The 254,377-nt window shown below is 32.6% G+C and overlaps 24 protein-coding genes, 1 long non-coding RNA gene and 5 other non-coding genes across 43 annotated transcripts; 12 read left to right on the plus strand and 18 right to left on the minus strand.

Annotated features, from left to right (window-relative positions):
• Window positions 1-624: 624 nt before the first annotated feature.
• LOC118050354 (protein IQ-DOMAIN 13) lies at window positions 625-6,246 on the plus strand. Its single transcript, XM_035060679.2, has 6 exons — window positions 625-974; window positions 2,118-2,276; window positions 2,927-3,340; window positions 3,749-3,982; window positions 4,617-4,748; window positions 5,318-6,246. The coding sequence occupies exons 2-6, from the start codon at window positions 2,202-2,204 to the stop codon at window positions 6,047-6,049; spliced, it is 1,587 nt and encodes a 528-aa protein (XP_034916570.1). The 5' UTR covers window positions 625-974; window positions 2,118-2,201; the 3' UTR covers window positions 6,050-6,246.
• A 7,340-nt stretch (window positions 6,247-13,586) lies between these two features.
• On the plus strand, window positions 13,587-18,675 carry LOC118050355 (stearoyl-[acyl-carrier-protein] 9-desaturase, chloroplastic). The gene is made up of 3 exons (XM_035060682.2): window positions 13,587-13,809; window positions 17,143-17,647; window positions 17,816-18,675. The coding sequence occupies exons 1-3, from the start codon at window positions 13,685-13,687 to the stop codon at window positions 18,374-18,376; spliced, it is 1,191 nt and encodes a 396-aa protein (XP_034916573.1). The 5' UTR covers window positions 13,587-13,684; the 3' UTR covers window positions 18,377-18,675.
• A 5,880-nt stretch (window positions 18,676-24,555) lies between these two features.
• Window positions 24,556-24,686, minus strand: LOC118050440 (small nucleolar RNA snoR86). Its single transcript, XR_004687877.1, has one exon. It is a non-coding gene; the product is annotated as a small nucleolar RNA snoR86 (small nucleolar RNA).
• Window positions 24,687-26,454: 1,768 nt separating this feature from the next.
• Window positions 26,455-26,588, minus strand: LOC118050441 (small nucleolar RNA snoR86). The gene has a single exon (XR_004687878.1). It is a non-coding gene; the product is annotated as a small nucleolar RNA snoR86 (small nucleolar RNA).
• Window positions 26,589-28,502: 1,914 nt separating this feature from the next.
• Window positions 28,503-32,041, minus strand: LOC118050356 (uncharacterized). The gene is made up of 3 exons (XM_035060683.1): window positions 31,823-32,041; window positions 31,261-31,398; window positions 28,503-29,016 (listed from the first exon to the last, which is right to left on the minus strand). Exons 1-3 carry the CDS (start codon window positions 31,952-31,954, stop codon window positions 28,825-28,827), a joined length of 462 nt encoding a protein of 153 aa, XP_034916574.1. The 5' UTR covers window positions 31,955-32,041; the 3' UTR covers window positions 28,503-28,824.
• Window positions 32,042-33,031: 990 nt separating this feature from the next.
• On the plus strand, window positions 33,032-34,721 carry LOC118050357 (shewanella-like protein phosphatase 2). Its single transcript, XM_035060684.2, has one exon. The coding sequence runs from the start codon at window positions 33,111-33,113 to the stop codon at window positions 34,317-34,319; it is 1,209 nt and encodes a 402-aa protein (XP_034916575.1). The 5' UTR covers window positions 33,032-33,110; the 3' UTR covers window positions 34,320-34,721.
• A 5,714-nt stretch (window positions 34,722-40,435) lies between these two features.
• LOC118050358 ((+)-neomenthol dehydrogenase) lies at window positions 40,436-43,489 on the minus strand. The gene is made up of 4 exons (XM_035060685.2): window positions 43,019-43,489; window positions 42,662-42,920; window positions 41,076-41,258; window positions 40,436-40,959 (listed from the first exon to the last, which is right to left on the minus strand). Exons 1-4 carry the CDS (start codon window positions 43,093-43,095, stop codon window positions 40,564-40,566), a joined length of 915 nt encoding a protein of 304 aa, XP_034916576.1. The 5' UTR covers window positions 43,096-43,489; the 3' UTR covers window positions 40,436-40,563.
• A 7,061-nt stretch (window positions 43,490-50,550) lies between these two features.
• LOC118050359 (cysteine synthase) lies at window positions 50,551-57,427 on the minus strand. Its single transcript, XM_035060686.2, has 10 exons — window positions 56,969-57,427; window positions 56,050-56,159; window positions 55,664-55,721; window positions 54,712-54,975; window positions 54,118-54,255; window positions 53,775-53,826; window positions 53,603-53,682; window positions 52,746-52,805; window positions 52,094-52,174; window positions 50,551-50,852 (listed from the first exon to the last, which is right to left on the minus strand). The coding sequence occupies exons 1-10, from the start codon at window positions 57,239-57,241 to the stop codon at window positions 50,760-50,762; spliced, it is 1,209 nt and encodes a 402-aa protein (XP_034916577.1). The 5' UTR covers window positions 57,242-57,427; the 3' UTR covers window positions 50,551-50,759.
• A 2,120-nt stretch (window positions 57,428-59,547) lies between these two features.
• On the minus strand, window positions 59,548-60,307 carry LOC118050360 (uncharacterized). The gene has a single exon (XM_035060687.2). It carries the CDS (start codon window positions 60,225-60,227, stop codon window positions 59,703-59,705), a length of 525 nt encoding a protein of 174 aa, XP_034916578.1. The 5' UTR covers window positions 60,228-60,307; the 3' UTR covers window positions 59,548-59,702.
• An 8,362-nt stretch (window positions 60,308-68,669) lies between these two features.
• LOC118050362 (ion channel CASTOR) lies at window positions 68,670-75,583 on the plus strand. 2 transcript variants are annotated; one of them, XM_073403944.1, is made up of 12 exons: window positions 68,670-69,133; window positions 69,228-69,299; window positions 69,459-70,076; window positions 70,343-70,525; window positions 70,992-71,051; window positions 71,141-71,392; window positions 71,509-71,757; window positions 72,606-72,704; window positions 72,937-73,131; window positions 73,257-73,349; window positions 73,811-74,065; window positions 74,890-75,583. In XM_073403944.1, exons 1-12 carry the CDS (start codon window positions 68,732-68,734, stop codon window positions 75,112-75,114), a joined length of 2,703 nt encoding a protein of 900 aa, XP_073260045.1. In that variant the 5' UTR covers window positions 68,670-68,731; the 3' UTR covers window positions 75,115-75,583. The 2 variants fall into 2 exon arrangements, with proteins under 2 accessions (XP_073260045.1, XP_034916580.1); XM_035060689.2 differs by having other exon boundaries at window positions 68,671-69,133; window positions 71,141-71,344.
• Window positions 75,584-76,666: 1,083 nt separating this feature from the next.
• Window positions 76,667-78,297, plus strand: LOC118050363 (small ribosomal subunit protein bS16cy). Its single transcript, XM_035060690.2, has 3 exons — window positions 76,667-76,874; window positions 77,482-77,527; window positions 78,006-78,297. The coding sequence occupies exons 1-3, from the start codon at window positions 76,742-76,744 to the stop codon at window positions 78,157-78,159; spliced, it is 333 nt and encodes a 110-aa protein (XP_034916581.1). The 5' UTR covers window positions 76,667-76,741; the 3' UTR covers window positions 78,160-78,297.
• Window positions 78,298-80,794: 2,497 nt separating this feature from the next.
• LOC118050364 (uncharacterized) lies at window positions 80,795-89,393 on the minus strand. 4 transcript variants are annotated; one of them, XM_035060692.2, is made up of 14 exons: window positions 89,236-89,393; window positions 88,489-88,586; window positions 86,682-87,641; window positions 86,347-86,447; window positions 86,145-86,259; window positions 85,717-85,794; window positions 85,405-85,497; window positions 84,613-84,696; window positions 83,767-83,865; window positions 82,505-82,567; window positions 82,337-82,367; window positions 82,120-82,166; window positions 81,736-81,794; window positions 80,795-81,196 (listed from the first exon to the last, which is right to left on the minus strand). In XM_035060692.2, the coding sequence occupies exons 2-14, from the start codon at window positions 88,534-88,536 to the stop codon at window positions 80,965-80,967; spliced, it is 2,010 nt and encodes a 669-aa protein (XP_034916583.1). In that variant the 5' UTR covers window positions 88,537-88,586; window positions 89,236-89,393; the 3' UTR covers window positions 80,795-80,964. The 4 variants fall into 4 exon arrangements, with proteins under 4 accessions (XP_034916583.1, XP_034916585.1, XP_034916584.1 ...); XM_035060694.2 differs by lacking the exon at window positions 89,236-89,393 and adding an exon at window positions 89,184-89,202; XM_035060693.1 differs by lacking the exon at window positions 89,236-89,393 and adding an exon at window positions 89,149-89,167.
• Window positions 89,394-93,628: 4,235 nt separating this feature from the next.
• On the plus strand, window positions 93,629-108,485 carry LOC118050365 (probable phosphoinositide phosphatase SAC9). Of its 2 annotated transcripts, XM_035060695.2 has the most exons (14): window positions 93,629-93,748; window positions 93,967-93,997; window positions 94,733-95,331; window positions 96,152-96,284; window positions 96,823-98,039; window positions 98,697-98,804; window positions 98,958-99,128; window positions 99,601-99,843; window positions 100,793-101,272; window positions 102,801-103,577; window positions 104,516-104,713; window positions 106,361-106,816; window positions 106,913-107,143; window positions 108,059-108,485. In XM_035060695.2, exons 2-14 carry the CDS (start codon window positions 93,985-93,987, stop codon window positions 108,335-108,337), a joined length of 4,905 nt encoding a protein of 1,634 aa, XP_034916586.1. In that variant the 5' UTR covers window positions 93,629-93,748; window positions 93,967-93,984; the 3' UTR covers window positions 108,338-108,485. The 2 variants fall into 2 exon arrangements, with proteins under 2 accessions (XP_034916586.1, XP_034916587.1); XM_035060696.2 differs by lacking the exons at window positions 93,629-93,748; window positions 93,967-93,997 and having other exon boundaries at window positions 95,127-95,331; window positions 96,162-96,284.
• Window positions 108,486-113,351: 4,866 nt separating this feature from the next.
• Window positions 113,352-116,490, plus strand: LOC118050366 (large ribosomal subunit protein uL18-like). The gene is made up of 9 exons (XM_035060698.1): window positions 113,352-113,437; window positions 113,650-113,719; window positions 113,839-113,930; window positions 114,334-114,460; window positions 114,557-114,636; window positions 114,760-114,876; window positions 115,540-115,674; window positions 115,816-115,985; window positions 116,178-116,490. Exons 1-9 carry the CDS (start codon window positions 113,435-113,437, stop codon window positions 116,275-116,277), a joined length of 894 nt encoding a protein of 297 aa, XP_034916589.1. The 5' UTR covers window positions 113,352-113,434; the 3' UTR covers window positions 116,278-116,490.
• A 2,469-nt stretch (window positions 116,491-118,959) lies between these two features.
• On the minus strand, window positions 118,960-119,385 carry LOC118050367 (14 kDa proline-rich protein DC2.15). Its single transcript, XM_035060699.2, has one exon. The coding sequence runs from the start codon at window positions 119,383-119,385 to the stop codon at window positions 118,960-118,962; it is 426 nt and encodes a 141-aa protein (XP_034916590.1).
• A 3,384-nt stretch (window positions 119,386-122,769) lies between these two features.
• LOC118050368 (uncharacterized) lies at window positions 122,770-137,228 on the minus strand. Of its 6 annotated transcripts, none has more exons than XM_035060703.2 (21): window positions 137,079-137,228; window positions 136,880-136,931; window positions 136,604-136,697; window positions 136,106-136,366; window positions 135,859-135,967; window positions 135,311-135,418; window positions 134,566-134,747; window positions 133,424-133,619; window positions 132,111-132,368; window positions 131,240-131,386; window positions 130,365-130,446; window positions 128,481-128,594; window positions 128,216-128,382; window positions 127,634-127,746; window positions 126,294-126,405; window positions 126,108-126,176; window positions 125,771-125,897; window positions 125,425-125,539; window positions 124,668-124,858; window positions 124,442-124,554; window positions 122,770-123,226 (listed from the first exon to the last, which is right to left on the minus strand). In XM_035060703.2, exons 4-21 carry the CDS (start codon window positions 136,354-136,356, stop codon window positions 122,963-122,965), a joined length of 2,718 nt encoding a protein of 905 aa, XP_034916594.1. In that variant the 5' UTR covers window positions 136,357-136,366; window positions 136,604-136,697; window positions 136,880-136,931; window positions 137,079-137,228; the 3' UTR covers window positions 122,770-122,962. The 6 variants fall into 6 exon arrangements, with proteins under 6 accessions (XP_034916594.1, XP_034916592.1, XP_034916593.1 ...); XM_035060701.2 differs by having other exon boundaries at window positions 137,087-137,219; XM_035060702.2 differs by having other exon boundaries at window positions 136,880-136,927; window positions 137,079-137,219.
• A 1,001-nt stretch (window positions 137,229-138,229) lies between these two features.
• On the minus strand, window positions 138,230-142,164 carry LOC118050370 (putative pentatricopeptide repeat-containing protein At5g09950). Its single transcript, XM_035060709.2, has one exon. The coding sequence runs from the start codon at window positions 142,039-142,041 to the stop codon at window positions 138,766-138,768; it is 3,276 nt and encodes a 1,091-aa protein (XP_034916600.1). The 5' UTR covers window positions 142,042-142,164; the 3' UTR covers window positions 138,230-138,765.
• A 13,016-nt stretch (window positions 142,165-155,180) lies between these two features.
• LOC118050418 (transcription factor bHLH162) lies at window positions 155,181-156,334 on the minus strand. Its single transcript, XM_035060769.2, has 3 exons — window positions 156,104-156,334; window positions 155,615-155,956; window positions 155,181-155,508 (listed from the first exon to the last, which is right to left on the minus strand). Exons 1-3 carry the CDS (start codon window positions 156,332-156,334, stop codon window positions 155,341-155,343), a joined length of 741 nt encoding a protein of 246 aa, XP_034916660.1. The 3' UTR covers window positions 155,181-155,340.
• Window positions 156,335-164,374: 8,040 nt separating this feature from the next.
• On the minus strand, window positions 164,375-165,854 carry LOC118050373 (uncharacterized). Its single transcript, XM_035060711.2, has 3 exons — window positions 165,577-165,854; window positions 165,232-165,457; window positions 164,375-165,047 (listed from the first exon to the last, which is right to left on the minus strand). Exons 1-3 carry the CDS (start codon window positions 165,817-165,819, stop codon window positions 164,626-164,628), a joined length of 891 nt encoding a protein of 296 aa, XP_034916602.1. The 5' UTR covers window positions 165,820-165,854; the 3' UTR covers window positions 164,375-164,625.
• An 11,265-nt stretch (window positions 165,855-177,119) lies between these two features.
• TRNAF-GAA (transfer RNA phenylalanine (anticodon GAA)) lies at window positions 177,120-177,192 on the minus strand. Its single transcript has one exon. It is a non-coding gene; the product is annotated as a tRNA-Phe (tRNA).
• Window positions 177,193-177,560: 368 nt separating this feature from the next.
• On the plus strand, window positions 177,561-177,633 carry TRNAF-GAA (transfer RNA phenylalanine (anticodon GAA)). Its single transcript has one exon. It is a non-coding gene; the product is annotated as a tRNA-Phe (tRNA).
• Window positions 177,634-178,379: 746 nt separating this feature from the next.
• Window positions 178,380-183,893, minus strand: LOC118050374 (probable serine/threonine-protein kinase At1g09600). Its single transcript, XM_035060712.2, has 9 exons — window positions 183,551-183,893; window positions 182,781-183,442; window positions 182,382-182,666; window positions 181,882-182,199; window positions 181,294-181,521; window positions 180,523-180,623; window positions 180,126-180,207; window positions 179,309-179,779; window positions 178,380-178,828 (listed from the first exon to the last, which is right to left on the minus strand). The coding sequence occupies exons 2-9, from the start codon at window positions 183,249-183,251 to the stop codon at window positions 178,625-178,627; spliced, it is 2,160 nt and encodes a 719-aa protein (XP_034916603.1). The 5' UTR covers window positions 183,252-183,442; window positions 183,551-183,893; the 3' UTR covers window positions 178,380-178,624.
• A 5,877-nt stretch (window positions 183,894-189,770) lies between these two features.
• LOC118050375 (uncharacterized) lies at window positions 189,771-191,030 on the plus strand. The gene has a single exon (XM_035060713.2). It carries the CDS (start codon window positions 190,166-190,168, stop codon window positions 190,598-190,600), a length of 435 nt encoding a protein of 144 aa, XP_034916604.1. The 5' UTR covers window positions 189,771-190,165; the 3' UTR covers window positions 190,601-191,030.
• A 1,681-nt stretch (window positions 191,031-192,711) lies between these two features.
• On the plus strand, window positions 192,712-193,628 carry LOC118050376 (uncharacterized). Its single transcript, XM_035060715.2, has one exon. The coding sequence runs from the start codon at window positions 192,912-192,914 to the stop codon at window positions 193,428-193,430; it is 519 nt and encodes a 172-aa protein (XP_034916606.1). The 5' UTR covers window positions 192,712-192,911; the 3' UTR covers window positions 193,431-193,628.
• Window positions 193,629-204,626: 10,998 nt separating this feature from the next.
• LOC118050377 (mannan endo-1,4-beta-mannosidase 2) lies at window positions 204,627-209,988 on the plus strand. The gene is made up of 5 exons (XM_035060716.2): window positions 204,627-206,020; window positions 206,976-207,173; window positions 208,167-208,289; window positions 208,753-208,964; window positions 209,216-209,988. Exons 1-5 carry the CDS (start codon window positions 205,652-205,654, stop codon window positions 209,619-209,621), a joined length of 1,308 nt encoding a protein of 435 aa, XP_034916607.1. The 5' UTR covers window positions 204,627-205,651; the 3' UTR covers window positions 209,622-209,988.
• A 971-nt stretch (window positions 209,989-210,959) lies between these two features.
• Window positions 210,960-214,232, plus strand: LOC118050378 (uncharacterized). The gene is made up of 5 exons (XR_012167707.1): window positions 210,960-211,531; window positions 211,614-211,848; window positions 212,034-212,228; window positions 212,352-212,483; window positions 213,577-214,232. It is a non-coding gene; the product is annotated as an uncharacterized lncRNA (long non-coding RNA).
• Window positions 214,233-215,353: 1,121 nt separating this feature from the next.
• On the minus strand, window positions 215,354-220,248 carry LOC118050379 (uncharacterized). 4 transcript variants are annotated; one of them, XM_035060719.1, is made up of 4 exons: window positions 219,099-220,248; window positions 218,713-218,996; window positions 216,134-216,348; window positions 215,354-215,692 (listed from the first exon to the last, which is right to left on the minus strand). In XM_035060719.1, the coding sequence occupies exons 1-3, from the start codon at window positions 220,168-220,170 to the stop codon at window positions 216,289-216,291; spliced, it is 1,416 nt and encodes a 471-aa protein (XP_034916610.1). In that variant the 5' UTR covers window positions 220,171-220,248; the 3' UTR covers window positions 215,354-215,692; window positions 216,134-216,288. The 4 variants fall into 4 exon arrangements, with proteins under 4 accessions (XP_034916610.1, XP_034916609.1, XP_073259969.1 ...); XM_035060718.1 differs by adding an exon at window positions 217,548-217,613 and having other exon boundaries at window positions 218,713-220,248; XM_073403868.1 differs by having other exon boundaries at window positions 218,713-219,935; window positions 220,039-220,164.
• A 4,247-nt stretch (window positions 220,249-224,495) lies between these two features.
• Window positions 224,496-225,494, minus strand: LOC118050380 (uncharacterized). The gene has a single exon (XM_035060720.2). The coding sequence runs from the start codon at window positions 225,320-225,322 to the stop codon at window positions 224,642-224,644; it is 681 nt and encodes a 226-aa protein (XP_034916611.1). The 5' UTR covers window positions 225,323-225,494; the 3' UTR covers window positions 224,496-224,641.
• A 15,386-nt stretch (window positions 225,495-240,880) lies between these two features.
• On the minus strand, window positions 240,881-244,093 carry LOC140954382 (protein ACCELERATED CELL DEATH 6-like). Its single transcript, XM_073403751.1, has 4 exons — window positions 243,414-244,093; window positions 242,750-243,309; window positions 242,584-242,643; window positions 240,881-241,963 (listed from the first exon to the last, which is right to left on the minus strand). The coding sequence occupies exons 1-4, from the start codon at window positions 244,048-244,050 to the stop codon at window positions 241,817-241,819; spliced, it is 1,404 nt and encodes a 467-aa protein (XP_073259852.1). The 5' UTR covers window positions 244,051-244,093; the 3' UTR covers window positions 240,881-241,816.
• Window positions 244,094-250,352: 6,259 nt separating this feature from the next.
• On the minus strand, window positions 250,353-250,491 carry LOC118050443 (small nucleolar RNA Z247). The gene has a single exon (XR_004687880.1). It is a non-coding gene; the product is annotated as a small nucleolar RNA Z247 (small nucleolar RNA).
• Between the last annotated feature and the right edge of the window lie 3,886 nt (window positions 250,492-254,377).

The following is a 254,377-nucleotide window of genomic DNA, read 5'->3' on the forward strand; positions in this document are numbered from 1 at the left end:
TTCAATCTATTTATAAACTCGTATATAAAATGTTACAAAATATAAAATTATCATTTTTAAATTTTAGTAAGTAGTGCGATATTTTTTCATTAAGCAATTCACATGCTATCAAGAATCTATATATCTTCCTCATATCTTGATCGGATAATAAATTAATATATAGCGTTTGCAACATATTTAATCCCGTTTAATTTTATAATAGTGGTTGTTTTTAAATGTATTAAAAAATATATTTTATTTTTTAAAATTTAGTTTAAATATCAACAAATCAAAACGATTTGAAAACAAAAAATAATTTTATTTTTATTTTTTTAAAAACTATTTCTGAAACCCAAAAGAAACATCTTTAACTTGTAGTCTAATCTTGGCCAAGTAGTGAAATTTTTATTTTTTATTTTTTAAATAATATTATTTTAAATATATTTTTTATTTTTTTAAAAAAATATGATTTTAATGAAAAATAATAGTAATGTGTAAAGGAAACAGTACTGAATGAATAAGCAAAATAAATGTTAGAGAGAGTACCAAACCAAACTGTGGGATTGTTGCTGTCGAAAATAGTCTTCCCATTTAAGTAAAGTTAGTTGAAGTTGCTGGCCACATTGAGTGACAAAGTGGTTAACTCTCACCTCTCTCTCTCTCTCTCTCTCTCTCTCTCTCTCTCGTAATCATGATCATTTAGCCAAAAGGAAAAAAAAAAATCATAAATCCAACAAAAGGTGGAAGGTGATAAAGAAAAGTTGAAAATTCATACAAGCAAGCACCAAGAACCTGATTCAAAGAAGCTCAAAAGGAAAGAAAAAGGAGGGACACAAGAGCAAAACCTACAGAAATATATATACACTAGTGTGTTGCGTGTGTATTATATCATATGTAAAAAGATTTCAAAAGAAAACAGAAGAATCAACCAAGATGTTGTTTGTAAACAGCCTTTGTTTTTAGGTCTGCAAAACTGGGTCTTCTTTAATTACAAGGTATGTTCTCTGTGAGTTCTTCTGTACATGTAAGCTTCTGCAATTTTGAGGCCTGTGTGAATTATGATGTTTCTGTTGTGATCTTTTTGTTGCATGGTAATTGTGTTTATTCTATGGAGATGTAAAGGGCTGTGTAGAGGTTTAAAAGGTGAAATTTTTCTCCTTTTTAGAGAGATTGGTACTGTTGGTGATCATAAGTTGATTTTATTCTTATTAAATTCCTTCATCTGTCTTGGGATCCCCTTTTGTCTTTCAAGTGTCAGATTTTGTTTCCTTGAAGAGTTTTAATTTTCTTTAAGACTATATATATAAAAAATTCTCTCTTAGTTTCGAACCCCTTCAATCCCTCTCTTTCTCTTAATTCCTGGATGGTTCCAGAATTTAACTGTTTTCTTACCTGGTTTTGGACAGACAACCTTGTAAAAGGGGAGTTTATCAAGTTCTATCCAGGATTTGTTTCTCTAGTTTTTTTATTCATTAAAAAAATAATAGTTATCTTTCATGGTTGTTTTCAGAAATAGTTTTTGCTTTGGCAATTTGTGTTTGTTTGTATATATAACCAACTTTGACCTCTTTAAGTTTACCCCTTGATTGACAAACTGAGTTGGAGCTTAATCCATTTGTTTGATTGTGACATGAAAAGATGGAGGGTGTCTTTGTTCTTTGGCACAAATGATCTGAATCTAGCATGCAGATTCCTGGTATTTTTTTCTTATTTATACTGTATCTGGGTCTGAGTGTATGTCTGTATGTGAATTCTTCAACTAATAACTTGAGGGAATTTTGTCATCGAGCTAGTCGATTGCAGTTGTTGTAACTATTTGCTAATTATCTGTCTCAAATCTAGTTTCTTTCACCATGTTTTTCCTTGGTTAAGACCATCTAGCTAATATACCAGTTAAAAACAGAAGTCGTGAAGATTCAAATTCCATCTTCGTGTGTTTTTCTGGTAGAATTTCAACTCGTATTTTCCTGCAGTGTAGTCTTTCAATGGTGTGTGGTCAGCTACATAATAATAACCTTCATATCTGAATGATTCCACCTAATTTCTTCGTTTACTGGTTAATGTTGTTTTTCCTCGCATCCATATTTTGATTGTGCTATGATACGCGTAGATTCGTAACCTAGTACATGCATGCACAGGTAAGCGCAGATTCATTTGGTGCTACAGGCAGTTAATTGTGCGATTCATTTCCTCATCTGGGTGGAGACAGTAATGCTAGGAACATGGGAAAGAAAGGGAGTTGGTTTTCAGCAATCAAGAGGGTCTTTCTACCAAACTCCAAGGACAAACTAGCTAATGTAAGTTGCTATTCCTGATGCTGTATTTGAGATCAGCTTCTTTCAAAATGAATTTTGCCTGACCTAAAATGTATTTTGTTGGGTTCTTTACAGAATTTGTTTGGTTTATCATATCATTTTCCTCAATCTTTGGAGGAAAATGAGTTCAGATTGTTATGATAATGGTTAAATGTTTAACTTCAATTCTGTAATCTTCATGGCCTATTAAGTTATATCCTGAAAGACAACTGATTCTTGCTAAATTGAAGTTTTTGTTTTTAATGCTAATAAAATGCACATATCTATATGGAGTTTGGAAAGATTGAAAACCTTTGATGAAAATTGTCCAAATGTATGTTATCATCATTTTTTGAAGATGCGCCATCCTGAATTGATGAAGCAGAACGTGTACCAGGCTTTTCATTTTTTACTCACTCATGGCCTTTTACATGTCTTCATTGTATAGGAAGAGAAAAAATTATGTAACCTGTTTCATGACATTTAATGTTTGTTGTTCATGCTTGGTATTTTAGATTTTCTTGCCCATTTCACATTTAGTTTTTATTTGGATTGAAAATGATAACATTCTTTGCTTCTTCATGCACAGTATTTACTTGCAAAGTGCTTGCACGATTGAAAACCCATCCTCTTTTCTGCTAATTACCTTGCAGGAATCAGATAAGAGAAGCGCCAAAGAAAAGAAGAAGAAGGGTCGTGGAAAACTAAGACATGGAGAGACCACTTCATTCATTCCCCTGTTTAGAGAACCAAGTAGTATCGAGAAAATTTTGGATGAGGCTGAAAGAGAGCATAAATTAATTTTCAGGCCTCCCACACCTTCTGAGCAACCGACTACACCACCCTTTGTGCCTCCAAGATCTGCTTCTCCGAGGGTTGCTTCTCAAAGAGTCACCTCTCCAAGAGCTGCTTCCCCTAGAGCTGCATCTCCAAGGGTTGCTTCCCCTAGAGCAGCTTCTCCTAGGAATGCTCAACGCCATAAGGAGATATATTACAGACCAGAACCAACTCTAAGAAACCATCATGCTTCAGCAACCAAGATCCAAGCAGCCTATAGAGGCTATGTTGTAAGATCCTCTTCTCACTTGTAGCTTGCATAATACGGAAAACTTGATCAAGAAAAATAACAAGAAATCTGGCTATCATGCGTGCTGAAAAGCAAAAATATCTGCTGTTGATATTTGTGGCTCTATAGAATTCCTCATTTTAAGACTTCATTTGGGAAGTTGATCTATACAAGTAATCATACACACACATAAATGACTGCCGGAATGGGATTTTTACCCAGAATCTTGCAATTTATCTTTTGCTGCTTTTGTGCCATATCTTTTGCTATTTTTCTGGCTGATGATTGCGGGTGCCTCTGCTTTTAAATATCCCAAATTTAACATTATAGGCAATCCTATAGCATTCTTGCACGCCTCATTCATTTTGGAGTATTGTCAAACTGATACTATGTGGTACTTGTCATGAAGGCAAGGAGGAGCTTCAGAGCTTTGAAGGGTCTTGTGAGGCTTCAAGGAGTGATAAGAGGACAGAATGTGAAGCGGCAGACAATGAATGCAATGAAATACATGCAGCTCTTGGTTCGGGTCCAGTCTCAGATTCAGTCACGGAGGATCCAAATGTTAGAAAACCAAGCACGACATCAAGCTCAAAACAAAAATGATAAAGAAGTGGATGGTACCTTGGGCAAATGGGGCCAGTCGGTAAGTCCAGTTTTTTGACTCATGGTTATGTTTCTTTCCATTCCATTAAGGAGCTATATGTCTGAGAACCTAGATCAATGTGTTAATCAGTATAAATTGGCGTGGGTTAAAAATAAGTATCTCACCTAAAACCTGCAAGTTAGGTTTGGCCTCCAATTTCAGATGCATGGTTTTGGTCTGTCTTATACTTGAAGCAATATGTCTTGGTGTCCTGTTTGTTGGTAATAGGTAACCAAAAGAAACTCTGCCTTTTTCTTTAGGCCATGGAACATGTTGGGTATTATCCCTCTGATCAATGCCTGGCTCTTTTAGAGGAAAGATCTCAGCACTTCTCACTCAGAGCAATGTTTAAGTACATCCTGTATTCGAATGCAATGGAGGTTCAACAGCCTTTGGGCTACACAATGGAGGCTAGGCCTCCCCCCCACCCCTCCCAGGATTTGAACCTCAAACTCCACATAGAAATCACAAATCTTAGCCACTAGGTTGTCAATTGGAAGTAATGCTGAAGTATGTCTTTAACTTGTTAATGAAAGAGTGATTTTATTATTGTTGTTGTTGTTGTTGTCTAAATAAAGACAGCATTATATTTGCTTCTGTGTCTGTTCAGTAATAACTGGGGGTATTGGTATAGCCTGAGGCAGGTAATAGTGAAGACTGGGACGACAGCATTCTGACGAAGGAGGAAATTGACGCAAGGTTGCAGAGAAAGGTGGAGGCAGTCGTCAAGAGAGAAAGGGCCATGGCTTATTCATATTCCCACCAGGTATTTGCACTAAATGGCTCTTTTACCTCCAAAACTTCGTAGCTCATTTTCTTCGTTTCTTTTCTTTTTTTCTTTTGGTTACAATCATATTTCAATTTTGCTTTAACATACTATTTAGGAAATTAATTGAACATTTACTGTTGAGTTTAGATTGCTAGATCTCATTGTAGCACTGTAATTATGTAGTTTTGAAGATTGTTTGTTATAAAGAATATAACCCAATTGCATGAGAAGCAAATCATAGAAGGGTTGCAAGATAAGCTATCAGGGATGACATTTCTCAATTCTAGTAGCTTGATTTCAGCTAGGACAATATGTTCTCTGAAACTTTAAGTCAAAGAACAATGAGCTGGAGACACTTGAAGTTGTGGAGACGCAACTTCAAGACCCAGAGTTGTTACCCTGTGCAAGACTTGCACCTACCCATTGATCCAGTAGTGGTGGGTTATTGCCTGGATCATCTTGGGAATTAATTGAAATTATCATGACTGATGCTACCATGAAGCTACGTAGTATGCTTTGAAGAAAAGGAATACATCTTAGTATATTTGTTTTCTGTTTTCCAACAGCTGTGGAAAGCCTCTCCAAAATCTGCTCAGTCAGCTCTCATGGATATCCGTTCCAATGGATTTCCATGGTGGTGGAACTGGTTAGAACGTCAGCTACCTCCAACAAATCCTCCTGAAAGCCAAGCCTTGAAGAATTTTCAACTCACACCGCCAAGGCCACATTCAGAGATGAAGCCTAGCCCAAGACCCCCATCAAGTAGCCACAAGCAACAACATCTAGGGTTTGATAATATGGACACTCCCACACCGAGATCCTCAAAATCAACTGCATTTGCATCGACAAGACCAGTGCGAACTCCTCTACTTAGAACTCCACAAGCAAACAGCCCTAGCTTGTCAAGATATTCAAGAGCAAGAGCCAGTGGAGGGAATTCTCCTTTCGACTTGCCATTGAAGGATGACGACAGCCTCACGAGCTGCCCGCCATTTTCAGTGCCGAACTACATGACTCCTACGGCCTCAGCCAAGGCAAAAACAAGAGCTTATAGTAATCCCAAAGAGAGGTTTCCAGGGACCCCAAACAGTGAGAAGAGGAGACTCTCGTTCCCTCTTACACAAGGTATTGGATCTTTCAAGTGGAACAAAGGCGCCTTCTTCACCAGCAAGGATTCAAGCTCTCAAAGGGGTTTAGATAAGCATCAGTCCCTTCAATCCATAGGAGATTTGAGTGTGGATTCAACCGTCTCGATGCCTGCTACGGTTGGACGAAGGCCATTTAACCGATATGTGTGATTTTTCCCCCCTCATCTTCTTAACACCTTGTTTCCTCCATATCTTTCGTGTTATTTGATTGAGTGTATGGTGATATCAAGCTACAAAATGCTGATGTAAACATAATAAAGATACAAGTAGGAGATGATGGTTTGAATGTAACAGGGTTTGCTTTAAAGAAAAAAAAAATACCATGACATTTTTTGGATTGCTTTAAACATTTTGTCTTTTCTTGATGGCAAGTAGTATATGTCGTGTTGTTTTTCGTGAAGAGGGAAAATCATTCCTTCTAAAAGAGAAGGAACCCTGAATTCCTGACTAGGAAAATACAGTTTGGCTGCTAGAAATGGCTGTGTTTTAAACGTTGTTTTTTATGTTAAAATAATATATTTTTATTTTTTAAAAATTATTTAAATGTATTAAAATTATTTAAAATATAAAATAAAAATCAATTTTTTTTAAAAAAAAATACTGATATGATTTTCAACACTCACGAACTCCCACACCCTATTTGTTCACAAGAAGTGTCGGCCACCTCTTTCTGGCTTCATATCCTAACACCATCATTTTTACCCTTCCCTTTTTTTACATCAATTTTCAAAGAGTATAATGATTAGGTATATTGATTGGTTTTGATAGGCAGGTGTGAAAAATAATTTATAAAAATAAAAAATATATTTTTAATATAATATATAAAATTCTTTAAAAAACAACAATATATACAAATAATACAAAATATATATGAATAATAAAATATCCAAAATCCAACAAATAATTATATCTTACAACATCCAAAATTCAACAAATAAAATTTAATTATGTGAAATTATAAAATATAAATATTTAAATTTTTACTACCATTACCATTCCTATTTTTTTTTTTTTTATAGTGCTCGCTTTTTCCATTTTCATTAGCAGTCTTAAGATGGCTATGACTTCTTGCGTTCAATCTAGTCTCAAATTCAGTGCGAAACGATCACAAAATAGGCTGCCTTTGCAGCTTTACTGGACTTTTGGTACCTTGCCTAGACTTTTGGCACCTTGACTTTTGCACCGATCACATTTTTCACACATTTTTAGAGTATTGGGGGGTGGTCTGTAGTGTATCCCGGCGGTAAGAACATGGGACTGGGAACTTGCCGACGGTGGCTCCATGGATGTGGAGAACTTGACTGGACCCTCGAGCAAAGGGATGAGAAGCTCAGGATATTCATCATCTGTGGGTTAAATCCAGAGGGAGAAAACTTGGGGAGAGAGTAGAAAAGTGAAAAGGCCCCAAGCAGGAAGACGATGGAGGCTACGGAGCCAGTATCTCTGCCGCCTACCCTCCCGTTTTGCTCTTTGCTTGGTTTTTTTTCTGGTTAGAATATGTCTCGTAGTGTAATAATGGTTGTTTTTAAAATAATTTTTTATACTGAAATATATATTGATGATTTTTTTAAAAAAAAAAATTATTTTTAATATTAACACATCAAAACGATCTAAAATATACAAATTATATTAAATTTTATCAAAAATAATAATAAATTTTTTAAAAAATACAATTTACATCACTTTTCTAAACAATATCTTAGATCATAGATGTCAAGGGATTCTTCGTATCCTTCGATGAACTTAAAAAACAAATCTCTAAAGATATTTCATTAGTTTTTATGGGCGTTAGTTTCAAAGTATGAACTCTGTAAGTTAAAAAAGGCATAATATTTTATTTTAGATTCGTAAAATTAGTCCATATGTGTCTGAAAATTAATTGAAACACTCATATAAATATAAAAATAATATTAATATTAAGACCGGCTTTTAATGCTGCCTTAATGCTGTATTCGTGTCATAGTTTTAAAGTAAATTTTTATATTCTAAACCATAGAAGATATTGCCTCGAAATAATAATTAAATTCTTTTTTTATATTTTTATTTATTTAGGATCTTTTTTATACTATGGTTGTAGCTCCATTTTATCCCAATACAAATTCAATCAAGTTGAGTTGATAAAACAATTATATGGTTTGGTATGGATCTCACTCTTTCTTGGATATTAATTTAAAAAATTATAATTTATCTATATTTTTTTAAAACCGCAACAATAAAATCTATATGAATGGCTTCATTTATGAGTATAAAAATAATTTAAAAAATAAAAATAAATAGACAAACATAAAACGACACAATCTGAATGTTATCTTAATTGCCACCAACTTTTTGTTAGCTATTTAATGATGGATCAGAAGCAAATTTATTGCACGATTAAATTTAGACTAGCAGTTAGATATAGGCCATAGCTTTCCAAAAACATTAAATATACACACATACATACATATAAAAGACATTATTAAAGTTAAAGCCAATGGCTTCAAATGGATTTTTTTAAAAAGATTTGCATGGTAAATAAAAAATATGGGTGATGGAAAAGCATAATATATAAAAAAATATATCAGAACTTTGATTAAGATATCATGTCACCATTAAAAATATTTAGACAAAAAGAATCCAATAATATTAAAAAATAAATCATTGTTGATAAATTAAATAAATCATATTTATTACTATAAAAATAACAAGTTATTTATCATCTTTAAACAGTAAGTGTAACACATCTAAATTATTATTAATTAGAAGAAAAAAAAATCGATCAACTTTGTCTTGTGTCGACGAGGACCAAAACCTAATTTGGTAAAAACTCAAACCTCGATTCATTGATTTTTTTAAAAAAAAAATTAAGTTATTTATCATTTTTAAACAATAAATATGACATATCTAAATTATTAATTGATCAGAAAATATAAAAGGAAAAAAATTATTAACCTTGTCTTGTGTTCACTAGGACCAAAACCTAATTTGATAGAAACTCGAGACTTGATTCATTGATTTTTTTTTTTAAATTAAAATATTGATCAAACCTACCTTGCCCAGACTGAACATTCGTGTGAGGTTTTTTCAACCATAACATAGATTTTAACCTAAAAATATAATCAACCATGATGTATTATTTCTATTTCAACGAGTGATTAAAAGAGGACAAAAATTAATTGACTTTCTATCTAATCACAGAGTGTGATGGGTGCGCCGACACATCTCTAAGCTGTTTGTACTTAACAGGGGCAGCTGCTTATTATCGTGGGCGCCCCCTAACCAAATTTCACGGCTCCACGATTTTGTTCTCTACAAAAAGTCTCCCTGCTAAATAAATTATTCATCTGCAATAAAATTATTAAAAAAATAAAAATAACTCCATGATTATATTATTTATCTGGAATAAAATTAAATCAACCTCACATTAATATATATATATATATATATATATATATATATATATATATATATTCCCTTCAACACTAAGAATTAAAAGAAAATAAAATCAGCCCTTTTTAAAAGAAGAAAAATAAACTATCTTGTATTTTTTTTTAATTAATGTAGATGTTCAAGTTAGATTACGTTTATTTCCTATTAGTTTTGAAGTTAACAACCATATAAATATTCTTGTAGTTCTGAAATTTATAAGGATTAAACTGGTAATCTCTAGGATCAAATCTGAAATCTAATTAATTGAATTGAAAGATTCAGAGTTAATTCTTTTAAATAATTAATTCTATATGATATAAACTGAATAAGAAATAAATTTAATTGATTGATTTTCTGTGATTGTAAAAAATGAATAAAAAATATTTCACGGGGGTTATTTTTGAAAAAGCATAAAATGAACAAATTTTGAAACATCGTGTGATTGGGAATCGAGAGGTGGACAGGTGCAAGAAAACAAAAAGACAGCTTGACACACAAAAAGAAAGAAGAAGAAGAGGTCGTCTGGGCTCTCTAGTGGATTGTGGAAGAAACCATAAAAACAACACAAATCATGCATATTTGGTATAAAGTTGTATGATATATATATATATATATATATGACAATATTTAAGGTATTGCTGCGTTTAAAAAAGTAAGCCAACCCGCATTTAGTAATTTTTTTATATAAAAAATTAATTTTTTGTGTATGTTTTGGATAGTTTAATTTGTTAATTTTAAAAATAATTTTTTAAAAATAAAAAAAATATCATTTTAATATATTTTAATATTAAAAATACTTTAAAAAATAACTATAATTATATTTTTACATAGTCATGTTTGGTGTGCGTGTATATATAAGATTTCTTTTTATATCTTGATTTGAGACTTGATTTTGATAGCGAAGGTTGCTATTTGATCAAGTACTCAAATTTATTGATTGGAATTTTATAATTAAAAGTTAACTTTATATTAAAATAATATTTTTTTATATTAAAACATTAAAAACATTAAAAAAAAAACTAAAAAACCCTCCAACTGAAGGTGAAGGCCATACAAACAACTCACGATGCAGGATAATTAGTTATTTTTAGATTTTTTTATATTAATACATAAAAAATATTTTAAAAAATAAAAAATATATATATTTAATATTTTTTCAAATAAAATGTACTTTTAAAATAAAATAAAAAAAGTAGAAGTTAGGCACTACACTGACAGTGGGGATATATTTGTTTGTTGTTTTGTCATTTTCTTCCCTTTTACCATTTTGTCCCGAATCTTAACCTCATATTACATCATCATACATGAATGATTTGGGATTCTATTATAGAAAGAGTCTTTATTTTATTATTTTGAATTAATATGAATGTTTAGAATAGATTGTATTGTAAATTTTAAAATTAAAAATTATGTAAGTTTTAAATAATCATTATACCAATAACTAACTCGAACTTGAAACTAAGCAAAACCTCTAATTTTATTTTATTGAGATGGGTTTTAGGAAATCCCGTAGATTTGATTCTTATCCATTAATATATATATATATATATATATATATATATATATATATATGTTCTGTTCCCTCCTTTTTACTCTTTATGAAATAATTAATTAAATATTGATAATCCGTGTAATGTGAGCCTGTGATTTTCAGTCTTGATTGAATCATTGTCGTCAACACCTTTGATTAATTTATTTTTTAGTGAAATCGAGATTTTAATATTCTTTCTGTCTAGCAAGATTGAAGACCCATCCATGAGTGACATGGTTAAAATTTAAAAACTAATAATTTTTGTAACCAAGAAAAAACAATTTTTAATAGGGTTTCAAATAATAGTTTATATTATTTTTCGACACCCTTTCTCAAAAAAAAAAAACATTATTTGAATTTAAATTAATTAATTCTAATTATAAAACAAAAATAAATTTTAAAATTCAAATTTATGACCTTTTTGTCATATACAAACTTGCACAAACTAAACTATAATTTTAAAACTAATTTTCTATTACAATTAAATTCAATTATAATGTTAATAATCTCAAGTCATATATTTAAAACAAATTGAATTCAATTCAAAGAATTCCAGACATATCACTAGGATGCGCCATTCATATAAGTTCCTATAAGTTAAAGATTACAAGCTAAAACATATGTATGTCTTTGTATATTATGGATTGTAATAGTAAAATAATGATTTTGTAATTAAAAAGACTCCCAAATTGATGTTTTTTTTAGGGGTGAAATGGTAGATTTCCTGGCTTTTTTATCAAAGTTTTTTATATATAGTTTTTAATTTTATCCTTCAAATCATATTTATGATTTTTTTCAATAATAATATTAATTTTTGTGTGATCATTTTTCTTTTAATTTCTTATTTGTTTTCTTGCTTTTTATCAATTTTTATAATTTATAATTTTATATTTCAAATCAAGTTTATAGTTTTTACTTTCAAATCAAGTTTATAGTTTTTGTTATAATAGTAGTAGTAGTAATAATGATATTGATATTGCTAATATTTATAATATTGATAATTACAACAACAACAACAACAAACAATGATAATGATAATAATGATAATGACAATGACAATAATACTAACAATATTACTAATAATATAATTAATAATGATAATGATAATAGTTTATTATAATAGTAATAGCGATAATAATATAAATAATATTAATAATAATGTTAATGATAATGGAAACAATAATAACAACAATAATGATAACAGCGTTGATATTATTAATGGTAATAGTAATAATGGTATCAGCAGCAGCAGCAACAGTACCATCACTATCACCAACAACAATAATAGTAGTAACAACAACAACAACAACAATAATAATAGTAACAACAATGATAATTCATTTTTCAAATGCTGAGGGTTGAGTTTTATTGTTTTTTCATATAAGATATTTCCAGTCTAATAACTCGGGTTATGAATTTGAAAAGTTGATTCAACTTGACATCATATTGTATTTTCTATTTTTCTTTTATATATAGATTTCATCGTTCAATACTAGTTTTTCAGAATAAAAACCGGCAATCCATCATTTGAACCTATTAAGAGTCTATTTGTTTTAATGTTTTAAAAATGTTTTTTGTATTTTTAGATCGTTTTAATATGTTGATGCCAAAATTATTTTTTTTTAAATAAAAAAAAATATTACTTTGATGTATTTTCAAGTGAAAAAAACACTTTAAAAACACAGTCATTACCATAATTCCAAACATCCCCTGGATAAACAAATTCACATAGAGTTAACTCTTATATAATTTGATTAGAAACTCGTGTTAGACAAAAATCAAAGTCAAAAGATTTCAAAATTTATTTTCTTGTTCAAGTTTAATATCACCACAAGAAAATCCCCGCGCTCTTAGTTTTTATTTTTATATATATTTTAAATAGTTCGGCCCGTAACATATCGCTAATCAATAGACCAAGTATATAACTATTGAATTACCAAACAAACTCTTTAAAACTTACACTAATCAATACATTTATTGAATCTTTTATTATACCGAAAGCAAATCCAACAAGATTCTACACAACATGATCAAAACTTGCAAACATGTCCAAATATCTCTTGAAACACACCTCATGCTTATCGTGTCACATCATTTACACAAAAAGATATTATACCACATATATATATATATATATATATATATATATGTTGACTAGGGTATGATCATATACTTGATTTGACAAACTTTCGCCCTCAGGAATGTATTACCCAAGCATATATTAATTAAGCCTTGAATTATTGCTTGTAGTTCAAACTTAGCTATTGTCAGAAACCCTAATATCAACCTGCAATGCATTAGGTCACTGATAAATCATTGTAGTTTAGGCTTAAATACAAACACAGCTAGCGCATGCTTTTGCCATCAACTTGATGATATATTATTGCTAATTAATAAAAAAAAAATACAGCACTTGATTTTACCATCCCATTGGCTAATTTCCCATTTCAAATATTAAGATGGGTGGTGGATCGTCGATCCAAACGTGGATGTTTTTTTTTTTTTTTTTTTGAGAGTACAAATTTAAAATATTAAAAATACTCTCCATATAAAAAATAATACATTCGAATTAAAAAAATATATTTTTCCTTGCTTCAATTCTACCAAAAAATAAAATAAAGTATTGCCCTGAAGATCTCCTAACAAGCAAGTAGAGAGAAGTAAATGGTGGGGCAAAAACGTAATTGTGTTAAAATACAAGTAATTTTATATATATTTATTGATATAAATAAGGCACTTGAGTACTACTACACTGTTTTCTCCCCTGCTCTATTTCTCTCCTTTAAAAAATTTCCTTTTTCTTTGTGGAGGAAACTGAGCCTTGGACAGAAACAAATCAGCAAGCAATGGCTCTCAAGCTCAATCCTTTTGTCTTTCAATCTCAAAATTTACCTGTGTTTTCTCTTCCACCAATGGCTAGCTTCAGATCTCCTAAGATTTGCATGGCATATACCCTGAATTCTCGCACCAAGTGAGTTGGTTTCTTTCCCTGTTTCATTTTCTCTTCAATGCCCATTTTGTTTTTGCCTATAAAGCATGGGTCTGTGCATGTTTTTTAAGATTTTCAGCTGATTTTGGATCTGGGTTTTTGTTTCCTCACTTTAATTTGGCTTCTGTGTTCATTACTTATTCGTGTGTGGTTTTGTGATCTTGTTGTTTATGCCTTCAAACACATTTTCTCTCTCTTCTATGCCTTCAAACACTTTTTTCTATTTTTGGGTATCAAATTTGAAAGCTTCAACACTTTTTCAATAATCATGGACCTTGCTTTTGTTCTTTGCCTGTGGTGATGTGTTGTTTTGCCCTGATTTGATTTGAATGAAAGTTGCTTCAGGTCTGTTCTAGATGGGTTTTGTTCTTTGCCTGCGATGCTCTTTATATTCATCTTCTAATTGTTGTCCCCTTCAAATTTAGCTTCTATAACTTGAATTCACAGAGATGTGCCTTTTTGTTTCGAGTAAGTATTCACATTTGTTTTATGTAGGTTTTTATATTTTGAGAGTTTAATTCAAGTTTGTACATTGTCCAACTGAACATTCTCGTATTTATAGTCTATTTTTTTAACATCGAAGTATTTTTTTTTTAAAAAAAAAACTTGTTGGAGTGGTGTTTCTATTGTTTTTATAGCATAAAAAATTATGATTCTATGCTTTTCGTTTTTTTTTTTGTAAGAAAGTTCTTTTTATTGGGATTTAAAATGGCAAGACATTTATTATGTTGATTCATTCGAGTTTTTAGCATGCTATGAAAAAACCAACTAAGAGAGGAGAATTAATGCAGGGGGGGTCAATTTTTTTCCGTCTGTGAAATCAGGTTTCATAAGATTCTACGAACGTTTTCTGGTTTATGATGACTAGAGCCATTAAAGGCATATGCTATTGAAATTCCTTTATTAGTTATTATTATTTCTCTTGATTCATATAGGTGGTTGGGATGTTTCTCTTTGGTTTGGTGGTTTTCTTTATAGCCCGTGGTTTTAATGCTAGCACCTTTTTTTTTCTGGTCGTCTTCTCTGGCTAGACGGTGACGGGGTGGTTAAGATATTTGTTATATTGTCCATATCTTTGTTTCTAGAATTCCAGGTTAGCATTTGCATTGATTCTCTTCTATTAAAAGAAGCATTTATTTTATGTCAAAGATTTTTATATTTTTGTCGGTGTCATTGAAGCTTTTGGTGTTTAATTTTAGAGATGGATGAAGTAAGATGCTTGGATGTATCATATATGGGTGCTTGTTTGTGCACGTGTTTTGAGACAAAAACTTTAAACTTTCAATGATCATTGGATAAAAAACCTGGCTGAAAGTTTATCAATTTGGTTTTAATATTTTGATTGATTCATCGTTACAATCTATGTTGCATATGATTGCTGCATGCTTGTGCACTTGTTGCTTGCTCATGTTTACTCTGTTGTGGTGGTTTTGTCTGCATTTATTAGTTTATTGAATGATTCGTGTCCTTTACATTACTATGACAGTTCATTACCAGAGGTGACCTGGGGTGTTTTGTAATTCTGGTTCTCCTGCTGTTATATGCTTTGAAAATTATTCTTTTTCTGCGGTCATTGTTTTCTGTTCCTGCTGCCAGTTCTATTAGATTCATACATATGTAGAGTGATCTATGTAGCACAATTTTACGTGTGCTTCAATTCAAACACGATGATAACATTTTTAGGCTGATAGATGTAATTTCTGTAGTACGTTTTCTGTTTGTCATGTTCATTGTTTTTCTTTAAATGTTGTTGAATCTACATCTAAAAAGGACATTCAAGTTGGTGGAAGTCTTTAAAATGGGTGGCTAAGTAGAAAGATTCCTTTATTGCACTGGTTGACAGGTTGTGAATCTTTGACTTTTCTTCAAGTAGCTCTTTGCCATGTTCTTTAGGCGGTGCAGAAATATTTCTCTCACTTGAGGGGTTTGGTGAACTCGAACTTCATTTTTAATCTTTCAGGATCTTCAGCAGTTTTCTTTTAAATTTTATGATTTTTGCATTGGATGCTAATTTTTTATTTATTATCTGTTTTTTCTACTAGGTGATCTATATAGTATAATTATATTTTCAGACATCTTTATGAGGCAGATATTGTTTTTTGGTTTATTTCAAGTGGGTATTTAAGTTGTTGAACCTAGTTTGATATCCCAAATGTTTAGCCCTTGCATTGGTTCCATAGGTGAGAGCATTGGCTATTATCTAACTTGTAGCTGTATGTCATGTTGATAAGAACCAATAACTCTTTTCACTACAGCTCGTCTCCCTATTCGTTTCCACTTTCTTGCTTTTGGTAGCTGCAAGCTAGCTGCTTGTTTGTGTTCTTGTCGCATGTTATTTTATACGTTGCTCTTCTTTTTGAGGTGGAATCCATGGGTTGCTCTTCGTTTTGAGGTGGAATTCATATGAGATCATTTGACAAGATGTTTGATTCCCACTATCCCTTGTTTTCTGCTGTGGTTGTTGTGATACTGGCATTTGGCTTGATAATAGATTGTGGCATTTGCAAAGTCTGTTTTGTATGAAAACTGTACTTGGGTTCTTGTTTGCTCCTAAAATAAACAATCTTCAATTGGCCACCTTTAGAAGGAGGAAGAGTAATTGTTCAGCAAAGATGCCTTACACTGCTGTGTTTGATGTTCCACTCAACCAGCTAACACTATAACTTAGAGGACTTGCTAGTTAATGTGCAACACATTGAATGAGGGCCGAAGATCATTTTTTATATAATCAAGATAAATAAATCCATAACCACGTTTCTGATTTTCAAACCAGAATATGGGTTTCTTTTGGGCCTATGGTGATGGTAGTGCTATACAATGGGAACATCCACTTTTATTTTTTTTTATTCGTATTCTGGAGATGTGAGTTTATGGTGATAAGCTGAGAGACCTGCCAGGGAGATTGAACAGTGTGTGAGCAACAATTAGTGAAGTTTAGATTCAATAAATGGAGAGAAAGGGAAGCCTGTCTTTAACTCTCTTTCCACTGCTGCCCCAGAAAAGCTGAGAGATTCTAGCCAAAGTGAGTGAAGACTGTATGTACAAACCTTTAGCGTGTGCTCAACCTTTCATCAAACTGCCCTGACATTAGTAAAACCAATTTCTAATTAATTTCTGTGTATATCATCTCTCCACTTTGTGTTTTTTTTCAATGCATCTTATACAACAGGCCATGCAGGAACAGTCACTAATTAAATATTGGCACCTATTATGCTATTGTGTCACCGTGTAGAAGCATTAAGCTGTGCCTAATCCCTGAGACAAATCCAATTTATACATTAAGCACACAATCCTGAATCTTTCTACTCAATGCAGGGAGGTTGAGAGTGTCAAGAAGCCTTTTATGCCCCCTAGGGAGGTGCATGTACAAGTCACACATTCTATGCCACCCCAAAAGATTGAAATCTTCAAATCTTTGGAGGATTGGGCTGAGCAGAACATCTTGGTTCATCTGAAGCCAGTTGAGAAATGTTGGCAACCACAAGATTTTCTGCCTGATCCTGCCTCTGATGGATTTGAAGAACAAGTCAGGGAACTCAGGGAGAGGGCAAAGGAGCTTCCAGATGATTACTTTGTTGTTTTGGTTGGAGACATGGTCACAGAAGAAGCTCTTCCAACTTATCAAACAATGCTGAATACCTTGGATGGAGTTCGTGATGAAACAGGTGCTAGCCTTTCACCATGGGCAATTTGGACAAGGGCATGGACAGCTGAAGAGAATAGGCATGGTGACCTTCTTAACAAGTATCTCTATCTCTCTGGGCGAGTGGACATGAGGCAAATTGAGAAGACAATTCAATATTTAATTGGGTCAGGAATGGTGAGATCCTTGTCGTAAATTTTCTTATATTCAGATGCATGCTCACAGAAGAAACAAGATACCTTTATAGGAGTTAATAATATAGATCCATGGAGTAGATCACCTGACAATTTAGTCTGGAAGGTGCCCTTTTCTAATTTGATTTTCTTTTCTTGTATCTTTTCATAGGATCCACGGACAGAAAATAGTCCCTACCTGGGGTTCATATACACTTCTTTCCAAGAGAGGGCAACCTTCATCTCCCATGGGAACACTGCTAGACATGCCAAGGAGCATGGAGACATGAAATTGGCTCAGATATGTGGTATAATAGCTGCAGACGAAAAGCGCCATGAGACTGCCTACACAAAGATAGTGGAAAAGCTCTTCGAGATTGATCCTGATGCAACTGTTCTGGCCTTTGCTGACATGATGAGGAAGAAAATTGCTATGCCTGCACACTTGATGTATGATGGCAGTGATGATAACCTTTTTGAGCACTTTTCAGCCGTTGCACAGCGTCTTGGAGTCTACACCGCTAAGGACTATGCCGATATATTGGAATTCTTGGTGGGCAGGTGGAAGGTGGAGAAATTGACTGGACTTTCTGCTGAGGGCAAAAAAGCTCAGCACTATGTCTGCGGGTTACCTCCAAGAATTAGAAAGCTGGAAGAAAGAGCTCAAGGGAGGGCCAAGCAAGGACCCATCATTCCTTTCAGCTGGATTTTTGATAGACAAGTGCAGCTCTGAGTGCAAAATGCAACAGCAATGGTTAGTTTCACTCTTCACCACAGATACAGAAATTGCAAAGTGCTATTTGTCTTGCAGCTCTTTAGTTTTAGTCTGTGGGAAGTGAGTTTGGTCAAGTTGTAGTTGCAGATACAGTTGTTTCTTGTGTGTTTGTCTCTGGGAATGCTGATGGGGGTAGCTGTAGTTTTGATGTTGTGTTCTTTTCAAGTAGTCTGTTGTGTCTGTGTTTGTCCTGAGTGTAAGCAAATAATCCTTTCTTGGCAATTTTGACGATGATGATGACAATCTTCATGCTGCAACTTTTCATGTCCACCTGTGGGCCTCCATATAAGGCGAAACCCGGCTGCCATCTCGGCTAGCTTGCCGATGAACAAGAACTGTTCTTAATATAGGATCATGTGATGGATATGGAGCCATACATGATAAAAATCACAAATGAAGTTTGGCATTGATATCGGTCCTCGTTCTGGAATTCAAAAGTTGAAACATGCTGCACTTTATACTTTCTATTGGATTTCTTACCCGTGTAGTTATTCCTCTATAAATATAAATTATTATCTTTTGTATCTTGAAAATTTATTAAATAATCACGATATTATTTAATTGATAAATTAATTATTTATTGATTTATACATTACTTGATGAAAAAATGTAATTTAACAAGGGTTTTTTTCCCAAGACATTCAACTTAATACATGTATTATGTCTTGTGGTTATACAAATATTATTTAATTATGAGTTATTATTATTTTATGTATTTGTTTAACCAAAACAATTTCACAAATATAATTAGTCTTATTAAATAGAAATTATGAGACTATTTATTTTTGCAACAAATTAAAATTATATTTGATGTATATTTAGTTAATATACTTCATGAATATCAAGCCAAACAAAGACCAATTGCAGTGACTTCTCATCTCAATGGTGTAAAGAAAGCATCAATAGTAGATGAAATGCATAAAACATTATGTGAGAGAGGTGTAAAGAAATCAATAATAATGGATGAAATGCAGAAAACATTATGTGAGTAGAATATAGAAAATTCAACTTGTATTTAAAAGCAATTACAAGAGTGGATGTTAGAAAAGTTTAACTTGCAAATAACTCAAGCAACAATATCAAATACAATCAAGAAATCATCAGAGTATCTATGAGCTAATATTAAAAAAAAAAGATGCAAAAAAAAAAAAAACATAAAATTCCTAGAGCTAGAGAAGGTTGTGGTTCATTTAATATCAAGAAAATCTGAAAATGATTGAAGAACTAATCATGAAGAATGCAAAAGTTTCTAATATATATATATATATATATGCTATCATTCCATTTTTTTTTTTTAAAGCTTGGCTCAAGTGTTTCAAATCAAGACATACTATAAAGATGTATCATCATTTTAAAGAAAGCAGATTAGTTGATATAGAGCTTGTTGAGAGCATAGTTTTAAAACCCGGACCGGCCTGGCGGGTCGACTCGGGACCCGGCCGACCCAGGCATGAAACCGGTCCGGGTGAAGGCCAAAACCCGCTTGGGATTTAGCTCGGCCAAACCCGGTCGACCCGGCCCAACCCGGGTGAGACCCGGTCATTTTTTTTCCCTGTCAATGAAAACGACGTCGTTTTCAGCTTTCTAAAGTGACAAAAGTCACAAAACGCAGAACGACTGAAGACTAAAGAAAGACTGATGAAGAACGCACCAAAATCATTAAATCAGTAACCTAATTCCTCTTTGAAACCCAGTTGAGGAGCTGAGGGGGCAGGGGACGTCGAGCTATGGAATTGGATCGAAGATTCTTGATCAGTTCACGAGCAAAAAACTGAAGGTGGATATGGATGTGAAAACGAGCATTGGAATTGGTGTTGAATGGGTGAAGACATGGTTGCTGGGAGTGGAAGTTCTGTGTGGAGGTGTAACGTTGAAGGAGACCAATAATGAGATGCCAAGATGTATCATAAGTACGCTTAAATGGTAAGTCTTCTATTTCTTTCTGATCTTTATTTTTTAATTTGTTCGGTGAGAGTATCGATTCGATGATCTCATGTTTCTTCTACCTTTCCTTCCCTTATTTTTTAGAATGCACAAATTAAACTTTGGGTTTGGTTTAGGATTTGATTAGATGATTGGTAACTTTGAACTTCAAGCATGATATAGTTATAGATTTTGAGAAACGATAATGGCCACTTCTGTGTGATGATATCTTTGGAACGTGTTGTGAAAGTGGTTACTATGAACTTTGCACAAGAAATACTGGTAGATGAGAACATTATTCTTTCAGGTTATATATGAAGATCTCCCATCAAATTTATGTGCAATTCAAGACTATATTGAGAAAAGGGAATCCAACAACTCTTCTGAAATAGAAGAACATGGACAATATTTGAAGGAATTGGATTCATCCAGAGGTGGCACTTATTACGAGCACAGTATGGCAGTTCAGCAGGTTTCTGATATCAGTAACCCAAATTCACTTAAACAAAGACCTAGGGTCCTAGGATTGCAACGAGATATTGATGTTCTTAAATCTTAGCTGCTGAATTTCATTTCAGAACATGGGCAGGAAGGATTTATGCCTATGAGAAAGCAGCTTCGTTTGCATGGTAGAGTAGATATTGAGAAGGCCATAACACAAAGGGGTGGATTTTGAAGGATTGCGACTTTAATGAATCTCTCCCTTGCATACAAGCACCGTAAACCAAAGGGATACTGGGACAACATTGAGAATTTATAGGAAGAGGTAGAATAGATCTTCATTTTACTCTGGTGTCTATTTTCATTAGCTAATTTTCCAGCTTTGATAGTGTTTCAATTCTCGAGCATTGTATCTTTATGCATAGTGAAGCTAATTTTCCAAATTTGGTTGCTTTTTCCATCTTAATGGTAATTAAAATGCTCTCGACGTGGTTTTGTTTTGACATTTGAAAGCAAACAATCTAACTAAATTTGATTAAAAAAAAAGCTAAAAAAATTATGCATATGTCCATGTGTTATAGACTTGCAGAAGTTAATTTGTTGAAGTTAATTTGCAGATTAGTCAGTTCCAAAGGAGTTGGGGAATGGACCCTTCATTTATGCCAAGTAGAAAATCTTTTGAGCGTGCAGGTAAAATTACATATCAGTTTCTTGTTGTGATACCTTTCTTGTCATATCAAGCCGTAGGTTGCTTCTCGATAGCAACATGTTATGATTCTATCCTGAACAGATTTGTGGGAAATGGTACATATGATTTAGGAACTGCCTTTGATCTTTCCTTGTATAGTAAACAAACTCTGTATTATCCATCAAAGAAACTTTGCGAATTCAGAAATTCTACTTCTATCTAAACCAAAATGTATTTGTAGCTTATAGTTGCCTCAAAACTTTGATGTCAAGCCGGCATTGAAGTACAATAGTTTACCACACGTGTACTTAGACATTGCAAAAATTAACCTTGCCAAACAAAACTTGTGCAGGGCGATATGACATTGCACGAGCTTTGGAGAAATGGGGAGGACTTCATGAAGTTTCTCGTCTTTTGGCTCTCAAGGTGAGGCACCCCAATATACAGGCAAATTCTATGAAGGATAGGTAAATTGTTAGTGTGGCATCTAGTACTCATGCTGAAGGTGAAGACTCTCAGGATACACAAAAATGGCTCATGAAATTTAAAGATTTGGACATTAATTAGGTTGATTAATTATGTAATCTTCTATTAATCTCCCTCTGTTTTTAAGCGTCATTTTGCCAGAGAATTCCTTTGATAACTAGATATGTGGTCCTTTTTTTAATGATTTAGGGTAGTGATAGGAACCCCAGAACCAAATCCTTTACCTTGCTCCTCCCTTCACATCAATTGGAATGTATCTTAAAATTAACTGTTTAACAACTATGGTTACAATAAAAAAGTTCTCTTCTATATCTTCTGTTTATATATATATATTTTTTATATAGTTTTTTTGGGTTGACCCGGGTCAACCCATCTGACCCGTGACCCGATCACTTGACCGGGTCAATGACCGGGTCGGGTTTCAAAACTATGGTTGAGAGAAAAACTTACAGTTCACAAAAAAAAAAAAACTAGATCAATTTTCCATGAAAGATGTATTCAATATAAATGAAACATGATTGTTTTACAATCAAAGCGTTCTCTTGAAACAAAGCAACATAAAAATAACAAACAAGAAAAGCAAAAACTTACAATTGTTATTCGTTGTAATGAGGATGACTATGAAAAAATTACTATGTGGTTTATTGGCAAGTATGCCAAACCAAGTTGTTTCGAGAATGTGAATTTAAGAGGTATGAATTGCCACCCTCATGCCAACAAATGAGACTGAATGATTGATTGTGATTTTATTCCAAGAATATGTCTAATAACTTGATAGAAAATGGATGATAGAAAAGTTCTCTTGCTTGCTAATAATTGTCTCACTCATCAAAAAATTATTGAAACTTTGAAAATATTGAATTATTTTTCTTGCCACCCAAAACAACATAAAAAGTTTAGCCTCATGATTTGGGGATCATATGAGATTACAAGATGCATTATCATTGTTTATCAAAGTCTTTTAGAAGGTTATGAAATTAGGATCCAAATTACAAAGAATATGCATGTTTTAGATGTAATGAATCTTACAATCTTGACTTGGACATCAAATATTCAAACAAATTTAATTGCAAATTGTTTTCAACATTGTAAAATTAGGTTTATAGATATAGTGAATGTAGAGTATTTAGATCAACACTTTGATGATAAAAGCATTCAACAATTACATGTTTTAATTAAATAGTTAAATTATGGCAATACAATGAATGTTGAGTATCTTTTAAAATATCTTAAAAAAAACAAAGTAATTTAAAAGTATTTGAGTAGGAGCAAATTATCGAGAATATCATGGAAAATAACATCCAAGATGAAGTTGAAAATGATAATTTTGTATTGGAGCCTATCTCGTATAAAGATCCACTCAAAGCACCAATCACATTGTATAATTTTCTTTTGCAAATATGAGAGAACTACACCATCGCTTTTTAATACACCAAGAAAAGTTAGAATTGAGATCTAAGATGAAATAATTTCAAGAGAATAAAAATAATGTTCGAGTCATATTTTACAAATACCTCTTCATTGTGTCATTTATATGTGTTTGTGTAATTTTAATATATAAAAAGATTATTAATTTACATGTCAAGTGAAACTTATGTGTTTTTTTAAGATATATTATTATATAAATTTATTGAATTATTAGTTTATTACATTGTCGGCATCAATCAAAATTATTATTTAATCAAAATTATTAATCTATCGAGTGTTAACTTATAGTGGTTATATTGTATTAAGATGTATTAAATGTTAATTCATATATATATATATATATTATTGTGTTTATTAAAAAGCATGTGAATTTGATTTTTAAATAATGATAAAGTAGTAAATTTCAGTTTTTGAAGAGACATACAATTTCAAACATACTTTTTTTGCAAATAAGGAGTATATATATATATATATTTTAATATAGGATCTTATGATGAGCATAATAAATGATCTTCTATGAAAAAAAAAATATATGAATCCATTCTTAATTTATTTGCAAGAAAAAGAAAACATTTGAACATGGAATTTAATTACTGCTTGGATTACCAGTAATATTTGGTTAGTATTTCGAGAAAAAAAAATAAAAACAACGAGCTACTTGCATTGCAATATTTATTTAAATATCATTTTACTATTAAAATCAATATTGATACACAAAGAAACCCTTACCCCTTTTAATTTTAATTTAGTTTTTTTTTTCATAAAAGATGACTAAATTACCTTAAACACAGCTCAACTAATTTCAGTTCTATTTTTTAAATTATTATTTTTTTTATTTATATAAAAATATCTGAACCAGTTTGCACAGTTAATCTCCACGCCCACTGTGAAGCTATCCATACGAACATGAATTATTAATTCAATTATTTTAAACCTCGTCTTCTTAAATTTTTTTTGTTAATTTAATTTTGTTATAACAGTTTTTAAAAATACAAAAATTGTAACATTTAACATGAATGATGCTCAAGTGCTTGAGAAGCCGACAAAGATCCCTTTTTATTTAGAAAATGGATTAAATTGGGCTTGAAAGGCTCTTTATTTGTTCTTTTTACTAAGAAATAAATAGCAAAAATAAGAAATAAAAAGATGAGAGAGGAGAGATTTAAAGCGATTTGTAGCGACTTGTTCGAGGCCATGATCAAAATGAACAGATTTGACAGGCACGGAGAATCGCCAATTTATCATTGATATAGCCAACCTTCAATGCAAATCACGCCATCTCTTTTCTCGACGCCCTTGCTCTGCAAATTGGCTTCTCTTTTTTCATTTTTTTTTAAAAATCCATGAACACAACATAATAACATAAAGATACCTCCACAGATGAACCCTAGGAAGATAAAAGAGGAGTGTGAGGATACGAGGTAGGGTGGGAGACAAGAACGCTTTATATAGGAGATGGGAGCAGGGAAGAGAGGAAACCCTAGACGCTGAAAAGACTTATTAGACCACGTTAATTGGGATTGCATAGCCCAGCCCATCTGTATCAAACTTGAATATGGGCCCAAACAAAAAAGAGATATATAAAAATTAAAATATAATTATGTTACTTTTCCAAAAACTAAGAGAAGGTAATTCACACCATTACCTTCTGGACCTAAGATTGCAACTCCAATACCTAACACAAGGTGAACATAAGGCAACACTTCTCAATTTAATTCATGTGAAGTTATCTTAATCATGTAGATTTTTTATTTATTTCAATGTTTAACATTAAATTAATTTGAAATGGAGTTTTGTTCATTTGAATTGTAAATTTAACATATTCGACTAGATTGATCTTAATTATTTTTCTTTGGATCCAAAAAACTAACAAATATTGAGTTATGAAAATTATTCTTGATAATATCGTGTGTGGTAATTGACTTTAGTTTTTTTTTTTTTTTAACTTTATCTTTAATGTTAAACTAATTAAAAATTATTTCTAATAATATTTTTCATTTAACTTACAATATTCTTCCAATTTTATAACTCCAGTTTTATAAATTAATTAACATGAATTAACTGAAATATTTTTAATGACCCAGTTATGAAAAGATCAAATCACCTTTATATTTAAATTTATTTTTTCCAACAATAACAATTCATAATAAATTCATATTTAAATTTATTTTTTCCAACAAAAACCATGCACTATATTGTTTCGGTTAATATGAAAAAGTTTTACCTTTCGATTACTTGAATTTAATTAATTTTAATTTTAATTTTTATGAATATTGTGAAGCTATCCAAACGAAAATGAATCATTAATTTAACTTTTTTTTTTGAAAAACCAATTAACATCAAGCTTTCAAGGAGTTTTCCAAATCAACCCATTAATCCAGGTTTAATCCGAATCCAGAGCAAACCACTATATTCTTCTCTCTCCTTTAAGCCGAAAGGGGTAACGAGTCATTGTCTACAGTTTCAAATACATCTCTCGAATCACCTAACCGAGGGCAGAACTAATGGGGGCCGCAAAGTTCATATCGCCCAGCGTCCTCTAATAAAAATAAAATTATGTGTTATTCACTTATATAAATAAAATAAAAGTTTGAACTAGAATCAAAATCAAAATTTGAAGCTGAAATTCCAGTTCAAATTTGAGATCCATATGTTTCACTGATAAATTTTTATATAAATAAATAAATCAAATAAAAAACGTAAAATCAAAAAACATGAAAAATCAAAGGTTGAATCAATTTTTATTTCACTATCAGCGGCAATCATGCCTTAGTCATTGTAAAAATCATCTTTCATTTTGTTTTTCAGATTTTAGATCTGATTCTCAAGGCTGAGAAGCATCATAACTAAAATAAAAAACATAAATCAAATAAAAAACGTAAAATAAAAAAAGCTAAAAGATAAGAAGTTTTAATCAATTTTGATTTCACTATCAGCTACAATCATGCCTTAATCATAGTAAAAATCATCTTTCATTTTGTTTTTCAGAACTCTGTTTCAACAAAGATTCCTTGCATTTAGATAATGGGATGAAATAAGAAACCGAGAAAACAAGAGAGATTTAAAACGATTTGTAGCGACTTGTTCGAGGCCATGATCAAAATGAACAGATTTGACAGGCACGGAGAATCGCCAATTTTATCATTGATATAGCCAACCTTCAATGCAAATCACGCCATCTCTTTTCTCTTGACGTCCTTGCTCTGCAAATTGGCTTCTCTCTTTTTTATTTTCTTAAAAAATCTATAAAATCAAACAATAATAATATAAACATACCACTGCAGATTAACCCTAAGAAGAAAAAGAGGAGGAGGCTGATGAACCAAGTGAGTGACAAGAACTCTTTATATAGGAGATGGGAGTAGGGAAGAGAGGAAACCCTAGACGCTGAAAAGACTTATGAGACCACATTAATTGGAATTGCATAGCCCAGCCCAGTTTTACCCAACTTGAATATGGGCCGGCCCAAACAAAAAAAGAGATATATGAAACTTAAAATATAATTATGTTATTTAGACCACATTAATTGGAATAAATTATGTTTAACTTTTTTTTCGTTTTCTTTTAATGATATAACCGATATTTATCACTTTTTATTTGCTTTCTTGACACTATTCTTTAAAGAAAAGATTATGAAAAAGTTAAAATTCATTATTTTTGAGCTCAGTCAAGCGTTAAGTCTAAATATCAATAAATTTTTAGAATTTTCATAGTTATTATTTCAAAGTACGATGAAATATTAAGTTTGAATACCTGTTTGTTAATATTTAAATACAAATAACATGCTTTATAAAAATAACTCATTTTTTTTTTTTTTGGGATTTCTCCATAATAAAGTTAAATTTCGATACTCTCCCAATGCTTCAAAGACTTTTCAAGAAAACCCCTATTTCTCAATTTGCATGAGTACAGGTATATTATAATTATTTTGTTTGCTCTACACTAATTATATCATATAAGCTATTGGTATTATAATTATTTTGTTTGCTCTACACTAATTATATCATACAAGCTATTGGAGGGAATTAATTTGCGGTGTCTTTCTGTATTTAGAACACATCTGCCCCAGGTATAGTAATTTAGGAAGGGTGGAGTGAAAATATAATTGGTATTAAAGTATTTGTATGGTTTAGAAGTTTAATAAAAATGAAAAAAATAGCTAGGAAAAAGCAAGATTTAAATGCTAGTAGAAAAGGAAGTAGAATTGTGTAGGGTTTTGAATGAAATGAACGGGCAGTGTTCATATATATTATGCTGCAAAAAGATAATTCATTTTTAAGTTATACCAATCTTCGTTTATTTTTATTTTCACTTTGTTCTTCTGGGAATTTTTTTAATATATATATATATATATATATATATATATATATATAGTTAACGAATTTTTGACTTGGGAAGAGATTTGTTTTACAAGCATTTCACAGTTCTATATATTTCTGATTTTCTTGTTGGATTTTTATTAAAAAACATTATCAATTACCTATAACATATTATAATAAATGTCATGAAAGATTTATAAAATTAATCAAGATATGCACAAATTAATTCAAACACTAATATAAATTTAAAAAAAAAAGTCATGAAGGGACAACCACTGTTTTAGAAAATCATAAAATCATGGGAAATGGATGCCCATAAATTCGAACTGTTACCAGCTTGTTTTATGATTTATATATATTCATATTCAATTATTAACAGGCTTAAGATTTTCTTCTAAAACTACTTTTTGGCCAGTGAAAACTTTATTTATGTCAAAATCTTGGCTAATTAATAGTATTATTTTTAATAGAAAAGGAGTTATACTAATTTCTGGTTGCCCGAATTATTCAATTGGGCTAATGGAAGTTTTTTGAGGAGAGATAAATTTCCAGATGATTAGGTACCCAACTCAAAAGGCTATTATTTTTTTTTCACGGCTAAGTGTTTCGTTAAAAACAAATTCATACCTAATTTCAATATTTATAAGAATTCATTTTATAATCAAAGAATAACATGGTAGTTGATTTGAAAATACTTATTTAGCATTAATCCAGACATATACAATTTTGTGATTTGATCATGTGAGCTTTTACTCCCGCACCAGCAGTGTTCAATGTTCAACAAGGAGAACAGGATGCATGCAGAAAAGAAACAGTTCTCTTACTTACTTTCTCAGAAACTAAATGCTTGGATTCAATAAAATAATGTTGAACGTTTCACTGGTGTTAATTCACACCATTACCTTCTGTTGCTAAGATGCAACCCCAAGCCTAAGCTCAAGTTGTCATCGATTTGGTGAGCAGAATATTTAACACAAGGTGGTGAACATAAGATGCTGGCTCCTCAAACTCTTTCGGTCTCTACAACAACTATACGGCAAAACTTCACGTCGAGCCAATTCTCATTACTGATACAGAATTTCAGAAGTAATTGAAGGTTAAAAATTAAATTGTCACAATGCTCATTTAGCTTCATCACGGATGGCAAGGGCTTGCTTCATTCTTCCAACTAGATGTGGCAGTGTCTTCATGTTATCCTGGATTGACTGGTCAACACATGACTCCAAAGCATTTACAGCATCAGATCCAAGCTGCTGAGCCTTAGCTGCCTCAAATCTGTCTTGGCAGACCATCATAGACCTGTTCAACCTTTCCTGCATTGAAGAATGATCTTGACATTAAGTATCAGCACAGAGCAATGCACCGGCTGCAATTTGTAAGATCAGGTGTAAACTACAAGATGTGCAATCAGACCGGATCGTGCACAACAACCTTAACTGCTGGTTTAGACATCCAAACAAAAAATGCACTTTAAGAAACTATGGAACACTTTCCAAAAAAAAAAAAAAAAACTAGAATGAAGAAACTTTGAAAGGTTTCACCAGAAAACAAGAAGATTTGAAGCATATGTGACTCGTGAACGCTACTACATTGGTACATGATTTGTCCTTTGCCGTTCTCTATCTCTATTGTTAGATTATATAACAGGGTGATTAAATAATGGCAATAACTTCAATAAAGTAGCCAACGAAATACCTAATTTTTAAAAGTTGTTATACTCCACTTCTTCGATGAAAGGATGGTGAAAAAAGAGAGGATTTAGTTTGAGTTTCCACTAATTAACATGATCTGTAGCATAGTCTCTTTTTATATGCTTGTGTCTCCATTGACGGCTAAAAGAACCCTCTCAAATAGAATTAGGTTTTCAGAGTATTTAGAGGGTCAGTTTTCTTTAGATTACTTATGAAAGGAGAGAAAGATCCATGTATGCTGTCAAGGTAATTGAAAATAAAAATAAAATATAAAACTAGTTAACTCTCTAAAACACTCTCAACTCAATATACTTTTAGAGACAGCTCTTCAATCCTAAGCTCTATAAAGATGGCTTTAGATTGATTAGAGACAAACCTTAACAGGGTGGCTAGGCTTTTGACCCTCTTAATTGTTTGTAATTTGCAAACTTTAACACTCATATCTTCACATTTCTTTTATAAAAAAAGTAAAGAGTTACAACTTAGAGAAAATGAGTTGTTTCGTATCTAAGTTTTGGATTGAGTTGTTAATACTATTCGATCACCAAAATCATAACATGAACCTTTTCATGTGTACAAAAATCTGATGTTCAGGATAAAAACATCAATGCTAGTCAAGTAATCTAAAAGAACAATAGATAATTAACTCAGCACCCTTCACTATTTCTAATATCTATATGCATTCCATTCCAGGAAAAAGAAAAAGAAAAGGAAGAGCCAAGCATGACAACATGTTGCCGAATACTGCTGCCAACACGAAGACCAGCCTCGGTTAATAGCTAAAAATATTTATCTTGAAATAATTCAATCATGTACAAGTTCAAGACTATATTGTTGAAACATAATTTTATTCGTAACTGCTGTCTCTTCACTCAATCAGTGCTCTGCAAAGCTGATGTAAGCCCAAAGACTAATTGTAAATGCATGAACATGACCATTCTCAATTTGAGAAATATTATAAATGTAAGGAACTACTCACAGCCAGGAAAAAACCTTTTGCGCAACTCAAATTCTAAAGAAAGCATGATTAATGGTTCCAAGCAAGTTTTGCAAATGTAACTTATGAGCCTCACATCAACCAGAGGTAACAATTTTCTCTCTGAACTCCGAGCCACCAAATCAACATTGGTAACACCACAAATTAGTCAATGGACAGGGAGGATTGCAATATGCGATCCATAACTTGTGAAGGCACACAACTCTAGAAACTCAAGGAGGATCATAGGTAGTTACTGTTGAGGTCACTTGATCCCTTTCTACAGGAAAAGTGGTAATATGTGATTGCTGCTTCAGTGAAAAGATGGTGAGATTCTTTCTATTATTGGCAGATGCAGATGGGGTTTGAGAAAATAGCAGGTAATTTTATTGATCATGTCACAATCTGCAACTATAAACTGTCAATCACTTTCTAGTTTGATTTGTTATGTAGTCAAAGTAATGTAACATTCTGGTAGATTTAATTCGATTGATGAAATTGTAAGAAACAGCTTTGACTCAACAGCATGCAGTCATCCTTTGCAATAGCTTCAGATTAGAAGCAGAATAACTGAAATACTGATCAGCAAATGTGTTTATGCTTCATTTGTTTGTACATTTAGTTTGGTGTCTCTTGTATTTGAAGAAATTCAGCAAATGTCTCTTGTAATCAAAGTGATGACAGCCAAACCAACAAACCCTTTGCCTAATCCCCTAATCCTCATGACTACATTTATGTTACTTCTAGGCAAACCTATGCAAGACATTATTCCTTTCTATTCCAATTTATACATATAGAATTCAACTATCCAAATAAATAAATCACATCCAACCCCTTAATGTAATGACATAAGGCCTCATGTTAAAATTAAAATGATAGAATAAACTTACTTGAAACCTGGCCATCTCATTCTCAAAGTGATTCTGAGCATTAAGAACTGGAACACTGCAATGTTCAACGCAATTACTTATCTCTTCTTGCTTCCTTCTCCTATCAAAGCACTGATATGCACATTTGAAGTATGCTTGCTGCAAGAAATTATCATTTCAAACAATCAAATCAACCCCATGAAATAACAATAATAAAAAAAATAATTCTCTGATTGTCTCTTCGTCACTCCTAAAAAACAAACCCATAAAACAATAAAAAGTTTGAAAAGTTTTCATCTTTTTATTTCAAAAAAATGAAAAGAAAATCTCCACAAATAATAATAATAATAATAAAACAGCCAGAAGCTAAATTAGGCACAGTTGAGTAAAGCGCCACGACAAATAATCACCAAAATAGCACAAAAAATCTTTGCACTTTCCTTATCTCCAGAAAGTTAAACAGCAAACCAATTCATACCCATAAAAATAAATAAAGAAAACCCAATTAGAAATCCCATAAAGAACCCACAGCTGCATGAAACAGATACATTAATCCACCTCAATATTTACATAGAAGCAATACCTGAAGAGTGAAATTGATGTGATCTTGGACAGGGGAGAGTTGAGCCTGAGCAGCTGAATTAACTTCACTAAGCTTCCTTCTCATTCTCTCCGATACCATTTGAGCTTCCATTGCTGCTATATGATCTGCCATTTTTGCACAGTGAAGAAAAGCAAGAGACTTTTGGGGATTTTAGGGATTCAATCAGTGGAAATAGGGTTTTAGGGGTTTAAATGCACCATCTTGGTGACGACTTTTAAGGAGCGAGCCAGTCGGGCCGATGTGGGCCTTCATTTGCTGTAAAATGGAGTATGAGAAATAATGGGCTTGGATTTGGACAATGCTTGGTAAACTTTAAACCCTAGACTATTTGATTGATAATAATTACTGATTTATTGTTTTTGGAGATTTTTCTTAATTATATTTCATATACCAAGATTATTTTTTTTATTCATGGGATTTTTTTAAAATATTTTATTGTATTATATTCCCAAAGCATAATGTAATTAGTTTTTTTTTATTGTCTTCTAAGAGCTGGTTACCATAATTAAATTGAATTCAATCCATTTTAAGACAAGATTTATTTTTATCAATTCCATTAGTTAGTAATAAATAAATGAATTAAACTATGTTAAAAAATATAAACCTGATTTAATTAGTATTGATTTGTTTTCAATAAAAGGATTGCAAAATCACATATGATTTTTTTTTTATTCGGATATCTTCATACCTTTTTAAAGGATGAGACTGTTATATTTGGGGTTTGTGGTTATTTTTTTCAATAAACATGTTTCTTAAAAATCAAACTTGTATTTTTATTCTTGTAGAGATATAACGTGTTCTTTAATCACTAAATTAATACTTTGTTATTATACATAATATTTAAAAATAAAATAAATTCTTTTGTTTTGACATTTGTTACTTATTATTTATTTTTTTTAGAAAAATTATACCAAGTCAATAAGATTTCTATTGAGTCTACGTTTTTAATTCTATTAATTCCCGGGGGGGTGGGGGGAGTCATACAAACTGTTTTTTTCTACCATTTGATGGCTATGTATGGCCACCTTTTGTCATATAGCACAACCAATTGTCATCCTTCTTGTTTTTATTCTAGGGACCAATAGATTGAAGAACAATTTTTCTTTAAAAAAAAAAAAGGAAAAAAACTCTGCTAAGGAACTATTTAATTATCTTTAATATCACAAAAACTAATTCGTTGATTTCAATAAATCACAATCAATCCAATAATATAATAAAATTGCAAAATTTATATATAATCCACCATTAGTTTTCCAGAGCCAAGAAAATGGAAAACAGAGAAGAAAACCAAAAGGCATTATGCAAACACATCCCAGATCTCCTCTCCTCCTTTGTGGACGCCTTTGTTGATTTCTCTGTCAGTGGAGGCCTCTTTTTACCTTCACAAAACCCTAGCTTGGATCCTCAAAAAACCCATCAAGAAACTCCCCTTTCCTTACAAACAAGGTACCCAGCTCCTGATAGGCTCGTTGCCATTGGTGATCTTCATGGGGATATGGAAAAATCCAAGCAGGCTTTAAGGCTTGCTGGTTTGATTGACGGGTCTGATAAATGGGCTGGTGGGTCAGCTACTGCGGTGCAAGTTGGTGATGTTCTTGATAGAGGTGATGATGAGATAAAGATTTTGTATTTCCTGGAGAAGTTGAAGAGGGAGGCAATGAAAGATGGAGGTAATTTGATCACCATGAATGGGAATCATGAGATCATGAATATAGAAGGTGACTTTAGGTATGTGACTAAGTTAGGGTTAAAGGAATTTGAGGATTGGGCTTATTGGTATTGTTTAGGTAATGAAATGAAAAGTTTGTGTGCTGGGTTAGAAAAGCCAAAGGATATCTATGATGGGATTCCTTTGAATTTTCGAGGGGTTGATTCAGAGGTTCTTCAGGGGATTAGAGCTAGGATTGCTGCATTGCGGCCTAACGGGCCTATTGCGAATAAGTTTTTGTCAAAGAATGTGACAGTTTTGGTTGTTGGGGATTCGATTTTTGTTCATGGAGGCTTGATGGCGAAGCATGTTGAGTATGGATTGGAGAGGATTAATGAGGAGGTTAGAGATTGGATTAGCGGGCTGACGGGGAAAGCTGCACCGAGGTATTGTAGAGGGGGGAATGCAGTGGTTTGGTTGAGGAAGTATTCTGTTGTGGAGAAGAATTGTGATTGTTCCATGCTTGAACATGTGCTTGCTACGGTTCCTGGGGTGAAGAGGATGATCATGGGGCATACAATTCAGGCGGACGGGATTAACTTGGCCTGTAATAATAGAGCTGTTAGGATTGATGTGGGTATGTCCAAAGGATGTGGTGATGGGTTGCCTGAAGTTTTGGAGATTAATCAGAATTCGGATTTACGGGTTCTGACCTCAAATCCCTTGTATCAGAGTAAGCACAAGTCCTATTTGGATGCTGACACAAAGGAAGGGCTTGGTTTGTTGATTACTGAAAGTGGATCAAAACAAGTGGAGGTGAAGGCCTAGGAGTTCTTGCATCTAAAACTGATCAATCGATGCTTCTTCTGTGGAACCTGCTGAGCATGCATTCTCCCTTGTGGAAATTGGCATTGGGTGAACTGGTGAACGTTGCTTATAGTAGACATCAAGAACTCAAACAGTATTGTTTCTACTATATTGCTGGCTGTGAGATCAACACTAAGCTTGATGAAAAAATTGTAAGCATTTTATCTTAGGTCCTGTTGTCATGATTGATTACCTATTGCATACCCTAGTTTCATAAAACAGGGAGTTGTGTTGTTAACTTTGTTACTAGTGGTTTCATCTTCCTTGAATGGAAATTTAACTGAACAACATCATTCTGACTTTCTCTGAACAGGACTGCCCTGTTGTAAGATAATAAATTTATTTTTAGATTAGCTTTGAAAAGCTGCCCCATGTTGTCTGTCTAGAACCAAACATTTGCAGTCCAAGGCTTTGTTACAACTCTTCATGTAGTTATAAATCGAACTTGTTTTCAGGTTAAGATGTGGCTGTTCTATCATTATTGCTTTTTCTTTCAGTGAGAGCTTCGCTCTATCTCCATGCCCCTGTGCAAACAACCAATCAAATTACTTTGTCTAACTTACTGATTAGTTAGGAAGTCTACGTAGCAATTTCTCATTAGGTATCCAATATGAAATAAAAAGCTGTTACAGATATATTTTTTTATGTTGTTTTGAAATTGAAACTCAGTGCATTGTGGCAGCATTCTATTGCTTAAATAGGCATGAAATAAGTTGAAGGATGTTCTTGTTTGAATTCTGATTTCCTCGACTCTTGTACTCATACTTTTAGCTGATTTTTCATTTGAGCAATTCCAAAAAATGCTGATTTTTTGAGTTGCTCTTCTTCTCTGGAGGTATGGTTGCTTGGTAAAACTGACATTGAAGCTAAAAACTCAACAGCTCCCATAAATACACTCACCATTCTAATACAGCAAAACCACATCAAATTACAGAGATAAAGAGATTGTTCTTATTTCTTTTATCAACTGCAGGAGAGGCAGACTAGGATACATTGGGAAAACTTGACTGTTTTTCCTTCTCTGCTCGTGTTCTAGTCTTCCTTCGTGTTTCTAGTGCTAGTTTGATGTTGCCTTTTATTTATTGTTTGCAAGATGTTTCGAGCTTATGAACATGGAAGGTGATTTTATGTGATTAAATTAAAGTTTGAGGAGTTGAGAATTGGGCTTACTGGTATTATTTTGGTAATGAAAGGAGGCTTTTATGAGATGGATTTGGAAAGCTATCGAAAGAATATCTTTGATAGGTCTTAGGAGTTTTATTTCCTGACATTATAACGCTTCTATTGTGTACCGGTTGCACTTGTGGGAATTGAACATTGGATGACCGGATGAACATTGTTTGGCATGATCAGAGAATGTAAACGAAGATATTTGTGATGAATCCAAACTTGCTCAAATTCTAAGTGCCATTTAAGTTTAAGATTCTCCCATGGTGATTACTCCATATTTCATAACATGCTATCAGAAAATTGGAGAGAGTGTTGTTACCAATGGCCTTGTTGAATGGAAACTGAATTGAAGAACATCACATTGACATGTTATGAACAGTGTAGCCTTCTTGTAAGATATCGAGTAAATTGAAACCCAGAAACAAATTTGAGAAAAGTCTCATGATTATAGTATGGAACCAAGTTTTAGATGAAAATACCATTATTCTAACAAACTTGCAGGTACCCTGTTGCTGACCAGTTATGAACATTGAAACGATAATTCAGATTCAAGCTACACTCCTATGTTTCCAGTTTCATCTTGATAGCCCTCGATTAAGCAAACTGAAATATTTTGCTACTGAGACTCAGTGGCTTATGTTGGTCAAATAAGGATGAAATCTTTTGAGGGATGTTCAGGGTCTTGATTTCCTCCACGCGCAGAGGAGGTGTGGACAGATTGAGCAATCTACCAGACCACATTGTCCAACACATCCTCTCCTTCCTCGAAACTAGACAAGCAGCCCAAACCTCAATCCTCTCCAAGAGATGGACAAATCGCTTTGGATTTCTCTTCCTGACCTTTATTTCTACATGAATTCTTTTACCTACCGTCGAAGTAATTTTCAGCAATTCCTGGTTAAAGTCATGGCTCAACGTGAAGAAAACAATGTACTCAAAGTAAGCAGACTTCGCATCTCTTATCCTAGAGTCTTTTTTAGACAAGGATTCATCATCTCACGTCAACATGGTTATAGATCATTATGCTGCATCTCACCATGTCGATCATCTTATCGTGAAAGGCACGTCTAGGGTTGTCTTGATAGACTTCAAGCTTAACAAACTAGAGTTGCCCAAATTGTCAAATTTGCATCTTGAATTCTGCTGGTGGCCGTCTGCTATCCTTTTCAATACTGAATGCTTTGACTTTTCAGTGGCGTGTCCCAGTCGGGTCAACCTATTCCTGAGCCATTTTGATGCTTGGAGATTTGGTATTTTGAAAATGTCAGGACCTAAAATTGTCAACTTTACTGTGAACTGGGTAAATAGTGACATTGTGGAAATTTCTGCACCAAAGCTTACGTTTTTGAAGATTAAAGGAGAGACGGAGCTAGTTGAATTTCTCTATGATCAACCTCCCTTCTCTGAAACAAACGGAAGTGGGTCGTGTCGTCCGTGGCAACAGGTGGAGATCAAATGACCTTCGAATGATGAAAGAGCTGTGGGGGTACGGAGAGGCTGTTCTCTGAAAATTCGTATAAATTTTTTCAAGGGATTCGAAATGCAGAATCTGTCGTGCTATGCACTTCTTCTTTTGAGGTACAATCAGATAGTATATAATACTTGCACTCTTATGCCTTGCTTCTTGATTTCTTCCCTTGTTTTAACCCCCCCCCCCCTCTATGTTATGTTCTCTCAAGAAGTCTAATAAAATTGCAGAAATTAATTAGATGCTTATCTGACACTGTCATGAATAGAATTTTGGTTCTGAGTTGTCCAGGCCTTAGCTATGGTTATGGATACATTAGAGGGTAAACTTTCTCTGTTCAGCAGATCAAAGTCAAACTCCTGTTTGTTTCTGTACTTAATTCAAAGTGTTTTTGAAAAAAATTTGATTTTTTTTTATTAACTTTCAAATTAATATGTTTTTAGTGTTTTCAAATTATTTTGATGTGCTGATGTCAAAATGATTTTTAAAAAATAAAAAAACATAATTGACATATATTTTGACACGAAAAGTTATTTGTAAAGCAATCACAATCATACTATAAGCTAACGTAAACCCTTTGAAGATACCTGCAAAAGTTTTGAATCACTTGCTCAGCGGATCTCCTTGTGTAGAAAATATGCTTACTGAGTTCCGAGAGGATGAATTATGTGTTACAAGTCCCAGTAATTCTGGCATTTGTTAGCATGGGAAACAAAACAACAGAAGCAAAAGATCAAGAGGAAGAAGTTGCAACTGTTACTGCAACTAATTCTGCAGCAAAATCAAGAGGATTACACATAAAAAGTAATCCACGCAAGCCGCGGCGCTAGGTAAAAAATGATGTTTAAGTCCTGCAAAAGAGTTAGCATGAAATGACTGTAATCTCAATAATCTACGCCGAGTCAACTCATCTTATCTTACTAGATTTATAATTCAAGTCATGATATTAAAATAAATTAATAAAAAAATAAAAAAAACACAAAGCCTATTTTATTAAAAAGAATAACCAATTTCAACTTGTGCTAATTTTTTAAATTCATGGCCTAAGTCATGATACCCTAAAACACCTTACTTGAAAAAACCATAAAGCTCAATTTCAATTAATCAAATATTTAATGATGAAATTGAAAAAAAAAAGTTCAATTATACAAAAGGATTCAAAATAAAAAATTACAATTAAAATTAAAAGAACAAGGATCAAAATTAAATTTTATTTTTTTATTGAAATGTGAAATTGAAAAGAAAAAAACAATCAAAAGAATGGGGATTAAATTGATATAGAAAATAAAAATAATTTTTTGATTGAAAGGTGAAATTAAAAGAAAAATCAATTTAATAAAAGAACAAAAAAAAATAATAATCAAAAGAATAAGAATTAAATTGAAAACAATAACATATCACAAATTGAGATTGAAAGGTGAAATTAAAAAATATTGAAATTTTACAAAAGAGCTAATTAAAATAAAAATTAAAAATCAAAATAAAAACAATGAAATCCTTATAAATAAGAAGACATCTTTGAAATTCTGCATGGCTAGCACAAAAATCAAAGGGAGGTGAGAGAAAATAGCGGGAAAGAAATCTTCGATGACAATAAACTATGTCCATCACTAACAACACACGCTGCCCTGACAGGAAGAGAAAGCCATGATGCTTTCAAAGGCACAACGAAAAGGGTATTTTGGTTATCGAGAGACGTTACATGCACTAACTATTTTTTTTTTTAATATTTAGTTAAATATCAAATTGTCCCTCGGCCAATATGATAATAATAAAAAAAATCACTATAAAAATACAAAAGAACCCTTGAATACAAGTTTTAAAATTTTTGTTTTGGCATTTTAGTTGCTGCACTGTACTTTTAAAATAAAAAAAAATTCTTTTATCCTCGAATCAATTAATAATGGTTAATACACCCTATTAAAAAAAACCTTGATATCTTCACTCAATAGAGAGTTAAATATTTTTAGATATGAATAGCAAAGACGTAATTAAACTATTCTAGTAATCATTAATGCAAATAGATCTATATATATTTGTATTGTTTTTTCCATACCTAATTAGCTTTTGTTAATAAATATAAATTAACACACCACCAAGCATCTCGAAAGCTCCATCGTTCCAAAAGTTTTCATGCATATTCTACCACCCAACTTTCTGCCAAACAGAACCTTCAATATGGTATCTTGTTCACGTGAAATCACAAGGGAATATAAATGCTCCCATTTCCTCATCATCGTCACCTTGGAAAGAATAATGCACCATCTTTATTGATATAGACGACGACTTTACTATATAGTAATAATAATGTCTATTTATTATTTTATTATTCCCACCGTCTTGCATATGCTTTTCTGGTTGACACTTGGGGAAGAGACTTACATATATATATATATGCTCTGTTGTTTACGTTTTTGTCCTGTTTTTAGGAGAATTATTCAAAAAATAAATAAACTATATATAACTTGTATATGAAAAAGATATTCTGATTTCAGCTGCTTATAATTCAAGCTCAATCAAGTCTCATACAGTTTTAGCAAGTTCCATCCTGCATGGCGCCCGGCTCGATGGGCTTGGCTCAAGTGGTGGCGACAAAGAGGGAATTTATTCAATATAAAATCATTGATCTTTTTTTCTTTTTTTTTAATCAAGTATGCATGTGGTCAGATTTATGCATAATAAATTATCCTCATCGAGTTCCCCAATCCACACTACTTTATTGCATTATTGCTGTATGCGTGAGATCACAGACTGAGCTATTCAATTAAGGCGCAGCCCTCAGCTTTATTAATTTGAACGAGTCAGGCTGAAGTGTCTCATGGAATCTTGCCTCTATATTAAGATTAGTTTTTTGGGTTAATTTGTATATATTTTAATTGATTTTATAAATTTTAAAATTAATAATTATATAAATTTTTAATAATTTTGAAATTTATGAGATTCGAACAAGTGAATTTCTAATAAACAAATATAAAACCTGATTAATTAAGCTATATCTTTATAATTGTGTTTGTATGTGTGTATATACACATATATTGTATGTGCTATTATGTATAGGGACACGATTGGCTTTGAAAGAAAGCCCTAATTATATATATGGGATGATATCACTATCACTATCACGAAGCTAAATTATTGCATATATTTTGATTTGCAACCTAACATTCTTTTATTTTATCTTTATTTTTATAGTTTGGTAGCATCTTAAATCATCCTAACTCAATGTTATTAAATTTGGTTTGACTAATAAGTTGATTTTAATCATTGAAATCGAGTTTAAAAATTCCTAGATAGAAGTTGATAGTCAAACTTAAAGAACTTGGTGGAACAACTTGATTAAATTCCCATTTAATTAAAAAAAAAAAAATTGAAATGACATTGTTTTAATTAGCTCGTTATGATCCAAGTTTAATAATTCATTCTTATATTAATATATATATTGATATCAAGTATGAAATTAACAGATTAGTAGGGTTTCATACATTTCTTAGCTAGCATATACCAATTATAGCATCTATAAAAAGAGGATTCACAAAAATATATATGTGTTTGTTACAGTGCATCAATCTATAATTTAGAAATAACTCCGGGGTTAAACCCTATATAAAATTTTCCGGTGGGCAGCTCCCCGGGAGGAAGCAAGGCCAACCTAGCACCAACTTCAGCGGCGTCATCTGCCGTGTGAGTGCCTTTGCCGCCAGTCATCGACGTCTGAGTGAATCCAGGGCAGAAACAATTCACACTAATTAATCCAAAATCCTCATATTGTTTGGCTAAAACTTTAGAATATGCATTTAATGCTAGCTTTGATACTGCATAATCTGTCCATATTTCAGGCCAGCCCTGGTTTTTCCATGTCCCGTCTCTCACATTTTCAAGGAACAAATTCACCATTCCCTCAATCTCCTGTGCAGATAATCTTTCATTTAGAAGCATCTCTTTCATCTTAGGGTTTCTCATCTTCTGCAGAAAGAAATTAATGCATGCATGGTTAATTAATTCGGTGCAATAATTGTTTAGTCTATACAGTAAATTGTTTAAATAATATATATTAGATAGAAAATAATTAATGAACTTACATTAATGGAACCAAGTCTCGAACTAATGTTAAGGATCCTACTGATGGAATCTGATCGGCGAAACATCGGCAAGAGAGTCTCAGTGAGCAATTTGACTCCATAGAAATTGGTTTTTATCACAATTTCTGCATGATCCACTGAGTTCTCATAAATGTCATTGAATGATACAGCAGCATTGTTTATCTGGAGAATATCAATAATTAATAAATAAATAATGTTTAACAATTATTGACAATAAAAAACTAACTTAACGAGTCATATTGTGTGAAATATAAAATGGGAACTTCATATCAAGATTTAGATAAAGTATTTTTTATTTAAAAATATATATTTTAAAAAAAATACTTTCAAAATATAAAAATAAATTGATTATCTCTTAAGTTATTACAACGAACTAGGAACTTCACCTCATCCCCAAGCTAGAATTTCATTACTAATTACCCATAAAAAGAACTAAAAAAAGAAGACAAAAGTCATCGAATATTAAATAGTTGTTAGGCAAACAACGTCAGATTTCAGGTACAACTTAGCTATCTTTTATATTTTCTTACGACTTGTTTGTTCAAATTGACGTGTGTGTGTATATATAACTCTCTAAACCTAATTCATGTATATATAAACAGAATATATATATATACTTTTGTACATTACAAGATTTTATATTTTTATTGACGGATACAATCCACCGATATAAAATTCAGATTCCATCAATAATTTTTTTTACCGATCCAATCACTAACAAAAATTGTTTGTCGATATCTCTTTTATCATTAATTCCATTGATATTAAATAAATCTATAGTATAAGTGTTTTTCTAATTTATTTATTTTTATATATAAACAGATTCATATGTTGAAAAAGAAACCAAATTCTTCCAGCTTTGATGGGTTTCAATTTGGATTTTGTACAGCTAAGTTTACAATTCAAATCATGGGTCCAGGAGAAAACAAAGCTGATTATGGAAATACTGCACAGCTGTCAAAATAAATTTTGTTTATTTTTATATTTTAAAAATATTTTTGTATAATTTTTTTTAAAAAATTAATTATTTCAAATTAATTATTTTATTTTCAGATGAATATACTAATATTAAAAATAAATTTTAAAATTTTAAAATATTATTTTAATACATTTCTATACAAAAAAAATAATTACTATAAGAATATCTAACAACTTCAAAGCTGTCCTCTGTATTTTTTAAGTTTTCAATAAAAAAACCTTGAATACTATTAATTATTGGTCAACTTTTGCAGCTTTTTTATGCTATTAATTATTTATTAGAATATCCTAATTAATAACCCATGCTTCCTATGAGATCAATCTGTATTGGCATGTGTATGTTTCATGTTTTGCTCATCTACAATTCTACATCATTCACCTGATGATCACTGGTATATATGACGAATTAGCCAGGGGAAGGGGATTATCCTTCAAAGTCTGAAACACTTGGAAAATCCTCCCTAAATTTATAAAAATATTTCTGCCCTCCCCAACTTCACGGAGTCTGGCCGGATTCATGCCAGACCAGCATGTTTCTAGGTTAAGAATTGAGGAACTGTGAGAAAAAGGAGAGGAGAATAGCTTACAAGAACATCCAGCACTCCAAATTTCTTTTGAAACCACGAAGCGAAGGTCTTGACAGAAGCAGGATCTGAAACGTCAAGGCGGTAGAAGTGGACATGTAAACCATGGCTTTTGAGCAATTCAACAGCTCTGTTTCCCTTCTCTACATCTCTAGCAGTTAAGATCACAGTCAATCCAAGCTGAGCAAGCTGCTTTACAAGGGAAAACCCTATCCCCTTGTTGGCTCCGGTGACCAACGCAACTGTGTCCTTACACCACCATCTACGCATAGTAAACGAGCATTGTCACACCATACAAATAAACAAACATTTTGGATGTGTAGATATAGTTAATAATGAGCTCTCTGTGTGTGATCTTACCTTGTAGTAAATGCGGGGATAGAAGAGGAAGAGGAAGAAGAGAGATAGAGCTGTGTTATTTCCTTGTTTACTTCCATTGTTGAACGACTGAGAGATGCAGGAGCGAGCTGGTCTGGGGATGGAAGGAGATCAGTGCAGTATGAGGAGCCTTGAGTGGTATTTATATAGAAAAACAAAGGCAAAGTATGGAGACGATAACATCATAATAAATAAAAGGAAACGTGGGGTTCTCTTTTCTTAACTAATTTGTGTCGCTAGCAAGCTTGCAGTACTGTGTGAAATTAACATCTCTGCTCCACTTTCATTATTCAAATCTTCCACAGTATAGCAAGTCAATGGTTTCTACAGGACTACCGTCCTTGCTCCCTGTTATCGCTGCTGTGCTGGGACAAATAGTCTTCTAATAACCCGTGAAAGTTGGCCTGAGATGAAGGGTTTTTTTTTTTTTTTTTTTTGGATAATCTCGAGTTTGAATACTTGCTAATACAGTAAGCTTTGTTATGGGAAGAGATCCTTGAAGGATTGGCCCGCGAGAGCATGTGGATACCAGCTTAGAGAACCAAGAAAAAATAATAGTAATCTTTTACTTATAACTCACTATTAACATCTAGTTAATGATTATATTAACTTTTCTAGTTATCTTGAGGTTTATAGAACTTGAATTGATGATTTTTAAAAAATAAATTTAAAGCCTGATCAATTGAGCTATATCTCTCAGAATTAATACTACCCACCCCTTAATTAATTATATATTAAGGGGTGGGTAAGTGTGCGTGTGTATGTATTAGCTATTTTACCTACGGGTTCTAAAAAAATTTAAAGTGCAAATTAAAAAACTTATGTAAACATTTAATCAAATAAATTGAAAATAAACAAAAAAAAAATTATTAACAATAACCAAAAGAAAAGTTGGAAATTTGAGAGATGCATGTAGGCCAAGATATTTGATTTTATTGTAAAATGAGATATTTACTTGTTTGTGTCTATCTAATTTGTTTATTATAATCAATAAAAGATAATTAGAAACAAAAAGAAATATGAAATTGATTGAATAAAATAATAATAAAAAAAACATTATGTAAGGTAAAACATATAAGAAATATTTTTTCAATTTTTTATATATATAAAATAAAGCTCATTTGTATAAAATTATTTTTTAAAAAACCTTTATTCAAAAAAGGTTTGCAAAACCCACGGCCTAGGCCATGAAAATATAATAAATCGATAGAGAAAAAATTAAAAATAACCACAAAATCTTCAAAGGCTAATATAAAATTAAACGAAGAAAAAACAACACAAAAGTTATGATTAAAAGAATGAGGAAGAAAATTGAAATAAAAAATAAATTAGAGAGCATCAAAGAAATTAAATTGTAATTCAATCAAAAGAACAACATAAACTTTAGTAAAAGAGCCAAGGGAAAAAAAAAATCAAAAATCAAAATAATAAGGATTGAATTGGAAAAAATAATATATAACCAATTGTAATTCAATGACTAAATTGAAAATATTTAATTTTTTTTTATATAATAGAACCAAGGATGAAAATAAACAATAAAAAACATAAGGACTGAAATTAACAAATCTAAAGATAAAAGGACAAACATGCATTTTCTCTAAAAAAAAAGAATATAAAGGGGAAAAAAAAAGAAATGATCACTGGCTATAAACTAACCATCACGCGCCATAAAAAAAAGGACATGATAGTGCATTCGAAGACATGACAGAAGGGCATGTTTGGCCACCAAATGATGTTACACGCCCCACTAAAACACTGCTAACAACATTCATTCGCTGGCACATGAGCAAAACACATCATCTATTGTCTCGAATAGGGAAATGGTTTCCCAACCTAAAAACACTAGAATTCCCTTCATGAACCTTAGAATCATAAAAAGATAATTAAAAAAAAATTTATGAAAGTACATAGATGCTCTTAGACACATGCCTTAGTTTTTTTTTCTTTTCTAAGGGTATAATTATATTTCTATTGTATTCTAAAATGTTAAAAACCAAAAAAACCTTTGGCCAACAACTCTAGTTTTTTTTTTTTTTTACCTCATGGATAAATAAGTAATTTTAAAATTTTAAAGTTTCTGAAAAAACTGAATCATCCTTTATCAACAGTTCAAAAAGCTTTTTATTTTAACTTGGAAGCAAAAATGTAATATCACTATAGCAATTCAAAGTAAATCGTGTCTTGTGCTAAAGTGAAAAACTTACACGCCATGTATTCTTCTGTTAAATATGATTGTAATGGGAGAAGTGGGGGCAATTTTGCTTGCTGTAAAGGAACTCAAGGCATCAAATTAGTAGTGAGGGGGCTCGATTAATCAAACAAACATGGTCCAAGGGCGGCAAGTGCGATCAACCCAGCCATCATCTGCTTAAAGACAAAACAAGAAAAAGAATGCGGTAACCATTTAGGTGGTGGTCCAGTAGTAAAAACTTAGGACCAAGAGGTTTGCTTCCTCTGTGGTCCCAAGTTCAAGCCCTAGGTTGCTCATATAATGGCCACTGGAGGTTTACATGGTTGTTAACTTTAGGGCCCGTGCTATGAGTTGAAGTGCGCGCAAGCTGGCCCGGACATCTATGTTAAACTAAAAAAATAAAAAAAAAGAATGTGGTGTTTAGAATATTATTTGTTTACAGACCGAAAGTGACATAATCTTTTTTTTTAATAACCCATGGGTTCATGGTTTTAGCTATTGTTATATGGTCGGACCTGTTAATCGGAACCAGTAAACCAAGACTTGAGTAGAATTGGTTTATGAAATGGATTATCCCCATTGTAAATCAACAATTATGTGATGACATTATGTTAATTGATCGGATAAATCAATGAACCGAAGCTCTTACTAGCTCGGATAACATTGGCCAAGGTTGATTTATATTCTTCAGGGCCTTTACTGTAAGAATGACCCGAAAATCATAGACAAGATATAAGTATAAATATCGTAAATATTTACAACATGACGAGAGCTTTTATCGATCAACATAGAGAGTTTTTTCATGTATCGAATAAAAATATAATGGCTGAATTTTTAATTTTCTTAATTTCTATAACTATATGATGTTCCAGTTCTTCCATGGCTGAATTTCATCAGGTAACAAGAAATTAAGGTGATGGTTGCAAGAACAAGGGCTATGAAGAGTATGGGAATCTTCCTTTCATCTTCATTGTACATACAAAGACAATACGCAGCGCTTTGATGCCTTTCTTTTAAGGCTTGAGCAAAACCCTAATTAAAGAATATTGCAGGTGCAATTTCACGTACAATAATCAATCACTGTTTATGCTTTGCATACTTGGAATCCACAACAGGAACATAGTGGGTTTCTCATGCTTTAAAAGATGAGGGAGACGGCAGACACAAAAGCACACAAACTAATAATCAGTTAATTAATTAATCAGTTTTAAAACCCTAATATTAACCTTAACACTGCTCCTGGCCACTCTTTTTAGTCATCTCTTGACTACAAGAACAGTAGGATAGGGGGACCTCTAGCCCATTTGGTTACTTTTTTTTTTTTAATTTGCACTTAATTTCTATGTTCAAGGAGCTGCAAGTTGATTAAAAGTAAATAAATAATAAAAAAGATACTTAATTACAATATTTAGACATGTGATTCAAGACTCTGATGACACAGTCAACATATATACATGCCATAATTTTTGGTTGGAAAAAGACACAATATATATATATATATATATATATATATATATATATATATATATAAAATAACAACTGTGAATTTACATATGAATTAATTAAATACATGAAAGTTTTTGCCCTAGTCTTATAGGGATTCATGAGTAGTGTTAATGCTGCAATATAATAATAATTAATCCACATATATAATTGATTTATGGCCATCGATCATGAATCAAGCCTTTGACATGCATGAGAGTGGAATTGTGGAGCATTAATGCTGACATTTTACCTAACATCCATCCTTTTCTTTGATAGAAATATAGGTGCTTGTTCGTTTGACAGAGAAGTGTTGCACCAGCTATTAGGGCAAAACACACCAGCTTGTTAATTTGTTTAAATCAAGTAATTGTTATATTAAACAGCTGAAAAGGAATTTAATTAGCTCCACCATTGATTTAATTAGTCCTTTGTTAAAGGTTCATCTCTTTGAAATAATCTTTTTTCATTGAAATAATGTATCAGTTCAGTTAAGAAGTAATGTTTGTAAATTTGAAAGTAAAAACTTAGTTTATGCATATTTTCTAATATTTTTTTTAAATCTATTAAAATTATCTTATTTATAAGATTTATTTGTTTCTTTTTCCTTCGATAAAACTATGAATTACAATAATAATCTACAATTATTTCATGTTTTGTCCTTCAACATTCTTTTTATTTTGCTTCTTTGACATTGCAATAATGTTGGTTTGGGATTGTATGTCTATCTATAAACGGGACCATGAGGTGTTAAGGAAATATCTTATTATTTAGTTTTGTAAAATAAAATTTAATTTTATTAGTTTATAGCAATTAAAACTTTGAGTATTGAATTTCAGACATTTATAAATATTGAGCCTTTTTAATTTTGTCCCATTTGGGATTGGGTTGTACGAGGAGGGCTAACACTTTTATTTTCTTTTTTGTTGTTGTTGATCCTTCCATTTTTTTAATTTGATCCTCCCAATTTTTTGAAAAAACATTGACTTAATGTTTTGTTAATGTTTTGTTTTGGTTGCTGCAATTTAAGGGAAAAAGGCTTGGTGCTTTGTTTGTCGAAATATATTTAAATTCTGTTGATTCAAAACAATTAAGGACTTAGGGATTAAATCAGATTTTGAAACAAATATAAGGGACTATATAAGTCTAGTTGGCACATGTAATTCACACACCAAAGAGTGAGGGGGACCGCTTTGGCGGTTTATGCAACCTTTTCAGGTAGCAAAACTCAACCTTCCATGATGACTTTAAATATTGCATGTCACGCTTTTTCATAATGCAGCCTTTTCAGGTAGCAAAACTCAACCTTCCATGATGACTTTAAATATTAAATGTCACGCTCTTTCATATGGGGTGGTACATGTAGTCTTTATCATAATAGTTGATCATCAAAGATATTTTATTTTTTTGTTTTTTCTTTTCTCTCTCCTCTCTTTGAAATTCAGTTGGCATATCAAAAATTTCAAATTATCCTCTCATTTTATTAATCTTTCATATTTGATTTCTTTTTTTCTTTTCTTTTTTTTATTATTGCTATATTTCCTTTATGGGTTATTTTGTAAAATTTATAAGTTTTTTCAATTTCACCATTCATTAAAAAGATTAAGGGTTGTACTCTTATTTCACTATCCATAAAATTAATAAATACAAATAGAAATACCATGAAATTTTTTCATTGGTGGATTTTGGTGAATTTTTCCGACTGGATATGCTCTTGCAATATCTATCAGTAAATTAAACATTAACTAAAATATTCTCTTGGTATATACCGAGGGCATTACAGTGGAAAAATAAAAAATGAAAAAAACAAAACAAAAAAGTACAATGACATGTCATTTTTACAGACAGAATGATATTTTAAATTATTTTAAAGAGTTATAAAAGAATTATTACAAATATCACTGCCATTATTTACTCACCAACAAAATTGTAGATGGTCTGTTTGATAGTTATATATCAAATTTACCGAGGGGAATACCGACAAAAAAAAAATCGCTGATGAAATTACATACGATTTTTCTATCAATGATATTTTATATTCATTAATGGAAATACTGATGGAATGAAACAAATAAATTTTTTTTGCGTGTTTTTGCCATAAGTAAATTCATTAGTAAAATTATTCCTGACAAGTTACAAATCACCAACGAGAATTTTTTCAATGGACTATTTTTGTCCATAAACCCATCAGTAAAGTGCATGTCAATGGTCTGTAAGTATAAATATCGACATAAAGTTTTGTCGATAAATCTAAAAATTCTGGTAGTGTTTTATTTTTCAAATTTAATCATTATTTTTTTAATTGTTATTTTTAGTTTTGGATCCTTTTGTGAAATTGAGGGTTTTTCATTTTACACTAATTTTCTATTTTAATTTCATCCTTCCATGTTGGGTTTTTTTAAAAATAATTGGGCTTCATGATTTTCTATTTATTCAATTTTCTTGATTTTATCACCTGGACCATGAGTTTGATGGGTTAGCCTGGGTTGACTCAGGTTTTTTTAAGAGTTTTTTTTAGAAAAAATAATAATATTTTTTCTGCTTCATACTTCAACATTCGATTGTATTAAAATTAAGCTTCATAATTTTTTTCGGTTTGTTTTCTATTAAGTTATCTCATTCACATGATTTAGGTTACGAAATTTGGTGGGCATGCTTGATTTGCCAATTTTTTGGATTTTTTTTTATTTGAATTTTCTTTTTATTTCATTCTTCTACATTGAATTTGTTTGAAATTAGACTTCGTCATTTTTTTATTTGCTTTCTATTGGCTTATTCCAGTATCATAACATGAGTTATAGATTTGAATGCTCATTTTGGCTAGCTTGGTTCTTTTTTTATTTATTTTATTTTGCATTGAATTAGCTAGAATATAAGCTTTATTGTCCTTTTCATTTCGGTTGTTTTTGTTTAGGTTCTCATTAAATCTTTTTTTCGGTTTAGATCTATCTATTTACAGTTTTTTTTTTTTTTTGGTTCTTCTATTGTCTAATTAAATTATACCAACTAATTTAGTACATTCATGTCTATATCCTAAGTCTTATATTCTTACTTCTTTAAAACATGCTTGCATTGATAGGACATTCTTTTTTTATCAGGAAAAAAAAATATGCATTCCGACTCATGGAGTAGCACATGCACATAAATCTAAGCTAGAAACTAAATTATCATATATAATAAATATCACCATTAATTTAGATTTTTAAAAAAATTTGATGGATGGAAACATTAGAGATAAATTATAGATTAAATTGATTAATTTTTGTTATAATTGTTTTGTTCGACAATAAAAATACTTTCAAAAAACTAATTTACACATCTATATATATATATATAAAATACGTTTCCCAATTTGAAACCTCTATTAAAATTGTTTGACCTGATGCAAATATAAATTTCCCATGTCAAGAAATAATTAAAAAGACAGAACACACACTATGGCTCCTCCACCTTTTCCTTCTCCATCCGTCGCTGAATAAATAAATACATAAATAAATAAGAGTTGAAGAAAGTGAAATAATCATTAAAAATATGCCACGTTTTGGTCCCAGAAACTAAAAAGATAAAAAGGATGGAAAAGAAGTTGCCCCATGAACACCATTTCAACCTTTAATGACTTTAAACTTTCAACTCCAATGTCAGGTGCACATCACTGGCACTAGCCATAATTATAATTGTTTAAGGTGCAAGAAGGATTTATATGGGAAAAAAAACCTGTATAATATCATAACTTTGGCTGGATTAGCATTTAGCAACCAAAGAGTTTCAGACTTTGCTCCAAATGGCAAACCTGCTTTCTCTCAGAACACCAATCAACTTAGCTTCAGGTGGCACAAGCACATCTAAAATTTCCAATTTCAATATATTTTCCCCTTTCAAAAGTTCAACAAAAACGTGTAAAAACCATTCTACGACCAGTTACAATAGAAGATTGTTAAGCTAAGATCCAATCAATGATGCACACAGGAGACATGGAAAGGAAAACAATTTTTTTTTATTATGTGTAACGGATAAGAAAAAGGAATAAAACAAACAAAAGCTAGGAGAGTATCATGGCTCAGGCTGCATTTTCTCACATTCTTCTCGAATTGACTGGAAAAGAACAGTGGAGAGGTACCGCTCGCCGAAGCTTGGAAACACAACCTGAGAACATCACAATATGAAATCAGTTCACGTGTATGGAATTCAAGAAAAGAAAAACAGCAGTAAGGTAGAAATGCACATTCTATGATTCATACTACTTTTATGTGCTAACAGCAAAGGGGAATTGCATGTCTAGAAGTGGTTGATGACAGGCTCAGATTTTATAATTTGTTGAGACTGATCTAAGCAAACTAGCTTTTCTAGTTGTTGATGTCAAAAAGTGAAGATAATGGAAGCCAATTGCTAGTGTATAAACTAACTAGTATGTTTTAGTGAAGTGGTCCAGGATCAATCCTTTTTTTTTCCAATTGGAAAGTAAAACTTTACGAGACCCCAACAAGTTGATGGCCAAATCTATTAGCCCCCAGCAATTAATTTTCATTGGATTAGCATCTTTAAAACATGGTCAAACCAGTATACTGAATGAATGCATCCATCAAATACCAAGGTTAAACAAATCATCATAGAAATCATTCCAATTCAAAAACTCATGCCTCCAAGGTGCCAAAGCATAAAAAGAAAAGGGAGTTCGTCTTCTGGCACAGGCAATGCAGATAAAAGTATGACCCCCCTGTAGCTTAAATTTCACACACCAAAAACAGGGGAGGTCCATTTAGTAGGAGTAAACAAATATGACTAAAACAGTAGCTAGAATCACACCAATAAATGCACGTCACTACCTTGTCACTCTGGGTCCAATGTGACTCTGAAACTTCTATGCATGTCTCTTCATTATTCCCTCAACAAATCACTTGACAACAGCCATTAATTTCTTAGCATCACTCACATTTTGACCTTAATTTATCTCGAACTGTTTGTTTTTGTGCCAGTGGACACAGCAATTGCATGAAATCAAGTGTAACAAGCAAAACTCTTAAGAATATTCCAGTCTCCAAAGCTTCCTAGTAGTACTTTCTTGGCGCCTTTATTGGTGTAGATGGGTTATATTGAATATGTAACTACAGGTTCCCACAAGTTACTTGAAATGTCTTCTTGTTTTCATAAATGTTGCTCAATATGCAATAACTCCTTTCGGAAAGAGACATGACATGTAAAAAAGTTTCATTACCATTTTTCCCTTTCATAGCAGGGCTTCCACCAAACCCCACATTCCAAATATTTCAGCCAATTTGTAAGGTAGGCTACTTTGAAGCATGAAAGGTGATTATTTTTCAAAGGTACAGGAAAAACAATACTAATTAAAACTTCTAATCCATTACAATCTACTTGAAAGGACTTACTGCAATCAGCTTCCCTGCATTCTCAGGTCTCTTTCCGACCTTAATTGCAGCAGCTGCAGCTGCTCCGGAAGATATGCCGACCTAGTAATAAAGCATTCATCAAATTGTGTACGAAAAAAACCAAGCAATGAATATGAGAGGGGGAGGGAGAGAGTAGGATGGAGGTCACAGGGAAAAGAAGAGCTTAAACTAGAACATCACTAGTAGAAAGAAAAAAGAGAAGCTGCAGCACACTGTGTTAGCACTTCTCATCATGAAGACTAGGTAAATGATAACATCCCACATATTAGTTACCAGAGTCCATCTTGGGATGGACTCATGCACCACTTGTGAAAACAGAAGACTTGGTTCATAATTCAGAAAAATAACAGAGAAGGAGCAGGATCTGGCCAGTGGCAAACTCATAAGCAAAGCATAATTAATGGCCAAGTATATTTGATAGCAAAGAAAGTGATGTAGTTAATCATTTCATAAAATTAAGGTGAACAATGATTTAGTAGTCCATCAATTTTTCTTTTGTCTCACATATTAGCTTTAAACTTACTTTAGGGCTAGCATGCATGTGGATATACATGCAATGCAATTGGGGTTCAGAGGAAATTCTACTTTGCTTTTGTTTCAGATGGCTTAAAGTTAGATTGAAAGGACTAACCAATAAGCCTTCCTGGAGTGCCACCTGCTTTGCAGTTTCAACAGCTTCATCACTTGATATCTGCCAAATAACCAGCAGTGAGAATTAAGATTGGTAAATGCAATAACCAACTGCAAGTTCAAACAGGGATTTAAACAGCATTTTAAAACATAAATTGATGCCTTCGAAAGAAACAAACTAGCAGTTCAGCTGCATAGGCATGGTGGGCATGGGTTTGGTCAACACTAAATATGCATGCAATCACTTATTGTCCTATGAACAAATAAACCAAAGTGCTATCAAAATTGTTAGCTTGATAGATATATCAAGCTCAGCAGGAACCACCAAGGGAATAAGCTTGTGCTCTAATCTAAGTTCATAAATAGGTCACATCTCTATAATTATACTGCAGGATGAAGAAACCAATCCTATTCAATTAATATAACACACAAACATGGTTGTTCATTGATAAAAAATAAAAATAAAAAAAATGATTTTGTATGATGGGAAACTAAGATTTTGCAGCAGCAATACATGTCTAATGAATGAAGTTACTGATTATCAAAATTAAAAACACGAGGCAGTTTCTAAAACAAGTAAAGCATCATCTATATATCACATATTTTTTTAAGTACAATACAAAACCATTTTTGTGGCCTAAAAGCTTGAGTGCTGGGGTTGAGTGGTTCTTTGGCACACATGTATGTATCAAGATTTGAATTTAAGATTTTATATGCCTACCAACTCACATCACAGTCCATAATGATACAACGTGATTTATCAAAGTTCAGTAATCAATGTCCAAATGACTTGGGCAATCAATTAATTATATATAATGAGATTCAAACCGTGAGACAGAAGAATGATTAGATTTCAACCTCAATTACTTCATCAACCACATCCCGATCCAAATTCCTTGGTACAAAACCAGCTCCAATCCCTTGAATCTTGTGAGGACCTGCGTTTTTAATTAAATAATATACAGTCCTTTAATTGTTAAAACCAGTAGAACCTATCACAATAAATTGGAAGTGAGTAGACTTTACTTACCAGGCTTTCCACCTGAGAGAATGTTGCTTTCTGAAGGTTCTATACCAATAACCTAATTTATTCAAATGTTAAGTGGGAAACAACACATAAAACAGTACATATTACAAAATTCTTCTTGAACACAATTCACTGCCAACCAGATGACCAAATTACAGCACATATGCTTGGAATTCACTCCATCTTACATGCTTTATGAAGTTTAAAATTTGGTTGGTCAACAAGCTGAAAAGGGTATCAACAGAAAATGGTGTTCACGTATGGTTTGCCTTTTGTCCTTTCTTTTTTCTTTTATTTTTTGTTCAAGGAATGTCATTTGACAATGCTTAACAGGAAATACAGGTACCTTAATTTTGGGATTCTTCTCCTTGAGGAACTGACCAACTCCAGAAATGGTACCACCAGTTCCAATACCAGCAACAAAAATATCTACCTTGCCTCTTGTATCTTCCCAGATTTCTGGTCCAGTTGTTTCATAGTGTATCTGCAATAGAACATTCATTTAAATCCAAATTTTGGGATTCTGGATCTACGTGCCTCCCCATTCTAATTCCACAAGTTCTCTCGAGGAAGGTGTCCACAGAATCAAGTCCATGGCCAAAAAAAATGGAGTCTTTCAATAACTAGATAATTAGTGATAAGGTTCAATCTTGAACTGCATAAGGTTCAATCATGAACTGCATAAGTTTCAATCATAAACTGCACAACTCCGAGGATTTAAGAAGAATTCTAATGTGAGAGATGTGTCCAACCAAGGAAAAAAAATCCTTCTTTCATGAATAGGGATCTTTCCCTCCCCCTGGGTTAGTGCAGACCAGATGAAACCATGCCCACATGATAGCAGCAAACAATAGAAACTGACTCAACGGGAATAAATCAGTGAATTTTAATAAAGATCCTCAGGAAGACAGATTATCAATGGACAAAACTCTTCAGTAACCTTAGGATTTGCAGGATTATCAAATTGTTGAAGCATGTAAGCGTTCGGTGTTCTTTTCACAATTTCTTCAGCTTTCTGAACTGCACCCTTCATGCCCTTTGCTGCATCAGTTAAAACAAGCTCAGCTCCAAATGCTTTAAAAAGAACTCTTCTCTCTAAACTCATTGAAGCTGGCATTGTCAAGATGAGTTTATATCCTTTTGAAGCAGCTATAAATGCAAGGCCAATGCCTGTGTTTCCACTTGTAGGTTCCACAAGAACACTCTGAAAACAGAGAATAATTCCATCGGAATGATTAAAAGATCCATGCAAGAGCCACTATATTTTTTAAAGTTACCAATCTACCATGCTTGGTCCATAATAATGATGCAATGAAATAATTCAGATGTGGCTTGTGCTTGTGCAAGAAACCACAATTATAAACATATGAACAAATATTTATTACAATTCAAAAGCATCAAATTAACAACTAGATGTTTCAGCACATCAATCGAACATAGAAAAATTACAGAAAATGACTACAATTTGAAATGCACACATGGCTAGATAGAGTACATGACCAGTAATCGACACAGGTACCCGTCTTCAAAAGATGCCCACTTGCTTGTATAAATGTAAGTGCTATGCAAGGGAAGCATGCATTTTGATAAAGAGTATTGATCAAGTCTCATCCCAATGCAATAGGATAACCCAACCCTTTAATGATCCCACAACAGATAGCACATGAAATTAAACAAAGATTTAACCATTGTTCTGTCTGGTCAAACTTTGCAACAAACCATTCATGCATATAAAATTTGTAAATAACCAATAGTTTGGATGCACCTTTCACTCAATCTTTTGCAAGATGTACCACATCTGAGCTAAGCAAACAAAATGGAAAGAGGCAAAAATCAATGCTGAGAAATCCACAGCGGATTGCAATTTCCAGATGCATGCACAGGTTTATTACCTTTCCAGGAGTTATAAGTCCTCTTTGCTCAGCATCAGCAATCATACTATGACCTATCCTGAAACCCAGAAACAATGACAAAATATGAGAAACGCTAATGAGGATACAGGCATAATTGCAGTCCTATCCCAAGAGATCTGGGACTGAAGTCAATTATCAACATAAAGTGTGCAAATTCAGACTTCAATTAATAGAATCATTTGCTAATTGACTATGAACTATGGATGTTTAAACAGATTTCAGGAATATTTCACCTGATTATGCTTGACATTTTAGTGTGGCTTCTACCTTTTCATCCAATCACTAAGCTTGCTAATTATGTTTATGCAAGATAAAAGATATTGCAAAATTTTGAGTTCTTAGACTTGCGATTTCACCATCCTCACCTGTCTTTGACACTGCAACATGGTTCCATGATCTCAAGCTTGGCAGCAATGTTTGCAACAGACCCCTTTACGATATTATTTAGGTAAACCATTGGAGTTTTCCCAATAAGCTGCATCACAAAGCAATTGACAAATACCAGTAAACTAAGAGCTTTTAGTTGGCCCGTATTTGCAAGCAGCAATGATAAGTTAGTCAAAAAAAAAAAACAAAGAAATGAAAATTCATATGATGCTTGGTAATTAAAATATATGATATAAAAAGAACTAAAAAAAGGAAATTTATCGTAAGGAACAACCGAGTTCTTCTTAAAATCAAGAGAGTATAGACAAAGTCCAGAGGTCAACTCTAGTTGCGATACATGTGAAGCACAAAACAACATGAGAAAATTAAATTGAATAGCACATTTAACTGGAATGCAGGGAGAGAAAGCTGTTCTCCAATTCAAATTGAAATGATTACAGATTATAATCCCACGGGACATACAGCAATTGCATTTCATTGAGCAAATCTCCATAATTAACCAAGTTCAACCTCAAATTCCAAATAAATAAAGCCAACCAAATTCCCCAATTCCCATAAACCATTGCAAAATACACTTGATTATGCCACTTACAGTAAAATCGTTTTTCATCGTTAAGTTCAATTCTCAAGGAAAAACACGAACCCAGATCAGAATTCTCTTAATTTACTCCAAAACCAATTTCAATAACCACTGACATCAAGAAAATCAACACCCTTTTAAATAAACTTAAAACAGAACCCACCTCACAGATCCCTTAAATTACTCTAAAAACCACTTGCATTTACCTCCACTAAGAATCAAACTAAAACCCATTCTAATAAACTACAAGATAAAAGTTGTAGACTTTAAAGAAAGCCCACTTTAGAAATCACATAAAAGAATCAACCAAGCCTTACCTGAGTAACATTCCCGGCAATGTTGAGACCTTCAATCTCAGTCTCTGGTTGCTTAACAGACACTGCCTTGCACACCACAGGAGAAGACGAAGAAGAAGCAGAGAAAGACACTGACTTTGGCTTCTGTTTGAGCTTCTTGTTTTGTGTCAGCAACCACGGTTGAGTTGCAGTTGGTGATGCTGTAGGGCCCACCAAGAGGACAGACTCTGGTTTTAGGGATTTGTAGAATGGTGAGGTCAACGGATTCATCATTAGAGACGAGGAGGACGCCATTTTTTGGGTAAGGGAGGGAGAGAACAAGAAGTCTGGACTCTTTGCCTAACGATCTTTGTTGTGTTTTGACTTGCGTGTTGCTTTTGTTGCTGTTGTTGTCGATAGGATTTGTGAAGTTATTCTTTCACTCGGAATTATGATAAGCTTTACGACCAAATTCATTTCTCTTTATGCATCGAAGCATTCTGTTATTTTTTTCGGAAAATGACCAACGCCATTGTTATCGAAGTTATTAAATCAACCCGGCTCATTCATTACTCGATCCAAGTGATGAGTTATAGGTTCTAGAGGTTAATTTATTGTTTTAATTTTTTTAATAAAAACTTCAAATGATGTTTTTTAAAAATAAATTTAAAAAACTCAAATTATGTTTTTATTGGGACAGCTCTCATTCGATTTGTCTAAAACAGGCATAGTTTTGGATTTATCTATTAAATCAAACTAGATTTATTAATAATAATTCACATTATAACAAAGACAAAAATAATACAAATGCATTATATGAGGGGTAAAAAACAGAAGGAAGATTTATTATACTTTAGACACCGTTTGGCATTGCGTTCCAAACGGTATTTTGTCTAAATTTTTTTTTTTTTTTACTAAAATTAAGTTTGGTTTGTACTTTTTGGATCGTTTTGATGTGCTGATGTCAAAAATAATTTTTAAAAAAATAAAAAATATCATTGGCATGTATTTCGGCACAAAAAGTTATTTAAAAAGCAACCGCTACCACACTGTCAAACACGCTTATTCACCGGAAATAATATAATTATCACTTTACCTTTTTCAAAAAAAAAAAAAGCTTTGATGTTGGGATAATTTGATGTTTTTCTCAAGGCTCATCCATTATTATTAGATTGATCGGGTGTAGAATTTTTTTTTAAATATAGTTAAATATCTAAATTATTTTAAAAAAAATTAAAACCTAGCATCTAAGGTTTTTCTATCTTTTTTAATTTTTTTAAACACAATAAAATAATTCGATCACTTTTAAAAACAAAATTTTATAGCTTGTGTCTAAGGGTTTATTTTTCCTTTTATTATGGTTTTTTTGTTATTATATCAAGTTGAACTGAGACAGGTTTGGTCTTGTAATAAATATAAAATATTATTTAATTGAAAAGTTGTTATTACATGGGAGACGACCACGATCTTATGACCCTTCCACTGCATCAGTGGAATCTTCACACCATCTTCTTCCTGGTTGAGTAGCACATGACAATAGTGGTGGGTTGTTTGTTACTGATATTTTTTTTTTATTTGTTTTTCATTCTCTTGAAATTTACACTGGTCATTTAAAAATTTAAAATTGTCATCTTATATTTTGACATTTTAATTTTAATATTTATTCTTTTTTAATTATTTTTTTTTATTGACCTGTTTGTAAAATTTTAATTTGTTTTCAATTTCAATTTGTAATATAGTATTTTTTTTCAATTTAATCCTTATTTTTTTATTGTTTTTTTCTCTCTTTAGGATCTTTTTGTTAAAATGATTTTTCTTTTCAATTTAATCTTTGGATCAAAATTTTATAGTTATCCTCTAATTTATTTTTTATTTCAGTTTTGATTCTCATTCTTTTTAATTGTTATTTTTTATTTTGGATATTTTTGTCTAATTTTTTATTTTATTTTATCATTCAACATTTAATTAATTAAGAATTGGATTTCGTGGTTTTTTTCATATATAATACTTATAGTTTAATGATCTATATAGGTCATGAGTTTAACAAATTAGCATGAGTTGACATTGATTTTTTTTTTTTTTTTTTTTTTATTTCATCGTTTGACTTTAGTATTTTTTTTAAGTGGGCTTTCCTAATTTTCTTTGTATTTTTGTATATTGAGTTATCCTTAATTTCATAACCCAAACTACATGTTTGGGTTGGCTCAACCCTTATTACATATATTTACAAATTTATTATACTAATTTGGGTTAACTCGTAATTATTATTATTAATTTTTACTCAATTTTATCATTCCTTGTTTATAATCCTATTCTTTTTCTAATTGAAACTTAACTCGAAAATATTGGGCATTAAAAAACTGCGAGTTTTTATATGCATAATTAATGGATGCAAAAAAAAAAAAAAAATTACATCATTATACAATTAAGGAGAAGAGTTTTTCAATTGGGCAATAAGAATGAGCAAAATGCTCCACAATCAAGCCCCCATACTCGAAAACTGTGAGCAAAATGCTCCTCTAAATTAGTGGGCAAATCTTTGTGGTTCATGTTTATGATATAGTAATTTGGCTTAGAACTATTTTGATGAAAAGAAAGCAAATTAGTAATTACCAGAGAAATGAAAAGGAAAATATTCTCCAAACAAATAAAGAATAGGATTACAAACATGAATTACACAACCAAAACTACAAAGAATAGGATCGGTACAGTACAAATCAAATCCACATAATTGCTAGAACGTCTCTAAAATCGCCAGTTTTTCACAACCTTCTTCTCAAACCTTCCCAATTCTATCAAAAGAACCATCGCCAGCACTATTCCCGTTTCCTTCGACAAAAGCGTAGTACCTCAACAAGAAAGCAAGAACCAAAACCACCCACTCAAGGCAAAAGATCAGCAAACAAAGCCCACCAGCCAGCTTCAAGATTACAGCACCATCTTCTTCTCTCACATAAGACTTCAAGTAGCCCAAGAAATCACCGGTTTGAGTAAAGATAAGGACAGAAACTGATCCTTGAAATATTGCTGTCAGAGAAGTGCTGACCATGTGAGCTGCATACCATTTGTTGGACCCGGATAAGGTCGCAGAGCAGCCCGATACGGCTGCGATGATGGTGACCACGTGGAGGAGAATGACGAAGAAGCCGCAGAGGGAAGGGAATAGGCGGAGAGAGAGAGTGAGGAATATACAACTAGAGGCTGCACATAAGAGAATGTAGTTGCATATAACGAAGAATTTGTGGAGAGAGTGGTGGGATTCAGTCACTGGGCAGGATTTGTGATTGTTTATGAGACCCATTTCAGATTTTTGATGATCTGCTGATGATCTGCTGTAACTGGGGACTGGGTTTTGAAGATTGAGATAATTTGTTGAAGGGGATACTGGGATATCTAAGCATATATATCATGAAGCAGGGAGATAGCCGTTGAAAGAGGGTTTGCCAACGGCTAGTTTTCCTTTTATGATCTGATTGGTCACCAGCAATGCTAGTGGGCTGACTCGTTGCAACGGCTACTTTTAACGTTGTGATTTGATTTGAAGCTAATGCCAGACTGCCAGCTTAGTTTATTGCGCTGAACTACTAACCCAATAGCAATATTTAAATGAATTTGATAAAAAAAAAAATAGCGATGCTGATAATTTTACAAAAAATATTCCCAAAGAATTTTACAATTTATTTGGTTCTTTTCAAGAACAATCTTGAAGCTCATATCCCAAGAGCCATCTGGACTGCCTGCATACCTGTGATCATATCTTGGCCTTCAAGCGTATTGATCTTCGAGCAGGTAACATCATCGTCCATAGCTTGAAATATAATCGTCGTCTTTCTATAGTGTCATTATCATGTTCATAATCCAGCCAACAAATCAATTGTTGCGACGCATTGAGCACAGAAATATCTAGTCCAGAAAGCAGTCACCTAATTCTTCCTCAGAATGAACTGTAGAGGTCGCAGATTCAATAATATGAGGGTGTTTTTCCTTGTATATCAGTTATCTCGTAAGGTTTTGTATAATCAACACAAAACCCCCAGCTTCCATCTTTCTTTTTCACAAAGCAAGACAGGAGGCATGGTTGTACGACAGATTTAGCTAACAAGACACTGAAAACATATTTTTGGGTTTTTTATTTTTCAAAAAGACATTGAAAATCAAGACAGAAATAGTTGAAAACAAGACAAAAATAGTTGAAAATTCGACGTACCAATATCACCGTGCTAGGACAATGAACATAGTCGGAAACTTGTTTCAAAATCAAAGAGTACAAGTTCAGTAACTTAAATTTCGTATCTAACAAATATTCACCAGGCACATTGCTCGAGCATACATTTTGAGATAATTCATTCATGCGTACATGCTTCAGTTGAAAAGCATGGCCAACAAGCAAAAAAGAACTGCAAACATGTCAGCAGGTAAAATGTAACATCGTATCCTTACAACCTCAATCTTTCTGTTGGGTACTCACAAGCAGGCCCCGAAACATCCTCACTGTTACTAACAGCTCATTTTAAGCAAACTGACAAAATAGTAATCAGATTTCCCCAAGATAAATCTGTTTGTCGCTGCTGCATGATCCAAAGATAGGTTCAGTAGGGTGGAAGACACACTCATTGACAGATTCATATATAAGCCATGCGATCTGCACTACCAGCAGTAACCTTGCTTCCATCTGGTGACCAGCTATATTTTCACAAGTTCTTTTCAAAGTTGTGCTGATGCCCATCAAAAATCTTCACACAACGATTTTGTGATGCAAAGGGGCGCATATCCCAAATGCAGAGCTTGTTGTTCATGCCATTCATAAGCAGATATGAGCCATCAGGGCTCAGCTGCATACCTGTAATCATATCCTGATGGCCCTCAAGTATCCAAAACTGCATTCTTGTGCCCTCTCATAACCATGAAGTTTTTGCATTCCCCATGAATTTACCATAGAAAAATTTCCTTGTCATGAGATCCTGATGCAATGACATTTCCATCTGGATTGAACTTCATAGTACATACAGCACTCTAGTGACCAGTGAGTAGCATGATAGGTGATTCCAAGCTAGATTTATGCTGTTTTTCATTTTTTCCAGGTCCTTGTGGCCCTGCATATAGACCAGTAGACCACTCCATTGGCCTAGGACCAGAGACGGACAAAGCACTTTTCAATATCTAGCAATTTTATAGTTTTCATACATGCAAATTAATAATAAACATTGGCTCCTACTTGTTCTAACATAACAATTTGACTATTTTTTAAAACTAAAAAAAAATTGATATACTAGTTTAATTGCATTTTCAACAAGACAAAGTATAATTGACCTCAAATTAAAATAGACAATCAAAAATAAATTCTAAATTTGTCACTTTATCTTTTTATCAATATCAACTACTATTATTAATTCCTCTCAATTTTATCAAATATAACAACATAAATAAAAATTGTCTTCCTTGACCCATATTAAAAACATAAAATAATAAAGAAATAAAAATCATCACAAATATTAAATTAACAACAAAATGTCTAAAAAATCAAGAGATATAAAAGAGAAAATAGAAAAAGCTTTTAAACAAGCATACCTTTTAATTTAAACTAATTAACACAACCGATGTTATTAATTAACCGGAGAATAATTGATTCTTGTTTTTCTAAATTTGAGAGAAGGGTGAGGCACAATACAAAATTTTAAAACTACAAATTCTTTCCTCTTACATTTAAAGAAAATTTCTCCAAAAGAAAAAAAAAAGTTGTTGGCCAACTGCTATAAAAATAGTCGTTAGCCAACAGTTATTTATTTTGACCATTTCTATAGTGAAATGTAGAAATGACTAGCCAACAAACAAATAGCCCAAAATTAGCTATTTGTTTGGGTGCTGCGTTGGAATGAAAAAACTGAAAAAATAAAAGCTAAAGTACAATATTTAGCATTTGCCTCTTCATTTGCTTCATACATTGGAGATGCTCTTAGAATTCTAAATATAATTATTTATATTGTAAATATTATTATTTGTATTATAATTAATAAATTTAAAAGAAAATATTATTATTAATATTGAAAACATATTATTATTTATATTATAAATTTTTATGATATTTTTTATAAAAATAAAAGGTGAGCTTGCGGTGTAGTATTATTAAAAATATTCAATAATTCTAAGTATTAATATAAAAATATTATAATTTGTGTTGTAAATATATATTTTTTTTATAATTCAAAGTATTTATATTAAAATATTATTATTTGTGTTCTAAATATATTTTTTTCTTATAATTCAACGTATTCATATCAAAGATATTATTATTTGTGTTCTAATATTATTATTTTATAATAATTCAAAGTCTTAATATAAAAAATATTATTTGTGTTATAAATATTCTTAGAATTAAAAATAATATTATTTGTGTTATGAATATTATTATTTTTTTTTACCATAATTAAAAGTATTAATATTAGATTATTGGCTGTGCATGACCCAAAATAGATTGGGATCCTGCCAGTATAGAACCCAAATAGCCTTCAATCCTACAATATATAGGATCTAAATTTTTGAAGAAAATAACGTTGCGGGCTACTTGATTAGTATGAGCCACCTAACTAATATTCCCTACAGGACATTAGACATTAGATGAGATGTGTTATTATTTTGTTAATTTTCTACTAAATATAAAATAAAATAAATTATTTAGTCAATTCGTCCAATCAACACCAAAGACCTAAATTGTCAGCAGGATATGAGAAAGTTCTGTAAAATGTAACATGGTATCCTTACAACCTGTTCAATCTTTCTGTTGGGTACTCACAAGCAGGCCCCGAAACATCCTCACTGTTACTAACAACTCATTTTAAGCAAACTGACAAAATAGTAATCAGATTTCCCCAAGATAAATCTGTTTGTCGCTGCTGCATGATCCAAAGATAGGTTCAGTAGGGTGGAAGACACACTCATTGACAGATTCATATATAAGCCATGCGATCTGCACTACCAGCAGTAACCTTGCTTCCATCTGGTGACCAGCTATATTTTCACAAGTTCTTTTCAAAGTTGTGCTGGTGCCCATCAAAAATCTTCACACAACGATTTTGTGATGCAAAGGGGCGCATATCCCAAATGCAGAGCTTGTTGTTCATGCCATTCATAAGCAGATATGAGCCATCAGGGCTCAGCTGCATACCTGTAATCATATCCTGATGGCCCTCAAGTATCCAAAACTGCATTCTTGTGCCCTCTCATAACCATGAAGTTTTTGCATTCCCCATGAATTTACCATAGAAAAATTTCCTTGTCATGAGATCCTGATGCAATGACATTTCCATCTGGATTGAACTTCATAGTACATACAGCACTCCAGTGACCAGTGAGTAGCATGATAGGTGATTCCAAGCTAGATTTATGCTGTTTTCCATTTTTTCCAGGTCCTTGTGGCCCTGCATATAGAACAGTAGACCACTCCATTGGCCTAGGACCAGAGACGGACAAAGCACTTTTCACCCTCTCTAGGAACAACTTGCATCTTGACTTCTGTTATCTCAAAGGACTAAAATCCTGAATTGGAATACAAAATTAAAGTTATTATCCATGCCAAAGAAAATAAGCAATATGGAAGAGGAGAAACTTCTAATTGAAATCACAAACCAGGCAGCCCTAAGGACTAGATTTACGAATATTTCAGAACTTGAAAAAATCCTCCTCTCTTTCTTCTTTCAAAAATGGTGATAAAAGCTAAGAAAGTACAACAAAAAGCGTACCACATCAAACACAAGCTAACCATTCTCCTACTGAAGTGGGACTACCGGAAAAATCACATGTCAGCATATGATAGAAGAATCAAGGCACTGAAAAGAATATATATGACTCCCAGGGGGAGGCCAGAGCCTCAAAGCATATTACATGCAGACCTAATGAAATGGAGCTAAGAACCAAAATTGAAATTGCAAAATAGGTATGGATCTCAGACAAAGATAACATGATTCAAACTGAAACCCCCCTTCTAACACCCAAATACAAAGCATTGTACTGTACAAAGTTTCAACAAAGCACAGTAGCACAATTATTTCCAATATACAACTGTCCAAATCATAAATGTTGAAGCAGATAATGCTCAAAGCAACACAACCAAAACTCACAGCTTGCCAGTGAACAGCAAGAATCACCCATCTCATCGACCATGAGAAAAGAGAAGATCAGTGCCATACATTAATAACAACCGATATAAACCATGGAACGATTATTCAAGTTTTCTCCATTCTCTACAAAGTAAATATGTACGCGAGTCCAAAATTGTTTTATTTGTTGTTCAACTCCTGTAATTGGATCCTTACTTGTATTTAGTCATGTAGAGACAAGTAAATAATCTTTCTCTAGTGAGAAATTTTTACTTCTTTGTGATTTTTTTGCCGAATGGATGTTTAAATTCGAGTATGTTAAGTCATCAATTAATTGATTAGAATCACTTGGTTGAGAGAGAATATCTTCTGACTCACTCATAAGAAAGTTGGTAAAAGAGCTTGGAAAATTTGAATCCATTTATATTAAAAAAAAAAAAAAAACTCAAGTTAAAACCTTATAAGAGAGTGTAAAAGAAGCTCACATTCAATATCTAGCAATTTTATAGTTTTCATACATGCGAATTAATAATAAGCATTGCCTCCTACTTGTTCTAACATAACAATTTGACCATTTTTTGGAACTAAAAAAGAATTGATATACTAGTTTAATTGCATTTTCAACAAGACAAAGTATAATTGACCTCAAATTAAAATAGACAATCAAAAATAAATTTTAAATTTGTCACTTTATCTTTTTATCAATATCAACTACTATTATTAATTTCTCTCAATTTTATCAAATATAACAACATAAATAAAAATTGTCTTCCTTGACCCATATTAAAAACATAAAATAATAAAGAAATAAAAATCATCACAAATATTAAATTAACAACAAAATATCTAAAAAATCAAGAGATATAAAAGAGAAAATAGAAAAAGCTTTTAAACAAGCATACCTTTTAATTTAAGCTAATTAACACAACCGATGTTATTAATTAACCAGAGAATAATTGATTCTTGTTTTTCTAAATTTGAGAGAAGGATGAGTCACAATACAAAATTTTAAAACTACAAGTTCTTTTCTCTTACATTTAAAGAAAATTTCTCCAAAAGAAAAAAAAAAGTTGTTGGCCAACGGCTATAAAAATAGTTATTAGCCAACAGTTATTTATTTTGACCATTTCTATAGTGAAATGTAGAAATGACTAGCCAACAAACAAATAGCCAAAATTGGCTATTTATTTGGGTGCTGCATTGGAATGAAAAAATTGAAAAAATAAAAGCTAAAGTACAATATTTAGCATTTGCCTCTTCATTTGCTTCATGCATTGGAGATGCTCTTGGGATTCTAAATATAATTATTTATATTATAAATATTATTATTTGTATTATAATTAATAAATTTAAAAGAAAATATTATTATTAATATTGAAAACATATTATTATTTATATTATAATTTTTTATGATATTTTTTATAAAAATAAAAGGTGAGCTTGCGGTGTAGTATTATTAAAAATATTCAATAATTCTAAGAATTAATATAAAAATATTATAATTTGTGTTGTAAATATATATATTTTTTATAATTTAAAGTATTTATATCAAAATATTATTATTTGTGTTCTAAATATATTTTTTTTCTTATAATTCAACGTATTCATATCAAAGATATTATTATTTGTGTTCTAATATTATTATTTTTATAATAATTCAAAGTCTTAATATAAAAAAATATTATTTGTGTTATAAATATTCTTGGAATTAAAAATAGTATTATTTGTGTTATGAATATTATTATTTTTTTACCATAATCAAAAGTATTAATATTAAAATTATTATCTTTTGTGTTATAAATATTATTATTTTTGTAATAATTAATATTATTAATAAAATTATTATTAATATTAAAAAAACTATAAATTTGATTTGAAAGGTAAAATTAAAAATTATCATCATCATCATCATCCTTAATAAATTTTTAAAAATTTATTATTATTATCAAAGAAAAACCACATAGAGATATGTGGCACTTAGAGGGTGTTTGAGAGTGTGGTAGCGGTTGCTTTTTAAATAGCTTTTCGTGCCGAAAAACATGCTAATAATGTTTTTTCATTTTTTAAAAATTATTTTTGATATGAGCACATCAAAACGATCCAGAAAGTACAAACCACACTTAATTTTAGCAAAAAACAAAATTTATGAAATTTTGTAAAAAACAGGTTGCACCGCAGTGCCAAACAGCCTTTTAAACTACTTGCTTGTGTGCTGGGCAAACCCCGATGCACACATGACGCTTGGATTGCGCTAAGACCCAACCATCTCTAGCCCTCCAGACTACAAAACCCAGAATAACATTAAATTATTGGCTGTGCATGGCCCAAAATAGATTGGGATCCTGCCAGTATAGAACCCAAATAGCCTTCAATCCTACAATATATAGGATCTAAATTTTTTAAGAAAATAACGTTGCTGGCTACTTAATTAGTATGAGCCACCTAACTAATATTCCCTACAGGACATTAGACATTAGATGAGATGTGTTATTATTTTGTTAATTTTCTACTAAATATAAAATAAAATAAATTATTTAGTCAAGCCGTCCAATCAACACCAAAGACCTAAATTATCTATCTTGTTAATTCAAACCATAGAAAACAATAGCTGAATTTTGTTGACATGAAATCGCCATAAGATAATGACGACGACGACGAGAGGCGGTGGTAATCATACTGTAAGGGGAAAAACATTCAAAGAATAATCAAAGTCTAATTCTTCCACTCACTTTCGAAGAACAAATTTCCACGCATTGATTATTCTAACACCTTGCGAGTACAAAGCTAATCACTCCAAACAACCTCTTGATTATAATATTACAAGCATTAAACTTCATTAAATTATAATAATTAATCTCAACATAGATGAAATAAAACCTCTCGAAATTATAGTTTAACTTGGTCGGATTTTCTTCAAACTTGTTTTAATCAAAATAATATTATTTTATTTAAAAAAAAACAAATCTTGAATGATGTCATTTCATATTTTAAAACAATTTTATTTTAAAGTTTTACTTTAAAAAAAAATACAGTTTAATTTAACTAATCCAGTTACCTACTTAGTTGGTAACTAAAATCTCAAGCCATTTCAACATTAAAACAATTAAAAAAAATGATGAATTTATTGTAGTAAAAAAAATTATAGCTAAAGTTTCATATGTATTATGGATTATAATAATGAATCTAGAGTATTGTTTTGTTTAGTTTCACCATCTTCCATGCTTGGTTGATTTGGAATCAAATTTTATAGTTGATCTCTATTTGCTTCGCTTTGTGTTCTTGAGTGGTCGAGGAAAATTTTGGTGCTCAATTTAGAAAAATAAATTTGATTTCATTAATTTAAAACAATTAAAGCTCCAAAGAAGAACTCAAAACTTGTCAATTCAAGAATTAAATTTAACTAATTTGAAAAAAACTTGATCGCACGTGCATAACACGTTGAAAAGGCCGCCACACTTTAATGATGATGAGTATAGTAACTTCCAATATCCAATTTTGCTCGGTGTCAAATTTATACATTATTGTTACTTTTATAAATTTTTTTTATTTAATATTTAATGTATTGAGAATTAAACTTTTTAATTTTTTTTTATTTACCTCATGAATCTTGCAAATTAGCTAAAGTTGGCCTAAATAAAAAGACTTACTGGAACAATAGTTAATCATTAATCAAACACAAAAACGGAAAACATTTCAATAAAAAAAACCCACCATGTCCCTCGACTCCGAAGACTCACCGTCTCCTTCCTTCGACAGGGACTGGTTCTTCCCTTCTCCTTCTTTCATCCACCAGTCACCTCCTAAACCTCCAAAATCCCACCGCAGATTCTCCACTACTCCCAAGCATTCTCCTGATTCCATCCTCTCTAAGTCGCAGTCTTTTCGACCATCCTCCTCTATTCCCCCCCCAGCCACTTCTAAATACGGCATACTTCGCCGGCGCGTGGAATTCCCTCGACAACTAGTTAAACCTTCAAAACAAGAACAACATGATTCCTTTTTGGACCGGAAACCTGTTGTTCCCAGTGAGAAGAAGCAGTCTTCTGAGAAGGTTTCTTCCGGGCCATCGGTTCATCGGGTCAGATTCAGATGGAATTTGACCATCACAGCAGCTGTAAGTGTTTATACAGTACCCTTTTTGTTGGTTTGGTTTTGGGAAAGAAATAAAGAAATGTTTTTTGAAGTGGCTTTCTTTCGGGCTGTTGCAGATTGTTATTACTGCTTTGGCTTCGTCGGTACACAAGAATTTTACCTTACATAAACAAGTAATTGATTTGCAGGTGAGTCGTTCTCTTTAAGTTTTGATTTTCATTATCAAGATTAGTGCTTTTAAGTCTTCTATGGTTATATTGATTATTTGGAGTCCTTGTTAGCGAATTTGACCTTAATGCAGGATTTTGTTGTTATTTAACAGGGATTCTTTGTATTCTTTATTGCAGAATCAAATATTGAAACTAAATGTTGCATTGCGAGCGTGTAATTCATTATCCAATGTAGATGCTTCTGATTCAGTAATGCAGGAGATTGATGATAATAATTATGGTGGTGATAATGGGTTAAAGAATTTGGCTTTGATTGTTTCACTTACGCTATTGTCTATTCCAGTTCTCGCTTTCAAGTACATTGATTTTGTATCAACATCGAGATCGTCGGGTAATATCTGGGACGCGGTGCTATTGAATAAGCAGCTTGCCTATCGGGTGGATGTTTTCTTATCGGTTCGTCCATATGCGAAGCCTTTGGCGTTGTTAGTTGCGACACTGCTGGTTATTTGTCTTGGTGGCTTGGCAATGTTTGGTGTGACAAATGATAGTTTAGCGGATTGTCTTTGGTTGTCTTGGACATTTGTAGCTGATTCGGGCAATCATGCTAATTCAGAGGGGATTGGTCCAAGGCTTGTTTCTGTCTCTATTAGCTTTGGTGGGATGCTTATTTTTGCTATGATGCTTGGGCTTGTGTCTGACGCTATTTCTGAGAAGTTCGATTCGTTAAGGAAAGGAAGAAGCAAAGTGGTTGAGCAAAACCATACTCTAATTCTTGGGTGGAGTGATAAATTAGTAAGATTCTTATTCCACATCTTGTTAGTGTGAAGCTTCTTTGCTCTATACATTTGCTGGCATGTTATATGACGTGTGTGAATAGTGTAGACACCTCATCTCAAAGACCTTTAAATAAACTGGGAACAGTTATTTCCTTCCTAATATAAAAATCTCTGAAGAAATTCATAAAAGCACATGGATAACACAAAATAAATATATTTAGGTGTTTGCAGAATATTTTGCAAATTTTTCCTCAGTCACCAATCGTTTTGTTCTGAAACCAGGGATCACTTCTGAATCAGCTTGCTATAGCCAATGAGAGTTTGGGGGGAGGAATTGTTGTGGTGTTGGCTGAACGAGACAAAGAAGAGATGGAAATGGATATTGCTAAAATGGAGTTCGACTTCAAAGGAACATTTGTCATATGCAGAAGCGGGAGTCCTTTAATTCTGGCTGACCTGAAAAAGGTATGCGTACATTCTGTGGTATTGCTTACAAGTTGTAGCATATATCTTCTCTGCTGAAAGCTGTGGTTGCGGGACAGATTCAATCTTCTTCAGTCGTACAATCAATAAGTGATTCATTAATGCTAAATGGCCTGATTAGTTATCCTATCCAAAATTTATGTTTGTCTAATTTAGTTTCAGGGCACATACCTAATTTTGCTAAAGCATGCCAGTTCCCAAGAATTGTATGATTAACTGTTTCTTAAAGCAGCTTAATGCACATTATTGCATTGTATTCTTGAAGATTGCACATGCATTTCTTGTCATGGTTTCTTCAGTGAATATTATTTACTCTTCAAGTCTACGTTGAACTTCCTCTCTCTTCTTCTTCTAAACCTGATGATGGGAGTATCTACTTTGTCATGAATGCTGAAACCATTATTTTCTCTGTTAACTTTCTTGGTTTAGTAATGCCTTAAGTTTTCAGGTATCTGTCTCCAAGGCCCGTGCAATAATTGTCCTTGCTGAAGATGGAAATGCTGACCAGGTCTGCTACTTGAGTGAAGAAGTGATGTGCTTCATATCTGATATCCGATAAGCATTGATAACCGTTAACTCGTTTATGGTTTTTTACAGAGTGATGCTCGTGCATTGAGAACCGTCTTAAGTCTTATAGGAGTGAAAGAAGGGCTGAGAGGGCACATTGTCGTGGAGCTAAGTGATCTTGACAATGAGGTTCTTTTGAAACTTGTTGGTGGAGATCTTGTTGAAACTGTTGTAGCTCATGATGTTATTGGCCGCTTGATGATTCAATGTGCTCGGCAGCCAGGACTTGCACAGGTTAATTGCTGCACTCTTAATACTCTAGTCACATTCTTTGACATCAGTGTGAGCATTATTTACCTTACTGATTTTTTCACATTGATTTTTACTTCCATTATTATGCTGTAAACTACTTCCCTGCTCGTTTTGTGCATGTGATAAATATGGATGGCTTATGACAGATCTGGGAAGACATACTCGGGTTTGAAAATTGTGAGTTTTATATCAAAAGATGGCCACAGTTGCACGGCATGCAATTTGAGGACATACTAATCAGTTTTCCTGATGCTATACCTTGTGGGATCAAGGTTGCTTCCTTTGGGGGTAAAATTATCCTGAATCCTGAAGACTCGTATGTTCTACAAGAAGGTGATGAAGTCCTTGTCATAGCAGAAGATGACGATAGCTATGCTCCAGCAGCATTACCGACGGTGCTTTCATTTTCACTCAGAAATAAAGATTTCTTATAGATTTCCTTGCATTCTTTCCCCAAGCTTCCCCTTTCTTTGATCTGTCATCCTATGTGGTATGTGCATAATAAGAGACGGGACTTGTGCCTTACCCAGTTAGCAAAAGAAAGTCGTCTTAGCTTGCCTGAGCCAGGATGCTTTTATATCAGAGATAAAATTACAAAATGAAAAGGGAAAGAAAAGGCCATAGTAAATGCAGCAGATATCTGCATAGAGGAAAATAAGGCCAGTCCTACCTGTAGATACCCGAGCATACCCATAAATAAATAGATTCACTTTAGTTAGTTTTAGCATTTTGCTGGCCTTTAGGTAATTATGTTGTTGCACATATATGCATGAACTCCTTAGCGTTGTACATGTTGCAGTGTGGTTGGGATACTATCGCTTTGCATCTGACGTGTCTACCATAGACCCTTTGAGGATGGTTCTTTTCACTAAATAATAGATCGGTGTAATTTAGTGAAGGATATCTTGTGTGCTTTTGATATGATGTAAAGAAATCAGTAAAATTGAAAAGGAAACAAAATGAAAACTAAAACAGCAGATCATGGTCAGTTCAGATGTGCACGCTAGAATGGTTCCTTCGGTGGAAATTAGGTAAGTGGGTAGACCATAATAAGAAAAACTTACATAATACAATCAATTTCATCATCAGGTCAAAGAAGCATCATTCATGCACATTGCCCAACCTGCAAGAATGCCACAGAAGGTTCTACTTTGTGGATGGAGGAGGGACATTGATGATATGATTGTGGTAAGTTCATTTGTGAAGCCCCTAATCTTTTCTTTTCTTCGCCTGGATGCTGCAGGTATGGAGAGGAAGTCTACCGAAAGACTCCATTGTTCCAAAGCCTGCAGAAAGGATACTGTTTTGTGGTTGGAGACGAGACATGGAAGATATGATTATGGTAATGTTATAAGAATTCTGAAATCATAACTTCTCCGTTGCGGCAAAGTGGTGGTAGACATTTCAGAATACTGAATTTTCAGTTGTAGTTGCAACAAATGTTTCTTCACTGGAACTATTCTTTCTACATAATATTTCTTGCTACAATTTGGAGTGCTCTTTTTTCTCTCTTAAACTTTTTCATTTTCTAAAAACAATATTAATGTTAGGTTTACTCATCATTGCAAGTTTAGGTGTTGGATGCATTTTTAGCACAAGGTTCAGAGCTCTGGATGTTCAATGATGTTCCTGAAAAGGAGAGGGAAAAGAAGCTTATTGATGGTGGCCTGGACTTGAGTAGGTTGGAAAATATACAACTGGTTAATCGAGAGGGAAATACAGTCATAAGACGTCATTTAGAAAGCCTTCCTTTGCAATCTTTTGATTCGGTAAGTAGAATAATACTTAATATCATTGGGTTTTGGATGTAATTATATGATGACCGGGATTATATTTTTTGAAGTATTGTTATTCTTTGTTAAAAAGATTTTGATGAAGTCTTTGGTTTGTTTAGATTTTAATTTTGGCCGACGAGTCAGTTGAAGATTCAGCCATGCAAGCAGACTCCAGATCTCTTGCCACATTACTATTGATTCGTGATATTCAGGTACTTCATCTAACTAAAGTTCTGGTGGGTAGGCTATGACACAGATATGTATCATCTATGACAGTTGGTTTCTGCCACACAGAAACTGCAATTTAAAAATTGTGAAACTGAGTCAATGATTTGGGAGGGGGTAGGGTGGCTAGAGTCTTTTCCATTTGACATGGGCTTGTCACCTTTCATCCCTTTTTGAACAACTATTGTTGCATTCCATCCTCCAAGATGCCCTGTGATCTTATGAACAGAGGGGTTTTTGCCTTCATTTCTGAAGATTATGTGGTCAGCTCTTCATCAATTCAAGGAAAAGCCAGAGAAAATTTTGTTTCTTCTCTCCAGAACCCAAGAAAAGATAGTTGTACAGAATCCTGGTGTTGACTAATATGCTGACATTGGAGATCACTTGTGAGATTTAGCGCTCTTTGATCTTTGTAATCATTCTTTTCTTATTCTCATGATCCATGCAGTCGAAGCGCCTCCCAATGTCAAACCAGGTTCACGGAGGAAGCTTCTCACAAGACACATGGATTGGGGAGATGCAGCAGGCTTCAGATAAATCAGTAATAATAAGTGAAATTCTGGACCCAAGAACTAAAAATTTACTGTCCATGTCAAAGATCAGCGATTATGTTCTATCAAATGAGCTTGTCAGCATGGCGTTGGCCATGGTTGCAGAAGATCAACAAATAAATGATGTATTAAAAGAGCTCTTCGCAGAGGAGGTATTCTTTTGTTTCTCTTCTGTTAAATTCTGAGATCTGATTACATTCTATGGCAAACCCAAATTTCGAAGGGCAAAATGACTTACAAAATTGCAATAGAAAATCCCAACAGGTGCATAATCTATTTTTTTAATTCAAATGCACTCAAGGTTTAAATAAAAAACATAATAATTGAGATCCTGCAATCTTGGTCAATTCAATGAAAATTTGGGAAATTCTTTGTAGGAGATGGTTTGACACATGTATCGCTTGACAGTTTTTACAGGATTGCTTTAGTTTTTTGGCCAACTCTTGCAAGTGGGGAGAAATTGAAACACCTTTTAGCAATATTCAACCCTTTTTTCCCTCACAAGTAGCAGCTTGCACCCTGTGTGCTGTATGCTAGTTCTAGAAAGCTTTTCCTCTTTGTCATGCTCTCCATAGTTCGATAAGGATCTGAATCAGCTTGCATCCTGTGTACTGTCTTCATGATTCTGTTGGATTTTCTTAATACATTCTGTGGCTTCAATCGGCTTAAAACAGCTAAACTAAAGGATTCATTTTTTATAATTAAACACAGTGGGTGACCATCAGCTTCTTTCCCTACTGCATTCAGTTGGTCACTCCTTTGAATCATACTTTAGCCACATAATATGTTGTGCCACAACAGCAAAGGTTTTGCTAGTGGACTCTGTCTTTATTGCTTAGAGCCTTAGGCAATCCACCACAACTGATCAGCATCATTCCTGGTTGTGCTGGTAAACTTGTTGCTATTGATGATGTTGAAATTTATGATCCTCTGATCATTTTTACTCATCATTCATGAAACATTTTGTGTTCATCAGGGAAATGAGCTACAAATAAGGCAAGCGGATCTTTACCTTTTTGAAGGCGAGGAATTGAGTTTCTATGAAGTACTCTTACGAGCCAGACAGAGAAGAGAGATTGTCATTGGATACCGTGTATCTGATGCTGAAAGAGCTGTTATCAATCCACCCGCCAAGAGCGAGAGAAGGAGGTGGTCACTAAAAGATGTTTTTGTGGTTATTGCAGAGAAGGAATGGGAATGAGACATTTTTGTTTTCACACTCCTGAACAGGATATATTCTTTGAAAAAAATCAGATGGGCACCTACGAAAACAGCAACAGCAAGTGTTCTGCAGTTTCTGCTAAGTCTGGCAAAAGAAGAAAAAAATACCGCAGATATACATATGTGCAACGGGAGAATGTACATTCACATCTAGAATATTTCTTGTACAAAAGTTCAACCTCAGAAGTTTTGGATTTTTGGCAAGGATAGAGTTCCCGGTCAATTGGTAAAGTCGATTGCCAACTACTGTGAAAATTCTAGTAGATTTTTTCCCACAATTTGCTTATACTGTGATGAGACAGCAAGCAATGAAACAACTCATTGTTCTGAATTAACATGCTAGAGAGCCTAAGAGCTTTATGTAAAAGGTTTATAGTTGCGAACAGAATCATGTACTTGTATTACAAACAACATATTTGGTTACGAAAGGGTTGTTCTGTTTCCCAGGACGTGATTGCAGATGTTTTGTCTCTTGGTTTCTTTTTTCTCTGAGTCCTCAGGTGTCTGTGTCTGCTGGAGCAAGGGGGACCCTACTACAGAAGGCAAAAGAATCAGTCTTTAATTGATTTGCTTTTTTTTTTCTTTCCTTAGGGCTACCTGAAGCGAGAGGGACACTCTCCGTCACTGAAGAACATGATTATTTTAAATGTTAACATGGTAATTGAAGGTAGATGGTTAAACTTTTCTCGTCCAATCTCCTCTGTAAGTAAATTTTAGCTGACAAGATCTCAAAAATGAAAGGAAAAAAAAAAAAAAGAGAACTCCACGCTACAACAAATTATTAGAGTGTGTCAAAAAGGAAACTAGAAATCAACTATAGTCCTATAAAATAATAAAATTAAACACAATTACTTCAGAGTTGTTAAGTATCGAGTAAATTATCGAGAATGATATAAAAATAAAGCTAAAAACAATAATTAGAGTGAGATGAAGCTCAAGATAATAATTACAATAATCACATAGTATAATTTTCTCTTCCAATATAAAAACACTATATTAAAACTTACTAATGTACTAAGAAAAGTTAAGAGATAAAGTCCAATGAGACATCAATCTCAAGAGAAAAAATTGTAACATTGAAATTATATTTGACAAAAACCTTATAATTGAGTCATGCATGTATATAATTTTAATTTATAAAATATTATTAATTTATGTATCAAGCGAGACCATATTTTCTAAATATATATATCTTATTAATTTAACGAATTATTAATTTATTATATTGAGTTCAATTGGGGATAGGTAAAAATATTATTTAACTGAGGTTATTAATTTATTGAATATTAATTTATCAATACTATATTGTAGTTTATTTATGGTTATTTATCACAAATAATTTCTTCTTGTCTCTCTATTTTTCTGAAGGTTTGTTGAAAAGAGCGGGGGCAAATTGCATGGCTTTAAGCTTTCTAAAGAAAACATGTACTCCAAACGGCGTAGTTTTGACAAGAAAGAAGTAGAGAAGCCCAACTAAGAAAAACCCTTATCATCAACGACTAGAAAAACCCGTATCCACAAACCATCTCATCCTCGTTATCCATATAAAAACCCATATCCACACGCACTTCTTGTCTTGCTCTCTCTCGCTTGAAGAACTCAAGAAAATGGCAGTGAAGATTCGTTTAGCTAGACTGGGATGCAAAAACAGGGCATTTTACAGGATCGTTGCTGCTGATAGCCATACACCAAGAGATGGCAAGCACCTTCAAGTTCTTGGTTTCTATGACCCCTTAGCAGGTTCCCTCCATTTGTTTTTACCCTTCTCTTCTTAGTTTTGTATGGTCAGTTTACATGATGTTTTTATGCTCTTAAAGACTTGAAATTCGAAGGCTTATTCAGTTTCAACTTAACTTCTTCTCAATTGGGTTCATTTTCAAGCTCTCATACTATCATTATAGGTTCTCTGTAGATAAAGTTGTTATCAAAGAGTTAAAATTTGTGGGGTTATTGTTTGCAAAGTGGGATGCATTTCATTTCATTTTGATATGTATATATAGTTTAATGTAACCATTAATAGCAATGATTGTTTATACTTTAGGGTGTTTTCTGTTGAAGTCTGAAAATTTTAAGCACAAAGATCATCAGGAGTAGGGAAAAACTAATTTTTAAGGTTTGGTCCAACATTATTCATAGGACTAATACAATTACTTAAATATCATCAAATAAAGTAGATGTATTTATTCTATTATAGTCACCAAAGCATTAATTATGCTTAATCTTTCGTTTCGCTGTTTGGGGAAGATACATGTTGATTAGTGAGCTTAGCTTTTGCAATGGCTTCAATATTGTAACTTCATGAAGTTGCTTCGTTATTCTTAAACCTTTCTGCGTTTCCTTTTTGTAGCTAAAGGCGATGCTAGAAGATTGGGTCTTAATGTTGACCTTGTGAAGTAAGTTTTTTTTTAAAAAAAAAATATATATCTCATTTAGTTTTATTCTCTCACTCTGTTTTTGTTTTGCTTTGTTTATGTTTCTTGTATATGCGGTTATGTAAATTTATCCAAGTATTTATGTTTTAGCTAAATCAAAGGAGATTGCGCTGTTTAAGTTGAACCTGAGTAGATAATTTTGGAGATTCTAGCAAGATATAGTGTTTAAGATTGATTTTTAATTCACTAAAACAGGATACTGTAAACGAGATCAATAAGCATGCTATACATTTATTTCATGTAGGAGATATCTTCACAAAGAGAAAGGTGTGTGTCAACATTGTCAATTCTGAATTAAAGGAGAAAACTGATAGATCGGTTTTTAGTTCACATAAACCTCTTGAATAGCTGCATCTAGTTGCATGGTTGATAAAATGAGTTGGTACTCTGTAATTTTGTTTTTGCTGCTTTTGAGTTACTCTTCTACTTGCTTCTGCAGGTATTGGTTATCAGTCGGTGCTCAACCTACAGACACCGTACGTGGCATTCTTATGAGAGCTGGTTTAGTATCCCCACCACCAATGGTTGTGATGGGACAGAAAAAGGGACCATCTGGTGATACCTCAAACCCAGAGAAGATGATCACCCAGTAAAAGTTGTCATTTCTGTAGTTTTATATTTCTGTTCTGTTTTGTACCTGTAAGCTTGATCCAGCACTGAATGGTTTGAAAGCTAAAATTCCCTTTTCAGGTTGTTCAATGAACTTGAGTTTAATATTTGCTTTTATTTCATGTTAGTGTCATTATATCTGCTCTTAATGCATATGTTCAACCACTATATGCTATGCAAACATGATGCGTATTGCTGTTTATATTCATTTGTTAGGTTTTTGTATGAGAAGCCTGTAGTTAGCATTACTGAGCACATACTTGAATGCACTTTAGAGATCTTATCTTGCCTGCTTTTAGTTTACACAAGCAATGAAGCACCTGATATTAGAACGTAGGATAGGTGATGTAAGAGCACTTGCCACTCACAAGGCAGAGAATGTTATTTCTTGTGTATTTGGCAGATCATCTTCCTCGTGTACAACTTCATTTTACAGTCTTGATTGGCCTATTACACATAAGCATGAATGGGCACAATAGGTTGTATATCGTTATTGTTGTCTTTCCTTGCCTATTCCGAACTCCCAATTTCCCTTCCTCACGTCACTGTGAAGGTAGCTGATAAAAAGGCTAAATGGATGCTGTTAAATGTTGGACTTCAATATATTTTAATATTGAGCATCTGTAATGTGATGTTCCTGTATGTCCTTTTGCTTCTGCTTGAGAAAATTTAGCTGATTGCAGTAATGCATTTAGCAATACATAAACGGTGGCATGTAGGCATAAGATTAGAGACTCCCTCTGTCACGGGCTTAATGCAATAGGCATTCACTTTAACCTTAAAGTAGGCAACGGGCATGTTTACAGTGTCCCTCGACTGTTGAGCGTTTGCTCAAATCGTGCAATTTAAGCACCTGATGTCAGCGTGATTTCTCATGTTTTTGCTTGTTAGATATGAACGACCTCTATTGAGGCCATGCTTGCGGACTTTTGGTTTGAGATTCATGGGAGCGCTTCTGATTTACTTTGGTTTAGTGAGGGTAAAGAAGCAGGAGATTGGGTGTGGAGGGATCTGGTGTCAAGAACATTCAATGCAACTGAAGGCATGCAATTTGAAGCACCTTATAAGGAAATCAAGATCAATTATGATTTAAATCTTTTCTTCTCATGGCTTCTTCTTCAACATCAACCCCTACCCCTCCAAAGAAATATGATGTCTTTCGTTTAAGAGGAGAGGACCCTCCTTCTGGTTATACCAGCTAGCTTTGAAGCGTAAACAAATCCTAACCTTCATAGATAACCTTCATAGGATCCTCATCACTTTTGAAAGCAAATGAAGAGTCCAAGCTTTCTGTGATTATTCTTTGCTGAAAACTATGCATCTTCGAAATGGTGCTGAGAGGAGCTTGTAAAGATTCTTGAATGCAGAAAAAATAATCGACAGAAAGCTGTTCCAGTTTTCTACTTGGTTGAACCATCTCACGTCAGAAATTAAACAGGAGGCTCTAGAGATGCATTTTAGCTCTTATTATTTTGAACTGTGCTCTCGAAGGTAAAAGCAAAGAAGAGTGGCATAGTGCATTGAAAAAAATTAGCTCTAGACCCTCCTGGAATTGGAAACAAAACCATGCTTCAAGAGTATTAGATGGCTTTTATGTTTGACCTGACCTGTGCTTTTGGATATAAGCACACTCATTTATTGATAAATGCCTCGTAAAAGTTTCTCGCTCATTGAAATGGTCTTACCAGGGAGTGAAATACCAAAAATGGCACAGTGATCAAGGAGTGGGATCTTCAGTTACCATACAGTTTCCCTCAAATTGTCATCAGCTCATCAAGGAACTTGCTTTCTGCCAGATGATTCTCCTATTTTCATCTTAATTTTGGCTGGCGAGTCAGTGGAAGATTCAGCCATTTATTTCAAGCAGATGAAATATGGTCAATTTTTAGAGGATCCCTCTCTCTGCTCCTTTCTCTCGTTACTCCTAGCATTGATATGATTTAGGCATGCAAAATATGGTGCAGTTTTAAGAGAATCCCTCTCTCTGCTCCTCTCTCTCGGTACTCCTAGCTACATTCGGGAGCAGGAGCAGGCCACTTTATCGAATAATTTCTACAGCTAGCAAAAACTCAAGAGATGGCAAACATCTCCATGTCCATGGTTTCTATGATCCCTTGGCAGGTCGTCCTTATCTTTTTATATTTGCTTCTGATGCTATAAATTCACATTTCTTGATATTTTATGTTTAAACACTTTAAAAAATGGAGGGTATTTATTTATTTGCAAGTTGTATTCAATTATCTTGAATTTTCAGCTGTTCTATAACCACAGAATGGCATTGTTCGTTCCCTTGTTCTTTCCTTTGTTTCTGTCAGGCATTGTTTACCAGCTGGTGCTCAAGCATCAGACCCTGTACGTCGCCTTCTTGTGAGGGCTGGTCCACTGCCCCTACCACCATTGGAGGTTACGGGGATGCATAGGTTGACCACGTGTTACGGATCCTTTTCATCCTTTATATGGCTCTATCCTCTATCTGTCTATCACCCTGTATAAGTTAGCATTGATGCCATGGCACAGAAAATTAGGGGATGAATTAGGCAAAGAGGCTCTTTGCCCTTCCATGGTATTAATTCAATTATTAATGGAAATCTGTGTTGGCGTCAACGAGCACACGAAATCAACGCAGTGTACAAGAACTAGTTCATTTATCTGGCATTAACATACAAAATTTGTTCTCTAAGAGGTCAGCATCGGTAGACATAGGTAGAATGTTTCTTATTCTTTATATGTACAGCTCGGTCAAGTTCTCAGATTGATGTGCCACACACCAGTAAATTCCTCCTCGAAGCCTATGCTTCTGAGAGATCTGCATTCTCATTTAATGGCGCCGCCGAATTGGGTGGTGGGTTCTGAACTCCAGTTTCAGATGGTTGGGATTCATGCTTTGCAGCAGCTTGCAGCACCCGGTTTTGAACATCTGTAGACGAAGGTGATGTGGGTAGTCCGAGGCGGTTGTTTTCTAATTTTCCAGTAGCCCACGAAAATGCCTGAGCTCCAACTCTAACAGGGGAGAGCAAAAGCCTTCAAAGAAACATTTAAAATCCCAATTAATCAAGACTTCAACAATCCAAAAACTTGGTCATACATGATCCCACTAGCAAAAAGAATCCAACTGCCAAATGAATAAATGACTTCTCAAAAGTCCTGTGGAGGTTAGGAAATGTTGACCTTGATAACGTCATAAGTAGTTTGGTTATCAACACGACTTCGATTGCTGACACGGTCAAGATCCTAGTGTTGGTAGAACATTTAAAGCCAAGACTTGCTATATACAAAATTTCCCATGCCTTTTCCAGTGCAAACACCGAGGTCCATTTAAGTTAAGCATGTCAATTGGTTGGCTAATGATGTTGCACAAGCATATTCTGATCAGATTCTCAAGAGTACAACATATAACACCTATCTATCTGACATTATACTAATGCGCCTTGCATAACTCATTGAGCACGAACAAACAGAGACTTGATTTCAAACCTTGTTTCCATATAGGTTTGCCATATACAATTGTGTCTGGTATGGTAAATGCATGAATGAAGAAAGACTTCTGGAGTAGGTTATACCTCATATCTTGCTTAAAATCTTCTGGGCCATTGTAAGAAGCAACCCGCTGATAAATAGTCTGGTGGAGTGTGACAAACCAATAATTAGAGAAACAAAAGGATCACTAAACTAAATTTAGCAATGACATAAAACTTTCCTTATGGTTAAACACATGCAAAATAGCCAGAGGGGCATCTAGCTTAATGGTCGAATCAACACTATTTTATGGAATGAAACAAAGGATCTGTGTGCAAGCACAATAATTCAGGTTCAGAAAGTGCAAGTTTGTTTTAACCACTATCAGCTTAGAATCAATATCAGTGAGTGTGTGTGTGTGTGCGTGTGTGTGTGTGTGTGTGTGTAACAGTGAAAGAAACAGAGAACTACAACTAATAATAGTATACCTGACCGAGGCCAACAATAGCAATAAATTGTAAGGTCTTCTCCCACTCTGAAACAAAGTTCAAGTTTTGTTGGCAAGAAGGATGGGAGGAAAAAAACAGAATCTATAGCATTGGTTCTATATAATAGAACTAAAAAATTTCAAACTCTTCCAGATTTTGGGGGATCATTCTTAGAAAGTAGCAGAAAGCCTGTCCACGAGGAAGAAAAAGGACACACCTAGCAAAGCGTATGATGCTGCAGCAAAACCCTGTTCACAACATAAATATTTTTGTTAGCAAAGGATGCACTGGACATTTGAAAGGCAAGAAATAAATATTTCTCAATCATGATTTGATGATTAACCAAGACCTGATGTAATGCCACAAAAAGTAATCCAAGTCTTACCACACCATATCCAAGTGCTTGCACTGGTGAAGGTCTGATATCTTCTAGAATTGCCTCAGCCTCCTGAAATGATGTCAAGTTGTCAAAAGTCAAGTACTTGGAGAAAAACTTAGATCTGGCACTAGAAAAGGTAAGCACTTCCAGAATGTACATGTATTTAAAATTTTTAATCAATCAAAAAGAACAGCACAGATTGACAAAGCACAATGAATATAAATCCTACATGACTGAATGGTCTTAGCAACAAGACAAATGTTTTGAATGAAGGTGAAGGTTGTTGATTTGCATGAACAAGGAGATCCCAAATTGTATCATTATCCAAAATGTCAGCTTGTGGCATATATCAAAATAACTTTTGAGCTCGTATGAGCTTTCTGAGTTGTAAAATAATCATATCAACTTGTTTGAATGTTAAATAATGCCCATATAGACATGGGCTCAGGTATGTGGGACAGGACCTTTTATTATGCACACAACAGCTTCAAGAGTTATTTAATTGATAACACCTAACATGTTGGAAAATTTATTGAAACTACAGCTAAACTAACCATCACCTCTACTACTGAGCTCCATACAGTTCAATCCGGTGCACTAAATAAATAATTCAATCTGAACCAATAGTCTCTACCAATTCTATCACCATTAGATTGTATTCAAGACAGATTATCATTTTTATCGAAATTGCTTTAGATTTGGCTCATATTTATCAAAATTGCTCAGATTATCATTTTCATAGATCTGAGCTCCGTCATGCTTCAAAACACACACAACCCCCATGGCCTGCTTATCCAGTTTATGGTAGCCCATCCATTACATATATACAAGCACACAGCACACATGTCCAGACATGTGTGATTGCATGTAGAGTGCCCCACACTGTCCACACACACACAGAAATTACTGTTTGAGTTTCCATGTGAATCTATGTACTTGCATGCAAAGACACCTCATATGTCTGTGTATTTGTGTTGTTCAGTGCCTTATGAATACCGTTTCGATAATATACATGGAGCACCGAAGTGCACCCAGCAAAAGAATTTACTCTTATCATGTGTTTTTGAAATTAATGTCAAATTAATAAACTTTCCCGGATTTATCTGAGCTGACTGAATATACTATTGCAAGATAAGTAAGTAATACTACAGCATGTCATCTGCCACACAAATACTTTGAATTGATCAATGGCTTGCAACAAATAGAATTTTTCATGTCTAGATATTTCAATTAGTTAAGAGAATACAATAGTCATGCCATAACTTTACCTCATTAAGTATAGTTAGTGCTGTCTCAGGTTTGAGCTCCTTGATTCGGAGACCTTGCTTTACCCAAGACTGGAAGCCACCTTGGACCACGTATGGTCTCTGACATGTAAAAATGCAAACAAACAATTAGCAATATGTTGAAATGTTTTGCAGTTCCAGATTAAAAATACAGATCTGGCATTAGGCAATTTTCTTATATTGCAGGTCACATAGTTTAATACTGCAAAATACAACCAGCTTCTAAAGCTAAGTTATATGGGTTTTTTTTATGAATAAACCATGTTATTATCTTGTATTCATACATTTAACTCTTTTCTTCACAAGCAATATACACAACCATATGGCTTAGCAAGCCATGGAGTGAACTAAAAGAATATTGAAATTGATTACCCATTGCAACTTACCAAGTCAGGCAAGGTAAAGACAATTTTTGTTTTCCTTTTTCAGAGGTTCATAAAGACAAGAATGAGATGTAGAACAAATGTGCTTTCTGAAGTAGTCTCTTCAGATCCCCAAGCCAAACTCATGTGCAGAAACTATCTTGAGAATAACATGTATGAAAAATGGGTTCTATCTATAGCATTTATACACCAAAGATACATGAGTGAAGTGTTTTGGTTAACAACATTATAAATGAACAAAAGGCATTAAGTTACTCTTCCAGAATCGAGATTGTTAATTTTTAAAAAGGTGACTGATAAGGGGCAAACTCTCAGAAATGTTAATCCCCAAGAAGCTCGACCAAAGGAGAGTGGAGAAATTCTCTTTCTCCCCTTTTAGTTCAATGATGGCATAAATGCTTAGTCATTTATGCAACAAAAAATCTTAGAGATTTCAAATACTTGCCTTAACTCCAAGCTTTCTCAAGGATCTTGCAATGCCTTTAGAACAAGAACCATCAGCATCCATAACTATTACCTGGTACCTGTCCTACAAGTATTAGAAAAACAAAATTCTGAGAAAATATTCCTGAAGCCAGATTTAAACATGGAAAACACAGGAGTTTGTTATGTAGGAACCATACTTCAATAATGATACCAAATAATACATTTTGTAAAACTGATCACTTGTCCCTGATAATTTATTTCGGTACTTCGGGACCAACCCTGCCACCCCAAAAATTTACTTTAGGCCCTGCTGGACCAATCCCACCACCCAAAATTCAATGGAAAGTGTGATTACAAGCTATTTCACCAGTAAAATTCTGTAAAACAAATTATATCAGCACCTCCAGCTTAGGCACATTGAACCCATGATGCCACCAACAATTCAAAGCAAAAGTATGTTTACGTAATTTCACCAAAACAATGCCTTGAACACTTTAAATTTTATGCATCTTCTACTTGAATTTTTGTGCATGTCATTTGGATTGCTATAGTATGTGTCTAATAGTCCTTCACACATGAGCATGGCTTGGTGAAAAGAAATCTTAGAGAATGGAAAGGTGTGAAACAATTTCTTGTGTCCTCAGAGGCTAATGATGATAAAATACAAAATAATTGATGAGACCAAGCCCAAATCACCCCTCCCCAAAAAATTTCTTTTCTTTTTGGTACTACTCAGAATTCTCATTTTTCCGAAACCTTCAGCATGCATAAACAATAGTTATATCAAATGTCTTAAAACATAAAGCTGTACCTGTACAGCTTTCAAGTTACGAATGACTGCAGCAATTAGGGTGTCATCAAGATCTTTTCCACCCTTTAACAGCTTCCTTACTGGGCCATCAACCTGAACAAAGTTGAGGAATTTAAAACATAAAGTTATGAAAAGAAAGGATGCATCCAAGCTCCAATGCTTATTTTTATTTCATCTTTTTTTTTTTTTTGGTTCAAAGAGTTATTTAACATTTAGAAACAAAGTAATTGTTCTAAACTTTGATCTTCCTTGTAACAAATAGCAATATTCCTCCAACCATAGCTTTTGGACAGTATTATAAAGAAAACCAACCTGTGGTAGAGTTACACTTGCATAGCGAAACCTTGCAGCTCGCCGAAGATCAGGAATGCCATCTCTTTCTCTGAGAACCTTCACATAAATAATGTCCAACAAGTTCAATTCCAGGTCAAGGAAATTAAAGGAAATTCATGAGGTTATGAGGTTACCCGATTTGAGATTGTTTTTACTATAATATAAAAGAAATGAGGGTGAAAGGTGTGATGTAAATGATATTTCTTAGTGGAAAAATAAATAAGTATTGAAAATATGAAATGGGGTCACCAAAAAATAGAAGTTATAAATGAAGAGAGTTGAAAAAACAGTAGAAATCCTTTAGTAAAAGTGAGAGCAGTAGGTTTTAGCCTCTCTCATTGAGGTACTTGGATTTTTAACAAAAGAAACTTGAGAACATGAAAGGCCAGAAAAATTTACTCTCTTGCCTCAGGCCGGACATCAATGAGCATGGTGTCTCCCTTCTCTACCAAGAGCTTCATAGTTAATTGTGGAGACAAATCTCCAGAGTAACCACCATACGCCCACACCCAATAAAAACCCCTGCATGAATCCAATAGAAAACTTTAGTTTCCGATGTAATGAAGATTAAATTAACAAATCCCTAAATGCAAGAAAGGACATCCATACCACAAAGTGGCTGAGGTTCCAAGGAAAAGAACAAAAGGTACAACTGGATCATTTGGATCCAAGCCAAGGCCTTTTTCTAACCCCTCGATAGCAATGTAAACCTGCTTATGGTATATGAAATTCAGTGTTGGTTTGGGAATATAAATGAGTTAGGTCAGCTCGTAATTAAGCACTGTAACAGACATGGATGCAATTGATTTTTTTACTAGAAGACCTGGAAGGTGAAAGCAGTGACTGAAGTCCCTGACAAAAAGAGTTCTAAAATGAGCCTAATAAAATTTTTCAGGAGATGGAGTTATTTTTTAATTTCATAAAATGTGCCAAGTAAAATATACCTGTTGAAAAGTTGCACCAATTGGCCTCAATATTTTTGTTGCCCTTTCTTCAGACAGATTCAGTGCACCCCTGATCTCTGGAGGAAGCAATTCCTTGGCAGACCCATAAGAGTAAACAACAAAAGAAGTCCCTTTTACTATAGATTCCTCAACTGCAACAATTGCACCTCTTAGCACTTCAACAGAAGCACCAGTAGTTTTTTTTACGGCTTCCCTCAAACCAGTTGAAAAGCTAGTTAATCTATCGCCAGCCAGTTCTCCTGTTTGATTGAAAGTTGAGAATACTTTACTCAAGGCACTATCAGCTGCTTCTGAAGCACTTTTCTTAATGGATGTTATTGAAGTAGTAATTGTGTTTAGTGAGCTTTGCACGGCATTTTCTCCCTTATTTACTGAAGTATTGATGGAGTCCTTAAACCCGCCCAATAAATCATCCAAACTAGTCTTTGCACTAGATAATGAATCACTATCCATTTCCAAGGATTCAGGCCCCAAGCTGGGTTTCTCCGGTGTTATATCGATAGTTGATGTTGTTTGGGGTTCCACAAGTCCTATAAAACTATCTGTCTTTTCAGTTAACTGGTCTGTAGAGTCCACAAGTTCCTCTTCAACATCAGCTATGTTATAACTTTCAAAAGATTTCAGTTTCCCCCCTCCTCCCATGGGGTGCAGTTCATCTATTGCTCCAACAGAAGAAATCCAATCATTATAAAACTTGCATTTAATGTCGCCTGATTCATTTGGGCAGGAATGATCATTAATGAAAGCCAAGGATATTGATTGTTCATTGCTTTCAACAAAACTGGAGTAGAAAGACTTGACAGCTTGTGTTTTGAAGGAAATTCTTTGGGGATGTGTTCCATTTGACATCCCCAAAAGTACCTTGTCTTCTACATAAAATCTGGACTCGATATCCTTCCAGACTGAGCAAAATGGTTGCAGACCTCCATGTAATGGAATCTACAGTTTTTGTTGTTTCAAATACATGAATGAAATGCTTGACAATAGAAATACTATTTCACAGGTATATGAAGAAAGATGTGACACAATAACGCATGACACGGTGAATTAATTACCAAAGTGCATGGAAGCTACCACCTGCAAGACTTCACTCAGATGCTGCAAATTCTGTTCTTTAAAGGAGGAAAAGGAATTTGAATATTGAAGAGTTTCTCAGACGTCATATCTTAATTTTTCGTTCTGATGGGAATAATTAGATTAAGTGGAGAGAAAATGTCATCTCAACCGAAAGCTTAAACTGCTAAATAGAAAGGTGCATGCAGGTTACAAGGCCATACCAAACTTTCTGCTAGATTGTTAAGGAATTTACCCAACCTCCCTCTGATGTCTGGGCTTAACAAAAAGAATGAAAGAGAACGCTGCACTGGACTATGATACCATATTAGAGCATGGGTATCAGCTGATGCATTCAGTTCAAAACCATCACTTAGGCACATGCACTTTACATAATGCGGTACTGAACTTTATGCTTAACCAGTTGAGGTTTAATTGATTCCATCAATTCAAAACCTTCACTTCAGCACCTCAGATTTTCACCTCACATACGTCACACATTTTATACAAAAGCACACATATATACTGACACCATAATTTTTTTTCTTTTATTTTTTGAACCAAGATTTTTCTCTTTTAGCATAGACTTCAATTATAGCCCTGGATTAATCTCCACCCTGTTGGAGGTTATGCATCTCCAAATCTAAGGGCAGAGGTGAGACCATGAGATACAAGAATGATAGAAACTTCTCAACAGCATGATTTAAATTACAGTACAGGAAGCGAATCTCACCTGAGAATGTGGGGAACAACTTGGAGTGGCAGAGCAAACAGGCAACATCTTTTGTTTACTCGATATAAACCTTATCAAAATCACCAAGCTTCCATGTTCTGCATGGAGGTAAATTTTTACAAATTAACATGCAGTTCAATCTTCAAATTCGCCCTTGAAAAAAAATGAACAGTAATCACACCAAGCTAAGTTGAATGAGGATCATCTCAATTTATGACAAGTAATCAACTTTGAAGAGTGTTTCTTGGAATTCAATTCTAAAGCCCTTTATTTTTTGGAAAAAAAACGAGCAAACTCCTTCTCTTGGATAGTGAAAACAAATGACATCAATGTGGATAAAAATTATGAAAGAAAAGCGGGAAATGGATCAAAAAAAGCAGAATTCAACCGTGACCACTTTAATTCATTGTACCATGATGAGCCCTTCTAAGTTGGCTTCTAAAAAATCAAGATTTAGTTCCATTTTCAACCAAAACCATGAAAAAACAGAGAATTCATTTCACAAAACATGTGTGTGTGTGTAAATCATCAGGATGGATAACACACTGAGCTAAAGCTATAAACAAACCCATAGGGACTCAACGTAAATAGACCAATTGCTCAACTGGGTTGCTCGAAATACAAACACTAAAAGCATTAATACTACAAACAGTGACATACAACAACAGCGTTCAACAAAAAAGATGACATATTACAACACAGTAGGCTAAACTAAAGCATGCCCGCCGGACAAGGACTAAAACTTACTCAAATTCTAGGGCAATGTATTTGTGTGGCAACTTGTAAACTGAAACAGTATATCATGTTAGAGAATCGAATCGTGTGGCTTGTCGATGCCTCTAGCTCATCTCTAAGGTTTCTCTTTGCCTCTCGTTTTTTTGGTGGGGACGAGTTTTGGATTTTATTTTTTGATTATTTATAATACTATTTTCATATGGTTGCCCTTTATTTGTTTGGTATTTAACATTACCCCCTTTTTTTTCTGTGTTTCCTGTTTGTTGCTTAGGATGTTGTGACTCTTCTCAATTCTCGCCCTCCCAGCTAGGGTTGGACCGGATTGCAATTGTTGGTTATTACTCGGTTTGACTCGATAATAAGGTATTTATAGGAAAGACTGAGCCCGACTTGCTATGCTCAAACTCAAACCGAACATCTATTTTATATTTATAAGTTTATATTGATATTATTGCAATAAATTATTTTAAAATATATTAAATGCTACCATAACCTTATTCAGACCTGATAGATAGAATTATGATTTTAATGAATTAGAATTCTAGATTAGATCGGGTTTATAAGAAAAATAATTTGGTATAATTCGGTTAGAAACTTAGATTGACCCATAATCAGATGATTTTTTTTTAAATAATATTATTTTTATTTTTATAAAAAAAAAATCAACATAGATTAATGCTTCTCAGATAACTTTGGGTCAAAAAAATCTTGAATTTCCCATACCAGGTCATTTTATATGTCGAGAAACATATGTTTGCTTTTATAAAGATACTCAAGAGGACATCACATTTCTCGTGTGTAAACTGTAAAGGAAGAAAAATATTTTGTTTCAACTAAATTATAGCCATTTTAATAACAATAAACTGATATGTCTTTTTAATAACAAGAAATAATTTCTTAAAACATCAATATATTAAAATCATAAAAAAAATAGTAAAAAAAATATCAAAATATTAGAATCTACTAATAACGTATTAAAGATTCATGAACTAAACATTTTATTTTCCAGTAATTCTTTTATTTGTATAATTGTTTTTGAGACTTTTTCTATAACATTGTGGGATTTTTATATTCATTTAAAATTATTTAAAAAATAATGCATTCAAGTTAAAATGTATGAAGTATGTATATTTATAGTTATAAGTTAATTTAAAACAAAAAAATAAATTAATTTTAAAAAAAAAACTTTCGAAATACAATGTTAAACCCACCCTAATTTATAGTTATAAGTTTATACATTAATGGTGATTTTATTACATGAAAAAAAATGATTAGAATTATGAGCTATTAAATATTTTTATTTGAAATTCTGTGGTAAAATCATAACAAAAATTATCTTCCACAATAAGCATCGCAAAAATTGCTACATCAAATCATCGTATTTTTTTCAAATCGAAACAATATTTTTATTTTTATTGCCACGTGTTGAATGTTGCTGAATTAACATGAAATTTGCGGATGAATCAACGCTCACGCGCCATCTGCAAGATCTCGGCCTCCATCACACGCCCCGCGGGCTCCACTATTTCATTTTTCTGGTCAATATTTATTTATTCTTAATTACGATGTTATGCTGGGTTGCCAGAGTACAATTGGTCGCCGCCTTCAATGATAGTATCGTATACGATCATCTCTCCAAGCAGGACGAGATAACCTCAAATTTGTCCCCAACTCATCCTCTAATTTTCAATCAAGTCCTAAAGCTATGTTTTCATCAATTAAATCCAATATATTATAATTTTTCAATTAAATCTCCCTTCTATAAGAATTTATCATTTTTTTAAATAGAAATTACTTACATTCAATCTCAGTGATAAGAGTGTCCTTCCATCTTTAGAACACCACTAGTAGGATGCTCGCGCTCCATGGTGGGCTTATTTTTTATTTTTATAAAAATTATTGTAAAAATTTATAATATAAAAAATAATATTTTTTAAAATATTAATAATAATTGTTTTTCCAAATTTATTAATTATTTTATTAATTATAATAAAAATAATAATATTTATAACATAAATAATTATATTAAGAATTTCAAGGATGATCACAACACATAATAATATTTTTTACATCAATACTTTGAGTTATAATAAAAGTAATAATATTTATAACACATATAATATTATTTGTTATTTTAACACTTTGAATTATAAGAGAAAAAATAATATTTATAACACACGTTATTATATTAACACTTGTGGTAAGGCGCGGACGCATCCAAGCCTAACTTGGAGATGGGTGTCGCTATGCCCCAACCCCAAGTTGGGCGTGGCTGTGGCCATCCCCACTTAGGAATGGCGCGTGGACGCATCTAGGGCCAACTTCGAGTTGGGTGTGGATGTGGCTAGACTTTTAATTGTAACAAACATAAAAATAATTATAACACAAATAATACTATTTTTAATATTAAAACTTTAAATCATAATAAAAAAAAATATTAGTTTTAATATTAATACTATTAATTATAATAAAAATAATAATATTTAGAACATAAATAATAATATTTTTTTATATATGAACACTTTGAATTATAAGAGAAAAAATAGCATTTATAACATACATTATTATATTAGCACATGTGGGTGCGCGCGGACACATCCAACCCAATGTGGTGTGTCTAAGCGCCAAGTGCCGCTCGTGTCTACCCTGTATAAGGGTCGGGTAGCCCGAGCGCCAGGTGTCCTTGCATGAGTAGTGTCATCAACAGGTGCACACTCTTCATGGCTTGCAACCACACCAAAACTTGTGCTGGCTATTTTCTTTCCAACTATCCCTTCAATATCAAATGCCCAAATGCACCCCAACAAAAAGACAACCCCACCCCTTCCCACTACATTTACAGCTCTTTGTGTCAAGGGCTGGACTGCCATTACACTGCTCTAATTCACAGCTTGTGTCTATGCAAATAGTAATAGAGACTCTGAGTCCTTTTAGTATATCATTTAATAACTATATATTCATAAGAAGATATTTTTAAAATTATACAACAAAAACTTGAACGCATGAGATTTTAACTATAAAGTCAGTATTGTTCTTCCATACACGAAACATTGTGGATGGCACTGCTCATTTTTTTATAATTCATTTTGGTCATTAAAGTTTTTTTATTTGGTGTAATTTGATCATAATTGAAGGCTAATTGCTTTTAATTTCCTAGTCAATTATGAAATTGAAAAAAGAGGGACTGGAAAAAAAAGGGCTCAAAACATGGATGACATGCTAGGAGTTTTGAGAAAAATACACTTTGGTTCTCGAACTTTAAAAATAACACAAATTATACAATTTCAGTAACTCAATATTTTTCCAATTCAATTTGATACAAATTTTTTTTTTGTTATTTTGCGGTTCTTAACTAAGAGAGAAGTTGTCACATTCTAATGACAAGGAGAAAAATATTGTTGGCACCGACTTGGACCATTAAAACAATCGATATTTATGTCGCATGGTTCCATTTGATCAAGGGATTTATATTACGTGTTTGTTTTACATTTAAAGTTTGTGAAAAACATATACGAGGTTGGGTTGATTTTGATTTTCATGATTTTTTTTAAAGTTATGGATAGGTTAATCACGATCTTTAAAGTTGTTTTATAGATTTTATGGATAAAAAACTTTGAGCCTGATTTTCTAGTCACCACAATAGCTAAAATCCAAGCAAATTTAGATGACACATTATCTTATTATTATTTTTTCTAAAAAAAAAAATAATAGGAATAATGACATGTCGTTTGCCCCATATGCAATAACAAAACAAAAAGGGTTTGGTCGCATCGGGCCCTATCAAAATGGGTCGACGTGGGCTGGGTTAGCTTGTCAGACTTAGCAATGCCGGACTTTTTTTTTTCTTCCAATTAAAACTTATTTTTTATGTTTATATTTTTCAAATCTCATTTATTTATATTTTGATCAATATCCATTCTCTATTTTATTTTATTTAAAGAGTCTATTTAAATGACAATTATTTTTTGGCTATACATTTAATTTTTGAAGATGTTTTTTGATTAATCTATAATTTTGTTCTTATCTTTTATATAAATGAATTTTGTTTCTACTTTTATTTTATTCAATAAATTTAATGTGTATTTATTTATTTGATTACATGCATATATAAATTTTTTGATTTTCACATAAAAAATTTTTTAATTACAAAAACATTTCAAAAAAACTATATATAAATTTTTTTATTAAAAAAATATGCAACCCATAACAAAGTGAGGATAAAGTATATAGTTATAATAATAAACAATAATTTAAAAAATCAAAATTATACGTACCAACCAAACTGAGCCTCCTTTTATTGCATAAATTTGCATAAAATAAGCGCTTATAACGGAAAACTTAAAGTACTTAATTGAAAACAAAAATAGTTTAAAAACTCAATTGGAACTGAATGGATAACTTGGGGACTCATGTGTGACTTCCTGAATAAAGCCAATATGCTTCATCTAGTTTTCTTCACTCTTCGACGATTTTCTCGTCTCTCTTTCTCGTGTTCTTTTTTCAAAGCTCCAGAATCTCCGTTCTGGTAAGTTCTTTCTCTCTCTAAAAACTCGCGCATTGAAATAATTAGGTGATTTAAGCGTTCTTAAAATGGAAAAAGCAGTTGTTAGTGCTTGTAGATCTCTTAATTCAGATCTTAACGGTTTCCGATCTGCTGATATTTTAGAGCATTTCTTTTTTAAAATTGCGATTTTGCATATATTTTATAATTATTTGAGTTATTTTTTGGCATTTGATCACCAGGTTATTGATTAAGGGCGCATGGAATCACCCGGTGAGCATACAGAGCCCTTGCATTAGCTTTATTATTATTATTATTATTATTATTATCATCATGTTTCAATGGGAGGGCTAGCTAGAACACCGGCGACGTTGTGTAGCTTTCTTGCTAATGCATGCGAGAGTTTTCTTTAGGTAGTTACGTGGCCTGGAGAATTAGATGATGAATGCGTCTTTTTTATGGGATCACTTGGATATGTACTGTTACGCTGAATTCGATTTGACTCGACTCGACTCTTTCATTTAGTTTTTGTTGATAAACAACTTGTCGGATGGATCATGGAGTGTATAGATCACGAAATCAATGATCATTTTTAGGGTTATCATATGTAGGGAATAATGCATTATCAGTAGTTTTGTCATTTTAGTGTCAATTCGAGAACTAGATTAATGCATTTTTAAGTGGCCACTGGGTTTTTCTGGTTAATCTAGGTTTCGGTGATGAACTGTAGAGAGGGTGTGGGGGACAAATGGTATATGGATTGCAAGACCCATGATCGTAATTATACCATATCGATGGAAAAATGATTGATGATAGACATTTCTTGGAGCTCTTCAGTCATTTCTGATGTCAATTTGTTTCATATGTTTTTTTTCTCTGTTCTTATATGACCAAATTCAATTTGACTGTCTGCTTAGAGGAAGATTAATTTTAATAGGGAATGCATCTGCTTTTACCTTAGTTTAGCCAATATTTACATGCATTTTTGCTCCTTGGTTTTTACTGCAGTTGGTGGTTCAAGACTCACATCTGTGGTTGTTGCAACCCTGGATAGTGGTGAAGTTTACATTATTGCCAGCTTGTCTTCTAGAACTGATACTCAAGTGATATATGTTGACCCAACAACAGGGTTGCTTCGATTCAGTGGGAAGTTAGGTTTTGATGTCTTTAAATCTGAAGATGAAGCTTTAAATTACATTACAAATGGATCACGATGGCTTTGTAGGAGTACTACAAATGCGAAGGCGATATTAGGATATGCTGCCTTAGGAAGCTTTGGGTTGCTTCTTGTAGCTACAAAGTTGACTGCCAGCATTCCAAATTTGCCTGGCGGAGGATCCGTGCATACAGTAACAGAGAGCCAATGGATCAAAATATCTCTTCAAAATCCTCAGCAGCAGGGTAAAGGGGAGGCGAAAAGTGTTCTAGAGTTAACTGAGCTTGACATAGATGGGAAGCACTACTTCTGCGAGACAAGAGATATTACTCGACCTTTTCCAAGTCGTATGCCCTTGGAAAATCCTGATGATGAATTTGTTTGGAATGGATGGTTTTCAATGCCGTTCAAAAACATCGGGCTTCCAGAGCACTGTGTCACACTCCTGCAGGTTTTGCTTTGTGCTCAGTGTCTTATTACTAACATGTACCTGATTGTCAAATGTTTTAAAAGTTGTCATTCTTGGTGTTTAGTCTGCACTTGCACACCTGTGATGTTAAGTGACAATAAATTATTGAATGAAAGAGAGTAAGGCTAAAAGCTTATGAGTGAGCTTGTTGGCTCCCAGGTAGAAACCTAAGCAATGGAGAATGAATTCTTTTCCTTGAGGTATGACATCTCAGGTTTATCCATGAAGAATTGAGGACAGAATGTCTGGATTGGATTTTGGTATTCTTTTAACCACTGTTATGGTCTCCCTAACCACTGAATTAAGTCCAGCAATCCCCAATGCCATGCTTGTGGGCTAAAGTGCCTGTAATTAAGCATATCAGGTTATAATTTCTCCAGAGGAAACCAATTTAAATGACTTTCTGTTTTCAAGTTTTCAACCAAGATTGATCCATTGACCATTGGAATCAAACTGATTCAAACAAGCTGAACAGTGTTCGGTTTTGTTGGCAATATTTTAACTATTAAAATTCTTTAAACATTTTCTTGTTAACATCATTATTGGAAAAAAAAAATATTGTACTGTCCATTTAAACATCATTATTGTTTGAGGTGGTTCAGTTGTGTTAACCAGAGGCAATTCCACTGTCGTAACTGTCCATGTGCTTCCAGTTTCTAGTCTGCCTCTGGTTACCACTCTCTATTCCTTGCTTGCAATGATTTACCTTGCACTGGATTCTTTTTCTATCTTAAAAGGAGGAATATCATGGCTACAACATAAAATTTACATTTGATACTGTTTGGTTGATATTAATGTATAGGGCTTTGCAGAATGTCGAAGTTTTGGAAGCTCAGGGCAGTTAGAAGGGATTGTTGCTCTAACAGCTCGCCGTAGTAGACTGCATCCTGGTACTCGATACTTGGCGAGGGGGATAAATTCATGTTTCAGCACAGGTTAGATGACCAAAATATCTCTTGGAATCTGATGCCATTTTTCTTGTTGAAATTCCCTAGGTTATGCGTTTGATTGATTGATGGCATTTGTTTTGATTTGTTTGTGTTTAACATTTTCTGTCCTCTTATTTTTTTTACTGATCATAAATAACAACCATTTACTAAATTTTTTATATACACCTGTTTGGTGTATACTGGCTTCTCTGGGCCATGGTTCCTATTCTGTAGAAATAAAGTGTATACTGGCTTCTCTGGGCCATGGTTCCTATTTTGTAGAAATAAAGTTTCATCATAGAACAATGAGCAATAGAGAAATGAATTGGTTTTAGATGCATATATTTATCTGGTTATATCTGTTGAAGAAGTCATTATTACTCCAGACCCCTTCTCATGTATGAATAACAATGTTATTGCATATATTTATTTATGTTTCTATTTGATTTCTAAATCATTTACGTTGTTCATTTTATTACTTCTTTCTCTTATCTTAGTTGGGCATGATTTGAAATGAGTTTTGCATAATTGATCAAATGAACAGGAAATGAAGTGGAATGTGAGCAACTTGTATGGGTGCCAAAGAGGACTGGTCAGAGTGTTCCTTTCAACACATACATTTGGAGACGAGGAACAATTCCAATTTGGTGGGGTGCAGAATTGAAGATGACTGCTGCAGAAGCAGAGATTTATGTTTCAGATCGGGAACCTTATAAAGGAAGCTCACAGTACTATCAGAGGTTGAGTAAACGATATGATGCTCGCAGTTCTGATATAGCTGTTGGGGAAGGTCAGAAGAAAAAATCTTTTGTTCCAATTGCATGCATCAACTTGCTTAGGAATGGAACAGGAAAGTCAGAAGCTCTTCTAGTTCATCATTTTGAGAAATCTTTAAGCTATATAAAATCAACTGGAAAACTTCCCTATACGCGAATACATCTTATAAATTATGATTGGCATGCCAGTGTAAAACTAAATGGTGAACAACAAACAATTGAAGGACTGTGGAAACTTCTCAATGCACCCACTATGACTGTTGGCATTTCTGAAGGGGATTATTTACCTTCACGACAAAGACTTAATGATTGCAGGGGTGAAATCATCTATACTGATGATTTTGCAGGTGCCTTCTGCTTAAGATCACATCAAAATGGAGTCCTCCGTTTTAACTGTGCAGATTCCTTGGATAGAACCAATGCTGCTAGCTATTTTGGCGCTCTACAATGTTTTGTGGAGCAATGCAGGAGGTTGGCCATATCACTTGATAGTGATTTGACATATGGTTATCAGTCAGTCAATAACTATGGCGGATATACAGCTCCATTGCCACCAGGCTGGGAGAAACGATCTGATGCTGTCACAGGGAAAACATATTATATTGATCACAACACTAGAACTACAACATGGAAGCATCCATGTCCAGATAAACCCTGGAAGAGATTTGACATGTCATTTGAGGAGTTCAAGAGTTCAACAATTTTATCTCCTCTAGCTCAGCTGGCTAATCTTTTCCTTCTTGCTGGTGATATTCATGCCACACTTTATACGGGTTCTAAAGCTATGCACAGTCAAATTCTTAGCATATTCAATGAAGAAGCAGGAAAATTTAAACAATTTTCTGTAGCTCAAAATTTTCAAATCACTTTACAGAGAAGATATAAAAATGTACTTGTAGATAGCTCTCGTCAGAAGCAGTTGGAGATGTTTCTTGGATTGAGACTTTTCAAGCATCTTCCATCAGTACCAGTTCAACCTCTAAATGTATGTTCTGTATTCTCTATATCAGCTACTTATTCTGGGATTCCTTATCACAAGCTGTGTTTTCTTATATAAATATTCTGCTCTATCAATGCAGCAAGACCAATTTCATAGTACCATAAAGTCACTTGGTTGGTTAGCTCCATTTTGCATGCCATACTTTTCATTGACCTCAATTATTGAATCCATTTTCTTTAATTTTAATGCATTTCACATCTTTTTTTTTTAACTTGAGCTCACTAAGACAAATTGAGTGTAAAGTTCGGAAACCTTTCTAAACATAGTTGCATGGATTTTTGGTTACTATATTATTAGATATTTACCCTTTTGTTCTGATGTCTTAATGGGCTATCATGTATGACTAGTGAGATACGCGTTTATCACTTTGCCTTATCATTCTTTTTTACCTTAAGATTTGTGTTGGAAACGTTTCTGGAATTCAAATACCAGATTTATGGTTTGGTGCCAAGATTCCTATCAATCAGCTCATCAATTACTCAATTTTGCTGTATTTCAAACTCAACATCCTGTTACATCATATTACCTCTTGACTATTGTATTGACATGAAATAAGGTGATTGCTAAATGCGGACCTTTGGTCTAAGTAGATATTGAAGATAGCTGTTTACTTCCGAGTATGTAATGAGCGAATCATTCCAGGTTCCTTCTCGACCTTCCGGTTTCTTTCTTAAGCCAGTCCCCAACATCACTCCAAGTTCCAATGGTGGGTCTAGTCTTCTGAGTTTCAAGAGAAAAGACTTGATATGGGTAATTGCCTTTTTTATTTTGCTTAGTCTTTGCATGGAATTAGTAAACGAGTTTTGAATTGGTTCAACTCACAAGTTGGAAACTTTTCTTCAACTTTTTTTGTTCACTTTCGTTATAAACCATGTTTAACTTCATGCATCATTCGTCTAACAGGTTTGCCCACAAGGTGCAGATGTGGTTGAACTTTTTATCTATCTTGGCGAGCCTTGCCACGTCTGTCAGCTTCTTCTAACAGTATCTCATGGGGCAGATGATTCCACTTACCCATCAACTGTTGATGTGAGGACGGGACGCTACCTAGATGGGCTTAAACTAGTTGTGGAGGTCTGTAGTATATGCTTATACAGAGTGCTTCCTAACCCCTACATTGATAAATGCACCTTGTGAATAGTTTTTTTTTCTATGTAAAAATATGGTCTTGATTAATGAATATAATATGTCGAAGGGCCATGGATAGATCATTGCTCTTCCTTTTTATGCCCTTTTCTTTTCCTGAATGTTGGTTTAAGGTTTTTACATCATGAAATAGATTATACATGGAATAAGGGCTAGTTATTCAGTATTCTTGAGCTTGAAGTGGAAAACGTTTGGTTTGTGATCTGATGGAAGACATGTTGTCTGCTGTCTACTTGGGTACCAGTATTTATCTCTCTCTCTCTCTCTCTATATATATATATATATATATATATATATATATATATATGTACACCTAGATGTAAAAGGAAAGCATGCATGTTCATACGGACATAACAGAATCTCCTATAGTTCCTAGTCTTACTTTGGACTTTCTTTACAGGGTGCTTCCATACCTCAGTGTGTAAAGGGAACAAACCTTTTGATACCCTTGCCGGGACCAATTAATGCTGAGGATATGGCTGTTACTGGAGCTGGTGCACGCCTTCAAGCTCATAATACATCAACCTTGCCATTTTTGTATGAGTTTGAAGAACCAGAGGGAGAGCTGGACTTCCTAACTCGTATAGTGGCAATTACATTTTATCCTGCTGTTTCTGGAAGGAGTCCTCTGACGCTTGGCGAGGTGACAACCATTTTTTCATGAATATTTCTCGATCTAATTCATGTTCATCCTGTTTCATGTTAATATTATTGCTTGGTCATGCTATTGTTTTTTAAGCTAGACATGGTGACGTGCATTGCCTTGCTCTGAGACTTCATAGATGAAAACTTGATAGTAAACAGACTTGCCATTCTCGAGAATCTGCTTTTGAATTGTTTGTAGGACTTCTGTACTATGATATTCTCGGAGGATGACTTTCTTTGTTTCTCTACAGAAATAAATGCATCAGGACATGACTGGCTGGGGAGTTTTTTTTATAGATAAGAGAGAATTGATTATTAAGAGAAATTATAGCTGGAGAGAGATGAAAGTTAAAATTTCGTGATGACAGTTTCAAAAATATCCCCATTGAGCTAGATGCATGTTTCACATGAATGCATACATTTGGAACATTCAAGTTGACTAAAAGAATTAAAGTTTCATGCTCTCAAGGAGCTATACTAGTTAGATGCACTGGTGTGATGATCAAACTTGCTGATGCCCTTGGGCTTTTTACTGCTTCACCTGTGCTACTTAGAATTAGCTTTTCTCAAGCAAGTTCTGGTAGTGTCATAGAGTTATTGGGTTGGTTAATGTGCTGGAGAAGCACTTTTGGCTTCCACAAAAGTAGAAAATTTTCATTTATTTTGCACATTTTTCTTTCCATTATTTGTCCATGCCATGGAGCTGTGGATAGTTGAAACATGTTTTCCTTCATTTATTTTGCACGTTCTTCTTTCCATTATTTGTCCATGCCATGGAGCTGTGGATAGTGGAGCCATGTTTTCCCAGGACATTCATTTGAAAGTGTCTTCCATCAAATGATTTTCCCCCTTACTTTCTTTGCTTATTCTGTTAATTAACTTTCTCCAATGTCCTGGGTTGCTTTAATTGTTAATGGACAATGATGCTGTATTACATTTTCTCACAGGTAGAGATCCTAGGAGTTTCTCTTCCATGGAGAGGAGTATTCAGCAATGAAGGCCCTGGTGCAAGAATAACTGAACTTGCCAAAAAAACTCATGAGGAATCCAACCTATTCCAGTCCAGTACCGAAACCAATCCATTTTCCAGCGCTTCTCTATCCAATGATATAACCCCATCAACTCAAAAAAGTGATTCTACAAACTGGCTTGATCTTTTGACTGGAGATGACATGTTTTCTGATCCTCTTTCTCAACCAGTGATGCAGTACGATGTACATGAGGGGAGTGACAACATGTTTTCTCATCCTCTTTCTCAACCAGTAACCCAAAACAATCTACATGAGGAAAATGACTTGCTTGGTTTTTTGGACCAAGCTGTAACTGAACATCGCGGTACTGTAGCTGATGATAAGCTATCTTCATCACAAGATAGCAGTGCCCAGAAGTACATCAACTGTCTAAAATTATTTGCAGGGCCACAAATGGTATGCTGCTGCTCGTGTTTTCTTTCATTTGCTATGCTATTGCATCCTTCTTTCTTATTCAAAAATTTCCTTTTGTCTACTGATCATTTTTGTTTTGGGTTGATCAAATGCCTGGTGTGTTCATTCTATGTTAGTGTAGTTGTAGCCACTTTTAGTATTTCATCATATCCTGTAAAAAAAATTAGGAGGACCTAAAAACCACTGCAAAATCTATTAGATGGAGAAAGACCAAATGGTGTTTGGAAACAAACTCCAAACTGGGTGGATGTGGGATTCTCTGAAAAGATCACTTACAAAAAAAATTGGTTATTCCTTGAGCTTTGATTTTAAGGGACTTCTTTTATTTCCAAGCAAAAAAAGCATACTTATCAATGTCAGATAGGTTGGAGAAATCTGCCTGCATAACTTTTGTTGTAGAGTTTGGTAAAGAATTTTAAAGGATTCGTAGAAATCTGTATGTGAGGTAGTTGTGAGCTAATTAAAGGAACACAGTAAACAAAGAGCAGGATTGAGAACAGTATACAGAGCAGAAGAAATGACAGATCGAATTCCTCAAACGATGATGATCAAGAAGACAGCGAGCATTATTGATTGATTGGCGAGGTAAGGTGACAGCAATGTACCTGATTATGGAAACAGAATACGAAAAACGAAAAACCCTAGCTCATTCGGAGAGGAGAGAGTGGAGATAGTTAATAACAAAAAAGAGAAAAACAGGGAGATAATTAAGTAGAAAAAATGTCTCCTGTAGAAGAAGAAAAATCATAATAAGCTCATACCAAAAGCCTTAGAGAATTTGAGGATATGATCTGATAAACTTAAAAATGTAAGGCGTGAAATTTGAGACACATTGATACTAACATTGGAACCCTAAATTGAATTTTTTGTATGATGCCTGATATTTGAGCTCAATCTCAGTGCAGGTCTTGTACTATACAATAGCTGTAATACTCAGATAAAACAGCATGCTTGCTGTATACTCAGATAAAACAGCATGCTTTGCTTCTAGGCCCTTTCTCTGGTCTCTCCATCTGACTACACAACCACACATGAAAAGCATACTGATGTTGAGAGGAATTTGTAGCTTTTAGCATTGGTTTGTGGGACGACTTATGTGAAATAGCAGAGTATTTGAAGAAGCAAAACCAGTAGCGAAGCAGTTAGATATGAATTTAATGTGCATTTTTAGAGCTTTATCAGTTTCTTGTTTACAGGCCATTTTTTTGTCTTAGGGTGATAATGTTTATCCTTGGCATCGCTTCAAAAGCTTTTCCTAATTGTAAACTCTACATGATCCCAAGTGTCAAACCCAGGCTATTACATGATCAACTGAATTGCAGTATTTCATTCAGATAAGAAACATTACTACAGGAGTGAAATTACCTCCACTTAACTTATTGTAATGGCTATGTCCTTAAATTGCATAAATTTTCTTCCTTTACATTTCCTCAAGATGGTCAGCTAATAAGTTTTGATTTATTGACTCAATAAAGTGACTGCTCCCAATTAATTCAACACAATTTTGCAGGGAAAAAAATTGAACTTTGTGGAAGCTATGAGGCTTGAAATTGAAAGACTCCGGCTTAATCTTTCTGCTGCTGAAAGGGATAGAGCTTTGCTGCCATTTGGAATTGATCCTGCTATGATAAATCCAAATGTTTTGATGGATGAATCATATGTGGATAGGTTGTGTAAAGTTTCAAATGCCCTTGCTTTGCTTGGACAAGCTTATCTGGAAGACAAACTTAATGCTTCTATTGGTCTTGGGACTGTTGACAATAATGTGGTAGTTTTCTGGAATGTTAATGGAATTGGGGACCACTGTTCTGGGGGCATGTGTGACGTGCGTGCTGAAACAACAGCACCTGCACCTGCACCCTCTGCAGTTTCTTCTGTGGGAGCTTCAAAATCTATCTTGCGGTGTTCTGAGTGCAAAAGAGATGTTTGTAAAGTTTGCTGTGCTGGGAGAGGAGCTCTTTTGCTCAATAACTCAGGGGAGGGTGACAGCTCCACTAATCGTTCTGTAACACTGGATAGTGTTGTTTGTAAACAATGTTGCAGTGATATAGTACTTCATGCTTTGATATTAGACTATGTAAGGGTTCTGATTAGCTTGCGAAGAAGAGACCGTTCCAATAGGGCTGCATATAAGGCTTTGGACCAGGTTGTAGGGTCTTCCTTGAGGGACTTTGTTCCTGAAAAATGTCAGTCTTCTAATCATCAGCAAACTGTTAGGATCCTACACCATTTGCTTTCTGGGCTGGAATCACTTGCTGAATTTCCATTTGCTAGTTTCTTACACTCGGTATGCACTTGACTTGTGTCAAATTCATTTTTCAGTACATATCATATTATTTTCTTCTCATTTTGTTCTTTTCCTATAGCATTTGAGTGGCCTGTCATATTAGTCTTGCTAAATATTTCCATGATACTTACCATGTATCCATATCTATCTTTATGTTTGAATTTCACAAGAAAGATAGAGTTATTTCTACTTCTAACTAGATTCAATCTACTAACCTAGTTTCTTAGTATGTTCTGGATTCAATTTATCATCTGTATGTCTTCATTGCCTTTTCTGTCTGATAGAATTTTTATGTCTTAGACCATGTCTCATAATTGGCCGTAGTAGTTTGCTTACTCTTTTGAGTGGGATGTGCAAAGAACTATCTCAACCCAAAAGCTTAAGCTGTTAGGTAAGGTTTGAAGATGTGATTTATATTATTCTTTAACACATACCCTCAAGTAAAAGCTCTTTAGACTTGAAACTTGCATAGGTCTACATTACCTTGTGCTTAATTTTTTATCAAATAAATAGGGATGATGAGATTCGAACTCGTGACTGCTTGGTCATCAAGGCTCTGATACCGTATCAAATAATCATCTCAACCCAAAAGCTTAAGTTGTTATGTAAGGTCTCAAGATATGATTTATATTATTCTTTAACATGATGCATTCTCCTTCTTCTGCCTCACTTTTCCTATCTTAGTTTTCCATGTGACTGCCATGACATCCCTCTCCTCCCATCTCTCTAGACCTCTAATCAAACAAAAAGAAGAAGAATGCATAAAATAATAGGGAGCCTCATGTGCATGAGCAAGGATTTAAAGCCACACAAAAGTTATATCCAATTTTCACTCTTTGATGATGATTCTATTTATTTATGTAGCTTTTTTCTTGGCATGGTTTAAATTCTTTTCTCCAAATTTTTCTTGGTTTTTGACAATTGATTATGTTGTGTAGGTTGAAACAGCAAAAGATTCAGCACCATTTTTGTCATTACTTTCTCCATTGAGTTCTGGATCACAGCAGTCATACTGGAAAGCTCCTCCAACTGTCACCTCTGTTGATTTTGTTATTGTTCTTGGTACCCTCTCTGATGTCAGTGGAGTTATCTTGCTTGTTAGTCCCTGTGGCTATTCTGTAACTGATGCTCCCACAGTGAGTGCTCCTGTCCCTTCTCTGTTAGTTAGATGAGGGAGTAGATAAATGGTGTATATATGTTCTTCAGCACGCACGCGAGTGTCAAAACCCTATATCACTAAATGAGCATGTAATGCCAGTCAGATGTTACCATCTTCATTCGGTCAATTTTGAGCTTGAATGGAAAAAATCTTCTCAAAATCCTTATTTAGCATTAAAAGAGTATGCTTTCCTGCCATGTAAACAGTCCCTGATTATCTCTTGGTATTCAGCTTGGAAAAAGTTTCCTTGACTTTCAATTCTTTAGTCACAAGTGATAGGCTTGCAAAATGCACTTGAAGTGCAGGACACTCTTTAAATCAATGAATTTCAATGTGCTATCTTTTGCGTTTAAGTTTGTAAAAGTTCTGTTTTTTTTTCTCCACAAAAGCCCTGCATGTGATGATTTTTCATCTGTTTACATGGTTTCCAGTAAATAAAATTAGGGTCTGTTTTCGAAACAAAGTTTGTTTCAGTTAAAACACACCTGAGTTGAAGTCCTATAAGCACATTCAAGGTTCAGTTTTTTAACAGAAGTTTGTCGAGGCTTGATAACACGCCTGAGTTAAAGTGATTTAAGCACATGCTGCAGACACTGTATTTTGTACTCTTAACTTTGAAGATTTGTTAGAGATACTTGTTATTATGATTGATGAGAGATGGATAGTCAGGTGGAACCAAGTGCTTGGCTTTGAAAATTGAAATTTAACTTTTCCCTCACATCATAAAGCTATGAAGGCTCTAACCTTAATACTAAAATGTGTGTACCTGTGCGGGCTTGTGTTTGTTTTTGCTCTTAAGCAGCTTCATTGTTGTCCTCTGGCAAATAGTTTTACTGGAGACTGGGCAATGTTTTTCTTCAGAAGCTAGCATGTTAGCACCTGTTTGGTTTGATGTGCATCCAAAGTCTTTAGAAATCGTCTCTTGTTGTGACTAGGTGTTTTTGGCATTAAATAAATACTGATATCTGTGCCTGTCTAGGGGTGATGGGTTCCTGTTATGACTATAGTTTGCTAGGGTTAACAGATTTGCTAGTTCTCTTTTATCTGGATCTTGAATACTTAATCATTTGCGCTAGTTTTTTGATTGCTATCATTAAATTGGAGATTGTTTCCCAGAGATAGATCGCAATAAGTTGCCATATTACCATATCTGTAACTAACAATATTGTGATGTAACTGGACCACTGCTCATGCCCTTGCTGTACCCATGTCCTTCTGTTGGTTGAGATGGGGTTGGATTTTGCTGTTTAGTTGTGCCTGCATCATACTGTGTCCTGATGGTCCTTCTTGCTTGGAATTGTCAGTTGTACTCAACTTTTGTATTCTGTATGACATGCTATTATAGTTCTCGCTTTCATTGTGTGTGCACTTGCCATAGACAGCCTATCAAGGGATGCTACCTTTAGCCTCTAGTAACAAACATCCATTTGTTTGCTTCCTTACCCAGTATAAATTAAAAATAGAACAGGACTCTCAAATCAGGAATTGCAATATGGCTTTAGCTCATGAACTCTTAAATGCATGAAATTGAGAAGGCCTGGACTTGGAAAGACCTAACTTAGTCAACAACTAGCTTAGAGAAATTAGACAGCTTTTGACAAGTTCTCTTCTATTGTTACTACAGGTTCAAATCTGGGCCAGCAATAAAATACAGAAGGAAGAAAGGTCATGCATGGGAAAATGGGATGTCCAGTCCTTGGCCACATCTTCCTCAGAAATTTATGGACCAGAAAAGTTAGGTGCAGAGGATAAAGTACCTAGGCATGTGAAATTTACCTTTAAGAATCCTGTTAGATGTCGAATCATTTGGATAACACTGCGACTTCAGCGACCTGGGTCAAGTTCTGTTAATTTTGAGAAAGACTTCAATCTTTTGTCCCTTGATGAAAACCCATTTGCACAAGCAAATCGACGTGCCTCTTTTGGTGGAGCAGTTGAAAATGATCCATGTCTTCATGCCCGAAGAATTCTAGTGGCGGGAACTCCAGTGAAAAACGAGACGGGGCTTCCATTGCAAAGCCCTGATCAGATGAATTTCAATAGCTGGCTTGATAGGGCTCCACAACTGAGTAGATTCAAGGTGCAAAACTGTTTGCTTTGCCAATTTTTAACTCCAGATTAATCTTGAAACCTGTGCCAGGGATATTTGTCAATTAATCCTCCCTTTGTCTTCCAGGTTCCAATTGAGGTCGAGAGACTCTTTGACAATGATCTTGTCTTGGAACAGTATTTGCCTCCTGCTTCTCCTTTGCTTGCTGGATTTCGCCTAGATGCTTTCAGTGCAATTAAGCCTCGAGTCAGCCATTCTCCATATTCAGAAATTGATAAATGGGATACATCAGTCACATATTTAGAAGACAGACACATCTCTCCTGCTGTGCTGTATTTACAAGTATCTGCAGTCCAGGTATCATCTGTCATGCCAGCTTTATTTTAACTAGTATTATTGATTGATGTTTGAAATGCAAGTAGGCAGCAGCAACTAAAAACCCCGCTAACCCTAACCCTATGGAGGAAACAGAGTGCTGCCATTTTTCAACAGATTCTGGGTTTTTTTTGCTTCCTTCACTATTCTTATTCTGACCAAGAAATAGCATTTATTTTGTCCCCCTACCCTTTTCATTTTACATCTTTATCCAGTCCTTTCATCCTACCAAGAAGGGTTGGCTTATGAATGGAGCACCTGTGATGTTGTCAAAAGACCTTGAAAGCCACACAAAAACATCATTAATAATTGAAAAAACAACTGTGTATGGTTTCTCTATTCTGTAAAATAAGAATTCTACCCTACGAACAATAAATCCTGACCTAACATTATCTGATCCTAACCATGTGCTAATAGAATGTACTCATTACAGAAACAACCTATCTTTAGCATTTTAAGAGTTGGATTGCTCACTTACTTTATGTTTGCTAGGGTCATGTTGAGAGGAATAAGTGACTTATGTAGCCATTGACATTATAATATTCTGTACCAAAGCGATCCTGGAAACTTTGGAGGGAGAGGGTGGAAATCAGAGCTTATGATCACTTATTTCAACCAAAACAATTTTTAAAATATGATTGCTTGAATAGTCTGAATATTAAGAACCGGGTAATAATTGAATACCCATGTGATGAAGTCAAGATGGTGGACAAACCATCGAACTGAAAATTAGATAAATTCAAAAGCCTGAGCTTATTGCATTTATTTATGATTGCTCTACTTTGCTCTTTCCTTTTATTGCACACTCATTCATATGTATAATTAAATTAATGCAAGTCTGGTCTTGAAGTTACTAGAATCTTTGCTGAGCGATCAACTAAAACAATAATTATACAGGAACCAAACAACATGGTTATTATTGGTGAGTACCGACTGCCAGAAGCCAAGGCTGGAACTGCAATGTACTTTGATTTCCCCAGACAAATACAAACCCGAATGGTTTCGATCAAACTTTTAGGGGATGTTACAGCATTCGCGGACGACCCGGCAGAAGTGGACGATTCCAGTACAAGAACTTTACTGGCAGCAGGGTTGTCTCTGGCAAACAGAATCAAGTTATATTACTTTGCTGATCCTTCTGAACTTGGGAAATGGGCTAGCCTTTCTGCAATTTGAATAATCATTTATGCACGAGGAGAAGGTTTGAGAATTGATGGTGGTTGCTATTTAATTTTTACAATTTTTGTTTGTTGTATATTAGGAAAATGTAATAGTGGTGATATATTCATTGATGCAATAATATAATTGGTTCTTGGAAATCAAACTAGCCCTTGCCTCAGATAAATTTTGCAAGAGTACAGCAATTCTTTGCTTTAAGATTCGAATTTTCCCATTTTATCTCCATCTTCCTTAGATTTCAAGTTTTAGGCTTCATGTTTCTTTCCTGATTCTCTCTCACTGTAAATTCCTCGTATCATTTTAGTTTAGCTTAATTAATAAATTTTTGTGATTATTTGTGCGGACCACGCAGCGCTCTACTCCAAAAACAACAATTTCATGCTTTTTTGTGCGGTGCATCATACAAACAAACATAAGTTGTGTTATGGCTATTGCGTTGTGCTATGGGGTAAAAACAATGTTTGTTTACTAATTATTGTGTTGTGCTATGGGGTAAGAGCAATGTTTGGTTAAATAATGTTTAATATAGCTAAATAATGTTTGGTTAAATTTTATTGCTATGCTTTTTGAGATATAAAATGAGTAATTAGGATTTTATCATATTAAATATATTTTAATACATATATTTCATTTATATTACATGATTTACAGCCTTATATGCATAGTTTTTAGATCCAATCCGGTCCAAGGCCTGGGTTCCGGGTTTTGACCAGGTCACCGGGTTGTCTGGGTTATTTTAAAAAAAAATTCAAAACGACGTTGTTTTAGTAAAAAAACACAAAAATCAACGTGTTACAACCAAGTTTTGATTGGGTCTTGCCAAGGCAACTGGGTCACACCGAGTTTTTTTTTCTCGTTTTTTTTTTCAACCCGGTCCGGGTTTTAAAACTATACTTATATGACATGTCTTCATTTTTTTATGTTAGTAATTCTTAAATTAAAAGAGCTACATAGGATGCTAACAGGATAATTGTCCTGTGTTATATTATGGTTGAATAAAAAAAACTTAAATATAAAAAAAATTTATATTCATGTTCATGAAGAAGTATTTGGCATTGTTGTTTTGTTAATATATAGATACATAATTTCAATAAAATCAATAATATATAAGATATTTTAAAATAGAGTTACGTGAAACACTAATGTTTTTGGTACGTGTAATTTTTTTTTTTTAAATAATGGAGAAAGTTGCCATTTTAATTAAAAAAAAATGTTATCCTACAACCATGCTTTTGGTTAAAATTAAGATGCATTAAAAAACAAAACAATTTTCTTTAATACACTTGTTTTTGTTTCAAAACAAACTAGTATTAGTTAAATATTGATTTCCGACAACTAAACTTTAGAAACACATTATTACGAAATTAAAAAATAAATAAAGCGTGTGGAGAAAACATTACTCCCCTCATATATAACATAACATTGTAACATTGTGGATTACAGAATGTTTTTTTTTTTTATCCTTCTTTTACTTTAGTCATCAATTTGTTTTCTTTTTAATTTTATTTTTTTATATTGTATTGATTGGAATTTTAAATCAATAATTTATTTGAATTGTTTTTTATATGATTATTGTGATCTTAAAATAACATTAAATTATATTGTTGCTTAATTGTGTTTAATTGAATTGATTGCAATATTTTTCTTTATTAATAGAACACCTAATTCACCCAATTTTAGGTGTTTTGTTGCCTTAATCTTATAACAATATTATTACTATAAAATATGTTGGCAATGCTTGGATTATTTTTTATTAACTTGTATTGAAAGGCGTTGACATTTCACTGTAGCAATGAACAATGAAGTACCCAATCTTTTTTCACCTTGTCCTCAAATTTATTGATATTTTTTTTTTAATTTTGAATCTAGTTTTTTTTTTTTTTAATTTCATCCTCCGACATTGGGTTTACTAGGTACTTAACTTCATAATTTATTTTGATTTGCTTTATATAGAGTTATCACATCTTATGACCCGAGTTACAAGTTTTTTTGGTTAGCCAGGTTAATTAGGGTTATTTTTTAGGCTTTTTTTCTAAATGTTTTTTCAATCTCATCCTTCAACATTAAATTGATTGATAATTTGAGGTTATAAATATTTTAATTTGCTTTTCATGAAGTTATCTTGATCCTGACCCAGGTTTGACAGGTTAACTCGGGTTGACCCATGTAATTATTTTATATTTTCAATTTAATTCTTTAACGTTGGGTTGATTGAGAATTGAGCTTTATAATTTTATTTTTGATTTGTTTTTTATGGAATTATCATGGTTTTGTGATCTAGGTCGTGGGTTAGGCCATTTGACTTGTTTTTTTTTTTTTTTAGTTTGATTTATTTTTTCAATTTCATTATTCAATATTGAGTTAATTGAAAATTAGATTTCATAATTTATTTCAGTTTGCATGCTATGAGGTTATCCCAGTCTCATGATTCAATTGTTTTTTTTTTTTTTTTTTAAATATTATTATTTAATAATAGGTTGATTAAGAATTAAGTTTCATAATTTTTTTTTAATTTACTTTATACGAATTATCCCGGTTTTATAATCTAGATTTTAAAGGTTAACCCGAGTTAACTCAACTATTGTCTGTAGTTGGATTTTGTTTTCAATTCCATTCTTAAACATTGAGTTTATTGAGAATTTAATTTATTTATTTTTTCTATTGGATTATCAAGGTAGGGGTAAGGTAATGAATTTAGCAAGTTAACATGAGTTGATTTGAATCAATCTAATATGTTATCATTTTAATATTTTAAAAAAGATATCATCTTGATTTTTTTATTCAAATTATATTTTTATCGAACATTATATATAGCTAAAAGAGATCAGTGTTCTACTGTGGACTGCATTGTGCAGTCCACAGTAAAAAACTGATCCCTGCTGTTTTTTTTTTTTTTGCCTTTTTTTTTAAGTTTTTTTTCTTCATTTTTTCTTTCTTTTTTTAATGGATATTTTTAATTTTTTTTTAATGTTAAATTTTTTTGTATCTCAAACTTTTATAACACGTATTCCAGGTTTAACGGGTTAACCCAGAATTTTTTTTTTATGATTTTTTTTTAATTTTTTTGTTTAATTAATTATGGGTTAACCTGTCAATTTTTTTTCTATGCAATTATCAAACTTTTATGATGCGAATCCCAGGTTTGACGGGTTAACTTGGTTTGAGGGTTAACCCAATTAATTCAATTTTTTTTTTACTTTTTGCTTTTCTTTTTCTTCATTTTTTTATTTGTTTTTTTTTAAATTTTTTTTGTTAATATTAAATTTTTTTCTATCTCAAACTTTTATAACACGCATTCCAGGTTTAACGGGTTAACTCAAAAAGTTTTTTTTTCTGGTTTTTTTTTAATTCATTTTTTTATTTTCACAGTAAAACACTAATTTCTTAGGCTTTTTTTTTTAAAGTTGTCTTAGTTTTTTTAGTTTTTTTTTTTATGTTTTTTGGGATTTTTTTTTGCTTCTTCCTTTGTTTTTTTTTTTTTTAACAAAATTTTTTTGTTTAATTTAGTTTATTTAGTTGTCGGATTTTTATAACACGTTTACTAGATTTAACGGGTTAGCTTGGTTTGACAAGTTAAAATAGAATATATTTTTTTTGCTTTTTATTCTTTTTAATTAATTTTTTTCATTTAGTTTAGTTTGTTAATGTTAAATTTATTTCTATTTAGTTATTAGACTTTCATGACACATATCCCGAGTTTCACCGGTTAACCTGGTTTCACGGGTGAACCCAGTTAATTCCGGGTTGACCCGTCAATTTTTATTATTATTATTATTTTTATAGATGTTTTTGTTTAATTTAGTTTGTTAATGTTAAATTTTTTTTATTTAGTTATCAGACTTTCATGACACAGATCCTGGGTTTAATGGGTTAGCATGGTTTGACGAGGTAACCCAGATTTTTTTTTCTTTTTAATTAATTAATTTTTATTTAGTTTAGTTTGTTAATGTTCACTTTTTTTTTTATTTAGTTACCGGACATTCATGACACGGATCCTGGGTTAACTTGGTTTTGACAAGTTAACCTGAAATTTTTTTTGCTTTTTTTTTTTTAATTATTTTTTTTTCATTTAGTTTAGTTTGTTAATGTTAGATTTCTTTATATTTAGTTTTTTTTTTCTTTTTAGAAGTTTTTTTTTTTTTCTTTTTTCTTTTTAATTATTTTATTTAATTAATTTAGTTTATTAATATTAAATTTTTTTCTAAGTAGTTTTTGGCTGATACCTTTAGTTTTTTTTTTTTTTTTTTTTTTATGCCTTTGACTGTGGACTGCACATTGCAATTCATAGTGAAAGGCCAATGCTTTTTTTTGTTTTTAATTATTTTTTTCATTTAATTTAAATTGTTAATGTTAAATTTTTTCTATTTAGTTATCAAACTTTCATTACACAGATTCCGGGTTTGACATGTTAACCTGATTTGACGAATTAGCCCAGTTAATTCTGGTTCTGTCAATTGTTTTTTTTTCAATAACGGGTTAACCTTAAGGGTTTTGTTTTAACTAATGTTCTTACTAATCTATTTAATTTATGACGAACACCTTGCTAGCTAGACCCACATTCAATGCTATTGGATCAAGTTTAATGTATTATTATGCATTACTCTTGGATCAGGCGATGTAACCAAAACTGAGACTCTTACTCTTAGACTATTTTTAAAATGCCAAAAATAATTGATCCGCAACATCGCGCGGGGCATGTAACTAGTCTGAGCTTTTTTAAATCTGTCAAGTCGAACCAAATCAAAAGTTTTTAATTTAAAAGAAATATCTAACTTTGCATCGTAACATGAAAAATAATCTAATATCTAAGAATCACACACATAGCAGTCATTTAAATTTCGGTTGCATTATATAAATAAATTCTATTTGCTTAAAAGATTTCGACGCAAAGAAACCCATCTATAATCTCATTTCCAATGATTTTTATTGATACCCATCAAAAACAGATTTGGGCTTTTGTATTCATGAACGGGCTACCGAAAATGACTTAAAATCAACGAAACCCTCAAGCTCCTTTATAAGTTCCACTCTCTTTCAAACCCTATTAGCCGTCTCCTCCTCCCCCCCTCTCCCCCAACAGATCAAGCTCCAACAATGGTAACTCTCAAAACCATAGCTTTCAACTACATAACGCGTCAAACTGTTTCCTGGATTCCATTATATTATAATTAAAAAGCTACGATTTTTATCGAAATTTCTTCCCCCCCCCCCCCGCTTAAACTAGGAATTAAGTAGTGATTATGTTATTTTTTTGGATTTGTAGAAATTGGTTTGTGCTAATTTGTTTGTTTCTGTTGTTGTTTGAATAGGCCTATGCGAAGGCTCAGAAATCTAAGGCTTACTCCAAGAGGTTTCAAGTCAAGTTTAAGAGAAGAAGAGGTAAAGATTGTCACTTTTTTGTTTATTAGATATAGTGTGTTGATAAAGTTCGTCTGCTTTAATGTTTTTTGTTGTTTTTTCTTGCTTTATTGAAAGTGAATGGGAATTGTTTGTTGTAGAGGGGAAGACTGACTACAGGGCTAGGATTCGACTGATTAATCAGGACAAGAACAAGTACAATACGCCCAAGTATCGATTTGTTGTCCGATTTGTATCCTTTGTATGTTTTTTAACGTGTTGTGATATATATATATATATATATATATATATATTATTACTGTGTTTTTTTTGCTGGTTAGCCACCTTTTCTTGGGTTCTTTATTTACTGTATTTGGTAACTGTTGAAGTAGAATACTGGGTATCTTAAGGGGGCCAATCTGCATTTTCTTTTAAATATGGGTATGAATTGTGCATGGTGTTGACATGAAATGAGTCCTTTTGTCTCTGAATTGCACCATTAGGTCTTAATATAGTGGCATGTGAATGTACTTGCATGAAAGTCTGTTTACTTTATAGGTGTAGGTGTCTGCTCCTGCTCAACATGGAATGTGGAAAAGAACTTCATGTCTTAGATTGTGTTTTATAGGTTTGGCTCCTTAACATCTTGTATTTAGAGCAACAAGGACATTGTTGCACAAATAACATCAGCTAGCATTACTGGAGATACTGTTCTTGCTTCTGCTTATGCTCATGAACTTCCTCGATATGGGCTTGAAGTTGGTCTTACAAACTATGCAGCAGGTAATTATTTAGCTGAGAACTATGAGCTTCCTCAATATGTGAGCTTCCTTGATACACACATGGCTCTAACCTTTTGCTTATTTGGAAACCGATTAGCTTACTGTACCGGACTTCTCTTGGCTCGCCGCGTGTTGAAAATGCTTGAGATGGATGAGGAATATGAGGGCAATGTTGAGGTATACTCTCAGGATAAAGGATCCTTCTTCATTGATGAAACTGACTTTATTCTTTTTTATCATACTATTTACTTAAAAAAATGAGTGTTCCAAGAAGTTTTTGACTAAGATCTTGGGTATTAGGCCACTGGCGAGGATTTCTCAGTTGAACCAGCTGACACCAGGAGGCCATTTCGTGCCCTACTTGATGTTGGGTTAGTAAGAACTACAACTGGAAATCGTGTCTTTGGTGCTCTCAAGGTATATTAAGATATTCTATCCAAACCCCCCTTTTTTCATAATTTGTGTTCTGTGATAAAATATTTTATCACTATAGTATAATATTTATTTAAAGATTTCATGCAGTCAATTTTGTCAATTATGTGGAAGATGTGTAAATGCATTTATACTTGAAATATTTCGTGCCCTACTTGATGTTGGGTTAGTAAGAACTACAACTGGAAATCGTGTCTTTGGTGCTCTCAAGGTATATTAAGATATTCTATCCAAACCCCCCTTTTTCATAATTTGTGTTCTGAGAGTGTTCTGTGATAAAATATTTTATCACTATAGTATAATATTTATTTAAAGATTTCATGCAGTCAATTTTGTCAATTATGTGGAAGATGTGTAAATGCATTTATACTTGAAATATTGCTCTCATTGGTTTTATTTGATTAGAAGTTGCAGTTGACATTTTCAGTATACCATCCATTTTGATGGATTGACCTTTGTATTCCTTTCCATGAAGTAAATATTTTATGCGCTTGGCTGTGCTTTTTGTATTTGTAGTTCAGGATATTCATTTAGTCTCTTTGAATTTCATTGTTATACATGTGAGTGCACAACATCATTTATTCGTGGTCGTGGAATCGTGCCTTTGATGTTTTTCATTTAACTAATTTGTGCTGTTTGCTGTTATAGGGAGCTCTTGATGGTGGTTTGGATATTCCTCACAGTGAAAAGAGGTTTGCTGGCTTTGGAAAGGACAATAAGCAGCTCGATGCTGAAGTTCACCGGAAATATATTTATGGTGGACATGTTGCAGCATACATGAGGGTAATACTGGCTAGTTGAAATTAACACAAACTTTTCCTTAACATGTTGTTTCAACATCATAAAATTGCGTCAATCAGAAATTGTGCTTGTATATTTTGTATTATGGTTCTTGATTGTTTAGTTTGCGTTTCTTCACCCCAGACTTTGATGGAGGATGAACCTGAGAAATACCAGACTCACTTTAGTGAGTACATCAAGAGAGAAATTGATGCTGATTGTATGGAGGCATTGTACAAGAAGGTTCATGCTGCTATTCGTGCAGATCCAACAACCAAGAAATCAGAGAAGCAGCCACCCAAGGAGCACAAGAGGTTTGTTGCTATTTTGTTGAATTCTACAATGCTTATTTTGATTTGTGTTTATATCTTCAACCAGTGTATTTACTGCAATCATCAGCCTGATTTTGCTTTGTGTATTTCACTCGTTCAGCTTCTCATGCCATTTTTGCATGGAGCTACACGTTTACACATTTTCATTAGCATTGATTTTGTTGGTGTATTCAGGTACAACTTGAAGAAGCTAACCTACGAGGAAAGGAAAGAGAAGTTGGTTGAGCGATTGAATACCTTCAACTCAGCTGCTGATGATGAAGATGACGAGTGAAAACATTCACCCATCAATTAAGCTCCGATGTCGATTTTCTGTGGCAGTCTACTACTTTGAGTTGTTACTTGAAACTTAGTTATGTCTTTAAAGTTAATTCTGTTTATTGCAGCCTTTTGTGTCGCCTGAAGTACAACAACCTTCTCAGTTTACAAGATCTTGAAATTTTTAGCTTGATATGGAATGCATTTCAATTTTGACATTGCATTTTAATACATTTGCTTTGGCTAAATGCTCTGATTGCGTTGATTGTAGTAGAAATTCAATTCCAGATCATATGCTGGTGATTAGCTGGAATGATTAGATAGAGATCCCCTACTTAATTGTTTTTAGATCCGACCAAAATCTGAGGTGCACGAATATTTATGGCTGAACTGAACAGGAGGTTCTTTTTTGGCTGAATACCAGAAAGTACAATAGAAAATTCACCATTTCAGCTGGCTAATGTGAAAGACTGGTGCTCAATGATAATCAAATGCCTAAATCTTTTAAAATAGTTGAACAACAAGTGTTAGGCGGAGCAACTCTTTTCTGAGACTAATGTTAATTTAGTGCATCGGCGAAATCTACCGAGGAATAGAGGGTGAGTCCTCAAGTGTTTGAAAGGTGTTTTTTAATTAAGATTTGTTTTATTATTTTTAATTAAGATTGATTTGAAAAAATAAATATTTGATAAAAAATATAGTTGAAATTGAAATTGAAATTGAATAAAAAATAATTTAATGTATTTGATTAAGAATGTTTTTGAAATTAAAGTTTAAAATATAAATATAGATATTAATATTGATGATTTTTAATTAAAATATTGTAGATTTAACTATTGTTATTATTTCATGAAATAAATAATACTTTATATAAATTATTTTTTTTATTCCATTAAACCATTTACAATTCCGTATCAAAATTCATTCGACAAGAATTACAGTTTTATAATTTTTTAAGCGTACAATAAAATTAAATTAAATAATATCAGAAATAAAATTGTTTTGATATTACAGTGCGAATAAATTTAATTCATTTTACACTATTTTTTTTGGAAAAAAATAATTTGGTTACATGACAATGTAAGTAAATTTAATTCATTCTAAATTAGTTTTTTTTTTTTTAAATACATACAAAAAATAAACACACTAAAAAAAAATTATTCACATAAACAGTACAAGTGAATTACACTCTGCATGTAAATACTGAATTTCAAAAAGTAGACAAGAGCTGCTTCACCAAATTCACACCAAATTTGCGTGCAAAACATAAATTTATATGTACCACCAAAATTAAATTGTGTTTTGATATAACTAAATATAATGTTTTCTATAATTGCTTCAAATATAGAAGCAACAATGCACGGACTCTAAATATCGTAACTATGTCAATTAGCTCTTAGAAATTGATCCCCAACTGAAGAATTATACTGTGGTGCCAATTTTAAGCCCCCCTTATTTTGTTGTTTTTATTAGCGGATGGCCACAAGCCAGAGCAATACAGCATGATATCAAAGCTATAAAAACAGCAACAAAATGGGTCCACATAAAGCACAACAATGAAGCTTATCTAGTATCATCCAATGGATATCCATTTCCCAATACAACTAGAGCTCAAAATACTATCCACCTATGGTTTCATGCCATGTCACGATTGACCTGATAAATTTGTCTGTCCACTTTTTCTGTTTTCTATTCAGACAATCCCCTGAGATAGAATCATGGCTCATTCACTTTACATAACACCAGCTACCACGGCAAGACCTACTCCAAATCTAAGAAGACATCTCCTGTTCCATCCCCAGGGTTTCAAAGAGTGAGGGCTTGCCATGGAGATTCCAAGCCATTTTCAGATAACAAACTTGTCCATCGCAGGTGGGTATCTTTCTTTTGATTTAGGTCATAGTATAATGTTGATGAATCTATGTTTTCTGTATACAACGAGCTATGATGAATCTGGTGTAATGACTTCCAAATTACATGCACCTGTAATTGAATACTCCAGACATGAGTTTGCTAATATGTTTAGCCAAATGTGATGGGGGTTCCTGCCTTCATGATGCAGGACAATAGCATTGGGCTTGGCTGGTGCTCTGACGGGCTTGAACATCGGTGGCTGGAATGCAAATGCAGCAGCCAAAAGGCCACCGCCTCCACCACCAGGGGAGAAAAAGGACCCTAGTATAAGCGGTTTGCAAGCAAAAGTACTAGCTAGCAAGAAGAGGAAAGAAGCTATGAAAGAAGAGGTGGCCAGATTAAGAGAGAAAGGAAAGGCAGTAAACGAACCATCTGAATAGCAATATAAAATTGCCCACTTTTGTAATTGTTTAACATTCCTCTACAAAATTTTCCGAGTCGAGAGGAAAATGTGAACTCTAAATAATATTATTTAGCATGTTTGAGTTGAAAGGTCACCATGTAGTATATTGTATGTAGTAAATAGCTCTATAAGAAAATTGAAAGACGAGAAGAAAAACGAAAGAGGCAAATTTCTTAGCATAACAGAAACAGATGATTAGAGGGGGAAAGGCAAAGAGTCTTTCCTCTTCCCATCAACACGAAAATAACAGCAACAAATTATTGATGTAGCAATGTCTATGGCATGGCCAGTAAACATACTAGCTAAGGTCCACAAAAAGCACGAGGTAGAGACGACGTGAAAAGAAAAATAACAAAAGGGACTAATTAAACTGAAGGAAATTTAGGAGGATGGACACTTGAATTTTTCAGCAACCTTCCTATTGCATTCATTGAGCAAGATCTCCACAGCAACAGGAATGTCCAATTTGATGAGGCCCAAGAGATCAGCTCTGACTCTAGTGCAAAGGCAAACAGCAGCTTCCAGATCAACAAGGCCATCAATGAGGCTGCAGCAAGTGGCCTTCTCTTTTTCACCGATTACAACTTTCGCCAAGTTCAGTACATTCGCACATGCTTGCAACTTTAAGGTATCTCTAGGGCAAGTGCTCTTTGATTTTGGTGGTTTGACCTTTGGTGTTGTTGATGGTGATGGCTGATGTTTAGGGCCTTCAGGGTTTCCTTGGCAATCACTAGAACTCACCAAAGTGAAGAGCAGAATGCTGAGGGAGAGGAAAAGGGCGGTGGAGGCTAGTGCTCTTGAAGCCATGTCTGAGCTCTAAAATGCAAGCTATACTGATGGCTCAAGAGCTAGAGAATTTGAATGGTGGTGGTGGGAAATAGAGAAGTGGGGGGAGCAATTTATAGGAGGAGATCAAACACAACCTGGCTTTTAAAAATCCTTAGCATGAATCATGCAGAAGGGATAATTGGAACCAATAATTTTGCATGACCTAGCTTTGCAGGGTGGAAGATAAGGATCTTTGCTCTATCTTTTCAGTATTGATTAGTTGTCTTACACATGCAATAAAATTTCTTTCTCTAATAATTTTCGAAGTACGAGTTTCCATGTGGGGGTATTCAAAGGAAATCATTCTGTATCATATTTCATCGATTTTGCATATGAATATTTGGATCTGAGAACGCAAGTTGAATGTCTTACATGCACAGTTTTAGTTTTTTATTGTTTGTTTTTTGTTTTGTTCATTCATTGATAATTAAGGATCTTCGTTCTCTTGTGCTGTAAAAATCAGAAACATAGCAGTAAGCTTCAAGTTTGTACTTAGCCAAGGCTGGGTTTTGATTAACTCACTTCCCCTGCAAATAATTCACATTTGCATAAAACCAGCAGGAAAATATCTGGCTTCCCTACCCAATAAATCTAATCTAAAAAATCAATTACAGCTAGTTTTCCTTTCTTGATTTCATGGTCAAGTGGTATGTATTCTCACGTCCAGTTTCGTGCTCCGTGATCGGAGATCAAAGAAGTGTTTGATTGCTGTTTCAAGACAAAAAAAGACAGCAATGAATGAACTCATAACATTACAAATCCGCAGTGCACTTGGCATGTGCTGCTCGTCAGATCAAGAGGGAAGTCTCTAACAAGCCAAAGAGATTCCCATGTGGATCTTTATGCTTTTTGTGTATTATTTGATGGTAATTTTTCTTTACCTTGGTTCTGAACATAATTTTGGAATGGATTTATGTTCAACCTGAACCATCTTTGATCAGTAGATAACCTATTGACCACTTCATTTGCTCCGGTTGTGCTAAGTGGCCGTGTCAAGGGCCATGAACGAGCCTTTGGGGCTAATCAGGAGACTTACAGTTGATAATCTTTGATTATGTAAGACTCGAAAGACCTCAGATGGTCAGAGTCAAACTCATAATCAATACTCTTTTTATTTTTTATTTATTTATATATATATTTCCATTCCTCCCCTGGTGCTCCTCGTCCTATGCTCTTGAGGAGCTTGAGAGAGTATATGAGCGCTGTGCTGCTAAACAAATTCCTATGGCAGTAGCCAATCCAGATTTTGTGACAGTTGAAGCTAAAGACTTGCGCGTTATACCTGGTAAAGATGGAGTCACCTTATTCTCCTGTTTACAGAATCCATAATCAGAAATGATTCTTCATGTGAATGGGAGCTTAGCATGGCGGTCTCGATGGAGACGTGGTTCTGCTTAAATGTTTAGTTTCTAAGAACTTAAAAGTGTCTGGTTTAGTTCCAAAAACCCCAAGACCCCCAATCCAAACAGAATCAAGGAACACCTCCAATGGTTCTTGTGGGATTAGAGATGCCATGCATGAAATCTTTATTAAAATTCCCTTGAAGATGTTTCTTGTTAATCTAGCAGAACTGGTGTTCTGGAGGATCTTTTCTCCCCCATAGCCATAAACCCAATGTTCTACGATGAACTGGACAAATTACACGCGACTGCCACTGTCTGATACATGATTTTCTCCTAAAACTTCATAGTGGTTTGATTATTTGTGATCAATTTCTCAAGACAATAAGAACAGCAAGCAGTTCTCTGGTTATGGCTTGAATAATATTATAAATCAAGGCGATGGTTACCCTCTGTGCTAATTCCCAGTTTCTCACCTCGTATGTATGGATAAACTGAGAAACAGGTGTCACTTTTCTCAATGGCTTTCATGTTTTAGTTTATTTTCAACTTGTAAGAAAAGCACAAAAACTCAAGAAAATAGAGAGATTTCTTCTGTTTACTCTCGTGATACAACTTGTGCCTTCTTTGTTAGGTGCATTGGCTGCCAGCATGTAATGTCAGAAAATTATTTTAATTTAAAGATTGATTTTTTAAAAATAGTCTTATATTATTAAAATAAAATGAAAATAATAAGATTCGAGATAATTTATTAATATTAAGAAAAATATGTTTTAAAATATTTGTTGATATCAGTCCTTGAATCAAAAGTAAATAAAAACAATAATCAAGAATTCATGTGGGACAAGATATTTTATTTACGTGCAAGTGTTTTTTTCACATTAGGATTTGTAAATACTGTCAATTTTAGTGAATAACTATTTTTCTAAAAAAAAAAAAAAAAAACAGGTTATAAACTGGGTGTCATTGAAAAACATTGGACAAAACAAGGTATTAATTAAATGAATTTAAAACATAGGATACCTTTAATTTTTGGTAAATGAGGTTTTAAAAAAAATTGAGCAGTTCTTATCATACTATCAAACGGAGCCTTATAACAGAGGGAGACGGAGATCTAAAAATAAATAAATTAACAGAGTTATTTGACTGGTAAGAAGAAATAACGCAACCCTTAAAAATAAAATGAAATAAATTAACTACACAACTTTTAATAATAATAATATATATAAAAAAAAAAATTTGTCAAAGATTGCACTCCCAAGAGTAGTGCGCAACCAGATTTTCATTTCTTTATCATTCAAGAGTTTTTGATAAATAATTTAAAAGTTTTGATAAATAATTTAAAAGTTTGATTTAGTTATTTAAAAAATATTTTTTAATTTTAAAAAAATTATTTTTAATATCAATACATTAAAATGATTCGAAAACACCAAAAAAATATTAAATTAAAATAAAAAGAAAATAAAAAAAATTTAATCTTTTTTAAAAACACTTTTAAAATACAAAAATAAATAAGATTACCTTTTTTTTAAAAGCCATCACTTTAAGGTTGAATTGGTTAGATATAACTATTTTTTTTTTTTTAATTTGTTTGAGATAACGATCATGTTGTATTGTGTTTCTTTATCATTTGATTTGCCTTTTTTTACCGACGGATTTTTTTTTTTCCACGTTTTCAGCTTAGGAACAAATTTGATCATTTAAGTATACGATTGCTGGGTTTCATCAAACCAAAATTATTAAATCCAGTTTAATCATTATCTTAACTCAAAACTTAGATCTTATGTTAGGCAAGTTTACTTGAGTTAATACAAAAGAATGTAATTTTTAATTTTTTTTTTAAATTAAAACCACATTATTTTAGAATTGTTTGTCATCCAGCATATTGCCACATGCACTCTTGATGATAGCTCGAAGAGCCATACCCGGTTTGCTAAATGGTAGTAAAGTTTCTGCTGACAAATCCTCTTCTTTGGGTGGGTACAGTTAAGAATATTGAAAATGGCACCCCAGAGAAACTCCATGCCAGAGAAAAGTACAAAATAAAATAAAATAAAATAAAAGTTGAAAGAAGTTAAATAACAAATTTACCTAAGCAATCTGATCATCTCCACATAACTTTACTAATCTGATGTTCGGTCTAGAGAGCTATATGTGCAAAAAAGATGACCTGCAATTCTTGCAAACCAGTTGATGTCAGTGTCAGGGATGTTTAGTCAGAAACTGCAGTGATTTTTCAAGACCTGCCTAGCAAGATCAAATGCTCCACTGTTTTTGTATATTAAATGCAAATTATAAGCAGCTTCTCTGCGCAGGTCACAGTAACCTGGTTTCATGTTTTCCATTTCTGAATTCTCATTCAGAAGTTTCGGAATGGGGTAATCCTTCTCGCAAGCTGCAAGCACCTTTTCATAATATGAAGCTGCTAGAGACACTAGTCCAACATGATGATAGGCACGGGCGATATTATATAATGCCTCCTGCAAGGTGCAGATATAGTAATTTAGCACACCATTTTACAAACAAAAATCCATGAAAGCGGAAACTAGATTGATCATATATTGCTTTCAATAATCCAAGCATTTGTGCACACAAGTGATTAGCAGCCAGAGTTGCTAGTATTCAAGCGCCACAAGAAAATACAGAAACTTCAACAGAATAATAGCGGCAGAAAAAGTGCATTCAAGGTGAAGGTCTATAATAGTAGATGAAAAGAACAACTTGACACAGTTTAGCAACTCTCTCAGTAGCCTGACAGTTGAAGGACGATGCACGTTCGAATCTAATGTTAGGAAACGCCCACGATCTAAAAGGTGGCTTTATTAGGGAGAGAAAAAAAAGTTTTGGTAACCATTCAGTTCTTTAAAATCCCCCTAACCACCCAAAACACAAGGGCATGTGTGATATTCATGTACCGACAAACATTATTAATTTTTTATACATTAATCAAAAGATCACTGAAATGCATGCAAGGTAATAGAGCCCAACAAAATCTAGAAGATAGTAGCAGATCGTATATGTATAAAACAATGGAAGCTCTATGGTAACTCAGCTGTGGGCAAGTAGGAAAATGGAATTAGGGGCTAAAATTAAGTTGTGATGAAAAACAGAAATAACAAGCAACAAATACATAATTGAATCAATGGCCAACAAACATTGAAACTGATGCCAGGAATCCAACTGCTGCATTAGGTCCATTAGAAATAGCTTCAAGATCATGACTAAAGCTTTTGCAATTTGGTTGTCAATGATTTTAATTGGAAACTAACCCAATTTCAGCAGGTTTGAAAAATCAACCATTATTTGACTAACGGATTAAAATTAATTGCATGGACATATTAATAATCAAGCAAGATCATATTAAAGGAACACCAATTTATTGTGCATACAAGATCATGTGGGCGCATGTAAAAGGCTAATTGTTGTGTTAGGTCCAGTTCTGTTTTCCTTCCCCTATATACAGCAATATAGATGCTTTAATAATAAGAAATGGTATGAAACTGTGTCAGTAACTTCATTTACATTCTTTGACCTCCTTTTCACCAACGGATTCTACAATACCAATTTTTTTTTTTTTTATCAAGACATGAAGAAATTTTAGTCAATCTCAAGCAGGTATTAAAAGTGTCAAACCCACAAAAAGCAAGAATGACATAAAGTAACTAAAATCAAGTACAAACGACAATAAACCATACCTGGCTATTCTCTGTTAGCTGTAAATTATTATAGAGGAATGCCAAGCCTTGTGCAAGACACTGGTGCTTATTTTGGAGTCTAAATCCAAGGGTCAAGTTGATCAAGGCAGTTCCTGAAGATGGAAAACAAAATAAATTGAAAATAAAAATATCATCTATCACTGTATAATCTAATAATACTGCAAGTATAAACAAATTGTCAAACAAAAATAGAAGAAAGCCTTACCCGCACACAGATTAATTAGAGGACATTCTGGCATCAGTTTATAAGCTTCTAGGTATTCTCTTGCAGCATCTTGATGATGGCTGAGCATGGTAAACTGATGAGCAGAAATGACTATAGGTGGAACACACCTTTTATGTTTGTTTCGCATGTAACGTAGAAATTTGGCATGCTTTGAGTGGCTCTTTCCCAATCTATGATATCATAAGAAATCCATGAATGAACAACAAGATGTAAACAAAAATGCATGTGGTCGTATAAATGAACAAACTCCAGCTTGGGATTTCGTGTTTTCAGGCTGTGTGAAATACCATGCGAACGTTAAGGTCACTAAGTCCTATGTCCACAAGCAAAAAGAAGGAAAACAAAAGGAATGAAACTGAAACAAACCTTTTCCTTTTGTTTGGCAAGTGAGATGATAGGTAAACATCAGTCAAAGTACACAGATAGTATGCCAGAGAGGCACTAGTAAGCACAAGCTTAGGGAGATTCAAGACGTATGTTTCAATCAACATATATTAAAAATTGCATGTGTGATTTGATAGACTAAAATTACATAGTCAAGAACTTTCTAGTATTGTGAGAATTTGAGAGCAATTTGTGAAGATAATCAAGAATAAGTGCATCTATTTGTACATCACCACTTTATTATACCAGATTCCACAAATTTTCCAGCATCCTGTTTCATGTTCCATATGAAATAAGAAAATGGTAAACACGGTGGAGGAAATTAACATTAAGATATAAAAATAATAATCACCTTGAGGTTATTTTGTAATAACAGTTCCAGGCAGCAATGCTGTGCGGCTGTTTCTGAATAGCAGATCTTACATAATCAAAACCATGTTTAGGATCCGTGGCGTTAAAAGATATTTCTGAGAAAACAAATACTCAGCTTCAGTTAAACCCCAAAAACCTGCAGAATTTTATTTTTTGATGGAAAAGCAGACTTGAATGGTTTTCATGATGGCACCAAAGAAAATGAAATGCAGAAGAGAGGGGAAAAGAAAAAAAAAACTAGTAAGAGTTAAGTGGAGGGGTGTTTGTGTGAGTTGGGGCACGGCAGGGGGGGGGGGGGTTTACATCTTTCTAGGACTGAAACTTACGAGCTAAAAGAGACTGAAGTTGCTCCTCCCTATCACCAGGCAGCTTATCAGAAACCAATCTCAGGGTGAGATTTATAATCTCCAGAGCTTCAGAATATCTTTGCAACGATTGCAATGCCTTGCACAACTATGTACCAAACCAAGAGAGAGCTAACTATCAGAAAGCAAAAGAATATCCACAGGTGACTTTATTCAGCATGAGTGGAATTCCTTAACAATGTTTCTAAAACAAACTGCAAGTGCAAATTCAATAAGTTTCAAGTAAATGAATAAATAAATCAATCAAAATAAAAAATAAGGAATAGATGAATAAAAATAAAGGAAAAAAAATACAGACATCTATAATAAGATCATGATGCGTTTCGTCCTTCAAAAAATCATGCAGAGGAGAAACTCTGTTTTCTAGCTGTAACCACGAAAAAGAGAATTATATATCAGCTCATCCGGCCCAAGTGACAAGTACTTGCCGGTAAATTGAATAACTAAGCTTGGGCAAGTCATACAAAAATCAGTTGCACTTTACCAGAGATTCATCATCTGAATAGTCACTAGGCAAATCAATACCAGCAGCTTTATCAGCTGCTTTCTGTTCTTCCTTCTTTTGAAGCAACTTTCTTGCTCTGCAAGCTCTCAATCTAGTTCCATACATCCATCAGTGAATGGTTAATTAGCTACTCCCATCAGCATGATAAGAAGGTAAAAGCAAATACAAACACAACCATCCCTATTTATGGTCCAAGTATTAAATAAACAATGCTGAAATGCTGTGTAAAATTAAAAATAGCAATAAGAATCTGAAAGTAAACAATAAATTTCCGTACTTTAACTTCTGAGCCCAAGCTAAGATAATCTAACCAATTGAACAGGTCTTTTTCTTAATTGTCTGCCTATTTATCTCACAGACCCATCACTGACCCCATGCATGAAAAAACTATACGTTTACCAGCATCCACTATCTTCTAAATATGAAAGATTTTGTTTCTACTCTTTCACCAAGATCCAAACCTTTTGCTTTGATTTTCATGTAATCTTGATTTGTGATTTTACTAATGTTGTTTCTTATTTCTGTGCTTCACCTTGTACTGTCCACCTTCACTCAACCTCACCAGTGCCTAAAATAAACCTATCAAAAAAGGAGAAACCAGCTATAAAACCTAGTGCATGCACTTGAATTATGATAGTTGCCATCTAGACTTTAACATTAATTCGTAATCATTATCTACCTATGAGTACCACATGCTTTGTCAGAAATGGCACATGATAAAAAGACTACAACTCTGATGATGATATAGCAGCAGTCCAAACAGACCCAAAAATAAATAAAATCCAAAGGCAAAGCAATGCCTTGCAAACATTGTTACAGACACCAAGAAAAACAAAAAGGTGCGTTCACCATTCTAGCAACTTGAAAGCATAAAAAAGGCATCAACTCAGACCAACACCACTTCTATGTATAGCATAATTCTCCCCAACCTATTCGATCCACTAAGCAATCTTATATATATATATATATATAAACTATTCAACTAAACAATGTTTGAGCAAGTTCAGGCTTCTGAATCCTTTGGATATACTGTGAAAACACCCTTATCATCATGAGTCACTTCTAGGAGATGAATTACTATATTCTTGCTGCCTCCAAACATGTCTTCTGATGAGAAAAATTTAATCTCATGTTGAGACAACTCTTTCAAAAACCAAAAAAAAAGTACACTACTAAATATGGATGCCAAGATGACGAACTCGAACAAAGATTAGAGGTACAGAAACCCAAACTATGCGCTGAAAGTTTTGTTTTTGTTTTTGTTTTTTTTTTTTTTTTTTTGGGGGGGGGGGTTTGTGCATAGCAAAATCAAAACTCACAGATCTGATTTAGATGCCAGTGGTCTCACTTCTCCAAAAACATCATCATTTTCCTGAACATTCAGAATACTGATTCTTTCACGCAGAACACTTATTGTCAGCCTTTTCTTCACCTAATGTTAGACAAGAATCAATCAGTCCACACTTGCAGAGAAAATGGTGTCTACAAACTAGAACGAAAATTAAACATGGACATATTCAATGAGTACGGCTGCATGTGTTCTCAGCTACTTTAGCCCAGTGCAGACCATTAATGAACCCATAAATGCAGATAATGATTCTAACTTCCAATGCTAAAATGCATTGGCTTGCAGGTTGTAAATACATTTGAGGAGTTATGAAGTCAGGTTCTCAAGGAAGTGCACATATTGCATAAAATAGTGATAAAACAACTTCCACAGCCCTGTCACTGATAAGAAAATATTAAAAATATGTTTAAACATCTGAGTGCAGATGGTGAATCAAGCCAAGATCGGATAGATTAGACCTTCTGTGAAGACTAGTAGACATCTAGAAGAAAGGAGTCAGAGGGACAAAGAGTTAATGTTACAGGTTTCTTATATTGTATGGCATTAAAATTACCTTTGGACGAAGGGTTTTTACATAGAGTGACTCACGGACCAAGGGTGATATTGTATTAACAAAGTCTTCAAGCATCCCTTTGGCTTTATATATGTGGCAAAGCTTTAGTTTTATTTTCCCATCAAGCCACCATGGGTTTTGCATGTAGGAATTAGAATTGAGAGAATCTGCATATATAAAACATGAGATAAAGAAGGATAATTAGTGCTTTCCCAAAAGTGAACTATTTTGAAGTAAAGAGTAAAACGTATCAAAACAATGTTACCCAAATCTTTGGGAGGAGAAAGCAAAGAAATAGCCTCATCTTCTTTAGCATCTTCAAGGATGAGCGACGCCAAAGCCACTCGGGCATCAATGCTATCTTTGAGCATGGGCAAAGCTGAAGAGTGAAATTGATCAGCCAAAAAACTTGCTTAACTGCCAAGAGTGCAGCTTAAAAGAGAAATAATGAAAGGCCAAATATCTGAATCCATATTATATATGCAAATTCCACTACCAAAGAATGCATCAAACTGTGCCATCACAAAAGGTTTGGAGACAATTCTTCCAATTGAACATCAGCACAAAATCCTTGACCCAAAACTCATATCAACTAACATTCCTCCTAGTCCAGAGGCCATTTTTGTTGCATGGTTCAAGCCATTTAACTTCAACCAATGATATTGCTAGTGCACCTTCAACATATCTCATCCCTATCATCAACAAATCGACTCACTCTTTAGCATGTGCATTCACATACCTATGCTGCACAAGGCAAAATCTTTCCGATTACCATAACTCTTGTTCATCCTCAAATCATATAGCCTTCATTTCCTTAATAATGCATTTAGCTTATTTTCTATTTGCTTAACTCTTATTTTGACAGAAAATTTATTGACAAAGTTAAAAGTCAAAAGAAATTGTAGGAAGCAGAACAAGACACTGTCTGAATGAGAAAACCAAAAACTACAAAACCATTTCTGACTGATATCAAAATTTTAGGTGTACTCCAATTGATCTAAATTTTGGATAAAGAACTAAAAGCCTCTGACAAGGAATGCCATGAAAATGCCAAGACAATGACTCTATCCCACAACTAATGCATCAATGGATATTGTTTTTAGAAATTTCTTGAATTTTTCCACCGTACACAAGCACCAAGACACCACAAAGATGACATAATTCCGTAGCATTTTGTGAGGCAGAGTGATTTCATGAATAAAATCACCTCTTTTAACAACTCCCATGTTATCCCTCAACATGAACTGAGCATAAACATATCTATCACATTCTTTTTGACCCTGCTCAAGTTTTGAGATAAAAATGTTTTGACAAACAATTAAGTTCAGAATGTTCATGGAATGAGTGCACAAGGGAGGAGAAATAGACTGGACCAACAAAAACAAAACATGGCCCCAGTGACCAGTCATACATTATATCAAATAAATCATCATCCTATTATTAAGGGCTGCATTTACAACATCTTCCTACATATTACTTCAACCATTTGGACACCTCATAGCATTTTCAGGGCCTTTGAATCTTCTAGCAAGCATGACTAAATTTCCTACAGTTGGTTCCAAGATAAAAATAAAAATTCTTTATAGGTTGTTCCTTCGAAGTTAAAGTAATCACATAAACTGCGAATCATTTAATAAGGCTCATCAATCTGATATGAGGATTTTTTGAACAAACAATTCCAAGGAACATGATATCCCCTCTTTCTACACCAGCTGATTCTGCCAATTAATTCAGTCATTCTAGCAAGTGAATCTTGTCCTTTCAAACTTCGTTTATACATTTACTTGCATGGTAGATTTATAATTCACAGAGAACTTGGACACTGGATGACTAGAAAGGAAAAACTCTTCTCCTTGTACACATATAAATACCAAATAAACAAAATAACACAACAATAAAAATCAAGTGGGGGTCTTGAAATATGGATTCAGATCATCATGAATCAGTTCACACAACCTAGTTCAACACGAAAAGTCCTAGTTCAAGCACAAGAGAAACAGCATCCTGAAACAACAAAGCTGTATCAACCACAGAAAACTCTCTTTGGGGAAAAAAAAGAAAAAAAAGAAAGAGGGGTGAGATAGAAAATGTATGGTGAAATACAATTCCAACAAAAATAAAATCTGTATTTCTTGTGAGATGATGTTACCTTTGTAGAAAAACATAATTGCTTTTGCACGATCATTCAAGGATAAGTAACACTGAGCAATTTTCACATGGATTTCGCCCTCCTATAGAGGAAAATGCAATATAAAGATCAACATGAGTGTGGATCAACAATTAAATCTGCATACAATGTGTGTGCGTGTGCGTGTGCATGTGCATGTTCAAAGATGCTTTTGTTATTTCTCAATCATTTGGCTCAGTAATTAAAAAATGTTGAAAGCTTTATCAAAACAACCACCAGAAGTGTGAGAAGAACAGGAGAGAAGCCAGTTCATCATTCTTGCATAAATTTTTCAGTAATATAGCCATGCAGTTGTGGATGGGAATAAGCATTCCACTACATATGAGACCAAACAAAGACAAGAATGACTAATTGGTGTAGCCGTGTAGGAAGGAGTTCTGTCTTTTATTCCTGTTATTTTATTTTATTTTTTTGCCAAAATTGTATCTCTGATGGAAACTTGGTTAACTTCCTATCAGTTTGTATGAATAACATAAAGAAGCTGGCAGGTTGTTCTATTAACAGATTGGCTCTAAACAGGTAATTGAACGGTTCACACTTTTACAGTACAAAAATAGCATTTCAAAAGTATAAAAGGCAGAGCAAATATATTTACTAGTTCATTTATGTCTTCTGTTTAAATGTGATCACGAGAGCATTCACTTGGTTACAAAACAAGCTCTTTTAATCAAGATCATCACAAGTGTATGCTGTGCTTAAAATGATACCAAGATCATCGCAAGCATATGTTGTGCTTAACATGATCACAAGTGTCTTTAAAACTAAATTAAAATGAAGGCAATGCACATTTTTTCTATGCAAATCAAATATAGAGGAATTTTAGAATTTCCCCTTACATTGTCAGCTCCAACATTCAACTCCAGCATATGATAATACTTCAACGCAGAGTGAAAACACTCAGTACTCATAAATGCGTCAGCAACTTTAGTAATGAATTCAGGATGAATGGAGAAATTCTCCTGTTGTAGTGCACTAAAGTGAATCTAAAAATCAAGAAAAAGGAATCAGTAGCAAGAAGAATACATATGCTCCAAACCATTAAAACTACAATCGCACCCAATTGGATTAAAATGGCCGTATTACGGTTGACAAGATTAAAAATGTGGTATGAAAGAAAGAGATTGTAAAAATGTCTTTCACAATACAGATATATAAATACTTAAGCAAATAAAATAGCTTCTGTGGTAGAACTAGAACAAGTTATCAAGGCCTCCAAAACATCTATATCTTTCTAACAGGATCGAAATAAGTAACCCAGATACTTGAATGGCTTCAATTGTCAAATTCTTAAAATTGTATTTTGCAGCTATTTCTTAAATAACATACCAAAAAAAAATGAAATCAGAAGTTTAGAAAATTAGCACAAGAGACTGATCAAGATTTAACAAGAAAATTTCATCAAGTATTATGCCAAACAAATGAACCCTAAATCTTCCAAGTTATAGAGATGTTTGTTATTTTAGATTCCAAAAAGCGTGAAGATTTTATTAGGTTTCCATTGTTGAGCCTAGCCAGATAAATGCAATGGCTGGTTAAAAAGAAACAATTTATTAAAAAGTAAAAATTAGCAAACTGATTGACATGAGACACAATCCCGTTATCTGCCAGCAGATGCTTTGAGAAGTGATAAAGTTGGAATATTATGGATTATAAGGGTTTGGGATTGTAATGATAGAATTCAACATTTGATATTCTAAAGCAACAAACCTCTGCCTTCTCAATATTTCCCAGGAAAACATGGCAGATTCCTGCTTTAATCATTAATTCCAAAGGCAGTTCTTTTCCTGAATAGTAGATCATCTGAGCATGCTCAATATGCTGAAGAGCATTATTATGTGCATCAATTTCCATGAATACATCAGCCAGCAAAATGATTACACTTAAATCAGCTTCAGATGGATGACCCTTGAGATAATCTTCCAAAATGCCTACACATCGTTTAATCTGACCGCAATTGAGGTACATCTGAACAGAAAGAAAGAAACAAATGAACTCCTAAAAACCGACTACAAAAAATAATGAGACAAGCTGAGCTGGTCATAAAAAGTTTTCACGGAAAAGAAAATAGACAAATAAAAAATGTGGAACCAGAAAAAGAGAATGCTACAGAAATAATAAGAGGAAACAGCCATAGCCACTCCTTTTACATGGAAATATTTGTACATTTAACATTTCCAATCCAGGAAAATGCTGTGCAAGTAAAAACTAAGCCGAATGACAAGAAAACACAGTAACTGACAAAGGCTTCTGGTAAAATAATTGAAGAGCACCATTAATGGGTATTTGTTATCAGCTCTACAATGATTATCTGTGAAGAAAAATTTTCATTGTGTGCCATGGTGAACTGAAGGTCTATGAAACGAGTCTTTTTGTGGAAAACATTTTACACTAAGGGTGAGGATCACAAATGAAACCTCAAACATAAAAAAAAGTTATATTAAGTAGCTGCTCTCACAACCACACCTATTTGCATTTGGTCGCATGAAACCTAATTATCAATAGACCAAAGTAATTTTCAAAGACAAGAAAAAAATAAAAGAAAACATAAAAATGTTACTTAAAAACCTAACTATACTTGAATAAGTGAAGTCTCACTAGGTCACCACATCAAATTAAGACTGATGAGATAAACTTCTTTACCCTCTCAGATTGGTTTTGTATTAACACATATCTAAGTAACTTGGTGTAATGAAACCGAAACATCCTTCTTAATTCCTTCTCCAGTTATTCTATGAGAATCCATTATGTCTCTTCAATGTGGACCACCAAGAAAAACAAAATTAGATAGGAAGTAAGCATTATAACAATCTTTCAATAACATAGTCTAGCTGCTATTTGTTCTTTCCTCATGATTGCTAATATTCATAACCTACTCTAATGACCTTATTGCAAAGAACTAGAGCTCAAGGGCTACCACATTGCTATAGCTAATTAAAACAAACCAAATAATCGGATTACAATTGCACATGTAAACATAATTATATTGAATAAAGGGATTATGAACAAAGCTGAAAGAAAACCTTTGCAGCTGTCTTTATTGCTTCAACATCCTCAGGACAGATTCGAACGATTTGTTCATATGACTCAGCAGCTCTTTGATGATCTCCAAGTTCATCATAAAATAATGCATGAAGGGATCTTAGACTAATATCATCAGGATCAGCACTTATAGCTTTAGATAGGCACTTCCATGCTCGAGCTATGTCTCCTTGTTCTCTGCAATGTATTCAACAAACATAAGAACCATAATGAGGAGAAACCAAATTTAGTTAACTTTACAGCATGCCCATGATGTTCTAAATAATGATTGAATCTATAAGGCTCTGCTCAATGCTATCTGTGGAATGTTTGAGGAGGAAAGGTATATTCAGGCAATTTTGTGACCAACAGTAAATAGGATAAATAGTGAAAGGGAAATGATTCCTGGCTGGTGCTGTTCACTACCTTAATACAACATAAATAGTCTCCACTGGCTTCTATAGGAACTGAGCCTTTATGGATCCTGTAAGTTTATGCTTCTATTATAATATTTTTGTACAAAAAGTTTTTGCTAATTATTCAAGCAAGCAAGCAACTGATTATTTTTTTCATAACAAGGATTTAATATTTGAACATGAATAAACAGATTAGAAAAGTCATCTTCCCATCTTAACGACGACACAAAATAATTCACTTATAAAGACTACTTGATCCAGTGTAGATTCTTACAGGAAATTCTTTTCATAAATGTAAGTTATTTGTGAATTCAAGTTCAAATCAGCAAATAAGGAATCTCAATAGCTATGTGTACCAATCAAAATTTGAACCAGGTGAAATTACCAACTAGCAGCAAGTTCAGTCTCAAATAAACCTACACAGCCATCCAGAATTCCTGATAAGCTGATGAGGAGCAGCAAGTACAGTCTGAAAATGTGAACTTGGAAAAATCACCGAGTAGCAGCAAGTACAGTTTGAAAACTAAAACTCAGACAGCCACTCAGAATTCCAAGTAAGCTGAATGAGGTGCAAATTTCCAAAACTTAAAGAGCAGTGATCTAGATCAAGCATATACTATCAATTGAATTCAGTTTACTGCAATGCATTCAGAGCACCATCAAGAAAAGATATTGGTCATATCAAATTCAAAAGACCACATGATAATGTCAAATTTAAGAGAGCTTACACGTGCCAGCTAAAAAGTAGTTTCCACAAAGATGAATCTTTCGGTCTCAGAAATGCAGCAATCCTATAAAATTTCATGGCTTTTTCAGTATTTCCAAGGGCTTTATGGACAAGTCCAAGTGTATGGTATGAGTCAGCCACTAGCGGTGCTCGTTTAACAACCTCACTCAAAACTGTTAAAGCCTGAAACCAAGATGAATTGATAAAGTAGAAACATATAGCTTTAGGTAAAAAGATAAGAGTTTATATGAAAAATTGAATCTAGCAACAAAATCAACATGCAGAAGCCTGATCTTGTAATCTCAATTTATCTCTCCCCCTTCTAACTGATCCCTTTATTTTCCCACCAATTATCATTATCAAACATATTTCATTAATAAGAACTTTCTAAATATCACATTCCCAATCAATTTGAATTTATTACAAAAAATTTATATATGACAAGTACCAATGTATACAAAAGATAGAATGTAAAGTCATGACTGACCTGCTGAATATTTCATTTCCCAACCAATTTAAATCTATTGAAAGTAATCCATATATGCCAAGGGCGAGCTTATAGACAGATTGACTGCAAAGTTATGGTTGACCTACTGAATTTTTCATTTCTCAACCAATTTAAATCTCTTATTCAGTAATTCATATGGCCACTATCAAGCACATAGAGCCACCAACTGCAACTTCAAGTTTAACCTACCAAAACTGCATTGTAGCAACAGAAGTTAAGATTGATAAAGCACCTTTACCTCTTCATAATTACCATGAGCATAGTGAAGAGTAGCATCACCCAACATCCGTGTAATTTCAGGGCTAAGTTTGTTTTTTGATCCCTTCCGCCTGCCTCTTCTCTTGGGCTGCATAAAGGTACAGGATAAGAACAACACGAAAAACACGTAATAAACAGAAAACAGACACTATTAATGCATACATATAGCATAAGTAAAACCAAGTGGATTGATGTCAACACACATCAAATTCAATGAATGCCACACGTGAGTTTGAACCATCCAAGCTGATTTTAAATAGGAATAATACCATAAAACCTTAACAAGCAGCAACATTGATTAAGGTTATACTCCTATCAAAAAAGCACATGCAGAACACTTAACTCTCGCCAACCACTAAAAAAAACAAAACAATGTGGACTACTTTGCCTAAAGTAATTCTCTAATATTAGCTAAAGAATGAATTCAATTGTGCACATGCTTCTAATTCAATAAACACAACCACATAAAACAATTCACACCTAGGTAAAAACTAATTATAGCAATCAACCCTGAAACAAATGCCATACCATTCGTCGTCGTCTCTTTTTTCGCATACCAAAATTCATTATCTCCTCTATTTCAGCCAAGCTAGCTCCAGTCATGTCCTCTTGCCTTGCCTTCTTCGCTGACCCTTCACTATCCTCATCATTTAAACAACAAGAAATAATAAGCACATCCACAACACAGCACAACCAAAACTATGTTCTCAAGAAACTAATAAAAAAGAAGAAGCACAATGCGAAGTAAAGCAGGCAAATAGTTATTGTAACTAACCCCTTGGCATCAGCTAGTGTTTTTCGTTTTTTCTCGGCAAGAGCTTCATATTCAAATTGTTGATTTTGTTCCATTGAATCCAAAGCATTTTCTTCATCATCATCATCATCATCATCATCTTCTTCCTCTCCATCGTCATCACTATATTCTCCTTCTTCGTTTTCATCTTCTTCCTCTTCTTCTGTGCTTCCATCCAAGGCAGATTCCAATGCCTTTTCAAATTCATCGATTTCACTTCCTTTCGATTCCATTACAATAAACCTAAAAATAAAAAAGAAATGCCACGAGGCAAGGAAATTCATTACCAATACTCTGAAAGACATTGGGAATATTGTTCCCCGTGCTATTTTGAAAGAAAAGAAAAGGGTGGTCAAGAATAAACAATGAACTGTTTTGCACCTCCATTTTACAGAGTTTAGCAATTTAGCATTCCAGCAAAATCTCAGAGGAAAAAAAGCAAACACTAAGAGAGCAGCCAAAGAAAGAAAGAAAATAAACCTTGTGAAGAAACCAATCAAGCAGAGAGCAAACCACAGCTGGAGAACTCTCTCTCAGACACCACAGAAACAAAACCAAGAACCCCAGAAAACTCCTGCACAGTCCAACAAATAGAAGAAAAGGTGACCAGAAAACGCAAATAACATAATCAAAACCCACACCAGCAACGAAGGCAATGAAAGTAAGAAAAACAAAAAACAAAAAGAAGAACAAAATCCTAAGACAAAGATAGAGGTTCACCCGAGATAAAAATTCAAGGAAAAATAGTTTATATACCCAAATTTAGCGTGCGCAATGAAGTCCTGGGCCACGAATGTGAAAACGCTGGCTTAAAAGAAAATAAAACAGGAGGCCGAATGACAGAAGAGTAAAAAAAACAAAGGCTGTCAAGTGAATAAAAACACAGGAGCAAAACACGAACAGAAACAAAAGGCAATCCAGAAACCACATAAACAAAAAAGAAAAAGTTGCATACTAAATTACCAGCACCAACCCTTAGACGACCAAGCTTTTTGATCCAACGACACAACAGAAAGAGGGAGAGAGCGATGGGTGTGAAGTGGTTTGAGAGAGAGAAGTGCGCTGGGGTTTTTTTGCTTTAATTTGGGAGGAAGCGGAGTTAAATAAGCTAGTATTTATATTCCATTAAAACTCATAAAATAAAATTGATGTAAATTCGCGGCTTTGCATGATCATACCGAATTTACGCCGATAAGAGCTAATTTTATTAGTTTTTGATTTTTTTTTTTTTGAAATATGGTTATTTTTTTAAAATATTTTTATATTAAAATATATTAAATTGATATTTTTATTTTGTAAAAATTATTTTTAAGATCAGCACATCAAAATAATTCAAAATTTAAAAATTTAAAATTTAAAATTTTTATTTTAAATTTTTTGGAAACACGGGTTGACCCGTATTTCCAAACAATCTCTTAAATATTAAATATTGATTATAAATTGGTAATTTTAACAATTTTAAATTAAGGATTTGATGAAATCAAATTGTAAGAAGACAAATATAGTTAGAATCATAATTAATAAACTTGGTTTGGAGCAGTGGATTGACCCAAAACCTGCTAACCCATGGTCTTGAGAAGGTTTTAAAGTAGGTAAAACTAGAAGCTTGTAATTGTACCAGTAAAATTTGGTAAATACCCATTATATTTTCTTAATAAATTTACATATTTTTTTTTATAACTATATGGAAAAAATATTCTCAACATGAAAGGCAATCAAAGATTTTTTTCTTGCTCAACCCTCGCAAACTTGTTACCTTTTTTCTTATTAGCTATTTATTTATATTAAAGTTCACTAGAAATAATATTTTATTTTTTCTATTTTCTACAAAGTTTTTCAACAAAGTTGAAGGTTAGAGCCTCTCAATTATGTGATCATCACTCAAGGACAAACTGCACACAAATTTTTTGGAATATAGCCATAGGTAAGTTACCGCTTTGGAAATACTTTTCCCACTTTTAATTTAAAGATTTCTTTGCATTTTGCCTTCCACAAGAAAAGCGTTTTAAAAATATGAATCTGCTATTTCAGAATTCCTTGGCGATCTTCAGCAAATCATAAAAGCCTCTTAGCAGGTTACTTAGCATTACCAAGTTAAATCTGATGGACAAGAAATTCATGATAATAAATTAAATTAAATTGAACATACAGTGCTATTGTCTTGCTACCACAACTTGTAATCACTTGGTAGAATTCTTCACAAAGACACAACCTTGTATCACAACTCACATTTTAGTTCACGATTCATCGTTTGGAGACAACTTATGAGAGTAACAAAAGATATACAACAATTTAACAAAAAGAACCAGCCAGCAAATAATTTTTTTTTATTAGTTAGTGTTTTAAGCCCAAATTTGATTCTTAGGGTTTTAGTATTTATATGTAATTTTCTTGACATTACGATTTGATTTCAATGAATTGAATAAAAATTGTAAAAATACTGACTTTTCTAAACCCCATTCTTTTCTTCCTTGGCTTTTTCTTCTTAGCTTCTTCTTTCTTTCTTGTTACACTTTAAATTTTCTTTTGTCCAGCATCATTTTCCTAGAATGAACATCACTCAAAACATCGAAGGAGATCCCATGCTGTTAAATTGTCGATCTATGATACCAATGTTTCAAGAAACTAAGCTGGCTGGTCAATCACCAGTAATCCCGACATGAACATTTTCCATCCTCAAAGTGATGAAACCTGTTTGAATCACGTAACACTATTGAACGATCAACAACCTTTGATATATATTTAAAAGCAGAGTGACAGTCACCACAAACTCTGAGGTTCTTCATTATCCTAATAGGCAATCCTGAGTTGCGAGTGAGAACAAAAGCAACTGCAAGTTTCTCACTGTGATAGCTCAGGAGTTCTTCCTTATTCTCTGGTTCAAGATCATACAGTGCGAATTTTATCTGGGGCACATATCCTGCATCCCTTATTTTTTTGTCAAGTTCCTTGAGTTTTGCATAGATTAAACCTTTTTCTGGATGTGAGTTATCACCAGCCACAAAAACATGGACACCATCCTTCATGGTTACCCAACTACATCCAGCTTCCTTCTTCACCGCCGCCTCTCTCATTGCTCTCCTAGTCCTCGCCATGTCCTCCCACTTCCCTCCTGAAGCATACATGTTGGAAAGAAGCACATAATTCACAGCATTTTGAGGGTCCATATTGAACAGCATTTCAGCAGCCCTCCTACCTAATTCTGTCTTTCGACCATTTCCTCGACAGCAAGCGCCTAAAACTGTTCTCCAAATAAGAATATTAGGCTTAATTGGCATCTTATTAATGAAGTTCTCTATCTTATCTAATTCACCGGCCCGTCCAAGAAGATCAACCATACATGAATAATGCTCTACACGAGGAACCAATCCATACACTTCAGTCATGGATTTAAAATATTCAAACCCTTCATCAACTAAACCAATGTGGCTACAAGCGGACAACACCCCGACAAAGGTAATGTGATCAGGTAATTGATCACTGAGCTTCATTCGTGTAAAAAGCCTCAAAGCATTGTCTCCATGCCCATGGCGTGCATAGCCTGATATCATTGAGTTCCAAGAATACAAATTCCTCACAGGCATCAAATTAAAAAATCTTGATGCATAATCTATTCTTCCACATTTTGAGTACATATCAACAAGTGCGCTCCCAATTACAACATCAGATTCTAAACAAGCTCTTATTGCACAGGCATGTACTTCCATTCCACGCTCTAGTGTGGCAACAGTGGCACAAGCACTAAGAACAGTGGCAAAAGTGAAACAGTCCAATCGCTGACCCCTCTGCATCATTAACCAGACCAAATCCATGGCCTTGCACAGTAGTTCGTTATGTATATATCCAGAAATCATTGAATTCCAACTAACCTCATCTCTTCTTTCAGACATTCTAGAAAAGATTTCCTCACAGTTTTCCATCTCTCCAGACTTTCCATAGCACGCCAGAAGAGCATTCTCAATGGCATTATCATCCTTAACATTGTATTTCAGTATTAGAGCATGTATCTGGTGGCTCAGTTTAGTTGTTGAGAGAGATGAAACTGTAGCAAGTAAGTTAATGAAGGTTACCCTATTAGGACTCCATCCAGCTCGCATCATTTCCAAGAAAACTTCTACAGCTTCAGAAACCGATGCCCCTGAATCAGCTAATGCCCCAATCACAGTGTTCCATGATACTTGATCACGCTCCAGCATCCAGGAGAAAACTTTCTGGCATTCAGCTAGACGTCCAGTTTCAGCATACAATGCAAGAAGGGTATTTGAAACTGAAACGTCCAAATCAAGTCCTAACTTGATACCTTCCCCGTGTGTTTGTTGTCCCAGCAAAATGCAATCCAAGCTTGCGCATGAACTCAAAGCACTTATCAAAGCGAAATTGGAAGGCATCAAACCAGTTTTCCTCATTGAATTGTAGCTCTTGACTGCATCTTCAAAACACTTGTTCTGGTCAAAACCAGTAATCATGGAATTCCATGAGACTGAATCCTTATCAACCATGAGCCCAAATACTGATCTTGCATGATCAATATCACCACATTTAGCATACATATTAATAAGCCCATTTCCAACAGCAACCTTGGCATCATTTAACCCAGTTCGGATTGCATGTCCATGAACCTCTCTACCCTTTCTTCTCCCTTCATCCAGGAGAGCAAATTCAGCACAAGCACTTAACAGAATCACATATGAATCAAGATTAATATCAACCAAGTGTCTTGTCTCCTTGAATACTTCAACAGCTTCCTCTCCACATTTTTGTCTGACCAAACCAACCATTAAGCCATTCATTGAGACAGCATTCCTTGCAGTCATCTGCTCAAAAATTTTCCTAGCATAATCAAACGATCCAAGCCTTGAAAACCCACCAACCAAAGCACTCCCCACATAGAGATTTGCCAGTAATCCAGATTTTTTAATTCTCGCAAGTATCTGCTCCAGCAAAGACAGACCAGAATCGATGGAAGAACAAGCAGCAGTTATTAAACTTCCAAATGTATATTCATTAGGTTTCAGACTTAAACCTGAATCTGCCAATTGCATGCTTGAGAATAGTTCAAAACAAGAAGCTGCATCTCCTCTTTGTGAGTAAACTGATACGATTGAATTCCAAGATATAGAATTCCTAATCTCTATCTCATCAAAAACACTACGAGCATAGTCAATATATCCCAGATACTTCCCGTACATGGATATCAGTACATTACACAATGACGCATCGTTTGCATAAGGTGACTTCATTATCAATCCATGAATTTGCATCCCAAGTTGAAGCCCACATAACATAGACTCCTGGCAAGCTCGAATAGCACTACCAAAAGCAAAACGATTGGGCAAAAAACCCTCAAAAATCATCTCTTTTAAAACTCCACATGCATCCTCAGGCATCCCATTCTGAGTATACCCAGAAATCAAACAAGCCCACGTAACACCATTTCTATCCGGCATTTCATCAAACAACTTTCGTGCCGAAACCCAATCACCAGTTCTAACATACACATTAATAACGGTGTTGCATAAGAACAAATCAGAATCAAACCCATGTTTAAGAACATTTAAATGAAACAAATTTGCATCCTTCGGACAGCACGAGTGCTTATAACAAGAAACTAAATGTTCAATCAAATCATCGAAAGAACCCAAATTCGAGACTTTTGGGAAAATGGGTACTGTTTTCAGGTGAGAATGAGATGATCTTTTGTAGTGATTGACTAAGTCATTCAATGGGATTAGAGAAGGAGATTGCTTGAGTGGTGAAATGAAGTTTTGGGGTTTAGAGAGAAGAGAAGGTAGGTTTTTGTTGTTGTGCAGTGGTTTTGGTGGAGGAGGGGAGGCAGTAGTGGAAAAAGTGACGGAAGGGTTTGAATTGTTAAGTAAGAACGGCTTCTTGTGGATGGATTTCAAGAAGCAACGAAACATAGGCGTGATTTGGAGGGATCAAGTTCTGACAGAGAGCAAGAAAGGCTGGAATTTGACAAAGATAGTGAAGGGAAAGAAAGAAGGTAAGGGGAAGGTGAGGGCTTTTCTTGGTTTTTAGGAAGGGGTGTGAAGAGCATCTCCCGAGGCAAAGGTAATTCTAAGGTTCCGAGAAAAAAAAAATCTGAAAGTTTTTTTTTTTTTTTTTTTAAATATATTAAAATAAAATTTTTTTTTTTTTTAATATCAAAACATAAAAATAAATTTAAAATAAAAAAAAATATTTATTTTATAACACACAGTTTGGAACGTAATTTCCAAACAATATTTTTATTTATTTTTGTGATCAAAATATATTTTTTAAAAAATTAAATTAATTTTTTATATTTTTAGATTATTTTAATGTGTTGATATAAAATATAAATATCATAATTTTTTTCTTTAAATCTTGGTTTGTGTATTATCTTTGTCAATTACTTTATTATTTAATTAAAATAAAATAATTTATTTAAGCTATTTAAATCTATAACTCAAGTAATAATTTTTTTTTTAAATATTTATATCATTTAAACATTATTTTTTATAAAAAAAAATAATACAACCCAATATATCACAAGTTCATCTAGTAATATTTCATGAGAGATCACATTTGAGGCTTGAATTTGTTTTTTTTTTTTTAATTCTCAATCTAGTCCATCTATACATGAATAGTTATTTTTTAAATTAACTTGCCAATCCAATATAAGTTTAGGTCTATTTGTTTTTAAGGATGAAATAACAAAGAAATAAATTCAACTAAAAAAGTACATTTTTTTTTAAATTTATGATAGATAGTATAGTAGTGAACAATAAAAGTGCATTTTCTTTTAATTTATGGTTATAATTGTAATAATGAAGTATAAATAACATTGTAAAGACATTTGGTAGCGCCAAACTGAAGGTGCATTCGATGGGCGCGTCATTCTATCTTGGAGAGGATGCCGATACCTTTTAAATATCATCACAAAAGATGGCATTTACTAACTAGATGACCCCTCATGTGCCAACAAATATTTTTTTAAAAATATTAAATATTTATTAAAATACAAAAATACCTAAGTTAACTTGACATTTAAAAAAAAAAACCAAGATGAAAAAACCAAAACACACCTGGAAAGATAATTTTGAATCAAGGATAATTAAGGTAATTTAACTTTAAATAAAGAATTAAATTGACATCAAATCATGGTAAAAAAACCATTTCGCTTTTAAGCCAAGGGCAAAATTGTCACCATTTAAAATAATAGTGTTCAATTGACATATGCTTAAAAAAAATATTTTTAAACCATGTGGCGTAGGTTAACTTAACAAGATTCAAAGACAGCTTATCTGAACGACCAATAAAACATAATTTAATTTAAAATAAATATTCAAGATAATTTTTATATATAAATATTAAGACAATAACATATTCAGATCGATTCAGATCAACCTATCAATTTATATGCTGGGTCAATGATGTTATGATAACATTATAAAAATAAATTAAAACAAATTATAAAGTTTAATTTTTAATAAATTCATGAAATTTAAAACAAAAATCAAGGAAATCACGACTTTCCTCTGTCAAAACTAAAGGATACAGTACCTGAATAGCCAATTAGCCGCCAAATTCAACAAAAACGAATCCAAGTACTAGCGAATAGTTTGAAAGATAGTGTATCCATCGCAAAGGTAATTAACTAATCAGTTTGCTAGCATCATTTTACAGTAGACAACCCAGATGTAAGAACTTGGACTCATTTTCTTCGGCTATGGAAATAAAAGTACAACATGTAAAAACATGTTATCACTGATTCAACTACACATGCTAAAACATACCACCAATCATTTTATCAAAAACACAAATGTACTGCACATGGGGTTGTGGCCCAGTGGTGGAAAGGAACTTGTTCCTCACTTCACTGCATATGGGTTCGAATTTCTTCATCGCATGCTTGTCACCCCGCAGTGCCTTTCATACTCACTGAGGGACTTGCAAGATGTTCAGCGGGCCCCAAGGGGATTAGTTGTGATATGTGCAAGCTGACCCGGACACCCCGGGTTATAAAAAAAAAAACACAAATGTACCTTATTGTTTGGAGCAAACAGACAATGCTACCGCAAATGTGTTGATGCTAGGTCTTTTTAATGCCCGTAGATGTGCCTTCATGAGCGCTTTTATGGATATGCAAGACATCCTACTTCTTAGTCTTACCTCTTCCTTTCACAAGAGCTGTCTTAACTCTTCCTTTTCGTGTAAAAGCAAACTCTCCAAATTTATGACCAACCTTCCCTTCAGTGATCTTAACACGAACAAAAGTTTTTCCATTGTAAATTCGTACATAATTATTAATGTATTCCGGTAAAATAGTTGATCTGCGTGTCCAGATTTTTCTGTTTGAAAGACTCTCTTTCTTTTGCTTCAGGCGAAACAAGCACGCATCAATAAAAGGCACTCCAGATGCAAAACCTAAAACACAAATAACAAAATCAATAGCAAAGCACAAATGCATAACACACATCAACATGTAACATTCAAAACAACAACCATTCATCGCTACCTCGAATAAAAAGGTTTGTCGATGGCATGCAGCGAATTGAGTTCAGCATAGGACCCATTGGAACTTGCCCATTTTGGTATATGCTCTGCCTCACCAAGCTCCCAAATTTGTTACAAAATGCCATTTTAATTATAGACTGCCAAAAAAAAAAAAAAAAACCCACCACATTTTGTGGACATCAACAGCATCCAGCCAAAATAACTTGAAAATATATAATACCAATATGCAATCTAGAAAGAAGGAATCTAGAGCAACTTTCAAAATGAAATCCAAAATCAAACAAAGGGATCATTTTTCCAATGCCTAATTCATTATGATATCCAATAGCAACACTAGCACTTGAAAAACTCAAAACTTGAAAGACAAGCACAACACAAATTATTAAAAAACATGGATTCAATCTATAATAGATTATTCAACACCCACACTCAGACAACCGCCCAAGTAATGATATATAGAGAGAAGCATTTAAAGGGTATTGTTTATAATCTACAAATCAACAACTAGCATTCAAAACTAGATGTAATACTAGACCACTTGAACTTTATACAGAAACCATAATATGAGACATAAACATCATAAAAGAGAACAACTTTAAGATGATTTAGTGTTTAACAAAACAGAGTAACTACAGTACCTCTGACGAAGAAATGAAAATAGTTCCTAGATGAGATACAGTAAATCAAGGGTCTTTAAACACGCGCAAATAACTCACACCACGCGCCACCAATTCAAACTCTACCGAGGGGTGAAGAGAACATTAAGAAGAGAGAAGAGAAGAGAAGAGAAGCAGGGGGCATATGACATCAAAACAAACTATTGTTTGCAGGAAAAAAGTGAATTCAAAATGAATAAAGTGAATTCCGGGAAAGTATTTTCCGAGGTTTGATCTGGAAAACACTTTCCAGTGTTTGGTTGTGTTATGGAAAATGAACTGGAAAATAATTTATTACAAGTTTATCTAATATATATAAAATATTTAATCACTTACAATTGTCATAACCCAATTTTTGACTTTTTTTATTTTTATTATTTAAAAAAAAAAAGATGATGAAAAATAAAAATAAAATAAATTGATTGGAAGTTTAAAGATTTAATTAAACTCTTGACTAGTTTAATTAATTAAATCAAGGGTTTAATTGGAGAATTGATTTAATTAAATTTTAGATTATTTTAATTAATGAAATCAAGAGTTTAATTGAAGAATTAATGAGTTTGAGGACTTAATTAAACTTTGATTTAATCAAAAACCCAGGACTTAAATAAAATAAACCAAGAGAACCGCTTCGTTTTCATTTTCAAGAGCAGCAGACCACAACTTTACAGTAGCAGTGACTTATAATTCGCTTGCTACTGTAGCAAGTGAATAATAATTCGCTTGCTACTGTAGCAAGTGCACTGGGCAGGCGTGCGCTACGCACGCCAAAAGAAAAGTGTTTTCCTTTCTTTAACAGAAGGAAAACACTTTCCTTTCTCAAAGCAGTGATTTTATGTTGACCGGAATTAAGTTTCCGTTGACTTACTGTTTCATATTGTTACCAAACATGGGAAAGTAAGGAAAACGAATTCCAGGAATTCGTTTTCCTTGAAACAAACAGAGCATTAAAACGATTCCAGAGAATAACTAAATCAAATGGACTTGGTATTTATTTAGGCCTTATGGGCCAGTGGAGCCCAATACATATTCAATTGGACTGCGCTTAAATTATTTTGTGGTTACTGTGATAATAATCCACTAGTTGAAGTCTATCAAAAATAGGGAAAGGAGCAGAAGATTAGTCTTAAGTAGCTTAAGACTCATCTTCTAGTCCTTTCCCTGTTTTGTTGTTTCATAAATCCTTGTTCTCGACTAAGAGCATCCAAAAATCCATCTTACAAGGACATTTGTTAGGAATATTTCCACATAAAGAAGGTAAAAAGTTGTTTTGATAATCTATAACCTAGCATCATTTTTAATAAGTAAGATAGTGATATTATATTCAAGTAACAATTAGGTGAACATACATTTAATACAGTGTTGTTTAAATGCTTCAAATCATATTATTGTACACAAGCAAGCTACATTTGAAACTTTTTAAAAATGTCTGTTGCATGTGATGAACTAGAATAAAGTGACATCACTGCCACAGCTAAAGATCACTGCCATCTCATGAATTGGATTTGAACCAATCAAGTTACTTGCCCTTTAGTGGATCATGAGAGATTGTTCATGTTGGCATATGAAAGCATCAGCCTCCAGAAAAAGAAAAAGAAAAAGAAAAAAGAACACAGATATCAGCGTAGCTTGGCCAAGCTATACGGTTGTACCAGGAAAATGACTTTGTATTATTAGCATGTAAATGTCAAAAACATGGAAAAGAAACTTCTACTGGAACAAAAATGCACACCATTCCAGAACAATTTTGAACGCAGGCACTTCACCTAAGAGACTTGAGTTCTTTTGAAGCAGGATGAAGTATTTTTTGGCATAATTTACATAGCATTTCAAGATAATAAAGCAGTGACATGAAAGACAATCCAAAAAATCACAACATTAGTTTTACAAGTAGTGAGTTACTGAGATCCTTTCAATTTCACAAAAGTTATGCCCTTTCTAATTCTTCACAATATTAGTCCATTGATGCCAACTAATTATGCAATGATTTCATTTACAAGAAGACAAAATACAAGACTCGACTTGGACAGGTTCAAGGCTGACAATTCATTCATAGAACCTAAGATATTCAATTGCCCCCCAGCCTTAAAGGCCTCATATCCTCACTATTTCTGTTGCAATAGGGCCTGGTAGCAAGAACAGAGACAGAATACAAGACAAGACTTGCTAACGCTGTTGTGTTTTTTATGCCTAGCTGTTACACGTACAGATCACCACCATTGTTGTCTGGTTCAAGTTTCATTTTCATGTTATCCCCGATGGTTTCAGGTCCATAACCATGGGTTGAACCTGGGATTTCTATCAAACCCATTTAATTTGCTAATACAGAAGGGAATTTTGTTCGATCAAATTTGATATTATCAGTACTATTCAAACGATAATTAAAGGGTCATGCTTGCAGTCATTGCTAACAGAGAAGGAGAATGAGGTAATGTTATAAGTTATAACAAGAAGTTTATGAAAACTAACCTGATTGATGCCAAAACAGAGATGAGAGACCACAGAAGAAGGAAAGAGGCAGATCGTAGAAGAAGTAAAGAAAAAAAAATAGGTGTTTTGAGAGAGAGAGAGGAACTGTGGAACAGTGAAATCATGTGTTGGTGCTAGGTTTTACCGATTTGAACGAATTGGACTGATTTTGTGTGAGTTTGAGAGATTTTACTGGTTTTCGAGTTTTTAACTTGATTTCACATGTTCTATCCATTTTGAATGTTATCAAAAACACTTTTGTATGATTTTACGAGTTAAAACATGTTTTTGAACAACATTGAATATTAACAAACATAGTTTTTAACTTGACCTTGGTTCAAGGCTCGAGTTCCGGGTTTTGACTGGGTAGCTCGGATTGTCCGGGTTAATTTTTTTTTCAAAAAATTAAAATGACATTGTTTTAGTAAAAAAAAAAAAAATTAAAGGTTGCAATCGGTTTTTGACCGGGTCTTGCCGGGTCACATCGAGTTTTTTCTTTTCCTATTTTATCTTCAACCTGACCCGGTAGTTTCATCTCCAAAGCCGTACCAAGGATTTCAAAATTATGATATCAAGTATGGTTTTAAAACCTGATGAGATCTAATAGGTTGATCTAATAAAAAATTTAGGCTTCGCTTAATAAAACTTAACCAAAACATGTTGATTTTTTTTATATATAAATAATGTTATTTTATTTTTTTTTATAAAAAATTTAGATTAATCTAAATTAATCCGAGTTTACAATTAAATTTTCTAACCTAAAACTTACATTGGGTTAACCCCAATATGGAATATTGCTAGCAAGCACCGATTTTAGAATCGGAACTATAATTTCAAGTAGTTGGTCCGTTGGATAAGGAAGTTTATTTTATTTCTTGACATTTTAAGTTTAAATCCTTAAGATTAGTATCCGCATTAAATTATTAAGTTTTTTCGACTAACATGTGGTGCGTTTTTTTAAATCATTTAAAAAGGGGCGTGTCTTTAAAATCACCTTCAAGAAAATTTAGTGTTAATTCACCTATAAAATAATTGATCCGATAACATCTTTTTTTTTCTTTTTTTTTTTATCTCTAATAGAAAATTTAGTATTATGGAACAAAATCTTGCTTGACAAATCCTTCTTTGATTTTTTTTTTTTTCATTAAGTGGTAAGGATTTCATCGAATTAATTTGTGCCTTAGTTAAGACTAATCCCCTTCTCAAATCATTTTAGAAATACATTCTCGTATTAATTTTGTATATACTAGATTTTTTACCCTTACTATGCTGTTCGTTTGTACTTAATTCTATTTAATAAAAAAAAATTCAAGCATTACTATCATTTTTCTATTAGAAGATTTTTTTTTAAAATCATGTGATGGTGACCCGATCAACTTAACGAGTTAAGAAATAACCCAAATAACAAGTAAAAACATTGTTTGACTCACAAAAAATTTATGACAATCTTTTTTATATATAAATATTTAAACGATAACATATTGAATTGACTCGAGTTAATCCGTCAAATCTATGACCTAGGTCATGAGGTCATGATAACTTTGTTAAAAAAAATTGAGAAAAATTATACAGTTCAATTTCTAATCATCCCAATGTTGAGGGATAAAATTGAAAAACAAATTCAATTAAAAAAATGACTTCAGTTAACCCGAATTAATTTGCCAAACCCACGACCCGGGTCATGAGACTAGAATAACCTCATAGAAAGTAAATTGAAGCAAATTGTAAAATCTAATTCCCAATCAACTTGATATTGAATGATCAAACTGAAAAGAATCAATTAAAAAAATAAAAAAGCAATTCGAGTCAATATGCTAAACTTATAGAATATAAACAAAAAATAATAATTATAGACAACCTGAGTAAGGCTGCTAAACTTGCAACTTGGATAATGAGACACAGATAACCATATATAAAACAAATAAAAAACATTATGAAGCCTATCTCCTAATAAAATCATTGTTGAATGATGAAATTAAAAAAAAATCAATTTAAAAACATGACATAATAAAATGATACGAGTCTATCAGGGTTAACTCTTAAAACCGGTGATCTGAGTCATTAGACCAAAATAACATCATAGAAAACAAACCAAAAAAACGATGATTAAATTGCGAAAATTACCAATTAAAAAAAGAAAAAGAAAACTCGATTTAATCGGGCTATCCCGCTAAACACGCGAGATGAGTAATGAGACTATGATAATCACATAGAAAGCAAACAATAATAAATCATGAAGTCCAATTTTCAATAAATAAAATGTTGAAAGATGAAAATAGGAAAAGAAACATGGATTTGTTCTTTTAAAAAAAAAACCAAAGGAAAAAAATTTATTGCAATGAATTGCGGGATAAAAAAATAACATGAATCAATAAAAGTTAATCTGCCAAATCGATGACCAGGTCACGAGATCGAGATAATCTCATAGGAAGTAAACCAAAAAAATAACTCGAGTCAAACTAGATTAACTTGCCAAACTCACTACTCGAGTCTTGAGACTGATATATCTCCATAGAAAGCAAATTGAAATAAATTATGAAGCCTAATTTCTCAAAAACCCATTTCTAAAGGATGAGATTGACAAAAATTCAATTGAAAATAGGATATAATAAAACAACCTGAGTCTACCGGGTTAACTTACAAAACCAAAGACTTAGACAATGAGACTAGAATAACCTCATAAAAAGCAAACAAAAATAAATAATGAAGTATAATTCTTAATCAACTCAATATTAAAGGATGAAATTAAAAAAAAATACCATTTAAAAAGAAAGAAAAAAAACTCAAGTCAACTATGTTAACCTGCTAAACTCATAACAGGGGTTATGAGATTGAGATATTCATAAGTAAACCGAAACAAATTATGAAGCTCAATCTTTAATAAATTAAATATTAAATAATAAAATTAATATATATATATATATATATAAGAAAAAATATTATTACAATAAATAGTATTTTTGTAAGGGATACTCAATAAAAAACATTGCCTCTTTTAGTTTTTGTCAAGGCACGTGCGGGCAATATTTGATTGGTATAAGATGTTGGATATTTTTAATAACATTTCCTGGATTTTGTGCAGAGTGATCAAAATGAAATTTCAGTCACTACAACGCCCAAAAAGGTGTTCTCTTAGCGTGACAAAAGAAGATAACACTGCAACAGAGGTCACATTTCCTTAGCTTTTGAATATTTTGCTAACATATACTTCAGGAGGGAAGTGGGAGGACATGGCGAGTATTAGGAGAGCAATGAGAGAGGCGCAGTGGCGGTGAAGAAGGCAGCTGGATGTATAGTTGGGTAACCATGAAGGATGGCGTCCATGTTTTTGTGGCTGGTGATAACTCACATCCAGAAAAAAGGTTTAATCCATGCAAAACTCGCACTGTAAGATCTTGTACCAGAGAACAAGGAAGAACTCCTGAGCTATCACAGGAGAAACTTGCAGTTGTTTTTGTTCTCACTCGCAATTCAGGATTGCCTATCAGGATAATGAAGAACCTCAGAGTTTATGTGATTCAAACAGGTTTCATCACTTTGAGGATGGTAAGTGTTCATGTTAGAATTACTGGTGATTGGCCAGCCAGCTTAGTTTCTAGAAACATTGGTATCATAGATCGATAATTTAACAGCATGGGATCTCCTTCGATGTTTTTAGTGATATAATTCATGCTGGGAAAATAACGCTGGACAGAAGAAGATTTGAAACGTACCAAAAAAGAAATAAGAAGCAAGGAAGGAAAAGCCAAAGAAAAAGAATGACTTGTGTGTTGAGAAAATTGTAAAGTCAAGAAAATTACATATAATTACTAAAATCCTAATCAGAATTATATTTGAGCTTAAAACCCACTAACTAATAAAAGCTTTTTATTTGCAGGCTGCTTCTTTATGTTAGATTATTGTACGATGACTCGTGAACTAATTAACATGTGAGATGTGATATAAGGTCGTGTCTTTGTGAAGAATTCTACCGAGTCACTGCAAGTTGTGGTAGCAAGACAATACCGCACAAATGGAGGGCTAGTTATAAGATCCAGAGAGATCCACAAATATTTTCAGTGACTATATAGAAAAACAACTATATATAATTCAGTAAGAAAAATAAATCATACATGAACTACCAGAAAATTCATGATTAATAGCAATAAAAAGGTCAACAAAAAATATTTTATTATAATCCTGAGAGATATAACTTAACTGGTTAGCCTTTAGGTTTGTTTCTTAGAGATCATAAGTTCAAATCCTACAAATATTAGGATTATTGGAGACTGATATGGTCGTTAATTTCAGAATCCGTGAGATTATTTGAGATGCATGCGCAAACTGGCTTGAATATCGATGTTAATAATATATATATATATATATATATATATATATATATATATATATATATATATATATATTATTTTGCTACTTTTCAATATCAATTACAACGGAAAAATTTTGTTGGTAATTACCAATGAAATTTGTGATGAAATTTTTTTATTGTATAAAATTATATTCATAAAATTTCATTATTTTTTATTTGTTGTTGCCATTATATTCATAAAACATAAGTTCATGATCATATAACAATGAAGTCCAAATCAACATCCAAAAAACAATTTAATAAAAGTCTAGATAGAATTATGTAAAAATAATTATATTTCGATTTGGTAGATTTTATTTGAGAGCTTAAGAGTAGAATTTTAGTAGAAAAAAAAATTATACATTGATAGCATTTTTAAAATCATTACAATAATAGAATTTTTTTTTTTTGAATTGATTATGTAAGAAGACTCAATTTCTATAGTTGTAATTAAAATTAATACTTCACAATCACTAACTGCTTGAAACAATTCCATTTTTCTAGCATTTCCCCTTCAATCAATCATTCAAGCAAACGCTAATCTCTCAGGGCAAAGATTTTCCAAAAACTTAATTCACATGAAACTAGTCGATATAAAATATTTTATAATCATCTTTTAATTTTAATTTATTTGTTAATAAATATTTTCAACTCATAAAATTTATAATATATTTTATAATAATAATCCACTCATATTATTATTAAATAATTTTAATCATCCTTATTATAATAACCACCACTTTATCACTATCAATATCAATATTTCCAATACCTCTTTATTAACTCCATACCATCATCACTTTACTCCATCATCATTCTTATAGTTACCACAACAACAATTTCATTATTACTGCACATCATCATTATTTTACTACAACAATAGTATTAGGGGTGATTATTTTCGATTTGGTTAGGTTTTTATATAAAAAAAAAAACTAAACCAATTTTTTTAAAAAAATCAAAACCGGTTCAAACAAGTTTGGCTCGGTTGTTTCGATTTGAACTCGGTTCGATTCGGTTTTTTTGGTTACTTTTTTTTTTGTTTTCTCAGTTTTTTAATTCTTTTCCCACCCCTATCAAGTATTATATATTTTTTTTATGAAAAAAATTTTACATGCAAATATTTCTTATTCAAGAAACATTTTATGAAAAATAATAGCACCTTGCTATCAAGCAATTTTCCTATTTTTTTAATTGCAATTTCATAGTATATCTCATTCAAACATTGAATCATGTTGATCAGGAACTCAAAATCCTCCTATAAATACAGATGCACATCTCTCAATATGAGAAAGGAAGAACAAATATAAACCTTAAAAAATAATTCGATGACAACATATATAACATATATTTGTAACTTATATTCATCATTTGTTAATTTATCAATATGATGTGTAATAATTAATCCAGGATTTTATGGATTAAATTGACTAACAAAAATAATTTAAGTTGTTTAATTTAAAATAATCATATTATTCGATTGGATTATTGAATCGAATTCAAATTTTACACATGAATTTCTAATATAAAACTAAATTTATAGTAGATAATAGGATTCCTTTATTAATTTCATATTTTAGCTTTATTATTTTTTCTATTGGTTGTTTCCTAGTTTTTTATGGATATTTAAGGAATTTAAAACTATTTTTTAAGATCTTTTACAACTTTTTGTTAAACTCAAATCCATAGCTTAATTTCTTTACGTCACAATGAAAGGAAGTTTAGCTTTTTTCATACCAGTGTATTGTTAACAATGATATATCCATGGAGACCAGCAGCTGGTGAATGGTCAAAGTCAAACAACATAAATATTAGACTTATTCAACATTATAAATAAATGAACAATTACTAAGATTTAATATAAGTATAATCACATAGGATAAAGTGAGTATAATTTGGTTAAATAAATGTACATAACTTGCTAAGTAAACAGTCTAGAATTTTTAAAATTAGTATTTCAAATAATTTCTTGAGAATACATTTTTTATTCCCCGCATCAATGGAATGTAAAGAAGCACTTGAGCATAAAATATCATCAAACATAAAATTACTTTCTAAAAATTCAAAATGTAATTTTATAGATTAAAACACTACTGTGATTTCAAACAGATAAAAAACTAGTTGTAAGATACACAGAGATTCATGAATATTTTCAATAACTATATAAAAAACAACTAAGAAAAAAAAAATATATATATATATATATATATATATAATTCAGTAAAAAAAAAATCATACACTACAAAAAATTGATAATTAATGCAATGGAAATATCAGCGAAAATTATTTCGTTGTTACTTTTCTATATTAATAGCAACATAAAATTTCTATTGGTGATTACAAATGAAAATTATGATGAAATTTGTTGTTGCATAATTAAAATTATATTCATAAAATTTCATTATCTTTGATTTCTTGTTTCCATTATATTCATAAAACATAAGTTCATGATCATATAACAATGAAGTCCAAACATCCAAAAAAAAAAGAGGGCATGTTATTTGATTTCTTGTTTGAATTGATCATATAAGAAGACTCAATTTATATAGTTGTAATTAAAATTAATACTCACACAATCACTAACTGCTAAAATCCCGTTTTTTCTAGTATTTCCCCTTCAGTTAATCATTCAAGCAACTGCTAATCTCTTAGGGCAAACAAACTTGAAGATTTTCCAAGAACTTGAATTTTTTTTTTCAGAAAAACAAAAATGTAAGAATGGAGTGTGTGTGTGTATCAGCAAATTATCTGAAAATGCTTTCTCAAAGGCCAAAATCTCTGAAATTTCTAGTTTTCAAAAGAATTGGAAAGCTACATAAAATGATTATTCGAATGTTCTTGATTCTAGAACACAAAATGTCAATGATAAGCTGAAAAAACAGCCAAAACTTATTGCTTGCGCACTGACTTCTTCTCTCTTTCAATCTTCTTATAGAATTAAGGAGCATATAATACTGTATTTATGCCAATTATTAGTTTTCCATTGCATTCGAACACCATTTTAACAAACATATCAGTCTTATAAGAATGGAGTATATATATATATTGCTCTAAAGAAATTCAAAAGAAAGGGGAAAACAAGATCAGATTGAAGGGAAAACCATGCAACAAGGCACAAGCAGTCTTTGTTATACAGGATATTTCCATACATATGTGAGCTTGTTCGTATAATATCTATATAGCTCACATAATTCAAGAAATTAAACTTAGATTCTAAACTCTAGTACCTAATTTACCATTATTCTATGCTAAGTTTCGTACTCTAGTCCTGTAAGGAGTTCCCCAGTGATCCCAGGATGAATCTCGAAGTCCCATAGCTCTAAATCCAACTCCATTTCACTCGTGGATCCATTAATGAGCATGTTCAGTCTCTCGGTTACTTTTGCAGCTCCAAAACCATTATCAGATTCCTTCATCTGCACAAAAGAAATTCAAATTTATCATTGAATTGTTCAAGAGAACATGTCGAGGATGTATTAGGAATGAATCAGCATGATTGATCAAAGTATATATAATCATTACCTGTGCGTGAAGTACTTGGAAAATGGAATCTCCAAGAACTTGAAAATTAGCATTAACAACCTCTACACCTTCTTCATGGAGAATGCGAATAATCTCATAAAATAAGAACTGATTATCTGGCCCACTTGTCAAAACTATCTCTAGAGCTGAACCCAATTCTTGGATTTTTAGCTGAGGTGATTTTGGAGTAGCGATTGGTATAGGATCATAAGTGCACGTATATGATCTTTTTCTGCTGCTTGTTAAACCTTCTTTCTTCTCCCTGGCTTTCTTCAACTTCTCCTCTAGACTCTTTATATGGCTTATTGCTTCATCTATCTGATCGGGCAGTGGCTGTGGTTCCTGCATATATCCAAAACAAATGTAAGAACTTCAATCCTTAATTTGCCAACTCAAGCAACAGCAGCTTGGCGGCCTCGCCATGAGAGGTGAAAGCTAGCATGCAATAATACAAGTAGACATGTCTATGGAGATGGTGAGAGAAAGCACCTTGAAGTTCTGATTAGGGAGGAGAGAATTGAGCTTGGAGTAAAGTGTTTTCATTTGATTTCTCCTGTTTTTCTCGATGACCTTTCTCTCTGTTTTTGTAGAAGAAACATTACTGCTACTCTCCATGATTACTGTACCTCCAAAGCTCTCAACCATGGCTCCCATGAGAAGCCTCAGAGCAGATGTGAAGATGGCTGATCCTTTTTCTTGACAGCTCTTTATATACACCATCAAAACAAGTCCAAGAACACAAAAGGAAAGGGTGGGCTGAGCTCATGAACGCACTCGTCATCCAGTAAACATCACTTTGTCAGTTTGTCCTGTCCACCTCAGCGTCATCGGCTGCCAATTTGGAATCCAAGAACAATCTCTTTACATGTGCCTATTTTTTATTTCAATGCAAGGAGTTTTCACTTTTGATTGTTGATTTGATGGAGTTAGAGAACATGAGTGATTAAACGTGTAAATGGCTATAACTGAGTTATTTAATTTATATTTACCCTTATTTTATTAAATAAATAACATTTTAATTTTTTGTTAGAACTCCAGTACCATATTGATTTAAAAAAAAAATACTGAATTATCAATCATCTATAGATAAATTTAGAATTTAAAGAGAAAAAAACTAAAAAATAGTTTAATAAGATAATGTTCAATATGAGTCAAAGCATTATAAGAACTTTTCAAGAGGTTTAAAAGAATGATTTGTTGAAAATATCTAACCATGTAGTGAACTCATTTTTCTGGATGAGGCCGCACTGGACGCAAGTCACATGCACCAAGGTGCGAGCCAATGACTTCTGGGCTCGTGTCCGGGTTCGTTCACTCCGTGATTATTTAAATAAAAAATAAAAAAAAACATTAATGTTTAGAAAGAAAGATAAATGGTAGTTACAATCAGATATTTGATGGAGTTTATAATATTATCATCTTCGAAAAAATAGTAAATAATAAAAAGGGACAAGTTTTATCTTACTTTTTATTTTAAAAATTCCAAAACCCATTGTAAAATTATTTTAAAATCTAATAATAAAAAATAGGTTAACTCACTAAGGATCTAAAAAGAAAATATTCAACAATTGAATACTTATTGCACAATTAATGGGAAACAAATCCCTAACAATAAATACTTTGAAAGTGCAAAGAAGTTATGTTCACATGTTGGTTTGGATAGTATGGACAAATTAATTTTGAAATGGACATCACTAGGCGTGTGTCCATGAATAACTGCTTTTCAAACTATTTTTTCTTAAAACTATATCAATTTTTTTTATTTAAAAATACATTAAAATAATTTAAAAACATTAAAAAAATATATTGAATTGTGCAATCAATTAAGTTATCTTCACATGCTGGTTTGGTTAGTATGGACAAATTAATTTTGAAATGGACATGTCATGAATAATTATTTTTCAAACTGTTTTTTCTTAAAAATATATCAACAATTGTTTTTCAAACTTCTTTTCATTTAAAAATACAATAAAATAATTCAAAAACATTAAAAAAAAAAAAAAACAATTTGAAAGCACAGACAATTAAGTTATCTTCACATGTTGGTTTGGTTAGTATGGACAGATAAATTAGGAAATGGACATGATTAGGCGTGTGTCCATGAACCTGTCTATTCATGAGAGCACCTCATTAATCTCCATGGCAAGTTCCTGGCTGGGACCAAGAGGTCCAAAAGCATCAAAGTAAATGGGGCATGTGGCTTTTTAGACCAAGCTTCCTCCTATGGAAATGGTCTTTCTTGGAGATTAACTATACCCATTTCGGCTCCCATTATGGACAGTAAAGGCTCATGTCAAGAACTTAATTAGGATTTTTAAGCTTTAAAATATAGTCTTAAACCGAAGGAAATTAGGCTTTTAATATTTCCATGCTCTAACTATATTATATATGTGTGTGTGTGTATAAAAATATGATTTGATAAAACATCTGTATGGTTTGGTCTACTAAGTAAATTTTAATAAATTAAATATTTGGGCTACAATTAAATAAACCCTACAAAGATTTAATAAATAAATAATGTAATATCTATATTAAAAAAAAAATGATACAGTACCGTGTTAAAAAAAAAAAAAAAAAAAAAGACCTGTGTTTCTTCAATGGAATCTGACTGTACAATTTGCGGCTTCAGTGTTCACACATTTTGACGCACAAAAGACTTTGACTTTTGAAGTCTTTCCATTTGGTAAAGTGTTTGAAGTCACTGTCAGTTACCCATATGTCTCAAGGACAGGTCGTCGGGCCGACCACGCATTTATTCTGCCCCGGGCAGCTTTTTTTTGTGTTTTTTCTTTCCTACGGCATCTCATGGAAATGGTCAAGACACATTCTCCATAACTTTTAATTTTAATAATCTCAAAATAGCGGCACTTCAGGTCTTCGTCTAGTAATTGAAAGAATTTTTTTTTTTTTTTTTTATTTTTATTTTGAGTTCAAATTTCATTGTACATGCTTATCATCCCCGCGGTGTCTTACATGCTCATTGAGTTTGCAGGATGTTCAGTGAGTCGTGGGATTAGTCGTGGTGCGCGCAAGCTGGTCCGGACACCCATATAAATAAAAAATATATATATATAATCTCAAGATAGCGTCTTTTTATCTTTTCTGTTTTTTAAAAAATAAAAATTTATTTCAAAGTTATTCTGTAAATATTTTTATTCAATATTTTTATCTTTATTAATTAAACACATACCTATCCCTTCTATTCTAAAACATTATATCCTTTATAATATCCATGAAAATCCTCTAACAAGTAGGGGCTTGTTATTTTTAAAATAAATTAGGAATTACTGGGCTTATGTTTTTAGTTTTTATTGTTGGAGTTTTGTTCAAACAGTATAGTTAATATGTATATTTAAGATGGATCCACTTATTTTTTTTGGGGTTATAGCTTTGTTGGGATTTAAATTCAAACATTGAAAAAATAAAAATAAATATTTTAATATATTTTTAATTAAAACATATTTTTAAAAAATAATCAAATAATGTGAAAACTATCCGAGGAAATCATGCTGTAAAGAAAAAGAAAAAAGAAACACATGTAGAAAAAAAAAAAAAAAAAAACGGCCTTCTCATTAGGCTTTGAAAAACAATAAAAGACAAAAAAGGGGCGGCCAACTAATAGTTTTAAAATTAAATCAGCAATCATATTTTCCCTTTCATTGTAACCTTACTATTGTTTTTGCATTTTTAAATGTCTTTTAAAAAATTTAAAATTTAAAATTTTTTTTGTTTAAAATTAATATTTTTAGTGTTTTTAGATTATTTTGATACACCAATATCAAAAATAATTTTTTTTAAAAAAAAAAAAAATAATATTTCGATGCATTTATAAGTGAAAAATATTTTTAAAATCAATCACAACCACATTGCCTATTTAATTAGGATTTTTTTTAAAATGATTTGTATGTTTAAAGATTATTTGCATAGAATTATAAAAATTAATAATTAGGTTTGATACGAGATTACAAATATTGGAGGCGAATTATTATGAATAATTATTACAATAAGTAGTTTTTAAGACTATAAAAAATGAGTTTTCAGAATGTTTGTTGTATTGACTCATAAATTGGGGATTGAGTGTTATTAGAAATAAAGAAATAAATTATTAAATGATTAGTGAGAAATAATTAAAAATTGATTTGGTGTGTGTTTTGAAAAATAAAAGAAAGGAAAAATAATACTGCTTGAAAGGTAAAATTATATATTAAAAAAAAACTAATTGGGGGTATGAAATTGTTGTTCATAGGAATTATTATTTTTGCTTCAGTTTGGTTTTTTTTTTAAAATAAAAAACTAAATTAATTTTTTTAAAAAAATCAAAACCGAATCGAAACCAGTTTAAACCGACCGATTTTGATTCGGCTTGGTTTTTAAGAAAAAAATAGGTTCAAGCCGGTTTGGCTTGGTTTTTTAGATTTAGCTCAACTTTTTTGGTTTTGGCTTGGTTTTTTTAATTTAACTCTATTTTTTTTAGTTTTTAGAAAGTTGGTTACCAAAACTTCTCTGTTTTTTAAAAAAATTTCGTTCTTGCTCATTGTGTTATTTTCGATTTAAGCCTAGAATTTTTGTTATGAGTTTGTCGTGGGATTCTCAATGAGTAAAAAAACATCATGATATTTTAGTTGATGTTAAATTTTTCAAAAATAAATTTGGTTGTATTGATTGGAAAAAATTGAAAATGAAAGGACTCAATTTGACATCATGGCTAAAACCAGGTTTTTTTACCATTGAAAAATGCTCCTTTTTCATTTTTATACCTTCAAATTTTGTCAAAGTTTTCTGGTCCCTTTATTTTAAAAATCATATAGTTTCGTCCAAAACTTTGTTTTATTTACATACCAATCCTTGAGTTTAAGAGTGGAGAGAGATGTATTATTTTTATATTTTTTTAATACACTCACATTAAAATTATCATAATTTTAATTTTTTTTTATAATTGAAACTTGCTTTTAAAATAATGATAGAATGTTGTCTAATAAACAAATATTTTGATAAAAACATTCAAATACAATTAAACACTTTAATGAGATTAAAAAAAAAAAAGATTTTAGTTAGAGAGATATCCTTTTTCATTCTTATTTTAAATCATCTAATTTTTTTTAGTACGTCTTCTTACTAACCTACATTACACTAAAAAGCAATTAATTATTATAAAAACCAACCTTCTCTTAGCAATTAACCCCATTCAAAAATCCAATTAAACATGTTAAGATGATATAAAAATAATAATTATTATCATATTTCAACTATATATGAAGCACCAACTGGGCTGAGCCCACCAAAATCTGCTACTTGCTGGAATGGGGCTGGCCCTACTCATATGATTGTAGCCAGGTTTATACTATCGAGAAGAGCTTATAATTTTTTTTTCAATTAAAACTTTTTGAATGTTCCTCGAGATTTGATTCGATGCCTTTTTTTAAAAAAAATATCTCTATAACAAAAAGAAAATTATATATTTTATTTGGTTGTAAACAATAATTTATTAATTAATGAGATGAGGTGTTCAAATATTTTATTGGAGATAATTTTTAATTATTTTTATCAAGTATTTTCCTTGTTTCATGAATCTTAAATGTTCATTTGGTTTTAGGTTGTACCACCATGCAATTGTGATTATTTGTTAAAGTATTTTTTATGTTAAAATATATTAAAATTATTTTTAATAACACAATAAAGAAATTCAAAATATAAAAAAAAAACCTTTTAGTTAAAAAACAATTTTTTTAATATATATATATATATATATGTTTGTGAAAACATCAATAGAGCTGCAAGTCCTGATCCAAATTCCTCCAGATTCAGTAATACTCTATCTTTTCTTAATTAGAAATTTCTATATTTCTTCTGTGTAGCATCGCAGGTTCTGGAGATTTGATGACAAGCGGTCCCTTACACAAAAAGAAAAACGAAGTCTTTTTTTTTTTTTTTTTTTTTTTTTGTCTTTGAATCTATATTTTTCTTCCTATGCCAAATGATGAATATATATTAAGGTGAAGATTGATTTAGTATTTTTTTTAAAAAAAATAGAACGAAAAAAAATATTAGAAAGGTATTTTCAACCATATCAGGGAAAAGACAATAAATAATGACTGAACAAATTCTTTTTGAAGAGAGCCTGCAAATCACTTGGAGGCCTCTTTAATATAATTAATAAAAAATATTATTTTTTTGGTGCTTAGAAATAAAATAACAATTATTTTTTAAAATAATTTTTACTCGATAATACATCAAAATAATATTTTTTTTTATTTTTAATATATTAAAATAAAAAAATAATAATTTTAAATAAAAAAATTAATTTTTTAGAAAACATATTTCAGCAACTTACAAGATATTTTTATCTTTATCTTTATCAATCACTTGATGGCATAGACTATCAATTGTGGCCTGTAAAATTGTTCTCCTAGGATAATGATTTACTGCCAATTTTCTGAAGATCTTTTGAAAGAAATGATATAATTGGCCGTTCATAGGACTTTCATAATTAGTTTTATATATTGGTTCTAGCACAAATAAATGGGTTTTGTTTCCCATTTAATTTATGATTTTGGAATTGAATAAAAAAAAAAAAGAAGAAGAACAAGTAAGAAATTTTAAAAAATGCAAACATCCCATGAATTGGCCTATCTAAAACATTCGCAACAAAACATGTAATTATAGGAAGGTAAGACATAAATAATTATATTACATATCCAGATATGACCACTAATGACCAACCCCACAAAAGAACCTAAATCTTCAACAAAATATTTTCAGCGTTGATATAAAAAATAAATTTAAAAAATAAAAAATTATTTTGATATATTTTTAAATAAAAAATATTGTAAAAAACAATAAAAACTATCCAAGAAAATCAAGCTGTAAAGAAAAAGAAAGACTTGTAGGAAAAAAAAATGGCCTTCTCATTAGGCTTTGAAAAAGAATAAGAGACAAAAAAGGGGCGGCAAGCTAATATTTTAATTATTGCTCTTTCAAAAAAAAAAAAAACAATTAGTCCCATTAAATTAAATAAAAAAAATTAAATGGCTTCCCACAACACATAAGATTGAACATCTTAATTTACATATATTTCTCATTTTATCAATTTAATTTTTAATTAAGGTTAATTTTTTTTCTAGTATTTGTTAGTGTATATAATCCTTAATTTATGTTATTAAACATATATTTCAAGTTTTAAGCTCATAATAAAATATAAAATTCTTACAACTAGAAAACACATTAACAATGTTAGAATGCTATTTTCTTATATTTAAAGTTTTTTTTCAACCAACCCGTAGCGATTCACGGGGCAATTACCTAGACAAGGCTAAAAAACACCAACCTTCTCTTAACTATTAACCCCATTCAAAAATCCAATTAAACATGTTAAGATGATATAAAAATAATTATTATTCTCATTTTTCAACTATAGATGAAGCACCAACTAGGCTGAGCCCACCAAAATCTGCTACTTGCTAGAATGGTGCTGGGCCCTACTCATATGGTTGTAGCAACGGTAGAGATCACGTGCCAGGTTTATGCCATCAAGAGCTTATAATTTTTTTTTCAATTAAAACTTCTCGAATGTCCCTCAAGATTTGATTCAATACTTTTTTTTTTTTTTTTTAATATATCTATAACTCAAAATAATTTTTTATTTTATTTTCTTATAAAAAATAATTTATTAATTAATGAGATAAGTGTAAAAATATTTTTTTAGATACAATTTTTAATTATTTTTGTCAAATATTTTCTTGGTGATTCATAAATATAATTTTAATGTTAATTTGGTTTTGAGGCTGTACTCATGGTGTAATTTTAGTTTTTTTAATAAAAAAATTAAAATAATATTTTTACACGTTACAAGAATATTTGATGTTGTAATACAATCTTATTTCCAAACAAAACCTTGTTTTTGTTATTTTTTTTTTCTTGAGAAGGTTACTCTTATTATTTAATCAAATTCCTAGATTTGTCAATAGGACTTTGGCTGAAGTGAGTGAGTAGAAAAACAGGCATGATATCTCTCTCTCTCTTTCTATATATATATATATATATATATATATATATATATATATATATATATATATATTATAGTTTGGAAGTGATATCAATTTTTTTTAAATATTTTTATTTAATAATATATTAAAATAATATATTTTTTATTTTTTACAATTATTTTTAATATTAGCATATTAAAATAATATTAAAATAAAAAATTAAAATTTTTGCAAAACAATATTTAACATAGCTTTATTGTTATCTTTTTTTTATTTATTTATGTGGGTGTTTGGGCAGCTTGCGCGCATCACGGCTAATCTCACGGGTTACTGAACATTAAATATCCTGCAAACTAAGTGAGCATGTAAGGCATCGCGGGGAAATGACAAATGTGCATGATGATTTGAACTCAAAAATACAAAAAAAAAAAAAATACCTTTTAATCGTTGTATCAAGAATAATACTTTTAAATGTAGCTTTATTGTTATCTTAATCAATCACTTGATGGCATTGACTATCATTTGTGGCCTGTACGATTGTTAGTCCTAGGATAATGATTAACTGCCAAAATTTCTAAACAGCTTTTGAAAGAAATGATATAATTGGCCGTTCATAGGACTTTCATAATTAGTTTTATATTGGTTTTAGCACAAATAAAAAGGGTTTTGTTTCCCATTTAATTTATGATTTTGGAATTGAATAATAAATAGAAAAAGAACAAGAAAGAAATTTAAAAAAATGCAAACACTCGATTGTGAACTGGCACTATCTAAAACATTAGCAACAAGACATATTATTATAAGAAAGCAAGACATAACTCAAACAATTATATTACATATCCATATGTGACCACTCATGACCAACCCCACAGAAGAAAGAACCTCAATCTCAGACCAAACCCTAATGCTAGCAGTACTTGCGACCGAGCAGGGACATCTACGCCGTGGATAATTTAACCTAACTTCTTCTACATAAACTCAGGGGTTTTGATTACAGGCTTCCCTTTGGCATAATCTTCAAAATTTGAATCACAAGACTTTAACTGCTGTGCAATGCAAGACAGGCAAGGTCTCCAGTAGATCATAAGTTAACATGGATGCTCTAGGCTTCGCCGGCCGGTCAGAAAACCCCCGGGGCAACGGTGCCGGTGTTGCTCTCTCACATGTGGCTATCCACTTGGATTGCATATATTTATGCTTTCTCCATGGACCCAAGTGCATCTTCTTCTCCTTCATGCACTTTTTAGCTGCAGAACATAGTATTTTGATCAAGCCCTTTAGCCTGTCTGCTTTGCCTACAAATACTTCTGGTAGCCGGCTAATTAGCTGATTGTATTCTTGATTTGCTTTCGCCATCTCGAATTCTGCTCGAAAATTCAACTCGATTACGACTCTCACCTCTCCTTTCTTTGAACTTAATTTGCCCACCACTTCCAAAAAAGTGTGTTCCCCTGCATAAATTTGAAGAAAAATGTTCAGACCATGCACGTCAGATAGATCATTCATGTGTTTGTACCTCATTAATCATATCCCATGGTCTTAATCATTACGGATTAATTCATAACCATCCTCTATGATTAATATTGATAACATTTTTGTCATAAAGAAGAGAGAGAAATTATGAATTTGCTGTACCTGAAGGGATTTCTTCAGATCTCTTCCACTTTGACTTGCAGATGGCACAATTATAACCTTCATTTTGAAGCCGGATTGAGATTTCTCTTTGCAAGCAATCCCGGCAATCTCCGGCCACCGGTTTCCCACACAAACAATGCATGCCAACCCCATTAATTTCCTTCAGAGTATCTTTTGTAGCTTGACGAATCTTGGCCTCGAGAGAACTTGTCCTATACAATGTTGCCTGCAAATGCAACCATAACATAATCAATACCAACTCCCATTAGGCATAATTTAATCTAGCAATGACCTTGACATCAGCCTTGACACATTATAGATTGAAAAAAAAGGGTGAAAATTCACCTGAAGAAGTTGGTTTTGTTCATCCCAAAATTTCTTGTTCTCTTCAACGTTACAAGGACTAATCTCATCTTCATCCTCCTCGTTATATTCACCACCTGAAGCACATGAGCTATCAGGGGACACTTCTTGTTCTTCCAAAAAACCGAAAACAATGTCGGTAAAATACGCCGGATCGTCGGAAAACCCGACATTCTCTTCAAAACTCCGGTAGTTTAGAGGCAATCTGGCTATGACTTGAGCCATGAAATCCTGATCAGGCTTGGGAGAAAACTGATGTTTCACTTGTGGTTAATTTGAACAAGTCTACAAAAAATGTGACATATTTATAGTAATATTTGGAGTGCTACGTGGGACCAACATGTCCTAAGTGGACGAACTAGACCCCGCGTAGACGAAGGTTGCTTTAGCTGATGTGGCAAGAATTCATTGGAAGCTTGAGCAAGTTTATTTCAGTGGCAGCTGTGTACCACGTCAGTCTGAGCAATAATTGTTTCAGCGTCGTAACTCTGGATATGCTCAAAATATTCTATCACCCAGCTACTAGTCATGTTTAGTAAGATAATCACCTTAGGAGTAATCATTAACTAATTAGAAAATTAGTGAGGGTTCATCCTGATCAATAGAGGCTGTGGGGCTGGTTATAATGGAGAAAGGACCACCAGCAGCAAGCTTTCATGTGGCGAAAGAGCTTTGACATGGCATTGTTCTTACATGGTTTTATCCAATTTCTTTTTCTTTTTAATTATTATTATTTTTGTTAATCCAAGAAGAGTGGGGTCTGAAATCGCAATGAAGTTTCTTAGCATATGCCATTGCCCATTAGTTTATGCAAGATGCAACTTGCAAGGAGCTAGCTTGAGGATAAATCTTTCAGGATATTCCAGATTTTAGGTTGATTTCTTTTTATTTTGTGTTTATAAAATAGCCAATAGGCAATGGATGACAAAAAAGACCCATGGCTCTTCTACATTTAAGAAAATGGAAGACATGAAAGGACTAGCTAGCTAGTACTATAGCTAGTTTGCCCTATGCAATATGCTGGGATTTTTCTAAAACTGAAAGTATACTGGTGATCATCGAGCCATTAATTAGGGTTCATGACATGCTTAGGATTGGATGGATGATTAACATATTTGCTTCTACCAGGTACGGGACATTGTTAGACATTGAAAGACTTTTTCACCTTATTATTACAAGCAACACATGCATGCTAAAATGTGAAACACGTTTATGAGAGTTGTGGCATACATAGGATCACTCTAGGTGTTGCTCTTCCGTCAAGATGCTGCCTTGGGAAAATACATAATTGCATACTTGTCTTCCATGCTTGAGAAAGGAGTGGACAAATCTATTCCACAAGTTGATGATGATGTCTTTACACAGCTTCAACAAATTAATGATCCCTTCATATTTGAGAACATTGAGCCTCAAGCTACCATGAAAAGGTTGATTAAGACCCACTTGTTCAATAAAAGTAATTGATTATGGAAACACAAATCCTTGCAATGTTGAATAAATTAATCCCATCCTCAAAAACTGATTTGGAGTGCGATAGGGATGCACTCAACTTGCATTTTGATAGTGTTCATCTTAGCTCTCAATTGCATCACATTGTAAAGATGTTAGTGCAAAGATAATACTTTTTTCTTACACAACAACCACATACAGGTCTTTGTTTTTATTTGTTTCATAATATTCGGATAATAAAGAGAGAATCCCCCCACGAAACTCATCAAAGTCTATCCTTGATGGATTAAAAGGAGCTAGATACCTTGGAAATAACTCAATCCTTCCTTGGAAATAATTCACTTAGATGGTGTGATTCAAGAAGAATAAATTAAGTTAATTGTTCTAAACGAACCAATTCAATCTAATAACTTAAATTATTAACTGAGATTTCAAGATATGATTTATATTATTTTCTAATATGCTTTCTTAAATGAAATTCTTTTAAACTTGAAATTTGTATAAACTTACATTAACTTGTGCTTAATTTTTATCAAATAAATAAAAATGGTGAGATTCGAACTCGTGACTACTTGGTCATCAAAGCTCTAATACTATATCAAATAACAAATTCAACCCAATATCTTAAACTATTAAGTGTGATATTAAGATATGATTTATATTATTCATTAATAAATAATAATTTTCAAACATATATTACTGGCAAGTTGAATTTATTATACCCTTAATCCATATGATCATAACGTAGCTGAATGGATCATATAGATTTATATAATTGACACAAACTATTTCAAGATAAGAGTTAATTGATTGGTTTTTGGTTGATGAAATATGGTTTTGCCACACATGTGATTCATGGAAAACACCTCCAGGAGCAGAAAAGATTGCATCTTTGATTGAGGAAGCAGACGATTCGATCCTAAAGAAAATATTAGTTTTGTGTTTGTTCAAGCCCTAAAAGTATTTATCTCTATCATATTATCATGCAAAAACCATTGAGTTTAGATGAATCAAAACCGTTTGATTTGATTAATATAATAGAGTTCATTATTTTTATAATTGAACGCCGATTTGATCTACATAAATAATTAAATCTATCTAAAAATAATAATAATAATTTCTCTTCATTACATACTAAGGGAAATTATTTTTTAATAAGAAAAGCAAAAGGTGCAATAATTTTCATGATTTCTTTTTTAAAAAAATCCACTATTCCTATGCTCTTCTCTTATTTTCCACACCCTTTTTACCTGTTTCCTCTCTTTTATCCCAAAAGTGCATTGAAAGTGCACATATTTTTTATTTACAAACTTAAAAAAAGAAGCAAAAAGTTGTATGGAGCCAGTCGGTCCTGCGTCCAGCCAAAGAGTTCAATGATAGCCATAATTAATTAATGGAAAATAATGGAATTTAGATACGTGAAAACCTGTTGATGATAAGAAGGACAGTGGAAGAAGAAAATGACTTGATAGAAAATTAATTAATATAGATAAAAGTGATTGCCTATGCCCCATTATAACATTTGTTACTGTCTGTTGCCACTCATAGTTAGGTTGTGTAAGAAAGGATATTTCGGTTTTTCTTTTTCTTACAATTTATTATTTATTTATTTATTATAAAGAAAACGCTTCGAACACAGAAGATTTTACATTCATTTATTATAAAAAAGATATTCTAATTCTTGAATTTCGAGAAAAAGGAATCCCACGATACAAAAATTATTTATTCACAGCAGCATACCATCTTTACATACCATGAAAAAAGATAGGGAAAAACAAATAAAGAGTTAATTTTCTGTCAATTTTAAAATTTTTCAGCATCCTGCTCCAGGCAACTAATTTTATTTATTATCTGTAATATGGAAACCTCATTAATTAGATCCATAGTTGTTAGGAATTATAAAACATAAAAAAAGATAAAAATAATTTAGGTAATTCATTGTGATGGGCACTACTTTACCGTCTATTGAATTGGCTCAAATATGTAGATAAGTTCTTCATGGCTACTAACACTATTTTAATTATAAGGCCTGAAGGTATTATAGATTGGTTTAACATCAAATTAAGACTTTAAACATGGCGTATCAGCTTTTTCAATCATGATGTTCTTTTATGGTTATGGATCTTAGCTTTCTTTTTCTTTATTTTTGTGTTTATTTTTTATTTTTGTAATTCTTTTTTTTTCTTGTTTTTTTTTTTTATGTATCTTATTTTTAGCTACCTTCTAATAGCCCTTTTAATATTTCGACTTCTTCCAAAAAACAATTTAGGAGGTCATGAACATGAGTAGAGGAAAATAGAAGAGACTAGCAGTAGCTACCAAGCAAATGGAGGCATCAAATGTCAATGTCGTTGAAGGCTTCAATCGCTATCTCGTAGTAAAATGAGATGCAAGTTTCCTTCTTAAAAAGTAAACAAGGGGTTAGTTTAAAGTGAAAATGACAAATTATAGTATTCTTCGCAGATTTTAGCTACCTAAACATAAAATTAAACCATCATCATGTTATTGTAATATAAATAGTTAGCTAAAATATGAATTTAATTTCATGCATGTCTATCCAGATGATATATCGAGTGCAGAGCTGACTAGATGTGCATCTAATTACTATGTGCCAAGTGGGATTAAATATTATCAAGCTTATGGAAGAAAACAATGACAAATATAAATATTATATAATCACAACCTCACTAATTAATATATAGTCTGATACAAATGAAAGCAAACAATCCCAACCTCATGCTTTTACAAAGAAAACAATGCTTTATCACTGTTGAGGCAACTATCAAGAATTAATAGGCTGATCTGTCAAGTATGGTAAATTAAAAACGAAAAAGGTGAAGAATTAATAGGCATGCTTTTGGGAGTTCATGGAAGTTTAGTCATTCCATTGTTTAGAAAAAAATAATAATAATAATGACATAACTCTCAAGAGAGTAATTAATTATTCAATAAATCTTGCTGGTTTGATCCGAAAAGCGAAAGTGGAAATGAAGGATAAAATATTTTTGAAAGTGAAAAGCGCAAGATCAAATGGGTTCACTTAACAATTTTTGAAGATAATCATGCTAATATTTTGGAGATTTTATGAGATGAGTTTAAGTCAATACATCATGGCCACTTACATTGCAAAATTATAAAATATGAATGAGATAATAAAGTGCTAGAGTGAAATCACTGCTGGATAATTGGAAAAAAAAAAAAAAAAGCTACTACAAAACAATCATGAAAATACTGATGAAAAAATAATATCAATAAATTATAGTGATAGTTATCAACTGAACATGATGATTTTATTATTATTCACCAATATAAAAAAATAACAAAAATCAATCAATGATTACAGAGCGAAGTACTAATAGAATTCAATGAATGAAAAAAATTGAGTAGGTATTCCCTCGTCAATTTCTTTGGCAAATCTAACATGTCAATATTGTTGATGGAATTACTGATGATAAATTATTATCGCTAATTTCTGTTGGAGAATCCATAAGTAATATTTAAGTTATAATCAATCACCCGACCCCCCTTCTCCCTCATTTCTTCTTATTTTCCCTTTTTTTTTCTAGAAGAAAACAACATCTTCCCCCCCTCATTTCATCACAAATCAAGTTCTCAACATCATAGATCTGGTCATGGATAACCTTATATTTCTTACGAGATCATGGTAAAAAGGATGGTTGGCTCAACTTCTAATTTTAATAACATGCATAGAGTTATAGATGATAATAGTAATCCTTATAGGTATATGGTGATGGATGCATTATAAATGAATCAGGGTTGTATAAGTGAATGTTCAAGTATAGATGAAGAATTAAATGCAAAAAAGACTTTAAGTATTTTTAATATCCCTATTTTATTTTTGTGGGTTGCAAGCTGTCATGCCAAAGATATTTATGCTCTTTTTTTGTTTGAGCTTTATAATTAACTTTAGATATTATTAGGCTTTTAGATTTTTGAATGTTGCTCTTTTTATAAAATATGAACATGTGATTCTTGTAACTCTGTTTTGATATTTAGTCCTCTTTTGTGTTTTCTTTTGTTGACTGTGTTGAAAGTTTGAGTGTTAATTGCTTTTTTTATTGTACCTGTTTTTTTTATTATAGTGATTTTTTTTTTTTTGCTATGTATAAGTATTGACTTTAAGAAATAGACATGTGCTTTTTTGTGAATATGCGAAGCAAAAATTCTAATTCTATTAATGTCTAAAGTATATGTCGAGTTCTAGTTTAGTATCATTGTGTTAATTATTTTATTTTTTGTACTATGTATTCAAGAAGAAACAAATCTCAATCCACAAAGAGTGTTACTACTTCATCGAGTAATAGTGTTAGTGATTGTATCGTAAATATAAGTGATGATAATGAAATGGTGTCTAATGTAGAAGTTATCAACCAAGGCTCAATTAATGAGGATAACAAAGCAAGCATCTCTTATTTGATAGAGCCTAAGTTAGGTAAAATTATAACAAAATAGAAAAGCGACCCATCTATGCAATTAATGTTTCGTGTCATGATGTTATTTATTTGTGTTGAGTTATTTTAAGTTTTATAATTACATGAAAATAGCTTGTTTAAATTGATTTTTAAGTTTACCAATATTGAAGCTTCTCATTCCATCACCTTTATAATGAATTGGTCATTCGAAGAACCATTATTTTAATAGAATCAGCTTCATGACTATCTTAAATTGTTGTGTATGGTAATACTTGGTGGGAAAAGTTTTAAGGTTAGATAAATAATCTCTAATTCAAGTTACTAGTTTTTTTAAATTTTGAAAATTAATTATTATATGAAATCAATTAAGAAAGATTTTTGGTAGGATAATATCAATGAGGCATTTGTCAAGAGAGTATAGGAGAATCATAATGCAATTAGGTAAGTTTAAATCAACTAATGTTATATTATTGTAAACTTGTTTTATATATATATATATATATATATATATATATATATATCATTACCAATTTCTATTTAATAAATTTATGTATTAGGTTATGTGATTTTTTATACAATGTCCACAAACAAGCAATAAGAAAGGTTGGCTCGGATGACATAGATAAGTGAAAAAACTTTAAACCAAGGCATGTCACAAAGAATAATTTGGCATTGTATAAAAAATGACTTGTAAACTTGTTTTTTATATGACTTATAAACTTGTTCGTTTATATCATTATCTAATTTAGGAATTTGATTCCTTTTTTTTTGTATTTTTTTTTATGAGTTGTCAAATTTAGTGAAAACACTTCCACCCATTTTCCTCGTGATTCTCAAATGTGGTTGAAGATTGTTATCAATGATAGCCTGAATGGTCAAAGGTATATGGTATGTTTATAGTATCAATCCAAGAATTAAGGGCAGGTAGTGCTGTTTCAATGCTAGGTAGACAACATTAAGCTATAGATTATAAGACTTTGATGAAATTTTCCACAAAAAGATCAAATAGAATTAAATTATTTTATATTTTTTTATGCAGATGATGAAATCGAAATTTCATTCTCATTTTCTTAAGCAACTAAACATGAGGCAAGAGAGTTAATGGTGAACGTGTTTCTCGCACTTGTTTTCCAACCTATAGGGATTACTATAAGTGATCCATTAAGACTTTAAGAATCGTTGCAAGTATGGAAAGGTTATGTTGAGTTCAAAATAAGGATTACAAATATTGAATAAATATTATTCTTTTAATAAAAAAAATTGCCAATCGGTATTTACATGGGTAACATATTTTAAATTAAATCATATTCTTAAATAGTTTATAAGTTTCTAATCTAATTTATGGATCATGAAACATGAAATTCTTTCATAACCAGTTGTGTTTTCACTGTAAGGTAGTTTTTATATAAAAATAAAATATTATCAAAATAGAGTATTTAATTTCTATTAATTTAAGCTTTCCAATCTCATATTTCTTGTTGTTTTTTTCTTTAAATTTGATCAAGGGATTTCTTAAATACTTTAATGATATGGGGAAATGATCTTCACTTTTAAGAATATTAATTAAGAAAACCACATGGACAGATGAGATATTAATTTTATGGAGAAAAAAACACCTTATTTTAGGGGGGAAACTCCTTGTAAATAAATAAGATAAATGAATAATTAAATAAAAACTAACAAATTTCTATTTAGTAACGATTATAGTGACACGAATTACTCAAGAAAACTCCAAGTTCTTAAGAATAATTCAGCCATTTGCTTTAAGATTAAAATCTAGGATTCTAATAATCTAGTAGGTGGTTTAGTAAAAAGTTTAGGATCAAAAGTTTGTTCTCTCGTGATTTCAGGTTCAAGCTTCTATGGTTACTAATATAATGATCACTGAGATTTATATGATCGTTAATTTTAGTCGTAAAATTAATCGAATGTTACACACAAACTAGTCTAAACACCCATATTAATAAAAAATATCTAGAATTCTAGATTTAATAAGTGGTAGACCAAGACACCTCCTTGTGCCTTTTTTCTTCCCTCTTGTGCCTAAAATAATAGCATCATCCATCTTTACAGAGAGTTAAAAAACCAAAAGTTTCAACCTTTTGTAAAAATTAATGATAATATCAGATCTCCTAAGGTAGAAAATCGAGAGTAAAAAAACAAACCTATAAGAAGTCGAAAGGTGTTAATTAATGAAAGCAACACCCAACAACGAAAATGAAATCAAGAATTGTTAATTTGATAATTAAGACAGACATGATCATAAAAGCCACAGTTCAGACGATGAGAAGTACCAACCCCATCTTTGTCCCTGCTTTTGTAGCAAGTTCTAAGAGGAAAATCAACGGCTAACATGCTTGAAAAGCTAACCTGATGAGGTCTTCACCTGCTGTCATAATTTAAAAGAAAACATTTTAATCAATTCCACGTATATACCATTATTAAATTATCCATTGCTGCTCATCAGCGACACCTGAAAACATCTCAATAATTTTTTATTATTATTATTATCATGACTATACAGGAGAGAAACTTAGGATTCAAAATAAACTATCATCCTGGATTACGATGATAGTTATAAAAGTCCGCCTAATATTTGTTAAAGTTGAAATTTTATTATTTTTATTTATTTAATAAATATTAAACACAAATAATATGAAACTTTATATAAATTTCAAATTTAAAAAGTTTTCATTTAAAAGAGTGTGTTAGAGATATCATAAAACCTCACTTAAAAGTTTAAGTTATTGAGTTAAGATGATTCTTTAACATGGTATCAGAGTCTTATGATCAAGCAGTCGCGAGTTTAAATCTCATCATTTTATTTATTTTAAAAAAATTAAACACCTTTTACTTAACACCTACATCCATACCTACCTACCTGTGCAGGTAATGTTTTTTCTTCCATAACAACCTCCCTCGCTGTAGGTATACATAAACCTCTGTCGAACGTATTAATTTCCATTGCCATCTCTACAGTTTAGAGCTCGCATGTCTTGTACAAAGCAACTTGCAGTGCCTTATAAAGTCCTGTTTTTTAACATTTTTTGGCCATGTAGGAGAGGGATTTTTGCATAGAGAATTAAGGACCAGTAATATATGCAATTAAATTAGTAGCTATCAGGTACAGATAGATGCCATGCAGCGTCAGAAGTTGAGACTGTCCCTTCGTCCATTTCAACTTGTTTCGTAGCAAATATAATTATGATTATTTTTTAAAAAATTCATGTTAAAATATATGTTAATAATTTTTTTTTATTTTTTAAAAAATTATTTTTAACATCAACACATCAAAATAATTTAAAAATACTAAAAACATATTAATTTAAAGTTAATAAAAAATTAAATTTTTTTAAAAATTACTTTTAAAACACAGAAAAAAACATCCGGCGACAACATAGATCTTGCTTCAGATCTCGAGTTTTGACTGTTTGTGAACAATAAAAACACAGTAAACTGTCAAGTCATGATGAGAACGATCTACAAGAAAAAACTGTTAGGAATTAATAGCACCGTTATAATATAGCAATCTTACAGTAAAAAAAAAAAATGTTGAAGAAAATGGCTTTGCAGTCGACAGAACTAGCCTGGGATATTTCCTTCGGTTCTTTGTTTTAAAGCTTTTCAAATAATTAATTTACCTTTTATATATCCGAATCTTGTTTATGGGGTTGTATCTCCATCGTAGTGTGCTTTTAGTATCTATGTTGAAGTTTGTATTTTTCACAGGTATTCCAAACTCACTATGAAATGTTCTTTTAACAAAATGATATGTTTTCTTAATTATTATTTTGGTTTTTTTTTTCACGTTAATTTCAAATGGTATAATTAAATTCAATTTTATTGTTCGGTGTTTTATTACAAACATAAAAATTTAAATAGCTTTATATTAAATTTATTAAACATTGCCAAGATCATTATCAGAACACGAGTTGATTCATGTTAATCCAATTTATTTAAAACACGGTCATTTTAAGAATTTTATATATATAATAATATTATTTTAAAAAAAAACCAAATCAAGTTTTAATTAAGTTATAAATTGATCCATGTAAGTATAGATAAAAGTAACTATACTAGATTAATGTCCACCACTTGAAACTCGGCTAAACACATGAACCAAGCATGAGATCACTGGATTAACTCAAGATAATTAGAAGAAAAAAAAATTCTTGATGAAATTTATTTTATGCATCTTAATTCCTTGATGAACACCAGCAATTAAACAATTAATTAATTGGCAAAATAATTTAATTATCCAAAGCAAGCCAAGTTGATTACCCATTCGCGGTCAATTCATCACAACTGCTAAACTTCTCTGCTGATACTTAATTAATCATAAATGTAACATGTTGAATTCTTTTACTCATAATAATTTTGGAGCTTCAATCTTCCAAAGCTCCAAGTCATTGTCGATGCACACATTTTTACAAAAGGAACGTTTAAATATTAAGGTTGGTTGCTTATCCATTTGCAATTCTTTAAAGCAAACATATCCTCGAAAATTAAAAAATATTCCTTTGGCCCTTGGCATATATTTTAATCAAATCCCTATTGGAAATTAAGATCACAGAGAATTTCTTCCAGTTAATCGCTATATATATTGAAGAATAACCAATTAATTCTACAGGTTAAAAGTTAAAAAAAAAACAAGCAAACAGTGCGTATAAAGTTAAATTCAAAATCAAAGTCAATAAACTTGCATTTTAGATATAGTTATGAAATGCTAACAAGTTGTTGATAGAGATCAATGCAACCAGACAATGAAACAAACAAGTAAAAATGCAACTTGTCAACAAGAAAAACAACCCTTTAAACTGCCTAAGTTATCCATTCTCATCTCACGTAATACTTGATATTAGAGAATAATATAAATTATATCTTGAAATCTCACCTAACAGTTTAAGCTATTGGATTGAGATGTTTCTTTGACATGGTATCAAAACTTTGATGACCAAACAGTCAAGAGTTCAAATCTCACCACGCCTATTTATTTTATGAAAATTAAGCACAATGCATCTAAGTTTATATAAATTTCAAGCTAAAAAGGCTTTCTCTTGAAAGGGTGTGTTAGAGAATAATATAAATCATATCTTGAGATTTCACCTAATAGCTTATGCTATTAGATTAAGATGGTTCTTTAATATTACTATTGTAGCCCATGCCATTCTTGATAGAAATGTTTGTGTTCCGTCAAGTGTCACAACACCAAGGATCAGCACTGGAGAAGAAAATTTTTGGGTTGTAATAGTTTTTTAATATAGTATCATAACATATATGCATGCATGTGTGTGTTTGTGTTTGTGTGTGTGTATGTGTGTATAAAGTTTCAAAACCTAGAATCAATATATTTAAGTGCTATATTTCATGAAATAAATTAATGAAGTTTGAAGTCCTTAAAAGAAAATGCATAAATAACTATGCAAAAGGACTTCAATGCTTATTAGGCAGTGAATTAATTCATCTAAAATAATTGAAGAAAAAGGATAAAATATTTAATTTAAAGTAAATTGAAGAGAAAGAAAACGGGGCAGGGTCCTAGGCCTTATCAAGATTGGATGATGGGCTATATACTGGTGGGCTTGGTCCATTATCCCAGATAAGTAAACAGTCCAACACAAGAAACAAAAAGAGAGAGAAAAGTGCGGTGAGCGTGGATCGAACACGCGACCTTCAGATCTTCAGTCTGACGCTCTCCCAACTGAGCTATCCCCGCAGCCACGGAACCACCGTGGTTGAATGGGTACTGGTCGTCATAAATATATAAAAATATTAATTTGGGTTTACAAATTACAATTCAATATACAGAGCCTGGTTTCGCTCTTTCTATATGAATTTAATTGTTGGGTTATGGTATACATCACAAAAGGGTGGATCCGTCACTGCTCCTGAGGCTGTAGTTACTGCATGAAACAGTTTCGAGGACGTCAGACCAGACCCTGCGTACAAAACAAGCTGAAGCAGCCATTAAGAAATTTTGCAGAAATCTGTCTTGTGCAGTGTCGCTAGGAAAGTAGATTTATTAACTGTATTTATAAAATAAAATTATGAAGATGAGCATCTAACATTTGTGACTCAGTGGCTGCGGGGATAGCTCAGTTGGGAGAGCGTCAGACTGAAGATCTGAAGGTCGCGTGTTCGATCCACGCTCACCGCATTTCTTTTTCTTTTTTTTTATCAATATTTGTATCCCTTGCATGAAATTGCATATTTTTGTCTCATAGATTTTATTTTTTGTGCATTATTTGTTTCAATTCAAGGGAAAATATCCCTCTATACGGGATAGCCTTTTTTATATAAAAAAAAAATATCATTTGATCTGTAACTTTTGCTTTGAAAACAACACGATAGGTAAATTTTAAAATTATTTAAGATATTGTATATACCTTAGTTTTTTTAACAAAAAAAAAAAAAAAAAACAATTTGCATCTAATATCAAAGTTCTTAAGAATTTTGATTGTGGGCCGAAAAATATGCCCTCTTTTCTTCTCAAATATCATGGTCATGCAAAATAAAAAAAAATCATACTTGAAAGGAAAATAACTTACTATTAGACATATCTTGTACGAAAAAAAAAAAACAAAGAAAATCACAGTTTTTTTCTTAACTATACATAGACACTCTTTCCTCTCTTTTTTCTTCGATGTTGGCCAATAAAATTTAATCAGATCAACCGAATTACTAAAATTCTGATCAGATTAACTGAATTTTATCAATATTTTAACTAGTTCAATAAAACTTAAAACTTGATCCAGTTAAGAGAGCTCAAGGCTTCTTGTTTTAGAATAGGAAAACAAAAGGATTTTCATGACTTGAATTGTAAGAAGAAGAAAAATAACACATTGCATTCACTCTTTTGACTTTTAAATATGTTACTAGGTTGCATGAGGTGGCGAGCAAAAATGGACTCAAAATCGACCTTCTTGTTATTATTATCCTTCTGGGGCGGAAAAACCGAGCTGAAAAAATAATCTTGCAAAGGCATTCTCTAAAACAAGCTATATAGAATACTAAATAATTTGCTAGATATTTAATTTTAAAGAAAAAGCACCCACTGTACAGAGAGCCATGAGCGAAATCACTTTCCTGGCATCAAGTTAGCTGTGAACTGCTGAGGGTTTTGAGGTTTTAAGCCTGTTTTATTCTACTCAATGCCTGGAGGCAGCCATCAAACTATCCGTTGGTTGCTTCCCTAGGGCTTTCAACTTTGCATGTTTTGTCTTGTCAAGCCGCTTTCGGGCGTATTCTTGGATCTGGCGGTCATGCTCTTTGAGCATTTGTTCCACATTGTTTGATGGAGCGAGTAATGGACCGGAGACATAAATCTTGTTTCCCTTAGGACCACGGCCATGCTGAAAAGGAACTCAAACAAGTTTAGGATCATCATGTTAAGAGGTAATCATCTGCATGAATTGTAGGCCAAAATATTCAAATATCCTGTGGAATGCATTAAGCTAACTTAAAACAGTTCTGTTCCATTGCTAACATGGTATGGGTGAACGCCAGAAACTGTGGACAAGCTACTTTATCAGCGTGGTGTTCCGGTATGGCAGCAATTTTAGGATTCGTTTTACGAGGACTTCAACAGGAAAATAAGATGTCCGGTGTGCGCTTGAAGGCGTTCAAGTCAGGGGATAGAGCAGATTTCCATGCCAACAAGAGCATTGATAACTTGGGTCAAGAAGATGAGGCTTATCTCCTATTCCCATCATATTCGCTTCTATTCATCTAAGTTCTATCAAATGTATCACTAGAGTTGATGCATAGAAGGTATCTAGTCTAGAATTTGAGATGAGACATTTGAATCAGAAAAAAAAATCTCGAGAACTTACCAGACTCGGTTCTTTGTTACTGGATTTTCCAGCTCCTGCCTGAGGAGAATCTCCCATCTTCTTTATTTGACAATTTTGGTCCACCTTTCTTGAGGACTCCAATCCGTTTAATGATCTCTGAAGCCTGCCTACTTGGTTTACCACTTCTGGCTGTGGCACCCCAGGTTTCTCTTGGTGATCTCCAGGCAAGATAGTTCTAGTTGCTACTAAACCAGATATTGTTGATAGGTCATGCCTGCCTGATACCATATTATGATTATCGAAATTCTTTCCAGTCCTTGTCCAGCCATTCCCTTGGGCTAATGGCCCCGAATGTGAAACTTTCCTACGTTGATGCTCCATGAAATCTCCTCTCCCTTCTCTTACAGCTTGCCTTCGTTCAGAGGGATCAATCATGAAACCAGATACAGTTTGCTCCTTATGAGAGTTTACCATCTTGCCACTATTTTGTGAAACAGAATTGTGTTTCTTCTGCAATTGGAGACCGAATATAAATGAAAAGGAGATTAAAGTGAAACTTGTCATAAAAGAACAAGAAACGGAAGAGAAACAAAAGCGATGAAAAACTAAAACAAATGAATGCACGTATTAGAGATACCAAACAACAAAAGAGAATATCAGGTAAACCATGAAGAAACTGAAGATTAAGAAATCACAAGTACAATTATTTAATTTCTTCTGTATAACCTAATCAAAATCAACAGGACCTGCAAGTGTCTGAAAGTCAGGATAAAATCCACAACAACACAGATTTTTTTATGCAATATCGATATGTAGATTTCATTTCAGTTGAACCAGGACAGGAATTCATGTTTACCTGCAGGGACAAGGGCATATCAGGATGGCCATTAGGTGCAAGAGATTCTTTTGGTCCACTTCTCCTTGCAACTGCTTCTTGCCTATGAAAATTAACAAAGAGATTAACACTGTGAAAGGCAAGTTTTTTAAAAGCAAGTGATTTTTTTCTTTTTAGCATCTTGAAGTATGAAGACTCCCTGCTGCCTGAAGCATATTCTAGGAACTATCCTTTGCAAGAGCATACATATATAGAACATAACAATATATAGCATAAGTTGACAATCTCTAATCCCAATTTCCTATCATGCAACAATAGACAATGTTCTTGCTTCTAAAGTAAGTTACCAGCTCTCCACCAAAAACGACAGAACAATCTTTGTTATCACATTAATGAAAACTAACCAAAAAGAAAATACCTTCGAGCTTCTTCATCCCGTAGTTTTGCATCGATCTCTTTGCTGGGGGGATATTTGGGCAAACTTGATGGATCACAAGCAAATGGTTTTGTTGTAAAAAACTGTGAAGTGAGAAGAGAATAGAAGTTAATAAACAAAGCTGCTCATAAAAATCCCACAGAAAAAGTAACCACAGAAGTTCATTCCAAACTGAGAAACAAATTTTAGTAGCGAGTCAGGTTTTAGAAAATGATATGAAGTTAAAGGAAAAGGAATGAAATTCACTGAAGGCTTAATACAATAGAGATGAGGAGATTGACAATTGACGGTACTAAGCAAATTCTCCAATGAGGGCCAGTGATAACCAAGGACATAGAGCCTCTATTACAGAGTCACAGACAATTCCATTTAGAGAAGCCTTCTGTCCAACTCAATCTCCACACTTTCAATCAAGATCAGAAGCTAAAATGAATGTCAGTTATGAAGGACTAGAGTGAATATATAAGATATCTAACTGGATAACATCATAAAACCACAATCGAAGAGGAGATGGTAAAAACAGAATGTGTAGCAGGAACTCGCTCGCCCTAATATGGACAAGTTATTTATTTAAAATTTAAGATATGCTACGAACTTATTAATTGCTAAAATTACCTTTTAAGTTAGAGTATTCCTAAAAACTTTATTGAGCGGCACAGTCATTTTCAATGTCTTAAAATAAAACAGGTACATGGGACTCTTTTTTCATTCTAACTATCTTTCACTTTTTCAAATAATACAAAGTCTGCATACCTCAGTGGTGAGAGCAAAAGCTGCAGTTCCCCGATGAGCTGGGTCCATGGAAAGCAAGTTTTCCATAAGGCCAACAGCAGCAGCAGGAAAGTCTTTGAATGTTTCTTTTACACTTCGTCTATATGGTCGTTGAGGCTTGATTACTGATGAACGAGGCAACTTTGTTTTTATCCAGTAATCCTCAGAGGGTGAGCCACACAGCTTAAAAATCTTGTGCAATTGCTCAACCTGAAAGAAACAACAAATACTGCTATGGTAATTGATGTCCCTGAAAATGTTGATTAAATTCATCATTATCATTTCTAGATGCAAGATCTATACACAAGCATGAAGGCAAACAAATTTATCGCATTGAAACCGTTGTTAGAGCATGTATTAACTGAGCTTAAAGTCCAGAGTGAAGGCAGATCAGGAAACAACATGAAGAGAATGTTTCATTATCATTGTGAGTATATTGTTTAGACTGCAATTCAGAGGCTTGAAGATTCATGTTAGGCTATTTCTTTTCTAAAAAGAAGAAACAGTAGATCAGAGAACTCATCACCATCTTTCCATCTATTTAGAAAAATAAATTCATAAACAAGGTACCTCTGTTCTTCCTGGCAAAATAGGTCTGCCGGAGTATAGTTCCCCAAGTATGCAACCCGCACTCCATAAATCAACAGCAGCTCCATAGCGGGAGGCTCCAAGTAAAAGTTCCGGTGCTCTATACCAAAGAGTCACCACACGGCTTGTCAATGGAGCACTACTTCGAGGATCAAAGAAACTTGCTAAGCCAAAATCTGCAATCTTCAAGACGCCATTGTCATCAATAAGAAGATTTGAACCCTTTACATCACGATGCAGAACACCGTGACTGTGACAATGATCAAGTCCAGTTAAAAGCTGCTGCATGTAACATTTGATCTGACAAAAAAATGAACAAAACATAAGGATTGAGCAGGATGCTGTAAAAGCACACAGAATTTTTATCCAAGTATTGCTTTCAGATATAAATCTGAAAAAAAAAAAAAGATCTTAAAACAATTGTAACATATTGAATAGCAGTCAAAGAGAATCGTGGGAAAATAAAAGAGGACAAAAAGCACCTGTGCTTCAGTGAACTTCATGCCAGGAAGAGCAGAAAGTCCTGTAAGATCATGTTCCATGTACTCAAAGACAAGGTACAAACTGGAAGATGTCTGGGAAGTTATCAAGCCTTGCAGTTTGATTATATTGGGATGATCCAGCCCACGCAAAATAATAATCTCACGGGACATGAATTTGACACTCTCTGGATCACCACTATCAAACCGGACTTTTTTAATAGCAACAATTTTATCATGTGTGACATCACGAGCCTTGTAGACATTACTATATGTTCCTTGTCCAATCTGCAAGAATAAGAGGCCATCATATAAAATCCGATGAAGTGAAATGGTGGAATTGATATGTAAAGCTTGTCAAAACTAACAGAAATCAATCAACAACTAGAGAATGGAACATACTCTATCTAACTTCTCAAAAGTATTGGCACGCCGTGGCACCCATCCCCTAATAGCTTCTCCTGCTGCCGAGGCAAGCCAAGACGGCCATCCAGCCGCAACCTGCTCAGCTTCCACACACTTTGGCACCTTCCCCCACGCTGGATGACTAAGAATTGAAAAATCTTGGAAAACTTCCATCTTCCCTTTCTCAATCTGAGTTTGACAAAAAGCATCAACTTCATAATTCTCGACCATATTCTTCTCAATTCGCCTTTTCTCAATCTGATCGCCATGGTACCTCCTTGAACCTCTTGTTTTCTTATCCGTTAACATAACCTTCACATCCCCGCTATTACGTTTATCCTTTGATCGAACCCCATCATCTGTTCTTAGAGAATTGACATGGGAAACTCGCCTATCTAACGATCCTTTACGAGATAGCCTCTCTCTATGACCATCTTGGCTATTCTCCTTAGAAGCAATACAGCCCATTTTGCTTTTCTATCAAAACCAACCAATCCCTCCTATACAATCAAAATTCAACACCAAAAACTAACAGCAGCCTCCATGGACATAAAACCATCAACACAAACTGTCTCTCAATAAATAAATACCCTTTTGAACAGATAATCCAAATTGAAGACTCAAAATCCCCAAGTTTTCAAAAAATTGACTTCAAGCACCTAGAATTCAAAGTCACCAACCAATAACAACGTTACAAAAACGAGTAAGAGAACAGTTATCAAATCAAATAAAAAAAAACCCAAGAGAAATAAATGGATAGCAAGTACCTTGAAAGATGAAAGACTTGTACTTGATAAAGATCATGCAGAGATAATGGAAATGAAGACTTAATTTCCAAGAAAGAAACAAAGCAATGTTTGTTTGATGGTTTCTTCTTTGACTGTTCAACGCGTATACATGTATACACTCCCTTAACACGGATATTATTATTATTATTATCAACAAAGCAGTCTGCTTTTGCCGGCTGTTACTTAGTCAACAGAATCCACTCCCTCTCCCTCTCCCTCTCTCTATCTATGTCTCACAACAGTGTTGAGCAGGAAAGATGGGAAAAAAGAAAAAACATGTCTTTGTGTTTCTGTTACAAGTTTGGTTGGTGAGAGAAACGGGGAGAGAGAGGTAAGTAAGGCAGTTAAAAGTAGGTTATGTTCATGGGGTCCAAAAGTAAAGTCTTCGTGTTATAGACCTTTGAATGCTGTATTTAACTGTTATGATTTTGACACCCATTACTATTTTGTTTCTTTATTACTTCTTTTTAATCATAGTTTAATCAAAATTTTAATTGGTTTGATTTAAAAAAATTTAATTCAATTGATTTAGTTGAAAATCACGGTCGATCCAGTCAGCTAAAACTTAATCTAGTTAAATTTAATTTTTAACTTGTTTATTTTATTTTAAAAAAAAATAAAATAACATTATTTTAATTCTTTTAAAAAAAGAATTGTTTTTTTGGGGTTTTACAAGTATAATTTTAATGATAATTTAAAAAAAAATAAATATCAAATCTAAAATGGTATTATACATTTTATCTGTATTTATATTTAAAAAAAAATTCAAGTACTTGTTTTTCTATTAAATCCATAACTAGTTGGTTTAATCTTTAATTCGAATTATTATGGATTTTTGGAAAACTAGTTTCATTTTCAAGAGGGAAAAAAAAAAAAAACCTCACCCCGTTTGAGTGGGATTTAATTCATAATTTCAAGTTTTAATTTTGAATTACAATCATTAGAAAATTATGTATTGGGTGTCCAATTTTTTATATCTTAAAGACACACATTAAGAACATAAAATTTTGAGATTTTTCCCTTAATAGCACATTGAAATTTTAAATGGTAAATGATTTTTTTATTTTTTTTAAATAGCCTCATAAATTTAAAATATTTGTTAAATAGTGCAGATTAAAATTATATATATATCACAGTTTAAACCTTTCATGATTTTAAATCACAACACCTTATCCTCTTCTAATTTAAAATCGAGACATATCATGAAATTAAACTAAACTTCCCTTATTAATGTCTTGTTTTGTAAATAAATTGTAATTAGAGAGTATAATATTTAATTAATACCATGTTTTTCAATCAAGACTTCTTTATACATCGTGTTTTAGAACCACGAGAAGCACAAATTGTATTATTTTACCAAAAAAAAAAATCAGTTATATTATTTCCCAGAAAATTTAAATTTTCTATGCTAATAGCATGATTTTCTTAATATCATTAACTCCTCCTTGAAAGTGAAGTAGGTAACTGACATGCTAATAAAACCATTCTTTTTCAATTTGAAGAGGTTGGACGAACAATGATTAAGTAAGATTTTCTTATATTCCTTTTTTTTTTTATTATCCATAAGAGTCTAAATTTCGAGATTATGGTTGTGATAAAGTAAGATTTTCTTAAATTATTTACTTTAATTTTAATATTTTTTTTACCAAATTAAGAATGTTGAATTAGTTTAATTTCTTGATAACCTAAAAAAATACTCTAGTTAAAATTTGTTTACATTCTAGAATGGTCCTATTTTTAATTTATACTAGGATTATTAGATATTTAGATTATTTTTAATTTAAAAAAAATACTTTAGATATTATTAGATTATTAAGAATGTAATTTAATTTTAATTGCATCCTTAAAATTAAACCTTATTTCTTTTTTAGTTTAAATTTCAAATTTAGATTATTAGAAATTTATGTGTGTGCATCGAATGACATTTAACATGAATACCTAATAAATTAATAATTAAATTCACCAAAATTTAAATCTAGACACGCTTTAATAGATAAATTTTATATCTCAAACACAAGCTTGAAGAACACATTGAAATTTTAAAATTTAAATAGTTTTTTATATAGCACTAATAACTTCTCCTTCCCAAAATGGGACAAGTAATTCTTAACATATGTCTCAAGATTAGAAAAACACTTGCATTAAATTAAAGACAATATACAATTCCTCATCTACACAATAATAAATTTCAAGATCATTTGAAATCAAAATGTGTGTGTGTGTGGGGGGGGGGGGAGTTTCATTAAGAAATTATTAAATGGGTATATTTCTTTCTTATTTAGAGGAGTTTAATTTTTTATACAACTTGTGAAAAGTACAATCGTAGATCCTCTGCTTTTAATTTGGATATTTTCACCAAATTAAAAATATTTATTTAATCTGGTTTCATAAAATCTAGCCTAAAAATAATTCAATCACTCAAATATTAAGAAAATATTGTATGTTTGGATACATTAATTAAACGATATGTTTTTTTTTTAATTCATTTTCTTTCCATTTTGAGAAACAACCATGTGTTTAATGTTCATGCATCAATATCCTAAAATTCCAAATCCAGGATATTATTATTATTCAAAAAAATATTTTATATACAATAATTTGTTTAGATTTGTTTTGAATTTTATTTCAAATTATTTCTAACTCGTTAACATAATAAAAATCATTTCATTTATTAAAAAAAAAACAAAACAAAACTCGAGATTTTGGTTCATAATTTCTAATTTTAACTTCAAATTGGAATCATTAGGAATTCATTCATGGGGATATATTCATATTTTAATGTTTTAATTTACAATACTGAAATTTAAAAAAGTTCAAATTCCATATATTCTAACAAATTTCACAAAAAAATTAGTTAATCACAGATTTTGTGAAAGTTTTATGATTGGATGCAAGGATATAAAATGTTAGCTACTATGGAGGGAACTGATAAATATCAGGAAAACTTGTTTTATTAAGAAAACCTAATCATTTTAATGGAATTATAATTCATAATTTCATGTCCTTGATTTAACTTCAAAGTGAAATCTTTAAAAATTTTATTTATTTATTTTATGCGTTTCCAATAGCATTTAAAATCTATACCTTAAAAGTTTAATTCAACAAAATTCAAATTTATGTATACTTTAACAAAATACATCTTAACTAACATTTCCATTTTAAAAAATAAATAAAAAAATTCTTAATCCTATTTGAGTGAGACATTTCAAATACTTGTAAAAGCTCAATTTCCTCAAATGTCTATTTGTATTTGTAAAATTAAATGAGTGTATTTGTAGTTATTTTTCTTTTTTTTCAAGATAATCAAGTAGTAATAGGGTCTATTTGAGAATGAGATGGAGATTGTCTTTCAAAGTACTTTTTTCTCTTGAAAATATATTGAAATAATATTTTTTTTAATTTATTTTTTATATCAGAACATCAAAACAAATAACAATCACAAACATCAACGAAATCATTTGAAGCTAAAAAAAATAAAATATTTTTTTAGTGGTATCAGGTTTGAGTCTTGTGATTGCTAATATGATAACCATTAAAGGTTTACATGATCGTTAACTTCAGGGCCCATAAAATTAGTCGAGGTAAGCGCAAGGTAGCTCAGACACCCACTTAAAAAAAAAAAAAAGTGCACATGCACTCTAATTTTGAAGTTAAATTAACTTAAATGCCAACCTAAGCATTAATATCAATGGCTACACTAAGATTGAAGGATAATTTATAATTACATCCTCCAGCTACAACCGCACTATCAAGTGAAAACATGCCCACCACATTGGGTGGACGATGGAGACTCAATGACTCTATTTAGCCCACAATGCACCCATTAAGATCTTGCGCAATCAGAGGCTGGTTTTAGAAAAAGATACTCTAAAGATTTTCCAAATTAGAAAAAAAAAATTGAAAGGTTTAATTTTTAAATCTCCAATTTTTAGGCACTTCTAAATAATTAATCCATTAAGTTCTGCATACATGCAAGTAGATGCAACCATGGAGATGAGTATTTCAAGGAGAAGATTTGTTTTCAAGATAAAAAGATACTTTTAAGATTTTCCATAAAAAGATAAAAATAAAAAATAAAAAATGTAATTTTAAAAAATAAAACTGTTTAAATCAATCAAATTTGGTCGATCCATTTCTTACCCAAGTCAGATTTAAAAAAATAGTTTGAAATTAACCTAATTTAACCTGGTTGATGTCTCAACTAGTTAAAATCTATAAAAAAAAAAAATTTAAAAAAGTAATAATATTATTTTGAAATTAAAAAAATAAACAATTAACATATATCTATCATATGATTCAGTCCTTGCATTAAGCCGATTCTGGATATAATTTAATAACTATATTTTAAATAGAATCCATTAAATATTGCATTGAGTGGAGGCTCATCTTCTTATTATATGAATCCATATAAATATTGAGAAGCTGAAGTAGTCAATGGCTATCACCGTCTACATAGAACCATCACTGCCACATATCAATGGTTAAGCAGGGAATTATTAATCAACTCTATACTTATAATTTTGCCTGGAAATAAGTCAAACCCAGCTTTGAAATAATAATCGAATTTAAAACAACTTTCTTCCAGAGTTTCAGAAATCATTAACAAATTAAAATCCCTCCTTGCACAGCCAAATATTTTATAAAGTGCATGGTACAAGACGTTAGTATCTCTTTAATTAAAATAAAATCTGTTTGTTTTTTGTATTTTAAAATTATATTTAAAAATATTTGATTTGTTTATATTTTTAAATGAAAAATATTTCTAAAAAACATAACTTATAGTAAATGAAGTTTGCAAATATAAAATGGGTTCTCTTCAATTTTTTCATATGAAAGGGAGAAGCTTGTTACTCTTGATTGAATAAATAATTGAGAGAAAATGAGTTATAAATTGTAAATTATTAAAAATATTCAGAGGAATCAAGGTTTCTAGAAAACATAAGGTGTGATTTAAACCCAAATTAAAAATAAAGATGTGTATGGGGCTGCATTCTTTCTTCATATATATATATATATATATATATATATATATATATATATATATATATATATATATATAGCTGTCAAACTTCCAACATTGAAGTCTGAAAATCTACAATGCCGGTCTAAAATCCTATGAAGAAAGAATGGAGGCCCCATTCACATCTTTATTTTTAATTTGGGTTTAAATCACACCTTATGTTTTCTAGAAACCTTGATTCCTCTTAATATATATAAAAGAGTAGAAATCTTGACCTTTTATTTTCTGTCTTTATATATAACCTCATAGTAATCTCTTGATAGAATAGTTTCATCCATAGTTTTGAAATCCGATCCAATCTAGCAAGTCAATTTAGAACTGCCCGGCTCAACGGGTCAATCTAGAATCTGACTAACCCGGAGCTGGTACCAGGCTGGGTTGAAAAAAGATAAGGGAAAGAAAAACTTGGTATGACTCAGCAAGACCCGGTTGCAAACCCGTTGATTTTTGTTTTTTTTACTAAAACAATATCGTTTTGATTTTAAAAAAAAATTAACTTAGCCGATCCAATGACCCGGTCAAAACTCAAAACCCGGGCCTTGAACCAAGCCTGGTCTTAAAATTATGATTTCATAATTAAATAAAGGGATTTTTATCTATAAAAAAAGTGATTAATCTATTATATTTTAATCAACCAAAAACTAGTGGTTTTGATTTGTTTGAGAGTGTAGTAACGATTGTCATTTAAAGTATTTTTTATTTAAAAATGGATTTAAAATAATAATTTTTTATTTTTAAAAAATTATTTTTTATATCAATTTATAAAAAATGATGTGAAAATATAAAAAATTAATTTAGCTTTACCAAATAGTGCTAGGAACTAACAAAAAGAAATGGGTACATGAGAAGAGTGCGTCATCTTGCTTTAAAGGCCAAAGACACCCACCAAAACTTGCTGCTGTCTTATAATATTCTCACATGCCTTTACGCTATTGTATTGTATGAGATTGGCGTGTCCCCCTGTTGGGTTAGTCCTATTTCTTTAGATTGGAGTCTATAATTTATTTACCTTTTACTTTAACTTTGGCTTTTTTATTTAAAATTATATTTAAATATATTTAGTTGAAAAAAAAATTAAATTAATAATTTTAATATACTGATATAAAAATAATCTAAAAAAAATTACAAGCAACCTTTTAAACAGACAAATTTTCACCTCGTAGGCGCCAAGAACAACGGCCATTGCACACATATCAAGAAACCAGCCAAATTGCCCACGAGCTGCTAGCCTTGCTCCTTGTTTGATCAGACCAATTTCAGGTCAGATTCTCTCCGTCTCACACACTCACATTGAAACTCTCAATCGCTTACCAAATCTCAATGTTCCAAATTTATGTTCTTTTCAAGGACGAGGTAGTGATGAAACATGATTTCATCTGTTATTTCAAGATTTAGATTTTGCTCTTCATCAACAACTCTCATTTGGGTTCTTCCTTTTTTCTCCGAATCCGTTCTTATTGTCACATTAATCGTCTTCAGTAAGGATTATTTTCATCTGGGGTTTTGAATTTACAGGATTTTATTGCATTAATGTACTTATTTTAGGTCTTTTTTAATTAATTTATTTAGTATTGATGGCTTCTTCAATGTTTTTTATCATCTGCATCCTCCAGTCAACCATTGCAATAACATTAGGATCATTAATAATGTTCTATCTCAGAGAAATCTCGGTGGTTGGCCATGGTACTGAAACAGCTCAAAAGCTTTTAGGATCAACCCCGCATGACCAGCTGTTGATCCAGATCTCCAATTCTTTTGCGGGTCTGCTTCTGTTTGTAGTTGGTTTTTTGGTGTTCATGGTGGCATCTGTCAAGGACAGAGAGTTCCAAAACTTTTTTGCTAAAGGGTGTGCTCTTCTCCACGTAGTAATGGCTCTTTGGAGGTTTTGCTTTGAAAGAAGGGTTGAGGATTTGGCCTGGGATTGGCCCAAGCAGGTAGTTGGAGATTTTGTGATGGCACTTTCATGGGTGTTCTTTCTCTTGTATACTTGGAGGGAAAAATATGATTAGACTTAAGAAGATCCGTGTCTCAATAATGTAGAAAAACATTGAAGATTTCTCAATGTTTGGTGGCGGCACTGTTGAGTATTAATGCAGCTGCAGATCACAGCTTTTTCTGGCATAAATGTGCACATTGCTTTTTCCAATCAAGGAGAGAGTTGGAGGTGGAGCACGCTTCTTCATTATAGGGTTAGTGCATTGTGACAGTGTGCCTACTGTGCTTTGAAGGGATGGATGGCCTTTTGAGGTCTTTGATATATCTTCCTCCATTTTGAGAATTATGCCAACTCTAGAAGAGATTCAATTTATTGCCTCTTGTATTGACCTTAAAATTTATAAGACTCAAATGAATAATTTTTAAAAAACAAATTTAAAATCTGACTAATTAAACTACACCCTTTATCATCTTTCTTTATCTTCCCATCTCTGTTTCTTTGTTTTTTGCCCACTCATGAGAGGAATCAATGTCAAAAATGGGAAGTGCATGTCTGCATAACATGATGCAGTAATTATGTAGTCTTTGGCACCAACAACAATGTCACATGAGCTTCAATTGTGGCTGAGATGTCATGGTCTATCGGCTATATATGGCCATAGGGATCATAAAATTGGGAGTACTTGCTCTGTGGATCCATCTCAAGCAATCAATATCTAGGTAGATAGGGCCTAGAGAGCTTAATTTTCCAAGCATCCCAACAAAATGGTGCTAGCCCACCCTGTAAGTGGTCCTCCCTCTCGAGGCTGAGCATCTGGACCAGAGAAGAGCTACCTCCTCTCTCCCCTTTCTTGAACAGTATTATAAATAACATGCAGCAAAAGGGCACTGAGAAATAAAGGTGAATCTCATGCTCACATGTCTCACCTAACTTAGGTAACATGGCACTAAGAATTCATATGCCCAGACAAACACTTCTTGTCTTAAAAAAGAAGAAAAAACACGATCCATTCAGCTGAAAATTGGCAGTGTACACCGTGGACGTGAAGCATTGGATGTGCTCATGAGTTCCTGGAGTTCTCACGTTGTGTTGTTCCTTGGAGCAGGTCCGAATAAAGAAGAGGAAGAGCAGGGAAAAGTTAACTTGCCATGGAACTTCTTAGATTCTGCAAGGTGTAAAGCAAGAGCTTGGCAACCTGAACAAGGAATCTGCCATGGCAAGTGTCGACAGGGGAGCTAAATGAAGACACCCCAAATGCCTAAACCAGACTTTTGGGTCCTAAAGTGCCAGACCAAAAACGCTTTATTTACCAAAAATCAAAGCTTAAGAGCCCAAAAACAGAAGTTGCCTGGAAAGGGAGAACCCAAAACTGGTCGCCCTTTGTAACCAAGACTTGGGTTTTACTTGGACCATATCGGTTCCATAAATAAATTCCATTCCCCTCCACTCCCACCTTGAGCAAGTGTACACACTCTCCAAGCATACAGATTTGACTAAACATTTTCTTTTCTAGTTAAAAAATCTAGCAGCTTTTTAGATGCTTATTTTTTAGAAGTGTAGAGTGGTAAATGTTATGTTTTCAATTATATTTTAAAATAAAAAAATTATTTTGGCTGTTTTTATTTAAATTGTAGTTTAAAACGCTACAAATGGTGTAAATGAATGGTATTAGATTTTTTAAATTAAGATAGAATTTGTTAGTTTTTGAAAGTATAAATTAATATTTAAATATGGTATTTATAATGGAATTAAAATTAAAAAAAAATAACATGTCTTAATATATCATCCACTGTAAATTCACAGAAAAATTATTTTCGTATACATGTGTAATTCTTCAACTAAAAAAATTATATGATAATATAGAAAAAATTATATCATAACATTCTATAGTTCAGTCAAGGTCACATTTTATTTTTAATTTTTGAATATTTGAAGTAAGAGAAATTGTGTTTAGAAAAAATAAAAGATTTTATTGCTATTTTATTTGAGTTATTGATATATTAATATAAAAATAGTTTAATCTTTTTATCCTATCAAAAAATTATGTTACAAACTATAATTTTTAAAGAAAAAACTTGATTATTAAATATAATTTTTTTTTTTTAAAAAAAAGTAAATTAACTATTTACCATCCGGGTTGGCACCCAGGCACCCCTATAAGATTTTGAGGCTTTAACAAAGCTTTAAAGGAAGAAAAGTGCTTCCACGGACCATTACTGAGAGTGTTATTGTGCCTTTGTAATGATACTGTCTGACCCTTTCGATTAGATAGGTGCCCGAAAAAATCATCAAAAGCAAACCCAAGGCCACCCAGGAGAGATGGAGAGGTAAAATTCAAGCAAAAGACCAAAGCAAGGATAAAAATCAAAGCTTGTTGTCAAGATATGGAGCAAGAAGAACAAGAAACCCCAACACCAAGATCACCGAGAACACCGAGGGCATCATCAACAGCATATAGTTTGGTGCTTGCAATCATGAGCAAAAGGAGAACATGGGTATGTCTTTTTGTTATAGTATATGCAATCTTGTTATCATCCTCATGGAACTGGCTCAAAACCATACTTTCTTGGTACAAACAACAAGAATCTCAATCTAGCTCTGCATCCGGGTGGCCTGCTTTGTATGCGTCGGTGCTTCTTGGCGCAGTCTTCGGACTCCTTTCAATGGTTGCAGCTCTTGCTGTGGCTGTGCCTGCCACCTTGGTTATATGGATCACGGTTGTGGTTATGTTAACTTTCTTCGGGAAGCCAAGGAGGGTTTTGGTTATTGAAGGGAGAAAGATTACAAAAGAGATTATTGGGTTTGTGTTCAAGACTTTGTTGAAGGAAGGGAATGCTGTGGCTGCTGTTTGTGCTGTTTTGGGATACTTTGTTATTTTCAGAAGGAATTGTGAGGTTGATTAAGCGAGTCTTGCTGATGTGTTCTTGGCTCTGGGACATGGAGATGGAAATTGGGAAAGTGGATGTTTTTTATATCTTCTTGTTTCTTGGTTTTAGTAGATAGGGATGTGAAGAAATGGGAAAGCTTAACTGTAATGGCTCTACTTTTTTCCTAATTTTATTGTATGTTATTTATAATTAATGTGATTATTAATCAACTGATCTCCATCTAACAAGATGAATCAAGTTGTTTCTGGGGATAATTAGAGATTAGAGAAAAAAAAATGGAAACCTTGAAGGGGGCTGGGTGGACATTATTGCTGCTCCTTCTAGTTTTTTAACTCGCTGATGACCAAAGATTTTCGTGTATTTTGGGATCTTGGGATGCATTTCGTTGAACATGGGACCTTGATGAAAGAGGAAAACAAGGTTCAAGCTTTGAATGCAGCAGATCTCCAATGTCCATAGCCCACAACTTCTTCTATGATTGTGAGAGGCTGGCAGACTAGAATAGTAGAATTTAATCAATTGTGTCGGTCAAATTATTTGGACAGATGTTAACAGGAAAATGAGAAGATATTATCCATTTACAACATGGAAATCCGCTCATTAATTAAAGTCAGCTGTGATTATTTCAATTCTGACTACTGTTTGTGATATAATCGCTCAACATGTCAAGGAATGCCCATTGAAAACCAGGAATATAGGTTTCTTCTGCTGGAGGTTCAAGTATTTCTAGAGAATACTCAGATGATATAATCAAGAAAGTGGCGTCGCCCTCCCCAGCTTTGATCGACCTGAGAGGAGTGAGGAGGCCATGTTCATAATTTAATCCATGGCGTAGCCCTAACTTTGCAGAAAGTTGAAGTCTTCTTTACTTTTCTATACAAGTCCATGCGCAATTTGTCAAAATCAGACGTTTAGAAATGCCTTCTTGATTCACATGTCTTGCTAGCAGCCATGAAATGGCAATCATCATCTCTGAAGAATTTTCCCGTGTGGCTGCTTGAGAGAGCAAGTGGAAGGCCCTTTAATTGGAAATTGACTAAGAGAATGCCGTAGAAAATGCCCTAGCAGCCTTCTTTCTGTTTAGACGAAGACAACGACAAGGATTTTGTTAAGAGCTCGAATATGGTGGCTTCTCTTGAACTGGTCCTTGGCATCCATGATCATTATCGGCCATCTTCCCAAGAAGCCCTAGCTTTTACCAGGGTCAAGATGAGGTCAAATGGGCAAGCAGAAAGCAGAAGCCCAAACTCCTAACCAAATCCATTATCATCCTTAGAAAGCCATATTCATGAACTTCAAAGACTCTGGCCCGGAAAACTTCCCAGGGACCGTTTGATAGTGCATTTCAACTTGCGTTTCGTCAAATTTTGAATTTTTTTTTTTTACTAAAATTGAGTTCGATTTATATTTTTTTATCATTTTGATGTGTTGATGTCAAAATTGATTTTTAAAAAATGAAAAAACATCATTGGCATGTATTTCGGCATGAAAAGCATCGTAGCCTTAGATTTTGCAGGATAATCAGGCTGTCATGAGATCACGTGTATGTATTTACCACCTGCGGCGGCTATGGCGCCGCTGCCACGCCATTGAATTCAATACACGAATTAATCATGTAAAGGGAGTTTGAACAATGTTATTTTCTAAAAAAGATTGGATTTTTTCACGGACCGGACCTGTACTCTGTCTCGGATTAGCGCGTCGCCGGAGCATGAGAAGGTCTAGTGGAACGGTGGTAAGATTTTCATACGGAGCAGATAGAGCTTCGTTAGCTTGGTGTGGCAATTATTTCAAGGATGATCGCAAATTTCATTGCCTTTTCTTTTAAGTTTTGCAGGTGACCTATAACCCAAAATCACTAGCCCCTTCTTCCCAATTTTGCAGAACTTTTACTGCATTGAATGGCCTGCCCTAAAGATGTAGCGTATAGGCCATTCGTCTGAGGCTTGGCTTTAACGGCGGTGATGGTCTGATATCTTGTGAGCTTTCGGCGGAGAGCCTTAGGTCTGAACGGAAGTAGCCGCACTTGGCTTTTCCTCCTCCTGTGGAGTATGGACCAAACTTCTAATGTCTGCCACACAATTAATGCCAGCAGACAGTAAGAATATTTTTATTTAAATTCTTAATCATTTTGAAAGCATACAATTTATTGGTTTTATTAAAAAGAATTAAGGTTGAGGAAACATTACTATACCCGAAGACATTTTATTATTTATTAAAATTATAAAATTACTTTTGATTAAAAAAATTGAATTAGATATTTTTTTAGATATTAAATCAGGTTTAAACAATTCATCCAAGTTTACATGGATTTTCTTTTTAAGCTGATATTGTTTTATTTTTAATTTTTTTTAGTTTTGCTTTGTTATTTTTTTGATATGTTTTCTATGGAATTAACCTCATGTTCTTGATCAAGATCACCAGTTTCAAAGGTTAAGACATGTTTTTTAATTAATTTATTTTAATTTTACCATTTTAATTTTTTTTCCGTGTATTTTTTTCTATGAGATTATCTCATTTTTATACCCATGATTTTTTATTTCATCCAGTTTAATAGAGTTTTTATGTTTTTTTTTTAATTATTTATTTTTATGTAATTTTACCTTTTTTAATGTTGAGTTGTTTAATGGTTTGGATGGGCTGAGGTTTGGGATTTTTATTTTTTTTATTGTTATTTTTCATTGTCAATATATTTATTATTGTTATATATTTTTTTGTTAATATTATTTAAATCATTATTGGATGAATGACTTGGATCTCGTAGTTTTTTAATCTAACTTTTTATATATAAAGAAAAATGTCCGGCTACCGCGGAGAACAGGCAACAAATCTAGTGCATGTACTAAAACAATATGCTGTTACTTTTGTAAATGAAAAATAATGTTTATATCCCACTCCTCCATTACTTATTTTAAAAAAGAAATTAATATGAATGTTCGAGTTAGTTTATGTATATCTCGATTAATTTTACATATTCTAAAATTAACGATTATATAAATTTTAAATAATTATTATATTAACAATATTCGAGATTATAGGAGATTAAACTCTTCCATTACTTTAATTGACGAATAAGAGGATCCTGGGGAAGATATGGGTTACATTCGTGCTTTAATTAGCCCAATTTTAGTTAGGATGACCAAACTAATGCTAAATTTAATGGGACAATGCCCGCCTAGCAAGGTTGAAGAAAAAATTGAAAATGATCTTGTCAAAGGAAAAATTATTATATGTGTTCTCATGCAATTTTTTTATATGATGTATTTTTGATATCATATTAATTAACATTAAGTTCTTTTTTTAAAAAAAATGCAATTATATACTCTTTATTATTTTAATTTAAAATTTATTTGTGATATCAGTATATCAAAATAATTCAGAATAAATCTAAAAAAAAATTTAATAGTTTTTTTAAAAAAAACACATGGCGTGGCTATGCAAACAAATACACCCTTTTAAGTGTCTGTTTAGTATTATGACAGCAATTGTTTTTTAAAGTATTTTTTATTTGAAAATTTATTAAAATAATTTTTTATTTTTTAAAATTTTTTTTTTGACATCAACACATAAAAAAATTAATTAATTTAAAATAATAATAAAAAATTAAAATAGAAAAACAAACGCACCCTGTAACGACCATGTTGAATCGCATGTCACGATCACTAACCTTCGCATTGTTGAGCACATTGCACTAAAATATCTATCCATGTTAATATAATGTGCTCACAGAAATTTAAAATAAAATGAAAATATTAAAAAAAATATTTTAAAAACAGAAAAACAAACGCACTCTGTACCGACCATGTTGAATCCGCTGTCACTATTGCTATCCTTCGCATTGTTGCGCACATTGCACTAAAATATCTATCCATGTTAATATAATGTGTTTAGAGAAATTTAAAATAATTTGTTTTAAGATATTTTTTTAACCATTAAATTTATTCAATTCAATGATTATATTATTATATTATTATACAGTACTCTAAATACTAAATAATGTGAAGAAATCACTATTCTCCGACCATTAAATACTATTGATTGCTATAGTATTTCTTTAAATGGTTTTTTATTTTATTTTACTGGGAAAAACATTGTAATTTTCCTCACAAAACATTATCAATTGCTACAACGTTTTTTCTTATGGGTTTTTGTCCTTCCAAAATTATCCTTGTTGTTTTTTTTTTAATATTAAATTGGTAGAAAATTAACTTTATAATTTTTTTTTACTTTTTATTAACAAAAAAGTTAAATTATATGGTGAAAACACTATATTCTTCTTCACAAAACACTGTGGATTGCTATAAATCATTTTGTTTAGTCTCTAAGTTTTTTATCACCAACACAACCTTTTTTTTTCATCATGAAATATTTATTCAATCGTATATTTAGTTTCTATAACTTATCTAATGATAGTTCACAACTATAATATTATCAAGTGTATTGTTTTATAAGTCTACAGCTACACAGAGACATGTCATCTCGTATTTACTATAAAAACAAATCCAAAGAATAAAAACTTTGCTGCCTAAAGATTGATAGCTCTAATGTAGATTTAGAAATAATTATTTTTTATTCGGTTTGATTTTTATTAAACAAAACAATTAAATTGAAAATTTTTAAAATAAAAAAAAAATCTAAACCGAACCAAAACCGATTCAAACTGATTGATTTTGATTCGGTTTAGTTTTTAGAAAAAAAAACCTGTTTAAATTGGTTTAACCTTATTTTTTTAGGTTTGGCTCTGTTTTTTTTGTTTAGGTTCTTTTTTATTTGGTTTTTTTTAGTTTCAGGTTTATAAAATTGAATCAAACAGGTTAATTTTTTTAAAATTTTAATCGTTTAATTAAATTTTTTTTCAATTTTTTTTTCTTAATTTAATTGGTTTTGTGATTTTTTTGTCACCCTCTATAGTGTAGACTGTAGTCTTGTGATATGCTGCTTGGCTCCTACCGAGTGTCGGTGGCTCTCTGTAATGGAACGACAACACTATATTTCTATTTTTAGGAATCTGTGCTTAAATTTGTAGGGAGTAACATAATATTATCCTTGGAGATCGCAAATAAAAACACATGGGAAACAGACAGGCCTTTTTTCAAAAAATAAAAAATAAAAAACTAACAGAGCTTTTTTAAAAAAATATTAACGGACAACTATATTATATTATGTTAATTTATCAAATGCACAACAAAATAATACATAGATTACTTTGCGAATATAGTCAATTCATGTCAAAATAATAAACCCAAAATCTCATCTTTGTTTCTTTAGGAGAATTCTTTTAAACTACAACCCAAATGATTAAATTTGATGTTATATAATTCAAGCTAAGAAAAAAAAATTATTGGATCAAACAATGAAATTAATCTATGATTTGATTGATCTATTTAAAATTTTTAAACATAATTTTAATTTTTTTAAACAATAAAATAATAATTTTTTAATTAATTTATATCAACGACTCATCAAATCTTAAGATAAAGATTAAATTTAATTGAATAATATAAACCTCTCATCCAATGGCTAAGTATGCTTTTAGCTCATTTTTATAGTGTATTGGAAAATATATTTACCTTTCCACTTCCATGTACCATAAGAACCAATCAAGAAATTACTAGAGATAGATTATAAGATAAATCTATAAACAAGAATTTTTTTTTATATCTATCTGTTTTTATATTTTAAATTTTTTTTTTAAAAAATATTTGTTTATTTTTTTTTCTTACTTCAAATTAATATTTCTTTGGTATTTTCATACCGTTTTGATATGTTGAATGTGAAAAATAATTTTTTTAAAATAAAAAAACTATTATTTCAATGCATTTTCGAGTAAAAAACACTTTTAAAACAAATATTATCACACTTCCCAAACATTTTTTTTTTCATTTGAGAAAACCCCACTCTCTGAAAAGCGCACTTTATGGGTCCAAATGAGAAAGTAAAACCCCAGTTGTCTCAAGCTCTTATAAAATATACACACCCTGACTTAAACTTAGATCTGCTGTGCAAATCTCAAATCCTTTATCAAAACGGCACGGACTCCACAAACCACACTAATATATCAATACAATATATAGCTATCATGGTATGTGAAGTGCTCATTGTGGTCCAAATTTTAAGATAGGTACAAAATTTAGCATGTCCATATCAAGCATGGTCGAGGGCATTAAATTAAGTTATTTTACACAAAATGATAAAGAAATGTGATGTACTCTCCTCCTTGGTCACCACGTATTTTGAGCATCTAATCAGCCTTGAATATTCACAGCCAAAATCCAGAGATGCACGATGGTGTGCTAAAATGACAAGTCCATGTCACGAGAATGAAACCGTGAAAAGATATTTTAATTTAATATTTTATGTTATTAAATGAGTTTTTAAAATATAATTTATATTATTTTTAATATATTTTTTAAAAGTGAAAATCTTTTAGATTTAAAAATTATATATGTTCATATTATTGTATATTTTTATTAAATAAATAAAAATAATAAGATTTAAATTCACTATTTAATTATTAAGATTATTAAGATTCTGATATTATATTAAAGAGTGATTTGAATTTAATAATTTAAATTAATAAATAAAATTTATATTGTTTTACAGATATTTTATAAGAGTGTATTTTGTAATAATGCAGAGGAAAGAGAAGGAGGCCTGCGTACTGCTGCGATACAGCAGAGACAAGGAGTGCCTGGCAAGGACAAAACACCCCATTTTCTTTGGAAATAGTCAGACCCCAACACGCACAAAAGTTCAACACGCAGCACTTGGTTCCTCCTCGGATTATGCCATTGAATCCGGCACTCATCTCTCTTATTATTTACAATCAACACTTGCAGCGAAGAACAGGCTCTTCTAGGCCTATAAGTTGTGGTGGAGTAAACTTAATTATCTTTCAGATTTGTAAATCACTAGTGGGTATATTCTTTATGTCAACACTCTCAACTTTTTTATAAAAAAGTATGTTTCTGGTTTCGTATTTTTGATGGGTGTTTGATATTGTAATATATAATAATTTTTAAATATTTTTTTTATTTGAAAATACATTAATATATTATATGAAAATACTAAAAAATCATTAATTTAATATTATTTTAAGTTAAACGCAAAAGCCAAAACAAAAACAGTTCATGTATTCACTCATCATGCCTAGGTTAGTGTATATATTTGAAATGTTTGAAAATGTGGTAGTCATTGTGGTTAAAACTTGAAAGTACTTTTTTTTTGATTATTTAAAAATTTATTAAAATAATATTTTTTTTATTTTTAAAAATTAATCTTGATATTAACATATCAAAATGTTCTAAGAACATAAACAATTAATTTAAACCAAAAAAAATAAATTTGCTTAAAAATACAAATTCATCTTCGTTCACAAACACTACCTTACAAGGTTGTTCAGATGGTTATGACTTACGAGGTGGTTGCTTCTCTTGCAGGTTCATGGGATGTGTTCCCTTTCAATGCAATTTGGACGATGTTTTCGATGAATTCAACGTTAAAAGGAACAGCCCAAAATTATATTAAAATCATGGACTTAATTCATGGCGTGTTTATAGGCTGTCGCCCTTTGTTTTTCCATTTAATTATTTTTTATTTCTTGTTATTGAAACTATATCACAAAAAAAAAAAAGGTTTAATACTTATAAAAATAGGTCGTGACAGTCAGCAGATTCTCAGTATGAATTAATTAAGACGTGATATTTTCTTGTCAATAATTTAAGGCAATTTCTATATTGTTACTTGAGAATATCATAATTATAATGCCTTCAGCTTACAAATTATTAAATATCTCTTTTATTCTTTTATAATAATATATGCTATTCATCTCATAACTATGCTAATTAATAATATGGACTCCCCTATAATAAATTAACAGACTCAAAATCTCTAGAAATTAAATAATAATAATGAACAAAAACAAACACATAATTTGTTCATCAACCATCCACCAACCAAATCCCTAGTGTCGTCTTCAAGATCCCTAGCTAAACCAAATCCACTGCGTTTTTGCAGAGAAGGAGACACTTGTACTGGATTATATTAAATGTTTGGTTACCTGTAACAAGTGCAAGAAAGCAAACGTAGCCCTCTCTTTCTCTCGTGCACTTAAATTATTTCTCCTTCACAAATCCTATATTTTATTGCTTTATCGTTTCTTCTTTTTATCATACAAATATAAATCTTGACTGGTGTCGGCATGCATACATCTCAACATTCAAAAGAATAATCTTTTTTTAATTTTGAAGGACAACAACTTAATTAGTTATATCTTGAATTTATTTTTTAAATATCATCAGTTTAAGTTACATAAATTTTAGGGTCACTGAAAGCTTAAATGATCGTTAATTTCAAGGTTTGTGAAATTAGTCGAAATGCACGCAAGCTAACTCGGACATTCATGGGTTTAACAGGTAAAACCAGGTTTACGTAAAAAAAAAAATTGATGGTGTTATTTTTCCTTGAACCATAGTTTTAAAAACCATCTAGAAGAAGGTTCGAGTCTCGAGCCGAGACGATTAACTTAGCATTAAAACAATAATGTTTTAATAAAATAAAAAATAATAGGTTTTTAAATGAGTTATAAGTCACTTGAGTTTTTAACAAGGATTAAATCGAGACAATTTTTTTCTTTGTTTTTTCTAACTTACACCGATCAATATACTCTGGTCATCCGAGTTGATCTATTAGGTTTTCTAACTAGGTCCTTAAAAATAAAAAAAATCTCTATTTGTGTATTTTTAATGGAATCATATTAAAAAAAAATAGAATATTGTTTGTTTCTTAAATTGGGAAAGGGCATTCTTTAGATACAAGGGGAAGACCGAGAAATAAGAAAAATATTCAGAAGTAAAATAACAGTGTCGAACTATTTTTAATTTCTTCTATATTTAGCCCAATGGTTGGAAGAGATTCTATGACTCCAATCTTTGTCTTCCAGAATATTTATATGATTCTTTATTTTATGTGATTTTTAGTTTAATTATATAGTCAATAAAAGTCAAGATCCTCTTATTAATTTTAAAACAAGAGGGAGTGAAAGAGGAAACAAATACTTTTAACAATTTATATAATTGTGTACCTTATAAATAATTAACAATATTTAATAGATTATTCATTGGTGCATGGTCGCATTCTAAGATCAAGTGAGCTGCACCCACTAGTGCATTTTATCTACACTCTCATCTTATTAGTATCTTATTAAAACTTATTTGGAAATCAATATGGTGTGTAAAGGGTTATGGGTCGGACAAGTTAATTCAAATAAATTTTTAAATATTAAAATCATGCTGCTTTGACTCATTTTTAATAAAAAAATCAATTGAATTTTAACTAGCTTATGAATTGATTCATTAAATCAGATGGATTATATATAACCATGATTGGTAAGCAAATGAATTTCAATGATAATCTCGGAGAGTTTTAAATAAATCATTGTTTGAAAAGTTTATTTAAAAACCACACACTTGCATTAATATATTGTATGGTGATGATATGATGATCATGAAGAAGAGAATTATACCTATCTTGGTGAGAGATTTAAACTTCTCAAAAGGGCAACATAGCATCTATTTATTTGACTTTATACTTGAAAAAGACTCTTGGAGTTCTCCATCTGGGCATATGGTATAATGTCTTTCATGATGGAATGAGAAGATATGAACATGTAAGAGTTAGCCTCATCAATCAATGAATTGTATACTTTACATCTTTGCTTATTCTCTTAAACTTTTTGCTAAAATTTGACCAAAATTGTTTGATCTAGATATTTTTTTTTTTTTATGTAAAATGGAGCACCTCCATTATTTCTAGATATCACAACTAATATTTAATTAAAAATTTGTTTGTTTCATAAAAAATGTGATTTTTTAAAATATTATTTTCTGAATTTTTTTGTTATTTTTTATTATTAGAAGAGTTGATCTACTGAAAATACTTTTTAGTTAAAAAAAAAATTTAATTTAGATTTTCAAAAAAATAGTTTCTTTTTTACTTTGAGTAGAAAATACTCTATAGAGAGTTGCGAAAAAATAAAAAATATCTTGTTGTTTGTTAATTATATCAAATTTTGGTTCTTAATTTTTTGCTTGTTGTATATTTTATTTTGAGTCTTTTTTTATTTAATTTCATTTGTTAGAATTTGATTTAATTTGATTTTTATAGTTGGTCTCATTTTTTTTTTGTTATTTATTTTTTTTTAATTAAAAACTTTTATCTATCATATTTGATCCTTACTCTTTTTTATTGCTATTTATTTTATTTAAAATAATTTATAAAATAAGTTTTTTTTAATTTTATAATTTTTTTAATTTGTCAGATTTTATCTTATTCCTGAAATTACTATTTATTTTATTTGAAAATAATTTATTATATTAATTTTTTTTAATTGCATTTTCTTTCAATTTTTTATCTGTTAAATCCAGCCCCCATTCTTTTAAAAAACTTGAAAAAGAAATATTAATAAACAATGCCAAACTGTTGAAGTTCTATTTACCGAAGAAAAGTCACTCCTTTTAAAGTTAAAATAACTGGAATGCCGTGTTGTGTTATTTTTAACGGTGGAGGCTGCCGACAATGTGTTTACTGTAATCAAACCTTCTACGACAACAGATTAGTGCTACTGTACAAGTAACCCTACCTAATTACTAGGATTACCACTGTGATATTACCATTAATAATATAAATTATATTTTCAATTATTAATTAATAATTTAAAATATTAAGCTAAATTATTTTTTAAAATAATATCATAACTTTATTAATTAAATAAGTATGAGTTTAAATTTTATTTTATTTTATCTTATAAAAATTTAATATATATAAGATAATATAAATATATATATAAATATCAAGTTTAAAAAAATTTTTATTTAAAATAATACGTTATAAAATAATATAAATTATATATAAAAAATTTTTAAATCTAATTTTTTTATTTAATAATATAAATTATATAAAAGGGATTTATCTAAAAATTTAAAATATTATGAGTTGTGATGATTTTTTAATAGGAAATATTAAATGCTATTTAAAATTATTACCATATTACATATGTACTTGCTAATGTCCCACTTAAGAATTTAGATAAATGTTAATAATATAGAGCAAGAATTAGTAAATGATTTGTAACTTCAGTATTTTCATTATTTCTTACTTTAATTTTTTTCCCGATTATAAGCTGATGCGGTGTGAATATAAAGGCCAATGTTTCAGACAAATTGTTCTCGCTTTACTGTCAATGGAGATTTTATAAGGAAGTAATTAAATAATTTGCCTGATTGACCAACAGCAAGAAAAGGGAAAAAAAAGGAAGGTGAAACTCTGGTGCATAAAGCCAAGGGTCCATGCCAAAATCGTCAGGCTCACATGGCTAGCAGTTTCCAAGATCCAACAACTCCCTAACCAGTCCCTGAAAGCATTGTCTGCTACATAAGCAAACTTGGATGCGAGAAAAAGAAAGAAATGGCAGAAAAGACTGGTATCGAATCTAAGAAAAGCCATGAGAGATCACATGAGGATGAGGTGTAAGAGGAGTTTCCCATTTTCTCTCCTTTGTTAAATTTAGAATTATTTTGGTGGGGAGAGAGAGAGAGTAGCACAATCATATATGGCCCATTGGTGTTGAATTGGGTTGGAAACAAACTTGTCCAGAAGAATATTGAATTTGAAGAAACAGAGAAATCTTTTCAAGTCTTGTAGATCTGTTTTTAGTTTTTACTCAACAGGTTGATGCCAACATTCCACCACGCACCCACCATCATTACCTCAATTCTCATCTTCTTTCTCTCTTTTTATCCTTGACGGTCTTCAATGGTGGTGACTTATTAGGTGAGCTGTCTTTTGTTTCCATTGCTTTCTTCGCCTTCATGTCTCTTTGAAAGTTTGAATCTTTCTTTATTTCTTGAACCAAATACCCTGTCTCTATCACTTTCACCATATAAAAGCCTCAAACATTAAAATACAAGACAGCAACATACGAATCATTCTCTCATTTGGGTTTTTGATAAGTTTTGGGTGGTATCAAGTACTGTTTATAGATACCCTTTGAAAGAGTGATCTGGGAGTCCTAGAAATTGGCTACTGCAAGCATTTCTGGTTAAATCTTAGTCTAAGGTAGTGTTTGGGTGTCCAAAGTTGTGGGAATTCTAGATATAGAGACAAAAGTGTATCCAACTTTCCTTTCAATTTGTGCAATTTTGGTCCTTTATCATTTTTAGGTCATATATTGCATCATTATGCAGAAAATGGTAGCAGGAAATGGGCTACTTTTCCCGATTTTTGGTTTTGCATCATGTGTGGCTTTCATTTACATGTCTTTTGGTGACTTTATACTCACCAACCATCAAGAACACAGGGAGCTAAGTTTTGTGGGGAGAAATGGGACTCAGTTTATGGTGGATGGCAGGGCCTTTTACATTAACGGATGGAATTCTTATTGGTTGATGGATCATTCTGTCGATGAAGATAGGAAACCTAGAGTTAGTGCAATGCTGGAAGCTGGTGCCAAGATGGGTCTCACTGTTTGCAGAACTTGGGCATTCAATGATGGTGGCTACAACGCACTCCAGGTCTCCCCTGGTAGATTCGATGAGCGGGTCTTAAGGGTATGGCAATTGCTTTATTCCTTGTAGTTGTAGTTTAATTTTGCTCTGATGAATTGCCTGAATAAATTGCTGGAAAATTATGGACATGGTTGCTGTATAAACTTTACCTTACCACTCGGGCAATTTTGTCTGGTAGTCATTCTGATTTTTCATGCCTCTATCTACTGCTGTTTAAAAGTTTAGTTGTAATCAAGTAATTGTCTGTGAAACAACAACAACAACTAAGCCTCAATCCTAAACTAGTCCAGTCGATTTTATGGATCCTTTGGCCCCGATTCCAGAGATCATATACTTGTTGTCCATGAAAGCTATGTCATAAGGTCAGAAAAGATGCTAACGTGTAACATCTAATTGGTTTCATAGCAAATCACTAGAGTCCATAGATATACCATCAACACTGATGCATGCGCTCAATTAATTAGGCCTGTCTTATACTGTGTTTTAATTGATGAAATATGACTCCTTGAACTGTAAATGAGAAAAGCACAAGGGTCATAGAGAATAAAAACAAAGGAAACAGGTATATCATTTCAATGCCCTATACAAAGTAAGCAGTGTGCGTTAAGGATCCATAGGAGTTGTAGTGCCTCCCATTTTGTCCTCGTGTTAAATTTATCAGAAAGAACAAACTTTAAAGTTTATGTTGTAAATGGTTTTGATTCTATAATTTCTTATTGATTTTCTTTATTCTGCACCGTCACGCCCCAAAATATATTTTTGACAAAAAGTCTGCCTTCTCCACATAAACTTTCAATGAAGAAATAATTTAGGCTAAAAAGGGTTGAGTCTTTAAAGAATTTTCTCTATTCATGTTTATATTGAAAGGTTTTGGAGTTTTTAATGGCATTAACTCATTGAAAATGTCCAAAGCTGAGAATGCATTTTACTGATTTCATAGTTATCCAGATCAATAATGATAATACCAGCATTATTTTAATGACTGAGATTTTGGCAGGCTTTGGATCATGTTATTGCAGAAGCCAGGCAACATGGAATCAGACTACTACTTAGTTTAGTCAACAACTTAAAAGCATATGGTGGAAAGACTCAGTATGTGAATTGGGCATGGGAGGAAGGCATTGGTTTGAGCTCGTCAAATGATTCTTTCTTCTTTGATCCATCCATCAAAAGATATTTCAAGCATTATGTAAAGGTACTTATTTATTTTGCTAGCTACCTTGAAATAATTATAGAGCCAAATTGGGACTGCTCGAGTTCTTTTTTTCTGTTATCAAGGATGTGTCATAACATATCATCCGCACAGTTGAGTCTCTTTCCAAGTTTTGTTGAAAAGGAAAATTTCCTTCTCATTCATGTTGGTGGTTAGTACCCAGACTTTTTAGTGTACCCCTAAATGGAAGCAGATAGATGCTAGACATATTCGCATTAGCAGGAGTCATTTAGTTTATAATAAACACGAGGTCCAACTATTCACAATTGTAGCTTCTGTTAGTTATCCTTCTTTTACAGAAATAAGCCATGCCACCACATGCCTTAAACTTGTTGAGTGTAACTAATTGCCAAAGGTGGCTGCACTACACATCCTAATTTAGAATGGGTCGCAAATGCCCTCAGCAATCATTCATGAACTTAGGAAAAGTTATGCTCTGTCAAAGATTATTTACTGTGACTTCATCTGATGATAGATAGCATGAGTAAATGAAAGAAATTTCTTACGTCATTTTTTGCAAGTTATTAACTATTTATCCTTCATTTCCTCATGTTCCTTAGGATGAAGTTTTTATTGTATTTACATGCCTAAAACCATGATTGTTTTCCTTGCAAGAACTATTTAGCTGTTAGATATAGGATAGTATGTTTCGGTGTTTTTATTTTTCTTGTTAGGTATACTGAACTATTAGGATGCACAACTAGCAGCACTTCTTTTACCCAGATCTTCCTATATTTGATATCAAGTTCTTTAAAATTTGGTGCAACAATTCCTGATTTTCATTGCATTGGACCTAAACTATATGGTTGGAAGTTCATGAAAGCAAATGACATTTCTTTTAAGAAATCAATTTCATGCCTACTTATCTTGCAAGGCACTGTGGGAACATGTTAAGTTATAATTCTATAATACTTGGAACTATTTTGTTTCATTAGGAATTTTTTTTATCATTTCTAAAATAAGTCCTTTTTCCAGACTTTGTTGACCAGGAAAAACACCATCACAGGGATTGAATATAGGAATGATCCTACCATATTTGCATGGGAGTTGATGAATGAACCCCGTTGCATGTCTGATCCTTCAGGTGACACTCTTCAAGTAAGTTGTGAACTCTTTTCCCTTTTTATTTTCTTACAAACATCAAGTACTTCCAAACTTAAAGCTGGCTTTCAAATAAAATCATTAATTTCCCGGACTTGGGGCTTCATCTCAAACTTGGTTGCTGTAATAGCAACCATAATACTTTTTCTGTGAAATTATCATGAATAGGTGCGCTAGATTACTGAAAATATGTTCTAAACTCTCTCTCATGACTTGCACTTTTTTGACAACATCTACACATCATTGCAACTGAACGGAGGAAGCAAATGAATGTAGATGAACCAAACTATTTAGCTTCAAGCTTAGTTAAGTTGGAAACTGCCATAACCAAACCTTAATTCTGCCTTTTGCTTACTTGTGTATGTTTAGAGAACAGACTAAGAAGAGGGAGATATTTTTTTTTCCTTGAAATGATTGATTATTATGTGAGTATGCATTAACTCATGGCATCGAATTGCAGGATTGGATAGAAGAAATGTCAGCTTTCGTGAAAACAATTGACAAGAACCATCTTCTAACAGTGGGTCTGGAAGGTTTTTATGGTCCTAAAAATCCCAAAAGGTTAGCTGTGAACCCAGAATCTTGGGCATCAAGCCTTGGATCTGATTTTGTTCGCAACTCCAAAGCGCCTGCCATTGACTTTGCCTCTGTTCATATATACCCTGATCATTGGTAAGTGATGCATGTTTACTTAGCTCTATTGTAATTTGCTCAAGTCAGTAGAGAAAAAAAATAAAACCTGATGTTATTAACTAGCCATTATGTTTGTCTTTTTGTTATTTGGTTTGTGTGATGCATTTTGTGAAACACTGAGAAACCATGTTCCAGTTCTGCTGGAATACCCTTAATAGCTTTAAATGGTTGCCTTGTCCTTTCATGCATGTACATCTGACTTGTAACCAATTTATCCTTTTTATTGGTAGGTTTCCTCATCAAGAATTTGAAGATAAACTGAAATACGTCTCCAAGTGGATGCTTTCACACATTGAAGACGGTCACTATGAGCTAAATAAACCTGTCTTCTTCACTGAATTTGGTTTGTCCAACATGAACAAGGACTTCCAGCCATCTCAACGGGATCGATTTTACAAAACCATTTTTGACATCATATATAAATCTTCAAAGAGAAAGCGGGCTGGGGCAGGTGCTTTGATCTGGCAGTTGTTTGTTGAAGGAATGGACGAGTTTAATGATGATTTTGGGATTGTTCCATGGGAAAGGGAATCAACATACAGAATACTGACTGATCAATCATGTAGATTGGCCAGAATCCATGGAATTTCTCCACAAAATAAATATTTGAAAGAATTGTGTTTGCAGAGGCAGTGAAATTTAATGGTTCAATTTCTTTGTGGGGGGGGGGGGATATGAGTTCTCATTTGTGGTGTGGGATTGCTCCAGCAAGGGATTCAGGTCACAGGTTTTGTACCATATTCTTCTCAATTATATACAAGTTATGAAAGCAGGTAGATGAATTAGATATTATAGCATTATAGAGATTGCAGAGACTGCTGTAAAATCTTATGCTTTTCACATAAGAGGCTTATGATTTGATGCCTCAAAAAGGATGCCTCAAAAAGGAGGTTAGGTTTAGGAATTTATCTGCTTGTATTCAAAAGTGTGTTAGTTTATGGATTGTACAATTTGAAGCTCAAAAGGGCAAATGAAATCTTTACCTATCCGATGATTTTCTTTCGACTTTGTCACAAAAAGTTGTCTTGTCATTTTACCCCTTCATTAGCATGGACTCCATTCCCATGAGCTGGCAGTTTCTCAATTCCCTTGAGCAAGGCTACAATTTTTAGGGTTTTGCAAAACACACGAATTCAGAGAATACATCTTTTCTACATATTATGATCTCAACGATCCCCTGGTATTTCTGTTGGCACCACTTGGCGCAATACATTGTGCTGCAGGTAATTCATTGTCCAGCCTGGTGCATGCAGTAAACCTACCTCGACAAGCATCTGTTTAAGAAGCCCTGTAACAACAAAATGAAAGTATGAAATCTGTTGTCCGCCTACTTCTGTGTTCAATTTGAAGATAAGCTTGGACAGCTTGCAATTTGCAAGACGTTACATTTAAAGTCTGCATTTGCCAAAGCATGCAGTAACGCAGAAACATGATATGCAACGCATGTCCAATTTGCCACATTTTTGAAATGAAGTTCCCATAATTGGGAGTTACTCTTGCAAGCTAAAAACGTCAACTGCATTGATCAACTAGTTTGTTGGAAACATGGTCAAGTGTTTCCTCAAAAGTTGGCAAAAAAAAGAAAAGAAAAAGAACTGATTGGCTAAGTTTTACAGTGTTGGTACTAGTCAGCCCTGCAAAAAATAAGCAAATGTAAACATATTGATTTTTCTGTTTCAAATGAGGTTTTACAGTAGCAGAAAAAACTAATGCAGTCACTTCTGTAAAAGACAAGAAAGTCTGCAAGAAAAAAGAAAAAGAAACTTTATATATATGTTCCAAATCTTGTTTTGGTTGGGAAAATCTTCTACAAGGCAAAATATAATGGTTGAGAATTTTTATTGTTTCGTTTATGTCAATGTTGTTTCCTTTATGGTTGTTGTTGTAAGGTCTATGTATGGTTTTTTGGCTACAGCAAGAGCGTTTGGTGCGCCACCTCGAGCTGTTGAAGAACCCCACACACTCAACTGAGAAAATTACGAGGTAGTTTAAGAGGGGCTTTAGCTTAAGTCTTTATCATTTGATCATTAAAGTTTTAATACTACGTTAAATTACTCTTTGACGGTATTGCCTCGAGTGGGCATCCTTAATTTTAAATCATTACTTGTTTTCTCCTCTGATTTGTTTCATTTTGTTTTGGGACAAACAAAATGTCCATATCAAATGGGATTTCCATGTTTTTTTCATAATTTTACATGATTTTATAAGCAAAAATGTCCTTCCCCGTTGACCTGCTCTGTGAATACAGGTACATTCATTCGAAACCTCCATATGATTCTCTAATGGGCCATTGCTAATATTTTTCTCATTGTTGACCATGCTAATCCCACCATTAAGAATGACATCTGAACAATAATAAGAAGAAAAAACCCCTCTCTATTTCACAAAGTCAGACTTTCTTGGCTTGGGGAGCAAGTACTGGATTGGTGACAGACAGGCAAGCAATTATCGGAGATGCTGGTTTGGATCAACTCTTTGTATGTTAAATCAGGGTTGCAGTCATATTTTCAGTTCACCGGAACTGTTTGGTTATCCAGTTGCTTGAGGTAAGAGTCTTGAATCCTATTTGACTGTCAAATATTTGAAGTCTCAATTTAAGACTCTTAAGAATTTCTTTGTTTGTGATAGCCAGCAGAAGTTGAAGCTATGGATGTCTCGGGAGGGAATTTTACGACAACTTCTCTAGTGACTGAAGGTGAATTAGCCACGGATCCCATAAATGGCAATGCAAATGACCAACCCTACCTTGTCAAGCCATGTGAAGATCCAGATTCAAGATTCAGAATAGAAGAGGCTGAGATCCTCGTAAAAAGTCTAAATGAGAGAAGGCTTGAGGTAGACAAAAAAAATAGCCGAAAGAAGGGTATGTGGCATTACGATTTGGAATCATTACAATGATAGGAAAAGCTTGGTAGATTTACGAACTAAAATGCTAACTATCCTAAAAAATGGTAGCTAAAGATATATATCAATGGCCAGTATGATGTCATAAAACAGCAAGACTTCTGTTGAAAGTTCTGATATTACTAATTTTTCTTACAATAACAGTCGGATCGAGAAGACATAATCTCAAAGTTGAGAATCCTACATGAAAGAGAAAAGAGATTGAAAGATGGCGTGGTTTTGAGGAAGCAACAGCAGGGACATTTACTTGTAGCTCTAGACAAGCTGAGTTTCACAAACAGCGCGTACCAGGATCGAGAGATAAATTTATGCTTAGTTGATGATGACATCAATTGTCGTGTAAGAATGAATAACATGTTTAGTGTTCAATTAGTCAAAGCCATTTTGGTTCCGTAACATCTTGACTATAGTTCTTCTCCACTTACCATGTTCTTTCTAACTGACCTATGAAACTGAGTTCAGAACTTGAATTTCAAACTGCTACATGGAAGCAAGAATCTGGCTGCAGAGAAAAAACTTCTGAGAGAGATCAAGGCAAGTGAGAAGGGTTAGATTGTCAGTTTGTAGTCGTCACTGAAAGAGATCGATAGTTCTGTAAGTTTAAATACTGAATCTGTTTTCTTATTCTTTTAATATATTCACTGTTATGTAGACCTAAATTTACTCACTGTTAGTGTTAGATTTATCCATTGAATTACCAATTGCTATACTGTAAGAGATTCAACATCTTGAAATCGCTAAGGAGAAAGCTATTGCTAATGCTACTGTCAAGGGAAAGATATGGAATTCACTAGGTACAAAAAAAGCCTTGCAAGAGGAAATCAAAGTGAGTTTAAATAACAAGATAAAAATCAAATTTATATTTCTTCATCCACCAAAGCAACATTTGTTTTTGAAAGCTATCATTAAGAAAGTTGAGAAAAAATTGCCGGCAGTAGAAAAACGTATAATCTCCTTAGAGCAGCAACTGGCACATCTGCGCAGGCAAAAGGATGAAGCAAATAAACACCTGATAGATAAATCATGCAGATTGAGCAGAATCCAGGGAATCACTCGACAAAATCAGTATTTGAAATAATTGTGTTTGCAAAGGCAGTGAGATTTAGTGTTCTTGTTTTTTTTTTTTTTTTTTTTTGGGGGGGGGGGGGTTTGTGTTTTCTCATTTGTGGTGTGGGATTGCTCCAGGATAGGGTTCAGGTCACAGGCTTTGTACCATATTCTTCTCAACTATATACAAGTTATGAAAGCAGGTTGATGAATAATATAGCATTGCAGAGATTTCTGTAAAATCTTATGCTTTTCAAATGAGAGATTTATGATTTGATGCCTCAAAAAGCAGATTAGATTCATGAATTTTATACACCACCTGTAATCAAAAGTGTGAAATTTTCAGGATTGAACAATTCACATAAGAGGGACAAGACAAGTTAAGAAAGGATTGCGGGCCTGTTAAGAACTAGCCTTAACAAAGTGATTCTTGATAGAAAGAAAGATTTAGGGAGAGATAGAAGAAATTGAGAGAGAGAGAGAAAAGGGATTCTGCAGAATTTCTTCAAAATAGACTATACTGATTTTCGATCCCCTGTGCTAACTAATACTTAATTATTAACTATTAACAATCCATATCCAACTAATAAAGCATGGTGTCATTCTCCGACTAAATAAGGATCACATGGTGCTGTAACAGGGCCGCAGAGAAAGACATAAACTCCTTGCAGAAGCAAGGGCACGTCTGCGAAGGAGAAGGGAGGAACGCACAGTTTTACTTGGAAAGGAACAAAAACGGATTGTAGATTAACTTTTCCATTTGATCGCCCACCAGCTAGCTGGAAAATATTTGTTGTTTTCCCAGATGCATTCCTCACATGGCAGCATCCTCGGGACAAAACAAAGCTCGGAATTCACGTCGCTGGGTCTTAGAACTATGGTTAAGTGTAGTTGGACACTGTCATTTCAAGACTGGAGCACTTGTTCCAAAACCTGGCCTTGGGTGCTTGATATCTTCATCAGAACTCCTGAAAGTTCTCATATTAAAGTCCCTTCTGAAGGTTGTTCCGCCATCGCAAGCATAGCCCTAATCTTGCAGTATTCTCTAGGCGGTGGCTGGGATTTCGCTAGACTGTAGAAATGCTGGCTCCTAGCTATGGTGGCAAGTACAAACTTGAATATGGTGCTGAGGAAGAAAGCTTTATCATGCTTGGAAGGTTGATGAGAAATTTTAAGCATTTAATTTCAAGGCTCTTCTTGGTTACCATGTAATCGTTGCTTTATGTTAGATCAGCTTGCGCTTTGTTTAGCTAACTGTATGTATTGCAGCTTGCTAACAATGCCAGTTATCAAAGCTTGCTTTATGTTGGCTGGCGAGTATTTACGATGGCATTTGGTTACTATTTTTTTTTATAAAATAGACGGAAATTGTGAAAAACAATATGTAGCCCTGTGATATATATTTTGAAAATATAAAATTTTATTTTAAAATTATTTATGAAACAAATTTATTTAATATTTTTATTTTTACAACTAGAAGATCATTAACTAAATATAATTTAAAGTAGCTTTTGGTTACTGTCTCGGAACAGAAAATATAAAGACAGTAAAAACAAAAATATATTTGGTTAAAAAAACAAAAACAAAGATATAGAAATAAATTTGTCTTCCAACACAATTTTAAAATGAATTTATATATTTTCAAAACAGAAAGTATAAAGAAGGCATGTTTCAATAAACAATATTTATTTTTTTTTATTTCTAAAATATATTTGTAAAATTCTAAAATTATCCAACTAAAACATGTAAAAATAAAAATTATTATTATTATGGTTTTTAAAATTAGTTTGGGATCAATCTAAAATAAAAATTAGATCTTGAGTTGGATTAATCATTGATTTGTATCTACTCAAGTTAATATATAAATAAAATTAGTTAGGATAAATTAGTCTAAACATCCTATGATTTGATTATTTTGTCATTTTATAATCAAGTTTTTAAATATTACATTTTATAACTTAAGTTAAAATAGATTTTAAAAATCAATAAAAAAAAAAAACCAATCGTACTCACAGCCAACCAAACATCATCTTCACCAAACCCACAGCCCATAACAACAATGGTTATTTCTCATGATAACACACTCAGCCACCACCAATCAAAACCTTCTGCCTTCGTAACCATACTCCACCCGAACCAGTCCACAATAAATAAAGAATGGGGCTCGAGTTTTCTGATTGTCATTATCATTATTGGTTGTAGTCTCCACATTTGAAAACCCTAATCTTTGCAAATCCTCTGCTAAGTATTAATTTCCATGGGGGTGATGGTTTTCCGGTGGAAAGCCGATACTGTGGGACAAAAGAGGAGGGGAATCAAAGAGAAGATCACGGTACTTGGGTTGCAACACACGAGAACTGAGGCTGAGTGTAAGCTTGCACACAAAAAAAATCTAATTAACCTCTAAAATATGAAGATTTAATAGTAAAATAGATTTTTTTTATATATTTTATCTATAACAGGATACAAAACAATCACTCTATCTATCTTGTTCATCACTAACTAATACAATTATGTCTCCATTTTCTTTTTGTATTGTCTTTGCTATACCTCCACTGTTACTATCTTCTCTGATCAAGATAGTGAAAAAACACCACCTAAAAACAATTGTTTCTCTTTCATCAAAACCCTTGCGGAAAAGAGGAAACTTTTTGGGTCATGTTATCATTATTCTTTGGAATCTCATCCATGGCTTCATCATACTATGATTGAGCACCGTCTCTCCTGCCAGTAAAATCTGGAAATGGACCACCAGCCTGCAAGATCAAGCAAGAACAAACACCATAAGCATACTCAATGATAATGATTTATGAATGTTCCTTGGATAGCAAAGAATCACATGGCTGATACTGGGAATGATTCATTTCTTATTTCAGAAAGTTCAGTGACTAAACAGAAAGAAAACTGATGAAATTTGAATCGAAATGATAAGGTCCTAATATCTTTGCATTGCTATCAAACATTTAACATCATACGGACTACAAATCTTGTAATCTAATTAGCCAAGACTGCACTTGAATGAGTCTGGTGCAGATAATTGTGTCATTAGGAAAAGCTCGTGTTTTTCTACATAAAGCTTTTTTAAAAAAAAACCCTAGAACCTGAGGAACCAACTTTGATCATTTCAGCACTAAATGACTAAAAGATCAGCTGTCGAGTGCTTTACCATGCAAAGAAACAAAAGCAGTAGAACATACCAGAACACACCATATCTGGTGGCAAGTGCAAGCGTATCAGCACATAAAACCAACCCTGGGCATGAATCGTCAAGCTCCTCTGTGATCATGTCCATTTCACAAAAAAACCTCTCAAGGTCTTGTTGCGAACAGCATGCCTCTCGATGGAATGGTTTTTATTTGGTGGCAAGTGCAAGAGCATCATCATCATTCATGAAGACTGAAGCATCACAACCCTGCTTCCAGCGAGCCAATCAAATCAGTAAATCAGTACCAATATCAAAAACATTATCAAGAATCTATACCAGATAAAACAATGTCAAGAATTTATGATGTTTATTACAGAACAAAGCATCCTGGTCAAATTTGTGATTAGCCCGCTTTTAGGAAATTAATATTAACGAGTACCTTAGCAAAGATTGCTCAACAAGCATACATGAGGCATACACTTGGAAATTTAGAACCATTACCTCATTCTTAAACATTACCAAAATGAAAAGTCTATCAACAAAAAATTTACAGGACCAAACAAAAGAAAGAAAAAAATGTCAGCGATTATTGAAACCAGTATGCACAAGAACAAGAAAAAAATAAATCATAAAACAAGCAATTTATGAGCAAACAGACCCAAATTGTTAAGAACTGACAAAAAAATACAAAGACATATCAATACCTACCTCAAAACCCAAAACCAATCCAAAATCTTACACTGAGCAGGCACACCATGCATATAAATAAAATAAAAAAGAACCAAAATCTAAAATTCTGATCCGGTAAGAATCAAAATCAACAATCCCCATCCAGGAAGACTGTATCATGTTCAAACACAAAATACCAAAAGAAGTCTAAGCCTATTGATGACAACTCCCTCAAAAAGAGACCAATAATTAAATAACAATGTAAAATATATACAGAACCCGCAATTCACTTCACAAAACCCTCAAAAGGTGTAAATACAAAGAAAACCCATCTCTACTTTCATGCGAGAGTAGTTGTAAGCCGAGAGCACCTGAAAAGATCCTATTTCCGATATCATGAATTTGATTGTGGAAGGGAAGGGCTCAGGTATGTAGTGATATTTGGAAGACACTTTTAGAAATTTGCAATTGAGAGATAAGGTCGGGGGAAAAGCATTTGCCTGTTTGTGGAGAGGAGCTGGTGGAAGAAAGGGTTTTGCATTCCAGCCACCAAGCAGGGGTCAGAAATAGCTTGGAAGGTAGACTTTGAGCACAATGGAAGGAATGCAGACACAAACAGGGTAATTGGGTACTAGACCTTAAACAGCTCCCATTGTACAAGGACAAGGCTCGTTTCATGCCATTTTATACACCAAAAAGTCAATTGTTTTAGAAATTTTTCATCACCCAAGGTGTTGGAAACCAAAAAAAAAAAAGCTTTTGGCAATGAGTAATGGTATTTTGAGTAACAAGCTTACCCTTTTATGATGGAAGAACTTCTTGATTGATCACTCCAAAAAGGCCAAGGCAGAAGCTGCACTAAACTGATACGGTGGTTTTGTAAATTTTTAGCAAATTATAATCATAACAGAAAATGATAGAGAGATAGACCGAAATATCTTCCAAGCCTTTTTTATATCTAAGAGCACTGTGGGTCATGCACTCATTGTAATAGATCACATGAGTTCTGATAGGAAACAGACAAATGGGATCTACGTTGTAGCCCAGAAATCCAAGGGAGCTCTTATATTTTATACTCCTAGAGGAAAATGAGAATTAACTTTGAATTCCATGAATCTGATATCATATATTCATTACTTTTCTATGCAGGGAATGCATATGAACTGCGACATTCACCTCTTTGCATACAGAAAACACAAGAAGAGTGAAGCAACTTTATATTTTGATGGCAAGTACTGCTAGACACTAAGACTACCTGAAATAGGAATTTGAATGCGACTTCTTTTCTGCTTCAACTATGGCCCCAGAATAAGAAAATAAAATACTAAATTATACTAGCAGATTCCGATTAAATTCTTCCCCTCCTATTGATAGAACTGTCTTAATGAAGTACTCATGAAAATCACAACCAGTTGAGAACAAAACAAGCAACTTATAATTCTGAAATTACAAAAAAAATGAAATCACCTATATCATCAAAATCAGTCAAATAAAGTAAGGACCAGAATGTTCATAAGAGCAGCAACAATACAAATTACACTGCATGTAAACCTCAATAAATCATGTTTAGTCAGAAATATATCATGTTCATTCAGAAATGACAATGCCAGGAATTTCACTAGTGAATAGACGTTTTCCAGTTGATTTCATTTATGAAGGTAGAGAAAGGGCAGCTAAAGGCACAGAAGTTTCCATGGGCGAGTACACAAGTACACACAATCTTCCAACCTCCTTGGTTTACATAAGTTCAGTTAAAATATATTGTTTGTTACAAGCATAAATGTCTACAAGGTCAGAAAGATGGCACTGGCGCAACTCTACAGAGCAAATATGACCTAAATGCTAGTGGAGAAAAATCCCAAGCATGAAACCAAATGCAACAAAAGCTGCAAGGGTAATAGAAACAAATTTTAATTTGCTGCATTAATCAAAGCAACATTGAGTATTCAAAGGTTACTTCACCTTTACATCTTGATGATCGTCACAGAACCCTGGCAAATTTTTAAGAGCAGGACTCCCATCATTGGTGGGTAGATTTAGCAGGAAGGTTCTGGTGGCAGCATCTGTAGAGAATCCCCGATTGACCATTTCACAGATAAGCTGCATTGCTGTTGATGTATCCTTGTGTTGGAGAAATCCTTGGATAATCACATTATAGGAGCAAGCATTTGGTGTGCAGCCGTCCTCTTCCATTTTTCTAAAAAGTTTGAGTGCTTCAATTAGAGATCCTTCTTTACAAATTCCACCTATTAACACAGTGTAGGTATGAACATCAGGCTGAAATCCTTCCACGATGAGTCTAGAAAACAATACCTTTGCATCCTTAAGCTTCCCACACTTGCACATACCATCAATAAGGATGGTGTAGACTACCAAGTTAGGCTTCACAGCACTCTTTTGCATCTCTTGAAATAGTGCCCACCCCTCATCAAGATTCCCTTGTTCACAGAAACCATCAATCAAAGTCGAGTAAGTTATTATGGTTGGAGTGAGGCCACAAGCAGAGATGTTCCTGAAAAGCTGATGTGCAGCCCACGTTCTCCCCACTCGACACAAACCTGTTATCAGAGTATTGTAAGTAACTACAGTAGGAACTAAACCTTCTCTCAACATTTCATCAAAAACTTGCATTGCCTCGTCTACCCTTTCCATCTTACAATATCCATTAAGCAAGGTGTTATAATTACAAACATCATGCGTAGTGCCCTTACTCACCATCACATCAAATACCTCTCTAGCTCCATCTACTTTTCCTTGCAAACAATATCCCTCAATCACCGAATTGTAAGCAACAGTATCCAGCACACAACCTAGCTTTTCCATTTCCTCAAGATATCCAACAGCCACATCAGCTTTCCCAACTTTACAAAGACCATTTATTACCACACTATAAGTATATGCACCAGGTCTATACCCTCTTTCCACCATATCAGCAACCAATTTTACAGCTTCACCCATTTTACCTTCTTTACAGAGCCCATTTACTAAGGTAGTAGACGTTACAACATCCGGCTCAAAACCACGTTTAAGAATTTTTCCCCACACAGAGAATCCAAAATCAACACGGTTTAAGTGACAGAAACAGTTAATCAATATGGTGAGCGTGAAGACATTATGTTTAACTCCTCTGAGTTCCATTTCTTTGGACAAAGAAACTACTGTCTCATGTTTTTTCATCCTCATAACTGCAGACAGTAACTGATTAAAATAGTAAGTACTAGGCCGAGGGTTCTTGCTAAGCATGTCATTGAAAAAAGCTAAGGCATCATCAATGTTACAAAAGGATACCTTATCAGTGCTGCTGCTGCTGCAAGTAGTAGAGAAGGGAAATGACGAAAAGAAGGGCATACCCATTTGCTGTTGAAGACGAAATATTGGGTTTTTTGTAAGCAAACCAGTTGCTCGAGACATAGCCGTCATCTTTATTCACTCTACAGAACCTCGTAGTCTTTCTTTCATGAAATTTCTTGAAATGCCAGCTGAAGGGTTTGTATTTTGTTAGAGCCTTAGAGGAGAAATTTAAAGCATTAATGACTTAAAAGATGGTGTTATATTGAGTTTTAATCTGATTTTTGTTAAAATTTAATGTTTTTTTTTAAATTAAATTATTTTAATGTAGTAATGTTAAAAATAATTTTTAAAAAATATATATAATTTTAATAAAAAAATTAAAAAAAAAAAAAAACCTCAATCATATTCTAAAAAATCCTTCTTAGTTATATTTGTATTCTTTTGAGTTTTCCTAATATAGGTCCTGTATATATTCTCTATATAATTTTTTATCCAACTCACAAATTAATCTAATTAATTTGAGTTAATTTAGATCTACCAAAACAATGTTACTTCTATTTTAAAAAATAATATTATTTAAAAATATTAATTAAATTTTATCATATCAACTAAATAATGATCCATCTAAATCATACAATACGAGATAACTCTCAAATAAGATTTTTAAAATCCAGCTTGGATTAATTCTCATGTTAACATGTTTGATCAACTAAGTCTAATAATTATGCTTGTGCTCTATATTATTTTATAATTTAGTAAATAGTTTTTTTATTCTTTCTATTTTTATAATATAATTGCTATTTTTTTTTATTAATATCAGTATTCGAGTCAGTTTGCGTGTGCTTCAACTTATTCCACATGCTTCAACTTATATATATAAACTTTTATTAGTCTTAAAATATATGAAACTCAAACTAATAATTTCTAGAAAACAAACATAACCTAACTAACTGAGTTACCATTCTCATAATTATATATATATATTTTAATATAGTGTTCAATGACCATCCAGAGAGACAAAAAAAAAATAGCAGGGCTTTGAAATACGGGTTAAGTTCAGAAAATACGCTTACCTACACGGAGGTTGCCTTTCACAAATTTTAGTCTTCCCGTTTCTTAAATATTTCAACTCTGCCCTTTCATACACTTTACACCCATTAATAAAATCCGTTAAACATCCAAAAGTAAATCCAGAAATTAAAGATTTTATCAAACTTATTGTTTTTTTAAAAAAAAAATTGACTAAAGTGTTTGGAAAAATTGAATCTCATTTAAACTCAAAATTAACAGAAAAAAATAGGATTCACATATAATAATATAACTTTTAATGTATATTTATATATTTAATTGAGTTAATTTTAAGTTTTTAATCTTGTTCACCACAATTATCAAATTCGGTCTAGTTTTTAGACTACAAAAAGATATGGATTACTCAAGGGAATTATTTTTACATAAAATGAAGTTCTTTGTTCTTTCAAAAAAAAATATTCTTGATATTGATTCGAATGAGTTTATATATGGTTTGACCAGACTATAAGTTAATTGAATTTGACTAGGTTAATATCTTTTTTAATTGAAATTGAAACTTGGCTTGGATTGTGTTTTAGATTACAGATTTCTCTAGTGAACTTATCGAATTAAATTTAAAAGCTATATTTTTTACATGATTTTCAAGTTAAGCAATTAGAATGAAATGTATTATGTCATTTAGTAAAATATCATATACATCACTTTTTTTACAACCATTTATGGCTATATATATATATATATATATATATATATATTTTCAATTTTTATTTCACTTATAAGAAAATATTTATGTTGCTCTAATCCTTTTATATTTTCAATTTGATTTAGCAATAATTCTTACTTAAGAAAAAAAATTATATTAATTATTTGGATTTAATATTTGAAAAAGTAATGTTTTGTTACCGAGAAGAGATGTTTCGAGTGATTTAGAACTATAATTAGGAAACCACTAAAAGATAATTTTTTTTTTTGGACAAAATTTACATTAATTTTTTGGTTTGTATATGTAACTGTATTATTTCTGAGGTTAAGAAAAAAAAAAACATGTTACTGCAATATCCTCTAAAAAAAAAACCTGAGAAATAGCTTAACTGGTCAGATTTTGAATTTGTTTTCCAATCATTTCAAGTTTAAATCATCTTAAGGTCACTGAAAACTTATTTGGTCGTTAATATCAAAATCTATAAGATTAATTGAAATACACACAAGCTGATCCGGACATATACGGTAATAAAAAAAATATCATCTAAAAGGATTTGGAGGCCACCGACTATAGAAGGTCGCTGAAGAAAGTGGTGCTATAATCCAACTTTAAAGAAGGCCGCCAAGCCAATATGCACATATGTTATTACCCTCTCTATAGACATGGTTGTTTCGAACCACCGATTGCCGACAAGAAAATAACGAATAGTGACCATAAAAGGTTTGTGTTTGAGTGTAGTAACAAGTTTTTTTTTTTTCAAAGTGTTTTTTTTTTTAGAAAAATATTAAAATAATATTTTTTTTATTTTTAAAATTCATTATTTACATCAATACATCAAACAATTCAAAAACATTAAAAAAAAAAAATTAGTCGATTTTTATTTATGCCACAACCCCAAACATGAGCTTAAAATGGAGCCATTTCTCTTCATATGATTGCAGTCAATGATGATATGATATCGTTGCTTAATAAAACCTCAAGGAAAGAGTACTCAACACTTGAACCATTACAATTCCCTCAAAAGAAAAAGGACTTGAATTTTGAAAACTTCTTAGATTGTTTTCATTTGCATCCTCCATATGCTTCATTACACGATTGAACCAAGCATGAATTTGTAAAAACAATCATCTTACGACAGGTAATTAGAAAAAATGATGGGGTAATAAAATTCAAACTTATAATCATTTGATTTTTTAGATTTCACTATCCTATAAAAAAAAACATCTCAATCAAGAGTTTAAAGTTTTAAATTTTATACAAGATTACAAGACATGATTTGTAATAAATTCACTTCAATCCTCATATTCAACAAACCTGCATTAAAAATAATAATGACGTTATCATGAGTAGTTCTGCTATCGTTGGCTTGTTACAGGAACAAATTACGACAGTACAAAAAAGTGAAGTGTTAAAGTTGATTGTTTCACCTGTTTCGTCCCATTCTTTCTCACTTGTACCAACTATTGTTAGAGAAAGATGGAGCTTTTTCTTCATCGAGTAGAGTAGAGAGAGGCTTTCCTCAAAATTATCAAATTTCCATGAGATATTCCATGTACACCAGATACAAAATCATCCATTTGTTGTTGTCTTCATCATTATATGGAGCCACTCGTCCACAAATAGCAATCCACCCTTGTACATTATTGCAGTTTTCGTCCCGATGATGCAGCTAAAGTAAACTTGAACTGCCTTCCCAAGAGTGTCACCTGTTCTTTCATCATCCATATAGAACCAGATGTAGAATGAGGACTAGAATCCAAGCACACAACAGAAAGACATTTTCCAAACACTGAAATGGAGTGAGCAGTGACGATTATCTTTCCTGATCAAGCTTTCTGGCAACCTCAATTTAGTAAAACAATCATCAGTTGTATCTAACTTCAATATGGAACTGCGAATACCTGCCTCTGACGTTACAATCCAGTGAGCAGCTCCATGCAGGAAAACTGATCTTTGTTTGCTATCAAACGCTTGGTAATGGGGTGCAGGAGGATTCTCAAGTCTTCTCCACAAATCCGTCTTTACTGAGTAAATGTCTTCCCTGGGGCGTACCGCTTTGTAATCATGAAACCAGCAGCATTACCATATAAACTGTGTTTCGGAGTTACCATAGTCAGAAATGGGAGAACCAAGTACATAGATACAGTAGGATTCCATAGACCGATTTCCAGGTGGAAGTTTTGATCCATTGTTGCAGAATTTGGAATGTTCACAGGGCAAAGCAATTCTTTGCAAGAACCTACAATGACAAGCTCCATGGTACTGGTTTGAAGATATGGAATTGGCAAATCTGCCCAGTTTTGGCACAGGCAAGGTTTTTTGATTGCCTAAAACTAGTGAACAATCCTTCAGGTTTTTCCTGTATATGGCCAGGAGACGAGAGGAGAGCAGCTGCTTGTTTTTGGATCTGAAAATAAGCTGGTGTCAAACAGTCAACATCATGTACCAAAACGAGGATTGAATTCTCAAAGGGTATCAAGCTGAGCAATTAAGGACTAGGCAAACTATAATCCGAAAGTTTTAGAATATCAGCAATGAGAGTAGCAGCAAAACAGCACCAGGGAACAGTAATGATAACTGAAACTTGGATACACTGAACAAATTAGACAGACCATGAAGCATCTTCAGTCAAATCAACATGAACACCAATCATATCAAATGAAACAAGATTTAGTCAGAAATTCTTGATAAAGATATATTCAATGAAATTGAAAGCTTTGCATTCTTATCAACACTAATTTCATTTCAATCTCATATCAAATAAGTTAAAGACTTACAAAACAACAAAAAAAACAGAACAAAAAACCCTTAACTAAGACTGTTTGCCTACTATTTCATTACATTTAACAGAGCTCACAATCTGATAAATTAAAACTCTTTCACATATCTTTGCTTAGCCAATCTTGGTGAACTCCTAATCCCGCCAATAACAGCCTCGGATCCACTCTCTCCACCACTTTTCTTACCTTTCTTTCCACCCCTTGATTTCTTTTCCTCTCTGCTAACCTCCTCAAGGACCGTCTTTGCCAAATCAGCAACCTTCACATTGTGATTATCCTTAGCTACCCTTTCAAAATCACCCACTAACTTCCTTGCTAGACCCCTTTTAATCTTCACAGTTTCCTCCAATTCTTGATCTTCCTCTTCTTCACTCTCCTCCTCGTCAATCAACTGCAAGAACCTCCTCTTCTTTGTCACTTTAGGAGCTGGAGGAGGCGAGACAGACCCACCCCTTTTCTTATTGCGCTCTTTCTGCCCATCCGGGGCCAAATCTTTCTTCTCCGGGCTAGTTTTGTCTAGTAACTTGACCTTTTTTTCGCGGAGTTTTCGTAGTTTCTCAGTATTTCCTTCGATTCGACCCTGATATCGAAGGCGGGAGAAACTGAGCCCTCCCATGGACCAGTGAGCTTCATGAGCCCATGAAAGAAACGGATCCATAACAGGAACTGGCGGGTCTACTCGTTCAGCGCTGTGCCTTACATCGGTGTAGATTCTGGGTCGAGGGAGGGTGCTGCCATAGAATTTTCCAGGGCCTAAAGGAACTACCATTGTTGGGTATTTTTTGTGGGGAATTTCGACAAACAGGTGGTTGGCTATGATTTCAAAGGGGGCGAAACCGCGGAGTTGCCAAGAGAAGGTTGGTGGCTGCTATTGTTTTGTGAGGGTTTATAAAGAAGAGGGTTTTGGGGCGTGTGTTTGGGCGGGTAATGTTGGCGGGTTATTTCGGCGCTAAATATTGGCGCCTGGAAAATTATGGTGCGAAAATGAAATGTTTTGGTGTGTGTGAGTGGGACATGGTCTTTGTTGACACGTGGCGAAAATAGTCAATGTCTTAATTCATACTCTGTTACACACCTATGCCGCGCGAGACGGGTCAATTTCTTTTTTACATAAAATAAAACATTTAAATGATTATAATCTGAATGAATCATGTTAATTTGATGAGTCCACGATTTAAGATAACCTGTAAAGAAAAAAAAAGTTTAAGGTCCAATAAGAGTAATTTCAAATGATAAAATTATAAAAATCAATAATTAAAAAAAACATGAAAAAAAAAATTAGGTACACTTAGATTAACCCTGTGAACCCATCACCAACAATATAAAATTGAGATAAGAAATTATTTTTTAAAAATGATCTAGAAAAGAAATTAAAACTAAATAAATAAATAAAACATTCAAAAAACATGAGTTACATTAGGTTAACATAACAAACCTATGATCCAGGATAACCCTACTAAAAAAAAATGCATAAAAAATAAAAAATCTCAAAATCCAATAACCCAATGTCAAATGATGAAATTAAAAGAAAAAAAAATCCAAAGCAAATTGTATTAATTTAACCGACCCATAACCTGGGATAGCCTCAAAAGAAGGGAAAAAAAAAAGTTTAAGGTCCAATAACTTAATGTTAAATAACAAAACAAAGAAATTTAAAAATACATCGAAGTTAAATCGAGCTAGTCTTTAAACCAAGTAGCTTTAGTCATGAGACCGAGATGACTTTATTGGAGAAAAAAAAAAACAAAAATCTTAATAAAAAAGAATAGTAATCAAAGCAATAAAAACTAGATCTAGTATAAAAAACCAATAAAATATTAATAAGAGATTAATAAAACAACAAAAAGCAATAAAAACAATGAGGATCAAGGTTGGATAAAAAAACAAATGAAATAAAATGTTGAGGGATAAAATTAAAACAAAAACAAATTAAAAAAATAAAAAATATATAATTAAAAGAATAAGGATTAAAATTTAATAAAAAATATAAATGAAATAAAATGCTAATGATTGATTGAAAGAAAAAAATAATTTAAAAAAAGAATAACAAAATCAATTTGTCTAGCCAAGAAATAATATTTTTTATATTTTTTCCCTTCAAATATCGCAAAGGTGAAATAAATCAAAGGTTAGAAACAACAAAAATCAAGAATTAACCTAATATATATTTCATATTAATTTTTCAACGATTTGTCTAGCCACCCATTATGTGAAAAAGAAAAAACAACCATGGTTTTTTTCAATGCTCCACGAAAGCATTGCCATGGAAATAGAGCAATGAAAACAAAGCTATTAAAATTTAATTTGATTGGTTCAGAGCAATTAAAATTTTGAAGATTAAAAAATACAGAGCCACTGAAATTTTCTTTCCTGGGGATTGAATTGCTTTTGCAAGCAAATATTTTGATTATTATATATTTTTATTTGTTTTAACTGTGAATGTTCGAATTAATTTATATATATTTTGATAAATTTTTTAAAATGTTAAAATTAACGATCATGTAAGTGTTTAATGATCTTAAGATTTGTGACATTTAAACTGATGATCTTTAAATATTAAACTTAAAATCTAACTAATTGAATTACATCTTTTAAAATTGATTACTACAATATTTAATTTTAATGATGGTGATATAATTTTATTACATCTCAGCATCATAAGTATATTCTAATTTATTTCTTTTTTTTATATATTACGATGAAACTTTCAAATTATATATCTAGATTGCAAAAATCGTAAAATAGAACAGAATTCTAGCATTAAAACTGGCTTAATATTTAAAATGAACAATTTTTATCGGTCACTTTATCTTCCCCACATCTAATGAATGGTCTAGATCCAGTTGCGTCCCATAATTAAAAAATTCTTTTGAAACATGGAAAGAAAGTTTTTTAAAAGTGTTTAAAAAAATAAAAAAAATATTTTTTTATTTTAAATTAATATTTTTTTGTGTTTTTAGATATTTTAATATGTTAATGTCAAAAATAATTTTTTAAAAATAAAAAATATATATTATTTTAATATATTTCTAAATAAAAAATATTTTTAAAAATAATTATAATTATTTTCAAATAAATTAAAAAATGCAATATAAAAAATCAAAGTAAATTGAAAAGTCACAAATAAACCGCAGTAGTTGACAAAAACTAAGAAACCCTGTCAGAATTGTCCAGTCAAAATCAAATCTCCATTCTCACCAAATTCCACACCCACCCTGAAAGAAAATGGTAAATTGTCCAAGCAATTCGGGAGTGTTTGAAAATGCGAAATAAACTATATTTTAATTTTTTTTTTAATTATTTTTATATAAAATAAAAGATTATATGTTTTTATATTTTTTTTTTAATGTATTGATGTAAAAAATAATTTTTAAAAAATAAAAAATAATTTTAATATATTTTTAAATAAAAAAATATTTTAAACTAATATTACTAGAACATACCCTAATAATAAATAAATAAATAAATAAAAGCACTATCATTGTAACAACTTGCAATGATTAGGCCTTGTTTGTGCGAGTCAAATTCTTTCCAAGCTCAAAGAAAAAGTCCGATGACCCCAAAAAACTCAACCCAAAAGCATAGGAGCTCAGAGCATGTGGAAACACAGTATAACATATGTTTCTAAAACATTTTAAATTTTTTTTATTAAAATTTATTTTTTTATATATTTTGTATCGTTTTAATCTAAAAATTAATTTTTAAAAAATAAAAAAACTTATTTTAATATATTTCAATATAAAAATTATTTAAAAAAACAATCCTATAACAATAACTAAAAACTGTGGAAATTGAAAACTGAAAACTAACTGTCGACAGGTAATTATTTTTTAGTATACAGTACAAGCACAGTAAAAATCCTACATGTTTAGAGTTTCTAGTAACACGTAATTTAATGAAGCTGAAGAGTTTCATAAAAACTAAAGAGAGGAGGTTGGAGCCTGTTTGGCTATGCGGTTACAACTGAATTTTATTTAAAACACAATTACAGTCATTTGGTTAAAAAAAAAAGGCATATTATTTGGTGGGTCTCATCTTTTTTCTGCATTAGAAACGCAGCATTTGAAAAGCAAGAATTCCTTACTTCTTTTGCACTATTCATGTTAATTGCATTGTTCAATGAACAGTACAATTAACATGAACAGTGCATTATGCGTTGTTCACTTGCATTGCATGGACATTTTTATTTTAATATTTTGTTTAAAAAAAACTAGTTTAGAGTGAATTTTATACATGATAATATTTTATCTAATTTTATTACACGCTAAAAAATTATGAAAATTATAGTTTTTATCGGATGTATTTTGTACGTAATGGAATTATAGATGGTTTTATGGAATAATAAATAATATTTTATATAAAGTATGATTTATTTCATGATATAATAGCAATAGTTAAATCCATAATATTTAAATTAAAAATCATCAATATTAATAGATATTTTTTAAAAATTATTTTATAACCTCAATTTTAACCAAATACATTAAACTACTTTTTATTCAACTTTAATTTCAACCACAGTTTTAATCAAACACCTATTTTTTCAACTAAAAATATTTTTTATAAAACAACTTTTTTCAAACCACAACCATAACAGTTACCGCAATTCCAAACACACACACTAAATCATTTCTAAAAAGCCACTTTTGTTTGTCCTCCCAATCTCTTTCGTTAGCGCTTGCACACACGAATATTTTCCACGACCCCTCCATCTTTACGATGAAGGCAAACTCAATGTGTTTTCTGCAGCTGTACTTGGCCAACAAGGAGGAGTTCCTTGAAAGGCAGATGAACATTTCTGGGAAGCCATCCCAGAGATCATTCCTCGGAGGTGCCGAATATATAAAAAGAGACGAGGTAAGAAAGATGCCGTAAAGAAACCTTCAATCTTGGGAGTTCTCGAGAACCATTCGTTATGGAGAACGAGAACAGATGCTGCAGCTTTATAGACGTGCTCGAGTCTGTAGCTTAGCCAGTGCGCAGACATTATGCTCACTGTGTTGGAAGGTTCCCTTTACTGAAATTTTGAAACATAGGAGTTCAAAGCTAAGAGGTATTTGATAAAACTTAGAATTTTCCGGTGGATGTGTGTTGTCCGATGATGGTAGTACTGGTGGTCACGGAGCTAGAAGTGGTGATGGTGGTGACAGTGGCATACAATTGGTAGCAGTAGTATATATCTGTGTTCATCTTACAACTGGTTTTTGTGCTCCTCAGCTTCTCATCACACGGATTTTTTAAAACGAAAAATTTAACTGAGAGTTAAAATTTCTTTTTTTCTTTCTTTAACACATTGAGAGTTAAAAATTCTGCTCCATGCATCATTTGTTTCCTTCCCTGGTCTTGGCCTATGCTATTGCTCTGCTGTGCTTCTAGGCTGGTGACCGGTGTTCGCACTACTAGAAATTCGCTTAATAGCAATGGAATCACTAGCGGAATATTTTTGTCAGTAATTTGAGGTTGAAATTACCGACGGAAACTTTCCGTCCGTAATTCCGTATGTAATTACCGACCGAATTACGGACGGAAAGTTCGGAATAAAGAAAAAAAGGGCGGGTCACTGACGTGGAGGTTTTGGCGGGTGATATTTCCGACAGAATCACCGACGAATTCAAAACGGGCGACTCGTACGGGTGATTGGACAGGTTTACCGTCAAAAATACCAACGGACTCACCGGCGGACTTAAAATGGCAGACCCGTACGACTGACTTGACCAGTTCACCGTCAACAATACTGACGGAATCACCGAGGGATTTGAAAAGCTGGTCCGTACGGTAACGTGTCTATTTTCCCATCAGAATAGCAGACGGATACACCAACGGATTACATCCGTCGGTGAATCCGTCGGAAAAAGTTAATGTATAACCCCTCTGCCGACCCTCTCCTCCCCCATTTCTCATTCTTCTTCCTAATCCTAACTCTCCCCATCTGCAAATAACCAGCCCCCCCTCGCACCCAAACAAAATTCTTCCTCATCTCAGCACAACAAGTTGTATTTCTTGAAGTTTTGTGGTCACAGCATCCGTGTTCTGATTTACCGACAGATTTTATCAATTTTTGTAAGTAATTCTATCTGTTTAAATTTTAACATTTAAATGTCAATTTTATTGTTTTTTTAGTGTATGTATTTTTGTTAGTAGATGTACATGTTTTATTGTTATTTCTCAAACAAACTTATAGTATATGAATGTATAATTTTATATCTATTATGGTTTGTTTTAGATTTTTTAAGATTGTATTTGTTTGTAAATTGTTAAAACTTTGTGGAATTACCGAATTACATGTTCTATTTTGAAATAATTAATAGCTTGCTTAATGGGTCCTTTTTAAAGTTTTATCGATGGTATTGCAGAGTGATAATTTCTGTTAATTTATATATATTAATTTGTATGGACGTTGATAAATGATAATGAATATTTAATATTTATGAGAAGTTGTGATTGGTTTATTGGATAATCTCGAGGTAATGTAATATTTTTGCAAGTTTATTTACCTAACTTAGTTAATTAATACATGATGTCATCATAATTTTATAGAGGTTCGATAGAAGTCATGGATGATCGTTCATGAATGTATCTAGATTCACCCCAAGGATTGCGGAGGATGGATTATTGTAATAGGGTTCAGAGTTTTATTAATTTCACAACATCTATTTCCAGAAATTTTACTAAAGGCGGTATTAGGTGTCCATGTAGAGAGTGTCAAAATAAAAAGTATCTGCATCCAGATGTTGTAATGATGCATCTTCTACACAAAGGGTTTATGGAGGATTACCGGTGTTGGTATGCACATGGAGAGGTATTTGTTAGTAATAGGAGAATGGGAGAAACGGTGGTTGGGTCAACTTCTAGTGCTAGCAACGTGCATGAAGCGGCAAATGACAACACTAATCCTTACAGAAATATGGTTATGGATGCAATGAGAATGAATCAAGGTAGTGTTAGTCAATGTCCAATCGTAGAAGAAGAACCTAATGTAGAGGCAGCTAGGTTTTTTGATTTGTTGAAAGATTCTGACGAACCATTATGGGATGGCTGCACAAACCACAGTAAATTGTCGGCCGTGGCACAGGTGCTCACCATCAAGTCAGATCACGGGCTGAGTGAGGCCGGGTATGAAAAAATTATTGATTGGGCAAGAAGCATTTTACCTGAAGGGAACATGCTGAAAGAGAACTTCTATGCTGCGAAGTCCATGATGAAACCCCTTGGTTTAGGATACCAGAAAATTGACATGTGCCCTAACTTCTGCATGTTATACTACCTTGAAAATGCTGAGATGACCGAGTGCATGACATGCGGGCATTCCCGTTACAAACCCAGAACTGGCAGGGGAAAGACTCTAGTGGCGTATAAAAAACTTAGATATTTCCCGATCACACCTAGACTGCAGAGGTTATTCATGTCACTAAGGACCGCTGAGCACATGACATGGCACTAAACACATGATGCGGTTGATGGTGTGATGGTGCATCCTTCTGACGGCGAAGCGTGGAACGCTTTAACAGTGTGCATCCTAACTTTTCAGCTGAATCAAGGAATGTCTGTCTTGGGTTGTGTACAGACGAATTCAACCCATTTGGGTCACTTGCTGCTCCCTATTCTTGTTGGCCGTTCATACTCACAATTTATAACTTGCCACTGGAATGTGTATGAGGCCGGAGTTCATGTTTTTATCTACTGTCATACCCGGTCCAAGCAGCCCGGGGCGGAATATAGATGTTTGTCTTCGACCGTTGATTGATGAGCTAGCGCAGTTGTGGTCCTTCGGAGCTCTGACTTATGATATACGAGGAAACAAAATTTCCTTATGAGGGCAGCTTTGATGTGGACTATCAATGATTTTCCAGCTTATGGAATGCTTTCTGGTTGGAGCACACATGGGAAACTCGCATGTCCATACTGCATGGAAAACAACAAGGCATTCACGCTAGCAAACGGAGGTAAAGCTTCTTTTTTTTACTGTCACCGTCGCTTCTTGCCACTTAATCACAGGTTCAGAAAGAACAGAAAAGATTTCTTTGTTGGCAGAGCTGAACAAGATGTTGCATCCCCGCGTCTTTCTGGTGAAGAATTGCATCATGTTGTATCAGAGTACGGTGACATTGTGTTTGGCCTTCAATCAGGTAAGCAAAAGTTTCCTGGTTTTGGTTTGACCCATAATTGGGTAAAGCAAAGTATCTTTTGTGAGCTTCCTTATTAGAAGACCAATCTTCTCCGCCATAACCTTGATGTCATGCACATAAAAAAGAACATGTTTGATAATATTTTCAACACCGTCATGGATGTGAAGGGGAAGAAAAAGGACAACATCAAGGCTAGAATGGATATAGCTTTATATTGTAACCGTAAAAATATAGAGTTGGTTTATGAGGAGTCACGGGTCGCAAAACCAAGGGCAAGCTTCGTGTTAAAGAAAAACGCACAACTGCTAATCTACAAATGGCTTAAGAGTCTGCGTTTTTCAGATGGACATGCATCGAACATATCAAGGCTTGTTAACATAGAGGACTGCAGATTGTATGGAATGAAGAGTCATGACTGCCACGTGTTTATGCAAACACTCATCCCATTAGCTTTTCGTGATTTGTTGTCAAAGGGAATATGGGATGCGCTGACGGAGATCAGTCATTTTTTCATAGATATCTTCTCTAGCAAGTTGAATGTTGAGCACATTGAGAGGCTTTAAACGAATATCATCGAGACACTATGCAAACTTGAGATGATATTCCCTCCTTTATTTTTTGACTCAATGGAGCATCTCCCTATACATCTACCATTTGAGGCAAAAGCTGGAGGACCGGTCTAGTATAAATGGATGTACCCAAGGGCGGAGCAAGGAAAAACATTTAGGGGGGGCAGATCATAATTTAAGGGGGCCAAGAAAAAAATTCAGTTATGTCTATTAAATTTATAAAGGGAGGGGCATTTTCTTGCAGGGGCCGGGGCCCCTGCCAGCCCCCCCTCCCTCCGCCACTGGATGTACCCATTCGAACGGTTAGATATTACAGTTGCAATGGAATTCATATTTAAAAGTATTTTATATGTTTTTCTTAATTGGAAATACTTGAATTGTAATTCAATGCAGGTACTTGTGTAATCTCAAGAAAAATGTTAAGAACAAGGTGCATGTAGAGGCTTCGATATCTGAGGCCTATATTGTTGAAGAGATCTCAATATTTATCTCGTACTATTTCGAACCTCATCTGAGAACAAGAATCAATCGCGTTCCAGGACATGATGATGGCGGTGAAGTGCCTTCTAATGGGAACTTGTCAATATTCTCCAATACTGGACGACCCACACCTAAAAATGCCATAAGAGGAAGATATTTGTCGGAAATATAATTCAAACAAGCACACAACTATGTTCTATTTAACTGTGATGAGCTGAGACCATTTATTCAGTAAGTTTATATGTGTAATACAAATTAAACTTTGTCAGTAATATACTGCTAATTATATATTGTGAAATCATACACTCATTATCACTTGCAGGCAACATCGATAATATTTGCTCTCCAATAACTCGCAGCTGACCGACTCCTAGATCTTTCAATTACAAGATGAACAATTTGCCACATGGTTCAGAACACATGTAAGCACTATCACAAACTCATTCTAACTTGCAAAATTACAGTAAGTATGCATGTCATTACGAGATTCTCGTTCATTTACCGTTTATTGATGTGCATTACATGTATACAAGGTTTATCAAATGGGAAGGAGTGCGTCTAAGTCATTGTCTTCACTAAGCCTCGGGCCTGAAATAAAAGTTAAGTGCTACAATGGGTATTTTATCAATGGATATGTTTTCCATACTGAAGAATACGGTCAAGGAAGAAAGACATACAACTGCGGTGTTTGTGTTAAAGGATCCACAAGTAGTGAGTTAGAAGTTGACTACTATGGTAGATTAGAAGAGGTCGTCGAACTACAATATCATAACGAGCAGAATAAAGTGTTTTTATTGAAATGTTATTGGTATGACACGACAGACAAAGGAATCAGAGTTGATACGCACCATAGTCTGGTCGAAATCAACTCAAAAGCTAGACTCCACAACATAAACGATGTCTTTGTTTTCGCAAAGCAATGTCAACAAGTTTATTACACATACACCCCTTCATTTAGAAAGGATCGATCAAGAGTTGATTGGTTGTCCGTTTTAAAAACGAAACCACGGGGTCGTGTCGAGGTTGTTCAGGATGAGAACGAAGACACAAGTGTGTGGGATGAAGTCTTTCAAGTTAGTGAGTTAGTTGAACCATATCGAGTTGCTCCTTCGATTGAATTGGAAGAAAATTCAAATTTTTGTGTTTTTGATGATAGTCTTGTTGATGTTGACGTAGAGGAGTTAAACGTTGTTTTAAGCTCTAGAGGACAAGGAAATATCGATGAAGAAGATGATATCCATATTAAAGATTGCGATGAAGGTGATGACTATTCAATTGATGACGAAGAAGAAGATAATTCTGACTAACTATCAAAACGAAGCCCTGTGTAAAACCCTTTTCTTCATGTAATTTACATTATTGATGATATATTTTGTAACACGAAATATATATTTATTGTTTAAGCACTGTTGCTATTGTTCTGTGCGATGGACAATTTAACATTGAATTTTTTACAGGAAGGTAAATAGAAAATACAAACACAACATCTCTTGTATATTGAACATTCACCGACGTCCATACCGATGGACCACCGTCCGTCGGCATCTCACAGAGAGTTAAAAAATAATTACAACAAAATGCCACAATCACCGACGTCGATATAGACGGACTGCAGTTCATCGGCATCTCACAGAGAGTTCGAAAATAATTACAACAAAATGTCACAATCACCGATGTCGATACCAACGGACCGTAGTCCGTTGGCATCTCACAGAGAGTTCGAAAATAATTACAACAAAATGCCACAATCACCAACGTCCATACCGACGGACCATCGTCCGTTGGCATCTCACAGAGAGTTTGAAAATAATTACAACAAAATGCCATAATCACCGATGTCGATACCGATGGACCGCCGTCCGTCGGCATCTCAAAGAGAGTTCGAAAATAATTATAACAAAATACCACATTTACCGACGGCCATATCGATGGCGTTATCGACGTTAATACCGACGAAATATGTCCATTGGTAAGTTGTCGGTGGCCAAATTTTACCGACAAAAATACCGACGGAATGTGCGAATTCCAAAGGGTGTGAAGTGAATGCACCTCTGACTATGTCAGCTTACCGACGGAATCACCGACGAACCGCGAAAAATATGGAGGGTAATTAAAAAATTCGGTACGAAATTTAAAAATTACCGACGGAGTTTTAGCAAGTTACCGACGGATTTAATTTAAATAATAATAATTTTATATTTCTATCGATGAATCCGTCGGTAAAACTGGACTATAAGTTCTTGCGTCCGCCCCTTCAGTTCATTTTTTCTTCTCCTCCGTTTCTCACCCAATATTCTTCAAGGTTTTTATTTTTTTCCTCTCAAATCTTCAAGCTTTGTTGAATCTCTAGCAAGCTTGGTTGTGAATCTTCATCACATTAAAGGGTATGTGTTTTTTTCTATTTCATTTATTTTATTTATAGTTATTTTTATGCTTTTTATGTTTTTTTGGTTTGTTGAATTTTTTTGTAATGTAGATAAATTTTTTGTTTCAACACATTATTAAGGTATGCATATTTCTTCCCTAAAGTCTATAGTTTTTTTTTTTAACTTATTGATTATTTTTTATTGTTGTATTGGCATAATTGTTATTAACTAATTTATTGAATATTTGTTGTTAATGTTGAATTTACCTTAAAATTAGTAATTGCATATGTTGGAATAATTAGTAATTTTACTCTATTATTGCATGATTTGTGTTTAATTATTTTCATTGTTTTTAATTTTTAGTTTACAATTCTTTTTTAATTTATTGAATATATTTTATTGTTGTATTGGCATAATTATTTAATAATTTGTTGAATTAATATTATTAATGTTTAATTTACCATAGAATTAGTAATTGAATATGTTGGAAGAATTATTAATTTTACTCTATTATTGCATGGTTTGTGTTTAATTGTTTCTATTTATTTTGAATTTATTGTTTTGTTGTATTGGCATAATTATTGAATAATTTGTTGAATTGTAATTGTTAATGTTGAATTTACCTTAGGATTAGTAATTGAATATGTTGGAATAATTAGTATAGATTGGGTCAATTGGTTGTGGCTATTGTTAATATTTGCAGGTTTGTGGATTTGGGTAGTATCCCAGTATAGGGGAGGTGCTGCCACATTTTTTTTAACATTTGAATTTAATTATATAATTATTTATATAAAATTGGTTAGATGCACATAATGAAAACCAGAGCTTCACGTCCGGTCGCATCAAGTTTGTCTAGCAGCGAGGAAGATATTCCTTTAGGTGCCTCTCAAGAAGAGGCAACTACACCACTTGCGCCGTCAACTGATGCTGCCTCTTCCAGCGCTGTTTCACATCGCAGAAGCAGCGTGCTTTCGCAGCGGAATCAATTTACCCTCAAGTACGAGGCATAATAGAAGGACGATCTTTCAATGTAAGTTTGTTAAGGTTTTAGATTTTTTTTAAAAAAACAAATTTAAAACATAATTTATGAAGTCGCTATTTAATTAATTTCATTTCTTTTCAGGTTCACAAACATTGAGGCCATTCACAAATTTAAAACATGATTTTTGATACAAAGCCTAAAAAAAGACAAAAAAAACTGAGAGGGATAGGGGGTTCCAAGGCTGGAACGATGTTGCGGTTTGGAGGGATTTCAAACCGATATACATCCCGGAGGATATATGGCCGCACTATCTTCAGCACGTGACGTCTGAGTGGTTCACAGTCTGGTGCTGGTAACCGGAAACGACCAATTCATGGCTCGGTCACAACGCACATCGGCGGCTCCGTTCTGTTTGCTGCACATGCAAAACGGATGGTAAGATTAATTTAAATGAAATATATCGTTCAATTAATTTGTTGTTAATATCTTTTTTTCATTATAGGCTACATTTCTTGGACGTGAGCCGAGCCCTATGGAGCTGTTTGTGGAGACGCATGTGCGGAGTCAAGACCGCCAAAAGGGGGTGCAACAGTTTGTTGACAGCCGTGCTCAATTTTTTGTGGTATGTTTGTTCAACCATTTTATTTTGTAAGTTATTATTATGTTTATTGAATTGAATATGATGATCACTTTTTTTATTTTCAGGATACCTATAATAATCGGTTGAGGGAGAGATACGGGGACGGTCCTTTGACCCATCTAGAATTCGATCCGGATTTATGGATGGAGGCTGGATCGTCAGGTGGACCCGATAAAAATCGGGTTTACGGGCTCTCCAACACTACGGCCGACAACTTGCGGTCGGCCCTTAGTGCTTCAACCGTCGGGAGCTCCCAATCAGTATCGAGCTCCCAATTTAAGGAGTTCGTGGCCTTGCAGCAACACACGGCTCTGCTCACCAAAAAGTACGACCACTTATCAGAGACGTACACACAACTCGTAGAACAACAAAGAGTTGCGTCTGAACGACAAAGAGCAGAGTCTGAACGACAAAGAACGGCCTATGAAGAGCTTCGTTAAATAGTTATGAACATGGCACAAGGTGGAACATGTGCATCAAATCCTTTTTGGCCGCATAACAGCCAGCCTCCTCCTCCTCCTCCTCGTCCTTTATATTAATTTTTAATAAACATTATTTACATTTAAAATTTCATTTAATGTTTTTTTGACACACATTCATTTTGTAATGAATATTATTTATCTTTCATTTTTTTTTATGCTTATTAATAAATTTTATTTGCATAATTGGTTTTTATTACCATTAATTTATATCATTTTTATATTATGTATTCAAAATAATTTAAAATAATAATAATAATAAAAAATTACAGAGGGATTACCGACGGAATTAATCCGTCGGCATTAGACAGTAGTCGAAACCATCACCGACAAATTTGCAGACGGATAAATTCGGTCGGTATTTTTCTGACTCACCAGCAGATATACCAACGGACGTATTCTGTCGGTGTTTTAACTTACCGACGAACTGACAGACGGATATATTCAGTCGGTATTTCAAAATTCACCAACCAAGTTACTGATGGAAAGTAACCATCGGTGACTTGTGATACCATCGACAGATTAAAATCCGTCGGTATTTTTAAAGTGGGAAACTCTTTTTTTTTTTTTACCTCGCAAATTCCGTCGGTAAATGTTTTTTTTTTCAACCAATATAGCGACGAAATGTGGAATCACCAACGAAAGGTTAGCCGACGGACTTATTCTGTCGGTAATTTAGTCGGTAAATAATTTACCGACGAACTCCTAATTACACACAGACGAAATATTGCCGTCGGTAAAACTGTGAATTCTTGTGGTGAAGTACATATAGGTTTGTCAAACTACCAAACCTAATGACCTTATGTTCAACCACGTGTTGAGCTTAAACAAACATAGGTTTAGCGAGCTATCAGACCCAATATCCATGAGTTTAACTATATGCTAAGCTTAAGTACATATAAGTTTGGTAAATTGTCATACTCAACATCTTTGGGTATAATTACATGTCAAGCCTAAACAGATGTGGGTGTAGCAAGTTGCAAGACCCATTGTTAATGGACATTGCATCATGTCAAGCCTAAGTGGGCATGGGTCTAAAGATTATTATAAGCCTCGTATTGGGCTATAAGGTTTTCTTTGTTTATTCTTATGATTTTTAATATGAAATGTTAATGTTAAAAGTACTCATATCTCTACACTTATAAATATATAAAAGTCTTTTAAGGACCTATCATATTTTTATCAGTATTAAATATTGTATAAGAGATATTTATCCCTCATTTATGATGTGTAAGTGATATGTATCCATTGTCCAAACACTCAAAAACCACTTTCTTAAACATATTGGATTTTTGAAATATCATAAACTAATGAACAAGAAATAGATCTTTTTGCCAAGAGAAGAGTAGAGAGAAAGGAAAGGATTAAAAAAAAAAATCAGTTGCAAAACATGAATCGTATGACAAAAGTTGATCCCAAAAATCAATAATTGCTTTAAATTAGGCATCAAACATTGATTCTATCATTTGATTTGATAAATCTCAATTGAAATTGATCCCTAAATTTCTAATTTTGATAATTATATTTTATTTTTACAATAAAAATATCTATATTAATTTACTTTAAAAATTTAATATGAAATTAGGAAAAAATTTATCAAAGTTCAAAAATCCTCGCCCAGTTATTTTAAGGCTAAGTGAACTTACATCCAGGAGGCATTTATATCAACAAAAATATTATACGAATCAAAAAAATTTATGTCTTTTTTATTATTATTATTTACCTATAAACATTGAAATAATTGAGATGAAAAATAAGTGGAACAATTATGTCCACTTATTTTAAATATTTTATTATTATAAAATTTAAAGCAGCTCAAATGATATGATCATTATTTATATCTTTTTATCTCTATTTTTTTTACTTTTTATTTGATTAAATTATGGATTATTTAATATAAATAAGGGAGGAAATGGTTAGATTAAAAGAATTACACTGAGTTGTGATTAGAATATAACAAGAAAATCTGCAAAATTAATAATTAGAAATCTTGATAATGAACAACGGTTTGGGGACAAACTAGATCAGAAAGGTGGACAATATGGTTGAAATATCACAAGGAGCCTGGTTTGATAAGCACCAAAGACAAATCAAGAGTTGTGTTTTATTCTCAAGTAGCAGGATCGAGTTGATAATTAAGGTGATTGAGAATGTTTATGGCGAGCCACAAATGATATCCTAGCTTTAATATCGTTGTCCTTCGTCCATAAATGAAACAATTTAGGACAACAATGTCTTTAATTTGGATAATTAAAGATATCAACTTGGTTGGTCTTAACAGTATTAAAGTGGCCGTCCTTAAAACAAGAAAAAAGGACATGGCCACGCATTGACACGTTGCAAATACGATAAAGTCAACCAACATCGTCCCACCCTTGCTCTAATTTGATGCAATAATGTTTAAGGGTGCGTTTATTTCTGAAATCCTGCAGCAGGGACGGGATGGATGTTTGTTGATTATCGTTATGCACCGTGTCAATGATTTTGGGACGGCCATTTTAATACTGTTCAGACCAACCAAGTTGATATCTTTAATTAACATTCATATCTTAATTTGAATATTTGATTTATTTTTTTTTACTCAATCCAACAACAACAACAGGAGTCTAGTAAATGCATGCTTAAAAAAAAATAATAATAAAAAAAATATATATATAAAAGTAGAAGTGCGCATACATTCAATTGGAAACTCTAGAATTATTACAAAGTTCAAATTATTACTCCAATCGCTCGCCAGACACAATCCAAGATATGATCGATCTCAAAATCCTGAACTTCTCTTGAGATCAGAGAGCTTTCTCTTGAGAACAGAGAGTTTATTAGGCAGCCACCACCTACTGTAGATAAACAAGAAAAAAAGGCCGTAGTAGAAAGAGTGCAAGTGCAGTGCTTTTAGAAAAACTTGGATGCCAAATAGCTGAATAATCGAAAAACCAACAAAGGCCACCGCTGTAATGAAGTTTGTTAAAAATGATTGATGGGATCCTATTAATGCTATTTGCACAGACGAAAGGAATGCCCCGAACATCATGTAAATAGCCCAACAAACCATGTAGCTTGAAAACCAAACTTGAAATCTGGGATTACTAAAGCCTGGCACAAGAAGGAATAGAGCTGCCAACAGAGAGAAAGATAAAGCCCCCACATCGAGAAACAAATAACCATACAGAAGATTCTTATAAGTGCTGTAATCGGAGGCAGTATAAGTGCCGTTAAATTCATGACGATGATCACTTGAGTTATTGTTATCCCTTAATTGTGGCAATTGTATAGCACCCGCAAAGGTTACTCCAGCAACAAGCACTGCTACCACTAGAACATTCCCTATCATGCTTCTTGTTTCCTCTTTTGGTAGTCCAGTAACAGGGAAAATCTCCCTTAGGGATTTCTTAGGGCGGGCATTATTGAAGAATAAGATTGATAATGTCATCGCCTGCATATATATAGCACGGGGGAAATTAAAAGCTTAATTGTTTAATGAGTTCTTGGCACTTGCTCAATTGCATCCAAAAGCATTGACCTTCAAATGCCTTTCCCAGAACAAGTAATTTTCTGGAATGGTTTAGAATTTTTTTAATATAATAGTTTACAAGTTCAATCAATTGGGCTTGAACTAGAAGTTTAAAAGATTAGGGATGGCAAGGGAAAAAAAACAAAAATAGGAAAGAAGAGAAGCAATATTAATACCAAGTGAAAAGACCCAACCACTATTTCGTCCTTTGGTGATGGCTCTTTTTTATCCATCTTATTTGAATCAACTTCTTTGCCCTGTCAAAAAATAATAAATAATATTATATGTTCAAATGCAGTGCTCTCTCTGTGTGCTATAGACATATATTGAAGATAATTTGATTTCCTGCTGCGAAATACTTTTAATCTTTTTATTTAATTATATACTAATAAAATCGATTTTTTATAAATAATTTAAATTCCATAGGATAAAAAATTAATTTAAATTGATTTGAAATAAAAATAAAAAAGGTATCTATATTTTTTTTAAACAAAACCATTTTCCTTATTAATACGTTCCATTTTTTTTACTAATGTTTTTATAAAAAAATTTTGTTTTTTTTTTAACAACAACCTATCATAATCTACAAATAAGTTTTAATTAAAAAAATAAAAATAATAATGGATTGATGATTTTCTTGAAAAAAAAAAATTTAGCAATGTTTTTATTGCATAAAAACTAAAAGCAATTAAAAATAAATATGGACAAAAAAATTTCATGATTTTATTGCAATAAAGATAAAAATATATATATATCTATTTGATAAAAAAAAAAAGCTTTTTTTTTATTAATCCATCCTCTCTTTTTCTGGGGTAGTATTTTATAAAAAAATATTGTTTCTTAAATAAAAAACTTATCATAATCTTAACGTAAATACCTTGATCTCGTGCGCAGGGGCACTGTTCTTTGAATCAATCGGCTTTCGTTCCTCGGCAGGCTGGCAACAAAGTGGAAGCCCAGATACCAAAATATTAAATCAGTAATACTACTAAAATATATAGACTTTTGTAGCTCGATAAATGATGATCAAATTAGTAGCATACCATTTCAATATCTGTTTTTATGTCCTCTTCAGATCTTTTGGAAAATTGTTCACCTAAGTACTCATATGGTGTCCAATTTCTATTGTTAACAATGAAATGTTCAACGCGATTGTCACGCACAAGAAGAAATGTAGCCATGCATCGGCCATAACCTGCTGCCAAGTGCAAAGGTGTATTTCCATCCTCATCTATCGCATTTAGCAGCGGTGCGACGAGCTGCCGGTCCTGTTTGAGTATGTACCTAACCACACTGCCATTATTTCCATATTTGGCCGCTACATGAAGAATGTTCTGCCCTTTCTCATTGAGGAATTCTTTTGGATATGGGAATGTATCAAGAAATTCCTTCACTACATCAACAGAGTGGCTTTTGCATGCTACATGGATAGGATAGTCGCCTTCAAGGTTTGTTTCATAAGCACCATCGTGAAACTTCTTTAATAGGAATCGAACTCCTTCCAGAAAACCTATGGATGATGCATAATGCAGAGAATTTCCCAACCCTTCCTCGGTGAGACGTAATAGCTCTGGCTTTTCCTTTTCAATTTTCTCCAAATTATCTGAAAATCAAAAGAAAATGTTTCAAACGAATATAAAGATGATAGCCTTGCAACAATTGTTTGTGTGTAATTCATTTTCTAGTGAGTAATGACATTGTGATCACCTATGTTACGTTGCCCGATGGCAGCATGAACAGGGGACTTTCCTTCTGGTAGGGCATCACCATCTTCACTTTTTATAGGGAACGAATCTCCCAAATTCAAGAGATCATCAAGTATCCCGTTCTTTTTGCCTTTCTCAACGGCCAGATATAAAGGAGACTTGCCATTATTGTTGTTGTAATAGGCCACTTCTGGATCTCTGGAAACTAGGAGTTTGGTCACTTCTTTGTTATCGGCGATCACTGCATCATGCAAAGGAGTGTTTCCCTTTGTATTTGTCTTCCTCATCAAGCTCGGATTCGATTCCGCAAGAGATTTAATTGTATCACTGGCCTTTCCTTCTCTGGCAGCAAGATGAAGGATTGTGTCCTTCTGGCTGTTTTGGATGGTGATTAGAGAAGGAAACGTTCCAACAAGATAAGCGATAATATTGTCACTTCCATAGCTTACAGCTACGTGAAGTAGTGTATTACCGCAGGGTGTGACTAGCTTCTCTGTTAAATGTTGCTCGACACGGCTTTTAAAGGCCGCAGTATTGTCCTGCCTCACACACTCATGCAACTGACTATCTATCATTGCATTTGCCATGTGATCTCTCGGAATCGAGTTTTCATCAATGTTTATTGCTACGCTAGACATGGCAAAAGAAAGTATTGTGTTAGTTGAATCAGCTATACATATCAGAAAGCTGGACTTCTAATTTAAATAGACCAGACTGCATGTCAATGGAATCTGAAATAATGTGAATCTTACTTTTTTTTATATTTGTAAGGATATATACTTTGATTACTCAATTAATTACTTCACCCATTCGTTCGGGAATCCAGGACATAGCAAGAACAAGAGAACAGTCTTGCCTATGGTTAAAGCAGCATCTAGAAAAGGAAAATTCTTAACTTGAATTTATAACTCATATACAGAGTGCAGTTGGGAGAATCCATGGTTTAATGAACATAATACACGATAGCATGAGATTCTAGGTGAAATAAACATTCAATTCAAAATTAGTCTCAAACTCTTACGTTAATGATAGCAAGCTCCTTTCCTCTAATTTAATTTACATATAATTAGAGGAAAGGAACTTGTATAGACAGAACTTCTTGATGTTCTTCTAGGGAAACACTTCAAGCATCTTTACTTTTCCCTCTTTCTTAAGAAAACTTCACGTGCGAGTTTGTCCTTTTTTGGATGCAGTAGTTCTTTTTCTCATACTTTATTCTTTCTGCGTCTTTCTTTTCTTTTAAGTGATTTTAATTTAACTTCTACTAGAAATTGTGATGAACGTGCAACACATTGGCTTCCAAGGTAGAGTGATCAGGTTGTTTTTATAAGCAATACTTTTATTATATCAAGCTTTGAATCTCCTGAAAATTATTATTTATATTGTCAAGCTCTTTCAATTTCAGTGTAGAATTGACCTCATCTTTTGCTTATTCTAGCGTAAAAGTTTGTCATTTAATTTAGCGTAAAAATGACTTCAGCCACAAACTACATAAATTCACAAAATTTCAAGAATTTCAGAATCTTCAAAGCCACACACCCACCATAGGAACAATCTTTTCAAAATATTAACAGTTAAAAGAGATGTTTTGACTGTTTAGACATGTTCATGAACTTAGTGATTTCTTTATTTATATAAATCATTATTAGCTTAAATTATTTAGGTACAATATTCATCAAAATACATTAAATAAAGGTCAACATTGTGGTTAGTCTTGTTGCCTGTTGGTGAATTTAGTCTTTTATCTGATCTTCAACAGGTTAATAACATCACATTCAGATGGAAGCTATGGTAGAAGATGCATGTAGCACAAACCGCGGATAGTAATTTAACTAGATGATTGTCTCGCTTTATTGTAGGTCAGATTAAATTTATTTCTTTAACTAAAAAAATATCAAAGTGTTGCTAAATTATTTTTTTGTGGATAGAAATTTAAACTATATAGAGATTGATCCGATGTAACCCGGGTATCTTAGCAAGTTTAAAGGCAACTGAACAACCATTAGAAACGTAATTCAACCAAAATAAATATTTAAAATGAGATTTGTTTTTATAAATATTGAGACGACAACATATTGGATTAATTTGGGTTAACCTTTTAATTCATATACTAAATCATGAAATAATGATAACCTCATAAAATGCAAATAAAAAAAAAAGTTATAAAGTTTAATTTTCAATAAACTCAATTTTGAATGATGAAAAAAAAAACAATTAAAGAAGGATAAAAAAAAAATAACATGAGTCAACTTGAGTTAAGTTGCTAAATTCGTGACCTAGGTTATGAGACTATAATAACCCAATAGAAAGTAAATTAAAATAAATTATAAAGCTTTAATTTCCAATCAACCTAGTGTTAAAGATGAAATTGAAATTTTTTTTGATAAAGGACAAAAAAAAAACCGACTCAAGTGAACTTAGGTTAACTCATCACCTGAGTCATGAGACAAGGATAACCTCATAGAAAACGAATCAAAATAAATCACGAAACATAATTTCTAATTAACTCAATGTTAAATGATGAAATTAAAAAAAAATCAATCAGGAAAAGAGAAAAAAATCAAGTCAACTAAGTTAACCTGTTAAACCTTGAGGTTAGCATTTTTAATTTGGAAATTTTTCATCATCTTGGTTCCTCACAAGTAACTTCAAGAATATATCAAGCTTCCTTAGCTATCTCATACATGGAGGTTCTTTTAAATTCATCAAGAGGCTATATAAATATAGCATTCAAGCCTTTATTATTTCAATTATAATGAGTGGATTCATCTCTAGTCCAGTGATTGAAATGAGTTAATTTTAGGCTTAATCCATCTTGGAATATTCACAAAATGAGAGATTTAAATTGAAAGATACCTTAGTTGGTTATTTATTGATTGTAAAAGTTGAAACAGGTAAAAGATTTTTTATTGTGGAAGGAAAATTATAAACAGAAAAATTTTTGTTTATTTGCGAATGAAAACTTTCATCCCTTTTTTTGTATGGAAGATGAGAACTTTTATTAATCAACTAATTTAGTCATGAAAAGCATGGCCAAATAGGAGAAGTAAAGTAACAAGAGATAGGCTAGAAAACATACAAAATAAAACAAAGACCAATCAAACTTAACTACGTTTCTATTTACTTAATAAAAAACATATAAATCATGCAAAATATAAATATATGAAATAAGCTTATAACCATACAACCAAACAAACTTCTCTATAAACTTTTTATTTGGCCAAATGATCCGTTACATGGTTACTTTCTTTATAAATATATGAAAACTCGTGTGAGAAAACCTAAGAGAGACATTAGAGATGTTATTAAAATCACATTATAATCACAACAATCTCATGACATTGCTTCCTTTTATCCAAGCAATTGCATTATATAAATTAGACTCCATAATACAACCCTTAAGGGATGCACAACAATAATCAATACATAATACTTAAAGTGAAAGTTTTTTGAATTCTCAAAACCTCAGCTCCATTGGATTCCCTATACATATGGGAATAGAAAAGTTACAAAGAAATTTTTCTACGTGATCCCTCAGAACACAACACCCTTAATCCCTGAGGGTTTAGGCTTGTTATTTGTAAAAGCATCTACATTTCACTTAAGCATACTTTGAGGAGGAGGAATTCATGATGATTCACTATATACTTTGTCATAACTCAATTTTTGAACAAATAATACAAAATGAATGGATAAAAATATATTTGAGAATGGGGTTAAAACAACACAAATTCAAAGTTCATGGATGAAATTATCAAATTTGAGAGTAAATTGGTCAGAAATTGAAGAATTAATAAGTTTGAAAATTATAATCCAAGGGTAAAATTAAAAATTTATTGATTAAGGGACCCAATTGATACATTTCAAACAAAAAGGGACCAATTCATAATCTGTCATTTTTTTCCATACAAGATGACGCCGTTTTGATCTCACTGTTCACCATCCATTCCGTTTCGCACGGACCAGACCGATTCAACAGGAAACAAATCCGGTAATTCAAGGCCACGATCTCTTGCCCACGATCCCATTAACAGGGGAACTGGTTTCTGCATGCAGGGGCTCGATAAAAAGGCAGAAAGGAAGCAGAACAGGGGAGGCAAAAACCCAGAAAAAAAGACGAACGAACAACACAAGGCGGCTGACCAAAAAACCCAGAACAGAGGGGAACCTAGCAACAGAGGAGGAACCCAGCAACAGGGGAGGCAAAAACAGGGAAGCATTGGCTAGCCAACGCACGAGCATCAGCCTTGTCTCGGGTTGCGCCGGCCCCTGAACAGACAGACGAACCAAAACAGAAAAGAAGAAGATCGAGGAAGGCAAGGATCAGTGTTTCTCGCTCTGTCTTCGTCCCAGAACGCAAGCAAATAAAAAACAGAGAAGCTGCAAGCATTGATCAAGTCGGCCATTCACCTTCAGTTTCTGCTCCGAGTCCTTAGCAACAGAAGAAATAAGGCCAGAAAGACGCAAGGAAAGGTGGAAAAGGCGCCCTGCCAAGTGTGGTTCATTCACATAGAAGGAGCTCTGCCATCGTCTTCGTCGCCTCCATCCGGCTCCCAGGTAAGTCTCTCCAGCTTTGCAAGATAATTCGCCCACACTGTACACTTGTAGATTTAATTACGTTGTTGCTGTAGCAGGCGTGCGTCGTGCGCGACGCACGCCTGCGGGTAAAGCTGCCCGGGCCACTGGCTTGGGCCAGTGGCCGGGCTGGCTGGGCCCAGCCCCGCCCCTGTGGGCTGAGCTGAGCCCAGCCATCAATATAGATGCTGGGCTGGATTTAACCCAGCCCAGCCCAACAAGAAAAATAATAAAAAAATAAAAAATACAGAAAAATATAAAAAAAAGCAGAAAAATAAAAAAGGTAGGAAAAATAAAAAATAAAAAATTTTATGCGTGAATAAAAATAATATAAATTTATTGGTTTATTTATTGACGTTAGAGTCAGAAATAAAAATACCGGTTTAAATTATATTATTTTTATTCATTGTATTTTATTTGATTTAGCTAGAAAAATAAAAGATTGTGCACGCATAAAAATAAATTATTTTATTTGTTTATTCACTTGCGCCAGAGTCGGGAATAAAAAAAATACTGATTTAAATTTATTTTGTTTTATAACTGTGTAATAATTTTATTTTATTTAGCTAGAAAAATAAAAGATTGTGCACGCGTAAAAATAAATTTATTTTATTTTTTTATTCACTGGTGCCAGAGTCAAGAATAAAAAAAATACTGATTTAAATTTATTTTGTTTTATACCTGTGTAATATTTACGAACACCAGAGTTGGAAATATTCATAGTTAAATATTCACTAGCGCCACAGTCAGGAATATTATAAGTAAATTTTTATAACATAAACTAATAAACATTTAGCAATTTAAGACGAAACTAGCAATGCAGCCTGCCTAAGGCAGGACGTTTAAGGGGTGATAATATCTTCCCTTTTACGTAATCAATCCCGAACCATAGAATCTCTGTTGACCAGTTAGGGTTAGTGACCATAATATTAGGTGGCGACTTCTTAAACAAGACACTTCCCCATTAAAGAACATGATGCCAGAAATCCGTTCTTTCCAAAGATTTAAAAATTTTTAAGGCCGCCACGATGTTGGGTGCGACATACTTTTTCCTTATTTGTCCATATAAGAATATCATTTGGTGATCTTAGTAAGTTTATCCTAGTATAACAGAAACTCCCATCATAATATGTTTTCCATGTTACAACTCTATAAAAAAGTGAGTAATATATATCATCCAAATGGTTTTTAACTCATTAAAGATCAATTATTGTGAGCATTTCAAATGGATCAAACTATTCCAAAGAAAAACAAAGACCACATCTTTTGTTTTTGCATCGATCCCAAGATCATTTCATGCCACTATAAGTAAAAATTATCCAAAGACTTTAGTAAGATTCATTGTTGGCCAAATCAAGACAATACCAACCGTGACCATAACTGCCATACCACCTCACAATAAAAGAAGACATGTTTTGTAGTCTCAATTTTTTTTTTTTTTATTGAAATGGCAACTCAAATCACTCACTTTGTAACAGACTTTATTAGTGGTCAAAAGCTGTATAGATAGTTTATTCATAATTGCAAGCTAGATATTAAACTCAACCTTTGAAGGAGCAAAAAAGGACCATAAATCAAATTAAAATGGTTTATTTATTGGAAGAAGAATCGTCTCAATAAAGGTTGGCAACTTTTCACTGAAAAAATACATTTTAAATGAAGTTGGATCAAATTGTTTATTTGAAAAGCTAGATCAAGGCTGGAACGATGTTGCGGTTTGGAGGGATTTCAAACCGATATACATCTTGGAGGATATATGGCTGCACTATCTTCAGCACGTAACGTCTGAGCAGTTCACACGACGCTCACAGTCCGATGTTGGCAATCGAAATCGGCCAATTCATGGCTCGGTCATAACGCACACCGGTAGCTCCGTTTCGTTTGCTGCACATGCGAAACGGATGGTAAGATTAATTTAAATGAATATATCGTTTAATTAATTTGTTGTTAATAAATTTTTTTCATTATAGGCTACATCTCTTAGACGTGAGCCGAGCCTTATGGAGCTATTTGTGGAGACCCACGTGTAGAGTCAATACCGCCAAAAAGGGGTACAACAGTTCCTTGACAGCCGTGCTCAATATTTTGTGGCATGTTTGTTCAACCATTTTATTTTATAAGTTATTATTATGTTTATTGAATTGAATATGATGATTACTTTTTTTATTTTCACATACCTGACATATCATAGTATCTCTATAAAAATTGTTCTTGCCATTAGAACCATTAGAGAAAGGAGCATCTCTGTAATTCCGACCTCTGTCTCTGTACATATTTCGCCCTCTATAGGAAGAAGAAGAGTGTTGGCGAGTAGCCATATGGACAACAGGCTGGATAGTAGGTGCATTGTGATGTTGCAGACGTGCCTCTGTGGTGAGTAAGAGAGCATATACTTCCTCTAAGGTTACATGATCTGTGCGTGCTGTGATGGTAGTGACAAAGGAGTCATAATCATGGCCAAGACCCGATAGTAGATAGGAGATAATTTCATCATAATGAAGAGCATGATCGACGATAACAAGTTCATCTGTCATACGTTTGATCTGCATAAAGAAGTCATGAGCAGATTGTGAACCCTTACGAGTGTTTACAAGTTCAGTGCGGAGTTGAATAACTCGAGCATGTGATTGAGAAGAAAAGGATTTGGCTAGAGCACACCAAATTGCAGCAGAGGTGGTGTGAGAGACCACTTGGATAAGAACGTTTTCTGAGATTGTAGAGAACATAATAACAACTATGATGGCATCTTGTCGCTGCTAATGTTCATAGAGAGGGTTGGAGATGACAGAGGAGGTTGCAGCAGTAGAAATTTCTTTAGGTGGAATGAGAATGGTTCCATTAAGGTATCCAAAGATACCTTGACCACAAAAGAAAGGAATTAATTGAGCTTTCCAGACATGATAGTTGTCTTTTGAGAGTTTTGTGACATTTATGGCTGGAGGAGAAACAAGTGGGGTAATGCCATTAGCAGCGGCATCAGAGGTGTTTGTTACAGAGAAGGCCATTTGTGTGACGTGAGTCAATGGCTTTGATACCATGAAGAAAAGAAGAATAGGGAGAGAAGAGCTAAAGATGGGAAGGATAAAGGGATACAAAAAAATATGTTTCCTTGATAAATATTTACTGTTACATTATGGTCTTATATAATACCATCTCTGATTCAAAGACTCTTATAATTAAGGATACAATTAATGATAAGATATATACTTAATTTCTAGGATATCTGTTGTAGATGTGATTATGATTATCTTCAGATTCAAATATCTCTTGTGCAGGTATGATCATGTATGATCAGTGATAACAATCCCTGATCATGATCTTTCCAGTATCTAGACTTTCTGATAATGATCGTAATCTCTGATCATGTTTATCTTCAATATCAATATTATCTTTATTGTAGATATGATCAGAGATCACGATTATCTTCAGTATTAGTGATCCTTGATCATGATAGCAATCTCTCTTGTTCAGATATGGTCAGGGATATCAATCCCTGATCATGTTTATCTTCAAATATCAGTATTATCTTCAGTAGATTTGATAATATCTTCAACAAAGACAAATTAGGTTATGTCAATTTGAGAGCCTTCTACCATTCAAGTCATTTTGTAATTACTCTTTTTTAATGAATTTCTTCTAGGAAATTGCTAGGGAAATTAGGGGTGGAGTACGGCGAAGAAAGCTTCATTGAAATAATGTTCTAATTTGAAAAATACACTAACATTGAATTGAATAATAAGTGTGAATAAACGTATGGGAAGATCAACCTTTCATTATATAGTTCCTTTAATTTAATTAGGAAACAAAAAAAAACTCTTCCTTTTACAAGTTTCCATTCAATACACAAGCACTTCAAAAAAAAAAAAAAAATCTATTTTTTTTTATTAATATAGGTATTTGATTGTTGAATCTAACAATATTTTACTTTCTTATTATATATATATATATATATATATATATTCCTTGACAAGGGAAGTTATTGAGGTTACAAAGGGTTGGTGCCATGACAAGGAAAGGTTGTGCACCTAATATTTTTAAAGTGTTTTAAGAATGAGGTAACATTTGTTTTTTTTAATTTTTTTTTGAATTTTTTAAAAATTTATTTTTGATATTATCGTATTAAAATTATAAAAAAAAAACTAAAAAATTTTAATTTAAAATAAAATAAAATTTAATTTTAATAAAAAAACCAGAATAAAACTCACTTCCAAAAAATACTGCAATTAGATCCATCAACCTTAAAGAAGCAATTGAGTCGTTTTCTTAACTCTTATGTTTAGATACACACCACGGTAATGAATGAATATACAAATTGTTTTTTTATTTTTTTTTTTATGTTTTATGAAACGTCTTATCAAGGCCTACTTTTAGACACCCATTCACGGTTATATTGTCGATAATTATATATTTTTTTATATTAAAATAATATTTTTTTATTTTTTAAAAATTATATTAAATCAGCATATTAAAATAATTTAAAATATTAATAAAATAATTTTTAGTAAAAAAAAATTTGAATTTTTTAAAAAATACAGGTTGGTTCGTGCTCTCAAATGCTCTCTTAGTATATGATATTGTATTGTTTTTATGAAAAAAATAATTATTTAAAAATATATTAAAATAATATTTTTAATTTTATTTTTATCATTAGTTAATAAATGATGGAAAATAAAAAAAATAATTTAAACTAACAAATTTTAAAAAACACTTTTTAACCATAAAAACAAATACTTACTTGAAAATCACAAATTCTTTTCAATAACATGCATGCCTAGGGCCGCCTCCCACCCTATAATTTTACCATGATGTCACGTAATTTCAAGGCAGATTATTTTTTCCTTTTAGTGATGCTTTTAAAAAAATTATTTTATTTTATTTTTTAATATTTTTATTATTTTAATATGCTAATATTAGAAATAAAAAAAATCTTATTTTAATATATTTTTAAATAAAAAATATATTTTTTAAAAAATCATTACCACAACACCAAACATTCAATATAAATAAAAAGTATAGGAAATAAAATAAATATTTACATCTCTTAATTGAAATAACATATAGCATTCAACGGTGCATCAAAGGATAACATTAGATCTGGATTATAATTTTTTATTTTATTTTCAAATCATCGGTGTCTTTCTAGGAATATTACGAAGGGAAGGGAAGATGAAACATTCTTTCCTGCAGAAAAGACCTAAAAAAAAATTAAAAATTCTCCATGTTCTAACAGCAGCATTAAAAAAAAAATCGCAGCTATCTTTGTCATGGCAACATCACATCCTTGGGTTATCCATATATTATATTTTTCGTAAAATAAAATAAAAAAACCTTGTCCGAAAAGAACATGTTCCAATAAATTAATGGCTAGTCTTGTAGCGTACATCTTAAAGCAAGCCCTTGACCATTCAAGTCATTTTGTAATGATTATTTTTAATGATTTTCTCTTAGGAAATTGCCATGAAATTACTAATGATGATGCACTGAGAAGAAAACTTCACTGAAATTTTCTAATTTGGAAAAGTTCACTACGTTTGAATTTTTACAGGGTAATAAGTGTGGAGTTGGACTCATTTCACCTTATCTAGTTTTAAATTATCTTTTAAAATATTTTTTTATAATTTATTTTTAATATTAATATATTATAATGATTTAAAAACACTAAAAATAATAATTTAGAATATAAAAAAAAATCAAATTTTAATAAAAAATAGTTTGAATTGTAACCCCAAGTAACTCTTTAATTAAAAAAAAAACACTTTATTTCATTAACAAGTTACCATTCAATATATAAATACTTAAAAAATCAACTTCTTTCTTTAAGCATAATATCCATTTTAAATTAATAATTTCTTTTAATATTATCCTTAATTCATCAATTAAGACTTTGTATTGTTAATTGAATTAATTAAACCCATTTTGTATAATCAAATATAATTAAAATTATTATGTCGAGACCATAGTTATAAAACTTGATTCATGAATTTATATGAGATAACACGTAAATCATGGATAAGAAAACCGAATCAATTTTTTTTAAATGAACATACCAAGAGCATTATTTTAAACCAAGTTATGCTTAGACTAATCAAATTAAAATATCAATTAGTTAACCACATATTTTTTCTTCAACCTAGATCAATTTAGGTTTTTAGTTGACCAAGTTTCAAGTCAATTTATAGGACAATTTAAATTTTATAAACAACGATAAAAAAAAGAAGAAATGAGGCCACGAAACCAAAGGAAAAAGAAAAAGAAAAAACAAGAAAGTCTATTTTCATCTTCTTAAAGAAAATAAAACACTTGTAATTGCTTTTTAAAGTGTTTTTTTTATTTATAAATGTATTAAAATAATATATAATTTTATTTTTTAAAAATTATTTTTGAAATTAA

Source organism: Populus alba, chromosome 13 (genome assembly GCF_005239225.2).
Source record: "Populus alba chromosome 13, ASM523922v2, whole genome shotgun sequence".
Lineage (NCBI taxonomy): Eukaryota > Viridiplantae > Streptophyta > Magnoliopsida > Malpighiales > Salicaceae > Populus > Populus alba.

Bases quoted from the DNA above. Each gene is read 5' to 3' on its own strand.
- LOC118050355 (XM_035060682.2), top strand. From the start codon at position 13,685: ATGGCTCTCAAGCTCAATCCTTTTGTCTTTCAATCTCAAAATTTACCT. The intron at 13,810-17,142 runs GTGAGTTGGTTT...TACTCAATGCAG, and splicing joins ACCCTGAATTCTCGCACCAA to GGAGGTTGAGAGTGTCAAGA. The intron at 17,648-17,815 runs GTGAGATCCTTG...ATCTTTTCATAG, and splicing joins ATTTAATTGGGTCAGGAATG to GATCCACGGACAGAAAATAG.
- LOC118050366 (XM_035060698.1), top strand. The intron at 113,720-113,838 runs GTAAAGATTGTC...TGTTTGTTGTAG, and splicing joins CAAGTTTAAGAGAAGAAGAG to AGGGGAAGACTGACTACAGG. The intron at 113,931-114,333 runs GTATCCTTTGTA...TCTTGTATTTAG, and splicing joins ATCGATTTGTTGTCCGATTT to AGCAACAAGGACATTGTTGC.
- LOC118050418 (XM_035060769.2), bottom strand. From the start codon at position 156,334: ATGGTGTATATAAAGAGCTGTCAAGAAAAAGGATCAGCCATCTTCACA. The intron at 155,957-156,103 runs GTGCTTTCTCTC...GGATATATGCAG, and splicing joins TCCCTAATCAGAACTTCAAG to GAACCACAGCCACTGCCCGA. The intron at 155,509-155,614 runs GTAATGATTATA...TCTTTTGTGCAG, and splicing joins TCCAAGTACTTCACGCACAG to ATGAAGGAATCTGATAATGG.
- LOC118050362 (XM_073403944.1), top strand. From the start codon at position 68,732: ATGTCCCTCGACTCCGAAGACTCACCGTCTCCTTCCTTCGACAGGGAC. The intron at 73,132-73,256 runs GTAAGTAGAATA...TGGTTTGTTTAG, and splicing joins CTTTGCAATCTTTTGATTCG to ATTTTAATTTTGGCCGACGA. The intron at 74,066-74,889 runs GTATTCTTTTGT...TGTGTTCATCAG, and splicing joins AAGAGCTCTTCGCAGAGGAG to GGAAATGAGCTACAAATAAG.
- LOC118050364 (XM_035060691.1), bottom strand. The intron at 84,697-85,404 runs GTACAGCTTTAT...TAATACTTGTAG, and splicing joins GTAACTTGAAAGCTGTACAG to GACAGGTACCAGGTAATAGT. The intron at 82,368-82,504 runs GTAAGACTTGGA...TGTTGTGAACAG, and splicing joins AAGCACTTGGATATGGTGTG to GGTTTTGCTGCAGCATCATA.
- LOC118050374 (XM_035060712.2), bottom strand. From the start codon at position 183,251: ATGGGCTGTATTGCTTCTAAGGAGAATAGCCAAGATGGTCATAGAGAG. The intron at 182,200-182,381 runs GTGCTTTTTGTC...TTTTTTTGTCAG, and splicing joins TGAAGTTCACTGAAGCACAG to ATCAAATGTTACATGCAGCA. The intron at 179,780-180,125 runs GTAAACATGAAT...CTCCAATTGCAG, and splicing joins ATATGCCCTTGTCCCTGCAG to AAGAAACACAATTCTGTTTC.
- LOC118050375 (XM_035060713.2), top strand. From the start codon at position 190,166: ATGGCTTCTTCAATGTTTTTTATCATCTGCATCCTCCAGTCAACCATT.
- LOC118050373 (XM_035060711.2), bottom strand. From the start codon at position 165,819: ATGGCTCAAGTCATAGCCAGATTGCCTCTAAACTACCGGAGTTTTGAA. The intron at 165,458-165,576 runs GTGAATTTTCAC...TTGCATTTGCAG, and splicing joins AACAAAACCAACTTCTTCAG to GCAACATTGTATAGGACAAG. The intron at 165,048-165,231 runs GTACAGCAAATT...AAATTTATGCAG, and splicing joins ATCTGAAGAAATCCCTTCAG to GGGAACACACTTTTTTGGAA.
- LOC118050376 (XM_035060715.2), top strand. From the start codon at position 192,912: ATGGAGCAAGAAGAACAAGAAACCCCAACACCAAGATCACCGAGAACA.
- LOC118050370 (XM_035060709.2), bottom strand. From the start codon at position 142,041: ATGTTTCGTTGCTTCTTGAAATCCATCCACAAGAAGCCGTTCTTACTT.
- LOC118050360 (XM_035060687.2), bottom strand. From the start codon at position 60,227: ATGGGTCTCATAAACAATCACAAATCCTGCCCAGTGACTGAATCCCAC.
- LOC118050368 (XM_035060703.2), bottom strand. From the start codon at position 136,356: ATGGAATCGAAAGGAAGTGAAATCGATGAATTTGAAAAGGCATTGGAA. The intron at 133,620-134,565 runs GTAAGCTCTCTT...AATACATTGCAG, and splicing joins CTACTTTTTAGCTGGCACGT to AGAACAAGGAGACATAGCTC. The intron at 126,177-126,293 runs GTAAAGTGCAAC...TCGTGGTTACAG, and splicing joins ATTCAGATGATGAATCTCTG to CTAGAAAACAGAGTTTCTCC.
- LOC118050357 (XM_035060684.2), top strand. From the start codon at position 33,111: ATGGAAAACAGAGAAGAAAACCAAAAGGCATTATGCAAACACATCCCA.
- LOC118050367 (XM_035060699.2), bottom strand. From the start codon at position 119,385: ATGGCTTCAAGAGCACTAGCCTCCACCGCCCTTTTCCTCTCCCTCAGC.
- LOC118050377 (XM_035060716.2), top strand. From the start codon at position 205,652: ATGCAGAAAATGGTAGCAGGAAATGGGCTACTTTTCCCGATTTTTGGT. The intron at 208,290-208,752 runs GTAAGTTGTGAA...ATCGAATTGCAG, and splicing joins CTTCAGGTGACACTCTTCAA to GATTGGATAGAAGAAATGTC. The intron at 208,965-209,215 runs GTAAGTGATGCA...TTTTATTGGTAG, and splicing joins CATATATACCCTGATCATTG to GTTTCCTCATCAAGAATTTG.
- LOC118050380 (XM_035060720.2), bottom strand. From the start codon at position 225,322: ATGGTAGTTCCTTTAGGCCCTGGAAAATTCTATGGCAGCACCCTCCCT.
- LOC118050365 (XM_035060695.2), top strand. The intron at 96,285-96,822 runs GTTAGATGACCA...TCAAATGAACAG, and splicing joins AAATTCATGTTTCAGCACAG to GAAATGAAGTGGAATGTGAG. The intron at 107,144-108,058 runs GTATCATCTGTC...ATAATTATACAG, and splicing joins TACAAGTATCTGCAGTCCAG to GAACCAAACAACATGGTTAT.
- LOC118050354 (XM_035060679.2), top strand. From the start codon at position 2,202: ATGGGAAAGAAAGGGAGTTGGTTTTCAGCAATCAAGAGGGTCTTTCTA. The intron at 3,341-3,748 runs GTAAGATCCTCT...CTTGTCATGAAG, and splicing joins CAGCCTATAGAGGCTATGTT to GCAAGGAGGAGCTTCAGAGC. The intron at 4,749-5,317 runs GTATTTGCACTA...GTTTTCCAACAG, and splicing joins CTTATTCATATTCCCACCAG to CTGTGGAAAGCCTCTCCAAA.
- LOC118050356 (XM_035060683.1), bottom strand. From the start codon at position 31,954: ATGGCAGATCATATAGCAGCAATGGAAGCTCAAATGGTATCGGAGAGA. The intron at 31,399-31,822 runs GTATTGCTTCTA...AATTTCTTGCAG, and splicing joins ACATCAATTTCACTCTTCAG to CAAGCATACTTCAAATGTGC. The intron at 29,017-31,260 runs GTAAGTTTATTC...TCTTCAATGCAG, and splicing joins ATGAGATGGCCAGGTTTCAA to GAAAGGTTGAACAGGTCTAT.
- LOC118050379 (XM_035060717.1), bottom strand. From the start codon at position 220,170: ATGACGGCTATGTCTCGAGCAACTGGTTTGCTTACAAAAAACCCAATA. The intron at 216,349-218,712 runs GTGAAGTAACCT...CGCTGGAAGCAG, and splicing joins ACGATCATCAAGATGTAAAG to GGTTGTGATGCTTCAGTCTT.
- LOC140954382 (XM_073403751.1), bottom strand. From the start codon at position 244,050: ATGTCTAGCGTAGCAATAAACATTGATGAAAACTCGATTCCGAGAGAT. The intron at 243,310-243,413 runs GTGATCACAATG...TTTGATTTTCAG, and splicing joins CATCGGGCAACGTAACATAG to ATAATTTGGAGAAAATTGAA. The intron at 241,964-242,583 runs GTATTTACGTTA...ATTTTTTGACAG, and splicing joins CCCCTGCGCACGAGATCAAG to GGCAAAGAAGTTGATTCAAA.
- LOC118050358 (XM_035060685.2), bottom strand. From the start codon at position 43,095: ATGGAAGTAAACAAGGAAATAACACAGCTCTATCTCTCTTCTTCCTCT. The intron at 42,921-43,018 runs GTAAGATCACAC...TACTATGCGTAG, and splicing joins ATCCCCGCATTTACTACAAG to ATGGTGGTGTAAGGACACAG. The intron at 41,259-42,661 runs GTAAGCTATTCT...GATATTCTCCAG, and splicing joins TTGGAGTGCTGGATGTTCTT to ATAAACAATGCTGCTGTATC.
- LOC118050359 (XM_035060686.2), bottom strand. From the start codon at position 57,241: ATGGCGTCCTCCTCGTCTCTAATGATGAATCCGTTGACCTCACCATTC. The intron at 56,160-56,968 runs GTAAGGCTTGGT...TTTGTGATGCAG, and splicing joins TTGCCGGGAATGTTACTCAG to CTTATTGGGAAAACTCCAAT. The intron at 55,722-56,049 runs GTGAGGATGGTG...TCTGGGTTTCAG, and splicing joins TGTTGCAGTGTCAAAGACAG to GATAGGTCATAGTATGATTG.
- LOC118050363 (XM_035060690.2), top strand. From the start codon at position 76,742: ATGGCAGTGAAGATTCGTTTAGCTAGACTGGGATGCAAAAACAGGGCA. The intron at 76,875-77,481 runs GTTCCCTCCATT...TCCTTTTTGTAG, and splicing joins TTTCTATGACCCCTTAGCAG to CTAAAGGCGATGCTAGAAGA. The intron at 77,528-78,005 runs GTAAGTTTTTTT...TTGCTTCTGCAG, and splicing joins CTTAATGTTGACCTTGTGAA to GTATTGGTTATCAGTCGGTG.